Source organism: Mustelus asterias, chromosome 11 (genome assembly GCF_964213995.1).
Source record: "Mustelus asterias chromosome 11, sMusAst1.hap1.1, whole genome shotgun sequence".
In the NCBI taxonomy this organism is placed as follows: Eukaryota; Metazoa; Chordata; class Chondrichthyes; order Carcharhiniformes; family Triakidae; genus Mustelus; species Mustelus asterias.
The window spans coordinates 81,255,087-81,543,444 of record NC_135811.1 but is presented as its reverse complement, the minus strand read 5'-3'; the positions used below and the strand labels follow the sequence as shown (position 1 = coordinate 81,543,444).

The 288,358-nt window shown below is 42.9% G+C and overlaps 4 protein-coding genes, 2 non-coding genes and 2 pseudogenes across 14 annotated transcripts; 5 read left to right on the top strand and 3 right to left on the bottom strand.

Moving 5' to 3' along the window:
* The first annotated feature begins 18,035 nt into the window (after nt 1-18,035).
* LOC144501010 (U2 spliceosomal RNA) lies at nt 18,036-18,228 on the top strand. Its single transcript, XR_013499026.1, has one exon. It is a non-coding gene; the product is annotated as a U2 spliceosomal RNA (small nuclear RNA).
* Nucleotides 18,229-39,257: 21,029 nt separating this feature from the next.
* Nucleotides 39,258-39,370, top strand: LOC144501042 (U2 spliceosomal RNA; annotated as a pseudogene).
* Nucleotides 39,371-61,270: 21,900 nt separating this feature from the next.
* Nucleotides 61,271-134,726, top strand: LOC144500622 (zinc finger protein 652-like). The gene is given in 7 exon segments (XM_078223855.1): nt 61,271-61,762; nt 105,633-105,720; nt 105,723-106,843; nt 117,484-117,631; nt 120,999-121,114; nt 128,247-128,391; nt 132,108-134,726. Coding segments are annotated over 7 exon segments (2,196 nt in total). The 5' UTR covers nt 61,271-61,669; the 3' UTR covers nt 132,593-134,726.
* On the bottom strand, nt 127,109-127,313 carry LOC144501038 (U2 spliceosomal RNA; annotated as a pseudogene).
* Nucleotides 134,727-143,346: 8,620 nt separating the features above from the next.
* LOC144500620 (phosphoethanolamine/phosphocholine phosphatase-like) lies at nt 143,347-198,731 on the top strand. 5 transcript variants are annotated; one of them, XM_078223852.1, is made up of 3 exons: nt 143,347-143,418; nt 144,266-144,627; nt 195,437-198,194. In XM_078223852.1, exon 3 carries the CDS (start codon nt 195,467-195,469, stop codon nt 196,196-196,198), a length of 732 nt encoding a protein of 243 aa, XP_078079978.1. In that variant the 5' UTR covers nt 143,347-143,418; nt 144,266-144,627; nt 195,437-195,466; the 3' UTR covers nt 196,199-198,194. The 5 variants fall into 5 exon arrangements, with proteins under 5 accessions (XP_078079978.1, XP_078079973.1, XP_078079979.1 ...); XM_078223847.1 differs by having other exon boundaries at nt 144,266-144,632; nt 195,437-196,539; XM_078223851.1 differs by lacking the exons at nt 143,347-143,418; nt 144,266-144,627 and adding exons at nt 154,339-154,409; nt 164,802-164,870 and having other exon boundaries at nt 195,437-196,539.
* Nucleotides 143,367-276,722, top strand: eftud2 (elongation factor Tu GTP binding domain containing 2). Of its 5 annotated transcripts, XM_078223845.1 has the most exons (29): nt 154,342-154,409; nt 164,802-164,870; nt 224,023-224,131; nt 234,588-234,747; nt 236,097-236,175; nt 237,061-237,136; nt 237,400-237,465; nt 238,396-238,431; nt 238,522-238,612; nt 241,917-241,999; nt 243,118-243,284; nt 246,345-246,469; nt 249,814-249,877; nt 251,494-251,584; nt 253,210-253,345; nt 254,158-254,285; nt 254,615-254,808; nt 256,603-256,714; nt 257,138-257,278; nt 258,597-258,698; nt 258,813-258,895; nt 261,678-261,764; nt 262,686-262,812; nt 265,116-265,203; nt 267,222-267,340; nt 267,709-267,803; nt 268,987-269,140; nt 270,265-270,372; nt 276,408-276,722. In XM_078223845.1, exons 3-29 carry the CDS (start codon nt 224,033-224,035, stop codon nt 276,501-276,503), a joined length of 2,907 nt encoding a protein of 968 aa, XP_078079971.1. In that variant the 5' UTR covers nt 154,342-154,409; nt 164,802-164,870; nt 224,023-224,032; the 3' UTR covers nt 276,504-276,722. The 5 variants fall into 5 exon arrangements, with proteins under 5 accessions (XP_078079972.1, XP_078079970.1, XP_078079971.1 ...); XM_078223846.1 differs by lacking the exons at nt 154,342-154,409; nt 164,802-164,870 and adding an exon at nt 143,367-143,418; XM_078223844.1 differs by lacking the exon at nt 164,802-164,870 and having other exon boundaries at nt 154,281-154,409.
* On the bottom strand, nt 185,660-185,733 carry trnai-aau (transfer RNA isoleucine (anticodon AAU)). The gene has a single exon. It is a non-coding gene; the product is annotated as a tRNA-Ile (tRNA).
* A 146-nt stretch (nt 276,723-276,868) lies between the features above and the next one.
* LOC144500621 (HIG1 domain family member 1C-like) lies at nt 276,869-287,368 on the bottom strand. Its single transcript, XM_078223854.1, has 4 exons — nt 287,139-287,368; nt 279,574-279,672; nt 277,975-278,109; nt 276,869-277,147 (listed from the first exon to the last, which is right to left on the bottom strand). The coding sequence occupies exons 2-4, from the start codon at nt 279,665-279,667 to the stop codon at nt 277,083-277,085; spliced, it is 294 nt and encodes a 97-aa protein (XP_078079980.1). The 5' UTR covers nt 279,668-279,672; nt 287,139-287,368; the 3' UTR covers nt 276,869-277,082.
* Nucleotides 287,369-288,358: the final 990 nt, after the last annotated feature.

Genomic DNA, 288,358 nt, shown 5'->3' with positions numbered 1-288,358 from the left:
AGCGTGGACTGACGCCTTACCCAGTATGTGGAAGATCATCCACAAGAAACTAATTTTCCAGCCCCTTCACGCCGGTGGGATTTTCCGGTCCCGCCAATGTGTACAGTGATGGATGAGGAAGGAGGGTGGGGGGTTGCTGGGGCTGGAAAATTCTGGCCTGGTTGTTTGGTTCTACTTACTGTCAGCTGCCATCCTTACCTGGTCTGGTCTGTAATTAGCCCCAGACCCACAGCAACGTGGTTGACTCTTAACTGCCCTCTGAAAAGGCCTGGCAAACCACTCAGTTCAAGGGAATTAGGGATGAGCAACATATGCTCATCTCTCATGAAAGATAAAAAACATTCATACCAACGCTTGGCCAAAAGTGATATATCTGGTAAGATTTGAAACTTCGACAGAGAAGATTTTTCCATTTGTGGAGTGTCCAAAACTAAATATAAGATCGCCATTATCCAATGACCTCAACGAGGCACATGAGGCTGGCCCTTGGAGTATGAGCTCCCTGATTGAGGTAATGATTGCCTGCAGGAGGAGGACCTCCTCATGAACCTGCTCCTGGGCCTGGCAAAACTTGCCATCTACAAGTCCAGGCAGCGGGCGACCGTGGGGGTCGTTCGACCCGACTGTCTGCCCCGTATTGCGTCTATATTTGTGGCCGGGTGTCCCTGGAGAGGGAGCATGCGGTGTCCAAGGGTACCGTTAATGCCTTCCATGCCCGCTGGGCACCGCAGGGACTGGGGTACATTATTGACCCCTTTAATCACATTTTGATTTGATGTTTTAAGTTCCCTTTCCATTTTGTCCTTTGTTTCAGGCTCCTTTTGGGAGCTGCCCATTTTAATTTGTCCCCTCGTTAATTTGAGTTAGTTTATTTGGTTGGCCAAAAAGATTGATAATGATTGCCTACCCAATCAGGGAATCTTATCTGGATATATATTGAGGAGCGTCAGGGCTACTGACAATCCTGATTCTGACTTTATACCTGAAGCAGTCTTAGGATTGTTGTTGAGTTTGTAAATAGAGTGAATCTAATGAAGGGACACCGGCCTCTGAGGAGTTATTTCACATTATTAACCCCATAAGGAATTCAGGAGGAGTATCTTTACTCAGACATTTGTTAGAGTGTGGGACTTATTACTGGGACAGGGAGTGGTTGAGGTGATTAGCAAATATCCATTTCAAGAGAAACTAGAGGTGTACATTTGGGAAAAAGGAATAAAGGATATGTTAATAGGTTTAGATGAAGTTAAGTCGGGGAGTCCTGCAGGGCCAAAAAGCCTGTTTCAGTTACTCTACATTTCTATTTAATTTTAATGGTGGAGACAGAGGGAGGTTTCGGCATCATAGAATCGCTACAGTGCAGAAGGAGGCTATTCGGCCCATCAAGTCTGCACCGACCACAATCCCACCCAGGCCCTATTTCCGGAACCCCACATATTTACCCTGCTAATCCCCCTGACACTAAGGGTCAACTTAGTATAGCCAATCAACCTAACCCGCACATCTTTGAACTGTGGGAGGAAACCGGAGCACCTGGAGGAAACCCTCGAAGACACGGAGAGAACGTGCAGACTCCACACAGACAATGACCTGAGGGTGGAATTGAACATGGGTCCCTGGCGCAGAGAGGCAGCAGTGCTAACCACTGTGCCACCCCAGTGGAAAGGATGGAGTTTGCGGTGAGGGCTGAAAATTTGGTGGAACCTTACGGGCAGGTGATTCATTCTGTTAAACTGCACCTCCCCCGGATTTCTTTTAGAGCATCGGGGTTGACTCTACAGAAGTTTGCAACTGAACTGTCCCTGCCTGCTAACAGTGGTAATCACAAGATCAGCAAAAAAAGACACACATTTCACTCTTGTGTGATTAAGGTCAGAAATGCTTAAACACAATTGTTAAGAGTGTGATTGTACAGTCACCGTAAAAGTTATTGGAAATGTCTGGTCACCCCTTATACTGAATATACTGAATCTCAATATGAAATATATGCAAATTAATTCAGCTACATGCAAGTATTTTGCTCTTCTTCCCCCACCTGAAGTAAAAGGTTCCACAATATTTGTTTTTTTTAATGTAATGTGAGTGGGAAAAGGAAATATTAGGGAATATATTACAGTGCCATAGTATGAGAATTTTGTGAAAAATTGATTACAACATAATTGTATGTAATCAGTACTCCAATCTTCATAATATATATGTTTGTATTTGCCTCTATGGTGCCTTTATCTTGTGGAATGCGATTGGAAAATGACCTAATCAATATAAGGTTAAATAGTGAAAGCGAAAGAGTGCAAAGAAAAATTAGATACAGCCACAGGAAGATGTCTTTCGCTTAAGCACAAGCGTTTAAAAAAATGCAAAGACTAACTCAGCTGCAACATACACTGGCACAACACAAACTCATGCTCTGCCTGTGGGAGATGGTTCACAGTGTAACTGAGATTTCAAGGGATTCTCCACCAGATGTGAATAGGAAGCAGAGGACAAGTTAACACGGCTCACTCTAGCACACCCCCCAGCTATCAGTTATACTACAGAATAGGCCTATCAGTGGGAGGGAGCAGTAATTTAGGGCAGAATACTTAATGTTATTACTGTATATGAAAGGGCAGCATTGCCTCATTCAGGGACAGTGCAGATCAAATCGGATTTTGACTATGATCCCACTCTTTAGATTAACTTTCTGCCTTCTCAAACTGCAGCATGGCCTTTATTCCTCAGCCCTTTACCTGTGTTTCCCAAATACCTTCCTCTCTTTCCTTGTCCAGCTCCCGGTTTCTTACACATTTATCCTGCTGCAACTATAGAACTCTTACAAATTCAGGTCTCCTGTAGATACTTCCTGTGGTTCAGTGCCATCAATCATGGCTGTAAACATTCTACATGTCTTGAGGGACGGCACGATGTGAGGGGTGACACGGGTGGCACAGTGGTTAGCACTGCTGTCTCACAGCGCCAGGGACCCGGGTTCAATTCCGGCCTTGGGTCACTGTCTGTGTGGAATTTGCACATTCTCCTTGTGTCTGTGTGAGTTTCCTCCGGGTGCTCCGGTTTCCCCCCCACGCTCCAAAGATGTGGGGTTAGATTGATTGGCCATGTTAAATTGACCCTAGTATCAGGGGGATTAGCAGGGTAAATATGTGGAGTTAAGGAAATAGGGCCTGAGTGGGATTGTGGTCGGTGCAGACTTGATGGGCCGAATAGCCTTCTTCTGTACTGTAGGGATTCTATGATATATCGAGGGTGACTCGATGCAGCTTCAACTATAAAGGCTTTATTGCCTACAGAGTACTTGTATACAAGAACATCAAAGTAAGACTAGACAATAAGTGCGACTGCTCCTCTGGATTCCCAGGCTCTAATTGCCAGTCCCTCCTCATCCCGCACTCCGTGCCCCCCTGCCGATTGGCTCAGCTTCCTGCCAGAACGGTCCATTGGGTCCTCGCCGGTCACGTGGCCCTTGGAACAGTCCCCCCCTTCCCATCCACACACCCCTTCAAGGGCCACACTATTACACTCCTTCCTTCCTTCCTCCCAAAATCGAAAACACTCCGAAAGAGAAACAAAGAAAAACATTATTCGGCACATCACAGGCTCTTATACAACAAGGGTATCCAGTAAGACCTCTGGAAAACTCATTAAAAGGTTCAGACGGTGCGGGTCCTTCCTGGCTCTGCTAGAGCGCCTCAATTCGGTGGCAGCTTGTCCATATTAAACGGCCAGACGGGACAGACGAGAATGGCAGTCTCATTAATCCTGGATCCAGTGGCTCTTCCGCTGCATCAGGCTCCTTCGTTTCCTCTCCCATGGGTTGCACAAGCCCCACATTCATCATCGAAATTCCAGTAGCCAGACTTGGCAGCCTCGAACTAACCACAGGGATCAGCTGGGGATCCCCCGTGTCCATTACTGCTCTCCTCCTCAGGAGGTTCACGTGTTTCCTAAGCCTGCAGCCTTGTCCCTCCACAACATAAGAGACCAGTCCTGTTCGCTCCACTATTTTACCAACTACCCAGGCCGGGCCTGCTGCCAAGTTTCTAACCAAGACTGCATCCTCCACTTCAAACACTCTGTTCTTCCCACATCATGATGATCTTCTGGGAGGTTTGCCTAGCCTCCACCCTCCCAGACAAATTTGGGAATATCAGGCCCAATTTTGTTCATAGCCAATGCCCCATGAGTAACTCGGCTGGTGTGACCCCTATGGTCACGATTGGGGTGGTGTTAAATGATAATAGGAAACTGGCGATGCCTAAAGAAAGAGGCCTGTTCGCCTGTTTATTTCATTGATGACTTAAATATTTTTACTGCCCGCTCTGCCAGCCCATTTGATGCCAGGTGGGCAAGGTGTTGGCAAATGGCAAATACCATTGGACTTGAGAAACTTTTGGAATTCTTCCGCAGTGAATTATGTACCAATGTCCGAAAACCACCAATTCTGGATTGCCAGGGATAGCGAATATCTTCCTTAACTTGTAAATGGTGGCCATGGCTGTTGTTGACTTCATCCCTTGCACGTGGTAAAGCCTGTTGAGCCTCGCAACTGGGGCATTGACTAACCATCTATTCTATTTCTTTGTCAATGCCAGGCCACCGCACATAACTCCTGGCTAGTGCCTTCATTATACTTCGACCTGGATGGGAGTCATGCAATTTTTGTAACAGGAGTCATCTCTCTTGGGATGGAACTATAACTCTGGACCTCACACAGTAACACTCCATCTTCACAGGTTATTTCTGACTTTCTGCTTTGGTAGGGTTTCAACAATTCTGACTTCTCATAGTGCCACCCTTGCATGGTCGCCAGAACAGGGTTCTCTTTCTGGCCACAATTTTATGTGTTATGCCGAAACTGGCAAGGTGTCAATGAAATACAGAGCCAGTGTAATCTCTTGAGGAACCGGTGGTGATGTTACTGTTTGTGGCAAAGGTAACTGACTCAGTGCATCTGCATGTGATATCTGCGGACCTGGGTGATGTTGAAAGGTATAACTGTAGGCCGTTAGCAAAACAGCCCATCTCTGCATCCTTGCAAAAGCGACTGGAAGCACCAGCTTATCTTCTCTGAAAAGACCTAACAATGGCTTGTGGTCTGAGACTGTTGTAAAATGTCGGCCATAAATTTACCGATGGTACTTTTAGACCGCATAGATGACAGCCAAAATTTCCTTATCTATTTGGGAATATTTCCTCTCCAGATAACGTTCTTAAAGCAAAGGCACTGGGCCTATCTGCACCATCAGGCATCTGTTCAGACAAAACAGCTCCTCTCCAAACAGTGAGGCATCGCAGTTCAATATTAAGGGTTTGTTTGGGTCAAAATGTACCCACATGACAGATGACTGTTCACCTTTTGCGAAAGCTTCCTTCTGTTCTGCTCCCCATTTCCATCTTTTGTATTTTTTTAACAATTGGTGAAGTGGGGCTAAAATGGTAGAATCATTTTTTTAAACCTACCATAGTAGTTCACCATGCCCAGAAATGATTTCAGCTTGGATATATCTCTTGACAAGAACCTCCTTGATAGCTTTAACCTTTTTTACCAAAGGATGTAGACCTTTCAAATCAACTCTGAATCCCAAATAGGATTGATGTACATTTCTCTCACTTCAGTCTAACTCCTATGGGCGGCACAGTGGTTAGCACTGCTGCCTCACAGAGCCAGGGACCCGGGTTCAATTCCTGGCTTGGGTCACTGTCTGTGTGCAGTTTGCACATTCCCTCTATGCCTATGTGGGTTTCCTCCCACAATCTGAAAGACGTGCTGGTTAGGGTGCATTGGCCATGCTAAATTCTCCCTCAGTGTACCCGAACAGGTGCCGGAGTGTGGCAACTAGGGGATTTTCACAGTAACTTCATTGCAGTGTGAATGTAAGCCTACTTGTGACTAATAAATAAACTTTACTTCCTTAAAACGTCTCAACTTTCTTCTAAATTGGATCTGTGTTCTTCAGGTGAACTGTCAGTGATTAATATGTCATGCAAATAAACCACTACATTGGGGATGCCTTGCAATAGGCTCTCCATTGTACACTGGAAAATGGCACAGGGTGATAAGACTCCAAAAGGCAATCTGGTATACTGATACAACCCCTTCTGCGAGTTCATTGTCACCAACTTTTCCAAGTCCTCATCCAGCTCATAGCCATGGCTGAGGTTCAAATTTGTATACTTTAAACCTCCAGCTAGTTTAGCATAGAGATCTTCAATTCTGAGAATGGGGTACCTATCTATCTGTGTTCCCTTATTGACAGTAAATTTGCAATTCCCACAAATTCTGACTGTCTGATCCGGTTTTAAAATGGGGACTATGGGTGCAGCCCATTCGGAGAATTGTACGGGCTTTATGACACCCAAATCTTCCAGCCTCTTAAGCTCGATTTCCACCTTCTGATGAAGGGCATAAGTTACTGACCAGGTGGGCCTGAAAAAATTTAGGCATCGTGTCTTGATCCAGATAGATTTTGTCTTTGGCTCCCCATATACATCCTAATTCATCTCAAAAGACCTCTGAGTATTTATACAGTAGCTCCTGAAAACATTCATCATAGAACCATAGAACCATAGAAAATTACAGCTCAGAAACAGGCCTTTTGGCCCTTCTTGTCTGTACCGAACCATTTTTTGCCTAGTCCCACTGACCTGCACTTGGACCATATCCCTCCACACCCCTCTCATCCATGAACCCGTCCAAGTTTTTCTTAAATGTTAAAAGTTACCTGCATTTACCACTTTATCCGGCAGCTCATTCCACACTCCCACCACTCTCTGCGTGAAGGAGCCCCCCCTAATATTCCCTTTAAACTTTTCTCCTTTCACCCTTAACCCATGCCCTCTGGTTTTTTTCTCCCCTCGCCTCAGCGGAAAAAGCCTGCTTGCATTCACTCTATCTATACCCTTCAAAATCTTATACACCTCTATCAAATCTCCCCTCAATCTTCTACGCTCCAGGGAATAAAGTCCCAACCTATTCAATCTCTCTCTGTAACTCAGCTTCTCAAGTCCCGGCAACATCCTTGTGAACCTTCTCTGCACGCTTTCAACCTTATTTACATCCGTCCTGTAACTAGGTGACCAAAACTGAAGGTTTAAAACTTCCAGCCAGTTTAGCTGTATCTGTTTTAACCAACCACGTCACATTAAACAAGGTCTGTGACCCTTGATACTGGCAGCTTTACCATCTGGTTGTGATGCCTCTGTTACTGTTACTGCACCTAAAATCTGCAGTGTCTCTCCAGTGTATGTGGACAAAATGGCACCTGATTCACTTACTCTTAATGGTTGGAGTCACTTTTGCAGATAACAAAATGCCTGTTCCCTTATGACTGAGGTAGCCACCCCTGTATCCAGTTCCATTTTTAATGCTTTGCCATTTACCTGCAAAGTTATCTTTATTGGGGGCACTTTGTTTAGTTGGACCTGGTTTAGGGTGAATGAATCGGATCCCTTGCTTGGGCTCTTCATCTAGATTGTTTCCAGGAGTTAAGCTAGCAGTTGCTGTCTTCTTTGCACTGACTGTCCTGATCCAGTGGCAGTAGTAGAGGCGGGTACAATTCAGAATTTTAAAAAGCATTAGACAGTTACATGGGTAAGATGAGTATAGAGGGATATGGGCCAAATGCAGGCAATTGGGACTAGCTTAGTGGTTACAAAAAAGGGCGGCATGGACAAGTTAGGCTGAGGGCTGTAAACCTCTATGATCATTGATTTGCTCTGCACCATGACTTTAACTGATCTTTCCTGTTACACTTGAAACACACTCAGTTCTTAAATTGACAAACTTCTTGGGAGTGTTCTCCACCACATCGAAAACACACTTCGGCCCTCAATGTTGCACCTCTTCTATCGGACACTGTTGCAACTGCTCCTGGGCTGTTTTGCACCACAGCCGTATCCTGCCACAAACAATTTACCTCCTTCGGCACTCCTTGCAACTCTGTTGCACACTGCTCCATGCATTCAGTCACCTGGCCCAAGCTCCACAACTTTCTCAAAGGTGATTTTGGTCTCTACCAGAAACCTTTTTTGAATAGTTAAGCTGTTTATACCACGACCGTAACATTTCACCTAATGCTGGGTTGAATTCGCAGTGTTCTGCCAATCCCATAGGTCTTGCCACGAAACCTGAAACAGTCTCCCCTGGCTCACAGATTGCCGTATGTAACTTGTATCTGAGCATAATGATCATGGGGTGGGGGTTACAATGGTTCTTGACCAGCTCCACTATCTGGTCAAATGACTCCATGTCTGGAGCGTCTGGTGACGTTAATGTTCTCACTAAGCTGTAAGTCTGTGAGTTACAGACTGTTAGCAAAATAACTTTCCTCTTGTCTTTAATGCGGTTATTTCATTTGCAACAAAGTAATATCACAGCCTTTCTATACATTGTTCCCAGTCATCGACCTCTGAGTCAAATGGTTAGATCTTTCCTTTGCCTTGCGAAATAAGTGTACCTTTCTTCTTTTTACACTCAATGCTAAAGTTTCCTCCCCCTCTCGCTGGACACTGCGATCCCCGACAACTTTGATGTTTTACCTCGTTGCCAATGTAATAGATTGAGGGCGACTCAACGCAGCTTTAACAATAAAGGCTTTATGGCCAACAAAATCATTATATATAAGAACATCAAATTAAGACTAGACTCCAAGTGTGACTGCTCCTCTGGATTCCCGGGCTCCAACTGCCAGTCCCTCCTCGACCCGTGGTCCGCACCCTCCTGCCAATTCCTTCAGCATCCCGCCGGACTGATCCATAGGGTCCTTGCCAGTCAAATGGCTCACAGAACCCGCTCTCCCCCCCCCCCCCTCCACTTCAAGGGTCACACCCTTGAGACTCATGTCTCCTACGAGTTTATTCTCACTATCTTCTACCAATTGGTGTAAGCTGGGAATGCAGCAATAGTAACCTGTTGTGATCTGAATTAGCTTTACATAACATTTGCACAAAATATTCCCTCAATCTCTTCAAAGGAGGAGTGAGCAAACACTTGCGAAAGAGGAGCTGATATGAATCAGTACGCATTTTTTTCACAATATGGTGAATAGCAGTAATGATTAGATTCGAGGTTACACTTTAGTGTCACATAATAATATATAGCTACAAAACTTGCCACATCATTCAGTCATCTTGTCTTGAACAGTCTGTTTTTGTGTGTCTTTTCTCTCTCTCTCTGTTGTGTGTCAGGCCTCGCGCTGAATGCCTGGGACCATTGACTTCACAACTCAAAAGGTGTGAGATGTTTATAGGTTACTGAGATGAGCTAACTGACAACTTGCTTATTCATAGTTATAAGGAACCAACACAAAAAAAACTGTAGCATCCCAAGTTTCTTAAAGGCCTATCATTTCAGACCCCATTTTGTTTTGAAAGTGCATGATTACAATGTGTTTTAAAACATGACATTTAAGGCACATTTCCCCCAATCATTTCTATGGAAAGATGTGACACATGCGTCATTCTTTGTCGTTGCTAGCAAAGAGAGAAGCTGGGAGCTCAATTTCCATTCCATGGGTCTATCTATTGCACCATCTTTCTTGCTCCACCATATCAATGGGTCATGCTTTCCACAAAGGGGAGACCAAAGATATCCACAGCCTTCATGATTTAGAATTTGCCCTTTCGCTTGAAAGTTCCATATCAAGGATCTTGCTTTTCTGTCTTTTATCTCACTTTGGTACATACCACTCCCCAGTCAAAAAGGCTTCCCTCCTGTCCTATTAACACTGCTGCATTTAACCCAACTGTTACAAGGTCCAGAACCTGATTCGGCTGTCAATTTTCAAACCCTCGCTAATTGGGAAGTGTCTGGACATTGCAGGCCTTGCCCCTCATGAGTAGAGCTGAGATCAGTTACCCAGCACAATGGAAATTCTTTTTAAAAGTCTAGGCCATTACATGGACATGACTGACATTTTTGTTAAGCTCCAGAAAGCCTGGTGGTGAAGGATAGAACTGCAGACATTCATTACACATCTTTTTGGGGGCTTTTATTTAGAGATACGCATAACAAACACACACCACCTAAATTCCTATTAATAGGAGAACAAGTGAATGTCCACAACCTGTATAAAATACAATTAACAATTCTAATCTCAGTTAGCAAGACCTCCAAAAGTACACTGGGTGGGATTTTCCACGCAACCCATAGCAGCGGAGGAGGCCCACCATTGGTCGGCGGCGGGACCTTCTGGTCCTGCCATTGTCAATGGGGTTTCCCGTTGAATGCACCCCTTGCCACTGGGAGATCCACAGTTACACTGCATCCTGAGCAGGACTGGAAGATCCCACCGGCATGAACGGCCAGAAAATTCCAGCCACTATATTTTTTCCAGTTCAGGATGCATAGACAATAGGTTCTACCCACACCTTTTCACGTGTGACACCAGGATTCTGGGTTGCATGTTTAAATACTTCAGTACTTAGCATATGTTTAGAGTTGCATATGGGGTCAGAAGCTAAGCTCGGGGCCAATTAGGATAGAGTCATAGAATCATAGAGGTTTACAGCATGGAAACAGGTCCTTTGGCCCAACTTGTCCATGCCGCTCTTATTTTTAAATCCCTAAGCTAGTCTCAATTGCCCGCATTTGGCACATATCCTTCTATACTCATCTTACCCATGTAACTGTCTAAACGCTTTTTAAAAGACAAAATTGTACCCGCCTCCACTCCTACATCTAGCAGCTTGTTCCAGACACTCTGTGTGAAACAATTGCCCCTCTGGACACTTTTGTATCTCTCCCCTCTCACCTCAAACCTATGCCCTCTAGTTTTAGACTCCCCTACCTTTGGGAAAAGATATTGACTATCTAGCTGATCTATGCCCCTCATTATTTTATAGACCGCAATAAGATCACCCCTCAGCCTTCTACGCTCCAGAGAAAAAAGTCCCAGTCTATCCAGCCTCTCCTTATAACTCAAACCATCAAGTCCCGGTAGCATCGTAGTGAATCTCTTCTGCACTCTTTCTAGTCTAATAATATCCTTTCTATAATAGGGTGACCAGAACTGTACACAATATTCCAAGTGTGGCCTTACACAGGATGCTGAGGTTGCAACCAAACCTATTCTTTAGACAATGGCCAGAGAGGGGGATGGTGACTGGAAAACAGAGTTTGTAGCAAGGATCAAAGAAAATGGCTTTGGTCTTCCCAATATTTCACGGGAGGGAAGTTCTTCTTACCTAATACTGAACAAGCAGCATGACAAATTGGATGCAGTGGAGTGAAGTCAAGAGAGCTGGTGGTGAGGTAGAGTTGGGTATCGACAGTGTACACGTGAAATCCAACTAGGCTTTTTTCCAGTAGTTTTCAAGAGAGAATTGGACCATTTTCTGAAGTGGGAAGACTTTCAGGGCTACAGGGCAATGGCGGGGAGTGACAAATGGTGATTTGCTCTGCTACAGAGCCAACACAGCCATGATGGGCTGAATGGTCTCCTTCTGTGGTGCAACTATTCTATAATGTTATGATTCCATCCACAGTATTTTGCTTTTGTAAGGTATTCTGGGGTCCTGGCGAAGAATGAGTTGCAGCATGAGAATGAATGGGAGCACAGCAAAATGTGGGCCAAACATTTCCTGTCTCGCCTGCTGCAGGAATCGTAGTGGGCGAGACAGAAAATTCTGCAGAACGTTTAAAGGTCCGCGTTGAGCTTGGGTGCAAATTTCCAGTCTTGGGCGGCCAGAAAATCCCGCCCATAGAAGGAGAAAGACCACAAACTTTCAACCTGGGAAGAGTGATTTTTAAAAAATTTAGAGAAACATTGACCACACCAGTATTGGTGTAGAGAGAGGTAATGATGGTGAGATGGTGCAACTAAAGCTTAAAGTTGGACTGCCTATCAGGCAAGTTATTTTTACAATTCATGAATTTAATATATGTTTTTTGAGCAAATGACATCCATAGGGCTTGAATTTTATTATTAAATAATTAAATCAGATTGCTACAAAATTGAAGAAATAGGAGCACAATTTTTAAATGTCCGTGAACCATTTCTCACTAGAATAAAGCAGCTCACAGTGACAACAGAAGGACAGTTAGGGGACAGAGGTGTAACAATGTGAGTGGGGTGGTGTTGGGGTGTTGAAAGTCCCTCAGCCACTCCATTCACATCCAAGGCCTGTTTGAGACCAATTTTCAGGGAGGTCTGTAATGTAAATGGGAGCACAATAGATCTGCCTATTTCAGGCATAAGGCAGTTTGTCCAACTTCCGAAATGTTTTACTTTCTGCTTTTACCCGTAAATTGAGATGGCTTCAAGTTTATATCATGGAATCATAGAATCCCTACAGTGCAGAAGGAGACCACTCGAGTCTGCATCAACAACAATCCCACCCAGGCCCTATCCCACAACCCCATATATTTACCTCGCCAATCCCTCTAACCTTTTGATTTGATTTATTATTGTCACATGTACTAACATACAGTGAAAAGTATTGTTTCTTGCGTGCTATACAAAGCATACCATTCATAGAGAAGGAAACAGGAGAGTGCAAAATGTAGTGTTACAGTCATAGCTCGGGTGTAGAGAAAGATCAACTTAATGGAAGGTAATGGGCTGAAAAATGGCAAATGGAATTTAACGCAGACAAGTGTGAGATATTGCGCTTTGGAAGGACAAATCAAAGTAGAACGTACAGGGTAAATGGTAGGACCCTGAAGAGTGCAGTTGAACAGAGGGATCTGGGAATACAGGTACAGAATTCCCTAAAAGTGACGTCACAGGTGGATAGGGTCGTAAAGAGTGCCTTTGGTACATTGGCCTTTATAAATCGGAGTATCGAGTATAAAAGTTGGAGTGTTATGGTAAGGTTATATAAGGCATTGGTGAGGCCGAATTTGGAGTATTGTGTACAGTTTTGGTCACCTAGTTACAGGAAGGATGTAAATAAGATTGAAAGAGTGCAGAGAAGGTTCACAAGGATGTTGCCAGGACTTGAGAAACTGAGTTACAGAGAGAGATTGAATAGGTTGGGACTTTATTCCCTGGAGCGTAGAAGATTGAGGGGAGATTTGATAGAGGTGTATAAGATTTTGATGGGTATAGATAGAGTGAATGCAAGCAGGCTTTTTCCGCTGAGACTAGGGGAGAAAAAAACCAGAGGGCATGGGTTAAGGGTGAAAGGAGAAAAGTTTAAAGGGAATATTAGGGGGGGCTTCTTCACGCAGAGAGTGGTGGGAGTGTGGAATGAGCTGCCAGATAAAGTGGTAAATGCGGGGTCACTTTTAACATTTAAGAAAAACTTGGACGGGTTCATGGATGAGAGGGGTGTGGAGGGATATGGTCCAAGTGCAGGTCAGTGGGACTAGGCATAAAATAGTTCGGCACAGACAAGAAGGGCCAAAGGGCCTGTTTCTGAGCTGTAATTTTCTATGGTTCTATGGTTCTATGGTAAGTCCATTCAAATGTCTGACAGCAGCAGGGAAGAAGCTGTTCTTGAGCCAGTTCTTGAACCTACACATCCTGGGACACTAAGGGGCAATTTAGCATGGCCAATCAACCTAACCCACACATCTTTGGACCAAGGGAGGAAACCAGAGGACACCCAAGCAGATATGGGGTGAATGGGTCACAGACAGTGACCCAAGCCAGGAATTGAACCCGGGTCCCTGGTGCTGTGAGACAGCAGTGCTAACCACTGTGCCACCATGCATCTTCTACATGCATAGTCTGTATTTTGTGTCTTCTGGCAAATATCCTGCCTATGAATGTAGCCATGATGTGGAGATGCCGGCATTGGTTGTCGTCCAGTACTTCCCCGGAGTGGAGAAGCTACAACATCTCCTCCGGAGCCTTCAACATGTCATTGATGAAGACGAATATCTCGCCAGGGCCATCCCCACACCCTCACTTCTTGCCTTCAAACAACCACACAACCTCAAACAGACCATTGTCCGCAGCAAACTACCCAGCCTTCAGGAGAATAGTGACCATTACACCACAAAACCCTGCCACAGCAACCTCTGCAAGACGTGCCGGATCATCGACACGGATGCCATCATCTCACGCGAGAACACCATCCATCAGGTACACGGTACATACTCTTGCAACTCGGCCAACATTGTCTACCTGATACGCTGCAGGAAAGGATGTCCCGAGGCATGGTACATTGGGGAGACCATGCAGACACTACGACAACGGATGAATGAATACTGCTCGACAATCACCAGGCAAGACTGTTCTCTTCCTGTTGGGGAGCACTTCAGCGGTCACAGGCATTCGGCCTCTGATCTTCGGGTAAGCGTTCTCCAAGGCAGCCTTCACGACACACGACAGCGCAGAGTCGCTGAGTAGAGACTGATAGCCAAGTTCCGCACACATGAGGACAGCCTCAACCAGGATCTTGGGTTCATGTCACACTATCTGTAACCCCCACAACCTGCCTGGATGTGCAAAATCTCACTAGCTGTCCTGTCTGGAGACAATACACATCTCTTTAACCTGTGCTTAATGCTCTCTCCACTCACATTGTCTGTACCTTTAAGACTTGATTAGCTGTAAAGACTCGCATTCCAATCATTATTCTGTAAATTGAGTTTGTGTCTCTGTGTGCCCTGTTTGTGAGCAGATCTCCCACTCCACCTGACGAAGGAGCAGCACGCTCCGAAAGCTAGTGGCGTTTGCTACCAAATAAACCTGTTAGACTTTAACCTGGTGTTGTTAGACTTCTTACTATGAATGTAGCAGCAACATTCTAAAGTGTGTCAATTTATTTTAAATATCACACAACGGTCTAGTCAGATCAGACAAGAATCATACAACACTCCATTCCTGTATCACACATTGTACACTTTACAAACCATAGTCTAATGGTCAAATCCAAGAACCTGTAAACAAAGGTTAAATGAAACAGTTACTCATACACAAAAATGTATTTTTGTTTGTGTTGTTTCAGTTCAAATGTTAGAAACTGATGAATTTGGCATTAGCAGATCTAGAGCAGAGACAGTGCTTCTTTGATGTGGAAATCAATAGAATACCAGGTAAAATGTCAATGCTTAGATGTTGATGTGTGATAAGATAGTGGCAAAATCTTGGGTTAAAAATATTCTATAAGCAGTGCAGTCGCTGAGGCAAAAGGAAACAGGAAGGATGCTTGGCAATTAAATATGTTAGTAGCATTCAGATGTTGCAGACAAGAAACTTGGTTAGGTTTCTGTGAAGATTTACACAGCATAAAATTCACTCAATTTAATTCATAAAAATGAGTTTTGAAACACCAGTTTCAAAATACTTTCATTTTGCTTCTAATTTGCTTTGAAGGTAAATTGCAAAGAATTTGTTTGCAAAGGCAATGGACATATATTGCTGTACAAGGCCATTAGCTTGTACAGCTCAAAGTAATCTCCTGACGATTTTGCGACTAAAGGCATAACCTGCTGTGGGACAGAGCCGCACAGATCAGAAACCTCACTGGTCTCATTGCCCATCTGGACTGAACAGAGTAATCTCACAGCAATGGTAGAGACACTACAATGACCACATGACAGGAGACAGGAGAACAATTCAACTGCTGGGTTAAAAAAACGATACTATCATTTTAGAGTTTCTTAATAAAAAAAATTCAACCGGTGTTTGCACATCTGAGTTATCCACTGCTGGAATGTATCTGTGTGGATTGTCGGTGAGGACAGCATCGGGATTTTCTGTGATGCTTCCTTTAGTCAAATTTCCCACGGCATCTAGGATCGTGCATGATTAATGGCCATGCTAAAAATACTGTTGTGTGCCCGTAGAACTGCAACATGCATGGCCCAACACTTTGAAGTAAGGAAGAGGAAAATAATTTACTTGCAGTCCACTGATGTGAACTGGGAAACAACACTTTGCACTATTTACATGGAGCCTTTGATAACTTGTCACTGCTTTTTATCACTGTGTATAAATCACACTATTGATGTTCTCAGCTGGTGTCTCCCCTCTCTGCACTGGCCAGGCCTGTTCTCATTCACAGGAAGAAGTTTCACAACACCAGGTACAAGAGCAGTCTGACATCCAATATAACAGTGCACCGTCCCTATCGCTATCATCCAGCAGTCCAACTGTGCTGAAAACCAGCAGAGTTTTTACAGGCTTTTCTTTTTATTACTGACATGTCTTCCCAACTGGAAGTTCATTCACCCACCCAGGAGTCAGCAAGAAGCTTTCAATGTGCTTGCCCTGAGCAGCATGGTGGCACAATGGTTAGCACTGTTGCCTCACAGTACCAGGACCCGGGTTCGATTCCAGCTTGGGTCACTGTATATGCAGAGTCTGTATGTTCTCCCCGTGTCTGCATGGGTTTCCTCTAGGTGCCCTGGTTTGTTCCCACAGTCCGATAGACCTGCTGATTAGGTGTGGTGGCTAGGGGATTTTCAAGTAACTTGATTGCACTGTTAATGTAAGCCTACTTGTGACCTAATAAATAAATTTAAACAAATCAGCATCTTGTAAGAATAAAATCTTTTGAAAAATCCGATTTTGCAAGCAGGATCAACAAAAAACAAGCAGGAGAGGGACAACTACTGGCGCCAGTGGTATCCTGTTTATTTATTTTTAATTCTTTCGCAGAGTCTGGGTGTCACTGGCTAGGTCAGTATTTGTTGCCCATGCACTTGGTGGTGAACAGCCTTCTTGAACCTCTGCAGTCTCTGTAGTGTAGGTACACCCACAGTGCTAACAAGGAGGGAGTTCCAGGGTTATTGACCCAGTGACAATGAAGGCTGGTGCCTAGGTTGATGCTCGGTTGCCCATCCAGTTTCATTCCTTATCGACTTTTCTGCAGTGGTTTGATACAACTGAATGGCTTGCTGTGCCATTTAAAATTCAACCACATAGCTGCAAATCTGGAGTCACATGTAGGCCAGACCAGGTAAAGACAGCAGATTTCCTTCCCAGATGGATCGGCGCAGTGGCGCAGTAGCTAGCACTGCTGCCTCACAGCTCCAGCGACCTGGGTTCGATTCCTGGCTTGGGTCACTGTTTGTGTGGAGTTTGCACGTTCTCCCCATGTCTGCGTGGGTTTCCTCTGGGTGCCCTGGTTTCCTCCCTTAGTCTGAAAGACGTGCTGGTTAGGTGCATTGGGCATGCTAAATTATCCCTTAGCGTCCTGAGATGCATAGATTAGCAGGGTAAATATATGGGGTTACAGGGATAGGGCCAAGGTGGGATTGTTGTTGCTGCAGACTTGATGGGCTGAATGGCCTCCTTCAGCACTGCAGGGTTTCTTATGGATGGTCAATGGTCTAGTAATCCAGAGGCTCAGGCTAATGCTCTGGGAAAAATGGGTTCAAATTCCACATGGCATCTGGTAATTCTAGATCTTTTAATTAAATTTAAATTCCACCAGCTACCATGTAGGATTTGAACCACATTCCCAGAGCATTAGCCTGGGCCTCTGGATTACGAGCTCAGCCCAGTGACATTACCAATACGCTACCGCCTTTTATAATGAAGAGATTTCAAAATTGATTCTATCATCTTTTACCCAACTTAGAGAAAAGGAGGAGTGTTTTGTTCAGTGTAGCAATGTGAGGCAGAGTTGATACACTACCACCACCACCTCTGCTGCCAGCACCGCTGATTTTAGAGAATAGGAGACCCCAGGTCCAGTAGCAAGAGGTGGCATGGGTTCTTACCCTGGCAGGCCATGTGGCCGGCACTCTCCTGCCTCCATGTTTATATCTGGTAAACAGAGCAACAGGTCAGTGGAGCCTTCGCTTCTCGGCCTTTTGGCTAAGATCAAGTGTAGCATGGAGAGGATGCTGCACTTGGTTGAGGTCATTAGGTTACGCTGAGGCTTCATATGAAGCAATTTTTAAAAGCTGCATCTCGGCCTTTTGGCTAAGATGCAAATGAGCCCAAGTCTTGGAGGAGGAACCTCCCCCTTCTCCAATCAGCTTGGCTCATGTAGATCGGGCCCAGGACAAGGTGGTTTGGTTGCCTGCCCTGTCTTGTCAGCCTGGATCGGAAATGTCTCAACTTGTTGAGACTCTGAATTGGATTTGATTTGATTGAATTGGAAAAGTATTTAAAAAAACAGGTCAGTGGAGCCTTATCGCTTCTCGGCCTTTTGGCTAAGATCAAGTGTAGTATGGATCGCCTGCACTTGGTTGAGGTCATTAGGTTACGCTGAGGCTTCATATGTTTCATATGAAGCAATTTTTTAAAGCGGCATCTCGGCCTTTTGGCTAAGATGCAAATGAGCTCAAGTCTTGGAGGAGGATCCTCCCCCTTCTCCAATCAGCTTGACTCATGTAGATCAGGCCCAGGACAGGGTGGTTTTGGTCTCCCGTCCTGTCTTGTCAGCCTGGATCTGAAATGTCTCAACTTGTTGAGACTCTGAATTGGATTTGATTTGATTGAATTGGAAAAGTATTTAAAAAAACAGGTCAGTGGAGCCTTCTCGCACTTTTGGCTAAGATCAAGTGTGGTATGGATTGGATGCTGCACTTGGTTGAGGTCATTGGGTTACATTTAAGCTTCATTTGTTTCATATGAAGCAATTTTTAAAAGCGGCATCTCGGCCTTTTGGCTAAGATGCAAATGAGATCAAGCCTTGGAGGAGGAATCCTCCCCCTCCTCCAATCAGCTTGGCTCATGTAGATCAGGCCCAGGACAGGGTAGAGGGTTGCATGCCCTGTCTTGTCAGCCTGGATCGGAAATGTCTCAACTTGTTGAGACTCTGAATTGGACTTGATTTGATTGAATTGGAAAAGTATTAAAAAAACAGATCAGTGGAACCTTTTGGCTAAGATCAAGTGTGGTCTGCCAATGCTGCACTTGGTTGAGGTCATTGGGTTGCATTTAAGCTTCATTTTCATATGAAGCAATTTTTAAAAGCGGCATCTCGGCCTTTTGGCTAAGATGCAAATGAGATCGAGCTTTGGAGGCGGAGACGTCCGCCTACTCCAATCAGCTTGGCTCATGTAGATCAGGCCCAAGACAGGGTAGAGGATTGCATACCCTGTCTTGTCAGCTTGGATTGGAAATGTCTCAACTTGTTGAGACTCTGAATTGGACTTGATTTGATTGAATTGGAAAAGTATTAAAAAAACAGATCAGTGGAGGTTTGGTTTCCATTTTTTGGGTAAATGAGCTGAGAATTAATCAAAGAGTGTCAACCAGTGTTTGACTGACTTCACCTTTCACTCGCTAACCCACATATACGTTACCTATATATAATGTATATGTCAATTGCATGTTGGTAGAGAAAGCTAAATTTCAACTTGAAAAAGGTAATGAAAATGTTCATTTAAATAACCAGTAATTATTTCTTAATTTCTGCTCTCCTGTCATTGAAGACAAGGATGTTGAAGCCTTTGAGAATAACTTGATTAAATGACTGATGTCAAACAATCGTTGTCACAGATTTTCAGTTATTATTTCAATTACAAATAATCCATCAATGTCTGGCCTTGCATACCCATCTTCTTACCGTCGTATTGAAACAGCCTTCTCGTTTCCTTTGCACACTCCCTATACGTAGCTGAAACCTATCTTTCAAACTCCCTCCCCGTCTCTTGCTTGCACTTACATGCAGCTTAAAACCCTCACGCCCACCCCCTGCCTGCCTCATACTGCTTCCCACACCTTCCACCCACTCCGTTGCTGCTTCGTATCATCATCTCCGTAACCTGTGCTGACCCTGGTAACCGCCCACTCGCATCAGCGGAAAATCTTTCAAAGACAAGTTATCCAAACATCTTGAGCAAACGTGATCGCTTTCACTCATCCTCATTGCATCTGATGCTTGATTGCAAGAGCGAAAATGGGAGGGTGCAGTAGCTTCGGGTACCAAGTAATTTGGGTTATGGGTTTTCAGAAGGTTGAAATGAATTGCATAATTGGATCATAGGGCCATGAACAGCACGGCACTGTGCAAACATTGACTGAACCTGTCCTGTATATAGACAAACATTTTCAAAATAATAAAAAACTGTCCAAAAACATCTCTTAGGAAAGAGTTATGTCGGAAGATAGGAAACATTGGAAGAGGAGTTGGTCATTCAGTCCTCAAGCCCACTCCAAGCAGAGCAGAGCTAAAACGTACCTCACCTTCATTTAACCATATCCCTACCTAACTCAAATGGGCGGCATGGTGGCACAGTGGTTAGCACCCCTGCCTCACAGCGCCAGGGACCCAGGTTCAATTCCCTGCTTTGCATGCATCAGCATGCCCACCCACTGTATCTTGACCCCCCCTGCCAGATATTGACACCGCGTCAACATGACACCACGTTAGCGTGGTTCACATCAGATTCACACAGACATGAATTTGTCAAGAGGATTTCCTCAGGGCCGTAAAGGTAAATATAGCCCCCGGAGGATGAGGGACATGCCAGGCAGTGCCTTTGCAATGCCCTTTGGCACTGCCCCTTGGCACAGGTTGGCACTGCCAGGTTGGTACCATGCTGGCCTGGCAGTGCCACTCTGACAATGCCAATTGGCAGTGCCAACCTGTGCCAAGGGGCGTGCCCCAGAGGAGCCTCATGGGGGGAGTTAATGCTGCTGTGCTTGTGAGCTGGGAACGGCCCGATGAGTAGGGGATGGCCAGCGATGACCATTGCAGGAGGGGGGTTGCCGGTTCCAACTATGGGGGGGGGAAAGGGGCTGATGAATGGGGTGGAGGGGAAGAGAAAGGGCAGATGATACCGCGGGTTGGCAGGGTCAGAGTTACAGCTCGTTCTGGTTGGGGGCGCAGAGAGGGGCCCTTGCAGCCTCAGTGGTGGGGTGGGTGGGGGTTGATTGCACTTTTGATGAGGGTGTCCTTTAAAGAAATACTCCTCCTCCCCCAACATGAGCAGCTGGGATGTGCTGGCGTGTTTAAGCCCTGCCTACCTCTATGACACTGTGAATCACGACTCTTGATTTTTTTTGGCAGAGTCTGGTAGAATCTGGAGAGAAACACGCCGGTTTTCTCACCAGAAACAACCCTCGGCCATTTTTTGGTAAGGTTTTGCCCATAGTGTTCAACGATAGATGTGATTCTGCGATTGGACAACACTTGCTAAACAATCCTGACTGGGTTAAGAATTACACTGACAATCAATTTAAGATTCCCATTTGGGCTCGCAGTGTGGCTCACTTACACATGCTAGAAGCTATATATATTCACACACAGGGCCCTGTCCTTTTCAAATAAAAGGAGCATGTCAATGCATTGTGCCTTTTTCAACTAAACAAAAGCTTGGAGGACAGAAATTTATGGTTCATTACCCTGGGCAATGCCTTGACACAGTCGCTCTGCCTGGTTGGAATTTAAACAAAACCTTGGCAGTTAACTATTTTCTGGTGCATTCTCCATGGCAATGCCTCTACCAATCAGAGTCCACTTGCTAACCAATCAACAGTCTTTTTCCCAAGCAGTATAAACAGATGTTCCTTTAGAATTTTCATTCTTGCAAATCTGTCCTTCTCCATGGCAACACCTCTCCCAATCAGCATCTACTTGCTAATGAATCAGCACTCTTTTCCCAAGTAGGATAAACAGTTGTTTCCTTTACAATTGGTATTCTTGCGAATCTGTTCTGATAGGTGCAAGACAAAAAGCATCGACGACATATCTTTTTACTCGGCAGTACTTCAGGTAGTTTTGCAAACTGAAAATGCAGTTTATTCGAACGCACATCACCTGAATTTAGTGTCAAGTTAAAGTGCACAATCACATTAATTAGCATGAATGTATCTATCCTTGCAATAAATGGAATCGATCATGTTTTTCAAAGGGATGTGTTGTACTCACACAGTTGCACAAACATGTTCTGTGACAGCATGCATCCTCCCAATTTGTTTTATTAATTTTCATTAAACTTCATTCATAAAGTGTTATCATTTTTAATTATGCACAGCTGAATGAACAGAACATTACATTGGAGTTGTGACTCTGAATTAAACTAGAAACTAGAATTAAACTTTAATGGGTACAGATGACAGCACTTTTCTCCCTATCCTGTATATACAAGTGTCCGGCAGACTGTTATGTAACTGAGATGAGCATTCTACCACCCTGAGGGCAGATTCCTTGAAGAGCAGGCCCTCCCAAAACTCAACAAGTAATTCATCATTCTCATTCCTTCATATTTTAATTATTGTTGGAAATTTTTAGAAATAAAAGAGTAAATTTATTATTCTTAAAAAAAAATTCTGTTCTGCTATCTGCCTCATTCTTAATCCCATCTCTCTTTTCTTCTCTTTAATTTATTTTCTGTGTGTGATTTGGTATGAATTAAATATGATGTGGAGATGCCGGCGTTGGACTGGGGTAAACACAGTAAGAGTTTTAACAACACCAGGTTAAAGTCCAACAGGTTTATTTGGTAGCAAATACCATTAGCTTTCGGAGCGCTGCTCCTTCGTCAGATGGAGCTGATGAAGGAGCAGCGCTCCGAAAGCTAATGGTATTTGCTACCAAATAAACCTGTTGGACTTTAACCTGGTGTTGTTAAAACTCTTAATGAATTAAATAGTCAGACTTACACTTCCTTGTTTTCTGCATGGCGGCACAGTGGTTAGCACTGCTGCCTCACAGCGACAGGGACCCGGCTTGGGTCACTGTCTGAGCGGCGTCTGCACGTTCTCCCCGTGTCTGCGTGGGTTTCCTCCGGGTGCTCCGGTTTCCTCCCACAGTCCGAAAAACATGCTGGTTGGTTGCATTGGCCATGCTAAATTCTCCCTCAGTGTACCCTAGTCGCCAGAGTGTGGCGACTAGGGGATTTTCACAATAACTTCATTGCAGTGTTAATGTAAGCCTACTTGAGACTAATAAATAAACATTAAACTAGAAAGTCAGACAGCAATGAATCACTGGCGACATTCAGTTGTCACTGTATGCAAAACCCAGGCCATTGAAGATAATTGTTGCACACGAAATACCCCTTGCCCCACTCTCCGATCCCATCAGCATTTGGATTAGCTAAAGAAGTACGGACTAATACTGAACTGAAGAAGTTTCATGGGGGTGATTCTCCCATCCCGCTGCACTGCTTTTGTAACGCAGCAGGCAGGGAGACTCGAGTGGAGGCCATTTCACAGGTATCCCACTCGCCGCAAGGGCCTTCGCGAGTCTCTGAGCGTCGGATTCCTGGCGTCATCAACTCCACACCAGAAATCAGCACAGAGCTGAATAAATCATACAAATGCTCATTTAAATATCATTTAAATGGCACTGAAATCTCCAGGCCCGCTAGCATCTCCCCCCTGCCAGGTGCGGTTCTCTCCCGCAGGGTTTAGTATAGCTCCACATTTGCAGGGAGCTGGTGACCCAATCCCGTTGGAGTGAAGGGGAGGCCATCGAGGCCCCCTCTCGAGGGCCGGAACCAGGGTGGTGCCTCTGGGCATTGCCACCTTGGCAGTGCCAGCCTGGGCTCCCTGGCACTGCCCAAGGAGCAAAGTGCTAATGTCCAGGGTGCACCTTGGCACTGCCCACTGGGCATAGGGTAGTGCCAAGGGGGGGGGCCTAATGGGGCAGGGGTAGGTCCTCTGGGAGGCGTGTCCTCTGGGAGGAGCGATCGGTGGGGATGGGGGCCCAACTGCCATTCTGTATTTGGGCTGAGTGACAGAGGGAAGGATGCCAGACATCAGGACTGGCCATCGGGGTTGGGGGGTTGGAGGGGGGGTGGGGTGGGGGGGGGAGTCAGCCTGCTAGGGGGGTGGTGTCAGGGCTGAGGGGGAGGTCGGAACTGCGGAAGGGGGGTTTGGGGCTGCCGGGGTGGGGCAGGGGGCGATCGGGGGGGGGGGGCAGAATTGGGAGATCGCGGCTGCGAGGTGGGGGGCATCGAGGTGGGCTGGGGGAGTAGTGCGGGGGGGGGGGGTTTGAGGCTGGCTCGGGGGGTTCGGAGGGCCGGCAATGTGTGGGGCAATGCAAACGATCGGGAGGTCAGCAGTGTGGGGTCACTGCGCATGCGCCAATCCCGGCGCTGACAGATCAGCGCATGCGCAGTGACCTGTTCAGCACTATGATGCCGGCTCTCCAGTGGGAATAGGCCCTGTCCACTGATCTTTGGACTGATTCACGCTGAGGCACTCTGCAGTGCACAGAGTGTGGGAGATTAATTTCAAAACTCCCGCTGTAAAAACCAGCGTGATTTACTCCAGTTTTTACGTGAATTCGACACTTAGAATTCAACACTTAGAATTTTTTTGGGAGAATCGCCGAGATCTATACCACTTACTGTCTTGCATTTGCATGTTTAAGCCACCAGGGGACTTTAATTGTGCATAATTAGTGCCCCGTGATTTTCAATTTCATAATTCTGGCTACCTTGAGCCCCACTAAGGAAGAAAGACTTTCATTTATACAGCGCATGCCATGATGTTAGGATGTCTCAAAGTGCCTTCCAGGCAATTAAATACTTTTGAAACATGCTGTTGCAAGTTAGGGAACACAGCTTAAAGCAGCTTTATGAACAGCAATTAGATAATGACCAGATAACCTATTTTATCCAAGAGTGTTAAAGGAAGTAGGGGAGCAGATTGTTGTTGCCCTAACCATGATCTTTCAGAGTTCCACAGATTCAGGAGTCGTCCCCCTGGATTGGAAAATTGCTCACTTCATTACGCTTTTTAAGAAGGCAGAAGAGGATAGCCAGGGAATTACAGACCAGTTGGCCTAACATCTGTGGTGTGGAAATTGTTGGGAGACTATAATCAAGAATAGGATAACTAAACACCTCAGAAAATGTCAGTTACTCATAGAGAGCCAGCATGGGTTCAGGAGAGATAGGTCATGCCCGACAAACCACATTTAATTTATTGAAGTGACTAAGGTAATGGACAGAGGAATGTCTATGGATGTTGTTTATATGGACTTCCAGGAGTCCCTTGATAAAGTCCCACATACAAGACTGTTAACTAAGGTAAAAACCCATGGAATTGAGGGCAAATTACTGAAAAGGCTGGGAAATTGGTTGGGTGGCAAGCGACAAAAAGTATGGATAATGGGCAGGTACTCAAATTGGATGGTTGTGGTGAGTGGTGTCCCACAAGGATCTGTGTTGGGGCCTCAATTGTTCACATTTTTTATTAACGACTTGGATAATGGCATAGAAAGAAGTGTCACAACACCAGGTTAAAGTCCAACAGGTTTATTTGGTATTACAAGCTTTCAGAGCACTGCTCCTTCATCAACTGCTCCTTCACTCACCTGATAAAGGAGCACCGTTCTGAGAGCTTGTGATACCAAATAAATCTGTTGGACTTTAACCTGGTGTTGTGAGACTTCTTACTGTGCCCACCCCAGTCCAACGCAGGCATTCTATGCCACATAATGGCATAGAAAGTCATATATCTAAGTTTGCTGATGACATAATATTAGGCAGCATTATGGGCAGTGTCAATGATAGCATGAAATTACAAAGGGATATTAATAGACAAGGTGAATGGGCAAAACTGCAGCAGATGGATTTCAATCTAAGCAGGAGTGAGGTTATTCATTTTGGACCGAGAAAGGATAGATCAGGGTACTTTCTAGACTATATGAAGTTAAATACAGTAAGTGTCTGAAGAGACTTGGGAGTTCCAGTGCGTAGATTTTTAAAATGTCACGTACAGGTGCAGAAAATAATCAAGAAGGCTAATGGAATGCAGGCATTTATGTTTAGAGAACTAGAATATAACGATGCAGAAGTTATGCTGCAGCTGTACAAAACCCTGGTTAGACCCCACTTGGAATACTGTGAGCAGAGCTAGGCACCATACTTAGGAAGGATTTGTTGGCCTTGGAGGGAGTGCAGCATAGGTTTACAAGACTGATACCTGGACTTCAGGGGTTTAATAATGAGAGATTATACAAATTAGACCTGTTTTCTCTAGAATTTAGAAGCTTAAGTGGTTATCTGATCAAAGTCTTCAAGATACCAACAGGAAAAGACAGAGTAAAGATAAACTATCTCCACTGGTTGGAGGTTCGAGAACTCGGGGATATGGTCTAAAAATTAGGGTCAGGAGAGATGTTAGGAAGCACTTCCACACACAAGGGATGGTAGAGGTTTGGAACTCTCTTCCACAGATGGCAATTGATGCTATATCAGTTGCTATCTTTAAATCTGAGATAGATAATTTTTTGTTAGGCAAAGGTATTGAGGGATATGGGCCAAAGGCAAGTAGGTGTATGGCAGGTATATGGAGTTAGGCCACAGATCAGTCATGATCTCGTTAAATGGTGGAACAGACTTGATGGGCTGAATGGTCTACTCCTGGTCCTATGTTTAGTGACGTTGGTTGAGTAATGACACTGGGGAGGACTCCTCTTTGAATAATTCCATGTCTCCTCTGGAAGACAGCACCTCCAACAGTGTAGTCCACTAAACTCCCTCAGTACTGCCCTGAAAGGTTAACATGCGTTATGTGCTCAAGGCTCTGTAGTGTGGCTTGGACACTGCTGTGTGGCTCAGTGACTCAGGTTCGAGGTCACTTTCATTAAAATACAAACTAAATGTGAACACTCCTGTAAGTGCATCACTTTGCACTCTACACAACTCAGTGACTGTGCTAACCTAATTTCTGAATGTAACTGGATTCAACCTAAATCAAAAACATTACGTTGGGTTTAAAACATTTTTTTAAAGGATGCAAGTGAAAGTCCTGAATCTCCTTTAACTCCCCAAATATTACAATTTTGGGAAAAATATTAAAACAAAGTAGCTAACTAACTGTTATTGAGGATAGACTGAACTATAGCACTATTGCTATTATTGTAAAGCTCTTAACCTTGTTTATAAATGTCTCCATGGCCTCCCCTTCCTGTCTCTGTAATCTATACTACTAGAGCCCTCCAAAGTCCCTGCATTCTTCCAATTTTGGCCTGTTACCAATCCCTAATTCTTCTACTTGTCCCTAATTGAGAAGGTGGTGGTGAGCTGCGTTTTTGAACTGTTGCAGTCCATTTTGTTACGACACGGAGGTGATGTGTCTCTCTGCGCAATTTTGGAACCCCCCAAAGGGATATACCTCGTAATCTTATACAAATATGCGTGAGGTCGTAGGAAGCTACTGGTTTTGGTAAATTAAAGCAGGATCTGACACTCTCTATCATGAACAATTAACAGGTCTTTATTTTAAAACTGGTGACAATCTTATTAAACAATTAACAAACTGAATAAAATCCCAATGGAACGTTGTTCTAATATGACAAGACTCATTCAGGGATAATAAAGTAAATCATGACCGAAATCCAGTCACTCTCAAGTAATACAATATCACGCGTCTATTGGAAATATGAACTTTCTTGAGATGTCCCCATCTGGAACACTTCCTGAATTGGTATCTCTTTCTCTTTAGATGGTAATTTTCTGAAGATATATATATTAAAACTGCAGGATTCTATATGAGAGCCTCGCTTCTCCCTCCTTCTGACTAAAGAAATGGCAAGTTTACTCTAATACTTATTCTCCCTTGTTTGAGTTTATATACCTGGAATTACCTCACAGTATTCCTGCAATCTGAGTGGCTTGAGGCTGTCAACAAACCTCACATTAGAATTCCATTGGTCCTGTGTCTCCGTGTGTTTGCTTTAAACTCATTGGTTCAATTCAAAAGTCTGTTTTGCTGTGTTGGAATACTAACTTCTAAGCTTTGATACAATGGGCCCTATTTTACCATTTTGATTCTAAGTGCTGGGCGGACTTGAAACTGGGAGTATTTCAGATTCGACCTTTAGGCCAGTTCCGAGGCGCCCCCCATACGTACTCTACCTGCAAAAATATCAGCGATTCTGAATTGTACTGCAACAGCCTGTGGGTGGGGCTTAACGCGCCCAAAATTCTGCAGCTCTGATTGGAGTCTTCAACTGCGCATGTGCAAAGAGCAAAGGATAGAATGCTGCTCCCCTGCCACATCCCTCCCGGACTGGATAATGCCTCCCCCTAGCCCCCATGGACATTGCCCCATCCCCCCAACATTACTGACACCCTATCCCCCACCCCGCCACCACCAAGACTGATCGTGGCCCCCTCCCCTCCTTCCCTCCACCGATCTCAGGCAGAGTGGCAGCGGACTCCCCTTCCCCCCATCGATCTCAGGCAGAGTAGCAGCAGATCCGCTTCACCCACCCACATGCTCCCCAGAATCACAGCTCCTTGAAAAGTCCAGAAGCTGCAGCAGTGCAATTTGCAAGGGCTTTGTACACATCCTTCAGCTGGCAAAGTGCTGACTGCACTAGGACCCAGTAGCATCCACAAGACCTGAGGTCAGTGCTAAGACCCGGGTCCTTGCTGCAAATCGGACATTGGACACCCTGCTGAGCAACAGCTCCCCAGCCCCCCACACATTCGCAGAGCCCCCCCCCACCCGAGAAACAAAATGACCACAACAAAAGGACCCTCGTAAGCAGCACAGCGCTATTGGACGCTAAGCACTTACCTCCTCACTAACCCTCACTGATGGAGCGCCAGAATCGGACTTTTGTGGAGCATGTCTGTTTCACGCCGATTCTGGATGGGCGAACACGGTGGTAAAGGGGGAAGTGCCGGTAAGGTTCGGCATGCAGCCCATTTAAGTCTATTGAAATGCATGCAAATGCAGTTAAATGGCCGTTGCAACCTTTTCAGGCACGGTCCCAATCACAGCCATTTTTGGGCCTTGGTAAAGGGGGAAATGGCGTGGAGGCGGGCGCGGATCGCGCTACTCGCTTCGCGCCCGACTTTGCCAAGTTTTCGCGCGTGAAAATGGGCGCAACGCGATGGTAAAATCAGACTCAATGTTGCAAAGACCTGCTTCTGCAGCCTGTTCTCTGCAGTTTAAACAGTTCAACATTGAACCCAAAACAGTTTTTTTCAGACATTGACACAATCAGCTTTTAAAGAGACAATGCTACATGATTTCTTCTTTTGGTTTCAGCATTTCTTTTCAATATTTACATTTGTCAAACACCACATTTTTAACCTTACATATCCAACTTCATAACAATATAGTGTAGGTACACCCACAGTGCTGTTAGGAAGGTGTTTCTTTTTGACCCAGTGACAGTGAATGAACGGTAATATAGTTCCAAGTCAGGATGGTTTATAACTTGACGTGATGATATTCTCATGCATCTGTTGCCCTTCTCCTTGTAGGTAGTAGAGGTTATGGGTTTAGAAGGTTCTGCTAAAGGATTATTGGTGAGTTGATACCTTGCATCTTGTATATAGTTTGCACTGCTGCCACTGTGTGTCGGTGGTGGAGGGAATGAATGTTGAAGGTGATATAAGTGGTGCCAATCAAGAGAGTTGCTGTGTCCTGGATGGTGTCGAGTTTCTTGAGTATTGTTGGAGCTACTGTCATCCAGGCAAGTGGAGGGTTTCCATCACACTCCTGCCTTGTGTCTTGTAAATAGTGGGCAGGAGGTGAGTTACTTATTATGGATGTACTTATCAAGGTAAGGCGCAGAGGAACCATGAAGTGGGCTTCTTAACTTGAACACTGGGGAACATTTTATTATAGGTGTGCACTATCCCACAGTCAGGACCTAGACAGCATAACCAGGTTCCACCCTGGGAGGAGTTAGCTCCACCTCAGGGGTCACATGACCCACATCCTTAAAAGGGCAGTGCACACCCCGACCCCCAACATACATATATAACATTTCTCACCACAGAATTCCCAGCCTCTGACCTGCCAGGGTATTTATGTGGCTAGTCCTGTTCAATTTTTAGTCAATAGTAAGGCCCAGGATGTTGATAATGTTGTGATCACCCACCCGCAGGTAAGGTTCCCAAATTTGTTGATCCACATCCTGTCGAGACCCCCTCGATTTGTTACTGTCTGGCTGGAATACCCCAATTTGTTACAAGCCTGGGTGAGGAGGGATGACTGGCTCTGTCTTTATTCAGGCCCTTCTGCTGATAGCAACAAGGTTTAATCTAACAAGAACGGAAAAATGCTGGAAAATCTCAGCAGGTCTGACAGCATCTGTGGAGAGAAAATAGAACCAATGTTTCGAGTCTAGATGACCCTTTGTCAGAGGTAATCTAACAGGGATTCCCTTCCCGAGGGTACTTTTTCCAGACCTAATAGTTATGTTTAAAAAGGAGCCAATTTAACCAGGTTTTCTTGAGTTCAAGTTAGAGTAAGTTTATTGACGACCAAAAAGATGAAAAGAAAAATGGTAGAACACATTCATATACATTCACACGTATACACAGAAGTGAGAATTGAGCTCAATAGGAAGTAGATATAAATAAAAAGGTATAAAGAACTGTCCTTCATTTGCAAGGCGTAGGTGTGTGGCTATTACGATTTTATTTCAGTAGAGTTGACTTTGGTAGACGAATAGTTGGTTCTTCAATTCCAGTGTTCCATAGCTTGGCAAGAAAATTCCCCAGTTCTTTTTCCAGCTGTGATCCTTTTGCTGTTGGAGCTTCCTCAGTCAGGGAGAGAGAGAGATTCAGAAAATACCTGCAAAAAATGGCTATTTTGAAGGGGCACTGCCGTGACTGTGTCCCACCTTCAGTGTGAAAAAAGTTACAGCTGCTGATCCTTACAGAGCACACATAGACATACATTGGGGCAGCTTTCTTTGCTGGCTTTAAACCCATTCTTTGTATATTCCAAATGGATGGTAAATCCACAGTTCCGTCTAGGTATTACACGCATATATCTTTTGAGATGGGATGGTCATTGTGTCCCAAATGTCAGGCTGATGTTTGCCTATAGGCTGTGGGAATGCTCTCTCAATTTTGGCACAGGCCCCCAGATTTTATTAAGGAGGATTTTTCAGTGCTAACGGTTCTGGGCATGCCATTGTTGGTTCCAGTGCCTAGATTGATGCCCGGTTGTCTGCCCCAATTTCATTCCTTATTGACTTTTCTGCAGTGATTTAATAAATCTGAGAGGCTTGCTAGGCTATTTCAGAGGGTGTTAAAGAGTCAACCACATTGCTGTGGGTCTGAAGGCACATGTAGGCCAGGCCAGGTAAGGATGGCAGATTTCCTTCCCTAAAGGACATGAGTGAACCAGATGGGTTTTTATGACAATCATAAGGGTTTCAAAAAAACCATTACTGAGACTAGCTTTTAATTCCAGATGGTTTAGAGGGTATTAGCTATAAGGAAAGGCTGGACAGACTAGGATTGTTTTCTCTGGAGCAGCAGAGGCTGAGAGGAGACCTGATAGAAGTCTATAAAATCATGAGAGGCAAAGATAGGGTTGACAGTCAGAATCTTTTCTTCAGAGTTGAAATATCTAATACTCGGGGTCATGCACTTAAGGTGAGAGTGGGAAAGTTCAAAGGAAATGTGAGGGGCAAGTTTTTTTATGCAGAGAGTAGGTGTCTGGAACACGCTGCCAGGGGTGGTGATGGAGGCAGATACGATAGGGGCATTTAAGCAGCTTTTAGATAAGCACATGAATATGAAAGAAATGGAGGGATATGGACCAAGGGCAGGCAGAAAGGATTAGTTTAATTTGGCGTCATGTTCGGCACAACATTGTGGGCCGAAGGGCCTATTCCTGTGCTTTACTGTTCTATGTAATGATTCTGTGGTGGACCTCAGTTGTGCCTTTGTCCTATATGGACCACCATTGTGTGTGCTTGTCATACCTGGACACATCCCCTTCCAGTTTGGTTCCTCCCCTCGGCACCTAGTATAAAGGTGGCTGTCTCCTCCCCCTTGTTCAGTCCAGGTTGGTTATTTGTTGGGATCTGCTCCTGATTCTGTTGTGAATAAAAGCCTACACTTGTATTGGCACACCGGTAGTCTTTCGCCTTATTGATAGCGCATCAGATTCTATGTAATAATTCTAGTTATTCATTGAATTTAAATTCCACTGGTTGCCATGGTGGGATTTGAATCATATCCCCTGACAACTAACCTCGGCTGATCCAGTGACATTACGACAACATTACACCACCTAAAAAGCTACAGTTATTTCATGTTGACTTATGAAACCTAGGTGGGGTTACTTTATTATTTGTTTTCAGAGTTCCAAAAAGTCCCTTCAACTTAATTTGGTCAACAAAAAAAATTATCTGCAAATATTTCTTCTGAATTGTTTTTAATACAGAGGTGCTCAATAGGAAGTAGACATAAATAAAAAGCACCCAAAAGTAAATCAAATGCTCTTTTTTTCAAAATTGGCTCACTCTTTTAAAAAAAAAATCAGGAAGTGTTAAATGGCTCGAGAGCTGAAGAAAGGTGACAAGATGATTCTTGGAGTCTTACATCTAAATAAGATACTTCCAGCTCCTAACAGCTTTTCTTAATCAGATGTGACTGAAGCTCATTTAGAATACTAAGTGCCAGTTAGCTTATCTGTAATTATAATTACCATTACACATATTTAACGCCGATGACAGTTGTCATCTTTTTACATGTGTGAATGAATGCTCACCAGAAGACAAGGTTTAACACGCAGCTGCTGCGTACCGCTAGGGGTACATCTATTACTGGTGCTGTGTTACCTATTGCAGCTGCTACAGTTGGCAAGGAAAGTGAGGTTTAACTGTCTAATCCATCTTACCATCTTATTGACTGCATTTGGAACACACACAAAATGCAGTTGAAATACAAAACTTGTTTTGGGCACAAATAGGCATTTTACTTTTGCTTCTTGTGGTTTTGTTTAATACTTTGGATTTGCAACTTAGAAAGTGGAGTGGTTGTTCTCCTATGACTGATCCATATTAGATTGAGTAAGAGACAAATGTACCCCAACAACATGTACCATTTCAGTTACAAACCTTCTAAGTTGTACAAATCATTGTTGCAAAACAAAATACTGATTTCCTTTCAACTTTTCAGTTAAAAAAATCTTTACACCGTTACAGCAATATTTGTAGAACAGAAATACATAGAACATAGAACATTACAGCGCAGTACAGGCCCTTCGGCCCTCGATGTTGCGCCGACCAGTGGTACCAATCTAAAGCCCCTCTAATCTACACTATTCCAATATCATCCATATGTTTATCCAATAACCATTTGAATGCTCTTAATGTTGACGAGTCCACTACTGCTGCAGGCAGGGCATTCCACGCCCTAACTACTATACCTGCCATTTCATCTGTCAACAGAGTGTGGTATAATTGGTGACTGCTGTTAAATTCCAATGTGCTCTTTAATAACATTGAACAAGATCATCCTGTAATATTTACCACCAATTGCAATAATTATGACTACTTCACATATTCCATGTAACATCCAATCAAGTCCTAATGGAACACTGCACACCAATTCAAGTCATGATTAAATGAAGGAGGTGACTAAAAAAATCAACAACAGTATTTTCTGCTTTAGAGAAACTCAAAACTCTACTACGTAGAGTATTTAATCAGAATTGAAGCTAAACCAATAAGACTACTAAGACACTCAATGCTCTTAATATGTCCGTGAGTTCAAAAATGCTTCACACGAGTGTTTTCATTGGACACTGAAGCTTCACAGCAGTTGAGATGAGACAGAATGGAAACTCTATCATCATCCTTTACCTGAATACAATATCTGCAAGTTATGCTCTTGACTGAACAGCTGTGTGCCTGTGGGGTGCTGTTTTATTTTACGAAAGATGTTATCATTGATATTTGTCACATGTTTATGACTACCTGGAATCACCCAATCTACTAGCTGTGTACTAATCGTTCCTATGTCCCCATCAGTTTTGTCCTATGGGCTAATTTCAGAAGGGTCACATGGCATTGCTCATGCTGCAATACTCAGCTGTATCCAACTCACAGATGTTGTCATCATATGGAGAGATTTGATTAGTATAATTCCTACAGACCAATGAGCAGTAGTTAGCTAGCCGGCCATCTGTGAACCAATTGTGGGCATTACACTGGTTCTTGCAGCAATGGACTATGCACATACAGGATTTGGAAAGGCTTGCCAAATTTAAAACCTGCTATCCATTAGAGTGATGTGGAAATGCGGCGTTGGACTGGGTTAAGCACAGTAAGAAGTCTCACAACACCACGTTAAAGTCCAACGGGTTTATTTGGTAGCACAAGCCACAAGCTTTCGCAGCGCTGCGCTGCGAAAGCTTGTGGCTTGTGCTACAAAATAAACCTGTTGGACTTTAATGTGGTGTTGTGAGACTTCTTACTATCCATTAGAGTGCTAGGAGGTGATGTTGTGTTTGTTCTCGGTGTCTTCCAGCTAAAACGTAAGGAGAAACTAGCTACAGTTCTACTTTAGATCACTACCTCATTAACTCTGCTGTAAAATTTCTACAAATTTTTTTAACAACTTCTACAGATGAAGCAAATAAAGCATTCTTTCCGGTTGTATCACAGCTCGGTATGGCTCCTGCTCTGTCCAAGATTGCAATAAACTATAAAGGGTCATGAACAAAAGTCAGTCCATCACTAAAACCATCCTCCCATCCATTGACACTGTCTACACTTGCCGCTGCCTTGGAAAAGCAGCCAGCATAATCAAGGACCCCACATACCCCGGACATACTCTCTTCCACCTTCTTCCATCAGGAAAAAGGTACAAAAGTCTGAGGACACGTACCAACCGACTCAAAAGCGGTTTCTTTCCTGCTGCCATCAGATTTTTGAGTAGGCCTACCTCGCATTAAGTTGATCTTTCTCCTCACCCTAGCTATGGCTGTAACACTACCTTCTGCATTCTCTCCTTCCTTCCCTATGTACGTTATGTTTTGTCTGTGTAAGAAACAATACTTTTCACTGTATACTATTAATATATGTGACGATAATAAATCAAATCAAATCAAAATATTCATGTTACCTCAGGTAAAATCAGGATTGGGTTCAGCTGTGTTGCCCTCCACTATTTGTTCACATAGCCTGAGGGAGTGCCACACTGCCAGAGCTGCCATCATTTGGATGAGGTGTAAGGTCCTTACTGCCCTGGAAGGTTGCCATGAAAGATCCCACGCCATTCGTCAAAGAAGAGGAAAGAGTGTTCTCTGCAGTGTTCTGGTCAATATTTATCCCTCAATCACCATAACTAAAACAGCAGATTATCTGGTCAGAATTAGATTACCATTTGTGTACAAGCATTATTGATATACTCAATTTGGCTGCCATGTTTCCTAACTTACAGAAATGTCAACACTAAAAAGTAATTACTTGGCTGTAAAACACCTTGGGGCATCCTGAGGTCATGTTGGTATTATACTGTTAAGTCTTTTCTCTTTCTTTTATGCTGTTGCCTCATACATGAAGGCCTGTGAGGGGGGGTGGGGAGGGGTAGTGGAGGCGAATGGCCTTCTTCTGCACTGTAAGGGTTCTATGCTTTTCTGCAAGAGGACAAGAGGACAAATATCATAAAGTATGGTAGCATAGTGGTTTACTTACTGGACTTGTAAGCTGTAGGCCTGGACTAATCATCTGGACACAGTAAGAAGTCTCACAACACCAGGTTAAAGTCCAACAGGTTTATTTGGTAGCAAATACCATAAGCTTTCGGAGCACTGCTCCTTCCTCAGATGGAGTGGATATCTGCTCTCAAACAGAGCATACAGAGACAAAAAATCAAGTTACAGAATACTAATTAGAATCTAATTACTAATACTAATTAACTCCCCCAAAGCCCAGGGCTGCGCATGTCCAAGGGAGAGGGGAAGCTGCGCTCTCCTTTGGACATGCGCAGCCCTGGGCTTTGGGGGAGTTCATTAGTATTAGTAATTAGATTCTAATTAGTATTCTGTAACTTGATTTCTGTGTCTGTGCACTGTTTGAGAGCAGATATCCACTCCATCTGAGGAAGGAGCAGTGCTCTGAAAGCTTAAGGTATTTGCTACCAAATAAACCTGTTGGACTTTAACCTGGTGTTGTGAGACTTCTTACTGTGTTCACCCCAGTCCAACGCCAGCATCTCCACATCATGACTAATCATCTGGAGGCATGGGTTCAAGTCATAAATCCTTCCAGCTGTGGAATTTAAATTCAATTGATTCCATAAAGCTGGAATTAAAAAGCTAGCATTTGTAATGGTGACCAAAAATCATCAAGGGCCTTACGGAGAGGCCGTCCTTACCTACAGTACAGTAATCTACAGTATGGTTAACTCTTAGCTGACCACTGAAGTGGCCAGGCAAGCCATTCAGTTACATTCAAGAAGCATCTCAGCACCACCTCCCAAAGACAATTATGAATGGGCATTAAATGATGATTTTCCATACGTCTTGTGAATGAATAAAACAAAATTCTCCAGTTTGAGTCCCTAACTTCAGCACTGAAGTGAAATAAAAGGGTGGAAATTGGCAGATTAAATAAATCATGGTACTGAAGCATATTTGATATGCAGCCTATGATTAACCACCTTCCATTAAAACCAATATTCTTGCTGCAAGCTGGAACCTATAAGGAATTCAGGTGGATATACAGACTAAAGGAAAAGAGTGAGTAATCTCTCCGCTTCCATTGTTTAAGTTCCCTTGGCTCCAAGGATGTATTTTTGCACTAATTAGTTGTTAGTTTTAACTACCACAGTCCACCCCATGCCCTACCGTTTGCTCTCCTCAGTGAGAACTGGAGCACATACATAATTCCTGGACTTTCCTGAACATGAAGATTACACTTCTGCACTGGATTGCGGATTTGTGAATAAATTTGATCAGTTTACAGCCCTTCCCCCACTGTTGTTATTAGATGAGCCTGTGACTGGCCACTGGTTTTACTGGTTTTTCAACTTTAGCTGCAGTTGTAGTTCCTGGCTAAAGTTTCACATTCCTGGGCTGCAAAATACATTTCTCTATTGCTTCTGAATCTTATTGACCAAACTTTGGCAACATTTTGTTTTTCTTCCCTGCAAGCGATTCAGCACATCACCTTCTGCATGCCCTTGTAAATAACTTCCCATCAGTGCCATAAGTAGCTTCTAAATTTCATTAATCATACCTGCCTCCAAACTACAGTTTGCCAATGCTTTCTGCTGACTCCACCCCATCTATGTCAATTTTATCTTGGCAAGAAATTTCTGGCTTTAACTTTGGACTCCTTCCTATTGTCTCCTCTCTACTCCCTATATGATTTCAAGATAGATGCATCTTACTAATTGCTATGTAAGTAGGCTTATGTAACTAGTCTTCAAAGACTTGAGTTTATTCTTGATTCATTTGTGTGAATGTTTTGACTGTTGATCCAGACCAGCACCTATCATTTCTACTTCCAATTCTTCCCCCACCCCCATATTTACTTTTTTCTCTTTAACCCTCTTATACCCAATTATTCCTGCCATTATGCTTCCTTTCCTTTCATTCCTCCCGGGAACTCAACTCTCCCGAATCCTTACCACCTTCTCCATGATTATCCTCAACACCGTTGCCCCGCAAGGCTGTGTCCTCAGCCTCTTACTACACTCCTCATACACTTATGACTGTGTGGCCAAATTCCGCTCCAACTCCGTTTTCAAGTTGCCGATGACCACGACAGTGGGTCGGATTTCAAACAATGACAAGACGAACTTGTTGTGACAAGTGGCATTCCTCAGGTATCAGTGCTGGGACCTTTGCTGTTTGTAATATATATAAATGATTTGGAGGAAAATGTAACTGGTTTGTTTAGTAAGTTTGGGGACAACACGAAGGTTGGTGGAATTGCAGATAGCGATGAGGACCGTCAGAGGATACAGCAGGATATAGATCAGCTGGAGGCTTGGGCGGAGAGATGGCAGATGGAGTTTAATCCGGACAAATGTGAGGTAATACATTTTGGAAGGTCTTGTACAGATAGGAAATATATAGTAAATGGCAGAACCCTTAAGAATATTGATAGATAGAGGGATCTGGGTGTACAGGTACACAGGTCACTGAAAGTAGCAACGCAGGTGGAGAAGGTAGTCAAGAAGGCATACGGCATGCTTGCCTTCATCGGCCGGGACATTGAGTTTAAAAATTGGCAAGTCATGTTGCAGCTTTATAGAACCTTAGTTAGGCCGCACTTGGAATATAGTGTTCAATTCTGGTCGCCACATTACCAGAAAGATGTGGAGGCTTTGGAGAGGGTACAGAAAAGATTTACTAGGATGTTGCCTGGTATAGAGGGCATTAGCTATGAGGAGAGGTTGGAGAAACTTGGTTTGTTCTCACTGGAACGACAGAGGTTGAGGAGAGAACTGATAGAAGTCTACAAGATTATGAGGGGCATGTACAGAGTGGATAGTCAGAAGCTTTCTCCCAGGGTAGAAGAGTCAATTACTAGGGGCATAGGTTTAAGATGCGAGGGGCAAGGTTTAAAGGAGATGTACGAGGCAAGCTTTTTACACAAAGGATGGTGGGTGTCTAGAACTCGCTGCCAGGGAAGGTAGTGGAAGCAGATACAATAGTGAGTTTTAAGGGGCATCTGGACAAATACATGAATAGGATGGGAATAGAGGGATATGGTCCCCGGAAGGATAGGAGGTTTTAGTTCAGTCCAGCAGCATGATCAGTGCAGGCTTGGAGGGCTGAAGGGCCTGTTCCTGTGCTGTAATTTTCTTTGTTCTTCGTTCGTTCTTTGAAGTACAGAAACGAGATAGAGAATCTGGTGAAATGGTGTGACAACAATAATCCCTTCCTCAATGTCAGTAGACTTCTTTGTCAGTGCAATTGTGACCACCTGATCAACTGCCTCTGCCGTTTCCCCATCTTATCCAGCTCAGCCCTCGAAAGTTCTCCCCCCGCCCTCGCCCTCAATTCATACCTTTTTCTTGTTTCTTTTTTCCTACCTCTCCTTATGCCCTCGCTGGGAGATTCACCTCATGCTTTCTCGATCTTATTCCCAATAAACTGCGAACCACCCAACCTCCTTCCATGGATTCCAAGTTTGCTGTTCGGAAGTTTAATTTTTTTTGGACAGCAAGCTGCTGAGGGAAACCAAGGCCAAAATTCTCCGACTTCGCCCGTGGCTGGGATTCACTGGTCCCGCTGCAGTGAATGGCATTTTGGCTGAGCACCAAATTCTCCATTTTCACTGGCAGCAGCGGTGGGGCGAGCAAGATCAGAGAATTCTGGCCCAAACATCAAAAACTTGAGTGAACAGGGCAACCAGTTTCAAGGACTGTGAAGTTAAGAACACAAGTTGGGAGAACAAAGGGCAAATTAGTGTGAATAGATTCCGTGCTAAATCAGTTACAGAAAGGGAAATAAAGAGAGGGAAAGAAACATTAGATTGAAGAGGGAAAAGCAAAAAAGAAAAGTGTAAATTTCTAATTTTACAGCTTTAAAATGTCCAACAATTAAAACCTGAAAGAATGGGACTGCACATTTGTAATAGTTATTTTACAATGCAAGAGAGGTTGGCTTAGCACATTGTTAAAGAAGGATACTTCGACTGAAATGGCCAATACTTAACTTTTCGTGGCACATTTAACTTTTATCTGCATTGCACAACTACAGCAACTTCACACTGCATTCGCTTCTCGGCCTTTTGGCTAAGATCAAGTGTAGTATGGATGGGATGCTGCACTTGGTTGAGGTCATTAGGTTACACTGAAGTTTCATATGTTTCATATGAAGCAATTTTTAAAAGCGGCATCTCGGCCTTTTGGCTAAGATGCAAATGAGCTCAAGTCTTGGAGGAGGAACCTCCCCCTTCTCCAATCAGTTTGGCTCATGTAGATCAGGCCCAGGGCAGGGTGGTTTGGTCGCTCGCCCTGTCTTGTCAGCCTGGATCTGAAATGTCTCAACTTGTTGAGACTCTGAATTGGATTTGATTTGATTGAATTGGAAAAGTATTAAAAAAAAACTTCACACTGCATTTGAATGGTGACCCAAACAACAAGAAGTTAACAGCCTTTCTCAGACAACTGTTGAATTTCTGCTGCTAAGCAAGCAGCTGTCTTCAACTGAAGTTGTTGTAATAGCAAGCACCATTAGCCTCACTATTATTTTGATGGCAAATTATGGGCTCATACAGCACTTTAATCATGCAAGATTTCCACTCTTTATTTCTGTTTTCCTTTCAGTTTCTTTATTTTCTAATCCAAGCCAATAAAATGAAGCGTGCATTACCTCCGTTCATCCAAATTGAACTATTATTCCATTGTTTGCGTATGAGTTATGTAAAATCCCATGGTCCAGCCTGTATAAATTTTATTGTAAAAAATGTATTCATCATTTTAGAACATAGAACAATACAGCACAGAACAGGCCCTTCGGCCCACGATGTTGTGCCGAGCTTTATCTGAAACCAAGATCAAGCTATCCCACTCCCTATCATCCTGGTGTGCTCCATGTGCCTATCCAATAACCGCTTAAATGTTCCTAAAGTGTCTGACTCCACTATCACTGCAGGCAGTCCATTCCACACCCCAACCACTCTCTGCATAAAGAACCTACCTCTGATATCCTTCCTATATCTCCCACCATGAACCCTTTAGTTATGCCCCCTTGTAATAGCTCCATCCACCCGAGGAAATAGTCTTTGAACGTTCACTCTATTTATCCCCTTCATCATTTTATAAACCTCTATTAAGTCTCCCCTCAGCCTCCTCTGCTCCAGAGAGAACAGCCCTAGCTCCCTCAACCTTTCCTCATAAGACCTACCCTCCAAACCAGGCAGCTTCCTGGTAAATCTCTTCTGCACTCTTTCCAGCGCTTCCACATCCTTCTTATAGTGAGGTGACCAGAACTGCACACAATATTCCAAATGTGGTCTCACCAAGGTCCTGTACAGTTGCAGCATAACCCCACGGCTCTTAAACTCCAATCCCCTGTTAATAAAAGCTAACACACTATAGGCCTTCCTCACAGCTCTATCCACTTGAGTGGCAACCTTTAGAGATCTGTGGATATGGACCCCAAGATCTCTCTGTTCCTCTACAGTCTTCAGAACCCTACCTTTGACCCTGTAATCCACATTTAAATTAGTCCTACCAAAATGAATCACCTCACATTTATCAGGGTTAAATTCCATTTGCCATTTTTCAGCCCAGCTTTGCATCCTATCTATGTCTCTTTGCAGCCTACAACAGCCCTGCACCTCATCCACTACTCCACCAATCTTGGTGTCATCAGCAAATTTACTGATCCACCCTTCAGCCCCCTCCTCTAAGTCATTAATAAAAATCACAAAGAGCAGAGGACCAAGCACTGATCCCTGTGGCACTCTGCTAGCAACCTGCCTCCAGTCCGAAAATTTTCCATCCACCACCATCCTCTGTCTTCGATCAGATTTTGAATACATCATTTTGAATGTAACAGAACATGGGGGCAGCACGGTGGTTAACACTGCTGCCTCACAGGGCCAAGGATCCGGGTTCGATTCCCGGCTTGAGTCACTGTCTGTGTGGAGTTTGCACATTCTCCCCGTGTCTGCGTGGGTTTCCTCCGTGTGCTCCGGTTTCCTCCCACAGTCCAAAGATGTGCGGGTTAGGTTGATTAGCTATGCTAAATTGTCCCTTAGTGTCAGGAGGACTAGCTAGGGTAAATGCATGGGGTTATGAGCATAGGGCCTGGGTGGGATTGTGGTTGGTGCAGACTCGATGGGCCAAATGGCCTCCTTCTACACTGTAGGATTTTACGAGGTTACAAGTTGATATTTGAGAGTGTAACACATAATTAAAAGAATGGTACAATATATGTATGCAAAACTTCCTTATCCACAAATAACCTTGTTAAAATAACTTGATTTTAAATATATTCTTTGAAAATGTCGGCAAAATATATCAATATGTTTATAAATCTGTAGGAATTACTATTTACAATAAATATCCTTTTACTCCTTTCAACTAATTTTTCACATTTTATTTTAATACCTTGTTAAATACATCAGCTTTAATACAGCCTTGTTGAAGACCACAAAACAGGCATAGACCCACATTTAGTAGCTCTATATGGTGGTTACAGCCTCTCGATACTTTGCCTTAAAAATGCGGTCTCCTAATTCAGTTTCTTTTGTGGGTTTGTCTTTAAAAATATTGTAGTTACATCACTGGTGTGAATGCTGTACTTTTACAACATGGTTCCGCAATATCTTGTTTGCATTTCCTCTTATACTTAGATGAAGGAAAAGCTTAAATCATGGAAAGAGTTGCACCAACTTGTTTATCACACTTCAATCAAAAATGTGTTCTATAAGCTTTAAATGTCTCAGACATCAATTTACAGGGTGTTCTTTTTTGTGTTTTAGAAGCATATTTGTTCTAAAAAAATGAAGTCTACAGTTACTTATTCTCCACCTAATAGCAAAGGTCCATTATCCATCACTTGGGCACTTTTAGCAACTTGGCCTAAAATGCATTCCAATGCAGTTTCCTCAGAATCCTCTTCTCCTCTTCTGAAGGCCTTATACTGGGACACAGTTCCCATTGCCTTTCACAATTCTTCGTAACTGGAAGCACGCTTCTACTGGTGGCACAGTGACTACTTAATTGTTGGGCACATCATCGCCAAGCCCCTGCTGCCTCATAGTGCCAGGGAATCGAGTTCAATTCCAGCCTCGTGTGCCTCTCTGTGTGGAGTTTGCATGTTCTCCCCATATCTGCGTGGGTTTCCTCCAGGTGCTCTGGTTTCCTTCCACGGTCCAAAGATGTGTGGGTTAGGCTGATTGGCCATGCTAAATTGCCCCTTAGTGTCCCAGGATGTGTAGGTTAGATGGATTAGCTATGGAAAATGTTTGAGGTTACGGCGATAGGATAGGAGAAAGGGCCTGTGTCAGAGATAGTCAGTGCAGACTCGATGGGCCAAATGGCCTCCTTGTGCACTCTAGAGATTCTATGAAATCTCACCCAATATCCAAATGCTAGCATTTTCAATTAGAGGTCTTGTAAACTGGAGGGTTCTTTACCTTCCTTAGTTTAGGGATTCTGAGCCACACCTCATTAACAGCTGTAACTGATTTGCACAAACCAAAACTGTCATTGGAATAGTAATCTATAACTTCAGACTAATTTCTGGGGACACGGGTTTGAATCCCAACACAGCAGACAGTGGAATTTAATTTCAATTAATAAATCAGCAACTGAAAGTTTGTCTCATTAACAGTGACTGTGGAACCATTGTTGATTGTTGTAAAAACCCATCTGGTTCACTCATGTCCTTTTTGGGAAGAAATCTGCTGGCCTTACATAGTCTGGCCTACATATGACTCCACACCTACAGCAATGTGCTTGACTCTTAACTGCCCTCCGAAATGGTCTAGCAAGCCACTCAGTTCAGAGGCAACTAGGGATGGGCGACAAATAGTGGCCTCGCCTGCGATGGTCACATTCCATGAAAGAATAAAATCAAAAGACCTGAAGTTCAGACCCAGTATAACTTAAACCACATGACATTGCATAATAATAAGAAGCTAGACAGATACCTGGTCAAGAATTGATGAGCATTATAGGAATGAGCTTGGTATCTGTTATGTTCCATTGATGCCCAGCAGGACTACAAAATTAGGGGGAAATTAATTCTGCCTCATTTTGCCCCACAAAAATTTCTGGGTGGACCTAGGGTGGCCATTAAAAAGCAAGTGGAAGCTACACTTCAATATTAGAGAGGGGAGATACAAGACCCCCATGCTATTTTACAGCCAATGGACATGCTAGATGAAATCTAAAGTACATCGAGGAACCTGGCACAGTGTTGGAACAATCAGACATTCAGGTGGGAAGTCATTTAAAAGGCCATGCATTTAACAAGTGTTTCTTTTGTTCCTTCTTTGATTTTTTTTTCAATTTGCCAAGAGGATCTATGCCCTCCCTCCAATACATGCACATCCATTTCTGTAAAAAGGGGTGAGATTACATGACCACACATGGTGGCACAGTGGTTAGCACTGCTGCCTCAGCACTAGAGACCTGGGTTTGATTCCCAGCTTGGGTTACTGTCTGTGTGGAGTTTGCACGTTCTCCGTGTGCCTGCGTGGGTTTCTGCCGGGTGCTCCAGTTTCCTCCCACAGTCCAAAAGACATGCTGGTTAGATGCATTAGCCATGCTAAATTCTCCCTCAGTGTACTCAAACAGGCGCCGGAATGTGGCGACTAGGTCATTTTCATAGTAACTTCATTGCAATAGAAACCCTGTTATGACTAATAAACTTTAAAACAGTGTCAGAAGTGGCAAAAGGAGGTTCCTTTTTGGAAGCTGCACCAGCACATCCGAATATTTGTAATATGTGACTGCTTGACTAACAATTTTATTCTTCACAGAATGCATTGCTTTAGATTGTATGGCATGAAACAGTGCAATGCAAATGGAAGAGGCATATTTGTCTAGCTGCAGTTTGTTAGCAATGAGGTCTGCAAGCTATGGCACACCTACATGACAAAAAGATCAAATGGATCAGACATGAGGCAGATGCAGTGATCTGCCATCCAGTGCAAGGACACGTGCAGCTACCACAGAGCATGCGGCTGACATTTGCAGGGACAGTACCTAAAATGTGACTCCGCCTCCTTGCAGCTATTTTGCAATACTGATCTTCGGTGCTGGTGATGCAACCCTCTTTGCAAGCAGTTGATGCAGCAATACCTCGAATTCAGCAGTTATCAAACAAGGTCATGAGGAGCATTGTTCAATTCAACGAGTCACAGGTGCATACCTGCCCCAATAATTCAGTTTGCTGTTATTTTTAAGGCTTTTCAAAAGCCTTCTCCAAAAGCTGTGAAGAAGGCCTATAGTGTGTTAGCTTTTATTAACAGGGGGTTGGAGTTTAAGAGCCGTGGGGTTATGCTGCAACTGTACAGGACCTTGGTGAGACAACATTTGGAATATTGTGTGCAGTTCTGGTCACCTCACTATAAGAAGGATGTGGAAGCGCTGGAAAGAGTGCAGAGGAGATTTACCAGGATGCTGCCTGGTTTGGAGGGTAGGTCTTATGAGGAAAGGTTGAGGGAGCTAGGGCTGTTCTCTCTGGAGCGGAGGAGGCTGAGGGGAGACTTAATAGAGGTTTATAAAATGATGAAGGGGATAGGTAGAGTGAACGTTCAAAGACTATTTCCTCGGGTGGATGGAGCTATTACAAGGGGGCATAACTATAGGGTTCATGGTGGGAGATATAGGAAGGATGTCAGAGGTAGGTTCTTTACGCAGAGAGTGGTTGGGGTGTGGAATGGACTGCCTGCAGTGATAGTGGAGTCAGACACTTTAGGAACATTTAAGCGGTTATTGGATAGGCACAATGCAGCACACCAGGATGATAGGGAGTGGGATAGTTTGATCTTGGTTTCAGATAAAGCTCGGCACAACATCGTGGGCCGAAGGGCCTGTTCTGTGCTGTACTGTTCTATGTTCTATGATATTTCTACCCCCCACCGCAGCCCCCCCCCTCCCCCCACCCCCCCAATCCAGGAACACTTTTAATTGTCTCCAACCCTTTAAATTTGACTATGCATGCAACTTTCCTAGTTCAGCATTTGTGTCCTCCTGGACCTGTCTGAATGTGCATCTGGTTTGCTAATAATTATGCAAATGAGCTCACCAGGGAATTGAATGCTCTTTGCACTGCACCTTGTTTGGATTGATGTCATCTCTCAACCATTTTGAACGTACTTAGACTGAAAATGAAACTCAGCTCCTGTAACAGAGCCAGTTCCATTACCAGATTGGATTTTCAGACAGGAAACTCGGAAATCTGGGTTTCCCTCGACAGTGTGTGTCTTTTGGTCTTGACCATTTTCCCTGCCCCAAGGTCAGCCTGACAGAGGGAGCACTCCAGAGCAGACTGTGGGAGTGGGTAGGTGTGAGCCATAACCCAAGTAGGAGAGGCCTATCCAGGAGGGGGGAGTCAGAGCATTTCCAGTGCCCACCCCCAGGGGGAATTAGGTCAGATCCTGGGGGTGTTGTGGCAGCTCCAATTCTGAGGTATGGTCTGACCCTTGGGGGCATTTTTATAGGAGGGGATCTGGGGGTAGGTAGCTTGTAAGACGCCAGGGAAAGTATTCTTGCTTCTCTTGACCCACTCGCAGTGCTGCAAAAGGCACTTAAATGCTCTCCAAATGCTCTCTCACTTCACAGCTCCAGGGTCCTGGGTTCGATTCCCGGCTCGGGTCACTGTCTGTGTGGAGTTTGCACATTCTCCTCGTGTCTGCGTGGGTTTCCTCCGGGTGCTCCGGTTTCCTCCCACAGTCCAAAGATGTGCGGGTTAGGTTGATTGGCCAGGTTAAAAAAAAAAAATTGCCCCTTAGAGTCCTGGGATGCGTAGGTTAGAGGGATTAGCGGGTAAAATATGTGGGGGTAGGGCCTGGGTGGGATTGTGGTTGGTGCAGACTCGATGGGCCGAATGGCCTCCTTCTGCACTGTAGGGTTTCTATGATTTCTATGATTTTTATGACTTCAGTTGTTGGGATTCTGAAAGCCTGGGAAACTTGGTTGCCCATTGCAAAACCCAAAAAGCAGATCAAACTGGAAGTTTCCAGTCTTTTTATAAATTTAATTGCTAACCCATCTCCTGGCTGGCTATCACCCCGTTTTTCCCACCTTTTATTAAAAATCTCATGGATCTGTTTGAAGACAAGCAGAAAGATTGCCCACAGTGTCCTGGCCAATGTTCCTTCCTCAACCAACACTATAAAAGAAATTGACTAATTGTTGATATTTTTGTGTATTCCCCTGGAGAAGAGAATGGTATAGTACAGTTGAAGGATTCATAGGCTGATTGACTGTCTGTTCCTAACAGTGTGACAAGTTACGCTATGAATGCTCCTTTCATGAGCCAGTAGGATCCTCTGCAATGGGAGTGATTTATGAGTTCCAAAACCCATAGAATGTGCAGGGGCAGAGCTGAATTTGAGTATCTTACTGGACATCAACCCAGAAATCAAAGCCAAACAACAGGTTTCTCTACTCAACAAGACATGTCTGAAGTCACTTGTTTCTGTGGAGTAGGGTTTGAATGCTGTAACACCTCAGAGGTGAGAGTGCTGTCACTGAGCCAAAAGGTCACTCTACTTAAAGGGTAATTCATCTCATTATGAGATCTTGCTGTGCAAAATTGGCTGCAGTTTTGGCCTACATAAAAACAAAGAGGACAGAGACACAGAGAGATGGAGAAGTTTAGAGGGAGAATTCCAGAGCATAAGTCCTAGGCAGCTGAAGGCATGGCTGTCAAATGAGGAACAATTAACATCATGGATGCACAAAAGGCCAGAATTAGAGCAGTGCAGATATCTTGGAGGACTGTACAGCTGGGAGAGGTTGCAGAGATAGGGAGGGGAAAAGGCCATGGAGAGATTTGGAAACAGTTCTTTTATTATCAATGTGTTGCCAGACCAGGAGCCAATCTAAGTTAGCGAGCACAGAGGTGATGAGTGAAAACTTGGTGTAAGTCAGGAAATAAGCAGCGGAATTTGGATGAGTGCAAGTTTACAAAGAAGGGAAGATGGGAAGCCATTCAGGAGAGCATTTAGATAGTTTAGTCAGAGGTAACAAAGGCATTGAGGGATTCTGCAGCAAAGAAGCTGAGGTGGGACAGTCAGGTGATACAAGAAAAGCATGTAACACAGTTTTATTATTTTTTCTCTCCTCTCAATGAATGTATGGCCAGGACTTTTAGGATGGTGGGGTTTCTGGTCCTATCATCTGAAGAGTCAGCAGGGAACATAACAGTGTTGACATTGCCTGCCCTGCAACAATTCATGTTCCAGTGTTATTTGTTTACAAACCCAATGTAAAATTGCACAGAGGTTATAGAAATCATAGAAACCCTACAGTGCAGAAAGAGGCCATTTGGCCCATCGTGTCTGCACTGACCACAATCCCACCCAGGCCCTACCCTCTTATCCCTACATATTAATCCTTCTAACCTACGCATCTCAGGACACTAAGGGGCAATTTTAGCATGGCCAATCAACCTAACCCGCACATCTTTGGACTGTGGGAGGAAACCGGAGCACCCGGAGGAAACCCACACAGACACGGGGAGAATGTGCAAACTCCACACAGACAGTGACCCAAGCCGGGAATCGAACCCAGGTCCCTGGAGCTGTGAAGCAGCAATGCTAACTACTGTGCTACCGTGCTGCCCCTTATGGTGGGCGGGAACCCAGCAAGAAGCCCACCTGTGTAATTTCACACTCAACCTTCATCATTTGAAGCAGGTAAACTCGTGTTCCATTCGTTGAGAGAAAAAATTGAACAAAATCAGTTCCGTAGCATATTGGTACAATTAACGTAGAATCAGTTCCAGATAGGCTGTGGCTGAAATAGAAGATCTTACATGAATGGAGTTACTATTAACACTATAACAAAATTCTCATTCTAGCTACAAGCCTTCCAAAAGTCTAGAGAAGGTGCATGGACACCAGTAATGGTAAAAATGAAAAGGCTAAATTGAAATGGCTGACAATGCAAGTGATGATAGCAACAGCCATTTATTGATATCATCTGTCTGCAAAGAGAAACTAAATCCAAACAAGTGTTTTCAATCTTCTGACAACATTGGCACTGGGTCATTTATGAAACACAGTTGGCTCTGACAACAACCCTGGGCCATTAGATGGCATTAGACAACAAGTATGATGCATTGAATACCAGCCAACGTTGACTTTTAACTCCATCCATGACTTAATTTTCACATGTTCAATCAATTGTTTTATTTTATCAGTCTTGTAACTTTATCCTCTATGCTTACAGTAACATTCCTCTTTTCGTAAAACTATGCTTATGGTTTTACAAACTATTCTGATGAAAGCAAGACATAATGATGTTTGTTTTAGGCCAATCAGTGTTTCTTGGCTCATGAATAGGATACTTTTCCAAGGTTTTACATTAATCCACACATAAGCTACATTTGTGAGTGCACTTCTTTTAGCATACAATGCAAAAATGCATGCCAATAAGTGATTACGAGTTAGAACATGTATAATTAAATATAGTCATAAAAGGAAGATAGCAGCTGTGGTTCTGTTAATATGGCCTTCAGGAAAGATTCTGTCAATCAAATTAAACGTGCTTTTGGGGTATTAAAAAAATCCAGGTGCACAATACATGCAATACAGTTCCTGCCAATCCACAATACACATTTAAACAGAAGACCCATTGCATTATAGAGGGAATTGGTGTAATTCAGAGAGGGATAATGTTAGGAAATGGAACTTGTCCCATTTCAGACACCGAGGGTAGGATGTTCTCTTCAGAGTGCAAAACATGGGTTGGGATTGTTTCGGGGTCTCAAATCTGTCCCCAAAGGGATACAGTCATAGGCCATCAAATTAAGGATGGCAGAAGCCTCCTAGCTTGAAAAGAGCAGCTGGTTGCACTAAGGAGGCCAAGTCAAGGAGGAGGCTTACATTTAAAATGGAGCGTGCAGTCATGCCACCAGCAAGGGGGGAGGATGGGGTGGTAGAAATGGGGAGAATTGGGGGTGTCCTTTCACAGGCTGACTACAGATACTCATGAACTCTGGGCCTGCCTGGATTGCTGCACCCCCATTGCCTGATCACATTGCTCCACAACCATCTCCTTAAAACCCTTTCTCCTGCCCTCTGCGCCCTCATCTCCAACAACTTTAAGGAGCTCATGGGCTTTTCCAATGAAACCATTTTTCCAGCTTTCTCTGCCATTCCCTTCCCTCACCTACCAAGTCACATTTGTCCATAGGCTCCCCCTGGCGAACTCTGATTCTGAATTTTTCCTTAATTTTATCGCTTCATGCCCATGTGCAAGCTCATCTTGTCCTTAAGCTCTATCTCCTGCTCCCTTCACCATAATTAACATTAAACTGCTGAAACTCAAGATCCTTTTCTGGCCCCATGCCAGCTGTGATTGTTCCTCAAGTGTCCCTTCACTTTCAAAATGGCTAACTTCATACCCATCCTCAGAAATGCCACCCTTGAACATTTAGTTCTTTCAACCTACTGCCTCATTACTAACCTCACTTTCCTCTCCAGAGTCCTTGAATATTTTGTCAAATTGGTACCTACCCTTTATGGAATGCCTTGTTTGAATCTCTCCAATCAGGTTTTTGCTCTATTATAGTACTGAAACTGTCCTCATCAAAATCAGAAATAACACTCTCTGTGACTGTGATTCAGACTGTGGTTTATTTTCTTTCTTTGGTGTCCTTGACCTGGCTGTAAACCATGACATGGTCAACCACAATATCCTCCTCCAACATCTCTCCTTTGTTGTCCTGTTCAGTCAGATTGCCCTCACTGAGTTGCACTCTTATCCATCCAGTCATAGCCACAACACCTGTCTTCTTTATCCTTGGTCTCTTCCTCATCTGCATTCCACTTCTTGGTGACATAATCCAAACACTCCGGTAACGTCTTTAATTTAAAAATGCCTCCAAGATTCTGGTTCCTTCCTATCTCTGGAACCTCCTCCAGCTCTATAATACACCAAAATCCCTGCACTTCTATAATTTTGATCTCTTGAGCAGCCATCATTTTAACCTCTTCACTGCTGGTAGATATGCGTTCAGCTGCCTAGGTCCTGAGCTCTGCAATACCACTCATAAACCTCTCTACCTCTCTCCTCAGTTACAACACTTCTTAAAATTTATACTTTGTCCAAGCAAGTGATCATCTATCTTAATATCTTGTGTGGTTTGTCTGAGATTTTGTTTCTTAATGCTTATGTGAAGCACTTGTGAAAGTTTACTCTGTTAAAGATGGTATATAAATTCAAGTTATTGTTGTTCACATTTTATTCAGTGTCTTAATCAATATGTTGAAGGTCTCAGAATCTCAACTCTGGTCAAGGTACTTATGAAAGAAGAGCAATGTGTTTTTGGTGAGCTCACCTTGGAACCTAGTGTGCTTTACTCAACATCTTGGATGCTGGCTAACCAATGAGACATGGTAGTGGATCATCTTCCAAGTGCAGTAACCATACAGAACAAAAGTGAAATTTTTAATTGACTGATTGTAATATATAGGTGACATACGTCCTAGTTGCATATTCACATCAGTAGCTGTGAATCCTGGTGGATGTCAATCTAAGTAGACCCACAGTAGCCACAGTATTGTCAATAAGACAGCCTATGACATTAGTGCTAGCTAGAAAAGCAAACCCTCCAAAGTGGATTCTTCTCATTCAGTACCCGATAACCATGCAAGCCCTTATCCCAGCTAGTAGAATGGCACTGTTTTTAAAGGCATCAAGAGACTTATCAGTGTCTGTAGTGGTAGAGTCTGGTGTATAGAGGTTTAATATGGGACTGAATACAATACCATCTGTACAGTGTTGTAATCAGGCATATGACCTAGAGTAAGGCTCGGTCTACAAATGGACAAAGATATGTAAAGGCCTAGGATGGAATCAATTCCATAACTATACTTTCTGCTGTATATATGTAGATTGTTATGTTTTGTTAATAAAGACTTGTTAATATACTCAAGACTGTGATGCCTACTTTGTGGTCTCTGAAGCAGGATCTTTCAGTGATAGAAACCAGAGCACTTAACTGGTTACATTCCAGCTATATCTCTGCAAATACTTGAGAGTCTCAAAGTCATGGCTCAAATGACAATTTGCTCTCCGATTTAAGTAAGTTAGGTATCTCTTTAAGAGGAGAGAGAATACACTTTGCATCAAAGAAATGTACGGATGAAGGGGGCCAGTCAAACTAGCTGCCTCTTGAAGGGCTTCAAAGTTTTTTGGGGGAATTTTCCCATCCCGTCTGCCACAGGAATTGTAGTGGGCGAGGGGCGAACCATGGAAAGGTCCTCGGGTGGGATTTTCTGGTTTCGGGGTGAGCGCGGCCGGAAAATCCTGCCCTTTGTCTCCATTGCCCTTCCCAGAAAAGCATTCCCGTTTTTATTACTCTTTGCTTCTACATTGAAGATTTTTTTAACATTAGTCCTGAGCTTCTATTTTACTTACAATTCTGCTGCCATGGTTTGATTTGATATATTGAATTGATTTATTATTGTCACATAGACTCCCACAGAGCAGAAGGAGGCCATTCAGCCCATCAAGTCTGCACTGACCACAATCTCACCCAGGCCCTATCCCCATAACCCCATGCATCTATCCTAACTAGTCCCCCTGACACTAAGGGGCAATTTAGCATGGCCTTATCCATTAGGCCATGCACGCAACATGTATTGGGATACACTGAAAAGTATTGTTTCTTGCGTACTATACAGACAAAACATCCATAGAGTACAAAGGGGAGAAGGAAAGGAGAGGGTGCAGAATATAGTGTTGCAGTTACCGATAGGTGTGGAGAAAGATTGGCTTGATATATATATGATAGGACCATTCAAAAGTCTAATGACAGCAGGGAAGAAGCTATTCTTGAGTCAGTTGGTACGTGTTTTCAGACTTTTGTATCTTTTTCCTGGTGGAAGAAGGTAGGGGAGAGTATGCCTGGGGTACATGGGGTCTTTGATTATGCTGGCTGCTTTCCAGAGGCAGCAGGACGTGTAGATGGAGTCAATGGATGGGAGGCTGGTTTGTGTGGTGGGCTGGGCTATGTTCACAATCTTTGTAGTTTCTTGCAGTGTTGGTCAGAGCAGGAGCTATACCAAGCTGTGATGCATCCAGAAAGGAAGCTTTCTATGGTGCATCTGTAAAAATTGGTGAAAGTCATGGTGGACATGCTGAATTTCCTTAACCTTCTGAGAAACCCGAGGTGTTGGTGGGCTTTCTTAACTATAGCGTTGGTGTGGAGGGACCAGGACAGATTGTTGGTGATCTGAACGCCAAGGAGCTTGAATCTCTCAATAATGGTCAGGTTTATCTTTTTCTATTCCACATAGTTTTTAAAAAACTTTTAAGTTCGAGTGGTAAGGGAGTTCAGTTAAGTGGAGTGACTGGAGAAGTTGGGGTTGTTTCCCTTCAAGCAGAAAAGGTTAGGAAGAGATTTGATGGAAATGTTAAAACTGGCAGAATAAATAGAGAGAAACAATGGCCAGTGGCTGAAAGATCAGCCACTTTCAGAGGATAGAGATTTAAGGTGATTGAGAAAAGTGCAGCAGATCAGATACAATATCAGGGTGACTACCTCACACTTATGTTCTACTTATTTGACAATATAATTTAGTTTACTGTGTGCTTAATTGACTGAACCGAGTATGACTCCTAGAACCGTTTCAACCTTTCTGCTACCTAAATGCATGACATTCATCAAGCATATCTCTCATTTATTCTTCTATCAGAAACTGAGGGTCTGCACATTCTCCCTGTGTCTGTGTGGAGGGTGGCATGGTGGCACAGCGGTTAGCACTGCTGCCTCACAGTGCCAGGGACCCGGATTCGATTCCCAGCTTGGGTCACTTTCTGTGCGGAGTCTGCACGTTCTCCCCATGTCACCGTGGGTTTCCTCCGGGTGCTCCAGTTTCCTCCCACAATTCGAAAGATGTGCTGGTTAGGGCCATTGGCCATGCTAAATTCTCTCTCAGTACCCGAACAGGTGCCAAAGTGTGACTTCATTGCAAGTTGATGTAAGCTTACTCGTGACACTAATAAATAAACTTTTGAACTGAGGCCTGAATTTCACAATTCCTTGCCAGAGGTAGGGGTGGAGAAATATGAAATTGAAGGAACAGGATTCCCTCAGTGTTCCTGCTCAGCCCAACCTCACAGTACTTTTACACTGGGGCAGGCACCCACCTTGGACCTGCCCTTGCCCTAATTGAGGCTCTTCTGTGGCCGATTGTTGGCCACTTAAGGACCATTTCTACCCAGCATCAATTATTAGGCTGATGGGAGGATTTACCTGACATAGGTAAAGCCTGAAAAAGAACAGGCTGGTGGGAAAGTCAGGCGAGGGTCGCCACTATCAGAAGCACCCCTCCCCATCCCCTAAGGTCCAGTAGGTGCTGAACCTTCCCCTCCCCCATCCAGCCTCTTCCCTGATGCCCCAAATTCCTGCTTTAAATTCCCCCAGGCCCTCCCTATCCTTACCGCCTTGGGATCCCTTAAAGATACCTTGCCCAACCCACCCCCTGTCCTGGGACTTAGGCTCAGGCATCTTCCTGAACTTCCTCTTCAGTCCTCTGCAGCTCGGCTGGCAGCTGAGTTGGGACTTTGTCCCGAGTCGGGGGTGGAAGTACCACCTGCATCCAACTGATGCTCATTCGAGTGTGAAATGTCTGTGAGGTATTTGGAGTCACCGGGGATATGTCTCTTGCTGACTATTCGGATGGCTGGAAGGGAAACTCCACCATCTGAAAAATTCAAGCCTGATACTCTACCTTTATTGAATTTTCGATAGTTAAATTTGTAGAATCTTAAGCTTGATGATGGATTTCTGCAGCATCCAACTGCCAACTGGTCAAAATAAAATTGTTATACAATTGTATTAACTACTAAGGCATCTATTGGATGTAACCATTATTGCACTGTTTGTGATATTATCAATTGCTATTTGGCTGACCAGGTGTGTGCACTGGGTATTGTATCATAACTTTGATAGAAAGGTCTGTTTTGTTTTGATTTTGTTCAGGTGGTGTTTGTGTAAGTTTGTTTTGAAGATTAGGTTGTTTTTGTAAGTTGTCCTGGTAATTTTTTTCCCTTGTTTTGTTGACATTCCAAAATGCTTAAGGGCAATCAGGGGAAGAAAGTTGCCATAGTTACAGCTGTGTGCTTGTGAGAGTGAGCACAGGGCTGTTTTCCCTTCTTCTTAAATTTGTTGGTGGCTTCCAAGAAAATAGTTCTGCTTAAATTCTGAGAAAATTCCATGGGCAGAATGTTACAATCCCCTGTCAGTAGTATTGCATGCAATAGACCTGTAAAATTCCCCAGGGGACTTCCTGCCATCCTCCTGCTCACCATGACTTGTCCACAATTTTATGTGGTATGGGACAGGCGAAGGTTTGCCCGCCTGTCCACGCCCCAGTTGTTGGATGGACCATATGCTTTGTAAACTGAAGTGATGAGACTGGCTATCAACTGGGCTCAAGTCAATATTGTGAATCAAATCGTTGATGTCAGGCTCTCTTACCATATTTGTTTGTACGATACATATATTTCACATGTATGTCATACACTTGGGATTTTATTGGGGATTTTTTCATCATTGAAAGATGGTAGCCTCCACATGTTTAAGATGACAGGACATTGTAGTTTAAGGGCTAATTCTAACTATGTGATATGTTAATGAAACACAGTGTGCATCATCACAGGAAGTGATGCAACATCTAATGATCTTTTTTTATTAGTGTCACAAGTAGGCTTACATTAACATTGCAATGAAGTTACTGTGAAAATCTCCTAGTCGCCACACTTCAGCACTTGTTCGGGTACACTGAGGGAGAATTTAGCATGGCCAATGCACCTAACCAGCACATCTTTCAGACTGTGTGAGGAAACCAGGACCTGGAGGAAACCCATGCAGACACGGGTTGCTCTCTCTTATAGACCTCATGGAAAGATGAAGCCACAGTAAGATGCTCCTCAATTAAGTTAGTGTTTTCCTTACCTCAGCAGATTCTGTAAATATTCTGTATTATACAACGAGACCAAGAATATTATATGGTGGCAGCGGGTAGAAGAACAAGTATGGAAAGTCTCTGCCTTTACAGGAAAGCTTCGAGCAGGTCACAGGTCTTAACCAAGCAGATGTGTGGCTGAACTTGCACCAATATTTTACTAGATATCACACTGTATCGGGCTTTGCGGGAAGGTTGAGCAGCGAACAGGTCAGTATGCTGTTATATGCAATGGGTGGCTGTGCAGATGATATCCTAGTCAGGCAAGGGATGGACAAAGAAAAAGCTAAATATGATGAAGTAATAAAAGCACTTGATGCCGACTTCAAACTGGGACATAATTTGTCGAGCGGGCTAAAATTAACAAACATATCCAACAACAAGGGTCCGTGTGGGGAATTTTATCGATTTGAAAGATCTTTCATGTCAAGTGACTTCCTTTGTCAGTTATTAGCATTACATAAGATTTACATCTTATCACTTGACAAACTTGCAGTATGGACATCATCATTACAACAATTATACAGTCAGTTTTTCATTAATTCTTAGCAACTACTATCAACTGAAAAGTGACATCTGCATCAATAATGAATAAAACTCCCACAAACTTCTTATTATATATTATTATATAACAAAAGGATATCCTTTGGAGTGAGCTTGCTACATGGTATTTACAGCAGAGAAATGGGCTGAATGGTCCACATGGTCTATTTGTTCCTTGTTTTCTCATGCACTGACCTAGTTTTCTCTTAAAAGCATCGATGCTACTTGCCTTAAGCACTCAATATGGTAATGAATTCTACATTCTAACCATTCTCTCTGCAAGGAATCATAAAGTTGAGTCGTGACAACACAGAAGGCCATTCAGCCATCAAGTTCATGCCAGCTCTCGATAGCACAATCCAGTCAGTCCCATTGCTCCTGCTCGCGCTGCAAGTTTATTTCCCTCCGGTGGCCATCCAGTTTCCTTTTGAAATCATTCATCTTTGCTGCCCTTGTAGACACTGGGTTCCAGGTCATTGCCATTTGCTGCGTAAGAAAGTTCTTCCTCACATTCACCTCAGCAACTCTTGCCCAAAACCTTAAAACTATGAGCTCTAGACTTTGTTCATTCAACTAATGAGAACTGCTTTTCTTTATTTACCTTTTATAGCCATTTCATGATCTCCACTCTCTTTGTTCTGAGGAAAACAACAACAGCTTCTTCCAACCAATATGCATAACTTCACATTTTCCTAATTATATTCCATCTGCCAAGTTTTTGTGCACTAACTTAACCTATCTATATCCCTCTGTAGACGCTTCGTCTCATCCTCTCATCTGCCTTCTCACCTATTTTTGCATCGTCTGCAAAGTTGGCAATGGTACGTTCACTTCCCACACCCAAGTCATTAATATATAAGTAATTGTGGTCCCAGCACTAATCCCTGTGACGTTCCACTAGTTATAGGTTGCCATCCTGAAAATGCCTCTCTTATCCCAACTCTCTGGGCAGGATTTTCCAGCCGTGCTTGCCCCAAGACTGGAAAATCCCACCCAAGGTCAATGGACCTTTGTATGGTCTGTCCCCCCACCCACTACAATTCCCATGGCGGGGGGATGGGAAAATTCTGCACCCTGTCTTCTATTAGTTGGCCATTTCTCTATCCATGCTAATATACTACCCTCAACACATGGGCTCTTCTTTTATTAAGTAGCCTTTTGTGCAGTGCATTATCAAACGCTTTTTGGAAATACAAGAATAATACATCTACTGATTCCCCTTTATCCTGCTCATTGCCACCTCAAAGATTTGTAATAAATTTGTCAGGCCTGATTTCCCCACATGAAACCATGCTGACTGCTTGATTATATTATGTATTTCTAAATGCTCTGCTATTACGTGCTTTATAATGTACGCTAGCATTTTCCCAATGACAGATGTTAAGTTAACTGGCCTATAGTTACTTGTTTTTGTCTCCTTCCCTTTTTGAATAAGGGCATTATTTTGGGCCAGACCACATAAGAATGGCAGATTTCCTTCAGTGAAGCAGATGGGTTTTTACAAAAATCAATGATAGTTTCACAGTCACGGCTTTATATTCAATTTTTTTAATTAACTAAATTCAAATTCCACCAGCTGCCATGGTGAGATTTGAATGCATGTCCCCAAGGCATTCACTTGGACCTCTGGATTATTAGTCCAGCAACATTACCACTAGACTACCATCTGTCCATAAGTGAGAGTTTTATATTTATGTCTATTCTATCAAACCCTTACAACTTTTTAAAGATCTCCATAAAGGCACCATTTAGCCTTTTTTTATCTGAAAAATAGATTCCCAGCTTGTTCACTTTTCCCACTAAGTAAACGCTCTCAGTTCTGTTGTGAACCTTTTAGGTTCTAGTCTATAACACAGAGACTAGAACCATGCAACCGTACTTCAAATTTGGAGAAATCAATATCTAGATTTCTTTCTGTACACATTGTATCAAGCAAAGAAAAATATATTTAACATGAAGTCACGACATAAAGCACTGCAATCTGTGACACATGCGTTTTTTTGTAGTCAAATCTAGACAAAGACAACTATTTCCGCATTTGCAGTTTTCCAAATTTTAACAGCATTAATGTCAAGCAGTGTAAAAAAAAATCAATAGTAGCCAGAAAAAAAATGAGTCTAATGCAGTTAATGGATAACTTGGGCCATCATGAAACAAATGAACAAAGGGCGGCACGATGGCACAATGGTTAGCACTGCTGCCTCACAGCGCCAGGGACCCGGGTTTGATTCCCGGCTTGGGTCACTGTCAGTGTGGAGTTTGCCCATTCTCCCCGTGTCTGCGTGGGTTTCCTCCGGGTGCTCCAGTAGGTAGATTGGCCATGCTAAATTGCCCCTTAGTGTCCGGGGGACTAGCTAGGGTAAATATGTGGGATTACGGGGATAGGGTCTGGGTGGGATTGTGGTCGGTGCAGACTCGATGGGCCGAATGGCCTCCTTCTGCACTGTAGGATTCTATGATAACTGTAACAATAACGTTTTTAAAATGCTTTCATGTATGTGCTAGGTATCATTAGCACAAAAGGGGGTTCAGTGCTGTAACAGCATTGGTCACGTGAAATGTTCATACTATTAGATCTCTGTAAGAAGTCTCACAACACCAGGTTAAAGTCCAACAGGTTTACTTGGTAGCAAGAGCTTTCGGAGTGCATCAGACCTGATGAAGGGGCAGCACTCCGAAAGCTTGTGCTACCAAGTAAACCTGTTGGACTTTAACCTGGTGTTGTGAGACTTCTTACTGTGCTTCCCAGTCCAACGCCGGCATCTCCACATTATTCGATCTCTCACAGCATTGTTCATAGTGCCAGGGGTAGGGAGATATGAATACCTCACATGGTAATTACCTGAGCTCAAACAAGTTGTTGGTGGGGTTGTTGGGTGGGGGTGGGGAATGAAGAAGAAGTGGAAAAAAAATTGATGTGGGAAGGCAATCTGAGAGAAAAGCCAGCCTATTTTGCTCTCCTCCATCTCCTTAGGTCAGTTTTTAGGATAATGTTGATCAATATCTGAGAATAGATTCAACAGTGGATCTAAAAGAGGAAGAAAATAATTTAAAGAGAGAAATAGCAGAAAGTTCCAGGCAATATTTTCCAGCACAATTCTAAAGAAAATACAGAGAAAAAGTAATTCGACAATGGAATGCGAGCAGTTTAAATGCTGCTATTGCCATCCATCAGTTAGGCAGGTGATGATAACACCTACAAGAACGGGGTGTCTGAGGCTGCAGAACCCATGGAAACCCCGATTCACTACCGCCCATCCCTCATCAGTGGTATAAATATAACTTTTCTGGGTAAGCATGATTACGAGGTCAGCCCACGTATGGAGAATGTCAACCTATATATGAAAACCACCATCACAAACCCCCTGGCTTCCAGTTGTTAAATAAAGATCCGCTCACTGAGTTTTTTCAGCGGTGAGATGCTCAAAGGAGGTAAAAAAATGATTTTATGACTTATCAAAGATTATCTGGGGGTGAAATGTATGTAAAGTTCTGAATCATGCAGTAGTTAGTCCCAACTACATCCTTCAAGGATGAACGTTGTTAACAATATGACACCTAAATTTATTTGCTAGGATTGCAAGAAAGGATGTGCCAAGAATAAAGTCAACTCCAATGCTAACTAATTGTTAAGCGAGGTGTCCTGGGTGCAATATTTCAAACTTCCGCCGCTTTGTTAAAACGCATATATTCTTAGATTTTAAAATGCCACGTTTGTTTTTTAAACCCCAAATTTTAATTTCAAGGCGCCTGTGCTACTTCTCGACGTTTTCTCCAGTTGGATGGTTCTTTAATTACAGCCCAGCTTGCAACAAGCATGCTAAGGGACGGTTCCTAAATTACAAAATCGACAGATGTGTGAAAAAGACTACTGCTCTGTTTTGTTGTTTACCAGTTACCAGTGAATATTTCTCTTTTTAAAAAAAAAGTGGTTTTACATTGTTAGTTTGAGTCAAAAGTAAACAAACGCGTTTGGATCAGATCTTTTACATCAACATCGGTTCACCCGTTTGAATGTAACACGGGTAAATTGCATTGTTTTGATGGTGAATGGTGCTACTATTTTTAAAGTGAAGCGGCGGGGTTTCAAAATGGATAACAGCTTCAGTCGTACCTGTGAGTGTTCGGTTTCAAAGGAAACCTGCACAGGAATAGATGTGGCAAATGCAAAGAACTGGCTGGCTGTTTGGGTGAATTGAAACGTTCAAACTGATCAAAACTGGGATAGTTGCCAGATAACTGTGAGAAAAGTGGGCGTTTGGTTTTTTTGAAAGTAAATTAAGTTGCAGAAGCTTTCAAACGCAGCTCCAATTATTGTGCGTTTCTTCTGACGCATACTTGCTGCAATTTACTGTCAAGTTCTGAGCCAGGAGATTTAAAAATACAGCATGAGCGCAATCGGAGGGCACTTTTTTTGGTGAAAATCGGAGGGCGTGTTCGCAAACGTCTGCCTCCGTGAAGTTCGAACTTCACTGGCACTTGATGCAATTATGTGACAGCTCACACACAAAAAAGGCAAATTGTGGCTGTCACGGAAAGTGGAAGGCAGCAAGGTGTTGGGATGAAGAAGGGCACTTATTGCAGTGGTTTACCAAGACATTTGATTTATTATTTGATCTATTGTCATATGTATTGGGATACAGTGGAAAGTATTGTTTCTTGTGCGCTATACAGACAAAACATTCCGTTCATAGAGTACATGGGGAGAAGGAAAGGAGACGATGCAGTGTTAATGGCTAGGGTGTAGAGGAAGATCAACTTAATATATGGTAGGTCCATTCAAAAGTCTAATGGCAGCAGGGAACCTTAGGTTTGGGGACTCTTCCACTCATGGGCAGCACAGTAGTTAGCACTGCTGCATCACAGAGCGAGCGACCAGGCTTCGATTCCCGGCTTGGGTCACTGCAGAGTCTGCATGGGTTTCATCCGGGTGCAGTTTCCTCCCACATTCGAAAGACCTGCTGGTTAGGTGCATGGTCCATGCTAAATTCTTCCTCAGTGTACCCGAACAGGCACCGGAGTGTGGCGACTAGGGGATTTTCACAGCAACTTTATTGCAGTGTTAATGTAAGCCTACTTGTGACACTAATAAATAAACTTTAAATAAAAGATGGTGCTCAACCATTTTGAAGTGGATTGAACAATAGTTCAGAACTGTAAGTTGGATATAAGCCTACTTGTGACACTAATCAATAAACTTTAAAACTTTATCAATGCATTGGGAAGTGCTCCCCCCCCCCCCCCAGTACTGGGCTTCCAGTGGAATGCGTTAGCTTTGCATTGGAGAGGGGATAAGGTGTGCAAGAGCCAGTACCTGGGACAAAGATGATTGACAGCTTGACAGCTCCAGGCGGGCAACCGCGCATGCGCACAGCGGCCGGCTTCTTAAATGCCGGGGGGGGCCTCGGTTATGGAGCGCCGTAATCCCCAGAGCCGAACATTTCTGATGGTACGAGTGCGACGGTCCCGCCGAAGTTGACGCTTTAACGAGGTGCGAGAGGGGCTACAAAGAGGGTAGGGATGGCGGTTTAGCGGGAGAAGAAGATTCGACAGAAAGGGATCGGCTGCCGAGAGGACGGGCGACCCTGAGCGAGCCGGGTCGGGGGGGGAAGCGAGCGGCCGCGCCTGCGCACTGCGCCCGCCCGGACGCACCACTATTGGGCAAAGGTGTGCGAGGGGGAGCCAGTGCGCAGGCGCGCGGCCGCCGCCGACGCAGCTCCCCAATGGAGAGCTCAGTATTTGGCAGCGGCCCCAGTTTTCCCTCCCTCCCCCTCCCCGACCGGCACCGACTGGCCACGTCGGCCCGGCTTCAGCCAGTCAGTCAGCAGGGACAGTGTGGGGGGAGGGGAGACTAGGGAAAGATCATTCTGGAAGGAAAGTGTTAACACCCCCCCCCCCCCCCCCCCCACCACTCTTTCTCAAACCCCCCCTCTTTTTTTAAATAGTGCAAGCACTTCCAGTTTATTTACTGATGATTATTTATTATTATTCCGGTGAGAGGAATCCAAATGAGGCGATAAAGGCTGTGAAGAAGAGAGGCTTGAGGCTGCTGCCGGCCCGGCGGGTGAGTGACCGGCTGATTGACTGACGACTGACTAACCGCTCCCCCCCCCCCTCTCCCCTCCCCCCTCTCCCCTCCCCCCTCCCCCCGGACACAGGGCTTGGAGCGGCCGCCGGGCGGCGACATGACAGCTCCCTGACCCTGAGCTGCAGGAGGATATCTCTCATAACAAGGCCGGGAGAGGTGGGTAGATACCGCCCCCCCCCCCAAACATACCACCCAGAGCGGGGCAGGTACCCCACCCCTCCCAGAGCAGGACAGGGTAGATACGTCCCCCAGGGTATGGACAGATAACCCATTCGCAAAGGGGGCAGATATCCCATCAGGGCATGGGCAGCTACCTATACCAGTGCAGGGCATGAGCAAAAGAGGGTAGATGCGCCACCAGGGTATGGACAGACACCCTCGCAAAGGGGGCAGATACCTCATCAGGGCATGGGAGGGCATGGTCAAAGGGGAGCAGATACCTCCGGGCATGGGCAGATTCCCAGAGTGGGGCATGGGCAAAGGTGGGCAGAACCCATCAGGGCATGGGCAAATATGTCTCCCAGAGTGGGGCATAGGCAAAGGGGGCAGATACCCCTCCCAGAGAGGGGCATGGGCAAAGGAGGTCAGATCATGCATCAGAACATGGGCAGATACCTTTCCCAATGGGGCAGGGCAATGGGTGGCAGATCCCCCATCAAGGCATAGGCAGATACCCCTCCCAGAGAGGAGCAGTGGCAAAGGGGAGCAGATACCCCATCAGGGCAGGGGCAAAGGGGAATACCTCCCTGTGAGCAGAGGAGAGAAGAAAATACCCCCCCAGAAAAGGGGTGAATGCCCCCAGAGCAGGTTAGGGGTAAATATGCCACCTAGAGTGCGGTAGGGGCAAAGGGGATCAGATACCCCCCACCCAGAGTGGGACAGGGCAGTAGAGGAGCAAATGTACCATCCAGAGTGGGATGGGGAGGGGCAAATATCTCCCCCTGAAGGGGGCAGCTACTCCATCAGAGCAAGGCATGGGCAGATATGCCACCTTGGAGTGGGGTGGGGGCAGACACCCCTCCCCAGAGTGGGACATGGGCAGAGGGGAACAGATTACCCATCAGAGGACCGCCATAATTCCCAGAGCCAAATATATCTCATGGTCCAAGTGCAGCTGTCCTGCCAAACTTGACCCTTTAACGACATACAAGATGCGATAAGGTGGGGACGTGGTGGTCGAGGAGGGAGGTTTAACTGTATCCCTATGACAATAATAAATCAGAGCAGGGTTTGGGTGGGGCAGATGCCCCCTATAGCATGGGGGAGGGTGCAGGCAGATACACCCACCCTCGGGGTGGGTACAAGCAGATGCATCAGCACCCAGAGCAATGATTGGGGGGGGGGGGGCACACATACACGCCCTAAGGTGCGGCGCCAGATTTGGCAAGATACCTACATATTGGGGAGGAGGGGGGGCAGATACAATCCCATCTCCTGGGTGTTGAAACACACTTTAGAAACACTTGGGGGCAGAGGTTGTGAGATACCTACCCTAGGGACATACTAAGAGGGTGCAGAAAGATGTCCAGTTGCCTGCCCATGACAGGATACCCTCTCCAGAGCTTTGGAGGGGTGGGGGAGTGGTTGGCAGAGGGAGCATATACCTTCGCAGAATGTGGCAGGGGGAACTGGAAAGAGATCTCCCAGACGGGGAATGTGGAGCGGGCAAGGCAACCCCCCCCCCGCCCCCCCCGGGATCGGGTGGCAGGGTGCCCCTTCCCCGGGGGCGGGGGGGGGGGGGCGGAAGCGGAATCAGATATCCCAGACGGGGGCAAGTAACCTTTGGAGAGGGGAAGGACAGGCGGATACTCAATATCTGGCTGCCACTGCTCTGCAGTCGCTGTTTCGAACATTTACCCCCTTTTTTCCACGTACATTTCCTTTGGACCCCTCTGACATTTTATCTATCTTTTTATAATCGCAGCTGTCACCTATGGAGGGATTAAATCCTTCAAGGGCCTAATACTAATAAATATGAGTGACATAAATACATATTTTCGTCCTTCCTCCCTGCACAGTTCCACTTCAGATGTGGCAGTTATATCATAAGGGGAAACGAGGCTTGGTGAATTATTTCTTGTCCTTTTTTTTGGAAAAGAAAATTGAACTGATGTCAAAAGTCTCGAGCGCTTTCCAAGTCTTGGTTTGCAAAGTGTGCTGGGCAATGGCATTTTACTTTCATTCATAGTTAACGCCCCTGTACAAATACCAAAATGTATTTTAACCCTCTGGGTACTGCAATACTGCCTTGCGGCCTCGTTTTTCTCCCCCTCCTTCCTCCCCCCGACCCCCCCCCCCCCCCCATTGTGTATTGTTTTGCCGTTCTGAATTGACGGGGAAACAAGTTTGAGAAACAGTTTAATGTACGCCAATTTTGGATGCTGCGTGCACGAAGCATATTAAAAGAATGCGAGTGGGTGGATTCTTGTGGTCCTGATACAGCTGTCAATTTACACTTCTCATTACATGAACTGTGATTGAAATGTTGTTTTGCCGTAGCGATATTACAGAATTAATTGGCCGAATGCGTTGTGTGCATACTAAAAAAAATGGTCAAACTTATGGTTTGACAGTTGAACGAATCCATACTTTCATAACGGAAGGACTTCAAGTTCGATGCTGATCGTGGTCATTTGTCGCTTCAAATCATGGTAAACACAGTCCTGGAAATATACTGTTCCCGTTCTGATAGTTGGTCTTACATTGATTGGTACTATTCAGACGGCTGTCTCTAAATATTATTCCTCCTTGTTGATTCTTTTTTTTTGCAACAGCAGTTGTTTATAAAACACTTGTGTATCGACTATGTGCTATAGTTGTTGAAGAAATTAATGCACCTGCAAACCAGGTTCAGAAGCAGTGCATTGCGAGAGTGGCTGTAGTTTGCGTCGGCCATGCATCATGATGGAGGTTAATCTCAGGCCTGTTCTTAGTGCATTCCTGCACCTTTGAAATAAATCACAAGCAGGAATAATGTACACTGTTTAGATTTCAAAAAAATATACAGTTTGGTCTGCACGCTTGGAAAGTTGTTTGTGCTGAGTGGATAAGGGAAAGAATGCAGTTATTACGGAACTGTTGTGGATGGTATAGTTAAAGGAAAATGTTAACTATTGAAAAGGCGGGCAAAAATTCAAGCCTCTTATTGGGAACAAGTTTGCCCTGTTTTAAATGTACTTTGACTTTAGTAGTTTACTTTAGTTTTCTATATTCAAGATCACTGGCAATTATGCCTCCAGTGTAATTCTGACTAAGTCCTGGGCAGCCAGGGAAAATATTTGAACAGTAATCCAAGTAAATGTGCTACCACTCCTGTATTCATGGTATATAATTAAAGCAAAACACTATAAACGTTCTTGATTGTGTTAACAGTGGAGCAGCCAATGTTTCTATCATTGCTCATTTTAATGGAAGTGCAGTATCAATGAGTATTAATGAGCTGAGTTTAATGCTATTGAACTTTTATTCTAAAAATGGATTAACATGCATCAGATGAATGTGAGTTTAAAATCTCTTGCAGAAGCAAAAATAATAAACTCACTGCAAGCTTCTTGGACTAAAATTTTTTTTTTTGCTGGCATTTAGACTTGAGGCTGAGATCTTTTGTCTGGTTAAAAGAATGGCTGCAACTTTTAAAGCTTTCCGAGAGCTGCTTTGGTGTTGTGGGTTGCTGCAAACTTTTTATTCCAAGCAAGTAGCCTGGTTTCCTGTGGCTCTGGGTTGGCACCCTGGTCGGTTTGAATTTGCGTGCTCCACTGCTTGCTGTAGAGGGACTGTTGTAATTGATGTCATTGGAGTCACTGAGCAGAAAGAGATCATAATTAAACTAACTTTAAATAAAAAACATATTTGAGGGAAAAATAACAACATTTTCCCCCCCGAATCCTCACGTTGGTTTCTTTCCCCCCTTTTTTAAATAATAAAATGTCAAGCATTCTGCAACTCCATAGCAAAATCAAAAAGCGAGTAGTTTATTTTTTTCAATTGAGGCCTGGAGTTGAGAAGGTTCAAAACATCAGCATCACAGTGACAAGTGACTAGGGTAGACCAGCTGGTTAACTGTTATTCAAGCAAACTTCCAAAATTAATAACTATTTTGGGTTGAAAAGTTAGTAGTTTCTGTTTGTAACTCCTTTGTCATGGATTAGGCTGATCTACAGCACCCTATTGTGACACCATCATATATTACTGCTTGATGTGTTATTAAAATTTTATTAGAAACTAATATAATTTTTCAAATTCATTATTCTATGAAATGGGACTCCAGATCTTAACACATCTACAGCTTAATATGACAGATATAAAATATGCAAAGGTAGTCTGTGCAAGATTTAGAACCATACATTCATTTGTAATTGTCAACTGAATTTCACAAAGATGTATTGTACTGAAGTTTGGATAAAAAGGATAGTACTGAACTGAGTTGGACTTCAGAGACCTAGGAGAGAAGGTCCTTCACTCTTAACACTCCTGTTCTCACTAACCCTGATTCCCTAATACCTCTAAATTAAAATTCTCATCCTAATATCTAAGTCATCTTTGAATACCTAATGTGCTTACAATTGACGTAACTTTCTCCAATCCTAGAATATTTGCAAATCTCCCCATTCCTCAGATTCATGGCTTCGTGTGCATTTCCTTGTTCCTTGTCCCTTTGTCCCTCTATTAGCCTTCAGCCATCTAGTCCTTGTGCTTTGGGATTTCCTTCCTAAAACCTTTGTCTTGCTACCTCTCCTCGTTAAGACCCTACATAAAAGCTTGGCTAAAAAGAGATGGGTTTTATTAGGAGATATTAACTCTCTTTGGATTTAGTAGCCATTTTTGTCTAATGACACTTTTTGTGAAGTATTCTGTCTGTTAAAATTGCTATATAAATGCAAGTTAGAAACATACACAGAAGCATTGCAAATAGGTGCAGGAGTGGCCATTTGGCCCTTTGAGCCTGCTCTGCCATTCATTATGATATGGCTGATCTACCAACTCAGTAATCTTCCTGCTTAACCCTGCCTCTTATCCCCCCCAATCCTTTGATCCCTTTAACCCCAAGAGCTATATCTAACTCCTCCTTAAAACATATAATGTTTTGGCCTCAATTGCTTTCTATGGTAGCGAATTCCACAGGCTCCCCACTCTGGGTGAAAGAAATTTCTCCTCATCTCAGTCCTAAATAATCTACCCCATATCCTCAGACTATGACACCTGGTTCTGGACTCCCCACCATCAGGAACATCCTTCTTGTATCTACCCTGTCTAGGTTTCTATGAGATCGTCCCCCCTCATCCTTCCAAACTACAGCAAATATAATCCTAATCGACTCAATCTCTCCTCGTATATCAGTCCCACTATCCCAGGAGTCAGTTCAGTAAACCTTTGCTGTACTCCCTCTATAGTAAAAACATCCTTCCTCAGTTAAAACTGCACACACTGTTCCAGGTGTAGTCTCATCAAGGCCCTGTATAACCGCAGCAAGACATCCCTGCTCCTGTATTCCAATCCTCTCACCATGAAGGCCAACATACCATTTGCCTACTTAACCTCCTGCTTAAAATCAATAAAGTGTGTAGATTATCCTTGTGTTAAGATCCAGGTAGAGACTGATCATTGTAAACAAAAAAAAACAATTTCCGGTGACTGGAAGGATCACATGACACAATTTCAGGTTTTAAGATTTTTATTTTAATAAACTAAAAGCAATGTTGTCTAAATACTTCAGAAGGCAACCGGTCCTCTAAACTACTGAAACAATCCCCCTCCAAGGTTATACTTTCTCTGTTAAATGGATACTTCAGTCTCTAGGAACTAGTCCAAAGCTATTCTCAATTCCTGACGACTTGTGTCTTTTCCCCTTTTCCAGCCAGTTAACTTGGACTGGCTGCCCTTATATCTCTGCAGGTGCAGACTGTCTGTTTCTGACATTCGGGGACATCTTAAAAATCACATAAGCCGAAACTACAATGACTTTGTATGGCCAATTGCTCTTTCAAAGCCCATTTCCATGGCAATGTAAATCACGTGGGCCCTTGTATCCAGATAGAAATTCTGATTACATATCTTCTAAACATTCAACTCCATTCTATCCAGGAATTTGGAAAATTTAAGGTATAACTGTTTATAAAACCTGACGTTCCTAACACCTCCCTGTGAGATTTCGGGATAAAGGGCAGGATTTTATGGCCTCACTCATCCCAAAACCGTAAAATCCTGCCCAAGGTCAATGGACCATTCCATGGTCCACCGCTCACCCGCTCCGATTCCCGTAGTAGGCATGACAGTAAGATTCCGGCATAATAGTCTACCCAGTCATCATAAATGCTCTAAATAATCCATGTGTGAACATTATCCACTTTTTCCCAGTAAATCAATTTGGGCCTATTGGCCCCATATCAACCAAGCCACTCGGGCTTGTTGTCAAGCAGAATTCACTACTTAATTTTACTTGAAATAGACACTGCCAAAACAACAATCTTACTAACTTCATATTTGTAATGCTGTAAACTAGTTTTGTGTACTTGTCATTTATGACAAGTATATGAAACTAGACTTGGATGGTGGCACAGTGATTAGCATTGCTTCACAGTGCCAGGGACCTGGGGTTTGACTCCCAGCTTGGGTTACTGTCTGTGTAGAGTTTGCACATTCTCCCCATACCTGCATGCGTTTCCTCTGGGTGCTCCGGTTTTCTCCCACAGTCCAAAGATGTGCAAGTTAGGTGAATTGGCCATGCTAAATTCTCCCTCGGTGTACGCAAACAGGCACCGGAGTGTGCCGACTAGGGGATTTTCACAGTAACTTCATTGCAGTATGAATGTAAGCCTACTTGTGACTAATAAATAAACTTTTAAAAATTATTACTGATTTAATAAGGAATTTTCTAAACTTCTGTGACAAATTTAGGCATAACATGACTAGAATCCTTTATTTTTCTCAGCATGTTTTATTTCCAAATCCCTATTTTATCACAATTGTTACATGCAGAAGGAGGCCATTTGGCCCATCGTGTCTGCACCAGCTCTCTGAATTAGCAACTCACCTTGTGCCATACTCCCACCTTTTTCCTGTAATCTTGCACATTAATCATTTTTCAGATAACAATCTGATTCCCTGCTGAATACCTTGACTGAACATGCCCTCACCATTCTCTCATTCCAGACTTAACCATTCGCTGTGTGAAAAAGTTTTGCTTCATGCTGCCTTTGCCAGGTACATTAAATCTGTGTCCTCTTGTTCTCAATCTTTTCATGAGAGGAAGCAGCTACTTCCTATTTATTCTTGTACACATCCCTCATGATTATGCAAATGTATATCAAATTTCCTCTCGGTCACCTCCAAGACCCAACTTCTGCAGTCTACCTTCCTAACTGATGTTCCTCATCCAGGGAACCATTCTCTGAATCTTTTCCTGCATCTCTCAAATGCCTTCATGTTTTTCTAAAGTGTCGCACCCAGTACTTGATGCAGTACTCCAGCTGAGACCGAACTAGTGTCTTAATACAAATTCAACATAATCTCTGTGCTCTTGTACTCTATGCTCTCCTAATGAAACCTGGGATACTATATGCTTATTAATGCTCCCAAACCTGTCCTACCATTTTCAATTATTTATGTATATACCCACCCAGGTCCCACTGCTCCTGCATCCTTGTTAGAGTTACATTTTTTATATTATATCTCCATGCATTTTTCCTACCAAAATGAATCACTTCACATTTCTCCACATTGAACCTCGTCTGCCACTTGTCTACCCATTCCACCATTCTATGTCCTTTTGAAGCTCTACGCTGTCCTCCTCACAGTTCACAATGCTTCCAAGATTTCAAGGTGGGAACCGGAACAACAGGCCAGTAAGTGCAGAGACCGGGGGGGGGGGGGGGGGGGAAGAGAGTGAGACTGACATAAATATAGTGCAGAGGGAAGCCACAGGGCTCAGTGGGACTGTAGGTCTGGCGTATGTTTGCTTCAATGCAAGAAGTATAACGGGTAAGACAAATGAACTGAGAGCCTGGATTACTGCATGGAATTATGATGTAATTGCAATTATGGAAACATAATTAAAGGAGGGACAGAACTGGCAGCTTAACATTCTGGGATATTGTTGTTTTAGACAGTATGGAGAGGGAAAAAGAGGTAGGGGAGTTGCATTGCAGATTAGGGAGCAGATCATAGCTGTGTTGAGGGAGGACACATTGGAGACATCTTGTAGTGAGGCATTATGGGTAGAGCTCAGGAATAGGAAGGGTGAAATCACAATGTTGGGAGTATACTATAGACCTCCCAACAGCCCGCAGGAGACAGAGGAGCAGTTGTATAGCTAGATACTGAAAGGTGCGGGGTAGAGAGAGGGGAAAAAAGCAGGGTAGTCGTGATGGGTGACTTTAACTTCCCCCATGTTGACTGAGAATCCCTTACAGCCAGGGGCTCGGATGGAAAGCAATTTGTTAGATGTGTTCAGTAGGGCTTTTTGACACAGTATGTTGACAATCCAACCAGGGAGGAGGCCGGGTAGTTAAGGATAAGAGTGGCCCTTGGGTGAAGGTGCTTATTGGGCGAGGGTCAATTACATCCAAATTAGACAGGAATTGGGGAATGTGGATTGGGAGTGGCTATTTGAGGGCAAATCCATGTCTGGCATGTGGGAGGCTTTTAAAGGCCAGTTGATTGAATTACGGGGCAGGCATGTCCCCGCAAAAATGAAGGATAGAAATGGCAGGATTCAGGAACCATGGATGATGAGGGAAATTGTAAGATAAGGAAGCATGCGATAAGTCCAGGCATCTAAACTGACAAAGCCCTTGAGGAGTACAGTGAAAGTAAGAAGGAACTTTAAACATGGAATTAGGAGGGCTAAAAACGGCCATGAAATGTCTTTAGGAAACAGGGTCAAGGAGAATCCCAAGTCTTTTTTATGCAAGTATCAGGAGAAAGAGTAAGCCCACTCAAGGACAATGGAGGGAAGTTATGCATGGAACCACAGGAAGTGGGTGAATTCCTTAACGAGTACTTTGATCAGTATTCACCAAGGAGAAGGGCATGAGGTCAGGGATAGGTGTGTGAGCGGTCTAGTGAATGTCAATATATCGAAGGAGGAAGTGTTGAGTGTCCTAAATTGCATTAAGGTAGAGAAGTCCCTGAGGCTGGATGGGATCTATTCCAGGTTACTGCAGAAGGCAAGGAGAGAAATAGCTGGGGCCTTAACAGATAACTTCACATCCTCTTTGACCACAGCTGAGGTTCCAGAGGACTGGCGAATAGCCAATGTCCTTCTCTTGTTTAAGAAAGGAAGCAGGGATAATCCAGCAAATTATAAATTGGAGAGTCTGACGTTAGTGGTGGGGAAGCTTTTGGAGAAGATACTGAGGGACAGGATCTATGCCCATTTGGAGGAAAATGGAATAGTTAATGACAGGCAGCATGGCTTTGTACAGGGAAGGTCATGTCTCACCAACTTGATTGAGTTTTTTTGAAGAGGTGATAAAGATAATTACGGTAAGGGCTGTGGATGTAGTTTATATGGACTTTGACAAGGTCCCACATGACAGACTGGTACAATAACTAAAATCCCATGGGATTCATGGTAGGCTGGCTAGATGGATATAGAACTGGTTTGGTTACAGAAGACAGTAGCAGTGGAAGGGTGTCTTTCAGAATAGAGATCTGTAGTTAGTGGTGTTCCACAGGAATCAGTGCTGGGACCTCTGTTTTGTAGTTTGTGTATATATAAGTGATCTGGAGGAAAATGTAGGTGGTCTGATTAGTAAGTTTGTGGATGACACGAAGACTGGCGGAGTTACTGATAGTGCTGAGGATTGTCAAAGGATACAACAGGATATAGATTGGACTCTTGGGACCGAAATGGCAGATGGAGTTTAATCCGGACAAATGTGAGGCGATGCATTTTGGAGGATCAAGTTTGGGTATAAGTATGAAAGTATACTGTAAATGGCAGAACCCTGAGGAGCATTAACATACAGAGGAATCTGGGTGTGCAGGTCCACAGTTTCCTAAAAGTGGCAACACAGGTGGCCAAGATAATTAAGGCATGTGGCATGCCTGCCTTTATCAGCTTGGGACATTGAATACAGGAATTGGGAAATCTATGTTGCAGCTATATAAAACCTTGGTTAGGTTGCATTTGGAGTATTGCATGCAGTTCTGGTCACCACACTCTCAGAAGGATATAGAAGCTTTGGAGAGAGTGCAAAGAAGGTTCACCAGGATGTTGCCTGGTCTCAAGAGCATTGGCTGAAGAGAGGGATCAGAGGTGAGCTGGCAAGGTGGTTACAGAACTGGCTCGGTCATAGAAGACAGAAGGTAGCAGTGGAAGGGTGTGTTTCTGAATGGAGGGCTGTGACAAGTGGCGTTCCTCAGGGATCAGTGCTGGGACCTTTGCTGTTCGTAAGTTTGCGGATGACACAAAGATCGGTGGATTTGCGGATAGCGATGAAAACCATCAGAGGATACAGCAGGATATAGATCGGTTGGAGGCTTGGGCGGAGAGATGGCAGATGGAGTTTAATACAGACAAATGTGAGGTAATGCATTTTGGAAGGTCTAATAAAGATAGGAAATATACAGTAAATGGTAGAACCCTTAAGAGTATTGATAGACAGAGGGATCTGGGTGTACAGGTACACAGGTCACTGAAAGTAGCAACGCAGGTGGAGAAGGTAGTCAAGAAGGCATACGGCATGCTTGCCTTCATCGGCCAGGGCATTGAGTTTAAAAATGGGCAAGTCATGTTGCAGCTTTATAGAACCTTAGTTAGGCCGCACTTGGAATATAGTGTTCAATTCTGATTGCCACACTACCAGAAGGATGTGGAGGCTTTGGAGAGGATACAGAAAAGTTTTACCAGGATGTTGCCTGGCATGGAGAGCATTAGCTATGAGGAGAGGTTGGAGAAACTTTGTTTGTTCTCACTGGAATGACGGAGGTTGAGGGGAGACCTGATAGAAGTCTACAAGATTGAGGGACATGGACAGAGTGGATAGTCAGAAGCTTTTTCCCAGGGTGGAAGAGTCAATTACTAGGGGGCATAGGTTTAAAGTGCGAGGGGCAAGGTTTAAAGGATATGTACGAGGCAAGTTTTTTTACAGAGTGTGGTGAGTGCCTGGAACCATTGCCAGGCGAGGTAGTGGAAGCAGATACGATAGTGACTTTTAAGGGGCGTCTGGACAAATACATGAATACAAAGAACAAAGAACAATACAGCACAGGAACAGGCCCTTCGGCCCTCCAAGCCCGCGCCGCTCCCCGGTCCAGGATTGAATCCTGAATCCAGGATCCCCGCCCAATTTTCCAGCCTATCTACATACCAATATCCTATCCACCGAGCTGTCCCTCACAGCTACGATGCTTTGTTCATCACAACCTATTAACTCACCCCCACCCCCCCATTCCAGACCATGTGATCTCCAGGGAGAGGCGAAAACCCAGAGTGAAAACCCCAGGGCCAATATGGGGAAAAGGAATCTGGGAAATTCCTCTCCGACCCCCTGAGGCGATCGAAACGAGTCCAGGAGATCACAATGGCCCTGATCGGAAAATGCTTCCCAACCCTAGTCATTTCCACTTCCACGAACACCATATGAATTCCCTGCCCCCGAGACAGGCTCCCAACTATCCGCAGTCTCGCTCTGTACTGGCACCAGCAAGATGATCATAGAATGAAGCCTTGAAACGAGAAACAAGGAACAATTAGCCCGCGCCGCTCCCTGGTCCAAACTAGACCACTCTTTTGTATCCCTCCATTCCCACTCCGTTCATATAGCTGTCTAGATAAGTCTTAAACGTTCCCAGTGTGTCCGCCTCCACCACCTTGCCCGGCAGCGCATTCCAGGCCCCCACGACCCTCTGTGTGAAATATGTCCTTCTGATATCTGTGTTAAACCTCCCCCCCTTCACCTTGAACCTATGACCCCTCGTGAACGTCACCACCGACCCGGGGAAAAGCTTCCCACCGTTCACCCTATCTATGCCTTTCATAATTTTATACACCTCTATTAAGTCTCCCCTCATCCTCCGTCTTTCCAAGGAGAACAACCCCAGTTTCCCCAATCTCTCCTCATAACCAAGCCCCTCCATACCAGGCAACATCCTGGTAAACCTCCTCTGTACTCTCTCCAAAGCCTCCACGTCCTTCTGGTAGTGTGGCGACCAGAACTGGACGCAGTATTCCAAATGCGGCCGAACCAACGTTCTATACATCTGCAACATCAGACCCCAACTCTTATACTCTATGCCCCGTCCTATAAAGGCAAGCATGCCATATGCCTTCTTCACCACCTTCTCCACCTGTGACGTCACCTTCAAAGATCTGTGGACTTGCACACCCAGGTCCCTCTGCGACTCTACACCCTTTATGGTTCTTCCATTTATCGTGTAGCTCCTCCCTACATTATTCCCACCAAAATGCATCACTTCGCATTCATCAGGATTGAACTCCATCTGCCATTTCCTTGCCCAAATTTCCAGCCTATCTATATCCTTCTGTAGCCTCTGACAATGTTCCTCACTATCTGCAAGTCCTGCCAGTTTTGTGTCGTCCGCAAACTTACTGATCACCCCAGTTACTCCTTCTTCCAGATCATTCATATAAATCACAAACAGCAGAGGTCCCAATACAGAGCCCTGCGGTACACCACTAGTCACAGGCCTCCAGCCGGAAAAAGACCCTTCCACTACCACCCTCTGTCTTCTATGACCAAGCCAGTTCTCCACCCATCTAGCCAGTTCTCCACCCATCTAGCCACCTCCCCCTTTATCCCATGGGATCCAACCTTTTTCACTAGCCTACCATGAGGGACTTTGTCAAACGCTTTACTAAAGTCCATATAGACAACATCCACGACCCTTCCTTCGTCAACCATTTTGGTCACTTCTTCAAAAAACACCACCAGGTTAGTGAGGCATGACCTCCCTCTCTCAAAACCATGTTGACTATCGTGAATGAGTTTATTCCTTTCTAAATGCGCATACATCCTATCTCTAAGAATCTTCTCCAACAACTTCCCCACCACGGACGTCAAGCTCACCGGCCTATAATTACCCGGGTTATCCTTCCTACCCTTCTTAAATAACGGGACCACATTGGCTATCCTCCAATCCTCTGGGACCTCACCTGTGTCCAGTGACGAGACAAAGATTTGCGTCAGAGGCCCAACGATTTCACCTCTCGTCTCCCTGAGCAGCCTTGGATAGATTCCATCAGGCCCTGGGGATTTGTCAGTCTTTATATTCTCTAACAAACCTAACACTTCCTCCTTTGTAATGGAGATTTTCTCCAACGGTTCAACACTCCCCTCAGAGACACTCCCAGTCAACACATCCCTCTCCTTTGTGAATACCGACGCAAAGTATTCATTTAGGATCTCTCCTACTTCTTTGGGCTCCAAGCATAAGTCCCCACTTTTGTCCCTGAGAGGTCCGATTTTTTCCCTAACAACCCTTTTGTTCCTAACAGATGAATAAAATGCCTTGGGATTCTCCTTAATCCTGTCTGCCAAGAACAAATAGGATGGGAATAGAGGGATATGGCCCCTGGAAGGGTAGGGGGTTTTAGTTCAGTCAGGCAACATGATCGGTGCAGGCTTGGAAGGCCGAAGGGCCTGTTCCTGTGCTGTAATTTTCTTTGTTCTAAACTAGGATTGTTTTCACTGGAAAGATAGAGGCTGAGGGGAGACCTGATAGAGGTCTACAAAATTGAGAGGCATAGGGTGGATAGTCAGAGGCTTTTTCCAAGGGGGCACAGGTTCAAAATGAAAGGGGGAATGTTTAAGAGAAATGTGCAGGGGAAGTTTTTCCATGCAGAGAATGCTGGATGCCTGGAACATGATGCCAGACAAGGTGGTGGAAGCAGGCATATTAGAAACATTTAAGAGGCATCTGGATGGGCACATGAATAGGGAAGGAATAGAGGGATACGGACCGAGTAAGGGCAGAAGGTTTTTTTAAGTTGGTGCATCATGATCGGCACAAGCTTGGAGGGCTGAAGGGTCTGTTCCTGTTTTATGATCTGCAGATCTTAAAATGCACTCTGCAAACCAAGTCTAGATCATTACTAAAAATCAGGAAGAGCAATGTTCTCAACACTGACGATTTGAGAACTCCACTAAAATCTCCCGTCAATCTTGAAAAATATTCATTCTCTTTCTTAAAACTTGGCCAATTTAATTTCATTCCATGAACTTTGGTCAAATGCCCTTTCGAAGTCCATGTACACCACATGGTCAACATTACCCTCACCAACCTTTCCTGTTATCTCTTCAAAAATCACTTGCTATTTATCAGTTAAATTGCTGATCCAACTGACTTGCAGTAATGCAATCATAGAAGTTGATGAAAACGGAGTTTTGAAATGACTACTGTCGCTACTGCAAATTCTGTTGACGGGATTGAAAATTATCACTCAAGTAGAAAAGGTGATTTTTAGTTTACTAATTACAGTCATTTTCCTTTGGGGTTACAATACCTTCAGAAACATCTGTTTTGTTTCTTCACTATGTCATAAAGCTTAACACCAGTTAAATAGTTTTTTTCTTGCAAGCCCATCCTCGTAAAAGTAATGAGGCTTTTTGCGCAATACAAACAGTACTTAAATTTAATACTGTTTGCACTTAAGATATCTGTGCCTTTTTAGAGATAAAGGTAAGGAAAGAGATCATTTTATCTGGGGAACATAGCATCAACTGGTTATTCCTCCTCACTGATGGACCCAGCTGTGATGATATACATGCCTGTTTCTGATGTTTTAGTGTATACGAGTGTACTTCTTAGCCCCTCTGTTCCAGTGCTCAGATATTTAGGTGACATTTGTTCTCTTCCATCAGCTCTGGCTCCTGCAGTTGATTTTTAAGTTTGTAACTGTCAGATCTGATTGTTGCTGATTTTAAAATCTGAGACCACTCTGCAGATTTGGTACAAGATGAGATTTAAGGTCGGCATTGAGAGGTCTGGGGTGAGGCCAGAAGGGTGAGCCACCATTTTTCTCTCCGTGTTGGAGAAACACAATGCATTCCAGTCAACTGTTAATCTGTTTGTCCAGCAGAAGATACTTAAATAGCAAATGTTGTTTCTGACTACTGACTTGAATGCTGGTTTCCACTACTGATATTTAAAACTGGACATAAAGGTTAAGGTTTATTTATTATTGTCACAATTAGGCTTACATTAACACTGCAATGAAGTTACTGTGAAAATCCCCTAGTTGCCACACTCCGGCGCCTGTTCAGGTACACTGGGAGAATTTAGCATGGCCAATGTACCTAACCAGCAGGTCTTTTGGAACCCGTGCAGACATGGGGAGAACATGCAGGCTTTGCACAGGCAAAGACCCCAAGCCAGGAATCGAACCTGGGTCCCTGGCACTGAGGCAGTAGTGGAAACCACTGTGCCACCGTGATGCCCAGACATTAGCCCAGCAGGGTGGATAAACAAGTAACTTGCATTTATCTGGCACCTGTTAATGCAAAATGTCTTGGCACTTCTCACCGGTGTAAGAAACAAAATGGATAATAGACAACTGAAAGAAGGTGGGAAGACTAATAGATTGATCAATGCTACACTCACCACTTAAATTGTCCCCACTTATCTCATACAGCCACCCATATCAACAGCGGATAAACCCTATTAAGCACATCTACCATTTTGAGCAGTTATTCACATCTCATTGAAGTGCAATTCAGTTGCCTGTGATTGTGGCTTATCTGCTTACAAGGAGAGAACAATGGAGAGGCAGAAGGTTTTAAGGGAAGGAATTTCAGAGTATTTGGTCTAAATGGTTGAAATGATGGTGAGGTGAACAAAATGTGCTTACTCGAAGGGTCTGGGTTCAGGAGATTGGAAAAATTTTGTTAAGTTATAGCACCAGGAAGACTAGAAGTGGGATTTTCTGGTCCCACAAAGTGACTCCTGGTGGTGGTGTGAGTGAGCCATGCAAAACACCATTTACTTTGGCAGAACCAGAAGATCTTGCAGGTGGCCAATGGTGAGCCACCGCCAGAAAACACACAATGAGAATTTTATATTACAGGTGAAGAGGGCCCAAAAAAAATTGGTTGCGCAAAGACAGACATGAGCAATGGCTGATGTGGAATAGACAGGACTGTAGAATTTTGAATGAATTAGTGTGGAGATGGGAAACTGGCCAATAAAACATTAGAAAAGTGTAAAAAATTAAGGGGCAGAGGCAACGATAGATTTAGTGGATATTTGGTAGATTTTGTAGATGATATCATAAATAAGGAGCAAGAGTGATCCATGCACCCTCTCATGCCTGCTCCACCATTCAGTGAGATCATGTGCCCTTAACTCCACTTTCCTGCTGTTCCCATAACTCTTGTCTCCTCAGATCAAAAATCTGTTTAATTCAGTGTGTTGAAACTTATACCTCCAGTAGAAAAGGTGATTGGTGTTCATCAATTAGTCATTTTCCTTTGGGGTTGCAATAACTTCAGAGTTCACCTTAACACCAGTAAATAGGTTTTTTGAGTCCTAGCTGTATATCTAATCAGGCATTTCGTGCAATTCAAACAGTACATAAATTATTATTTGTACTTGAAATGTGCCTCTTTGGAGCTACAAGTAAGGACATGAACCTTTTCTGTAGAACATAACATCAACCAATTTCCAGAATATATTCAATGACCTAGCCTCTACTGCTTTCTGAGGAAGAGAATACCAACTCTCTTCAAGAAGAAATTCCTTCACCTCTCCATGTCAGATGAGAGATCCCTTATTTTGAAATTATGCTCCGTAGTTCCAGATTATTCACAAAGGGAAACATCCTCTCTACATCTATCCTGTAAAGCCCCCTCAGAATTATATGTTTCAATAAGATCACCTCTCATTCATTCATCTAAACTCCATTGAGTATTGGTTCAACCTTTATTCATAGATATCCCTGTGATCAGCTTAGTGAACCATCCATGAACTGCTTCCAATGTAAGTATATTCCTTAAGTAGGGAGACCAGAACTGTACAAAGTACCTGGGTGTGATTTTAGACTAAGCCTTGTACAAGTGTAGCGAGACTTGCTTACTTTTACGCCCCATTCCCTTGCAGCAAAGGCCAACACTTCCCAGTTACTTGCTTTTCCTGCATGCTAACCTTTTGTCATTTCATATACTAGGACAACTCGGCTTGAGTTTGAACGTGATGGGATTGCAAACAATCTGGCTCTGACTAAGATAGTGACTGAACAGAGAAATTGGTCCTGTGTGAGGGTACTGAGCTAAATCTGGTCACTTTGGCCTTCATACTCTGGAGGAAATTACTGCTCATCTGAGGTTGCACAAGTAGTATGACAGCACTAGGAGGTGGTGGAGAAATAATTGCGTGTAATCAATGTACATGTGGAAGCTGACTCTGGATGATATTACCAAGGGCAGTGTGCAGATGATAAAGGCAGAGCATGGACTTTAAGGGATTCCATAGATTACTGTGCAGAAATGGGAAAAGATGTCATTGATAGATTCAATTCAGAAAGCTAAAAGAGAACAAGAAGAGCAGTCCCATTGCACTGACAGTGGAAGTGGATGGCTTAGTTGACTGCCAAGCCTGCAGATATAGAAGCTGAATAATGCATGTGAACAATCTAGGCCTCTGTTCAGGGGGGCAGTTTTTGAGACATGGAAATCTATTGGGATTCAAATAGATTTATGGAAGAATTGTGCATGAATTTTGGAGAAAGCATTTTTAAGGGAGCTTGACAGCAGGAAACAGGACTGAAAATTGAAGTGAGAATTTAATTTTGAATATTGTAGCCCTGGAGGAACAATGTAATAGCCAAGAAGAATATGCCTATTGAAAAGGAAAAAAAAGAGTGGGTGCTGAAGGTGAGAATTTTGGTGCATAGAAGTATTGTAATAGTGACCTGAATTAATTTAAAGCACCATATATGGAGATTATCTGAGATTCTACCTGATGAAGATCGTAGTTCAAGTTATGAAATCATGCCAAATAAATATTTGTAATATTTTCACATTAGCTGTTTCAAATTAACATTTAACTGCTCGTTAATTTTGTGTTCTGTTGCTCAAGTAATGAGATTAGAATTACTCAAAGTTCTTGTTATAACCTGTTTTCAAAAGCAACTGAGTAGCTGCACTGCAAATATTTTGCTTGCTGACAGTACATTAAATGCACAGATGAAATCTGTTCATCAGGTTTTGGTTAGAAGTTACAGAAACTGTCAGTTGTAATATCCTTTTTTTTCTAAAAAAAAGAGCTGCAGCGTGCTTGACGACAATTAAATTAAGATTTGTCTTTAACACACATAGACATCTCAAAGTGATGCACAGCAATGTAATCAGGCAAATTGACATTGAATCAAAGAATGAGCCGTGATGCGAGGTGACTTAAGTCGAATAGGTTTTAAGGAAAAAAGGTTTAAGAATGAAATTTTATAGTTTAAATGGCTGAAGGCAATGCCACTAATGATGGGACAATAAGAGCTAAAGAGTTAGAGGAATGCAGATTTCTTGAGCATTGTAGGACTGGAGGAGGTTAGCAAAAGGAATTCTAATCCTCATATTCAAAAGTGATTTGAATATGAGGATTAGAATTTTGGGTTGGAAACATTGTGTACTGGGAGCCGATGTAGTTCAGCTAGCAGAAGGATTGATGATTGAAACTTATCCAAGCAGTAGTATTTTGTATCAACTAAAGTTAATGGGTATTGGAATCTCCGAGCCTCAACGAGAGCACTGAAATAGTCATGTCTGGAAGTGACATTGTTATGGAAGAGGGTTTCAGCAGCTAATGAGCTGAAGAGGACAATTAGCCAGACAGGCTTCGGTATGGGTGGCACAGTGGGGTTAATACCTGGATTCGATTCCCGGCTTGGGTCACTGTCTGTGTGGAATTTGCACATTCTACCTGTGTCTGTGTGGGTTTCCTCTGGGTGCTGCGGTTTCCTCCCACAGTCCAAAGATGTGCTGGTTAGGTGGATTGGCCATGCTGGGTTGCCCCTTGGTGTTGGGGGAGGGACTGGCTAGGATAGATGCATGGGATTGTAGGGATAAGGCCTGGGTGGGATTGTGATCGGTGCAGACTCAATGGGCTGAATGGCCTCCTTCACTGTAGGATTCTATTCTATGAATAGCAATATGTCACCTTCCATATGTCAGATTTCTGTCAAAACCATGATATAATTGGAATTATCTGTCATAAAGTCATGGATAATAATGGCTTTGTTGGTGAGTGAATGGACATGGAGGAAAATGTGGAGATGTGCAGCAGTTGTTGATCCACTGACTGAGCCCAGTAGGAGCGATGTGGATGGATGAATGGAACAGTAAGTAGCTTGGTGAGATTAACCCCAGCAGCTGGGAGGTTGGGAAGGGGAATGTTGGGGTTGACGCTCATAAAGGAAAAAGAGACTAATATCTCAATAGATCTTTTGGAAAATGTTGCAAGGTATATAGGCTAGTTATGGGATTTGGCCCTAGGACAGTGATAGGTGAGTAGAAAAGCAGAGGAGTTGTGATAGGGATTGTGGGGGAGAATTACTTGAGGAAAATAAAATCTAACATAACTCAGTTACAGAAAGGAGTGGAAATGAGAGGAAGGTCCAAGTATCAAGAAGGGGAAAAGGAAAGTTAAGTTATTGGGCTTGGGTGTGCAATGGTAGATGTACTGCACACACAAATGGGATTCAAGTTGCATGCTCTCCTAACTTTTTTACATTGCTTATGTCCTCATTGTAAACAAAGGATAGGGAGGAGAGAATATGAACAAGTTTAAAGTTAAAATCAGAGGTCGAGTCATGGGATGCCGTTGACTTGTCAAGTTAGACATGGAGCATAAATGTCCATGTTCAGAATCACAACTGTCAGTGGGCAGACTACTGGAGGTTGTCCAGTGGGAAATGGAGATATGAGTATGACTTTGGTGATTAGCAGTAGACACCAACTGATCCAGTACTGAAGTAGAAGAGGGAGAAGCAGCTGGAGTGAATCCCAAAAGCTGACAGCATTAAAACCCAGGAAGCCAAATTATTGTGATGGGTAAAATCCCGCAGGATCAGTGCAGAATAGGAAATTATGGAGAGATACAGAAGGCAGATGTGAAGTTCTAAAGCACAAGTGGATTCACCAGTTATTGGAAGCAAATGAAAGCGACGAAAGTGAAGGTAATTCTAAGCACAATCCCTGGGGGTGAACAAGCCAAAGCAGATCCAACCTGGATCAGCATCGAGTGAAAACATCATACCAAAGGAACAGAAAACTAATGACACAGAAGCAGGCCAGATACTAGAATAGAGGCAGCCTAGCCCATACAGCTTCCATAGAAAGTAGCAACACTGATGGAGGTCACTATGACACACAAGCCAATGGAGAAATGGACTTCAGCCCACAAAAGAATGGATTTCTGCTAAGGACCCACAAAGTAAAGCAGAGAAACTAGCAGTGCATTGCAGTACGGTCAGAAGCTTTGTTGGTATCTGTAACTGGTGGAGATACGGGCTGTAGAAAAGTTGAAACAACATGAGTTGCAGAACAGAATCATGGCAGCTGAGCTCGGGTATAGTACAGCAGATTCTACCAAAGAATCCAAAAGTCTGAAGTCAAATTTGAACCACATTCCAGCTGTTGAATTATGTAATAAAGCCAAATGACAGCCTTTGTTCCTTTTTAAATGTTTGATAAACTGTGGAATTATAAATCATTAGCATAAACTTCTTTCTCCAACCCAAATACCCGTACTATAACGAATAACTCCGGCCATAATGTACTACTGTAATTGTAATATTGGACTTGAGAGTTATGCATTTTCTGTTACACAAAACTGAAACATTCTTTAAAAAATACAAGCAATTCTAAATCTGTTATAACTGAAAATGTTGCTCTCTTAGTAGGAATTGCTCATTTAGTGCTGTAGTTAATTTGTATAAGCAGGTTACTTACCATTATTATGAAAGGCATTTTATAACTTTTTTTGGATGTTAATTAAATGATTGCTAAATCAGACTGAAAACAAAAATACCACAAATATGTAACGGAAGAAATTATATTTGACAGCTGTAATAAATAATTGTTATTGTTAGGTAATTTACGATTCATTCATGACTTGGATTGTTATGAGTTCACACCCATTTGGAAGTGTATTTATTCGAGCAATTGTACAAGGGAGGCTTCTTATAAATGTGTTCAGATCTTTTAGCTGCAACTGGGTTTCCTGTATGGATTCAGAAATGTATGCTTTCCTGTCAGGATGGGGACAAAACTTCACATGTCAACCTAGCAGCTCTTCCTGTGTGCTTGAGACTTAAATGTTTCCAACTGTATAAACAGCACCAAGATCTCACCTGTTCATTGAACAAATGATCATTTGTGTGGGAAGTAATGTGTTCTGTCTTACATTGCGAGAGCTTTTCACCAACATGTTAATTTTATTTGATTTTGTTTTGTCCTGTATGCTGCATACTAGCATTTCATAGTGAGAATAGTATTATTTGGTATTTTAAAGTGAAACATTACACCTCATTCAGATATATACTCTTCCTGTCACCTGACTATAACTGTAATCTGACATTAAAATTGTATAAGGCCGCCCTCTTCCTGTCATGCGATGCAGAGATATGGCAAAACTGTAGCCATAATACTATTAAGGGAAAATTGGAAGATAGAAACTTCTGTAGAACAGGAAAACCTAGAACTAGCAAAAAGAATAAGGCTGCATTTATTTCTAAATTGTGTTAATTGAGAGAGCAAAACATGATCAAATTAACAATATTGTAAATTAATAAATTGGCTCAATCCATTGGACGGAGTCTAACTTTGTAACAAATTCCTGGATGTTTGTGCAATATGACTGGTTTGTCTGTCACGTTGTCTTGTATGAAGGATAGCTTATCTTGTCCTTTTTATTAATATTTTAAATGCACTATTATTCCAAACAGTGCTACTTCAAGTAAGAAATTTCATACTGAGCATGCACTGCAAATTTGCAGACCAGATAGAGGTGGACATAATTAGATATGTTGAACAAGTGGTTTAGAAACTTGGGTTGAAAGTGATGAATTTGTGGATAGTAGTGTTACTGTGTGAGGTGCAAGGTTGAATAAATGGATGTTCAAATTGTGATCTGCATTTTAATGAGGTCAGCATTTTTTGGCTTTGTTGGATTGTGATAGAACTACTGTGTGGCCAGCATTAATTTTGTTTCCTGTCTAATTGAGCATCTTGATGGTAAAGTATTTTCAAAATTTTGCAGCTCTTATTATGTGAGACGGTGGTAACTCAATAAAAACTTAGTTCAGCAATAATAAGCAAATGCAAACTTTAGCTGCAGTCTCAGTCAGTAGAAAAAAATAGGTAATGTAAGTGAAATCCACTGAGGAAATGGCAAAGCTTAATATTATCAACTAATACAAATTACATGGACGCAATGGGCCTAAAGACTTCCTGCTGTGCCATTACCATTCTTTGACTAATTAGAGACTATTAACCAAGAAATTAACACTGGCTTTTGTTGTTCTGTTCTCTCTCTTGTGGTAATGCAGAATTAGTGGCAGGACATTTCTTTGAAAACTATTATCTACCAATAGTTAAAATTGAAAGTCTTCAAAATCCTCAGCAGTAGATACCTCCTGTTTGTCATTCACAATTCCTTGTGATTGCCTAAATGACAACTTGGAGTTTAGCACTCTTCTCGACAATGAGGCCTGAAACTTGGCTCATAGTACAATATTACTTTTTTTTAAATATTGAAAACTTCTACCTCTCTGAATAGTACTGATGACAGTAACCTCAGTGTGTCAATCTATACTATAACCCTTTTTTATCCTGAGTGGCCATTTCAGTCATTTAATAGTTAAGTCTTGGTTGCTACTCGAGAGCAGTGCACTCAAACTGATACCTCAAAGCTCTGACCAAGGTACCACAGACCTGCTTGGGCTTGTCAATTTTTTCGTTCTGTTGCAGCATCTGCAGTAAATAGGAACTCTGTTGACATTTGAGGTTTTAAGATGGGCATTTTCTTGGTAGGGTTATTTAAAATCAAATTAAGAAATCCACTTGAATTCTGTGATTTGTTTAAAATTACTGTAAAATGTTACACCTCATGGGTGAACTTTCCTTCACCTTCCATCCAAAACTGGATGAAGCCAAGGCGCATATCCATATAATGCCAGTTTCTATTTGTGGTTTTAAAGATATACATTTAAAATATTTTCATTTGCTTTCAAAATATCTAGTTATTGCTGCCATAGTTGACAAAATGGTTACTCTTTACATTCTGAGGTCAAGTTCTGCCTATTTGTATCATTAAAACATTCTTTATCCAGTGAAATTTAGACATTTTTAGTCATTGCAAACTAATAGATTCAATGTCACAAACATGTGTTCAGTATAACTAAAATAGTTCTGAAAACTTGCCGCAAAATTGTGTAAAATGTTTTTGGTAATTCCTGTTTGTACCATGAAGTAGAGCAAATCCTTGGATCATGCATTCTCGCAATTTTATACCTTAATATTCTTAACAGCAATTTAATATACTTTAAACAGTTATCCAAAATTTAATTGCATGCGTATATACTGCTTGGCATTTTGTATAATGCTCAAAATCTGTTGGCATAAAACAGAACATGTACCTTTTTTAAAGCAGAGATTTGCACATTCACTCTCCTATTTATTTTAATTTGGCACATATCTTCACAGTAGCATTAGAAACACCTATAGAAAAATACCTTTTGTGAAGAGAATTCTTGGAAAATGGTTAGAGTATATAACATAGGGTAATATTTTAACCGTACTCTATTCCTAATGTAGAACGTGACATGCTTGTAATGTAGATCAGAGCATGGGGGTCATTTTCTCTATCTAAAATGCTTGTAACAATACTATTTATTGTAGGCATGTGACTTTTATACCAGAGGCCTGTGCCTGTGTATCTGAAGTCTCAGCTTGATGTTTGTGGAGGTCGCAGATCCATAACTCGTGGCTCAAAGACTTCACAGCATTTCAAGCCAGAGGGTTCCCTTTTTTTTCTAAAAGTCAGTCTTTTAGGTCTGTCATCTGTCTTGGGCTGTTCAGGATAAGAAACTCAGTTTAGAGCAACAACTGGACCCCCTAGCCGCAGGGGGCCTGGTGTTTGGTGCCCCCCTCACCCTCTGTTTATAATATTCTTGGTAGGTGAAAATGGATGATAGTCCCTGTCTGGGGAGCTAAGAAAATGAGTGGTTGGAAGTACCTTTGCCACAGAAACACTGGCTCTAGCAGAAGCAATAGATATGTGATTTTACTTATAAATGTTTTAAGGGAAATCTTATACAAGGAGAATTCTGAGAATAGTTTGCCTGTTGTAATAGTTACTTTGTATCAAGTTTCACTTGTGCTTCAGTTCTCTATATATTTGAGTTTCAGAGAGCCAGCACAGGCAAGACTGGCCAGGTGGTCTTTTCATTTCCCAACAGGGTGGCTGAAGCAAAAGCAATCAATAATTTCAAAAGGAAATTGGATAGGCATTTGAGGGAAGCAAACCTCTCTGGCAATGGGGATCAAGTGGGGGAATGGGAAAGACTGAATTTCTCTGCAGGGAGCCAGCATGGATTTGATGGGCTAGTGGCCATCTATGCCATAAATGATTCTCTGCCAATGTTTTGCCATTCATAGAGCATTATTTTTAATTTTGTTCTTGGGATATAGACGTCTCTAACAATTGCCCTTGAGAAGGTGGTGGTGAACTGCCTTCTTAACCATTATAGTCCATGTATTGTAGAAACACCCACAGTGCTGTTAGGGAGGGAATTCCATGATTTTGACCTAGCAAAGTGAAGGAACAGTGATATGTTTCCAAGTCAAGATGGTATGTGACTTTGAAGGGAACTTGCAGGTGATTATGTTTCTATGCATCTGCTATTCTTCTCCTTCTAGGTGATAGATTCCATGAGTTTAAAGTGCTGTTGAAGGAGCTTTGGGTTGCTGCAGTGTAATTTGTAGATGGTACACACGCTACCACTGTGTGATGGTGCAGGGAGTGAATGAATGTTAAAGATGGTGGTGCCAATCAAACAGACTCCTTTGTCCTGGATGGTGTCAGGCTACTTGTTGTTGTAGCTGCACTAATCCAGGTAAGTGAAGAGTCTTTGCATTTGTAATCTCTGCTCTTTTCTCTGCATTGGCGGAAATTTTCCAATGATAATCTCGGGGAAGCCACGAGAGAAACGTTTAAGATAGCTTGCATTTGAGTAGAATTTTGGCATAAAACATCAAACAGACACATGGTAAAGATTCAACTATTTTCTGAGGTAACTGGTGAACAGAAAAGTACATAATATATATTGTTGTGTGTCTTTAAGCTTCTGAACTAGTACTTGTCATTTCGTCCCTTGATTAATCCTGCTCAGCAAAGAGCTTTGTCTGTGCATAGATGTGTGTTGTTCTCTCAGCTGCATCAAAATGTATTAAGAGCACGTGGCAATATTGCCCCCTGAATTTTGTAAACCAGATTTGACATGCACTTGGTTTACACTACATGCCTTGACAACCCAAAGTGGGGTTAGTCTATCCATCAGGTTGTCTCATACTCTACAATGGAAAAGGGAAAATCCCAAGGGAACCGAATAGTGATGCTGCAGAGATAAACACCAAGTGGAGAAGTACTACCTAGAAACTATCATCATGAAAGAGGTAGTGTGGGCAAGTTAATGGGGCTAAAGGTAGACAAGTCTCCTGGTCCTGATGGAATGCATCCCAGGGTACTAAAAGAGATGGCGGGAGAAATAGCAAATGCACTAGTGGTAATTTACCAAAATTCGCTGGACTCTGGGGGTTCCCGCATATTGGAAAACAGCTAATGTCTCGCCACTGTTTAAAAAAGGAGGCAGACAAGAGGCAGGTAACTATAGGCTGGTTAGCTTAACTTCTATAATGGGGAAAATGCTTGAATCTATCATCAAGGAAGAAATAGTGAGACACCTGGATATAAATTGTCCCATTGGTAAAACACGGCATGGGTTCATGAAGGGAAGGTATTGTTTAACTAATTTGGTGGAATTCTTTGAGAACATTATTGCAGTGGACAATGGGGAACCTGTGGATGTGGTGTATCTGGATTTCCAGAAGGCATTTGACAAGGTGCCGCACCAAAGACTGCTACATAAGATAAAGGTGCACAGTGTTACGGGTAATGTATTAGCATGGATAGAGGATTGGTTAACTAACAGAAAGCAAAGAGTGGGGGTAAATGGGTGTTTTTCTGGTTGGCGATCAGTGACTAGTGGTGTGCCTCAGGGATCAGTGTTAGGACTGCAATTGTTTACAATTTACATAGATGATTTGGAGTTGGGGACCAAGTGTAGTGTGTCAAAATTCGCAGATGACACTAAGATGGGTGGAAGAACACAGTGTGCAGAGGATGCTGAAAGTCTGCAAAGGGATATAGATAATCTAACTGAGTGGGCGAGGGTCTGGCAGATGGAGTACAATGTTGATAAATGTGAGGTCATCCATTTTGGTAGGAATAACAGCAAAATGGACTATTATTTAAATGGTAAAAAATTGCAGCATGCTGCTGTGCAGAGGGACCTGGGTGTCCTTGTGCAGGAATCTCAAGGAGTTGGTTTGCAGGTGCAGCAGGTAATTAAGAAGGCAAATGGAATTTTGTCCTTCATTGCTAGAGGGAAGGAGTTTAAAAACAGCGAGATTATGTTGCAGCTGTATAAGGTGCTGGTGAGGCCACACCTGGAGTACTGTGTACAGTTTTGGTCTCCTTACTTGAGAAAAGATAGACTGGCACTGGAGGGGATGCAGAGGAGATTCAGTAGGTTGATTCAGGAGTTGAGAGGGTTGGCTTATGAGGAGAGACTGAGTAGACTAGGGCTATACTCATTGGAATTCCGAAGAATGAGGAGAGATCTTATAGAAACATATAAGATAGAAGCAGGGAAGTTGTTTCCACTGGCGGGTGAAACTAGAACTAGGGGGCATAGCCTCAAAATAAGGGGGGGCAGATTTAGGACTGAGTTGAGGAGGAACTTCTTCACACAAAGGATTGTGAATCTGTGGAATTCCCTGCCCAGTGAAGCAGTTGAGGCTACTTCATTGAATGCTTTTAAGGTAAGGATAGATAAATTTTTGAACAGTAAAGGAATTAAGGGTTATGGTGAGCAGGTGGGTAAGTGGAGCTGAGTCCACAAAAAGATCAGCCATGTTCTTATTGAATGGCGGAGCAGGCTCGAGGGGCCAGGTGGCCTACTCCTGCTCCGAGTTCTTGTGTTCTTATGGCGGTGTTGGCTTGGAGCAGGATTTGTGATAATTTGCTATTAAAATTTCATCTTAAACAAATGACCATTGAAAATAAAGAGTTGTTTCCTTATGTTAAAAGCAGCTTTTTGATTTATAGTGGATGGGAAAAACATTTTAAGATACATTTTGCCTAAGGTCTCAATCTTTCCAAATTCACCAGGGATGTGTATGTTCTCCTCCCCCCTCCCCCTCAATCTCTCAGCAGGATAACCACAACTTTATCAGCTATGCTATTGAAAGATTTGGTAGCATGAAAATTTCACATGAATACTGAAATTGATCACAACACCACCACATACTAAGTGTGAGTGTGCACACAATATCTTGGATTCATTATTGTTAACTTGCTTCATGCTGACTCAAGTTGAGAAAGTAATTTATTGGCTACTATTGACTTTGCAATGCCTAACTTGCACAACCTTTACGTGGCTGAGCACTTGAAATGTCATCATAATCAAGGCAATGGTGGGTTTAGTGTAGTTTTGTTGGTACAAACTCAATGGGCCGAAGGGCCTCTTCTATACTGCATGACTCTCATGAATAGTGCTACAATTTGGAAATAAACTGGTAATGTGAAAACAATTGTGTGTAGCTGGTATTGACTGCATGATATTTTATGTGGAGACTTCATTTTAAAGTTGTTTGTTTTTGATCATTAAACAGTATACACAAGAAAATCTAGATGTTGGAGTATTGTCCACAGTTCCAATTTCCATCTTTTTTAAAGAGAAAATGGGGGTGATCTTGCCATTGCGGCAGGGCGAGCTGATGAGATCGGGCGAGAGGCGAGAAAATCGGGTTCACGCCTGATTTCTTGCCTCATGATCTTACCGGCATCGGATATCCGGCGAGGTCAGCCTTTCAGCACGAGGTTGAATAAATTATGTTAATCTAATTTTAATATATTTTGCATGTGTTTAGTGAGCCAGGACTCATTCATCCAGGCTCACTTGGTTCTGTGGCACCTCCGGGAGAAGTTCTCTCCAGCAAGAATCATAGCTGGTCCCCAGCAACTGGGACCAGATGTGTTGGCTTTGTCAGTAGAACCGGAGGCCATTGAGGCCCCCCCAGGGAGGTTGGGGGCAGGGGGTGATGCTCCTTGGATAGTGCCAGCTAAGCACTCTGGCATTGCCCACTGCACCTATTGGAGTCAGAGCCAGACAAGGGTGGGTGGATTGGTGGTGGGGAGGGGGGGACCATTGCATACTCTGCACAGCAATTGGGGGAGGGGGGGTATCATAAGTCAATTGCACAGGACGGTGGGGAGGTCAGTCAGTCCAACCAGGTGGGGTGCGGGTTGTGGTAGGCCGTGGGCCCCTGCGATAGCTGGGGTGGGGGGATTGTGAGGCTTGCGTCAGGCACGGAAGCTGGCTGAGAGCAGCAGAGGCTCTCAGAGCAGAGGGACCTGCGCATGCGCAATGGTGCCCTCTGCTGCTCTCAGCCAGAGTTTGGCCAATTTAAGCCCCTCCCCTCCCCCTACAAGTCAGAAAAGGTTTTTGAGGTTTTTTTAATGCATCAGATAGCAGATTTGGACTCTCCCAAAAAATGGATCAGAAACTTCCTGTTTTCACGCTCGTCTTAGACTTCGAATTTCTTTCGTAAGATTGCCCCCGGTGTGCTGGGGTTCTGGATCTGAACCCAAGGTATATTTTGAAGCCAGACTAGAGCCCAATAATTTTTCTATTTTGGCATAAATGTGAAGATAGTATGCTTCACTCCAGGAGTAATTCTACTGACAAAATTAGGGACCTTTTATCAAAATTAGCTTTATTCATAACAGTTTAAATATTACTCTAACAAAATGTGAAGTAGCTTAACAATTGAACAAAGTTGGAAAAACTAAGTAAAACAACTCTTTTTTTTTAAACTCATCACTATTTCAGTTCGAAGTAAGCAACATTTCCTCTTAGACTTAAAATGCTATTTTAAATGTACTGTAAACCTAGGCATACTTGCAATAAATTGTCAACAGTCTTGAAGCTTTCAGAGAGGTTTTGATTTTCAGAGCAACTTGCAGACTTCTATCTTTAAACAACCCCAACCAGAAGTTGAACAGAGCTGTTTCCCTGCTACATATTTAGCTCTTCCTATTAACCACTATCACTTGACCCTGTATACCTAAACCCACCTTCCATTCCTTTAATCGAAAAACCCCAGGGGACTTGTTTTTGCAAACAAGAGTCCATGAGCCCTCTCCTCAGTAAACACTATGACTAAAATGAGTAATTATCCTGCTTTCCCAGCATTTGAGCTGTATTCCCACAGACATACGACTGCCTGTAGAAAAAAACAGAATTCTAAAAGTCCCTTTTTAAAATATAAAATATATCAATAGCATAGTATCTTCAAGTGTGAAGATGCAAGAAATATTCACAAGAATATGAAAGGATGTACTTGGCTGGAAAAACTGAACATGCTGGTACGCTTTCATTAGAAAAGAGAAGGCTGAGTGGGTGACCAATTGGGGGTTCTTAAGATAGTGAAAGCGCTTTATAAGGTAGATGTAAAGAAAATTTACAATTTATGGGGAAGTACAAAACTAGACATAAGATGGTCACAAATAAATCTAATAGGGAATTCAGGAGAACCTTCTTTACCCAAAAGAGCAATATGAATATAGAGCATCTTATTTAAGGGGAATGCAAAGTATGCACATGAAAAATAGAAAGACATGCTGATTGACTGAGATGAAGTAAGGTGGGAGGAGAATAGTGTGGAGCATAAACATAGGTCAGATGGACAGAATAGCCTGCTTCTGAGCTCTACATTCATTGTAAATTTTGGATATATTGCAAGAACTTCATGTGAGGGGCTACGGAGAAAGCGACTGGTTGATTTGCTAAATAAATGAAAAAATGAGCCAGAGGCACTCCGTAGGAATTTTTGCATCATTTTAGTAGTTGTTTGCACATAGTCAAAATCTAATAGCGCTTGTTTTAAATTATACGTTACCCTCTTTTGCATGAACTGAATCACTTGAAAAAGCAATTATCAGGTTACAAATTTACATCCTCAAATAAAATAATTGAGGCAGCACGGTGACAGTAGTTAGCACTGCTGCCTCAAGGCATCCAATTCCGGCCTTGGGTGACTGGAGTTTGCACATTCTTCCCGTGTCTGCATGGATTTCCTCCACATGCTCCAGTTTCCTCCCACAATCCAAAGATGTGCAAGTTGGATTGGTCATGCTAAATTGCCCCTTGGTGTCACAAGATGTGTAGGTTAGATGGATTAGCCATGGTAAAATGTGTGGGATTGTGGGAAGAGGGCCTGGGTAATAGTCCATGCAGACTCGATGGGCTGAATGGCCTCCTTCTGCATTGTAGGGATTCTATCATAATTAAGATGGCAAATATTTATTCTGCACTTGATTTCAGCCTATGAAATTCGGACAAATGTTTGTATTTATTCATTTTGACTCCTGATTTGGCTGTTAAATTCCATTTTATATACTTTTTAACCATAACCCTCAAAAAAATCTCAAGACTCGTGTCCCTCATTATTGAATGCAATTATCTTATAAATTGGACATACAAGTCTTTTTGTATTTAGAAGGATTTATGACAGGATTGCCATCTTCTTTTCCCACTTCTAACTTTGTCAGTGTTAAATACAGAAGACTTGAACAGATAAGTGGAAGACGTCTTCAGAAAAGGACATTGTGTGCAGAATAGTTTTGTTCCACTGATTAAATTGAGAAATATATTTTTAGTTCATTTCTTTTTATGAATTTTTCCAAGTCCATCTGCCCTACTTTATTTTAATCTTGCTGACCTATTTTCTCCCCCCCCCCCCTTTGCTGTTATCCTATCATTTTCTATTGCAAATTAATAAAACTTTTATACATCAATGCAAATATTAAGAAATCCAACTGTTTCTGAAATATGGATGAAATGGGAGATAGCTTGTTACACCAGCACAAACTTGTTGAGCCAAATGGCATGTTGCTGTGATGAAAATCCTTGACTCTACTTCTCCTGAAAAGCAACAAAATAAAAGAAGCAAACCGAATTCCAACCTGTTCATTCTTGCGTCTGTTGACTATCTTAAAGAAACATTTTACCTGCTCGTTTGGGTATTGTATTAAAGAATTTGGATTTATTTTATTTCAGCATTGTATTTGATTAAAGTTGAGGAGATGTAAATGAAATTTGTCAGTATGTTTTTGTCACATTCAATTCTGGCAAAAGAGGAACAGCTGCATTATTCCTTAGGAGCACTTTGTGATACCTTGCTGCTTAAGCAACATTCAGTTACATTCATATTGCTTTGCAAAATGCAGTCAGGTGATGAAATCTCCATTCTTAACTGAAAGCATTCTAGGTTATATCCATTTCAAAAAGTCACCCACTCTAATCTTGAACATGCATTTTTCTCTAGCTTCTCTTCCATGCCCTCTTCAAGCTAAAATCGTCAATGGAATTCATCTTCTGCTCTTTGATCCTATTGCTATTAAATTGTTGAACATCTTACTTCTGAGGCTCAGGCTAGATCCAGTTGTTCTTGGACAAGCTTCCAAACTTAAATTTGGAAAAGGTGATGAATGCCCACTTTTATATATAAGGAATATGTTAAAGGGAGTAAAAGATTTAGAAATACTTGCTCAAGGCTGAAGGTGTATCAGTTTTTAAGAATGTAATAAATTACAAGTATAAATCTGAAACACTGAAGTATTTTGTTCTCGTACATGCCTCTTTTTAAATGATCTCAAGGTTTTGTTTTGTCATCTGTTCCTCAGATATGCATCGAATTTGATCCAGAAGTGGTATTTGCAAAGAGTGGAGGGTTTTCCTTTGGATATTGTGTCGTACACTTCCTAAATATGTCAAATGTTGTGTGTTTTGAACATAGCATAGCTCATCAGGTTTAGGTTTGAGAACTGAGTTCTAACTCCTATTTGGCTTTTAGGAAGGAAAAGTATAGCATTTTGGAATAAAGTAATCATGGCGCACAATCTGCTTCCTAGGCTCTTGCTGGCTGAAATATCCTGCATTTACAGTTAACCAATAATAAAAGTTAGGCACGCTTGATTTTAGGAAGTAAACTTTTCTCATGATTGGCACCAGGAACCTTATGATGAACTTTGTCCTACATTGTGACCTCACAGCAGACAGCATTTATCTGTCTGTAATTAGGTGCAACTCTCGCTGTAATTTTAAAAATTGACGTTTGATAAGTTGTTCCTTTTGCCGTACCAACATTTTGGCAAGTAGTCACAGGAGCTGGAAGTTTTGTCTCTGGTTCTGTGCCATTTAATGCTTGGATCAAAAATGGCAACCAATGTCTTATGAGCATTTTACTTGGAAATATTTGATTCTTCAAATTTACATGGAATTATTTTGCATCAATAAAACCTTCTTTTGTACCCAGGTTTTGTCTCTTTTTTAATTTTGATGTTCAATACTAAATGCGAGTGAATTAAAAATTTGGTTGAAAACTGGAGACCTGATGATGATTATGAAATTGAATGTTAGGTATATACACATAGAACATAGAACAGTACAGCACAGAACAGGCCCTTCGGCCCACGATGTTGTGCCGAGCTTTGTCTGAAACCAAGATCAAGCTATTTCCTCCCTATCATCCCGAAGTACTCCATGTGCCTAGCCAATAGCTTCTTAAATGTTCCTAAAGTTTCTGACTCCACTATCCCTGCAGGCAGTCCATTCCACACCCCAACCACTCTGAGTAAAAAACCTACCTCGGACATCCTTCCTATATCTCCCACCATGAACCCTATAGTTATGCCCCCTAGTTACCGCTCCATTCACCCGAGGAAATAGTCTTTGAACGTTCACTCTATCGATCCCCCTCATCATCTTATAAACCTCTATCAAGTCTCCTCTCAACCTCCTCCGCTCCAAAGAGAAAAGCCCAAGTTCCCTCAACCTTTCCTCATAAGACCTACCCTCCAAACCAGGCAGCATCCACGTATAGTGACCACTATGAAGGAGGTGTGGACTAGCCTCAAAGGTCTGGTTGCTTTTGAATATTGAATTGTGGGATGGTTTGGGATAGATGATGGTGATTGAGTGATAAGAATGACTTGCATGATGTAAGATATTGACACGCTAATTATCTAGTGCAGAGTTTCCCACCGTTTGGACCTCCCAAGAGTACTGACGGACCCCTGAGAAACATTCTTATTATGTTGAAGGGTTGTTTTTGCAGAATGGGTACAAACATACAAAAACAAATTTATATCAGTTATTATAGCCCAATTCATTGCTGACACCACAGGGTCATTTTCAGTATCACTGCCTGGGCTGCATTGTGTCAAAGCACATCATCATCCACACTTTTTTTTTGAACCCTACCCAATTTGGGTTCATAGGGTGGAGATTCACCACCAAGCTATGTGCACTGCCAATTTGAAATCGTATTAGTATTCCCTCTGTGGGCTGCCACAGTCACATGCCTGTTATCACTAATGCTTCTGAGTTCCTTTCACGGTTCAGACATTAGATTTGGCTTTTCACATGCTGTTTTTCACAAGTGTGATTTAATCAAGTTATGCTTCATATACTAGGCCAAACTGGGTTCTGCAAAACCCTGGGGTTCCACAGGAGACATCCTGAGGTTCGCTGGTAACACGAGGGAGTATAATATCATCACTATCACAGTGACATGGTTGAGGGAGGAGCAGGACTAACAGCTCAATATTCTGGGTTATAGAATCTTCAGGTGAGACCCGGGGAGGGAGGAGGAGGAGGAAATGTGAAAGAGAAGGTGGTGTTGCATTATTGACCATGGAATCGATTACTGCAGTAAGGAGCAATTATATCTTAGCAGGCTCTTCAATTGAGGGTGGAACTTGAAAACAAAAAGGGGGGCAATCATGTTGCTGGGAGTGTATCACAGACCCCAAACAGTTAAGGAGGGGTAGGAGAGCAGATATGTGGGCTAATCTTAAAGAAGTGTAAAAGTAATAGTAGGGGATTTCAACTTCCCCTGTAGTAATTGGGATGGGCAAAGTGTGAAAGGCTTAAAGGGGATGGAATTCTCAAAGTATATCCAGGAGAGCTTTTTGAGCCAGCACATAGAAAGTCCTACAAGAGAGGGGGTGGTACTGAACCTAATTTCAGGGAATAAAATGGGGCAGGTGGCACAGATGTCAGTGGGGGAGCATTTTGGTGATGGTGACCATAATTTGGTAATGTTCAAAATAGACTAGAAATAGAGGTTCTGAATTGGGGAAGGCTGCTTTTTAATATGATAAGACAGGATCTGGCCAAAGTCGACTGGGAGCAGCTACTTGTATCCGTAGTGGGAGTCATTCAAAAAGGAAATGGAGTGTGTACAGGGCCAACATGTTCTGTAAAGGGTGAGACCAAAAAGTGCAGAGAACTCTGGATGTCGAGGAATATACAGGATTGGATAGGGGGGGGGGGGGGGGAATGCTTATGGCAGAGACAGGGGGCTCAAAATAGTGGATGCCCTAGAGGAGTATAGGAAAATTAGAGTGAAGAGGGTGAATAAAGAAAACACTGGCGGGCAAGATAAAGGAAAATCTTAAGGTGTTGTCTATGTATATTAGGGACAGGAGGGTAACTAGGAAAGAGTAGGAGCCAAAGTGGCAATCTGTGTGGTCAAAAGATGTAGGTGAGGTATTAAATGAGTATTTTGGATCTGTGTTCACTATGGAGAAGGGCGGTGCAAGTAAAAAAGATTTTGGCAAGCTTAAGCTTTTGGGAACAATTCTATAAGTTTCAAGATACTTGTAGAAAAGGATAGAAGTATTCTCAGAGTGAAAGTACTAAACTGGGGGAAGGCTAACTATGACAGTATTAGGCAGGAGCTAGGGAATGTAGACTGGGAGCGGCTGTTTTAGGGTAAATCCACATCCAATATGTGGGAGTCTTTTCAAAGTCATTTGACAATTCAGGACAAGTATGTCTCTGTAAAATTGAAGGATAAAGATGGCAAGATTTGGGAACCCTGGATGACCGGAGAGATTGTGAGCTTAGCGGAAGAGAAGAAGGAGGCATACATAAGTTTCAGGAAATTGAAAATGGATAAGGCTTTTAAGGAATAAAAAGGTAGCAGGAAAGATCTTAAACAAGGACTTAGGGCAAAAAGGGGCCATGAAATGTCTGGCAGGCAGGATTAAGGAGAATCCCAAGGCTTTTTATGTTTATATCAGGAGGAAGAGGGTACTAAGGAAAGGGTAGGTCCCTCAAGGACACTGGAGGGAATTTGTGTGTGGAGCAGATGAGGTGGGTGAGGTCCTTTTTAATGAGTACTTTGTATCAGTATTCACGAAGGAGAAGGATGTGGTGGATGGTGAGTGTAGAAAAGAGGATGTTGAGATAAAAAGGGAGGAGGTATTTAAGGTGGACAAGTCCCCAGAGCTAGATAGGGTCCATCCTAGAATACTGAGAGGTGAGGGAAGAAATTGCTGAGGTCGTGACCAAAATCTTTGTATCCTCTTTAGTCATGGGCAAGGTACCAGAGGATTGGAGAGTAGCTAACATTGCTCCTCTGTTTAAGAAGGGCAGAAGAGACAATCCGGGAACTTACAGTCCTGTGAGCCTTAAACCAGTGGTGGAGAAATTACTGGTGAAGTTTCTTAGGGGCATGATGTACTCACATCTGGAAGCGACTTTAGGCAGCATGGTATTGTGAAGGGGAGGTCGTGTCTCACAAACTTGATTGAGTTATTTTGAGGAAGTGACAAGAAAAATTGACCAGTGCAGAGCAGTGGATGTTGTATATATGGACTTTAGTAAAGCCTTCAGTAAGGTTCCTCATGGCAGGCTGATACAGAAGGTGAAGTCATATGGGATCTGAGGTGAGCTGGTAAGATGGATACAAAACTGGCTTGGGCACAGAAAGCAGAGAGTAGCAGTGGAAGGATGCTTTTCTAACTGGAGGTCTTGTGACAAGCTGTGTTCCACAAGGATCAATGCTGGAGCCTCTGTTATGATTTGGAGGAAAATGTAGGTAGCCTGATTAGTAATTTTGCAGATGATATAAAAACTGGGGAAGTAGTGGATAGGAGGGGGATTGTCAGAGGATATAAATTGGCTGGAGACCTGGGCCGAAAGATGGCTGATGGAATTTAACCCAGACAAATGTGAGGTGATGCGATTTGGAAGGTTTACTGCAGAAGGAAAGTATACAGTAAATGGTAGAGCCCTTAGAAATATTAACATCCAGAGGGATCTAGGTGTGCAGATCCACAGTTCCCTGAAGGTATTAATTCTGGTGGACAAGGTGGTCAAGAAGGCGAATGGCATGCTGGTCGGGGCGTTGAGTATAGGAATTGGAAAATCATGTTGCAGCTGTATTAGTCTTTGGTTAGGCCGCATTTAGAGTGTTGTGAACAATTCTGGATGTTGACGCATTGGAAAGGGTGGAGAAGAGATTTATCCAGGATATTCCCTGGTTTGAAGGATATGGACTATGAAGAAAGGTTGAACAAACTTGATTGTTTTCATTGGCGCGTCGGAGGATCAGAGGGACCTGATAGCGGTTTACAAGATTATGACCGGCTTTAAAGTTTATTTATTAGTCACAAGTAGGTTGACATTCACACTGCAATGAAGTTACTGTGAAAATCCCCTAGTCGCTGCACTCCGGCGCCTGTTCGGGTACAACTGAGGGAGAATTTAGCATAGCCAATTCACCTAACCTGCACATCTTTGGGCTGTGGGAGGAAACTGGAGCACCCAGAGGAAACCCATACAGACACAGGGAGAATGTGCAAACTCCACACAGACAGTGACCCAAGCCGGGAATCCAACCCGGATCCCTGGCGCTGTGAGGCAGCAATGCTAACCACTGTGCCGCGTGGATAGTCAGAGTCTTTTTCCCAGGGTTGAAGGGTCAATTACTTGGGGGCATAGGTTGAAAGAGAGCGAGGAAAGTTTAAAGGAGATGTAAGGGCCAAGTTGTTCTCACAGGGTGGTGAATGCCTAGAACGTGCTGCCGGAGGAGGTGGTGGAAGTAGATTCTGTAACAACATTCAAGAAGCGTCTGGATAGATGCATGAATAGGCAGAGAATAGAGGGGTATGGACCACATAGAGGCAAGAAAATATTAGATTAGAGAGGTGACTGTGCCAGCACCGGCTTGATGGGCCAAAGGGCCTGTTCCTTTGCTGTACTGTTCTTTGTTCTTAAAAATGGATAAATCCCTAGGCCCAGATGAGATCTATCCTCTGCTGCGGTGTGAGGCAAGGGAGGAGATTGCAGGAGCTCCGATACTAATTTTCAAATCCTCTCTGGCCACAGGAGAGGTATCAAAGGACTGGAGGAAAGTTAATGTGGTACCATTATTCAAGAAGGGAAGTAGAGGGAAAAAAACAGGTAATTACAGGCCAGTAGAGGTGTAGGGAAATTATTGGAAAAAAATTCTGAGCGACAGAATTAATCTCCAGTTGTGGAGGCAAGGATTAATCGGGGATAGTCGGCAAGGCTTTGTCAGGGGGAGGTCATGTCTAACAAATTAGACTGAGTTTTTTAAAGAGGTAACTAAGTGAGGACCATGCAGTTGATGTAGTCTACACTGACTTCAGTAAGGCTTTTGACAAGGTCCTGCATGGGAGACTGATGAAGAAGTTAGGAGCCCATGGGATCCATGGCAGTTTGCAAATTGGATCCAAAATTGATTTAGTGACAGGAGGCAGAGGATGATTGTCGAAGCTTACATTTATAACTGGAAGCTTGTGTCTAGTGATGTATTGCAGGGATCAGTGCTGGTCCCTTGCTGTTGGAGTGTACATTAATGATCTAGACATGAATGTGGGAGGTATGATCAGTAAGTGTGCAGATGACACACACATTGGTGTGCGATAAAGAGCGAGGGGGAAAGCCTTAGATTATAGGAAGATATAGACCAGATGAGCAGAACAGTGGCAAATGGAATTTAACCCTGAGTAGTGTGAGGTGATTGAATTGGACTAACAAGGCAAGAGAATATACAATGAATGATAGGACACTAGTCCAGAGGGCGAGAGGGATAAGCTAAGGTGGTTAAGAAGACATATGGGATACTTGTCTTTTTATATAGCCATGGTATAGAATACAAGAACAAGGAGGTTATGATGGATCTGTAAAAAACGTTCATCAGGCCACAGTTAGAGTACTGTGTGCAGTTCAGGTTGCCACTCTGTTGGAAGGATGTGCTTGCACTAGAAAGGGTGCAGTGGAGATTCACAAGATGGGCTGAAACATTTTGGCTATGAAGAGAGGCTGGTTAGGTTGCGGTTGTTTACCTTGGAGCAGAGAAGGCTGAGAGGGGACCTGACTGAGGTGTACAAAATTATGAGGGACATTTAAAGGGTAGATAGGAAGAAACATTTCCCCTTAGTAGAGGGGGTCAATAACCGGGTGGTATAGATTTAAGGAAAGGGGCAGGAGATTTCGAGGGGATTTGAGGAAAAATCTTTCACCCTGAGGGTGATAGGAATCTGGAACTCACTGCCTGAAAGGGTGGTTGAAGTGGGAACATTCAAGAAGCATTTAGATGAGCACTTGAAACGCCATAGCGTACAAGGCTATGGACCAAATGCTGGAAAATAGGATTAGAATAGATAGCGCCGATTTGAAGGGCCTCTCTGTGCTGTAAATGTCTGACTATGTATTTGTCAATACTGAAAAGGTTAACACCAGAGACAAACTAGCTATCTGTCAATTAATTTGTAGGCATGTCCTCCAAGTTTATCATTGCTATCATCTCAAAACCAAACTGCAGTCCCTCTCGTGAGAGAAGTAGGTTAATTCTTGGGCAACTGATTCATGATAAGCACAGGTTTTATATAATATATATAAAATTGCAATTGGCCGAACATTTTTTCCCAATATTTTAGCATGTAACCATTGTGCAAAATTGATTTCAAATGTCTTTGCCCAACTCAAGCTGATTTCTTTTGATAGTGTTAGCTCACTGCCTTAGTTTGTACTGAATTTTCTATCCTTTCATAGGATGCGGGCATAACTGGCTAAGCCAGGATTTATTGTCCTTGGGAAGATTGTGATGAACCATTTTCTTAAAACACTACAGACCATATGGCGTAGATACGCCCACTGTGCTATTGGGAAAGGAGTTCCAGGATTTTGACTCAACAACAGTGATGGAATAGCAATTGTTAGGAACCAGATTAGAAACTCCAAGGTATATTATGAAATTGGCCTAGACTCCGACTATCTTTTTTGACATTAGTGCGAGCATAAAGTATTTTGCTTCAGGTGTGATTCTATTGACCCACTAGGAAGCTTTTATTAAAACAAACTTTATTTAACAATACAGTTTGACTATAACCAAAAGGAATTAGTGCAACTTTTGAGATACTTAAACATGACAAGGTATAATTTTTAACTGCTAACTATCTCTATTATTTCCAGTTTAAGCAATATTCCCCATAGACGTAAACTCCTCTTCAGCATCAGTTAGCAAAACATACAGGCTTATGTGAGTTGCTAGTCTTCCAGCCTTTTACCACCTCTGGACAGAGAAAAAGAGACGCTTGTCTTCTGACTCTCAGACAGCAGTCTCCAGAGAAAGACCGATCTATCTTCAAACAGCAGAACTCCAGAGAGAGGGAGGAAACACCTTGCCTTGGCAGATCCCAGCAGACAACTACTTGTCGCTCTGAAGACCTAGCTTTGCCCATTCACATGACTTTCTCATGTCAATCAATCCAATTAAACCCGACTCTGAAACCCCAGGCGACAACCCTAAAAATAACAAAACTACATTAACTCATTAAAACACCCCAATAATCTGCATGTTCAGCACATGGGCTGCGAGTTGTAGACAATCGGCATCTTAATCCGAGTTTGATGTATAAAACAGTCCCCTCACAAGAAACATGACACAAATATATTTCTTAAAGGCACAGAATCATCACACACTTATGATTCCAAGTCAGGATGGGCGTGTGACTTGGAGGGGAACTTGGTGATGATCTCATGCATCTGCTTGCCCTTCGAGGTGGTAGAGATTGCATGTTTGAAAGTTGCTGTTGAAGGAGCCTTGCTGAGCTGCTACAGTGCATCTTGTATATGGTACACTCTGTTGCCACTGTGCATCAGTGGTAACAGGAGTAAATGTTGAAGGTAGTAGCAGGGTGCCAATCAAGTTTTGTCTTGAATGTTGTTGGAATTGCACTCCTCCAGGTAAGTGGAGAATATTCCAGCACAATCCTGATTTGTGCCTTGTAGATGGTGGACAGTCTTTGGGGACTTGAGTTACTTGCTGCAGAATTGCCTGCATCTGACTTGTTTTTGCAGTTACAGTATTGATGTTTCTGGTCAATGGTAATGCCCAGTATGTTGGTGGATTCAGCAAAAGTAATATCAAGGGGAGATGGCTGGATTCTTCCTTGTAAAAGTTCCTGGGGCACTAGTGGCATAAATGTAATTTATTAAGCCTGAATGTTGCCTATGCCTTGCTGCATTTGGGCACTGCTTCAATATGTGATGAGTTGCAAACGGTGCTGACGGTGTAGAACTTCAAAAAGACATAAGCAAGTTGGTGGATAGGTGGCAGATGAAGTTCAATATGTAGAAATATGAGATGATAAATTTTGATAGGAAGAACATGGAGTGACAGTAGCAAATGGCACAAATTTTTAAAACATGCGGGAGCAAAGGGACCTGAGTGTCTGTGCATCAGTCATTAAAAGTGGCATGACTGGTTGAGTGAATAGTTAATAAAGCATACAGTATCCTCAACTTTAATAATAGGGACATAGTGCAGGAGCAAGGAGGTTATGTTGAAAGGTTATGTTATGTATAAGGCCTCCGCCGGAGTACTACGTACAGTTCAGGGCACCACATTTTATCAAGGGTGTGAAGGCTTTAGAGAGAATATAGAAAAGGTTTATGCAAATGATTCCAGGGGTGAGAAACTTATGTTATGAAGATGGATAGAGAAGTTGGGATTTTTTTTTCCTTGGAGAAAAGAAGGCTGAAAGGAGATTTGAAAGAAGTATTCAAAATCTCAAGGGCTTGGACAGGGTAGATGGGGAGGAACTGCATCCATCGGAGAGAGGATTGAGAACCAGGGGCATGGACTTGAGATCAATCAGTTAAAAAAAAGCAAAGATATTGAGAGAACTTTTTCACACAGCAAGTAGTTGGGGTCGGGAGTGCACTGTCTGAGCATGTGGTTGAGACATTCAAGAGGGAATTAGATTAGTATCAGAAACAATGTCCAGGGTTACAAGAAGAAGACAGGAGAGTGGCAGTAGGTGAAATGCTCATTCAGAGAGCCAGTGCAAACATGATGAGTCAAATGGCCTCCTACTGTGCAGTAATCAATTGCAATTTCCCACCAAGTAATGTACTCTTATGGAAAAAATCCTAGACAATTTAATCACCAATAACAGCAGCATGCATTTGTATCACGCCTCTTATGTGCAGCAGAAGACGTCCCAAGGCATTTACAAAAATAAAAGGAACAGTTGCTGAGTCATGGATGTAAGGGTTGCCAGGGGATACTCGAGGCCAGATTGAAAAGATGGCTTTTATGAAGGTTTTTAAACAAGACCATAGGGTTTTTAATTCTGATGTTGAAATTTAATTCACAGGATGTGGCTATCACTGATAAGGCTCAATCAATGTTCCTTTTTTAAAAATTTGAATTTATTTAACTGAGAGCTCCTATAAGTTGTTCATGCACACAGCATTTTGTTTTTAAAGAAGTTGACTTGTGCACAAGGGCTTCTGTGTTCTTTTGGGAAGATTGATCTCTGGTTGCTCTGAAAAGCAGGTTATGGCGGTACCCTTGAACCATTTCAGTCTTTATAGCAGTTTGATAACAAAGTGGCTTACTAGACCATTTCAGGAAGACCGTTAAAGTCAACCACCTGATGTGGGACTGGATTTTTCATTTTGGTTAGACGGAGTGAAATTTATAACAGGTTGCCTAAGAATATTCCTGAACTAGTTGAACAACTGGTTGAACAGTTTGAATAGCTGTTTCTTAAAAAAAAAGTTCAAATCTCAGACTGCCGTGGTGGGATTTGAACTCTTCTGCCCCTGTATCTGACCTTTGGCTCACTCAGAAAAGGGAATTGCATGGAGGTCATCTGGGCTGATGACATTTTGGACACCTGTGGATACATCTTTCAGCTTTGCACTGGATGTACAGAATTTGTAAACAGCTGATTGAGGGATTTCTCAGCTTTATAGAAATCATAGCATCCTATAATGCAGAAGTAGGTCATTTGGCCCATCGGGTCTGCACCGACCACAATCCCACACAGGCTCTATCCCCATAACCCTATGCATTTACCCTAGCTAGTCCCCCTGACACTAAGGGGCAATTTAGCATGGCCAATCCGCCTAACCTGCACAGCTTTGAAATGTGGGAGGAAACCAGAGCACCTGGAGGAAACCCACACAGACACCGGGAGAATGTGCAAACTCAACACAGTGACCCAAGCCGGGAATCGAACCCGGGTCCCTGGCGCTGTGAGGCAGCAATGTTAACCGCTGTGAGGCAGCAGTGTTAACCACTGTGCCACCGTGTCGCCCTCTTGCAATTCAATGTATTTTTCTACTTCAAAATTTCCTGTCCCAGAAGACGTTAGAAAATGTAAGGATATCAAAAATGCAACATTATTTTATATAGGAAAAGGTGTTGGCTATTCAGTTCCTCAAATCTGTACCCTTTCACTATTGCAGGCTGACCTGCATCTTAATTTCATGTATCCCACCTTTTATTTGTAACTTTTAATATCCTCACAGAAATTCTCATTTTATTTAAAGAATGCATGGGTCAGAATTTTTACTTTTGGTGACAACTTGACCTTCCTGTCGGTATATTTTTGTATGATTAATGTAAATGGATAAAGTAAGTGCTAGAGTAATAACTCCCCACAACTTGTTTACTTACAGTAAGGTTTAATTCATACAAAAATATTTGATTCTTTTAAAATACATTGAGTTGAATACCAGAGGGAAATGCTATGTATGATGCAGTCAAATCAGCTGACCACTGTCTTTGAGATCCATGAGCTTAATTGTAGTTTTTGCGATCTAAACTCCAGATTTTAGTGGTGCAAGATGAATGTATTAATTTTTTAATCTTCTAAGGAATTCCATTGATTCCTTACAGTGCAGAAGGAGGCCATTCAGCCCATCAAGTCTGCACCCACCACAATCCTACCCGTAACCCCATGTATTTACCCTGCTAGTTCCCCTGACACTAAGTGGCAATTTAGCATGGATAAAAACTTAACCTGTACATCTTTGGACTGTGGGAGGAAATTGAAACACCTGGAGGAAACTCTCTCAGACACGGGGAGGAGAATGTGCTGAATTAGTTGTTCATGTAAATCAGTGTTAAATTGGGAAACTTCAGAATGACTGTGGAATCCATTGTCCTATAGATATATCTTATTGCAAATTATTCTAAATAAATTAATAAAACTGAATTACAGGAGAAGTTTGGCAATTCTGATCATGAAACAAGCTGAAGATTTGGGCTATGCATTTTTAGCAGATACTTGTTGTAATTTCAATTATTTATTCACTTGTACATTATTCCACTTATGTTGCTTTTATGTTTTCTTGGTTATTGTCAAACTTCCAGATGTATTAAGCTTGGTGATTTACAGGTAATAACATATTTATTTCTTCTTCTTACAGCTAAAGATTGGAAAGACTGCCATCTACCTTTTGTTGGAGAACACTCTACAGGAGAATGCCTGTTTCCATTGCACATGTTTGATGAACAAAGAGAGCAGTGCATGTTTGGGCCTCACTTCTGTGATGACAACATTGTAGTGACAAAACAAAAGCAGCTGTTTGTTGCTAACAAAATAGCATTTAGCTGGTTCTTTCTATTACTCTTCATACGGACCAAGTGTTTGCAGCAATTTGAACTAATTACTGAGATCCTAGCACTGCAAAGTTTCAATCAGATACTATGCTTTATTTATGCGTCTAGACTTGATGTGATTCCATATGATGTACAGGAGGTGGTAAATATAGTCAGGGTCTTTCAGATGAGTCATATTGCCAACACTTGCAAGAATCTGATTGAGAGTTGTGCTTTGCACGTTTCTGGGATGGCCCAGGAGGGAAAACAGTGCTCTCAGATCTCGCCTTCATTTTATTGTAATTCTGACAAAGAACTTGATTTATCTACCAAGATTTATCCAAGAGAAGGGACTAAACCATATTTGGTGAAAGTAGAAGATACAATGGCAAAACGACATTTAAAAACGAGAGACCAAGCATATTATGAAGAAAATAAGCAAGCTGAGGATGTTTGTGGAATGGAAGGAGATGCCGAAGACTCTAATGACTCAGATGGCCAACGATCCTATAACCAAGAACAAATCATTGTTGAGGTAAATCTTAATAACCAGACTTTAAATGTTTCAAAAGGGACAGAAGGTGTATCTTCACAGTCTGAGAAAACTGCCACGGTTGACTCCAGTGATGGTGATGATGAAGAGGGGGACGATGAGGTTGATGACATTGACACTGAAGATGAACAAGATGAAGAAGAAATAGAAGACTATATCAAACATGGAAAAAACAAGGGAACCAGCAGAATTGGGGCAGCAGAAGCAACTCACTCAAGGGAAAGTGCAAAGATTAGTATGTCTAAGCAGAGAAAGAGACAAAGTAAAAACCCCAAAGTTCCAAATCAAAAAGAAAAGCAGATTGAAGAAAAACAGAATCTCACCTGTGAGAAATGTCCCAGAGTCTTCAATAATCGCTGGTATCTTGAAAAGCATATGAATGTCACTCACAGTCGAATGCAGATCTGTGATAAGTGTGGGAAAAAATTTGTGCTAGAAAGTGAACTTGTCCTTCATCAACAAACAGAGTGTGAAAAAAATATTCAGGTAGGCTACAGCTCTTTCTTTGTATTAATTGGTAAAGTACATCTTGCATTTTCTAGCTTAATTATGAAGTAGATCGTCTGTCAGAAACAAGACAATTTCTTTCAGGTTCTGTTTCCCATTGAAGACACGTGCTCACCTTTTGTCATTTTAAGCTTGCAGGATTTTCCCTGCCTGGCAGCCAAGTTAAGCAGCCGGCTCCCCGGCCGTCTATTTCCAAAAAAAAAATTCAATTCCTATTGAATCCAATTCCATATCCCCATGAGAGAGCCAAATAAGATCCAAGCTGACGAGATGTGACATTGCACCCCATCTTCAGCTTGATCTGGCGCTTCACCTTAGCCAAAAGGCCGAGATGGCTTAAAAAAATTGCATCTGGCAACACTTCAGTTAAACCTCCATCGGGTACCCAAGATCATTGACTCTATCCTAGCCTGGGAGATCGACTTGCTTGATCGTTGATTCTCTGCTGCGAACCATGTGGTGGTGTTAGTTAATCACTCTTGAGGTGTGCAATAACCAATTGATTTCTCTTCTTCCCCCCCCCCCCCCCCAGCCCTGCCTGCCCCCAAGAATGAAACCCAGCTGCCACAAACCAATTAGTCCCATAGCTGAGATGAAGTGAAGATTTCAGTAGAATGGAGACCATAGCTGCATTATTCCTTTCTATTTTGTTGTAGTTAGTGGATATAAGAAATTTCCTGATACAAGGGATTTCAATGCATCACAGCAATTGCTCACCCTAAAGCAAAAAATGTTTTTTTTTGTGTGTTTGTTTTAATGAGTACTTTTCAATAGTGGAAAGATGTTGGTAGTTAAGTTTAAAATTGGCCTGATATGAATGTCGAAGTAAAGGACATTAGAATGGTTTTATCATTTGATAAATGCATATAACTGAGAGAACTTTGTGCACATTGAAGCAATATCCTCTTTGATTATTCAGTTATACTGTAGCTTTCATAGATGGGCACCAATATGTAACTTTTAAAAATGAACTTCAATGCAATTAAGATATTCACCCTGAAAAAAGAAATGACTGTTACAAAGGGCTGGCAAGATACAAGTCTAGCAAAATCATGGTAACGGTTGTTGTGGTTGGTTCCTAGAGCTATCAGAATCAGCGAGAAGTGAAAATGAATTGCTAACTGGTCCTGTTTGTTTAAAACTGGTATCTCGTCTTCCTTTTGATAGCATTTCCATTCAGATAATCACAGCGGGATATGATTAAAGTTCAGTTCACTTCATACTTTTTGCATGGTGCCCTGAACATTACAAATATTTCTGTTGCTCAAATCTAACATTTTCATCACAAATTTTGAGGTCTATTTATGGGAAGTTGTTTTTAAAAATGGAAAATCCATCACTGTTTCTCTCTCAAGCTCTCTCCCTATCTCCCGCTGTTCTTATGAGGATGTTGAAGAATTAAATACAATTCTTGCCCGTTTTATTTTTTAATGAATTTTTATCATCTCCATCGTCTTGTAAACCAGTGTGTGAAAGTGCTTATCTTCATTACTTTGAAAAAAATTGAGGGTGTCAGGAGAAAACACACTGCATCTATTCATCACCTGATCTTAAGTTAAAACATAACTTCCTCAGAACCCTTTTACATGCATTGAATATTTGGATTTTTATGACAAGCTTTACACATGCTAATTGTCTAAATAAAATACATTTTCTAAATTTATTTCCTGTGCAACAGTTACGTTATGCTTTGACATAAAACAAGGGTGGAAATGCAAACTTTTTTAAAGGCAAGATTAAAAGTACAGGCCAAAAGCATTCTTACAAGGAAACATAACAATGTTGAGGGAACTAAATACACAAAGCAACTTTATTAATCCAATTTTATGCATAAATTTGAATGCTGATCATTATACAATAGCATGTTGATTTTTAACCATTTAAGGAAGTCAATATTTAATAAATGATTATTGTTTTGGTATTAAGGATAGCTGAGAATATCTGCTTTATACTCTACTTGGCCTGGATTACTGCTGAGAGTACTGTGCGAAATGTACCATGCACAACCCAATGAGGTTGTACAATCCAGTTGTGTAAACAGTTAATAAAAAGTATTTAATGTAAAAGAAACACAATGAGACTAATATGCACTATGACACTTAAGTATATTAACTAAACCACCATTTTATTTGAAGTTATCTCTTGTTCCTCAAATATACCCACATTCAATTAACTCATTGAGACATCCCTGTTCTCAAACAACTTCCAAGTCAAATCCAGCAAATAGTTTTTCCCACAATACAGCTCAGATGATCAAGTCTGGGAAAGCATTTTTTCTTTGTTCAGTGAAGGCACGAAACTGTGTCTCTTATTATTTAGTTTATTTTTGATATTCCACCCTGTGGATTTGGCTGTCTACCTCTCTCAGTTCCTTGCCTTTGTATCGCCCTTCTGACCTCTGGTAAACAGCTTTTCTGATATGGCAATTCACACCTCAATTTCTCTGAACCCCTGCTTAGCTGATTACTGAGGAAATCGCACCCCATTATTCTTTTAGACGCCTGCTAATCTTGTTACAGGCTTGTTATTTTGTTTTCATCTCAAGTTCAACTATTAACATTGTTAACTTCTTAAATTCATAAGAAAATATTCATGTTCTGTTCCCCATTTTCATCAACTTGCAGTATTGCTAAGCTTGTCAACATATCAAAGGCACTAGTTCCATGAACATAGCCAAGCTGTCCCTACCTTATGCAACTTACATTTCCCACAGTTTTTTAATATATAATCAACAGAAAATATTTCAATTTTATGGATTTCTGATATTTTCACTATGATTCATGAAGGCCTGCTACCATTTTCTCAAGACCAACCAGAGATGCCAATAAATTCTGACTTCCCCAACATTACACTGGTCCCAAGAATAAATAAGAAAATTATCACAAACATTTTCTATCATGTACTTGTTTCTTACTACCTTTAGTTATGAGATACGCACTCCTTTCTACTTTACTTTTATCATGTTTCCCTACATCATGCAAGTCTTGGAATTTGAAAAAGGAATAGATGACCTGTTCCCTGCTTTCATCGACACCACTCCAAACTGGCTTCCAAGAAGCATACCGACCACAGCATATCGCACTGGGAACTCCTCTGACAATACGTCTGCCTCTCTCACCCCCAACCACCTTTGCCAAATGGCATTCCTGGTATATCTCATCTGACCTTTTTCACTCAGTCAGGAGCCAGGTGACAAATCTGAACACTTCACCTTAGTGCTGGCAGCTATCTTGAATCCAAAAGTATTGAGGAAGGTTATTCAGCCCATTATGCCTGTGTTGGCTGTCAAAGAACACTTGCTTAGTCCTGCATCTTGTTAAACATTGGGGGTAAAAATTTGTTTACCCCTTTTATTGGACCCAGGTTTGCAATTTGCAGCCTCTCCACAATGGCTTCAGTGGAGATGGGCTACACCTAAGCTGGGTCCTTCTACATTATGTATCTGATTGTAGCACAGGACAGAGTGGCTTCCTTGCTGCTGACTTGCTCTGTGCTTAGCAGGGGACTGAACAGAACTGTGCTGACAACATGTGGTTAGCCAGCGCTCTCCTGTTAAAGGCAGCTGTCCCTCTTAAAGAGAAGTTTCACAGAATAATATTGCTTTAATTTATGTGATGAAAAATGGAGCACCAGGGCAAAGAGTGGGTTCCAAAGTGACTGATGTAGTTCTAGAGGCATTACAGGTGACAATAGGCAGGAAACATGATGCCATGGCTCTGCAAGACCAGGAAACCCTTGGGCATCCCACAGAAGGGAATGGGAACAGGTGGCCAGTGTGGTGAAGTCTCAGAATCTAGACCCGAGGATCTGGCCCTCATGAGTAGTCAAAATCAGGTGAGTGCATCTTTCTGTATCTCCTACCCAACACGCCACCTACCTGAATGTACCGCACGCTGCTGAAAGCACCACACTCTGATCACTCACTCAGCAGCTGCCCCTGCTACAGAGAACTCTCAGAATATTCAGATACTTCGCTTCACCTTCACGTACTTCAGGTCCACCTTTTTGCTGCATTCACTTGCCTGCTACTCAGCTATGTCATGCACATCACCCAAATACAGTGTTATCCAATCACTGCTGTTCTGACTTCTCCATCGACCTCTCCATAGCAGGATAGGGTGGCACATAGTAGAAGGCAACAGAAGAGAACTGGCAGTGGGCAAGGATATCTGCCTCTCCTGAGCCCAAAAAGGAGCTGGTTGTCAGCATCCTCTAGCTGGCTGTGATGGAGATACATTTCTCACTCCTGTTTTGTTGCCCTGATCAAATGGAATTTTTCAGTTCCAAAAGAACACAGCACACCAGCTCCCAAACACCAATCTTGGATTTCCTTCCTTACCTCTCTTCTTAATTTTACATTATTTTCTGTCTGCATTTGCGGCTCTCTTGCTTGTTATACTTTTCTCTATCCAGAAAACAAGTTCATCACCGGAGCTAAAAATTCAATTCAAGCAGTTTTGCAAAGAGAAGGTAAATCTCCAAGTTTAGAAACTGTCATATTTCTCAACTAATGGGCTTATGATCCATTTTTCAGCATTCTCCTGATGCATATCCCAGTAATCAATTCAGAGGATCGCACAAGATTTCACGCATTTTAAGATTTTTACTGTAATAGACATACTAAAATCAACATAGACTAAAGCCGAGATTTTAGTGCAGCGGGCCGGAAGAATTGCGCGTCAGCCAATTCATAAGACATAGGAACAGAATTAGGTCACTCAGCCCATTGAGTCTGCTCCGCAGTTCAATCATGGCTGATATTATTCTCCTGCCTTTTCCCCATAGCCCCTGATTCCCTTGCACGGAGTTCCTGCGAGCATTCGCGCCACGCTTGCATCTCCCAGGCCCAGATTTCTGGCAGCGTCTGCGCAACACCGGAAATCAGCTGGGAAGCGGGGCTAACATTTAAATAGTATTCTACATACTGTTTAAATGCTATTAGCAGGCCCGAAACTGAATTCTCCGGGCCCGCCAGCCTCTCTCTCCCCACCAGAGTGTTTCAGTCCAGCAGGGATTACAGTAGCTCCCCACTTCAGGGAACTAGAGGCCTGACCCTGCTGGAGTGAAGGGAGGGGGGAAATCATGGGGTCGGTTGGGGGGGGGGGGGTGTCCCCTGGGCATTGGCACCCTGGCAATGTCATGGGGCACCTTGGCACTGGGCATGGGGCAGTGCATTGGGGGCAGGGCCAATGGGGCAATCAGTGGGGTGGGGGGGCCTGCTGCCATTCTGCCATTCTGATCGATGGGGTCTGGAGGGAGGCCAGCGATGTGGGAGGAGGTGGTCTGCCGGCAGGGGAGTGGGGGGGGGGGGGGAAAGAGGGAGGGGTGGCTGTTGATCGGGGTAGGGCTGGGGGGAGGGGGTTGGGGCTGGTCCATGAATGGACAAGGGGATGCAATCGAGCCATGTGAGGGGGTTATGGGGGGGGGCAGCACTACAGGGGTCCTGGGCTGGCCAGTAATCGAACTGGCCAGCGATCAAGAGGTTGACAGTTCGGGGCCACTGCGCGTGCGCAGAGGCCAGCTGGTTTCAGCTTCTCCAGCGTGAATAGGCCCCACCCCCGAAATCAAATTATATTCTCGCTGGTGGCCTCTGCAGTGCAGTGTGGGAGATTGTAGTGTGAACTCCCACTGAAAATACAACATGAATTACTCCATTTTCCTACGAATTCAACACTTAATTTCTTTGGAAGAATTGCGGCCTAAATTTCCAAGAGAAAATGCTGGATAAACATAGCAGGTCTGGCAGCATCTGTGGAGAGAGTTAAACTTTCAGATGTAAATGACCCTTCTTTAGAACTGAAGAAAGGCAGAAATGTAAAGAATTAGATAGTTAGAAAAAGGGCAGAGGAAGTGGGGCTGAATAGAAGACCAGGGATAAGTCAGGGCAGAGGAAATATTGACCAATTTGTCATGGACATAAAAATAAAGGGGGGTGTTAATGGTGAGATTAAGGGATGAAGAGTACTAAAAGTGGCAAAAAGTGAGGTAAACAGAATGCATTAATGGAAGTAGCTGAACTGCCAACGACAGGTAGCCAGTAGAGGGGCGGTGGCAGGCCAAGGACCTGAAAAACAACTAACAAATTACAAAGTGGAAGGTGGTTTAAGATGGAGGGGAAGCTTACTGTCTAAAGTTGTTGAACTCAACATTGAGGTCAGAAGGCAGCTACATGCCTAAACAAACGCAACCCTCTGAGCATAATCAAATGGACCTCCAGAAGCCTCTGGTGATTCCGTGGTCTTGAAATCCTCTTAGATTTTGTTTCTTTGAACCAGGGATCCATCCTCGCCAGCATTCTGATGGTTAACACAAATTCATTTCTTCTTCTGACTTGGCAGAGTAGCACCTGTTGTGGATTGTCTACCCCTAAATGTGACTCTGTCTGTCTGAGTTTGTCCAACAGCAAGGTCAACTGCCTCCTCCTTTTGCACCAAGTTGCTAAAGCTGGTACCAGACTTTGAAGAAGTTTCAGCTTGAATCTTTTCTCCATAACAAGCAGGTCAAGTACTTCTATCTTTGAGCAAATTTAATATGAAGTCTCGTGGACTTGTCTCCTGGCAGATTCCTAGGAAGACTCTTTCTTCTCCCCCCCCCCCCCCCCCCCCATCCTTTCGAAACTACTCCATTTAACATTGAATTAAAGGAGATAGTCTAAACCCAATTGTCTTTTAGACTGCAGTAGCTATAACAGGATCACACAACACAGTTTTAGCCTATAATCAGCAATATATATCTAATGACCTTAATAGATATGTCATGGAACAAAGAGAACTGGGGGTACATGTTCATAGCTCCTTGAAAGTGGAGTCACAGGTGGACAGAGTGGTGAAGAAGGCATTCAGCATGCTTGGTTTCATCGGTCAGAACATTGAATACAGGAGTTGGGATGTCTTGTTGAAGTTGTACAAGACATTGGTAAGGCCACACTTGGAATACTGTGTACAGTTCTGGTCACCCTATTACAGAAAGAATATTATTAAACTAGAAAGTACAGAAAAGATTTACTAGGATGCTACCGGGACTTCATGGTTTGAGTTATAAGGAGAAGCTGGATAGACTGTGACTTTTTTTTTTCTGGAGCCTAGGAGGCTTAGGGGTGATCTTATAGCGGTCTATAAAATAATGAGGGGCATAGATCAACTCCTGACCTCATTACAGCCTTGGTTCAAGCATGGACAAAACGGAATTCCAGAGGCGAGATGAGAATGACTGTCCATGAACCAAGGCTGTATTTGACCAAGTGTGGCATCAAGAAGTTCTAGCAAAACTGGAGTCAATGGGAATCGGGAAAACTCTTCACTGATAGAGTCATATGAGTTGTTGGAGGTCAGTCATCTCAGCTCCAGGATATCAATGCAGAAGTCCAGTGTCCTAGGCCCAACCATCTTGCTTCATCAATTACCTTCCTTCCATAATAAGGTTAAAAGTGGCAATGTTCAATTGTGCAATATTCAGCACCATTTGTGACTCTTCAGAGACTGAAGCAGTCCGTGCTCATATGCAGCAAAGCCTACTCAATATCTAGGCTTGAGCTGACAGGTGGCAAGTAATATTTGCGCCACGTAAGTGCCAGACAATGACCATCTCCAACAAGAGAGAATCTAACCATTACCCCTTGACATTGAATGGCATCACTGTCACTGAATCCACCACTGTCAACATCCTGGGGGTTACCATTGACCAAAAACTTAACAGGACTAGCCATATAAATACTGTGGCTACAAGAGCAGGTCAGAGGCTAGGAATCTTGCGGCAAGTAACTCATTTGACTCTCCCAAACCTGTTTACAACCTACAAGGCACAAGTCAAATGTGATGGAATATTCTCCTCCATGCCTGGTTAGGTGCAGCTCCAGTAACACTGACAAGATGCTTGACACCATCCAGGACAAAGCAGCCTGCTTGATTGACATGCTGTCCACAAACATTCACTCCCTTTACCACTGCCACACAATGGGAGAAGTGTGTACCATCTACAAAATGCACTGCACCAACTCACCAAGGCTTCTTAGACTAAAACTTCCAAAGCCGTGAATTGCAGCAGTTCAAATAGGCAGCTCCCCACCTTCTCATGGGCAATTAGGGATTGGCAATGAATGCTGGCCTTGCCAGCTGAGCCTAACGCATGTTAAAAACTTTTTGAACATTGGCCAGAACACCAGGAGAGATTCCTGCTGTTCAGTAGTGTTATGGGCTCTCTAACGACCATGAAGCAGACAAAGTCCTTGACCAAACATCTCCCGTTGATGCAGGGTCCTGTCGGACTTCAATGGAGTATTGGACTAGATGGTGTGTTTGTCTAATTCATGAATTGTGAACATAGCTAAAAGTTAATACATCTGCATTTTCAAGAGAATTTTAAAATACTGTTATTTTGTAAATTATTACTTTGAATTAACTTTCACTGCAGAATGGAATATCACAATATGAAGGTAAATTTTAATTTTGGCAAGTATTATACTTATTAACTATTTTATTTGTTATGTTTTTAATGTTCAGATTTGGCCAAAATGTATTGTATATTTTAAAAGTGTTAAATAGATCTTTAAAGCTTGTGTATTTCAATTTTCCCTTTCGTGCGCTTTAACGAAAAGTGATTAAATGTTTTGCCTTGTTTACCATACCTCTGAACTTACCGGATATTTCCTGTAGATGGCACAGGAATCCAACTTGCAGTATTGCAGACTTTAAACGTGAAATACCTCCCCATGCATGTGGTTTCGCACATTTGTACTTTTGACAGCTTTACTAATCTCATGTATGAAAATTATACTTTAGAAAGTGCTTGTTTCATTTCTGAATAATGAAAAATCTAATGCAGATTTAAGTTTCCATGAGTAAACGGTGTGTACGTGCTGCAGTCAGAAGATAGTAAGCATGCACCCACATTGGTGAATTGTAGTGTTCACCCATGTTGTTCATGATGAGCTTTTGGTACCTGCTGTCCCTGTTTCAGTTGTCCAATGGCTGACTAGTGACTATCCTCCTGGCAGGATCGAGTGGCTCCAAGATGACACGACTGACGATGGGAAGTTCCGAACCAAGTCAATCCTGCACGGAAAACTTGGTAATTTGATACCTGAGCCAGACTAGTCCACAGAACTCCACGTTACTGCTTGGCTGACAAATGGAACCTGTTGCTGAAGGCTGGGGGTCCACTTGGCTCCAAATAACCACTTCCTATTGGGTAGGGTGACCAAAGTTGGGCTGGCAACAGGAAACATACCTGTGATTGAACTGGTTTAACTCCAGCAGTATCTTTTGGCCTTCTTGGGCATCCTGAATCTTGGCAACATGCACTTAAACTATCTAGAATTACGTAAGTGAAGTTGTTTGGTGCATATTGTTCAAATGGAAACTTCACAGGTGGGTATCAACTTCTCAGTACCTTGACTTGGAGACTCAAATATAATATTGGGTATCGATGTATGCCAGAGACCCAGTTGATCAAAAGAAAGGCATAAAATATGATTTGCGTGAATTCAGGTTTACACAGAACTCAAAGCTCATGGCATATGTTTATATGAATTGAGTAACTTAATTGATCCATGGACATATATTCTCTGCTGCATAATTTGGTCATTAGCCCATATTACTCATTTAGCAAAAATGAAGGCTCATTTCAGATCATATAAACAGGAGTAGGTCATTCAACCCTTTGCTCTGCCATTCAATTAGTTCATGGTTGATCTTTACCTCATCTCCATTTACCCATCATCCACAGCTTTTTAAGAGGAGAGATCATTGCTCAGCCTCCTAAACCCCAAGGGAAAATGACCATGTTTGTACATCCTGACCTCATAAATTAATCCTTTTGTCCTGGTGCCCCTTTGACCACTCTGGTGAATCTGCATCATTTCCCTTCCAATGCCAAAGATATTCTTTACAAGGTGCAGTGTGCGCTCAAAACTGAACACCATTCTCTACCGATGGGGTTTGACCACGGCCCTGTACAATCGGTGCATAACGTCCTCCTCTTTGTATTGCAGTTCCCTTGACGTAAAAGTCAAAATTCCATTTGCTTTCATAAATTAATTTTTACACGGAGTTAGCTTTTAGTGATTGTATTTGTTGTCTCGGTCTGGTTTCTCACCATTAAAGAAATACTGATTTGTCGTCTTGGATCTAAAGTCAGTAACCTTGTACGTGCTTAGAAAGGATGCTATTCCACTGAATGTCCAGAATTAAATCTGGTTGTATATTAAATATATAGGTAGCAAAGTATAATCAGTTTGTACTATTGAGTTCTGGATTTTAAATGAGCTGTCTGAGAGTGGGAGTAGTAGTGGAGAGAGCTATTTCTCTGCCTCTACAATTGGCTAGTTATAGGGTACCACTGAAAGTTCTGGGTCAAGTGTGTACAAGTTATGACAGCCTATCATTTCTGTCTAGCTGAAAATATATTTGAGAAGTAGCTAAGTAACCTCAGTGATCATTTGGAGGAGTTAGTTGCCAGAGGGGTGACAATGTCGGCAGAATGTTTCCACAGATGGGTTACCCTTTTTCGGAAAGGAAGAGAGAAATGGTGTGGAATGTCCTACATTGAACAGAGTATCAGCTAACCAGACATGCCCTGCAGTAAGTAGAATTTCTAAGATATTCCTGTTTTTCCCCCCCCAGTGTGTATCCTGTGGAAAATCTTTCAAGAAGCTGTGGTCTCTGCACGAGCACATCAAAGTTGTTCATGGCTTTGCTGAAAAGAAATTCTCCTGTGAGATTTGTGAGAAGAAATTCTACACAATGGCTCATGTTCGAAAACACATGGTCGGTGAGTTGATGATATCACCTTTTGATTGAGGGAATAGTAGAATGCTTCTTAATTTGCTTAAGAGGGTGAAAAGCTTGCTAATTACAGGTTTAAAAATCATTTGACCATTGTATTTATTCATCAAAACTATTTAGTCACTATCTCGAACAAGAGGAATCCCAGCTATTTCCCATTTTTCTTTAAAGGTCCCACAATTGCTGGATCTACCACCATCAACATCTTGAGGGTCACCATTGACAATAAGTGTCTCTATAATCAGACAGATCACACTAACTACAAGAGAAAGGCAAATGGTGGGTGCTCTGCAATGAGTATCTCAACTGATAATACTTCAGCGCCTTTATTTTCTGTAGTACTTGAGTCAGGATTGAAATGAAATGCTCTCCACTTGCTTGGATGAGTGTAACCCCACCAACATTTAAGAAGTTCAATGCTATTTAGGACAGAACAGAATTAAGTAACTAGACCTTCTCCTAATTTGCTGATTGCGGTGCCTGTAGTATGTACAATTTACAGGATGCACTGTAGCAATGGGATTATTGTAGGGCTACAGTCCAGAAGGAGGCCATTGAGCCTGTTGTGTCCGCCAGCTCTGTGCAAGAGCAACACTGCCACTCCCTCACCTTTTCCCTGTAGCTTTAATTTATTTTCTTTTGGGGTTACTTGAACAACATCTCTCCCCTAAAATCTCTCTCTAAATAGATCAAGAGCAGCAATTTTTTTGGAAAAGTTCCCACACCACCCTGACTTGGAAATATATCACCTCCTTTGTAATTGCTAGGTCATTATTCTGGAATTCTCTACCGAACACCTTTTTTATGAGAGCGTTACAAGGAGTGCTGCAGTTAAGAAGTGTAAGGAGAGGCAATAAATGCAAACTTGTCAGTGTCTCCCATCTCCTGAAAAAACTTTTTTTAAAAGTTAAGACTCCCAAGTCTCTCTCCAAATCATTCTTATCGATTTCAATACCACTTATCTGATACAAAATTGCTTCTTTATCTGTCTTGTACATTGCCTTATTGCTTTATTGTTGGTCATTTAAAGAAGCTTGTCTTCTCATTTAGTGTTGTGAGTTTTGTTTTAATGTTGTTCATGCTGATCTGATGTAGGATCCCTTGACCCGATTGGTGCCATTTTGGAGTGGCTGCAACTCTTTCAATGACCTTCCTTCCATCATAAGGTCATAAGTGAGGATGTCCGCTGATGACTGTGTTCAGCACCATTTACGACTCCTTAACTACTGAAGCCATCCATATCCAAATGCTACAAGATCTGGACAATATCCAGGCTTGGACTGACAAGTTCCAAATAACATTCACATCACACAAGTGCCAGGCAAGACAATCTCCAACAAGAGAGGATCTAACCATCACCCCTTGACATTCAATGGCACTTCCATTGCTGAATTCCCCAACTATCAGCATCCTGGGGGTTATCACTGACCAGAAACTTAACTGGACTAGCCATTTAGAGTGTGGTTACAAGAGCAGCTCAAAGGTTAGGAATCCTACAGCAGGTAACTTGCCTACTGACCCCCATAGCTTGTCCACAGTCTACAAGGCGCAACTCAGGAATGTGATGAAAGTGTTTTATGGCATGGGCAATGTATTATCAAGGTCAGTTGGCTTCACTGAGAGACAAGGCAATACTAGGCTATGGAAACGAGGAGGGACGGGGGAGCGGGGGGGTGGGGGAATAAGTACAAATCATGCCTTGAGACAGAACTGGAAGGAAAGGAAGGTCACTGTTCGAAGGCTAATCATGGGCCAGCAGCCCTTTTTTAAGTTGAATCCACCGCCCTACCTAACCTACCCAAACTCTCCCAGTCCAAAATAGCCTGGACCTGCCTGCTCCAGGGATCCACAGGCCTTGATCTTCCTCTCTATAGTCCCAACATCAGGACTGATGTCTTCCTCGCATTGCTGGGACTAATTGGTTGGCAGCTCCACAGCAATGAGCAATGACTTCCACAGCAATGAGGGGTGACCATCATTCATACCATTTTTGTTGCAACCTCCTAACATCTGTAGAGGGGGGGTGTTCAGGAAACTGAGATGATTCTGTCATTCTTCTGCAGATAATATGGTGGGGAACCATACACACAGTGACTTGACATTCTTTGAATAAAAGCACTGATAACTTAGCTGAACCAATGAGAATTAGATGATTGTAATTGGGAAAACGGGGCCACTTTCACAACTAGCAGAGATCCCAGCACCTTCCTTACAATTTGCCATCCACCATTAAGTGCCTTAATATGGGAAAAAGACTTCCTTGGAAGTTAAGGAGGTGCAAGCATGACTGATGTTAAATTGTTACAAGGTGCATTATTGGACGGAAGCTTCAAATGTAATGATGAATTTAACAGGAATGTCACCCAAAGGTTTTCAGTGGTCTTTAACTATGGATTGGAATCCTTCCTTCTGATCTTCCATAAATGAATTGAGCAGTTTTACAGTTTCCTCATGTTGACATCCGAATTGAGTGCAATCAAAAAAGCCTGAGCTATGGACATCTATCCTTAAAATAGACCAAACATATAGAACTATTTTTTAGAGTAGACCAACAGGGTGGCACTGGCACTCGATAACTGAAGAGTTTCTTTCAACTACCTGCCAGGATCTTCAGAACAGTATCTTTGCTTGGCTGAGTAAATAAAGAGAATGTTACCAACCATCCCACTGGGATACTCCCAACATCTGCACTTGCCTTGATCGCAGCTCAGTTGCTTTTAAAACAAAAATACCCAACAACTGTTCTGTACTCTGGTCTGAAAGAAAGATCTAGATTTGAAGTATTATTTAGTATTCTTACAGGGCAAGATTCGCCACTTTATTTCTATTGAGCCAAGAGAAGAACCAACAGTAGATATTGGGGCGAACCCAATGGGCATATAGGTAATAAAAACAGAGCGCAGTAGGTCCAGCAGCAGATGGAGAGAGAAACAAGAGTTAACATTGAGTCTTTGTGACCCTTCTTCAGAGCTGGAGAGAGAGAATTGTGATGGGTTTTATATTGTTGAAGAGAGGGGTGGAGCAAATGGCTCAGGGATTGATGGGAGAGCTATTTAAAAACATAACATTTTTAAAAATGCTTTACTCAGGTTTTGTTAGTAGTAGGTGCAGCTGAAATATAGTAAAAGTCACCATACTAAGTGCCGTGCTGGGTGAAAGAGCTGTGACACCAAAAGATTATCCCATGTTTGTTTACTTGTGGATTCAAGTCTTCTATTTGCATTCCGGAGTTTACTAAATTGTTGTGAATTTTTTAACAAGAAAAATAATGTATGCTATTTTAAAGATGATAAAGGTGCCAATGAACTGCATTTTTGTGGTGCTGTGTAGCATTTGGACATTTGTTGTTTCAGCACATACAAAAGATATGCCGTTCACCTGTGAAACATGTGGAAAGTCTTTTAAGCGCAGTATGTCACTGAAGGTCCATTCTCTTCAACATTCAGGAGAGAAACCTTTCAAATGTGAGGTAAGTTAATACGTTTACTTTCATGTGTTTTTTGGCCTGCGGTTCAAAAATAAATTTTAATAATTGGTTTTGGACACGAATTCTGAAACTTTTATGTTCTGTAGTAGGAATACATTACTTTCCGAATTATAAACTTGTTTACTTGATGAAACCAATTTATCCTGTGACATTAAAAAATCACCATTGCCCTTTCATAATTTAATGTCTCGCACTTCGTATATAAATAAGGAAAATAAATTTGTAATTTAATTTTGTAACCAAAATAATTTGTCCTGTTTGATACTAACAGCTGGACATTAAATGTATTCAAATAATTTGTTCTTTTGAAATGGGAAGCCCTCATTTCTATCTTCTCAGGGACTTGCAACTAAAATCAGAAATTCATGATATGGATTTTCAGGTGCACTGATATGCATGACACCACACGTGCTAAGACAGTTAGAACTCTGAAGGAATTAGTTACGATGGTATTAGGCGCTTCATGATTTATTTAAAAGTAATATATAAAACTTCATAATGTTTTGAGACAATTTACTAATTTATGCTCTTATTGTTCAAAATGTGACCAAGATAGAACAAAGAAAATTACAGCACAGGAATAGGCCCTTCGGCCCTCCAAGCCTGCACCGACCATGCTATCCGACTTAACTAAAACCCCCTACCCTTGCGGGGACCATATCCCTCTATTCCCATCCTATTCATGTATTTGTCAAGACGCCCCTTAAAAGTCACTACTGTATCCGCTTCCACTACCTCTCCTGGCAATGAGTTCCAGGCACCCACTACTCTCTGTGTAAAGAAGTTGCCTCATACATCTCCGTTAAATCTTGCCCCTCGCACCTTAAACCTATGCCCCCTAGTAATTGACTCCACCCTGGGAAAAAGCTTCTGACTATCCACTCTGTCCATGCCTCTCATAATCTTGTAGACTTCTATCAGGTCTCCCCTCAATCTTCGTCGTTCCAGTGAGAACAAACCAAGTTTCTACAACCTCTCCTCATAGCTAATGCCCTCCATACCAGGCAACATCCTGGTAAATCTTTTCTGTACCCTCTCCAAAGCCTCCACACCCCTCTGGTAGTGTGGCGGCCAGAATTGAACACTATATTCCAAGTGTGGCCTAACTAAGGTTCTATAAAGCTGCATCATGACTTGCCAATTTTTAAACTCAATACCCTGGCCAATGAAGGCAAGCATGCCGTATGCCTTCCTGACTACCTTCTCCACCTGCATTGCCCCTTTCAGTGACCTGTGTACCTGTACCCAGATCCCTTTGCCTCTTAAGGGTTCTGCCATTTACTGTATATTTCCTATCTGTATTAGACCTTCCAAAATGCATTACCTCACATTTGTCTGGATTAAACTCCATCTGCCATCTCTCCGCCCAAGTCTCCAACCGATCTATATCCTGCTGTATCCTCTGATGGTCCTCATCGCCATCCGCAAATCCACCAACTTTTGTCGTCCGCAAACTTACTAATCAAACCAGTTACATTTTCCTCCAAATCATACATATATAGCAAAGGTCCCAGCATTGATCCCTGAGGAACGCCACTTGTCACAGCCCTCCATTCAGAAACGCACCCTTCCACTGCTACCCTCTGTCTTCTTTGACTGAGCCAGTTTTGTATCCACCTTGCCAGCTCACTTCTGATCCCATGCGACTTCACCTTCTGCACCAGTCTGCCATGAGGGACCTTGTCAAAGGCCTTACTGAAGTCCATGTAGACAACATCCACTGCCCTACCCTCATCAATCATCTTCATCACTTCCTCGAAAAATTCGATCAAGTTCGTGAGACACGATCTCCTCTTCACAAAACCATGTTGCCTCTCACTAATACGTCCACTTATTTCCAAGTGGGAATAAATCGTGTCTCGAAGAATCTTCTCTAATAATTTCCCTACCACTGATCATGCTTAATAATCCAAAGAAACCACAAAGATTGGCCTGAGGTGGAATCTCTTGGGCTACAAGAAGATATAGATGGAATGGTCAAATGGGCAGATAAGTGGCAGATGGAATTTAACCCTGAAAAGAGTAAGATGATACACTTTGGCCTCCTTCTGCACTGTAGAGAGTCTATGATTCTATGACTTTTTAAAAAAACAATGAATGTAACTCTCTCTTTTACCTGAGCACAAATTAAACTGTTCGTAGAGAACAGCTACTTTTGCCTGCAACACACAAACTGTTCCGACGTGCAGGAAACCTAGAAATCAATCTACAATATCCCAAATTGACTATTAAATGGGATCCTTTCATCTACTATTGCTACCCAAGTAACCCTTATATCTAGGTCAGGTATTTCAAGTGAATAGAACAAAAGAACACAAATTTTGCTTAATGCTTTAGTTAAAAAAGCAGATTTACATGTCTGAATGCGTGTGTAACAAAATTCGATATTGGATATGTTTACTATGAAGATTTGGCTACAGGGGAAGATTTAACATAAGGTTTGGCTGGTGGGACTGTAGTAGCACCTCTTTGTGACATTCATTGTTTATAATTCAAATTTAAAATCCACTCACAAACAACCTGCATTTACATGTGTCTTTAAATAGTAAAACATGTCCTCGGGCACTCAACAGGAGTTTAACCAACCAAAAATGGACACGAAGGCAAAGGCTCATGTGCTACACCAAAAGTAACTGTAGCTGTTCTCCATGAGCCAAAAGTTTAATTTGTGTTCCGGTTAGGACAGGCAACTAAAAGTTTGTTTTTTAAAAAAGTAGGTTTTGAGGGGCACCTTGAAAGGAGGAAAGGGACTCTCCCAATGAGAGTCTGGATACGGAAAGCAGAATTTTAGATGAGATCAAGTTTATGGAAGCAGCCCCTCCAACCTGTACTGGAGCCCTGTCAAATCAATCCTTGTGCCCTGATTTTCCATCATTTTGGCCACAGTGTCTGGCGCAGGCCCAAACATTTTAGCCTGGAGGTGGTAAGATTTCAATCTTATAGGAATAGAAGCACTACCCTGCAAAGACCTTAATGGGTGTTGTTGCTGTATGAAGCTTAGCAGCAGAGAAAGCTGCTCTAATGACGAAGCTCTAATGACGAAGAACCTGCCTACATAAGTGACTAACTCATTTCGGCAACCTTTATAGTTCATTCCAAATCCTTGCTAGCTTTCGCTTAAATCTCAGCCTCTTCCTTCAGATATCATTTTGAAAGTGGATATAAGATCTCCATTACATTTGAGCTTTCCATAAAGAAGTTCAGAGTTCGCCTTCCAACGTCAAAATCCCTTTTGAGCATTATCGGGTGTTTTGAAGGAGAGGCTTTAATTGTAACATCACTTCCTTGGAGTTTAAGAATGCACCGCAATTGTCCTCAATATTTTGCCATGGGGTGTACTCAATAGGGTTTCCACTCTGGCCACTATCCAATGGCACATACTGAATAATGTACCACAGTGTGCATCTGATAAACTGAACTCCGCTGTAATGAATCCTGATCAAAGCTTACATGTGAATAATGTCCCATGGATAAGGTACCAAAGAACAAGCAACAAAAGTATACCTCAGCAAAGAGTCTTGATCTTCATTTGATTTTATTGTGGCCAGGTGCTTAATGATGAGGCTGAGTGTCTTGGGTTACAAAAAGACATAGACAGAATGGACAAATGGATAAATGGCGGATGGAATTTACCCCGAAAAGTGCGAGGTGATACACTTCCAATGGAGTAATTTGACTAGGAAGTGTTCAATGAGTGGCATGACACCGGGAAGAACTGTGGAATAAAGGGACCTTGGTGTGTTTGTCCATAGATCGCTGAAGACAGAGGGGCATATTAGTAGGGAGGTAAAAAGGCATATGGGACACTTGCCTTTATCAATCAAGGCATAGATTACAAAAGCAGGGAAGTCATGTTGGAACCAAAAGAGAACCTGCTGAGATTTTCCAGCATTTTTTCTTTTGGTTTCAGATTCCAGCACCTGCAGTAATTTGCTTTTATTTAAGTCATGTTGGAGTTGTATAGAACTTTGGTGAGGCCACAGTTAGAGTACTGTGTGCAGTTCTGGTCGCCACATTATAGGAAGGATGTGATTACACTGGAGGGATGCAGAGGAGATTCACCAGGATGCTGCCTGGGATAGAACATGGAAGTTATGAAGAGAGGTTGGGTAGGCTTGGGTTTTCTTTGGAGCAAAGAAGACCTGAGGGGTGATCTGATTGAGGTGTATAAGATTGAGGGACACAGTGGATAAGGAGCTGCTGTTCGCCTTGGTTGAAAGGTCAATCATGAGGGGACATAGAAACCATAGAAACCCTGCAGTGCAGAAATAGGCCATTCGGCCCATCAAGTCTGCACCGACCACAATCCCACCCAGGCCCTACTCCCATATCCCTACACATATTACCCGCTAATCCCTCTAACCTACGCATCTCAGGACACTAAGGTTCAATTTAGCATGGCCAATCAACCTAACCCGCACATCTTTGGACTGTGGGAGGAAACCGGAGCACCCGGAGGAAACCCACGCAGACACGGGGAGAATGTGCAAACTCCACACAGACAGTGACCCAAGCCGGGAATCGAACCCAGGTCCCTGGAGCTGTGAAGCAGCAGTGCTAACCACTGTGCTACCGTGCCGCCCTTGGTTCAAGGTGAGGGGCAGGAGGTTTAGGTGGGATGGAAAGAAAAACCTTTTCACCCAAAGGGTGGTGACGGTCTGAAATGCACTGCTTGGGAGGGTGGTAGAAGCGGGTTGCCTCACATCCTTTAAAAATTATCTGGATGGGCACTTGGCACATTATAACATTCACACGTTCTGGCAGATGGGATTAGGTGGAAGCTCAGGTGTTTCTAATGTGTTGGTGCAGACTTGATAGATTCTTCTGCGCTCAATGATTCTATGATATGGATCACTGGTTATAGTGTATTGCCTGCAATGCACAGGCATTGTAGCATAGCCAAATTAAAAAGGGAAATACCAATCTGAACTAAAATGGTTTTTAATCTGACTGGATATTCTGTGTAGTGCCTAGTTTTTAGTCATAGAAATCATAGAAACCCTACAGTGCAGAAAGAGGCCACTCGGCCCATCGAGTCTGCACCGAACACAATCCCACCCAGGCCCTATCCCCACATATTTACCCGCTAATCTACGCATCCCGGGACACTAAGGGGCAATTTAGCATGGCCAATTAACCTAACCCGCACATCTTTGGACTGTGGGAGGAAACCGGAGCACCCGGAGGAAACCCACGCAGACACAGGAAGAATGTGCAAACTCCACACAGACAATGACCCGAGCCGGGAATCGAACCCAGGTCCCTGGAGCTGTGAAGCAGCAGTGCTAACCACTGTGCTACCGTGCCGCCCTTGCATCATGTACTTGCACCAATATCTATTGGGTATCAAACAAGGTAGAAGTATTAAATAGGCTGTGTGTATATTGGCAGGACTGAAAGGGATACTAGAAATGAATAGATAGTGCGCTTAGGAAATTGATTCCAGAGAAACTGAGTAAGGCTATTATAGCTCAAGTATAAAATGAGGAATTTTTTTTTTAATATACTTTTCCGATTCAATCAAATCGAGTCTAATTCAGAGTCTCAACAAGTTGAGACAGTTCCGATCCAGGCTGACAAGACGGGGCATGCAATCCTCTACCCTGTCTTGGGCCTGATCTGCATGAGCCAAGCTGATTGGAGTAGGCGGAGAATTCCTCCTCCAAGGCTTGATCTCATTTACATCTTAGCCAAAAGGCCAAGATACCGCTTTTAAAAATTGCTTCATATGAAACATATGAAGCTTAAATGCAACCCAATGACCCCAACCAAGTGCAGCATCCGCATAACTACACTTGATCTTAGCCAAAAGGCCGAGAAGCATAAAATGAGGAATTTAAAAAAAATCTTTTTTATACTTTTCCAATTCAATCAAATCAAGTCCAATTCAGAGTCTCAACAAGTTGAGACATTTCCGATCCAGGCTGGCAAGACAAGGCAAGCGACCAAATTACCCTGTCCTGGGCCTGATCTACATGAGCCAAGCTGATTGGAGGAGGGAAAGCAAAACCTCCTCCAAGACTTGAGCTCATTTTCATCTCAGCCAAAAGGCCGAGATACCGCTTTTTAAAAATTGCTTCATATGAAACATATGAAGCTTCAATGTAACCTAATGACCTCAACCAAGCGCAGCATCCTCTTCATACTACACTTGGTCTTAGCCAAAAGGCCGAGAAGGGGAATTGTTCTGTCTGAGCATCTTGAACTATGTCTCTCCTACAGTGCCAGTTCATTGTTCTTGCTAACACAATTGGCAGTACTTCTTTTACTCAACTGACCAAAAAAAGGTAAAGTTAATGTGCTAATGGCAAACTATTCATTAAAGATGCATATATAGATAACCTAAAAAAATGTAAAGTTACTAAAATGTTTGTAAATCACAACTGAAGTGGTAATTAACATGAAGCTGAGATTCATTTAAAAATATTTTAAGTAATTTCCTAAATTGTGCATTGTATAGATCATAGAATCCCTACAGTGCAGGAGGCCATTTGGCCCATCAAGCCTGCACCAATACAATTCCACCCAGGCCCTATCCCTGTAACTCCACGTATTTGTACTGCCAATCCTTCTGACACTAAAGGGCAATTTAGTATGGCCAATCAACCTGAGCCACACATTTCTGGACTGTGGGAGGGAACTGGAGCACCTGAAGGGCACAACCTCAGGCTAAAGGGGTGATCCTTTAAAACAGAGATGAGGAGAAATTTCTTCAGCCAGAGAATGGTGAATCTGTAGAACTCTTTGCCGCAGAAGGCTGTGGAGGCCAGGTCACTGAGTGTCTTTAAGACAGAGATAGATAGGCTCTTGATTAATAAGGGGAATGGGGATGAGAAAAAAATCAGCTATGATTTGAATGGCGAAGCAGACTCGATGGGCCGAGTGGCCTAATTCTGCTCCTATGTCTTATGGCCTTATGAAGGAAACCCATGCAGACACAGGGAGAATGTGCAAACTCCACACAGTCACCCAAACCCAGGTCCCTGGTGCTGTGAGACAGCAGTGCTAACCACTCCACCACACCGTTAGAATTTTTGATGGAGCCATTAAACTCATTACATTTTCAGTTATACAATGCAAATAATGTTAAGGTAGATTAATCCTTTCATTTCAGAACTGTGATGAACGATTTCAGTACAAGTACCAACTTCGCTCTCACATGAGTATTCATATTGGTCACAAACAGTTCATGTGCCAGTGGTGTGGCAAGGACTTCAACATGAAACAGTATTTTGATGAGCATATGAAAACTCACACTGGTAAGAACATGGTTCTGTGGCGAGACTTATTTGTATTTATAACCAAAACTTAATTTTCACTGTGCACCTAATGCTCATGTTGTCTATTGCTAATGTCAGTAAGTGAGTTTTTCCATAGGGGAACTTGTTTCTCTCAAACATAACTAGTTTGGTAAACTGACACCTGATTTATGTCTTGAAGTGGAATGCAATTTTGTTTTTGTTGTATATGTTCTGGCTAATGTCATCTTACACTGTTGACATCTTCTGAATTTATCAAGAATTAAAGTTTGGGAAATAAAATTTGGTTTCATTTGGGAGTTAAAATTCGATACATTTAGACCCAAGTAGAAAGTGTGACGCAGTGTGACCAAAGTTGCATTGCAAACAAAATAAGTTAACGTTCTTTTTCAGAAGGAAACTTAAACCCAATTCTATAGCTGTATTTTTTTTTGCTTAAGGAGTTCTTGGGGCAAGAAAATGTTGGTGCAAACTGGATTTTATTTTAAATTATGCTGAAGCCATGTGTCAATCTTTGAAAGATCAATGAGCTGTTTGAGAAAATAGCTGGCTACAGAATAGTTCACATCCCTTTCATAAACAGATTTTCTGTTAATTGGTTAAGGAGGAACTGGAACCTATTAAAGTGCATGCATCAGTTAATTTCACCTTGCAACGTGACAAGGATAATGAAACAGAAAATGCTGGAAAATCTCAGCAGGTCCGACAGCATCTGTGGAGAGAGAATGGAGCCAGTGTTTCGAGTCAGGATGACTCTTTGCTCTGACAAAGGGTCATCCTGACTCAACGTTAGCTCTATTCTCTCTCCACAGATGCTGTCGGATCTGCTGAGATTTTCCAGCATTTTCTGTTTTTGCTTCAGATCCCAGCATCCGCAGTATTTTAAGAACATAAGAACTAGGAACAGGAGTAGGCCCCTCGAGCCTGCTCCACCATTCAGTAAGATCATGGCTGATCTTTTTGTGGACTCAGCTCCACTTATTTTCTATCTATCCTTGTCTTAAAAACATTCAATGAGGTAGCCTCAACTGCTTCACTGGGCATGGAATTCCACAGATTCACAACCCTTTGTGTGAAGAAGTTCCTCCTCAACTCAGTCCTAAATCTGCTTCCCCTTATTTTGAGGCTATGCCCCCTAGTTCTAGTTTCACCCGCCAGTGGAAACAACTTCCCTGCTTCTATCTTATCTATTCCCTTCATAATCTTATATGTTTCTATAACTTGATCTTGTGTCATGAATAATCATGATTTCCTGGCACTGAATTTGGTTTGCTTCATGAGATCTCAGGAAATTTTCTTAGAAATCTTCCTGAAGTTGACCCTTTTTTTTTTAACTTCTCCAGGAGATGGCACCACTATCAGTGGTTGGGGTCATACCTAGCACAGAAAAATATGGTTGTGTATTTTGGAAGTCAATCATCTCAGTTCCAGGATATTACTGTAAGAGTTCCTCAAGGTGAAGTCCTAGGCCCACTACCTTCAACTGCTTCATTAATGAGCCTCCCTCCATCATAAGGTCAGAAGTGAGGATAGGATGTTCACTGATATTGAAGTAATCATGCAGCCCTTACCAGGGGGTGAGATTATTGATCTCCAACCTTCCTTCTGTACACTAGGTATGACTCCAGCCAGTATTGAGCTTTCCCTCAATTCCTATTGATTTCAGTTTTTCGAGGGCCCTTGATGTCTCATTCTGTCAAATGCAGTCACTCTCACCACACGTCCAGAATTCAGCTCTTTTGTTCATGTTTTGACCAAAGCTGCAGTGTGGCCAGTAGCTGAATGAGCCCAAACTGTTTGTCAATAAGCAGGTTATTACTGAGTAAGTGTTGCTTGTTAGCATTGTGAATGACACCTTCCTTCACTTGCTGATCATTGAGAGTAGACTGATGAGCAGTAATTGGCCCAGTTGGATTTGTCATGTTTTTTGTTGACAGGACATACCAGAGTAATTTTTTACATTGCCAGGTAGATGCCAATGTTTTGGCTGTACTGGAACATCTTGGCTGGTTCTGGAGCACAAGTCTTCAGTGTTGTTGCCGGAATGTTATCAGAATCTACAACCGTTTCTTGATATCACGTGGAATTAATCGAATTGGCTGAAGACCGCCATCTGGGATGCTGGAGGCCAAGGTGGATTGTCCACTTAATCCTTCTAGCTGAAGATGATTGCAAATGCTTCAGCCTTGTATTTTTGCACTGATGTGCTGGGTTCCCCCATAATTGAGGGTGGGGACTTTTGTGGTGCCTCCCACCTCCCCCACCACCCTCCCGGTGGTTATTTAATTGTCCACCACCATTCACAACTGGATTTGGCAGGACTGCAGAGCTGAGATCTGATCCATTGGTTGTAGGATCACTTGGCTATTGAATGCTGCTTCCACTGTTTGGCATGTGATGTAGATGCAAAAGTAATCCTGTGATGTAGCTTCATAAGGCTGACACCTCCATTTTTAGGTATGTCCGGTACTGCTGCCGCATGCCTCCTGAGCTCATCATCGAACCAGGGGAATTTGATGGTAATGGTGGACTTGTCAGAGAATGAGATTGCAGATTGTGGTTGAGTACAATTCTGCTGCAGAATTTATGATTTTAAAAACCTGCTTCTGGATAAATTCAAGTTACAACAGGCTTCAGGGTCTGATTACATTCCATTAGGAGAAAACAGACATTTTGCAACAACCAGAGTTGTGAACAGAATCCAATTTAGACCCTAGTGTAACTTGAATTATTCTAGGCATTCCTTTTAATATTTTTTTTAAAAGTCAACTAAAATAAAACTTTGCTTATGTTGTGTAGAGATGGAAATATGTCATTTAAAACACCTACACTGCTACTCGTACCTACTTCATTTTCATGGTAGAAACAGCACAAAACAGGCTCTTCGGCCCCACAAGTTGTGCCGACACATATCCCTACCTTTTAGGCCTACCTATAACCCTCCATCCTATTAAGTATAGAAACATAGAAAAACTGGTAGATGAAAGGCAAGTAATTGTTGTCTATGATCAGGGTCTTGATAGTGAAGGAGCAAGCTGGAAAGGAACACAATACAAGGTAACATAGTGACCTGTAGCTTTCCAGTTTCTGTTAATCTAATGACAAGCATTTGCCTATTTTTCCAGACATTGTAATGAAAGTGTGCAGTCCCTTTAAAAACAAAATGTGTTGGGTTTATTGCAGATAATATTTGCAGGTTAATTTCCCTTGGGAGTGGAAAGAGCATTGTCAACACTAGTTCCTGGTGATGCAAAGCGAAACAATATCTGTCACAACAACCCTTACAATTAGCTTTTTCAATTTGAGAAATACAACATGCTGCAATCTTCAATACCACATTTCTAGAAACCTAATCTTTATAAACTACAAAAATAGAGGAAATAAATTATAAATTTAAAATAATACTGTAGGTCCTACAAAATGTTTCTAACCAGGTAGGTAAACATAACATGCTTATCTGTTGCAATATTTGTTCTGCTGCGACAACTATTGCTTGTTAAGAGGATTCTGTTAGTTCTGCTGATGTTTCACTGTTATAATTTGCTACTTTAATCCTCTTAAAAGCCTCGTGTCCGTTTAAGTGAATGCCGCCTTATTATTTGGAAAACAGCACACTTGTACAGATTTTAAAAGATATTTTAGTCAGTCAAAATTATCTGTAAATTATTTATCTACATGTTGCTTATTTTTGTAACCTGTATAATTTCTCTTTCCAGGGGAAAAGCCATTTATCTGTGAAATCTGTGGCAAAAGTTTCACAAGCCGACCAAATATGAAGCGCCATCGCAGAACCCACACTGGGGAGAAACCATATCCTTGCGATGTTTGTGGTCAACGATTCCGGTTCTCCAACATGTTGAAAGCTCACAAAGAGAAGTGTTTCCGGGTCACCAGCCCTGTCAACTTCCCACCTACTACCACCACTGCCTCTTTCGCCGCCACCACACCCACAACCCCACCTCCACCAGTCACCATAAGCTCTCTCAGCTCACTTCCCCCTCGGCCAATGCCACATTCACTTTCCCATCTACATCTTCATCCCCATCATCATACGTTTTCAATTCCAGCTGTTGCACATCTTCCACCTCCACCAGCCCTGTTCAATGCTGAAGCAGTGAACCATAGATGCCAAAGTGAGAGCACTTTCCTGCACCATATTTCTGAAAAAAACACTGCAGCAGGTGGAAGCCACCATCACTGAAACTTGGATATTTTAATTTTACTTTAAGCTGTGCCGAATGTTTAGCGATACTCCTATTAACTGTGCACTAAACAGCAAAGCAAAGACTGAGCAATCATGGTGAACTACAAATATTATTTTACTAAACTTCAATGTACTTATTGCGGTTGTAGAACTAGCAAAGCAATTTTTATCTAATCTATTGTGTAAAACAACTAAGCTGTCTGTGTACAGTGGACTAAGGTTTTATCATTTTTTAAGGAATTCAGATGTATCCAGTTTTGTCATATCATATCTGTTAATAAGATGTGCTTTTTTATATTGGACTATTCCTTTTGCATTAAGGAAGTATGCTTATTTCTACTGCATTGATAAAATATTCTGGGGAAATTTAATCTACTAAATTAAGTAATTTCATTTCTATTGAGACATAAGAGCATTACATACTATCACTGTGCTGCAAGGAATTTTCTGAAGCTAATTGTTAAGACTAGATCATGTTCTAGCTTAACCTGTCCATATGAAGCATTATGGACAAGTCAATTGTCTTTCATGTAACTAAAAAAAGTTTTTAAATGTCTGTAGAATATTTAGAAATAATTCTAAGATATTACTGTATGTCATTAAACGTTGTAATAATTATATTTTTGTTCTTGTAGTTGTTGCATACATAATTCAGTTTTATAAATATTGAGCACATTTATTCCAAAAGGTTTCAGTGGAGATGTCATATTTTACTGAAATTTTAAAAGTAGGCATAACTTCAGATGACCTGTGGTATATATTTGTGAGTTCTTTGTTCCAGGTATCCTCTGTAAATCAAGGGTACAGAGTCTAATGCAAAACAAATTGTAAGAAAGATATTTTGTTGACACATTTTAATGTCACTATCATTATTATACCTGCACCTTACAAGGACCCAAATTTGTGTTTCTCAGTTCTACAGAAAAACCTTGATTTCTGCATTAATTTTAGTAGTTTTTGATTAAGAGAAAATGCAGACAAAGCAACCAGTTTTAAACATTATATGAAAAATGTTAACTTAATTTTGGACATCCATGATTTCCCAATAGTGGATGTGTAAGATGGCCTAGAGTTTAGATTTTATTTTATATAGAAGTTCTTTTGCCTGCTTAACCATTTTTAGAGGCTTTTACGATGCATGTATTCTCAGTTAGGCTAACGAGGTCAAGTTGCCGGTTTGTATGAACAAATTGGCTGGAATTCTCCAACATCTTCTGCAGCTGGGATTCTTTGGTCCCACTGCTGTGAAAGGAGATTTGGCTGAGTGCCAAATTCTCCATTCGCAGTGGTGGGACGTACTAAATGGAGAATTTGGGCCATTAACCAAAAAAAGTGGCATTTTGTGAGTCAAATATCCACTGCCAGATTATAATTGCAGTACACTAAATTATTAGTACTGTAATGTAGCAACAGATTCTTAAAAGTACCCTGTGAGCAATAAGTAATTAATTAGGTAGTTAATAAGGTTTGGATTCTATATATTTCTGTTTCTCTACTAACATTCATATCTGTATTTTGAACATGTTGAGTGTCTGTAGAAAATAATTGCATTATTCTGACCAGGTCCCTATCAAAACAAACTCGGCTTGATTAGTTTGGTAAAGTGCCCCTGATGAATAAGGAGTCTGTTCAGTTTAAGATAAAGATCGCAAGTAATCTGCCTTCTTGTATTTAAGGTAATGTGCACAAATAGCCAAATCCAATGAAATTCACCCTTGCAGTATTATTGGCTATTAACAACAACTTTAGATCAAGGTGTGAAGTGATGCCAGAATTGGGTATAAAAGGGGGTTTCAGGAACCATCTCGTTTATGTACACCAAGTGAAAGGGAAACTGGTTGAGTTGTATGTTCTGGGGGCTGGCAATATTCCTGTCAGCATGAGAACCAGTAGTAGCACACTACTACAGGCAGAAGCAGAATTCCAGTCACCACGAGGACAGGTTAGTGCCGTGTATTAGTGAAACACTGTTCCTGGGGACAGAGACAAAATTCCTGTCAGCGCAGGAACCAGATAGTGCTGTGTGCTTTTGGAAGCAGAGGCAGAATTCCTATCGGCACAAAGATTTTGAAGTGGTGAAGTCTGTGTATTCTCTGTGTTCTTATTTCTTTTATTCAATAAACTTTAATATTTTCATATTTAATATCATTATTTTAAAAAGCATATTATTGCACAAAGATGGGTGACAGGTCAGAAGATTGGAACGATTATAGCAAAGAATGACCAAAAGATTGATAAGGAAAACAACTAGCTAGAAATATAAAGATAAATAGTATGAGTTTCTAATGGATATATTTTTTTAAAGTTATCAAAGTGAGCATTGGTCCTATAGAATGTGGATCTGGAAACTAAGGTGATGGCAGATGAATTGAACAAGTATTTTGCATTGGTCTTCACTATTGAGGGTACAAGTAACATTCCAGAAATAGCTGTGAATCAGGAGATAGAAGGGAAGGAGGAACTCTGGGTTTTGTGGGGTGGGAGGAAGAGGTACACTGGATAATGCAGGAAGAATAGAAAATTGGAATTACACGGGAGAGGTTAAAGGCGATTGGAACATACTGAGTGATTTGGTAAAGAGTAGATTGTTCATTTTGTTTAGAATCATTTTCGATTAGAGCAAGGGGAATTCGAAGAACATCGGATTGTGACAATACATATGCAGGACATAATCGGAGCACTTGGAAAACACATCTATCAGATGAGACAAACCTCCAGAGAAAGTAGGAATGCATCAGCTGAGGAAGCAGAGGATGATGCCTACATTGGCTCATGGTTCTTGGATTTTCGAATAGATTAGAGTGAACTTGCAGAGAATGATCAAATTTACCCTCCTGGATCAAAGACATACATCATGAAGCCATGTAACCATATCAATTTAATAACACAAACACACCACTAGGAGCCTAACATAGGGATACCTCATAAAACATGTGTACCATCTGAGACATAACCAGACAATTGTGATTGGAATGCTGCCCATATTGAGATAAAATGTTTTATTTCCCTGTTTAGGATTGAGAACGTTGGAATAGGGAACAAAGGTTCCCTATTCCAACGGTCCTTTAGTACCATCAAGGACCTAATTATACTACGACAGTCACTAGAGGAAGAAAATTTCCTGTATATTCAGCTTACAAAGCAATTGTGTAACCACTAGTAATAAAGAATATCAATTTGGGAACTTGACCAGCCCCATTCATTCGGGTGCTTTTTGCTTTATCCTTTTACCTCTGTCAGTTCAGATAGAGACATAGATTCTACTCGGAACATACGATCACCAACAATTTAACCTCGCAGCATAACGATGTTACTAGATTTGGATATTATATTCCTCTATTTGAATACCTGACTGAATTGATAAATACTTTTCTAAAAACAATCTTAACCGCTTCATGATTTAATCACAGCATACTTTTTTTTAATGAATTCAAATTCTCAAACTATTTTAGTTTGAGAATCAGAACTCTATCATGGATTATTAGTCCAGGCCTCTGGATTACCAGTCCAGTGACATGAATATTGTCTGTCTTATAATTTCCTTAGAAAAGATTAAAATTTGGATTAGTTTTTACTTGTCAGGCTGTTTTTCAGAGTACTGAGATTTTTTCGTAGTCCGGTGATCTGAAGAAGATCAATGGGTAAAATGCTTGTACATTGAGTTGGTTGGCATCAAACAGTACAAAAGATAAGCTTGTTGCTCTGTTATTTGCCTATCTGCAACAATGTGGCATTGGCAAAATTCTACAGCGTGTGGAGGATATTGCTATTGAAAGAATGAAGATAATCTAAAGGTAGAAACTTTTTGTTTCATAGTGGTCAAATATTCATAATATCTATAATATTTAATAAAATGTTTAATTTATACCAAGAAAATTTGGGAAAAAAAATCATCATGGCAGTACAAGTCTTGCTGGAGAAGACAGTAAATCAACATGAAAAGATTATGGGATAAATCTTCAGAGATTTTTCTGGGCTATGTTATTTGAATCTAGAGTGAAGGTGATTTCATTTGGTTTAATGCCTGCTAGTGGCTGGAGGACCATATGAATCTGGAAGGACTGCCTCTCTACAGGTGCACCTTCTGATGTACATGTATATTCAGGTTGAGTTCAGAGGGATTACCCTTGAATTCTAAATTTAAACTGATGCCATAATGGACTGCATGAGCACTTGAGACAGGTAATAAGGAAAAGTTATGTTTGACATAAACCTCTGATGCTTTGCTTTGAATCTTCTTTTGTATTTCAGCTGCATTTTATTTTGGCAATGCTGTGGGCACACCTATTAAGAGAAGAATATGGAATAGATCTCACCACAGGAACTGGGAATAATTTATAAATAACTTGGTCTAAAATATATTTTGCATTAAGAAACATATTTATTCGCTTCATGTGTTTCATTCTGTAGTATCCAAAAACAAAACTGGAGAATCTGTTTAATGCACAGTAAGAAGTCTCACAACACCAGGTTAAAGTCCAACAGGTTTATTTGGTAGCACAAACTTTTGGAGCGCTGCTCTTTCATCAGGTGAGTGAAGAGTTAGTTGTGTTCACGAACAGGGCATATATAGGCACAGATTCAATTTACAAGATAATGGTTGGAATGCGAGTCTTAACAGGTAATCAGGTCTTTACAGGTGTAAACAAAACTAGTGGAGAGAGGGTGAAGCACAGGTTAAAGAGGTGTGAATTGTCTCCAGCCAGGACAGTTAGTGAGATTTTGCAAGCCCAGGCAAGTCGTGGGGGTTACAGATAGTGTGACATGAACCTAAGATCCCAGTTGAGGCCATCCTCATATGATAGGCGTCGTCTTCATCATATTACACAAGATATCAAGCTAATGGCTTGGATTCTGTCAGTGGCGAAGTGACTGAACTTGCGCTTTGGCGTCACAGAAAGCTCCCCACAAAGATATAACATCCATTTAATCTTTCCCGGCAATCATAGAATCCCTAACAGTGTAAAAGGAAGCCATCTGGCCCATTGAGCCTGGACTGACAACAATCCCACCTAGGCTCTATCCCCTTAACCCCATGTATTTACCCTGCTGGTTCCCTGGCACTAAGGGGCAATTTATCATGGCCAATCAACCTAACCCGCACATCTTTGTAGTGTGGGAGGAAACCGGAGCATCCGGAGGAAACCCTTGCCGACATGGGGGAGAAACTCCACACAGACAGTGACCTGAGGCCAGAATTGAACTTGGGTCCCTGGCGATGTGAGGCAGCAGTGCTAACCACTGTGCCACTCACATTTCTTGTGAATGACTTCCCTCGTCTTGAAAAACATTTCACTCTGGTATAAATATTGGGGATCTCTGGACACCCAGAAACCATCGCGTCATCAAACAGGCTAGCACCAATCATTTTGAAGAGGTCTCACAGACAGCAAACCAAGAAGTAACGAGAGGTTTTATCATTCAGTTATAATTTTACAGAAAGCAAAATATTGGCATTTTTTAAATATGAAATTTTCTAGCAGAGAATAGATAAATTTGACATTCCACAAATATAAAACTAGTTTTTCCGGACGAGAGAAGTTGTTCACAAGTAATTAGTACACCATTAAAACACGGTTATACCTCATTCACCAGCACATAACTTTATTCAAGGGTTTTTACACCAAGGCTAATAATATAAAAAGCAGAAGCTTATGTCCGTACCTTCCTGACGCCCCAGCATCAAATTTGGGGGTACCGCAAAGGTGTGCTAGGGAATCCCCTTAGAAGTTCTCAGGTAAGAGTTTACCCGGCAAGTGTCCAGAAGAGCTGGACAGTTGCACTGCGCTGGGAACTATCTGATAAAAGTGATTTAAATTGTTAACTTCGGATGGTTCTGCCAGTTTTACACTCCATACTTATTCTGAAAGAGTTAGAAGGAAAAAAAACACTTTCTGGTCACCACACCACCAGAAGGACGTGGAAGCTTTGGAGAGAGTGCAAAGAAGGTTCACCAGGATGTTGCCTGGTCTCGAGGGCGTTGGCTATGAGGAGAGGTTGAATAAACTAGGATTGTTTTCACTGGAAAGATGGATGCTGAGGGTAGACCTGAGAGAGGTCTACAAAATTATGAGAGGCACAGACAGGGTGGATAGTCAGAGGCTTTTGCCCAGAGTGGAATTGTCAATTACAAGGGGGCACAGGTTCAAGGTGAAAGGAGGAAACTTTAAGGGAGATGTGTAGGGGAAGTTTTTCATGCAGAGAGCTGTGGGAGCTGGAATGCTTTTCCAGAGGATGCGATGGAAGCAGGCACATTAGCAACATTTAAGAGGCAGCTGGATGGGTACATGAATCAGGAGGGAATAGAGGAATACAGACCAAGTAAGGACAGAAGGTTTTTTTTTGTTTAGTTAGAGCATCATGACCGGCATGGGCTTGGAGGGCCAAAGGGCCTGTTCCTGCGCTTTACTCTGTTCTTGTTCTAACTTCAGAGTAACTATTTTAAAGACCCCGACTGAGCCCAGCGTGTGACAAACCCCCACCCCCAGGGGACACCCTACCCCCATCCCACACTGGCCTGATCACCCCCTCCCACCAAGTGCCAGAAAAACGAGCGGCACGGTAGCACAGTGGTTACTGTGCACTGCTGCTTCACAGGGTCAGGGACCTGGGTTCGATTCCTGGGTTGGGTCACTGTCCGTGTGGAGTTTGCATTTTCTCCCCGTGTCTGTGTGGGTTTCCTCCGGGTGCTCCGGTTTCCCCTCTCATTCTGAAAGACAGTGCTGGTTAGATGCATTGATCCAAACAGGTGCCGGACTCTGCCAACTAGGGGGAATTTCACAGTAACTTCGTTGCAGTGTTAATGTAAGCCTTACTTGTGACTAATAAATAAACTTTAACTTTAAAAAAGGAAGCATCTCCTCCTTTACTCCGCTCCTTTTGCTCTTTGCCGCTGAAGCCAGATATACACTTTGCTTCTTGGATCACACGTGACCTGAGTCAGGAAGGATGAGCACGCTTCAATTTAAGAGCAGGTAAGTTGGTACGGAGATTGCCACTCCAAGGAAGTTACAGGCCACAAAGAAATTGTGTGTATTTTTATACTAACAATAAAGAAATGTTATGTGCAGTTTCTTTCTTATAGTGCAGCATGTTGCAACGTTTGTCATTTCTAAACCTCCTTGCCTATTAGGCTTGTGCTGATTCAGAGTATTCCCCATTCTGATGTGACAGATTATTTTTCAGTTTGTAGTAGGAAGTAAAACTTGATTCATGGAGGAATCCGTACCATTTATGGCAATGAACTCAAATTGCATAGTGATGATCTAATTCAACATACGCTGGTATTCAGTGGTGGCTATTACTGTTTGAAACTAATAAATTTTGTTGTATTAAACTGCACTTTGTCTTTTATGACTGGTGATACACCCCTCATGCTTCTCATTTGATTCTACATTGAAGCAAGGTTGTAACTTGGCTCCTAGTTATTAACCTTTAATGCTGATTAACTTAAAGTGCAACTTGATAACATTGGGGTTCCAAATGCTTAAAATGTTAACCTGTGTGAAATTGAGATGTATTACAGACTAATTTAAATATGGGATGAGTGTTCGTAACAGCATAAACTCTGAAAGCTAATTTTTAAAAAAGTTAATTAAATTGAATGCTTGTAAAGACCTTGCTTTATGCTAGTTTGTCCAAGATTACTATTAAATAGTCAGCTCATTAGATCTATTTATATGTTGTGTATCTTTTATGCGGTTTCAAATGTTTAGGTAAGATTTTACACTCGGCAAGGTACAAGATGATCTGACTGGAAATTGGAATGTTTCGCTGTTGCACACTGAGGTTTGCTATTTTTTTTGTACAGTAATCCCCCCCCCCCTCCTTATACTGACCAACAATGTCTTAACTTTAACCTCAAAACTTTAGTCTCATTTATATTAAGTTGACATCACCATCACCCACTTTGGTAATCCCCGTTGAAATGACTTAGTTCCAAGCAATTAACCACTTTGAGTCAATGGCGGAACGGTGGCACAATGGTTAGCACTGCTGCCTCACAGCAGTGAGACTTCTTACTGTGCTTACCCCAGTCAAACACCGGCATCTCCACATCATGGCCTCACAGTGCCAGGGACCCAGATTTGATTCCTGGCTTGGGTCACTGTCTGTGTGGAGTTTGCACGGTCTCTCCGTGTCTGCGTGTATTTCCTTCGGGTGCTCCGATTTCCTGCCACAGTCTGAAAGACGTGCTGGTTAGGTGCATTGGCCATTCTAAATTCTCCCTCGATGTACCCGAACAGGCGCCAGAGTGTGGCGACTAGGGGATTTTCACAGTAACTTCATTGCAGTGTTAATGTAAGCCTACTTGTGATACTAATAAATAAACTCGGAGTTCTTAACTTAGTGGCCAACAGGTGAATGCTGCTGAAACTTCTGTAATTTAAGATTATTAATAGCTGTTGAAGAGAAAGAAAAATGAAAGTAGTCAGAAGTGGGTCAGAACCCAGTTTCGGAGAAAATGATTAAAACGCACCAAGATGAGTATGCCATCACAGTCACTGTATTTCTTTTCTAATTTTGTCTGCATAAATCAAATTTCTGTACATGGCAACTAAGCTGTTGCCGCTCAATTGCAAAGCAAGTCACCAGAACACAAAATAATTGAACATTTGTTCGCACAGAAATGAATTAACAAAACCAGCAAGACAGTTCCTTAAATGTCAGTTCATTAGTATGAAATATTATTTCAAATTGGTTCTATAAAAGAAGTATACTGATATAACAGGCACAGTAACTGTGACTATACAAATTTGTATTTAATTTATTTTGTATCAATGTAATTTGTTTTTTTTTGTCTGATGTGAAGTGCAGAATCTTCTGAAAGGAGACACCCCATTGACCTAAGTTGGGGAACTTGGATGCAGGCCATTGAGCCATCGGAATCCCCTACCCCCACCCTGCAGCCCTAACCGGCAACGTGTTGGAGATTTCATAATTCAATGATTTTGTAGTGGTAATGATGATGAAGCAGCCACCGTTCACCACCATTACTCCACTGAAACTGACAGCAATTTCTGGATTCCTTGACTGGGATTCTCCCAGCCCGCTGTTCTGCCCAACATCAGCGGAGGGCCTCTAGCGGGTCTCGCGACCAGCATTTGACCGATCACGAGTCTCCCAGGCCATTTTTTTCTGTGTAATCAGCTCTACGCCGATTTCCAACGTGGGGCCAATTACCTTATGGAAATCGTCATTTCCATATGATTAGTTGTCCCGGGACTGTAGTCTGCAGGCCCACTAGTGTCTCCCCCTGCGCCGGGAGAAGTTCCAACCAGCGGGTTTACAACTGCTTCCCACCAACAGGGAACAGATATGCTCACCCTGCTGGTGGGGACAGAGGTAATTGAAGTCCGCCCAGTAGGTCGGGGGCACAGGTCTGGCAGTGTCCAAGGGGAACCCTAGCACTGCCCACTGGGCATCCTGGCACTGCCCACCAGACACCGGGCAGTGTCATTGCTGCCATAGTGGCACTCGCTGCCACTCTGCAATGGGATCGGTGGGGAAGGGATTGGGGCTGGCCATTGGCGGGGGCGGGGGAGGGGGGGGTGGCAGGTAGGCCAGGAGGGGTGTTGGGAAGATATCGGCAGGCCAGTGATTGGCGGGGAGGGGGGGTGCCAGTGTGCATGTGCCAATCTCCACCTACAGATTGGCACATGCGCAGTGGCCCGCTCAGCACTAAGCTGCTGGCCTCTCTGTGATGCACAGAGTGCCGGACATTCATGAAACTAAGTAGGCCCAAAAAACAGGCGGGGGATTCTCCCTTTTTCCAGTCTGTTGGGGGCACTTAAGTTTTTTTCGGGAGAATCCCGGCCCATATGTACAAAATAATACAGAAATCCAGAAATAGACTTCCCTTGAGCATACAGTCATGAGGAACCCCCAGACTGCAACCCATGGATATCAGCTGAATTACCAAGACGTTTTATGCCGTTAGTCTTGCTGTAAAAACCCTCTTTTTAAAAAAAATTCCTCTTGTTGAATTCATAGTATCTGAGTTTTTAACAATGTACTAACTTCATAATTACTGATCAACACCCCCCTTAATGCTTCTGAAAAGCTAAATTTACATTCATGAGTGTCAAATCTCTTAATTAAATTGCATGTTTTAAAGAAAAATAATTTTTTCAAGTACAATTTTCAGGCCACCGATGGAATCCTAATTAATACATTAAAGTTGCAGACTGATGATTTCATTGGCATTGCAAATTAAATAAGTGGGAGGGTATCCCAGCCTGTAGGATTCCTGGCACTGCTCTGCACTGGGTGCTTCAGGCTTCCCAAGGTCAAATAGTTCTTTTCCACTTCTTGTGAGTCAGGAGAAGCAAATTTGTTCCAACCAGGGCCCAGAATAATCTTTCGGCCTCTTTCAGCCTCCTTCAGCCCCAATCGACCAGCCTCCCTGATCCTGTTTCTCCCTTTCCAGTGCTGGAGACTGTTTTGAAGGTTCCCCAGCTGCAGCCTCCTACCACTAGTCTTCTCTCCTGTCTATCGGCCAAATGTAAATTTGACCGTCTCCTGGGCAGGAGGTGGCCCTAACATTATTTATAAGGAGCTGCGATTGAGATACATGGGGCCTCCTCCATGACCCTGTAAATATATGAGCTCTTGTATGTGGGTGAAAGTTACATATCTTGGAAGGGAATGATTTTTTTTGAGTTGCCATTTGGCTAAGAATCAATTCTGGGAAATGCTAATAATAACCATGTCATGAAGCACCATATAAGCCCTACAAGTTCAAACGTGTTACAGCAGTTTACTAATACTTATACAGTGACCATGAATGGGGCTAAGCAACTGACTGCTTACGTTGCGAGCTGGTAACAAACTGCTTTTGGCATATTATATCTATTTCAAGGCATGTTAGAGGTTTTAGCTTGGAGATTTTCTACAATACTATCAATGTTGAACACAATTTTTTGATGCAATATCTATTTGAAACTGTTAGAGAAGAGCAACGTAAGTCGCTTCGAGACCTTGCATAGAAATATGATCTGGAATAAAAGCCATCCAGCTGCTTATGATCTTGTATGACTGGCTATTGATGTAATAGGAAATAAAGTCATGGAACTATGTTCACGTTTTAGATCTGTGGTTTTTGTTTCTAGTTGCTTTCAATTAAATAATGTCTTGGCTTGAAATAATTTAGCTGTTGGCAGGATTCAATCATTTGCAAGAAAATGAAATGCAATATTAGGATCTGACCGCATTATCTTGACAACCACTCTGGCTTGCCATACTGCTGAGAGTTATTGAAACAAAGTCTCACCTACCTGTATCTGAGTTTTAAACAATGTACTAACTTCATAATTACCGATCGATTACTTAATGCTGTTTCAGTGATTCAAATAGGCATTAACAAGTCCATGACACTATTTAATAAAAGCATCAAAATCTTTCAATGCTGTGGACAAGTGGAAAGATTCTTAATGCAACCTTCAATACTGGGAAGAAAAGAGATGAGTTGATCATTTTATTGCTATTTGTGAAACATTGTTATGTTGCAATGATGATGTGGTTGTGCCTTGCATTGAGGGCTTTGAGATGTCTGGGACTCTACACAAAAATTCTTAAGATTATAACCATATGTTAGGTGAATGAGACATGAAAATAAATCCAAAACTGTATGGATGAAAACTTTATTGTGTTTTGCTATTTTAAAAATAGACTTTCTGCTGAACCAATAATAATGGCTGCTACAAGTCACGTGACAACAGGATTGATCCTTTTGTTCTGGAAGTTACCAATAAGAGTTACAAGAACAAGAGAATCCTCATTGCATCAACGTGGAATCACGCATCCAATTGTAAGGACTTTATAATTTTGAAACCAGGGGTCTTGCAGATTGAAACTCGTTATGCCTGCAGAACTATTAAGACTCGTGTCACACCTGGGACCATCCAGGTCCATTTCAAAAGGGGACTGTTGAGGGGACAATGGATGTCACTCACATCTTGATAAGCTTACCCTCTAGCAGAGTCAGAGGATCTGCCCAGACACTGGTTTCCTGACACAAGATCCATCAACAGGTATGGTAAGTCTTTCAAAAGCTAATTTTTTTGGACATTATCAGTCCTGAAATCAAAGCCAGTTCCAGACACTTTGAAATCATTTTGTAGAAAGGCCACATAACTCAAGTAACCATTGTGAAGTTTTCATATTCCCTTAAGAACTCAGAACTCCTCAGTTTAACATCCAATCAAAGATTGAACAAAGGGCTGAACAACAGCCTGCCCCTTGAAGCCTATCCCTGCTGGAACATTTCCTACCATCACTGTGGAACTGATCTAGTCTGTGTACCAATTTCATCTTGTGGTATCAGCTGCAACTTCAGCCTTCAGCCATCTGAACCCAAGCTCCTGTATGAAAGAGTTTATGACCAGACTCTGGACACTGATAATAATGTGAACTTGTATTCATTTATGTGGGTTTTTTTATGATTACTATCCATTTGTAAAACTTTTTTTTTTCTATCCCCACTTTGTGTGTGTGTGTGTGTGTGGTCAAGTGGGACATTGCAAACACTCTTCATAGAAATCATAGAAACCCTACAGTGCAGAAGGAGGCCATTCGGCCCATCGAGTCTGCACCGACCACAATCCCACCCAGGCCCTACCCCCACATATTTTACCCGCTAATCCCTCTAACCTACACATCCTAGGACTCTAAGGGGCAATTTTTAACCTGGCCAATCAACCTAACCCGCACATCTTTGGACTGTGGGAGGAAACCGGAGCACCCGGAAGAAACCCACGCAGACACGAGGAGAATGTGCAAACTCCACACAGACAGTGACCCGAGCCGGGAATCAAACCCGGGACCCTGGGGCTGTGAAGCAGCAGTGCTAACCACTGTGCTACCGTGCCGCCCCGTGCTACTCTTCCCCGAGTTTGAATGTGGATAAGCTAACCTGAGTTAATGATGATATGAATTTTCAGTGAATTAATTGGATCACACAAACTGAGGGTTTGGGGAAACACACCACAACTTATTTGAAAAATATTTTTTTAAAGTTTATTAGTCACAAGTAAGGTTTACATTAACACTGCAATGAAGTTACTGTGAAAATCCCCTAGTCGCCACACTCCGGTGCCTGTTCGGGTCAATGTGCCTAACCAGCACGTCTTTCAGGCCGTGGGAGGAAATCGGAGCACCTGGAGGAAACCCATGCAGACATGGGAAGAACATGCAAACTCCAGACAGTGACCCAAGCCAGGAATCGAACCTGGGTCCCTGGCGCTGTGGGGCAGCAGTGCTAACCACTGTGCCACCGTGCCATCCAAGACATCTTCTGCTTATGGACAATTGGTGAAAAAACAAAGCACAGTTTACCTTTCTCTCCTGTCCGTAACACATTAAACATATCTATACCTAATCTGCTGGTTAGTTTCTAGTCCTGCGATCATACTGTTTTCTGACTTTACCTGTTGGTAACTCCATGCTTTTCAAAATAAGATGCTGCGGATTCCGGATGACATAGAGGAATAATTCAATGATATTCTTCCCTGCTACTAGGGATTGAACATGGCTCAGATACATCAGATAAATGTTTCCTCTTTCCACTTGTTGGCACACAATATGAAATTAGTTTGGTCTGCTTCAGTGCAGAAAAAATGTTTGCCTACAAACTGGCAATCACTTAAGATTATGGTTTGGGAAATGGAAAAATGATACAATAACCTCTTCTGAGGTTAGGCTTCAAGTGTATCATTGGTTTAAAGTTTATTTATCAGTGTCACAAGCAGGCTTACATTAGCACTGCAGTGAAGTTACTGTGAAAATTCCCTGGTTACCACATTCTGCCACATTCAGGTACACTGAGGGAAAATTTAGCATAGCCAATGCACCTAACCAGCATGTCTTTTGGACTGTGGGAGGAAACCGGAGCACCCAGAGGAAACCCACATGGGGAGAACATGTAAACTCCACACACAAAGTGACCTAAGCTGGGAACTCGGGTCCCTGGCGCTGTGAGACAGCAGTGCTAACCACTGTGCATTGGAAGAAAGCATTGCCATTTGTTGATCAATGAGATAAATGTGCCGAGAAACATGAGAAACCATGAAGTTAGAAAACAGCATTTTATCCAACTCTGTCCACCAACAATGCATAATCTATCTTTTCACAAATTCCAGCTCCACCTACTCAGTCAGCTAACAGAAATCTACATAAATATGTTGCGCTCTTGAAAGGTGATCAAGTAAAACTACAGGCCATGTAACAAAACCCAAGTCTCTATGTTCCAACCCCAGAAGCTGTCCTTGGCAGCAACACCCTCTATGAAAATGAAAAACATAGCAACTGGTGTGGCGCATTGAAGTATTTGATGATCTCAGTCTATATACTCATCCATGTATCCTTTAATTTAGTTCCCAAGCAGATATTTATCTAGCTGTTCTGTTTTTGTTGTTGGCCCTGGCAGACAAAAATGGAAAAAATACTCAGCTCTGTGGTTGGGCAGCAAAAAGTATTTTTAAAAATGTTCATATTTTATATGTTGCAGCACAAATAAATCAAAAAGCTTTGATTCATCTTTGCAGAATTAAATGTATGGATGGCTGCATGGTTTACCAAATAGAAACAATTTGGAGAAGGTTTATTTGACTCATTCCTGGGATGAAGGGCCTATCTTATGAAGAAAGGTTGAACAGGTTTGGCCCATACCCATTGAGTTTAGAAGAAAGAGAGTTGACCTTATTGAAACACATAAGATCTTGAGGGGACTTGACTGGGAGGATGTTTCCTCTTGTGGGAAAGTCTAGAACAAGAGGATACAATTTAAGAATAAGAGATCACCCTTTTAAGACAAAGATTAGGAGAATTTATTTCTGTCAGAGGGCCATTAGTACATGGAATTCTCTTCCTCAGAAAGCAGGGGAGGCTGGGTCATTGATTTTTTTCAAGGCTGAGTTCGATAGATTTTTGATAGACATGGAAATCAAAGGAGTTATGGAGTTCACACCACAATCAGATCAGCCATGATCAGCGGATACAAAGGGCCAAATTACCTAATCCTGCTCCAAAGTCCAATATCCATAGACTGAATAGCTGGCACATATTACTGAATTACACAAAGGAAGGTGGTTGTGTTGGACATCGACTATCTCGGCCCCAGGGCACTGTCCCTGGCCCAATCAATTTTAGCTGCTTCATCAATGATGTTCCCTCCAGTGTTAGGTCAGAGGTGGAGATGTTCAGTAGTGATTGAACAGCGGTCGGTACCATTCACAACTCATCAGATGCTGAAGCAGTCCACGTCCATATGCCGCAAGTCCTGTCTATATGCAGCAAGTCCTGGACAACATTCAGGCATGTGCTGATAAGTGGCAAATAACATTTACAACTCGCAAGTGCGAGGCAATGATAATCTCTAACAAGAAAGAATTTGACCATCTCCCCTTGACATTCAATGCCATTAACATTGCTGAATCCTCCATTATCAGCATCCTGCAGGTTATTATTGACCAGAACTGAACTGGACTAGCCATATAAATACGGTGGCTCCGTGAACATGTCAGATGCTGGCAGACTAACTTACCCCCCGACTCCTTAAAGCCTATCCACCTCCTACAGGGCACAAGTCAGGAGTGTAATGAAATGCTTTCCACTTGCCTGGAAGAATGAGGCCCCAACAGCACTCAAGAAGTTTGATACCATCCAGGACAATTAAAGCACCCCATTCATTGCCTTAAACATTCACTCCCTCCACTACTGACGCACAGTGGTAGCATATGATACAGTTTCCAATTAGAAAATTCATTGCAGCAACTTGCCAAGCCTCCTTCAATAGTGCCTTCCAAACTGTCATCCTCTGCCACCTTGAAAGACAAAGGCAGCAGACTAGTGGGAACACCATCACCTGCAAGCTACCCAGCATCCATCCCACCAAGATATATACATGCTTTTGCCAATAAGGTTTCCGTTTTTAATTATCAGTCTCAGTTCTTAGTTTAATTCCAATTTTTAAAATAATTTTTGTAGTCTTTGCTTATCTATACAGCAGGGTGGCACAGTGGTTAGCACTGCTGCCTCACAGTGTCAGGGACGAGGGGTCACGGGCTCAAGGTGAGAGGGGCGAAGTATAACTCAGATATCAGAGGGACGTTTTTTTACACAGAGGGTGGTGGGGGCCTGGAATGCGCTGCCAAGTAGGGTGGTGGAGGCAGACACGCTGACATCGTTTAAGACTTATCTGGATAGTCACATGAGCAGCCTGGGAATGGAGGGATACAAACGATTGGTCTAGTTGGACCGAGGAGCGGCACAGGCTTGGAGGGCCGAAGGGCCTGTTTCCTGTGCTGTACTGTTCTTTGTTCTTTGGACCTGGATTCGATTCCCAGCTTGGGTCACTGACCATGTGGAGTTTGCACATTCTCCCGGTGTCTGCGTGAGTTTCCTCCGGGTGTTCCGGTTTCTTCCCATAGTTTGAAAGACGTGCTGGTTAGGTGCATTGACCCGAATAGGCGCCGGAGTGTGGCGACTAGGGGAATTTCACAGTAACTTCATTGCAGTGTTAATGTAAGCCTTACTTGTGACTAATGAATAAACTTTAAAGAATAAACTTAATAAAACTAAAACTGGATCTCTGACTGATGAGAGAAAGATAAGAGAAGTAAAGATTGTACAACCAGAGCCAGATGCAGCTAATTGAAAGTGCCACTTGGATGAACAACTTTCTGTGAAATCCAGGAATGTGTAATCTAAGACATCGAGTACATGGAATCATAGAATGACATAGCATTGAAAGGCCATTCAGCCAATCGGGCTTGTGCTGTCTTTCTGAAAGAACTGCCTATTTAATCCTACTCCAGTGCTCTTTCCTCACAGACATTTTAAAAATGGTTGAAACTGCTTCTACCTTGGGGCGGCACAGTGGTTAGCAATGCTGCCTCACAGCATCAGAAGCCCTGGCTTGAGTCACTGTCTGTGCGGAGTCTGCTCATTCTCCCCGTGTCTGTGTGGGTTTCCTCTGGGTGCTCAGGTTTCCTCCCGCAGTCCAAAAGACGTGCTGGTTAGGTGCATTGGCCATGCTAAATTCTCCCTCAGTGTACCCGAACAGGTGCCAGAGTGGGCGACAAGGGGATTTTCACAGTAACTTCATTACAGTGTTAATGTAAGCTTACTTGTAACACTAATAAATAAACTTAAAACTTTTACCATCCTTTCAGGTAACGTATTCCAGATCATTATAAAGCACTGCATGTTATTTTTCATCGTGTCACCTCTGGCTCTTTTCCCAATTATCCTAAACTCTGTCCTTTGGCTATTGACTCTTCTCCCATTAGTTTCTCTTTAGTTATCCTATCAACAGCTCATGACTTTCGACACCGCTATCAAGTCTCCTTTTAAACTTCTCTGTCCTAAGGGAATATCTTACTGTGTTCACCCCAGTCCAACGCCGGCATCTCCACATCATGACTAAGGGAATAACCCAGTTTTTCTACTCTCTTCACATAATTCAAGTTTTTCATTTTGGTTCTTCTGTGTGCTGCATTGCTGCTGACATTTCTGTTTTTCAAAAATTATTTAGCTTGTTTTTGAAGTTTCGTCAGTGCTTATTATAGTCACATGTTTATTGATAACTTAATGATTTTCTTAATAAAGCGAATGCTGTCCTGTATGTCATTTATTCCTGCAATACAAATAAGTAATTGTGATGTGAATATTACTATTTTGCTAATGAAATATTCAAGGCTATATCTTGTTCTTTGAATTTGGAACAGTTAATTGTAACTGAAACTCTAAATATTGACTCTTTATTGGTACAATGCAAATCAAGTCCTTTGAAAGACAACAAGAATAATTAATTGTTTGTATTGCATCTGATGAGACTATTTACTTGTAGATGTTTTCATAATTTGGGCGGCACCATAACACAGTGGTTAGTACTGCTGCCTCACAGGGATCTGGGTTCGATTCCAGCCTTGGGTGACTCAGTTGGGAGTTTGCACATTTTCCCTGTGTCTGCGTGGGTTTCCTCTGGGTGCTCCAGTTTCCTCCGGGTGCTCCAGTTTCCTCCCACACTCCAAAGATGTGTAGATTAGGTGGATTGGCTATGGTAAATGCGCAGGGTTATGGGATGGTGTTGGGGGTAGGGTGGGGCCTGGGTAAGATGCTGTTTGGAGACTTGGTGCAGTCTCGATGGGCCAAATGGCCTCTTTCTGCACTGTAGGAATTCTATGGTTCATCCCCGCTATAATTCTAATAAGTATAATTTGCATATTCTTTCATTTTCTTGGCATCGTTCCTAACATGTGGTGCCCAGAATCGAAAACTATTTTCTGGCTGGGGCTTAATCTGTATTTTGCAATGGTTTAAAAAGAAAGACGCATTTATGGAGCACTGTTCATGACCATCAGACACCGCAAAATGCTTTACAACCATTGAAACACTTTGGGAAGTGTAGTCATTGTTGTAATGTAAGAAATACGGCAATTAATTTGCGCTGAGCAAACTCCCACTGGCAGCAATATGATTGTGATCAGAGAATCTATTTCCATTGATGTTGATTTGATTGAGGGATAAATCTGGGCCAGGTCACCAGAGATAACTGCCCTGCTCTTCTTTAGAATAACGCCATGGAATCTTTTCATCCCGAACAAGCAGATGGTTTAATGGTTCATCTGAAAGATGGCGCAATGCTCTCTCAAAACTACACTGGAATGTTTGGCATAATTTCCTTGACTCAATTCACAAAGCCAATAATTCTTTATGCCTTTTTGCCAGCCTTATCAATTTATCCTGCCATCTTCAAAGACTTGTCAGGCCTTCTCTGTTCCCGTATTCCTTTTAAAATGTTACCATATCGTTTATATTGCCTCTCCTCACTCTTCCTCCCGAATGAATCATTCACAATTCTCTCCATTACATTCATGTATGTGCTTATTTCATCACTCTGTCGATATTCCCCAAAGTCTGTTCCTGTCCAGATAAAGCTACCAGTGCACAACTCGAATCTACCCAGACGATACAGGAGTCATAGAGTTATAGAGGTTTACAGCATGGAAACAGGTCCTTCAGCCCAACTTGTCCATGCTGCCCTTTTTTTTTAAACATCTAAACTAATCCCAATTGCCCACATTTGGCCCATATCCCTCCATACCCATGTAACTATCTAAATGCTTTTTAAAAGACAAAATTGTACCCATCTCTACCACTACCTCTGGCAGTTTGTTCCAGACACTCACCACCGTCTGTGTGAAAGAATTGCCCCTCTGGACCCTTTTGTATCTCTCCCCTCTTACCTTAAACCTATGCCCTCTAGTTTTAGACTCCCCTACCTTTGGGAAAAGATATTGACTATCAAGCTGATATATGCCCCTCATTATTTTATAGACCTCTATAAGATCACCCCTCAGCCTCCTACGCTCCAGAGAAAAAAATCCCAGTCTATCCAGCCTCTCCTTATAACTCAATCCATCAAGCCCTGGTAGCATCCTAGTAAATCTTTTCTGCTCTCTTTCTAGTTTAATAATATTCTTTCTATAATAGGGTGACCAGAATTGCACAGTATTCCAAGTGTGGCTTTACCAATGTCTTGTACAACTTCAACAAGACATTCCAACTCCTGTATTCAATGTTCTGACCGATGAAACCAAGCATGTCAAATGCCTTCTTCACCACTCTGTCCACCTGTGACTCCACTTTCAAGGAGCTATGAACATGTACCCCTAGATCTCTTTGTTCTGTAACTCTCCCCAATGCCCTACCATTAACAGAGTAAGTCCTGCCCTGGTTCAATCTACCAAAATGCATCACCTCGCATTTGTCTAAATTAAACTCCATCTGCCATTCGTCAGCCCACTGGCCCAATTGATCAAGATCCCGTTGCAATTGGAGATAACTTTCTTCACTGTCCACTATGCCACCAATCTTGGTGTCATCTGCAAACTTACTAACCATGCCTCCTATATTCTCATTCAAATCATTAATATATATGACAAATAACAGTGACCCAGCACTGATCCCTGAGGCACACCGCTGGTCACAGGCTTCCAGTTTGAAAAACAACTCTCTACAACCACCCTCTGGCTTCTGTCAAGTAGCTAATTTGGTATCCATTTAGATACCTCACCCTGGATCCCGTGAGATTTAACCTTATGCAACAACCTACCATGCGGTACCTTGTCAAAGGCCTTGCTAAAGTCCATGTAAACAACATCAACTGCACTGCCCTCATCTACCTTCTTGGTTACCCCTTCAAAAAACTCAATCAAATTTGTGAGACATGATTTTCCACTCACAAAGCCATGCTGACTGTCCCTAATGAGTACTTACGTCTTTAAATGCCTGTAGATCCTGTCTCTCAAAATACCTTCCAACAATTTACCCACCACAGATGTGAGACTCACTGGCCTGTAGTTCCCAGGCTTTTCCCTGCAGCCCTTTTTAAACAAAGGCACAACATTTGCCACTCTCCAATCTTCAGACACCTCACCCATGACTATCGATCGTTCAAATATCTCAGCAAGGGGCCCCGCAATTTCCTCCCTCGCCTCCCACAATGTCCTGGGATACACTTCATCAGGTCCCAGGGATTTGTCTACCTTGATGCGCTTCCTTCTCTGTAATACGTACACTCCTCAAGACATCACTATTTATTTCCCCAAGTTCCCTAACATCCATGCTTTTCTCAACAGTAAATACTGATGAGAAACGTTCATTTAGGATCTCACTCATTTCTTGTGGATCCACACATAGATGACCTTGCTGATCCTTGAGAGGCCCCACTCTCTCCCTTGTTACTCTTCTACCCTTTATGTATTTGTAGAAGCTCTTTGGATTCTCCTTTGCCTTATCTGCCAAAACAATCTCGTGTCCCCTTTATGCCCTCCTGATTTCTCTCTTAACTCTTTTCCTACACTAGGGGATTTTCATAGTAAAGTTTAAAGTTTATTATTAATGTCACAAATAGGCTTGCATTAACACTGCAATGAAGTTACTGTGAAAATCCCCTAGTTGCCACACCTTGGTGCCTCTTCAGGTACATTGAGGGAGAATTTAGCATGGCCAATGCACCTAACCAGCATGTCTTTCGGATTGTGGGAGGCAACTGGGGCACCCGGAGGAAACTCACAGGGAGAACGTGCAGACTTTGCACAGACAGTGACCCAAGCCAGGAATCGAACCCCAGTCTCTGGCGCTATGAGGCAGTAGTGCTAACCATTGTAACTTCATTGCAGTGTTAACGTAAGCCGACTTGTGACACTAATAAATAAATGGAAAACCTTCCTTGCTACTGGCGGTGACTGAAGTAGATGTCATTGCTTCTTTATAAATATTAATATTTCAAGTACTAGGTGAGCATTTGAGGCTGAAAGGTCAGAGCTGTGCGGTATAGTTTTGGATTCTTTGGACAAGCACCCATCCGGGATAATACAAAAAGGGCTGTGTGTGTTTGTCTAAGGTTCGGATTGCATAATCGTTTAAACGCGAGCTGTTCTATTTTAAGTGATGTGTCAAACAGGGAGATTGACAGGATGGCAAGTAACAAATAAGAGCTGCCCAGTGAGCGTCCCTGAGCTGCTGGGGCAGGGGAAAGGGAGCTCAAATCCCGCGAGTTCCCTCTCCACCAGCCCCTCTCCCAAAGACAAAGCAACCCGCCTCTCCATTGGTTGGCTCCTGGGCTGCGTCACTAAGGAGGCTCCTCCTATTGGATTGGCAGTTTCCTAGCTACCTGCTTCCTGGAAACCTCCGTGTAACATTTTCACCGCCACCGGCTCGGCCGCCCTTCAGCAACAGCAGCGGCAAGCCTTTCATCACATCACCCTCAATCGCTGCCATCTCACCCAGCCTCTACCTTCCAATCCAGGTAAGTTAGTGATCCCCTGCTCCGGGAGAGAGCAGGAAGGGGAGGGGGTTTATTGCTGAATTAAATCTTGTTTCTTTAGATATATATAGTATCTATCTCTCTCCCTCTCTATCTATCTCTCTATATATGTGTCTATTGGTTTCAATCAAACCCCAGTTGAGGTCATGTCAAGAAAGGATTCTAATCCTAACCCGATCTCATCTGTTTACTTTCTAGTTGATCACACTGATATATTTGTAGGTCTGTGAATAAATGGGAGTTTGATCTGCAGATAAATTCCACGGCTGATTGGATTTGAAACGGTCAATTCCCAGCACGGGGAAGGTTTAAAGTTTCTATCTTAAAGGCGAACCTGTTTTCCTGCGCTTTTGAGATTAATTGTGTAGCCATTCACAGCGGTTTTGCCTACAGATCCTCGCCGACAAATAATAAGCCAATGTCTCATCTCTCGCCCCCTCTCTCTATTCCTGCACAGTGTGGTTTTTAACACTTGGCATCAATTAGTGAATTAACAAGGCGCCGGTAGTTTTTCTTTGAATAGATCATTGTCTTCCTATCTCGTTGTGCTGTCTTGAATTTTTATATAAAAAGCGTCCGGCCATGTCAATAGCGGTTTCTGCAGAGTGAATGGCGTAGATAGGTTTTGTGCAGCGAGCTAACTGCGAAATCCCAATTCCGTCCTTGATATTTCCAGGGCTCAAAAGTGACCTTGCAGCCAATCCTCTGTTCAAGGGCAGGCTGATGTGATGGGGCACCCTGGGCATTGACTGTTAAATGAAGGGGTCTCTGCAGCAAAGTGTTGCAGACAGATGTCATCACCGTGCTCATGGTCCCCCCAAATCCAAATCCCAATCCTCCTTCGCCCTGAACTCCGGGAGCAGCTAGGAACACAATAAAATCCAGGGACATCATTGCGGATGCCAAACCCATTGTGATGCCAGTCTAAGGAATTGTGGATGTAAGAAGGTCGATAGGTTCATTAATGTCCTACATGTCTGGCCTACATGTGACTGTAGAGTCACAGCAAATGTGGTTGACTCTCAACTGCCCTCCAAGGTCAACTCAGGATGGGCAATAAATGCTGGCCAGCCAGTAATGCCCATGTCCCACGAATGAATAAAAAACAAAGGTGCAAGAATGGAAGTGACAGAAGGACATACCATCATGGCACGGTAGCACTGCTGCCTCACAGCACCAGGGACCCGGTTCAATTCCAGCCTTGGGTGACTGTGTGGTGTTTGCTTGTTTTCCCTGTGTCTGCGTGGGTTTCCTCCGGGTGCTCCAGTTTCTCCCACAGTCCAAAGATGTGCGGGTTAGGTGGATTGGCCATACTAAATTGCCCCTTAGTATCAGGGGACTAGCAGGGTAAATACGCAGGGTTACAGGGATAGGGTCTGGGTGGGATTGTTGTCGGTGTAGGCCCGATGGGCTGAATGGCCTCCTTCTGTACTGTAGGATTCTATTCTATGGTTCATGACGGCCTCCGATTTGTTAGTTCTTCACGGAGTTCTAATACTCACTATTGTCTATCCACTTCTGTTTTGGTAGGCATTAATCCACACTAATATCTCTATCCCACCAACATTGTCAGCTTCCTTCTCTTCCCAACTCTCCACCCATAATTCCATTGGACATGAGTGACACTGACAAGGCCAGATTTATTGCCCATTCCTAGTTGCCCTTGAGAAGTTGGTGGTGAGGTGTCTTGAATGACTGCAGTCTATGGTTTGAGGAGTTCCAGGAGTTTGAACACTGATATAATTCCAGGTGAGGATGGTGTGTGCCTTAGAGAGGAACTTGCAGGTGGCAGAGTTCCTGCATGCCTGCTGCCCTTGTTCTCCCAGGTCACAGGGGTTGTGGGTCCATTGAAGGAAGTGAACGTTTAAGCTGGTGTTTGGGCTGCTGATCAAGTGGGAGTTGCTTTATTCAGGGTGGTGTGGAACCTCTGAAGTTCTGCTGGAGCTGCACTCACTGCATGTGAGTAAAGAATATTCCACCACACATAGAAACATGGAAACTAGAAGCAGGAGTAGGCCATTTGGCCCTTCGAGCCTGCTCCGCCATTCATTTTGATCATGGCTGATCATATTCAATACCCTGATCCCGCCATCCCCCCATATCCTTTGATTTCTGAGTGAAGAAATTTCGCCTCACCTCAGTCCTAAAGGTTTACCCCTTATCTTCGAACTATGACTGGATTCCCCACCATTGAGAACATTCTTTCTGAATCTACCCTGTCTAATCCTGTTAGAATTTTATAAGTGTTTAATGACATCATATTTATCCACATTATACTGCTTCTGCCAAGAATATGCCCACTCGCTCAGCCTGTCAAATCACGCAGAAGCATCTCTGCATCTTCCTCACGGCTCACCCTCCCACCCAACTTCGTATCATCTGCACATTTGGAGATAATACATTTAGCTCTCTCGTCCAAATCATTAATACATAATGTGAACAGTTGGGGTCCTAGCACAGATCCCTGCGGAACCCCACTAATCCTGTTGGAATTTTCACTTCTGACTTGTGCCCTTTAGAAGTTAGGAGGTGAATTGTCACAGAATAAGGAACCTCTGACCTTTTCTTGTGACTACAATAATTCAAACCATGTAAAATCAGTTTCTGCTTGATTATGATACTTTCATGATCAAAATAATTTTCGCTTAGCTCTGTTGTGCTCTTGAAAGACTAATACCCAACAGGCTTTGGTCGGATGAATAGTGGGCAAGGATGCTTGATTTTAGTTTAAGCGCATTGTATTCATGCAACAAAGCTCCAACTGTGTTTGCTTTTGCTTAAAAGAAATGCTTTAATCTTTGTGACAGTTTATCATATCTTTTCAAAAAGATTTCAAAACAAGAATGAGTGCATTCTTGTGATGGCTGTATTTTTTTCTGTTTTGGTAATGTTAATTTACAGAAGAAAGTTGGCCACCACCCACCAGAATCCCACACTCTGTGTGTGGATCTGTAGCGTCCACCTAACCAGTAAACCAGAAACAAAGGAATAGCACTTCCAACCGTATAGCACTACTTCAGTACTCCTGCGGAAGTGGCAGCCTGTAATGGGGCTTAGATTGATAACTAACTCAGAGGTAATAATGCCATCAGTGAGCCAAGTTGATAAGGGGATTTTCACTGTAACTTCATTGCAGTGTTAATGTAAGCCTACTTTGACACTAATAAATTAACTTCAACTTATTTAAACATAGGATTGAAGTTAAAAGTATTTTTGTTCATTTTCTCTTCATATTTGCTGAACAGTCAGGCCCAAAAATTACAATTTTAACTTGAACACTGATTTTTTCACATATCTTAAATTTCCATTTTCTCTGCTTGATGATGTTGTGGAATGATTGAAAAGTTATGGCAGAGAAAGAGGCCATTCAGCCCACTGTGTCTGTGCTGGCTGAAAAACAAAACAGCTTAAATTTAAAACAAATATCATTTTAGTTTTGATGACACCCAACGAACATTTATATTCTGGCTACTGTCCTATCTAAGTCTGAGGTCACGTACCAACCGACTCGAGAACAGCTTCTTCCCTGCTGCTGTCAGACTTTTGAATGGACTTGCCTCGCATTAAGTTGATCTTTCTCTACACCCTACCTATGACTGTAACACTAGATTCTGCACTCTCTCATTTCCTTCTCTATGAACGGTATGTTTTGTCTGTATAGCGTGCAAAAACAATACTTTTCACTGTGTGTTAATACATGTGACTGTAATAAATCAAATCAAATCAGAACAAAATCAAATCTTTTTACCTCCACTGCTTTATATCCCCAGACATACTTAAGGGACAGGGAACAGTGATGAAAAGCTAAATTCTCACACAATTTTCTCCACTTAAGCGAAAGTATGAAACTAACATGTTTGCATTATGGTGCTGTACAAGATTGGTTGCTAAACATGCTGATGACCAGTCAGATTCAATTTAAAATGACTCGCAGGGAACCGGGCGTGAAAACGTGGTAAAGTCGGGTGTGAGGCCATTAACGCGATCCACGCCCGCGTCCGTGCAGATGGCCACTTTATTGAGATCCAGGAATGGCCGCGATCCGATTCGCACCCGAAACGGGCGCAACGGCGATTTAAATGCATTTGCATGCATTTAAATTGAATTAATGAACTGCCCGCCCAACTCTATCAGCATTTCCCCCTTTACCACCCCGTTCGCCGATCCGGAATCACCCCAAAATGAACATGCTGAATAAAAGTCTGAATCCGGCGCTCCAGCTGCTGAAGAGGTGAGTTCAGAGCTTCCAATGGCTCTCTGACTCAGATCGGTGGGGAGGGGGGGAGGCGGGTCAGGTCATTCGCTGGTTGGGGGGGGGGGGGGGGGGGGGGGAGGAGGCGGGTCAGATGTTCCTCTGGGGGGTGGGGGGGAGGTCAGATCATTCTCTTGGGGGGCAGGGAGGTGAGGCCAGATCATTCTCTTGGGGGGTGGGGAGGCAGGTAAGATGTATCGCCGGGGGGGGGGGGGGGGGGGGGGAGGGGGGGGGGGTCACTGGTTGGGGGGGTGCAGATGGATCTCTGGTGGTGGGGGGGTCCGCTGCCACTCTGCAGGTGGGGGGAAAGGGGGCAGCTGCTTCACAGCTCCAGGGACCTGCGTTCGATTCCCGGCTTGGGTCACTGTCTGTGTGGAGTTTGCACATTCTCCTCGTGTCTGCGTGGGTTTCCTCCGGGTGCTCCGGTTTCCTCCCACAGTCCAAAGATGTGCGGGTTAGGTTGATTGGCTGTGCTAAAAATTGCCCTTAGTATCCTGAGATGTGTAGATTAGAGGGATTAGCGGGTAAATATGTAGGGATATGGGGGTAGGGCCTGGGTGGGATTGTGGTCGGTGCAGACTCGATGGGCCGAATGGCCTCTTTCTGTACTGTAGGGTTTCTATGATTCTATGAGGGGGTCGGGATCGGTCTTGGTAGCGGGGGCGGGGGGGGTGGATAAGCAGGACAGTGGTGTCTCTGGGGACTATCACTCCCGCTTTTCACTCCCAGGTCGCTTTCTCCACTTTCTGCGGCCCGGGAGCGATCTGACACGGGCTTTTTCAAATTTTTTTCTAACTGAGCATGCATAATTCAGAGCTCCGATCGTTTCGGGCATGCTAAGCCCCGCCCACAGCGCGAATGGGACCTGCGATTTTTTTTTTCAGGCAAAGTGCTAATGGGGGGCCTAAAAGCAGATTTCCAAGTTGGATCTGAATTGCGTCCAGATTCAGCACTTAGAATGAAAATAGTAAAATCAGGCCCATAGTGTCACAATGATGTGACCTGTGCCTCAGTGATATTAATATGTAATTTCACCGGCTGACCAAACGTACATGGAACTGTTTAAAAATTGACTTTTTAAGGACAAGGAAGGTACTGATTAAAATGTCTGTCACAAGTCACCTGACATCTGTGCGCTCAGTTTCCGGAAAGTTCTAATGTGGAATATAATTCAGACATTCATCCTTCTCTGGAATTTCACACTGGAGGATGTCAAGAACCACTTCAATGGGATCTACTCAAATAACCTGGGCACAATGTTTACATTTCTATCATACTACCCCTCAAGTGGAGACTAGAACAATGGTTATATGGATGTATGTCTTCCTATCTCATCAAGACAGATAATGATTCATTCAGGGGTTAATGGCTGGGACATTATCTATTCACTTCCCCCATCTCCCCAAGCATGAACTACAAGCATCGTCAGTTCAGACATCAGATAAACAAACCTGTTCTGAAGTCGTTATGGTGAGAGAGATCGTGTAAATGAACCATTTTGAAATCTCTGCAATACTAATTGCTAGTGACAGAAGGGGAGTAGTCGGGAAAAGCTGACAACTCTCACAAGTTAAGATCCTATCTCTTCCAGTTGTTGGGGTATCAGAGCAGAAACCCCAAAGTATGTTATGAAGCCCGACTGACAAGTCAGAATGGTGAGTGGCTTGGAGCGGAACCTCCAGTTGGTGTGGTGTTCCAATGTATCTGCTGCCTTGTCCTTCTAAACAGTAGTTGTCATTGGGTCTGGAAGGTGCTGTCGAAGGAGCCCTGGTCAGTTCCTGCAGTGCATCTTGTAGATGGTATACACTGCTGCTACACTGCGTCAGTGGTGGAAAGAATTGTTTGTGGAAGGGGTGCCAAATCAAGGTGAACTGATCTGTCCTGAATGGTGTCGAACTTCTTGAGTGGTGTTGGAAGCTGCATTCATCCGGCCCAGGGAGGGTATTCCATCACACCTCTGATTTGTGCCTTGTAGATTGTAGTCAGGCTTTGGGCAGTCGGTGAGTTACTTATCGCAGGATTCCTAAAATAGAGTTGAATAGAGTCCAGTGGACATTAGCCTGGTCAATCCACCTAACCCGCTCAACTTTAGACTGAGAGGAAACTGGAGCACCCAGAGGAAACCCACACAGACATGGGGAGAACATGCAAACTCCACACAGACAGTTACCCAGGTCCCTGGTGCTGTGAGGCAGCAATTCTATCCAGTGTGCCACCGTGCCGACCACATGAGGAGGGGTAAACAATCACTCCCCTATCTTACCACCACAAGTCTGAACACAACAGGGTTTGTTGTGAATATAGAAGGATTAAGGTATTTTACTCTCTGCAAGTTGGACTCAGTGAGCACAAAGGAATATGGTTGTGGTTGTTGGAGGTCAGTCAACTCAGCTCCAGGACATCAGTCCAAAAGTCCACCAGCTCTGGACTTTTGCTGCCTTTTTGGCAATACTATTGTAATAATCATACTGAAGCCAGTCTTCTGTCACTATCACCCATTATTTACAATGTGCTCAGCGGCTACAGGGTACAAAATCTTTTGACTGCCGGCCTGAGTGGATGGAGCCAGTTGGTTTTAAACCCCCTACTGCTCCTTCCCTATTGGGAAGCCTCCATTTGCCTAATAGGGGAGCTCGTATTCTATGAGGTCCATGGGGAGATCTATTGATGATCCCCCATGGACATTATAACCATTATTCTGCGGCCTACCTTGGGCTACCTCTACCCTCCCCCCCCCCCCCCCCCATGTCATTCATGCTGTCTTGTCCCCCTTTCTCACTGTCTATATTGGAAACCTTCTCTCTCCCCTTTATTTGCTTGGAGTTCTCACTCTATTCAAGTCTACTTTAGCTGGATTTTCGCCAATTCTATTTTTTTCACTTTCGCTTGTCTCAGGCTTGCAACCTAATTCTCTGGCCATTATTTTTAACATTTCAAATCTCATGGCTTTTGGGCAAAACTCCGACTTTACCTCCAATTTCTTAGTTACACTTTTTAACCCTTGAATGAACAAAGTAATTTCCATCTGTTCCAGAAAGGCACTGGCATCAAATGTGACATTTTTGTTGGAACTGTAGCGCTGTATGCAAGGAAGCCTGAACTGGATTTGTTTTCTATTTATTTCTGGGGTTTAATTTATTCCCCCACTCCAATTCTTTCATCAGTTTGTGGGTTAAAATTGCTCTTGTTGTTTGTGGATTTAGTTCCGAACATTAACGGCCAGATAAGCTGAGGTAAAATCTGACTCCATCATTTTACCATTCTTGGTTTGAGGTTCAACTCGGAAAGATAAAGAAATTGAGAGTTTACTGTTATTGAGTCTTGGCTGTGTTACTGTCACTGCAGCAGTAATTTTTCCAAGTCCCTTTAGATTGCAGGAGTTGAGTTGAAGCTTAAACTCCTGGGGATACAATTTCCTTTTAACCTATAGTTTGTCTCTTCCAGAAATCAATGGGTTTTGCACCTGAGGTTCCTTTCAATGGAAAACTCACTATCTCTGTGCTAGATTTTTGTACCCTAAGACATAGGGTCTTAAGTGTGCTCCTTACTGCTCCAGTGGCTGCTTTTCCAGACTATTCCACTTCTGTCCTTAGCATTTTATATTACAACAATTTCAAAATGGTTATTTTAGACATTATCATTTTGAACAGGTTTGCTTATTTGATGTCTGAATCATCACTGCTGTTATTTCATGGCTGGGGGATGAATGAGTAATGCCCCAGCCATTAACACCCTGAATTAGTCATTATCCACCTTGAGATGAGATAGGAAGACAGATCGCCATGTGTGACCATTGCTCAAGCAGACCTTTTGTATTCCACACTGGAACATTCTGGAAACTGGTCACTGGCAATACCAGATCTCAGCCGTCTTTAATCAGCGTCTTTTTAGGTCCTTTTTAAACAGTCTAGTGTATGTTTGATCAATCAGTGAAATTACAGCTTAATATCACTCAGGCCCAAGTCACATCATCGTGATATCAGTTCTGAAGATATTTGCAATATCTTTTTAATTACATATCATATAAGAAGCTGCTGTTATTATGCACCTGTTATTATTGTGCAATTTAAACATATAAAAGCTGAAGTCGGGCCAACTATTTTCCACAGCAGAATCTTCCCACTGAAGTCTCCTTATCTGAATGTGTAAAAACCTGCACCTTCTCAATTAAGCTAAGAACGTTTCTCAGAAATTGTTTTCGAGGTTGACGCAACTAAGGTTCAATATTCCACTGACTCAATAATTTTAGGAATGGAGTTGTCTGCAACAACGCAACCTTTCCTATGTTGATATGGAATTTCTCTGATCCATAGTCATTTATTTCCAATAAACATATAACAGTGCTCTAAGTGAGTATGTTGCTGTATACTAAATAGTAATTAGCATTGTATCACGGTGGTTAGCACTGCTGCCTCACAGCGCCAGGGACCTGGGTTTGATTCCCGGCTTGGGTCACTGCCTGTGTGGAGTTTGCGCGTTCTCCCCGTGTCTGCGTGGCTTTCCTCCGGATGCTCCGGTTTCCTGCCACAGTCCGAAAGACGTGCGGGTTAGGTGCATTGGCCATGCTAACTTCTCCCTCAAGTGTACCCGAATGGGTGCTGGAGTGTGGTGACTAGGGAATTTTCACAGTAACTTCATTGCAGTGTTAATGTAAGCCTAATTGTGACACTAATAAATAAACTAAAATAATCTTTGCTCCATAGAATAGAATGTTCAATTCATGAATTTTAGGAAAACATTAACCTAAAATTCCACTTAATTTGTTAGTTTATAAAATATTCGGCAGTCAGTTCTCTGACTCTGTCCAATGGTATCTGAACCTAATATTTAGCCAAAAGACTTGGGAATGTTATTCAGTATGTATTGGATATTAAACTAAAAACTGGTTTGTGACAATTCCAGCGTCCATCTTAAAATAAATGCATTGATAACTTCCTTGAAGAGAATAAGTTTTTGTCATTTTGTGATGACTTGGAAGCAGTGTAATTTATTTTAAAAGTCTGTGAAATCTGTAATTGTTCTTTAGAATGTTTGAAAATAACTTTAAAGACTTTGCATCGATTGTAAAAGAGCCAATTTTAGCTTTCTTGGATAATACAATGACACATGGAGAGGTGGTGTAGTGGTAATATTAACTGACGAGTAATCCAGAGGTCCTGGCTAATATTTTGAGGATGTGTGCTCAAACCCCACCATGGCGGCTAGTGGAATTTGAATAAAATGAATACATCTGGAATATAGAGCCAGAAGAATTCAAGGGACGGGGCCTATCCCCGTCTGGGAGGCCAGCGACACAGTGCTGAGCGGGACATTGCGCATGCGCCGATCTGTCAGCACCGAGATTGGCGCACATGCAGTGGCCCCGCAGTGCCGGCCTCCCGATTGCTGGCCAGCCCGGTGAACCCCACAAAGCCGGCCCTCTGCCCTCCTCCCCCGCAGAGGACGGAAGAATCCCCCGCTGGCATGATCAGCCAGAGAAGCCCACCCTACATCTTTAAGTCAGAAGCATCAAGACTATTGAATTCAGCTTGAAGCCAGCCAAGTCACCAAACTACAAACTGTATTTTTTACGTGGGTGTGTGCGTGTGAGTGTATTTTATTATTTTGCCCTAGATTGCTTTAAATATACGGTAATAAAACTACCTTCTGCTTTGTTAAACTCAAGGAAATCTGTCCGAATGGTTCTGTTATGATCACAGTGTGTAAATGGTTAAGTACTCATTGAATTGGCAAGTATAACTCTGTTTAAACAGAAGAACCTGTTACAGCCAAAAGAGAGGAGCCATTCGGCACCTCCTCACATGTCCCCACGGAGATCGTAATACAGTTGGTCACCTTTCATTTAATCCGTATTCAGTTCACAATTCCGGGAAATGTCAAGTTCCTTGGCCAAGTCAGTTGTGTCTTTTTTTTTGAGACTCCAATTTGGACTCAGTGATACTGCAATTAATCCTGATGTCGCAGGCATAACTTTCTACAAAGTTTATCAGTTATTACCTGCCGATAAAACATTTTATCAGCACCACCTTTGCCCTTTTCTTATCTACCTGACTTACTTTTGGTTTTTGGTTTTAAATTGTTTCTCTTCCTCAATGTTTAATTGTACAATTACGTTTTTCCAGATTACACACAGCTTGGAAATGCAGTAAACCATGAGGAGGATAGTGAGGGCCTTCTGGAGACATTGACAGGCAAGCGAAATGGGCAGACATGTGACAAATGAAAATTAATGCAGGGAAGTGGAAGGAAGAGTGAGGAGAGAACATGTAACGGAATGCTACAATCTTCAAGGGGTTCTTTGAATGTGGCAGGAGGAGGTCTCCCTGCGCCTGTGTGGGTTTCCACCGGGTGCTCCAGTTTCCTCCCATGCTCAGGTGCAGATGTGCAGGTTAGGTTGATTGGCCATGGCTAAATTGGCCCTTAGTGTCAGGGCAATTAGCAGGGTAAATAGGTGGGGTTACAGGGATTGGGCCTGGGTGGGATTGTTGTCAGTGCAGGCTTGATGGGTCAAATGGCCTTCGAGGGATTCTATATTCTATGAAAGGTGGCACAGTGGTTAGCACTGCTGCCTCACAGTGCCAGGGACCCGGGTTCAATTCCTGCCTCGGGTTGCTGTCTATGTGGAGTTTGTACATTCTCCCCTAAACTGTGTGGATTTCTACCTGGTGCTCCAGTTTCCCTCCACAGTCCAAGATGCGCGGGTTAGGTTGATTGGCCATGCTAAATTAACCATAGTATAGGGGGATTAGCAGGGTAAATATGAGGGGTTACGGGAATAGGGCCTAGGTGGGATTGTGGTCGGTACAGACTCAATGGACCAAATGGCATCCTTCTGCACCGTAAGGAAACTATGACAAGATCATTGGGAGGGTGCACAGAAGATTTACTAGAACAGTACCAAGAATAAGGACTTCATTTGTGATGAAGGACTATAAAAGTCATGGTCATTCTCCTTGTAGGGATAGCACCCACAACCCTGAATCAGAAGGTTATGAATTCAAAGTCTATTCTAGAAACATGAGCATAAAAATCTATGTTCAAACTCCCAATACATTGCTGAGGGAGTGTCACACTTGTTGGAGGTGCTACCTTTTGGATGATGCATTAAAGTAAGGCCTCTCAGGCGAACGTAAAAGAACCCAGTGGCAATATTTTGCAAAGAACATGGAAGTTCTGCCTGGCTATTCTTTACCCCACAATTAACACGACCAGAAGACTATCTCTTCATTATGGCATTGCTGTGTGTGGGAGTTTGCTGTGCAGGAATTGGTTCCTGCACCTGCAACAGCAACTACAAGTCAAAAATACTCCATTGGCTGTAAAGTGCTGTGGGATGTCCTGAGATTGTAAATGGTATGATATAAATGCAAGTATCAAAACAGAGAAGGTTAAGGGGAGATTTAATAGAGGTGTCTAAAATCAAGAAAGGGGTAGAATGGGGGAAAACTGGCAGCTACGTTGATACCTTAGAACACAGATTTAAAATAATTAGCAACAGATCCCGGTGGAAGAAATAAAAAGTGTTTATGTGGTGAGTTGTTATGATCTCGAACGCACTACCTGAAAGGGTGGAATAATCAGATACAATTCCTTTTTTAAAGTTATATTGTATCAGTATACTTGAAAAGGAAAATATACTTCATTTTATTCATTTGTGAGACATGGGTGTCGCTGGCTGGGCCAGCATTTATTGTCCATCCCTAGTTGCCCAAGGGTAGTTGAGAGTCAACCACATTGCTGTGGCTCTAGAGTAGTGTAGTGTTGGCCAGACCAGACTAGGATGGCAGATTTCCTTCCCTAAAGGACATACTGCTACAAATGGAGGCCTGTGGAGAAATAACAGGTATGTAGGTTTAAAGTGGATAGCCCTCAAAGAGCTGGCATCAGTGTGATGGGCAAAATGGCCTCTTGTGGTACTGTAAGATTCTATGTCGATGATTTTGCAATTCATTCTGGAAGCAGAACTTTCACTTGATTTTTGGTGGTTTAAGAGGCTGTTGACACTCAAGATCGTAAAGTTATCCGGTTGTTGCTTTGGCGTAGCCAAATCAATATGTTGCTGTTTAAAATAACATTAAGAAGTCTCACAGCACCAGGTTAAAGTCCAAGAGGTTTGTCTGGAATCAGGCACTGTCCCTTCATCAGGTGAGTCATCAGTTGCACCTCCACATCATAAAATAACATTGAGCAACCAATGTTGCGCTTAAAGCAATTGGAAAGCTCGGTGAGTCAGAGAAGCCGGCACTGTCAAAATAAATGATCTTGTTGGCAAAATCCCAGGGATGAACAAAACCTGATTTTAAATTGATAAATTTGCACCATAAACTGCAATAAAATAAATTCTGCAGTCTCACGTAATTAATCCAATCTGCTTGTCCTTTGCCCATTTAGTGCACCTTAAGTTACTGGAATTTGAAATTGAAACTGTACAAAACAAGTGTATTAGTTTCTTGACTTTGATAAAACCCAGACAAAACATCAGAAGCGAACACTGAAAGTCATTGCATAAAGAGACTGACGTTTTTGAGTGATGTCGGATGGGTAGCTTTGGTCCTGACTTATTGGCCGGAATTTTACCGGCACATCCGCCCTCGGAGAACGCATTCTCCGTTGGCCTCGGGCGGGATCGTACGAACCTCGGGTGGACGTGCCGATAAAATTCCACCCACTGAGTTAAAGCAAATTTAAATGTACTGGGATCCAGATGCAAAAAAAAGTATGTATTTCCATTGCTTCTCAGGTGCCGAGTCAACAAGCACACAATTTTCTGGGTGATTTTTTAAAAATTGATAAACATCTGAGTGTGATTTCATTTTTAGTCTATTTCCTACAAGTTGCATTTCCCATGAGGCTTCCAAAGATACAATCCTGACAGCATCACAGGATCACAATTGATATGCTTATTACAAAGAACAAAGAAAATTACAGCACAGGAACAGGCCCTTCGACCCTCTAAGCCTGCACCGACCATGCTGCCCGACTTAACTAAAACCCTCTACCCTTCCGGGGACCATATCCCTCTATTCCCATCCTACTCATGTATTTGTCAAGATGCTCCTTAAAAGTCACTATCGTATCTGCTTCCACTACCTCCCCTGGCAGAGAGTTCCAGGCACCCACCACCCTCTAGGTAAAAACAAACTTGCCTTGTACATCTCCTTTAAACCTTGCCCCTCACACCTTAAACCTATGCCCCCTACGAATTGACTCTTCCACCCTGGGAAAAAGCTTCTGACTATCCATTCTGTCCATGCCCCTCATAATCTTGTAGACTTCTATCAGGTCGTTCCTCAATCTCTGTCACTCCAGTGAGAACAAATCAAGTTTCTCCAACCTCTCCTCATAGCTAATGCTTTCCATGCCAGGCAACATCCTGGTAAATCTTTCCTGTGTCCTCTCCAAAGCCTCCACATCCTTATGGTAGTGTGGCGACCAGAATTGAACACTATATTTCAAGTGTGGTCTAACTAAGTTTCTGTAAAGCTGCAACATGACTTGCCAATTTTTAAACTTAATGCCCCGGCTGATGAAGGCAAGCAAGCTGTGTGCCTTCTTGACTACCTTCTCCACCTGCGTTGCCACTTTCAGTGACCTGTGTACCTGTACACCCAGATCCCTCTGCCTATCAATATTCTTAAGGGTTCAGCCATTTACTGTATATTTTCTATCTTTATTAGACCTTCCAAAATGCGTTACCTCACATTTGTCCGGATTAAACTCTATCTGCCATCTCTCCGCCCAAGACTCCAACCGATCTATATCCTGCTATCCGCAATCCCACCAACCCTTGTGTTGTCCGCAAACTTATTAATCAAACCAGTTACATTTCCTCCAAATCATTCTTTTATATATATATATATCAAACAGCAAAGGTCCCAGCACTAATCCCTGAAGAACGCCACTTGTCACAGGCCTCCATTCAGAAACGCACCCTTCCACTGCTACGGGTGGCACGGTGGCATAGTGGTTAGCACTGCTGCCTCACGGCGCCAGGGACCCGGGTTCGATTCCCGGCTTGGGTCACTGTCTGTGTGGAGTTTGCACGTTCTCCCTGTGTCTGCGTTAGTTTCCTCCCACAGTCTGAAAGATGTGCTGGTTAGGTACATTGACCCGAATAGGCGCCGGACTGCGGCGACTTGGGGAATTTCACAGTAACTTCATTGCAGTGTTAATGTAAGCCTTACTTGTGACTAATAAATAAACTTTACTTTACCCTCTGTCTTCTATGACTGAGGCAGTTCTGTATCCATCTTGCGAGCTCACCTCTGATCCCGTGTGACTTCACCTTCTGTTCCTGTCTACCATGAAGGGACCTTGTCAAAGGCCTTACTGAAGTCCATGTAGACAACATCCACTGTACTACCCCCATCAATCATCTTCGTCACTTCCTCGAAAAACTTGATCAAGTCAGTGAGACATGACCTCCCCTTCACAAAACCATGTTGCCTCTTACTAATACATCTACTTACTTCCAAGTGGGAGTAAATCCTGTCTCGAAGAATCCTCTCCAATAATTTCCCTACCACTGATGTAAGGCTCACCGGCCTGTAATTACCTGGATTATCCTTGCTACCCTTCTTAAACAAAGGAACAACATTGGCTATTTTCCAATCTTCTGGGACCTCCCCTGTCGCCAGTGAGGTTTCTCAAGGCCCCAGCAATTTCCTCCATTGCCTCTCTCAGTATTCTGGGGTATATTCCATCAGGCCCTGGGGACTTGTCTGCCTTAATGTTTCTCAAGAACCCAATACCACCTCCTTTTTGATCTCAACATGACCCAAACTATCTACACACCCTTTCCCACACTCATCATCCACTAAGTCCTTCTAAGAACATAAGAACTAGGAGCAGGTGTAGGCCATCTGGCCCCTCGAGCCTGCTCCGCCATTCAATAAGATCATGGCTGATCTTTTCATGGACTCAGCTCCACTTACCTGTCCGTTCACCATAACCCTTAATTCCTTTACTTTCAAAAATTTATCTATCCTTGCCTTAAAAACATTCAGTGAGGTAGCCTCAACTGCTTCACTGGGCAGGGAATTCCACAGATTCACAAATCCTTTTTGTGAAGAAGTTCCTCCTCAACTCAGTCCTAAATCTGCTTCCCCTTATTTTGAGGCTATGCCCCATGGTTCTAGTTTCACCCGCCAGTGGAAACAACTTCCCTGCTTCTATCTTATCTATTCCCTTCATAATCTTATATGTTTCTGTAAGATCTCCCCTCATTCTTCTGAATTCCAATGAGTATAGCCCCAGTCTACTCAGTCTCTCCTCATAAGCCAACCCTCTCAACTCCTGAATCAACCTACTGAATCTCCTCTGCACCCCCTCCAGTGCCAGTCTATCGTTTCTCAAGTAAGGAGACCAAAACTGTGCACAGTACTCCAGGTGTGGCCTCACCAGCACCTTATACAGCTGCAATATAATCTCGCCGTTTTTAAACTCCATCCCTCTAGCAATGAAGGACAAAATTCCATTTGCGTTCTTAATTACCTGCTGCACCTGCAAACCAACTCCTTGAGATTCCTGCACAAGGACACCCAGGTCCCTCTGCACAGCAGCATGCTGCAATTTTTTACCATTTAAATAATAGTCCATTTTGCTGTTATTCCTACCAAAATGGATGACCTCACATTTACCAACATTGTACTCCATCTGCCAGACCCTCGCCCACTCAGTTAGATTATCTATATCCCTTTGCAGACTTTCAGCGTCCTCTGCACACTTTGTTCTTCCACCCATCTTAGTGTCATCTGTGAATTTTGACACACTACACTTGGTCCCCAATTCCAAATCATCTATGTAAATCGTAAACAATTGCGGTCCCAACATTGATCCCTGAGGCACATCACTAGTCACTGATCGCCAACCAGAAAAATACCCATTTACCCCCACTCTTTGCTTTCTGTTAGTTAACCAATCCTCTATCCATGCTAATACATTACCCGTAACACTGTGTACCTTTATCTTATGTAGCAGTCTTTGGTGCGGCACCTTGTCAAATGCCTTCTGGAAATCCAGATACACCACATCCACAGGTTCCCCATTGTCCACTGCACATATAATGTTCTCAAAGAATTCCACCAAATTAGTCAAACATGACCCCTTCATGAACCCATACTGCGTCTTACCAATGGGACAATTTATATCCAGATGTCTCGCTATTTCTTCCTTGATGATAGATTCAAGCATTTTCCCTACTACAGAAGTTAAGCCAACCTTTGGTGAATACTCTTTGGTGAATACTGACGCAAAGTACTCATTTAATACCTCACCCATTCCTCTGGCTCCACGCATAGATTCCCTCCCCTGTCCTTGAGTGGGCCAACCCTCTCCCTGGCTACCCTCTTGCTCGTTTTTTATAGTCAAAATCCTTCCTTAGTCCTACTGGCCAATGACTTTCCGTGACCCCTTTTAGCCCTCCTTACTCCTTGCTTAAGTTTCTTTCTACTTTTCTTGTATTCCACACTTGCTTCATGTGTTCCCAGCCTCCTAACCTTGACAAATGCTTCCTTTTTCTCTTTGACTAGGCTCACAATATCTCTCATTATCCAAGGTTCCTGAAACTTGCCATACTTATCCTTCATCCTTACAGGAATGTGCCTATCCTGAATTCCTATCAACTTACATTTGAAAGCCTCTCACATGCCAGATGTTGATTTGCCCTCAAACATCTGCCCCCAATCTACATTCTTCAGTTCCTGCCTAATATTGTTGTAATTAGCCTCCCCCCAATTTAGCAACTTCACTTGAGGAATACACTTATCTTTATCCATCAGTACCTTAAAGCTTACCGAATTGTGGTCACTGTTCCCGAACTGCTCCCCTACTGAAACGTCGACTATCTGGCCAGGCTCATTCCCCAATACCAGGTCCAGTGCGACCACTTTCCTAGTTGGACTATCTACATACTATTTCAAAAAGCCTTCCTGGATGCTCCTTACAAACTCTATCCCATTCACGCCCTTAGCACTAAGTGAGTTCCAGTCAATATAGCGGAAGTTAAAATCTCCCACCACAACAACTCTGTTACTTGTACAACATGCCAAAATCTGCTTACATATCTTCTTCTATCTCCCACTGGTTGTTGGGAGACCTATAGTAAACCCCCAACATTGTGACTACACTCTTCCTATTCCTGCACAGAGGGTGGTGAGTGTCTGGAGCGTGCTGCCCGGGGAGGTGATGGGAGCGGGTACAATAGCGACATTTAAGGGACAACTAGACGAATACATGAATAGGATGGGAATGGAAGGATATGGACTCCGGAAGTGCATACGGTTTTAGTTTCGGCAGGCATCATGATCGGCGCAGGCTTGGAGGGCCGAAGGGCCTGTTCCTGTGCTGTACTGTTCTCTGTATCCACATATTGCCTCTCTGTATGAGCCCTCTGAGATGTCCTCCCACAGTACAGCTGTGATATTCTCATTAACCAGTAGTGCAACTTCCCCATCCCTTTGACATTGCCCTCTATCCCGCCTGAAACATCTGTATCAGCAAGTGCCTGACTTCATACTACATTCAGCAACTGTTATTCTCTTTTGGATTAGCAATGGGAATCTGTCTAGTACACTCAGTACTCTACCATCTCTGGAATCTGTCCTTATCCTGCTAGCCCTGCTCCAGTTTCTTTTTATTTTGTTGTCAAGGGCTTATTATTCTCTTTCACTCTTCGAATGAAGTATTCTTTTAATTGTACATTGGCATCACTTCAACCTTTAGTTATTCATAAGAAGGAGAAGATGCTTCACCACTAGGACCAAGAAGCACCAAGCTTATCTGGAAGTCAAATAGGTCACCAATTCCAAATATGCAAGGTCCAGTAAACTAGGTTACAATAGGACTCCTACTCCTAGTAGGATCCTTATTGTGGCATTCTTTAAGTCACTCTACTTTATTTCGTCTCCATAATAGGTAATATCCAAGTGAACCCAAAAAAGCAGGTGATGGGAAAATTGGCTGGCCAGCAATGCCCACTGTCATTGAGTTTTACACAGGAAGAAGTCTCACAACACCAGGTTAAAGTCCAACAGGTTTATTTGGCAGCAAATACCATAAGCTTTCGGAGCACTGCTCCTTCGTCAGATGGAGTGGAAATGTGCTCTCAAACAGTGCACAGCGACACAACATCAAGTTACAGAATACTGATTAGAATGCGAATCCCTAAAGCCAGCCAGGTCTTAAAGGTCCAGACAATGTGGGTGGAGGGAGCATTAAACACAGGTTAAAGAGATGTGTATTGTCTCCAGACAGAACAGCTAGTGAGATTCTGCAAGCCCAGGAGGCAAGCTGTGGGGGTTACTGATAATGTGACATAAATCCAACATCCCGGTTTAGGCCGTCCTCATGTGTGCGGCTCATGTGATTTTCCACTCCATCTGACGAAGGAGCAGCGCTCCGAAAGCTTATGGTATTTGCTACCAAATAAACCTGTTGGACTTTAACCTGGTGTTGTGAGACTTCTTCCTGCGTTCACCCCAGTCCAACGCTGGCATCTCCACATCATGACTACCATTGACACCGCAAACTGCCGGTTTTACAGCATGGAAAGAGGCCTTTTGGCCCATTTGTGTCCATGCTGGCCATCAAACACCTGTCTAGTCTACTCCCATTTTCTAGCACTTGTCCCGTAACCTTGTATACTATGGCATTTCAAGTGCTCATCGAAATACTTCTCAGATGTTGTGAGGGTTCCTGCCTCTGCAACCCTTTCAGGCAGCGAGTTCCAGATTCCCACCACCCACTGGGTGAAAATGTTTTTTTTCACATCTCCTCTAAGCCTCGTGCCCTTTAACTTAAATCTCTACCCCTTCGTTATTGACCTCTGCTAAATTGGAATGTTCCTATCCACCTTATCTATGACCCTCAGAGATCTGCATCTTCTCTACTGCAATCACTTCAATTCCTACAGTGTGACCTCTAACAGATTCAGAATTCGCCTCAAATTTGCAAGATTAAAATCCCAAAACTGTCCAGTTTGTATGGAATAAATCCGGACATTCGTAAGAAATCAAACCTTTCTCAAACAATCATTTGGAATTTACAGAAACAAATCTCAAGATCAGGAATAGGAAGAGGTGTGAAATTATTTTTTTTCATCATACATGTATACCTTAATCAGGCATGCAATTTTACCCTGAATGGTTTTGATAAACTTCACTTGGAAATCTCTGTGCTGCAGGAATTAGAACAAAAAGTGGCCTTTATCATTTGTCCTGGGTTCGTTCCAAGATAAAGCCTTTTGGCAAAACACTTTGGCAGCAATCCATAAAATTCCAACAGAAAGTATCTTTCTTGAACATAATTACTATCCTCCTAGACATTGCCAGAGAATATAATGAATGGTAGATTATGGTGGACGCCAGTCCAGTTTATTGTGGTTACTCTTCCCCAAACATTGATATTTGGCTAAAACATTTCCTGTGAAGATCCATAATAGGGTTGCAGTTTATGGCATAAATACTGTTTCGAGAGGAAAAATCCACAAGTACCAGAAAGTTGTCCATCAAGATCTGAAATTTTTGAAAAGGAGTTGCTATTTTAGGTTTGAAAGAAGACCATCTTTCCTCTTTTCAGATGTTGATGGACTGACTGTATTCCGCCTGTTCTGTGTCTTCATTGGTTGGCCAGGTTTAAATATAAGTTTAAAGTTTATTTATTCGTGTCACAAGTCGGCTTACATTAACACTGCAGTGAAGTTACTGTGAAAATCTCCTAGTTGCCACACTCTGGCACCTGTTTGGGTACATTGAGGGAGAATTTAGCATGGCCAATGCACCTCAATCATAGAATCCCTACAGTGCAGAAGGAGGCCATTCGGCCCATCGAGTCTGCACCGACCACAATCCCAACCAGGCCCTATCTCCATAACCCCATGCATTTACCCTAGCTAGTCCCCTTGATGACACAAGGGGCAATTTAGCATGGCCCATCCACCTAACCCACATATCTTTGGAATGTGGGATGACACACTAGGAACGTTTAAGACTTATCTAGATAGCTACATGAACGGAGTGGGAATGGAGGGATATAAAAGAATGGTCTAGTTTGGACCAGGGAGCGGCGCGGGCTTGGAGGGCCGAAGGGCCTGTTCCTGTGCTGTTTTGTTCTTTGAAACTGGAGCACCCAAAGGAAACCCACCCAGACACGGGGAGAATGTGCAAACTCCACACAGACAGTGACCCAAGCCAGGAATCCAACCCGGGTCTCTGGCGCTGTGCGGCAGCAGTGCTAACCACTGTGCCACAATGCTGCTCAAGTCCTAGATGAATTGAGAAGTAGCTAGAACACTTCAGGTAAATAGTAGATTATGAAATACAGCAGCTGATTAGAACTAAGTTTGACCTGAAAGGAGAGATTTTGTTGATCTAACGAACTCGCAATTCTCTTAGAATACTATTGTGCAACAAACATCAGCTGCAAAGGAAATGACGCACAACCAGCAGACTTGAGCAGCTGTGACTTGCACTAAGATCCACATCTCCGTTAGAGAATTTTTCACGCTCAGATGCTTGCTGTCACCTAACATTGAAATGAATCAAGGATGTTACCGGGACTGGAAGGTTCCAATTATAAGGAGAGGCTGGGACTTTTTTCCCTGGAACGTAGGAGGATGAGGGGTGACCTCATAGAGTTTTATAAATCATGAAACGCATAGATAAGGTGAATAGCCAAGGTCTTTTCCCCAAGGTAGGAGAGTCCAAAACTAGATGGTGGAGGGGCGGGGGGGGGGGGCGGGAGCTGGAGATTGCGGTGCTCCGGGATGGGGGTTGGATTGGGGCTGGCCCGGGAATGCTTGTGCGGGCTGAGATCGGGCTGTGGGAGTGTCGCGAAGGGCAGCAGTGCGAGGGGAGATGCGGGTGTCGTCCCGGGGGTCAGTGCGAGAGTCCCGGGCTGACCAGCAATTGGGCTGGTCAGCAAACTGCAGTTTGACAGTTCACTGACTCCGGCGTGAATAGGCCTTGCCCCCTGAGCTTTTAACGATATCCACGATTGTGACCTCTGCATTGCACAGAGTGTGGGAGACTCGAGTCTGAACTCCCACTGAAAAAACAATCATGAATTACACCATTTTTCGCGCCAATTCAGCACTTCGAATTTTTTGGGGAGAATCGGGCCCTACGACTCTAATTCGAAAAGCTTAAAAATTTCCAGGTTATCCAATAAAGTTGCAGTTCTTCCACATTCTAAATAGCTTGAGGCAACTCCTGTAGGCTGTATTATATCTCTTTAAAAAAACGGAAATGCAGTTGCATCATTCATCTTGAGTTGCGTCAAACCAAAGATATTTTGGAAGGTCATTGATACAAAAGTGAATGCATAAGAGGGCTGTTAATAGTATTTGTAATAAAGAGGCTCTTTAACCCAGCTACTGTATTATCATATAATTTACAGGCTTCCTCACTAAATCATTGGGAGCAGGTGGGATGATAACCCACATGAGTCAGTTTCAACTCCAATATTTAAAGAGACACTCCAGCTATGCAATTTGGTGGATTTTGGAGTTGGGAGCACAACAGGGAATATTAACAGAAAGGAGTTCGCACGGGTGATTCACCCAGCCCGCTACTCGAAGACATCAGCAGAGGCTGTTTTGCAGGCTTCCCACTGGGTCAAAATCCTGAAACTCCATTCCTATACCACAGGGACAATTAGGGATGGGAAATAAATGTTGGCTTAGTCTGTGACGTCCATATTCTGTGAAAAAACTAAAATAAATGTGAGTATCACCATTAACTCCTCACTCTACGTTCTCACACCTCACAACAGCTTGCCTTGTAGGTACACCAATCACCCTCCATTTTTATGCACTTCCTCTTGAGGGCAGCACGGTGGCACAGTGGTTAGCATTGCTGCCTCACAGCATCAGGGATCCGGGTTCGATTCCCAGCTTGGGTCACGATCTGTGTGGAGTCTGCACATTCTCCCCATGTCTGTGTGGGTTTCCTCTGGGTGCTCTGGTTTCCTCCCACAGTCCGAAAGGTGTGCTGATTGGGTGTATTGGCCATGCTGAATTTTCCCTCAGTGTAATCGAACACTGCACCAGAGTGTGGTGACATGGGGATTTTCACAGTAACTTCATTGTAGTGTTAATCTAAGCCTACTTGTGGCACTAATAAATAAACTTTAATAAACGTTTCCTATTTATCCATTCATCACTGACATTCTCATCTTTACGCAATGTAATGTGTCTCTCTCTCTCTCTCTGAGTTACCCTCAACAAATGCTCTCCGCCGGTCCATTCAGTACAAGCTATTATTCTTACTCACGTGTCTCTTTCCTTTCTTGTGGGAAAGAAAACACAGTACATGAGGGAGAGACAGAGAACCAGAGGTGGCCCTCCAGCCATCTCTCAATTGATAGCTGCGGATGTGGAGACTGAACATCAAGTGAAGTTTCAGTGTGCTTGGTGTGAGATGGGGAACTGGGGACTCCTCACGATATATGGCGGTGGCACAGTGGTTACCACTGCTGACTCACAGTGCCAGGGACCCGGATTCAATTCCGGCCTCAGGTGACTGTCTGTGTGGAGTTTGCACGTTCTCCCCGTGTCTGCATGGGTTTCCTCTAGGTGTTCCAACTTCCTCCCACGGTCCAAAGATGAGCAGGTTAGATGGATTGACTAGGTTGAATTGACGTTTAGGGTGGAATTTTCCCATCTCACGAGCCACAGGTAGCGGGCGGGACATGGACCATGGAAAGGTCTGTTGACCTTGGACGGGATTTTCCAACCTTGGGGCGAGCGCGGCCGGAAAATCCCGCCCTTAATGTCCAAAGATGTATAGTTTAGGTGGATTGGCCATGCTAAATTGCCCCTTAGTGTCCCAAGGTGTGTAGGTTTGGGGATTAGCGGGGTAAATACATGGGGCCGTGGGAATAGTACAGGGGTGGACCTGGGTAAGATGCTCTGTCAGAGAGTTGGTACAGACTCAATGGGCCAAATGGCCTCTTTCTGCACTGGAGAAATTCTATGACCTGGTCACAAAATTAAATATCAGGCAGCCACAGGACATTGAACATTTACTCATGTTGACACAATTCTAATTTATGCCTTTCACCCTGCAAAAGGACTTTTGACTGTCCTCCAAGTGGACAATGATTACTCCTCAGAGGAAGTCACTCATTCTGAGGATGTCCCATCACAGGACTCATGCAGACCGTGCATCAGCTCAGACACTCATGCTTCATTCGGACTGTTAAGGATTTTCACTTGCTGACAGACACATCACAAGTGAGAAAAGGCAGATGCTAAACACAGGGACAGCAATGTAACATTGGAAGCGCAGGATGCTCCAAGCTCCATTCGGCTGGTAGCAGATGCTGTATCTTGGGGGCTATCAATGAAGATGATATTTCTAGAGCAGCAGCAGGGAAATGTGCAATGTGCTGGCAGCACAGTGTGTGTGCTTGCAGAGAGATTGGAGGAGTCCATCTCACTAATGAGTGGCATTGCAGCCCTTTGCAATGATGTCTTTAGCCAAGAGTGGCCCTGGAGTATCAAAGGCAGCAATCAAAAGAAGGCATACAGGCCTTCAGTAGTGGCTTTCAATCTATGAATTAATTACACCTTAAATAAGGTAAATGAAACCTTGGCATCGACCTTTCACTGTCCCACTCATCTGCAGCAAAGTGTTCTCCAGCTTCTAGCTAGCAAGGAAGTACAGCTGACCTATGAGAGGGATGATCTTGAAAGGGGAAATGCTTCCACTTCTCATTCCCCCCCCCCCCCCCCCCCCCATTCATTACACCATATGCTGCCTCGTTGCTTGATGGTCCCTGAACAGGTGGAGCAGTCTTTGCCAGAGGTCTCATGGGCTCTGAAGCCATCAGAACATCAGCCAAGAGCATCTCAGGGGTCAGAGCAGGGGTCTGAGCTGCCTGCCTCTACCTCTGCTGAAGCCACAGGAATTGCACCATGACAAAGTGCTAGGAGGAGGGAGAGTAAAGACTTACAGTTGCCGCAAAATATGTACATGGGTGTGTTACACAATGTTAGTACGTCAAGTTTCTGTGTTTATTTTTGTGCCACAGAATTAATGTTTGTTCCCACCACTTCCCCATGTTGCTGGCTGGCAAGAAGTTTTTATTTTCAATTGTGATGAATTCTAACACAGTAACTGACTTCAAGCACTGGGGATTCTGTGAAAGTGATACTTGGTTGTCAGGCTTGCTTTGTGTTGATGGAATGCATGAGCTGGGAGTGTGGAGGAGAGGAAGAGTCTTTTGCATGAGGTTGTCAGTGGGGTGCACTGGTGAATCCTAAGTTTTTTTTTTCAATCGTGGGGCATGGGCATCGCTGGCTGGTCACCATTTATTGCCCATCCCTAGTTGCCCTTGAGAGGGCATTTGAAAGTCAACCACTTTGCTGTGGTTCTGGAGTCACACGTAGGCCAGACCAGGTGAGGATGGCAGATTTTCTTCCCTAAAGGGCATTAGTGAACCAGATGGTTTTTTTCGACAATTGACAATGGTTTAATGGTCATCAGTAGATTCTTAATTTCAGAATTTTAAAAATTGAATTCAAATTCCACACTTGCCATGGCGGGATTTGAATACAGGTCTGCCAAGCATTAGCTGAGTTTCTGGATTAACAGTCTAGTGATGATACCACTAGGCCATCATCTTCCAGTCAACCTTGCACTAAAGAGGGCAGCCTGGGCAGCAAGTGCTTGGCAGTTGGTGCATTGGCCACCACCATTTCACTTCCTTCTGTTCCACAATCACTCTGCCCTTTGGGTTTGTTCCTCCAGCAGGTCCAAACCTTACAGCTGTGCAGCGCGGCACCCCCTCAGCCATGTTGGAGATCCTAGCCAGTGCATACTGAGGGTCATCTCCAGATCTGTCCAGGCACCTGAAGCACATCTTCAGCATGCAGGTTGATTGCTCAATGTTACATCTGCTTATCATATAGCTTTCACTGTATCGCTCTTGGGACAGCATAGGTGTCCCTCATGGGTGTCAACAGCCATATTTTAATTGGACATCTCTGGTCTCCAGGAAGCCGGCCAGTAAGTCTGCTTTAAGCTACAAAGAATTCAGAGAGAGTTGATTGGCTGGAATTCTTGTGCAGACCTGAATAAAGATATTATTGTGGTTGCATATCAGCTGTATATAGAGTGGAATTCCTTGCAGTTGCTGAATACTCCCTATTCTGGGAATGCCTTACTTGCCACAAGCATGTGCCTGTGAGAAACCTGTCAACCCAGTTCCCAATTATTCTGACTGGTGTAATTGCAGGCAAATCCGAGTTGTCTGAGCTAGCAACCAAGCCATCAGTCAGCTGTCTTATCCATTTGTGTACTGCCAACTACAAGATCCTTCAAATGTCTTTGACAGAACCCTGGCAGTGTCCAAGAGGTTGAGGGCAGTGGTAAGCTTGGGTCACTGGTATAAAGTGGCCAAGTCCAGTTGGCAGCAGGTCTTCTTCCAAACAATGTCTCCCAACACCTGATGCCAGAACCTGGCAAGCTGGTGTTTTGAGGAAGCCAATTTCTATGCCTCTAGACCCTGTGTGCTGGGTCTGCCCTGTGAAGCTGCAGGCCTGTGAGCAGCAGGCTGATGATGTTCCTCCTCCTCCTCCTGTTTCCACAGTTTCTGGCGTTGCTCACCTTGGTCTTCATCTGAGGTCAAAGCCACACAACATAAGTGAACCCATACTGATCTGATAGACCAAGAGTTCCAAAGGACAAATCTGACGTACAAACCACCAAAGCTGTCAAATTTCCTCTCAACACAAGCACTGTGCACAAAGCTTTCATACAGGCAGGCAGCTGAGAGGCTTCAGTATCAATTGGCATAATCCCCCGTCATGTCTTTGCCCCCCTCTCGATTTCCACTGTGTTCCCGCCTTGCTTTCACTGGCGAATTCCCGGGAGCCTCTGAAACCCAGTTTAATCGCTAGAATTGAATTTCAAAAACCAGTCACTGTAATTGACCAGTTAACATGTTGAAATTGACACCTCGCTTCTCCAGAGGGAGTTGCTCACACACGGCCTCCATGCATCGCCGTCAAAATGCAGACATTGGAGCCGCCTTTCCAATGCGCTGAAATTTTCCTCTGTGTCAGCTCGCAGCACATTAAAATTCAGGTTTCTCAAGGGCACACGCATTTGGCAAATAAGGCACTGCCAGAACACTCGGGAGTATTAGAACATAGAACATAGAACATAGAACATTACAGCGCAGAACAGGCCCTTCGGCCCACGATGTTGCACCGACCAGTTAAAAAAAAAACTGTGACCCTCCAACCTAAACCAATTTCTTTTCGTCCATGAACCTATCTACGGATCTCTTAAACGCCCCCAAACTAGGCGCATTTACTACTGATGCTGGCAGGGCATTCCAATCCCTCACCACCCTCTGGGTAAAGAACCTACCCCTGACATCGGTTCTATAACTACCCCCCCTCAATTTAAAGCCATGCCCCCTCGTGCTGGATTTCTCCATCAGAGGAAAAAGGCTATCACTATCCACCCTATCTAAACCTCTAATCATCTTATATGTTTCAATAAGATCCCCTCTTAGCCGCCGCCTTTCCAGCGAAAACAATCCCAAATCCCTCAGCCTCTCCTCATAGGATCTCCCCTCCATACCAGGCAACATCCTGGTAAACCTCCTCTGCACCCTCTCCAAAGCCTCCACATCCTTCCTGTAATGTGGGGACCAGAACTGCACACAGTACTCCAAGTGCGGCCGCACCAGAGTTGTGTACAGTTGCAACATAACGCTACGACTCCTAAATTCAATCCCCCTACCAATAAACGCCAAGACACCATATGCCTTCTTAACAACCTTATCAACTTGATTCCCAACTTTCAGGGATCTATGCACACATACACCTAGATCCCTCTGCTCCTCCACACTATTCAAAGTCCTCCCGTTAGCCCTATACTCAACACATCTGTTATTCCTACCAAAGTGAATTACCTCACACTTCTCCGCATTAAACTCCATCCGCCACCTCTCGGCCCAACTTTGCAACCTGTCTAAGTCTTCCTGCAAACTACGACACCCTTCCTCACTGTCTACCACACCACCGACTTTGGTGTCATCAGCAAATTTGCTAATCCACCCAACTATACCCTCATCCAGATCATTAATAAATATTACAAACAGCAGTGGCCCCAAAACAGATCCCTGAGGTACACCACTTGTAACCGCACTCCATGATGAATATTTACTATCAACCACCACCCTCTGTTTCCTATCCGCTAGCCAATTCCTGATCCAATTTCCTAGATCACCCCCAATCCCAAGGGCTTGCACTCAATCAATGCACAGCTGATATGCAACCACAATAAGATCTTTATTCAGATCTGCATAAGAATTCCAATCTGTCACTGTGAGGGTAGAAAGGGGAAAATTAATTTGATGTGTTGCTGTTGATCAAAGCCCTTACCTATCCCTTGTAGCAGATAATGCCACTTCACAAGAAGAGCATCAAAACGTTGTCAGATTGCATTTTCAAGGCTAATTCCGCTGTTTATGTCACACTTGCTAAAGCTGCTGTGTATGAGTTCTCTAACAAAGGATTTTCTGATGCTCAGTAAGTGACCCAGTTCTGATGCGTTAAGCCTGCTCACAAGGAAACGCATCACTTAAAGCTCCTCCTGGGTCAACTTAGTGTTTCCTGAGGATGGGGACTAGAATTAGCCTTGTGAGAATTAAATATAACGGAATGCAAAAAACTGCCCATAGCAAGAACTGCTCACCATCTATCCCCCAGCATGATGGAGAGCAGTAAATGGGGAAAACAAACAAGCTGAAATCCCAGAATATATGTGCCGTATGATGTTTGATTGGTGCTAACTGCAGAGTTCTTTATGAGGCTAGATAAATAAACAGGCCAGAAAGGAACAGAAGATGAAGTAGAATGAAAGGAGGTTCATGGGGAAGCATCAACTCCACCATTGACTAGTTGGGTCAAACAGCCTTTGAGCTCTGCCAATGTACGTTCTTTGCTTGTATTTCCACCTCTTTGTGGACAGACAGAACAACAAACATAATAAAATTGAAACCATATACTATCTGTCCCAAAGGGCAGGATCCCATTAAAGAGAACACAATTACCAATACAAACTTCTAAACCCTCTTTTAGGAGACTAAAGGCAAGTGACAAAGAATCCACGGTTGAGATGCAATGGCACAGTGGTTAGCACTGCTGCCTCACAACACCAGGGACCCGGGTTCAATTCCCAGCTTGGGTCACTGTCTGTGCCGAATCTGCACGTTCTCCCTGTGTCGGCGTGGGTTTCCTCCGGGTGCTAAACTGAGTGACTTACTAGGCCATATTCAGAGGGCAGTTGAGAGTCAATCACATTGCTGTGGGTCCCACAGTCTGAAAGGCGTGCTGGTTAGGTGCATTGGCCATGCTAAATTCTCCCTCAATGTACCCGAATAGGTGTCAGAGTGTGGCGACTAGGGGATTTTCCCAGTAACGTCATTGCAATGTTAATGTAAGAATACTTGTGACACTAATGAGAAAAAGCTTACCAGGAATATAACCTCGCCATGACTGTTAAGATAACACACTGGACCTGCTCTCTTCAGTGCCTACCTCAGGCACCACTACATTCTCTTAAAGCAGCAACACTCACTTGGACAACAAGGTTCTCACTGCTTCTATTAAAGGTCAGCTTTAACTTGCCATTCAGCTTCATGGCGACACAGCTCTTCTAACACAACCTGCAAACCCCGACCTTCCACTTCAACAGCCCGACAGCCCCACTTCACTTCTCCTGTGTCTCCTTAGCTGTTAGCCTTCCCTTCATCCTCTATCTTCTTGCAGGACAAATGTGTGTACGAAACAAAATAGCAGTGATGGTGAGTAGGAGCTGGTGTAGACAAGGACACAGAAAGCAGAGTGTTGGAGGAGCTAAATTTCTGAAGGGTGAAAAGTTGGAGGCCAGCCATGGAGCATGGCAATAGCCATACCTCTACGTTACAGAGGCATGCGGGAGGGTTTCAGCAGCAGATGAATTGAGGAAGTGGGAGATATTAAAGAGACAGAAGCGAGTGGCCTTTTGTGGAGGAGTAGATATATGTTTTTAAGCTCAACTTAAGGTCAAACTGAATGCTGAAATTGCAAACAATGTGGCTCAACCTGTGACAGTGGCTGTGTTGTACCTCCTAAGGAGGTTGGTGGATCCTTCAGAGAATGCCAAGACTGGTACAGAGGGTAGCTCTGGCCATGAATAGTGGGGATTTAGGCAGCAGAAGAATAGGAAGACCGAGAGAACACTATCTTGGGGATACTGTTGGGTTGGGAGGGATCAGGGAAAGTAATGTACCCAAAAGAAGTCAATAAAACGTGACGTAGCTGGGTGACAGGAAGGGGAAGAGATGGGAGAGAAAGCATCCAAAAGGGCCAAAAGTGTAAAAATTGACCTTTTTCTTTGCCTTATGTTGTATCAAATGGATCGTTACATTTGGTACAACTCTTATACAGTTACAATTAAATGTTACAATACCTAATTAACCAACAGGCACAGAACGTTACTGGATCAACAACCGCACCAATCACTAAAGTACTCCACAAAACAAGGCCCTCAAATTCAAACAAAGTTGTCTTCTTGAGATTGAACCTCAGGATTTAGTAGGTAAAGATATGTCGGTTAGTATTTAGGTCTGTCAATTTTCAGCTTTCCCTCCGTCTCAGTTAATGTCTCTCAGCCGATGTGTGTGTCCTTTTATAAATTCATTCGTGGGACATGGGTGTCGTGGGCTGGGCCAGCATTTATTGCCCATCCCTAGTTGCCCTTGAAAGTGAGTAGCTTGCTAGGCCATATTCAGAGGGCAGTTGAGAGTCAACCATATTGCTGTGGGTCCAGAGTCCCATGTAGGCCAGATCAGTTAAGGATGGCAGATTTCCTTCCTCATGGACATGAGTGAACCAGATTAGTTTTTCCAACAATCGACAATGGTTCCATGGTCATCAGTAGATTCTTAATTCCAGATATATTTTATTGAATTCAAATTGCACCAACTGCCGTGGTGGGATTCAACCCCAGGTCCCCAGAACATTAGCTGAGTTTCTGGATTAGTAGTCTAGCAAAAAGACCACTAGGCCATCGCCTCCCCGTGCTCACACTCCCTCTGTTTATCGAGTGCATCAGTGAGCTATGGATATATGCCCAAACTACTTCCTGGGAAATATTCCATGGCTGTCTGAAGCAGTGTTCCTCATGGCAAGACCTGCAAGCTTATGACGGTTCCCATTGACAATAAGTGTGGCTCCCCGATTCCAGCCATTCATTTTCCTGTAATCTTGTTGAGTATCATGAGATTCGTTGTAATATTGTTTCCCATGTGACTGGCGCCACTTTGGAGCAGTCTCTCTGCTGAAATCATTTTCAGCAGCAAGCTTTTGTGAATTTAAAAGATTATTTATTATCTCACACTTACTCCAGAGGTTTAATGCAATGCCTTGCACACATTATCTCACACACACACACACACAAATTAGACACATAAGAAGGAAAAGCAATATGATTACAATCTGGAATTACTTCACTCTTTTGTAGCAAGTCTGTAGTTTCTTGGATGAATTGATGCTTTAGCTGGAGCGGAGATTTTTCAAAAACAGAGGATTCTCGGTAAGCTGTGAGTCTTCTCATAGTTAAATTGCCAGGAGGATGGCTCTTGGGTTAAGCTGAACTTGGGGGAAGTGCTCTTCTCCCACATTCAAGGTATAGCTGTATGATTGCCTCGCAGCTGGATTTCAGATGGTGTTCCTGATGGTATCTGTCACGGTGTTTCTAACCAGAAACGGTGAGAACATGCAAACTCCACACAGTCACCCAAGGCCGGAATTGAACCCAGGTCCCTGACGCTGTGAGGAAGCAGCGCCAACCACCGTGCCGCCCCCAAAAGCATGGCTGCGATGCGATGAGTTATTCAAATCAGTCTGCACTCTGCTGACAAAGGGATTTTCACAGAACATAACAGGAGGCAGTAGTATATAAACACAGGTAATTGCTTTTGGCCAGTAAGGGTATCGAACCCACAACCTTGGCATTATTAGCACCACGCTCTAACCACTTGAGCTAACCGGCCAACTGCAAAATGCAGTTGTAAAATCTGTAGTATCATTATGCTTGTACTAGGCATGACACCGCTTAAAGGGGTTAAAAGGGTGGCACAGTGGTTAGCACTGCTGCCTCACAGTGCCAGGAACCTGTATTCGATTCCCGGTTTGGGTCACTGTCTGTGCGGAGTCTGCACGTTCTCCCTGTGTCTGCGTGGGTTTCCTCCGGGTGCTTCAGTTTCCTCACGCAGTCCGAAAGATGTGCTGGTTGGGTGCATTGGCCATGCTAAATTCTCCCTCAGTGTACCCGAAGAGGGGGCCGGAGTGTGGCAACTAAGGGATTTTCACAGTAACTTCATTGCAGTGTTAATGTAAGACTACTTGGGACACTGATAAATAAACTCTAAACTTCAAACTCTAAAACTTTAAAATTCAAGCTCAAATCCATTAAAAGAACGTTGTGACAGTTGATAATTCTGCACTGGGCTCATCAGATCAAAGTAATGTACTCCACTTGCCACCAGTTTAATTAGAAGGCAGAGCTCTCAGATTACTGGCTTCCTGATATTTTATAGAACAGCAGTTTCAAGTTGAAGGTCATGGCACTCAGAACAGACTGCAACTCAAATCCATTTGCTTCCAGCTAAGATTAGGACATTGGTCAGGACTGTTTGTTTACCTGAAGTGACATTTTAAAGAAAAAATGCCTAAAATAATAACTAATGGAAACAAGACAAAAAAAAAATCTGCATTTCTAAACCAAATTCTTGACATATGGGCAAATGTCCCTGGTAGAGTATATGTATATAAAATATTTGTATTGACTTGTATAACAATTGAATTTAAAATAGACCCAACTCTGAACCATTGAGTTTTTGATCATTTCTACCTAATTTGGCAGTAAAATCTTGTTAGTTGGTTTTAAAGATGTGTAGGGTTAAGACAATTTTATCAGCACTAATTCTTGTGATTAAAAAAACTTCTCATGGTACACTAAGTAGTTTGCCCTCTCAGCTATGTTAGAAACAATAAGCAATCATAAAACGCCTTCCTTGAATCAAATGCATTATCTCGAACCATCGTATAGCTATACCATTCAAACACATTTATTTAGAGTACAATTAGTTTCATTAAAGTAAACATTTGAAACTGTGAACTGCAGCATAATGATTAGCTTTTTATTCCCACAATAAAAACTCTTACTTTTCTTGATATAATGGGCGGAATCTTACCCAAAAAATGGGAAAGTGTCAGTGTCTGACTGAAAATGGGCAAGTCTCTCTCCAGAGAAACAGTCCAGTTTTCCCTCCAGATCTTATGGCACTTTGTCAAATAAAACAGGGGACGTATTTCACACCATCATGTTGAGGGGCAGGACATAAATACGGTGTCAAAGCCAGTTGCACAGACATCCTCCCGCTTACCCTCCACGATCAGAGCCGGCCCCGCCCCCACACCCCCACCCAAAAACAGTCAATGCTGGCAATTCTACTTATCACGAACATCGCTGGCATCGGATCCCTTCCCCACACCCCTGACCAGTCAATGCCACGCCCCTAGCTTCCGCGTCTGCTACCCCCCAACCCCACAAATAAATGAGTCCCCCCCCCCCCCTGCATGAGGCCCCCATTAGGGTCTGCCCCCAGCACTGCCAGGGCTGGGTGAACCTGTTCTAAACCTCGCCAATCTGATGTCACGTCAGCGAGGTTTGAAAATATGCCTGGGGGATGGTGGGGATATGTGGCGAGGAGACTCTTTTTAATAATGTTTGAATTTATGAAAATGTATTAAAATCAGGTTCACACCCATTGTGGCCGTGAATCTAATTACGGGATAAGTGAGGAGTGGCGAAAACCGGAGATGCCGATTTCACTGGCGAGATTCAGGACTTGCAGGTTTTGCCGGATCTTGAGCCACTCCCATTCCCACAGATGAAGAGCGTGAGCTCAAGATCGCTCCCAATGCATTAGGCTTTTTTCATGCGCCATGACCCTTGGCCAGACCTCGGAATGTGGGTGGGGGTGGGGGCGGAGCTCAGGGTTAGGGAACAATAGTGTTTTGTTTAAAAGTAGATAAAGATTAGGATTCAAGACACCTGCTTTTGGAATAAAGCCACAAGATTCCATGGGCCTTAACCAAACAAAATTTAACATTCAAGTTTATGAAGATAAAACAATTTGTAATATGTATCTTACACCCTAACATTCAGAATCAAGTTTAAAGTTTTTAAAAGTTTATTAGTATCACAAATAGGCTTACGTCAACACTGCAATGAAGTTACTGTGGAAATCCTTTGAGATCCATGTGAATGAATGGGCAAATTGTGATCGAACACACCATGCTACACAATAAATGGCAGGTGCCACAGATCTCATGGATTTCTCAGTAACCACCCCAGACGTCAGTATTCACTGTGAGCTACACTATCTCTTTAAAAACTCTGGTGGGAATTTTACCGCCCTGTCCACCACAGGAATCGGAGCGGATGAGGGACGGGAACATGGAACAGTCCGTTGACATCGGGCGGGATTTTACGGCTTCGGCATGAGCAAGGCCGTAAAATCCTGCCCTCTGTCTCCCTTTTGGAGGAATTTCCCATCTTCACATTCAAAGATCTAACCTCTGAATTTCCTCCAAACATCGTTCTGATTCAGACTGCCTTAACGACCGCTCATTTCTCAGGGTTTCCTTTCTCAGGACTTCTCCCAAGCCCTGACTGCCTGGAAACTGCTCACTGCTACAACCCTGCTGCCTGGAGCCTCTTCTCCCTGCTTCTGAACACACCCAGTCACGTAGGATTTCTTGAGCCCTGACTCTTGGCTGCACCAAGCTATCAATGGTTCCCAAGGCTCCTTCTGAGCCCCAACTGAACAGAGTTACCAAATGGCAACCAGAGCTTTACTGAGCTCCCCAACCCAGCTCTTCAGAGCTAACAGCAGCACTTTCTTTAACTTAACTAGTACTTCTGCTTGTGTCCCAAAGCCGACTGCCTCAAACTGACTCTGACAGACTAAAATTAATTAATCTGGGGAACCTATTAACAGTCACAGAGAGTCCCAGCCTTGTTACTTGGCAGGAACTGATGTGACAGCATTGGTACATCCTGCATAATGTTACAATGTCTACAAATGGTGAACTTGCATAGCATGTGGGCGACACGGTAGCACAGTGGTTAGCACTGCAGCTTCACAGCTCCAGGGTCCTGGGTTCGATTCCCGGCTTGGGTCACTGTCTGTGTGGAGTTTGCACATTCTCCTCGTGTCTGCGTGGGTTTCCTCCGGGTGCTCCGGTTTCCTCCCACAGTCCAAAGATGTGCGGGTTAGGTTGATTGGCCATGCGAAAATTGCCCCTTAATGTCCTGAGATGCGTAGTTTAGAGGGATTAGCAGGTAAATATGTAGGGATAAGGGCCTGGGTGGGATTGTGGGGTCGGTGCAGACTCGATGGGCCAAATGGCCTCTTTCTGCACTGTAGGGTTTCTATGATTCTTCTATGATTCTATGATAAAGAATGAAAGCAAAATACTGCAGATGCTGGAATCTGAAACAAAAACAGGGAATGCTGGAAAAGCTCAGCAAGTCTGGCAGCAGGGAGACTTTGACAGAGAATCTTGTCCAATAACTCAGTTACACTTTCCAACCTTTTCCAGTTAGATCACATTAATATGTGCGATGAAACCTATTCATTCTTTATGCTACAAGAACAGAGAATGTTAGAATACCTCAGCAGGTTCGGCAGCATTTGTAGAGGATAATGTTTTGAGTCTGTTCAACTTCAGAGCTGAATAAGGGGAGAATTGCGTTGGATTATTTACTGTATAAGAGGGAGTGGGACAACTCCCACACAGTAAGGAGTTAGACTCCTTACTGTGTTTACCCCAGTCCAATGCCGGCATCTCCACAGCAGGGAGAGAAAACAGAGTTAATGTTTCGAATCCTTATGACTCTTCAGAGTTAAAGAAATTGAGCAATCTGTTGGATTATATACTGCTTAAGAGGGGGTGGAATATTTGGAACAGAAGATCAGTGATTAGTGGCCAGGGGAGATTGCAAAAAAGTTATAGCAAAACTTAAGAACATTTGACAGATGACAGGGGGGAGGAGAGTTTTTGCATTTGGGCAAAAAAATGGGATATATAAACAAAAAAAGGTTAAGTCAGGGGAGAAAGGTCACAGTCTAGAGTTGTTGAACTCAATGGTGAATCTTGAGGGTGGTAAGCTGCCTAATCGGAGGATAAGCTGCTACTCCTCCAGTTTGCATTGGCAAGCAACAGGAAGGTTGGGGTCATGCTTGCAAGATGAGCAAAGATGTTCCGTTTTGCCATTTCAACTCAGCACCTTTCTCTCATGCCAACATATCCATCCTTAGCATGCTGTAATGCTCCAGTGAAGCTCAAAGCAAACTGAAGGAGCATTGGATTTGTCACTTGTTTTTAAGTTTGGCTACATCTTTGTTGCAATCTCTCCTGGATGCCACTAATCGCTGATCTTCGACTCTGTCTCAGTTGTCCCACTCCCTCTTATACAGTAAATAATCCAACGCAGCTCTGAAGTTGAACAGACTCAAAACATTATCCTCTACAAATGCTGCCGGACCTGCTGAGGTATTCTAACATTCTCTGTTCTTGTAGCATAAAGAATGAATAGGTTTCATCGCACATATTAATGTGATCTAACTGGAAAAGGTTGGAAAGTGTAACTGAGTTATTGGACAAGATTCTCTGGCCGTCCCTCAGCGCTTTCTGGGTGGCAGGAGGCGGCATGCCATTCGCTGGCGGCGGGATTTTCTGGTCACGCCACTGTCGACGGGAATTCCCATTGAAGCCACCCGACGTCGCCAGGAAACCCATGGCAGGGGGTGCACCACCAGTAGAACCTCAGAATCCCAGGGGTGTGAATGGCCAGAGAATTCCAGTCGGCAGTTACTTGCAGCTGTGGAGTAATAGATTGCCAACCCTTGGACTAAACCCTAGTCACTGGTGGGTACATTTCCACTTTGTGGGTAATCAGCAGTCTGGGCGCATTCAGAATCAGTCATTTACCAATGTGAAGTTATGGTTTAAATTTCCACTCAAAATCATTTACATCATCACAAGTACAAAATCCTTCCATGAACTACTGCAATCGGTCAGAGTTCGCGATGATTATTGTTATTTTTCATCAACAAATCCTTGGAGTATTTAAGAATGATAACCTGGTACAGTTTTATCAACAGTAAGAAGTTTAACAACACCAGGTTAAAGTCCAACAGGTTTATTTGGTAGCAAAAGCCACACAAGCTTTCGAGGCTCTAAGCCCCTTCTTCAGGTTTTTGCTACCAAATAAACCTGTTGGACTTTAACCTGGTGTTGTTAAACTTCTTACTGTGTTTACCCCAGTCCAACGCCGGCATCTCCACATCATGACAGTTTTATCAATACAGCTGAAATAGCGTTTATCATATTTTTAAAAATGTTAACATGTCTAATCCACCATCAGTGAGTAACCTGGTTTTAATTTTAAGTACATAACTAAAAATGATTTTAAAAGTTACATACAGAATAATTTAGTTTCATTGGTGTGCACCAGTCAGTTTCTAAGTAAATGAAATATTTTTAATGTTTAGGAACCAAGATTCCTTTCAGTGTATCTGTGTAATTAAGCTGAAATAAAGCTTAATTTGAAGAGCTGCAAATGAGAACAATTGGTGGAAATTCGCCATGGTGATTCATTTAATCTGTTGGTGGAGCCAGTTTTGGGGTAGGAGCCAGCTTAGAACATAGAACAGTACAGCACAGAACAGGCCCTTTGGCCCACGATGTTGTGCCGAGCTTTATCTGAAACCAAGATCAAGCTATCCCACTCCCTATCATCCTGGTGTGCTCCATGTGCCTATCCAATAACCGCTTAAATGTTCCTAAAGTGTCTGACTCCACTATCACTGCAGGCAGTCCATTCCACACCCCAACCACTCTCTGCATAAAGAAACCTACCTCTGATATCCTTCCTATATCTCCCAACATGAACCCTACAGTTATGCCCCCTTGTAACAGCTCTATCCACCCGAGGAAATAGTCTTTGGAATCCTTGCTTCTAGGGCAAAATCTTTCAAACCAGTACTGAAGAGCTCAGAACTCAATTTACTGCTGGGCATGACTTGTACTTCCAATTTCATTTATAATAGCATAAATAATTTGGGGAAAAAAGAAGCTCTATCCCTAGGTTTAACAAAGGGTCATCTGGACTCGAAACGTTGGCTCTTTTCTCTCCTTACAGATGCTGCCAGACCTGCTGAGATTTTCCAGCGTTTTCTCTTTTGGTCCCTAGCTTTATTATTTCGCAGTTGGTCAATCAGGAAAGTCTCCCTCAGCTCAGGGTAACTGGGAGAGGAAGAGTCTGGGAAATAGGTCCTCTTTAATAAGGTTATGATTCTTAAAAATAAGGTTTTGTTCATGATGAATACCCAGTTCTCTTAGAAATGAATGGAAAACGTGCCTTTTGCAGGAGCTGCAAATAGGATTTTAAAAAAAATTCATTTATGGGATGTGGGCATCGCTGGCTAGAGCAGCATTTATTGCCCAGCCCTAGTTGCTCTTCAGAAAGTGGTGATGAGCTACCCTCTTGAACTACTGCAGTCCCTACGGTGCAGGTACACCCACAGTGCTGTTAGAGAGGGAGTTTCAGGAATTTGACCCAGGAACAGTGAAGGAACGGTGATATGTTTCTAAGTCAGGGTGGTGAGTGACTTGGAGGGGAACGTCCAGGTGATGGTGTTTCCAGGTATCTGATGCTCTTCTCCTTCTGGATGGTAGTGATTGTGGTTTCAAAGGTGCTGCCTAAGGAACTTTGGTGAATTCTTGTTGTGCAGCTTGTAGATGGTACACATGGCTGCCACTGTTCCTTGGGGGTGGAGGGATTGAATGTTTGTGGAAGGATTAGCAATCAAGTGGGCTGCTTTGTCCTGGATGATGTCAAGCTTCTGGAGTGTTGTTGGAACTGCGTTCACCCAGGCAAGTGGAGAGTATTCCATTACACTCTTAACTCGTGTCTTGTAGATGGTGGACAGGTTTTGGGGAGTCAGGAGGTGAGTTACTCACCGAAAGATTCCTAGCATTTGACCTACTCTGATAGCTACAGTATTTATATGACTAGTCCAGTTCCGTTTCTGGTCAATGGCAATCTCCAACATGTTGATAGTGGGGGATTCAATGATGATAATGTCATTTAATGTCAAAGGGCAATGGTTGGATCATCTCTTGTTGGAGAAGGTCATTGGCCAGGATTTTACGACCTCGCTCGGGCGAGGCTTATAAAATCCCGTCCAAGGCCAACGGAGAATTTCATTCTGCGAGCCTCACCGGGCGGGTATGCCGGTAAAATTCCGGCCATTGCCTGGCACTTGTGTGGGATGAATGTTACCTGCCACTTGCCAGCCCAAGCTGGATATTGTCTAGGTCTGGTTGCATTTGGAGCATGGACTGCTTCAGTATCTGAGGAGTCACGAATGACACTGAACACTGTGCTGTTCTTAGATAATAGGATTTGCACCTGCTGTCATTCGGAAAGGTTAATATGAGAACAGAAATAACATGTAATCCTTATTATAACTTTCTGGATTGTTGGAATTAGCCAGCCATTGTCTTCAGTACATGCTCCAAATTCCGTTCCCTAGCCATCACTCTCCCTGACAACTGAGACTAAAGCAAACTTTCTGAAATCTGGTCTTTTATTTGACCATACGTTCTTACCATTACTTCCACCTCCATAGCATTGCTTCACTCCTACCTCCACTCATCTGCGACTAAAACCCTCACTCATGCCATTGTTATCTCTAGACATTACTATTCCAGTATGCCCCTGGCTTGTCTCCCTTATACTATCATCCATAAACTTGAGCTCAACTAAAACTCTGCGCCTGTTTCCTAATTTGTGCAAGTTCCATTTCATGCCCTGTGCCTGCTGACCTTCACTGGCTCTCAGTCAAGCAACACCTTCATTTTAAAATTCTCATCTTTGTTTTCAAATCGCTTCAATACCCCACCCCTCCTTCTGCGCTGACCTGATTCTGGCCTCTTGAGCATTCCTGATTTTAGTTGCTGCACCATTGCTGGCTGCTCCTTCAGCTCCCTCGATCTTAAGCTCTGGAATTCCCTACACCCCTCTATCTCACTTCCTCCTCCAAGACACTGCTTAAAACCCATCTCATTGACAAAGATTTTGGTCATCTAACCTAATATCTCCGTATGTGGCTCAGTGTCATATTTTGTTGTATAGTGCTGCTGTGAAGTACCTCGGGATGTTTTATAATGTTAAAGGTGCTGTTTAAATTTAAATTGATGTTTTCTTTTTCTACTCGGCATCATTCCTTAAAATTGCAATGTTCACTGTTTTGAACTAGATTCAATTTCAGAGATTTACAGATAACACTTACGGATAATACGGTCTAAAAATCTACTTGAAAAATACTTCTAAGGCATTTTAAACAAAAAGAGAGAATGCTGGAAAATCTCAGCTGGCCTGGCAGTATCTGTGGCTGAGCTCTGATGATGGGTCATCCAGACTTGAATGGCGCGATCTTACCTGTGCCGTTCACGCCACTCTCCCACTGCAGTGAAGCCAGAGAATATGGCAGCCAGCCAAATCACCGTGTACTGCGGTGGGATGGGAAAATCCCACCGGCGTGAACGGTGGTAAGATTCTGGCTGAAACGTTAACTCTATTCTCTCTCAGCATTTTGTGTTTTTGTTTGATTCCAGCATCCGCAGTTATTTGCTTTCATCTTTGAGGCTTCTTAAACATGGATTGATTAGGGAAGGCAATGAAGAAATATGAGTCACAAAAAACATTTATCACTTTTGCCTCTGCTTCATCGAACAAATTTCTAATCTTGCTAACTCCTTGCTGCAGACAGTTACAAGAAGACTGGCAATCTTTCATTGCTCCTTGTCCAATGTGTCAGACCAGCTGTAAATTGATGAAAGCCGTTGACATTTGAAAACATTGTAATCACCCTTTTTCAGATGAGACATTAAACCAAAGTCTTTTCTTGCTCAGGTGGATGTAAATAAAAAATTCCCTTGACAGGATTTGAAGAGCACAAGATATTCTACAGGACAATATTTATCTATCAACCAACAACAGCAGTCAGCTTATTGCTTGTGCAAATTGTCTCCCAAAGTTTGTTTCCTGTAAACAATACCAAAGTGTACAAAACATAAATTATTGACTGCGAGTTACTTTGGAACGTCCGAAGTAGGTAAATGGCACTACAGGAGTGCACGTACGCTCTTGCTTTGTTTCTTTGCAGACTGAAGTTTGTAATGAAGACCATTAAGTGAATACTGTGACTTAACACTACTGAGTGAACTTGTGAGAATAACTTATTGATAGGGCAGCATGCGGTGTGACACAGTGATTAGCACTGCTGCCTCACAGCACCAGGGACCTGGGTTCGATTGCAGATTGGGTGACTGTCTGTGTGGAGTCTGCATGTTCTCCCCATGTCTGTGTGGATTTCCTCCGGGTGCTCCGGTTTCCTCCTACAAGTCCAAAGGACGCGCTGGTTAGGTGCATTGGCTATGCTAAATTCTCCCTCAGTGTACCCGAACAGGCACCAGAGTGTGGTGTGACTAAGGTATTTTCACAGTAACTTCACTGCAGTGTTAATATAAGCCTACTTGTGACACTAATAAATAAACTTTTCTTAAAATAGTCTTAAAGTACTTAATGCATGCATATTTTTGTTTGTTTTGCAGAAGCACTTTACTTCTGGTAATCGTGTGAAAATGAACAAGTTTCTCATTGTATTTGATTTTGATGAAACCATCATTCAACACAATTCTGATTATGTCGTCCTCAAATGTAGTCCTGATCAAAGTCTTCCAGAAGGTTTGCTGCAACCCCCCGAGGATGGACAATGGCATGAATATATGAACAAGGTACTCCAGTACCTGTACGAAAAGGGTGTAAAGGAAGAAAGCATGAGAAAGATTCTAGAAGAGACCCCACTCAGTAAAGAGATGCCAACTCTGTTTCAGTTTCTTAGAGAGTCTTCAGATTTGTTTGAATGCATTATTATCTCCGATGCCAACACCTTTTTTATCAATACCATTCTTCAAGCGAATGATCTATCCACTTTATTCCAGAAAATCTACACAAATCCTGCAATTGTTGATGGTAAAAAGAACTTGGTGATAAACCCTTACCATTCCCATCTGTGTCAGCAGTGCCCCAAGAATATGTGCAAAAGACAGATCCTGCACGACCACCTGGTACAACGGGCAGGAGAAGGAGTGGAGTTTGAGAAGATTGTCTACGTTGGAGATGGCACCAATGATTTCTGCCCTTCCGCATTCTTGACAGCAACAGATGTCACCTTTCCAAGGAAGAATTATCCTTTGCATCACTTGATCTCTGAGGTCAAGATGACGGAGCCGTCTGCATTTCAAGCTCAAGTGGTTCCCTGGGAGTCTGCAGAAGACATATTGCTCTTCCTTCAAGATTGCACGGAGAAATAATGTTGCTCTCAGATCCCCAAAAGAGATCCAAGAAAAATTGCCATTTTCTCGTAGCAATGTTTTGGGGAAGCAATAGAGTAAATCTGATAGTAAAGATGCACGATTTTAAAGCTTACGGAATTATAATACTAGCTCAGGGTCTAACGTTTATTTTCCTCACCCTATATTTTAATTGTGCAATCTCCTTTTATGTCTGTACATAGAAAGTCAGCTTCCAGTAATCAATTCATTTAGTTGTGGAGAGAAGTTGAATCAGCATCTGGCGGTAGGAGTGTTTGTGTCAAGGATATGTCATGGTAATTTCAATAGTGAAGAAGCTTTCGCAGTCATTTGGACTACTTAAAAAAAAAAATACAATCCAGGGGCATGTAAACATGTTCCTTACTACTGTATGAACCAAACTTTAATCCTTATGCAGCTGCCTGCCACATATCATTATATTTCAAAGATACAGCCATCCTATTTTAGTGTTTGGTGATTAGTATAACCTTCCCACAGTGGTAAAGAGGGTGCAATCTTTAAATTTCTGCAGGATAAAATATGCAAAATTGTTCTCATTTTCCACTTCTATAATTCATTGAACCAAACATAACTTGCAGGAGGAAACTAAAATACAAAAATGATCTGAAATACACAAATAAATGTGTTTTGACACTTGGAAATGTCAATGAGATACATTAAGAAGTGAATGTAGTGACTCTCCAGGATTATTACTGTACAGTTCAAAAACTCAATGCCTTCACTGATTTCCTCTTTGCACAAGATCTTTCATTTGGCACAGAGGAGGCCATTCAGCCCATCACATCTGTGCTGGCTGAGTAAAAGATAGTAAGCAGTCTAATAACACCAGGTTAGACCAACACCAGGTGTTGTTAGACTTCTTACTATGTTTACCCCAGTCCAACGCCGGTATCTCCACATCATGAGTAAAAGATATCCAGCCTTATCCTGTGTTCCAGCTCTTGGCCTGTAACCCTGTAGGCTATGGGACTTCCAAGTGCATATCCCAATACTTTTTAGTATGATGAGGGTTTTGTTTGCCTCTATCATCTTTATAGGCAGTGAGTTCATTATCCCCACCACCACAATCTGGGTAAAGAAAACTCCCCGAGCACTCCTTTAATCCTTCTGTCAATATTTGTTCTGGTTATTGACCTCTCTGCTCTTTCCTATTCACACTTTCTAGGCCCTTCCTAATTTTATACATCTCAATTCAACCTCCCCTCAGCCTCCTCTGCTTTGAACAAAATAGCCCCAGCCTCTCCAATCTTTTCTCCTAGCTAAAATTCTCCAGCCTTGGAAACATCCTCATCAATTTCTCTGTACCCGTTCAAGTGCAATGAGATCTGCACTGTTATGCATTGACCAGAACTGTATGCAATGCTGTAGCTGTGGCCTAATTACAAGTTTCATACAGTTCTAGAATAACCTCTTTGCTCTTGTATTCTATGCCTTTGCTCATGAAGGACAGTATCCCGTATGTTTTCCTAACCACCTTATCTACCTGTCTTGCTAACTTCACCTGTTGACTTATACCCAAAGTCCCTCTGTTCCTCTCCATGTCTCAGTAACCTACCTATACCTATCGCATACATCCTTGACTTTGCCTCTCCCAAATGTATTATCTCATACTTGAACTGCATTTGCCCACCTACCCATTCCATTAATATCTTCCTGCAGTTCTCTCCCTCGTTGTCAACCACACAGCCAACTTTTGTATGATCTGTAAACTTCTTATTCACACACCCTAAATTTAAGTCTAAATGCATGAAAAACAAGGGGCTTAGTACAAAGCCCTGTGGAACCCTATGGAAACAGTCTTCCAATGACAAAAAAATTGGCTACTTCAGATCTAGTTTAGTTTCATTAGGTGTTAATCTAAACAATTATTGGACATGCCATTCAATTATATTACATCACATCTAAACAGATAATATCAGAAAATGTTCAAATTATTTGTCATTTGTACTGCAAACAAATTACTGATGTGCTTTACAAAAAGGAAGCATAGCATTTAATCAAAAATAGATAATTCTGCTAATTTAAAAGAAATTAACTGATACTGCAAAGCCTTTCTGAAAAATTCCAAAAGTCAGAGAACCTAACACCAGAAAATTGCATTGTGAAATAGCTTCTCAGAGGCTGGTGTCTCTCCACCAGATTCCCTTTATTTACAAACTTATCTCCACTCCTAAGAGTGCTTCAGGTACACAGTCAGAATCCAGAGTGTCAGTAGACCTGACAATCCTCATTATATACACAGGTGAGACTCCCTGATTGGCCAGGCAATCATTACCTCAATCAGGGACATCTTTTTGTGGCTCATACTCCAAAAGGCCTATCTCTTGGTCCACGTTGAGGTCATTACACGTTGTAAAGAAGATATTGCTCCTAAATTATTTAAAGAACATGAGCTGCACTGTGCTGCTACTCTGATATCAATATGCAATGTGTACCATTGACACTAGACTTATACTTGAAGAATGATGATCTCATGCTGATCTCCAAAATAAAACTATTAGACAAAGTTCAGAAATTCAAGTAGTTTTGCTCTTTAACTGTAGTTTTAAAATGTAATACTTAATATTTATCTTTTAAGGCTAAGGGGATTGAATGTATTTTTAATTTAAGTAAAATGGTTATTTCTCCAGATATGCAGTAATGCCAGTAGTAGAACATTAGACTGTCAGACAGAAGATGTACACTGCAGTGTCAAGATGCAAGGATGTAAAATGAAACTAGATGGAAATAGTTGCCAGGGTGGCCCTACCTTTTCAGGCAGCCGGTCCGAAAATCTTGAAATATATTTTACAACAATTATATTGTACTTACTGGGCAGTGCAGTGCAAACTGGGCGAAAGACTGCTGTTAGCCCATTTTACCCTCTTTCCCACACCCTGAAGAAGGGAGGGGGCTAAATTGATAACATGTCAGGAGTTCATAAAGGAAACCACTACACAGATTTTACTGCTAGTTGAAAAGAAACATAGTTAGAATGTTACTGCTGTGAATCAAACCATGTTGGAGTAAAAGACCTATGTTTATGTCAGTGCGGATGAACTTGTATGCATTCTATTAATTTCTAAGAGATAGATGGATCCAAATTCAGCCAAGTACACCAATTTTCAATTTGAGCCCAAAGTAACCTAATTTAGACCTCTCTGGGTTCTAACCTTTGGGGTCCTTGCTTCATTTCTTTATAGTTTAACATCTTTTAAAATATGAACATGTCTTGTATCATCTTTTCAAAGATCCAACAGCCCACAGAACTGAACTTTAGAGAAACAGAGGGATGATTCATTCAGTTTTGTCACACTAGAAAACAGCTCATATGAGTGTTGAAATCTTAACGTTTGAATGTTGTCTTTGTTCTAGAAAAGGCCTGTTTGGTCATCTGAAGGTAGAATGGAGGGTGGCCCTGACGTGCGTAGAATCTTCTCTGAAAGTCGCCTTGAAAATAAAACCAGAGTTTTTCACTCCCCTACACCTCAGGGAGCAGCAGAAATAATTTGGCTTCATCTACCTGATATATTTATTTCGTGATTAAATTATACTGAAGCATTGATTTGTCAGGTTTATTTATTGACCATGACTGTGAAACAATTTTCTTTTTGATATTAGATTAGAAGTTTTGAAAACAAAATATGATTCTTTTGAACCTGAATTGTCTGTGGTTCAAAGGAGCAAACTGCACCCAGTGCGAGTTTTACCTCACCCAGTGCGAGTTTTAGCTCACCCAGTGATGGAGAGGAGGATACTGGACTGTTGTTGCTGGTGCAGAATTTATCTCTTCACTCCTCTTACCTTCCCAAACTTCTTGGACTTCTTCTAGAGCCACAACAAGGCAATGAGTACAAAAGTACAACACAGCTCTGAATATTACCATGTTTTCCACCACTCTTGTTCTCAGGTGCATCAAGAGGAGAAACAGACCCAATCTATATTAAAATTCAAAACAGTGCTGCACTGAATTGTTTATACAGAGTGGGGCATTATGGGCTGAAGGCATGTCTATCAATGATGGGGGAAAGGTGGAGGAGGGGAATGGGTTTCCCCCCATTTTTAACTTAAAATACTTAGTTCAACAACTTGAATATTTGGTTCTAAAAATCTAAATTGCCTAATTGAATCACTATATTTTAGCACACTTGCTGCCATGCTAGTATCACAGGGTATAGCATTGTACCACTTTGTTAAATTATTTTCAGATGATCTGCTGTCTGTTTGGGAGGGAGCGCAAGACCGTTGAATGGTAGAAACCCTTGCTTTAAAAGTTCCTGAAATGAAGTCCAGGTACAGATTTGCTAGAGATTTCTTATTTAATTAAGATAGAGAGTTACATTGGAGGGCCAGTGTAGGTGAGGATCATTTCCCTTATACTGGCCAGATGATACTTGCTCCAGCACAACTGGTTCCTTGAAACCTGGAATGCACAGAAATGGGGTAATGAATTTTGCATGTGCTTGGACGGGTAAATACAATATATAAATGTATAATTGTGATCGGTGTATTTATTAGAGGAAACCATAGTACTTCATTCTGCTTTACCCATTGATGTGCAGTCTACCAGTTTGAGGGGGTTGGTGTCCATTTTGCACTAGAAAGAGATTAATTTAAATGCTCTTTGTTATGCCATGACATACATTTTGAGTGGAATTTTCCCCCAAAAAACTGCAGAGCACTCAAGTGCCGTTTTGCAAGGGCGTCCGGATCTCTCAGCACACTAGAAGACCCCCCCCCCCCCCCGCCTTATTGATGGTATGTTCCCCCACCCCCTCTCTGACACGGGTTGCCGGCATCAGGTCCCTCCTGATGAATCCCCCTTTCTGGCCGTCGGCATGCCTCCCATCATGAACACCCCCCCCCCCTTGCATAGCTCTATGCGGGCCCCAATCCCTTGGCACTGTCAGGGTGTCCAGTGGGCAGTGCCAGGATGGCTGGTGGGCACTACCCAATGGGCATTTGCCAGCATACACTGACCACCAGGCTGCCTCAATGACCTCCGAGCGCCCCCCCCCCCCCCCCCACCGCTGTGGCCATCATGCCATATCTCCGCCAGTGGAGACCACTACTGATTTGTGCCTGTGTGACGGCCCGCTGGAGAGGTGGAAACATTCCTGGAGGGGGGGGGATAATCGTGTGCTGAACTCACTAATGAAACTGAAGTCCAGTCAATCTCATGCTAATCAGCGCGATCCAGTCTGTGCCAGTAGAAAGGGACCGGGACAATCGCAGACCAATAGACATCAGGCGCGGAACCAATTTTTAGACCCGCTTGCTATTTTCCGGCATCGGCACGGTCTATGCCAGGCACGGTGAGGTCAGAAAATCGCCTCCCTTTGTTTCTGGGAATCCGTACCAATTTTAACACCTATGTGATAAGTCCCAGTAGAGGCAGAGCAACCGAACCTAAATGCAACTTGGCTTTATTGTAGGGTTTTCTTTCACTTCCATTATGCAGCTTGGGGTGTCAATTTAGCATAAAATCCCGAGTATATGATAGCATGAAAAGATTTTAATATTTTCTGTTAGTACAATAAACTGAGATGGTGGGAACCAAAAGCGACCTGGTTTAATAGTTTTGAACACGAAACAGGATTTAGTTCCCACACAGTTGGAACTATCCTGATGTCATCTATGTTTGCCTTGAGTGTGCATTACTGCAAAATTGAAGACATAAGTAACTTTATGACCCTTAACAAGACACAATGAAAGTGAATAGTAGCTTGTATTAATTATGATTTTACCTTTCATCTTGCCTTAAAAACTGGGTAAAAAATAGACATATTATACATAATATTAGTTTGATTATTAATCTTTAGTCCCAGGCACACTTGAGTTCACAAGTTAGGTATAGATTTCTCTTGTGGCTTTATTTTTTTGCATGTTTGTTGTTTGGTCTGTTACCACTTTATGGGCAAATCTCACAGAGACTTCAGCTGACCTAACTAGTTTGTAAAAAGTTGTTGTTCTGGTTTGTATGCGATGAAATTGGCTCTAAAACTGTTGATCAGTTAAGCACTGTTGCAACTTATTGTGGACATAACTTCAGTTCAGGTCATTGAAATTTTTAAAAACTAAACCGCAATTGATTTTGAAATTTTTAAACAAAACCGCAATTGATTTTTAAAAAATGTTCTCGAATGAGATCAATTTGAAATGATGCACAGCATTTTCAGCCAATCTGTAAATGAAGGAAAACATTCTGTTTTAATCTATTTTTGTGTTATTCTTATCTTCACATTCCTTTGCGCATGGCTAGGTTTACAAATAGCAATGAGATAAATGATCAAATATCAAGTGACCTCTGAGTGAACTGCACTAGGTAGGTGCCAGAAGAAGACAAGATTGGACTTGCTCATTCTCACGGTCAAAGATTAAATGTGACTATGACAATTTGGGCAAGGGAAGTGGATGGTCACTGGTGACTGCGGAACCACATCCTAAAAGAATTGTGATGAAAATTGGCGAAAAAATGCAACGCGAAACATTTCTGGTATTGTGCTTTCCAATTGCCAGTGACTCCTTACAGTGTACTTTATTCTTAAGGGTCTAATACACAATGTTTAAAATTTTAAATATGAAGCACTGGAATGTTGTCGAGGCACTTTAACCATAAGGGGTAATAAGGTATTGAATAAGGCTGGAATGACATCAGTCTACAGGTTGAGCAATAAATTAATTCTATCATTATAGTTAAGAGTAGTTTGTTGTGGACTATTTACTTAGCTTGCTGTAGCAGACATTGTTAAAATTATTACAGGGAAAAAAACAATGTACATTAAAGTATAATCTAGTAAAATGAGATGCTGATGTATTAGATATTATTTTTGTGAAAATACACTGAAGATTAATTCATATGTTAGCAAGATTTTTAATGCTAATGTTAAAAAGGAATATGTTCTATTGAAATCTCAAGTGATTTGATGTTTAGGAATTATGTTAATAAGTGTGTTTAACAGATGACAATAAAACAATTAAAAATCATGTGGCTCTTAATTATTATTTGTTTTATGAAAACCTTTTCTGTTGCTTCTCTTGCCTTACATCTTTACTTCTTTTCTTGTCCTCCTTACTTCGCTTCATCTTCCATACTATGGGCGCACTCTTGTCTGCCGTTCACATCATCCCAGTCATAAAAGGTTGCTTCCGGCATTGCTGTTTTTACTCATCTCTCGATAAGGGCTGGAATTCTCCGGTCTTGCGTGCCCTGAAACTGCTGCCGGCGAGAACAGAGAAACTGGCGCTCAGCCAAATCCCCATTCACAGCTGTACGATCTGAGAATCCCATCTGCAGGCGAGGTCAGAGAATTCTGGCCAATAGCACCAGTGACGATATATCTATGGTTTTGCCATGATCAGCATTGCAATAGTACATGTTTACTAGCCTCTTAGCCTTACAGAGGCTCAGCTGCCTCTGCTGCTCAGGCTCTCGCTCCTCTTAACCTTGTGTTAACTGGCAATGGAGGCCTCCTCTTCATCTGGATGAGAGCATTACCAAGGTAGTGTTGCCTGCTCCCTGTATCATCAAAATCTCAGTGGATGCATGAATGAACTTAAGTGATACATTAAATGATCATGTCCTTTGCAGGTTGCCCTCAATCTCCAAGACAGCAGTCAAGTGCTAAGCCCTTCACCTGGTCTCCCCTTAAAATAGCATCCCCACCCGACCTCTCCCAGGTAAAGGACATCCTGGAGGACCAGAGATGGATGTTCCTCCCGTTCATACATTAATAAGTATGGAGACGTTCACAGAAATTCTCTGTTCTCACTTGCAGCAGGGCAGCCACAGGTAAGACTGGAAAATCCCGTCCATTGCTCTTAGACCAGAGTGTCAAGAACCATGTGCAAGACGCCTTTTGCAGACACTTTTCTGCTTGTCTCCACCACCCTCAAAACTATAGGAGACCATTGCCTTGGCAGCATACAAATGCCGTCTCCACGCCAACCCTGAACTTGCCCCTCCTCCTATTATTCAAGCTACCAGTCCTATCCCCCTTTGTGACCCACCTGATGAGACCTTCATTTACGAAACACTCACCCTGAACATGCCACTCTACCACATCCCACTCCTCGAAGACATTCTTCTCATCTTCCCCTGTCCAGCCTTCGCTCCACACTTTCACCCTATCCACCTCCCCTTCCAGCCTTGGCCTGCTGCCCTTGTTCATTCAGCCTTGGTGCAGCGTTTGCTAAGAAACTCAAGTGAAGTTATGTGAGGTCCCCAAGGAGAAAGCAACACCTGAGACCTTAAAATTATAGAAGAGGTAAAGCTCGCCAGGTGCACACCACTGATATACAATCGTATACAATAAGAGGTAAAGCTCGCCAGGTGCACACCACTGATATACAATCGTAAAATGGAACATTCTATATACTCACTGGGTGGGAACTTAATTTGGAGGGGGAACTTAATTCTAGTGAGGTGGCCTATTAATAAGCATAAGAGATTCCAATACATACAAATAGAGTTCCCGACATTGTTCTTCGAGAAGCTCAACCCACTTTTAACCTGCCTTGGATTTCGGGAGAGAATTCCAACAGTTTATCCTGCCATCAGGAAACAGATTATTTTACTTCCTGCCAAATTAAGTGCCCCTGCCTGCCAAGATTCCCACTTCTGGTGGGAGCAGAATATTCTACTCATTGTTTTGGGTTTGGAAGGCGGGGTTATCTTAAAAGGTTAAATTCATTATTCCTTTTCAAAATGAACGGGACATTTCTTTTGAATGCTTTGGATTACACTCTTGCTCAATTTTGTGGCTGGATAAGCACTCTTCTCCTGGCCTTTGCTTATTTTCTGGTGTTTTTCTTTCACTATTCACCCCTTAATCCCTCTTCTGAAGGTTATGACTCCTCCTGGTGCACATTCTACAAATAGATGTTCATGCCATTTCCGCTCAGGACAGTACATTCAGATCACCAATTACCCAGGCTTCCACGCATCGTCCAAGGACTACAGACTTTTCAATGCAAAGTCAAAAGCAATTGCTACAATTGACATGAAAGAAACCTCACTGGAGTCACAAAACGCTGATAGTCAACTGGCCACTCTGATACGTCACATTTTCCCTTTCCAAAAGTTGATTATAAAATGACAGAATTTTCTTTAGACAATACCAGTAAAGCCAATTGTAAGTACTTCCAAAAACCAGGATCAGGAATCTGGCTGATTTTTACCTCTGGCTAAACAATGCTGAGGCTATTTGCTGATTTTATTTATTTATTATTGTCACATATATTGGTATACAGTGAAAAGTATTGTTTCTTGCGCAATACAGATGAAGCATAATGTTCATAGAGTACGTAGGGAAGAGGGAAAGGAGAGAGCGCAGAATATAGTGGTACAGTCATGACTGGGGTGTAGAGAAAGATCAACTTTGATGGGAGGCCCATTCAAAAGTTTGATGGCAAGAGGGAAGAAGCTGTTCTTGAGTCAGTTGGTATGTGATCTCAGACTTTTATATCTTCTTCCTGACGGAAGAAAGTGGAAGAGAGTATGTCCGGGGTGCATGGGGTCCTTGATTATGCTGGCTGCTTTTCCAAGGCAGCGGGAACTGTAGACAAAGTCAGTGGATGGGAGGCTGGTTTGCGTGATGGATTGGGGTTCATTCACAACCTTTTGTAGTTTCTTGCGGTCTTAAACAGAGCAGGAGCCATACCAAGCTGTGATACAATCAGAAAGGATGCTTTCTATGATGCATCTGTAAAAGTTGGAGAGAGTCGTAGCTGACATGCCAAATTTCCTTAGTCTTCTGAGAAAGTAGAGGCATTGGTGGGCTTTCTTAACTATAGTGTTGGCATGGAGAGACCAGGACAGGTTGTTGGTGATCTGGGCACCTAAAAACTTGAAGCTCTCGACCTTTTCTACTTCATCCCCATTGATGAAGACAGGGACATGTTCTCCACTATACTTCCTGAAGTCGACGACTATCTCCTTCATTTTGTTGTCCTTGAGGAAGAGATTATTGTTGTCGCACTAGTTCACCAGATTCTCTATCACATTCTTGTACTCCGTCTCGTCATTGTTTGAGATCCGACCCACTACGGTGGTGTCATCAGCAAACTTGAAAATCTAGTTGGAGGGGAATTTGGCCACATAGTCATAGGTGTATCATAGAAATCATAGAAACCCTAGAGTACAGAAAGAGGCCATTCGGCCCATCGAGTCTGCACCGACCACAATCCCACCCAGGCCCTACCCCCATATCCCTACATATTTTACCCGCTAATCCCTCTAATCTACACATCCCAGGACACTAAGGGGCAATTTTAACATGGCCAATCAACCTAACCCGCACATCTTTGGACTGTGGGAGGAAACCGGAGCACCCGGAGGAAACCCACGCAGACACGAGGAGAATGTGCAAACTCCACATAGACAGTGACCCAAACCGGGAATCGAACCCAGGTCCCTGGAGCTGTGAAGCAGCAGTGCTAACCACTGTGCTACCGTGCCGCCGTGTATAAAGAGTATAGTAGGGGGCTGAGGACACAGCCTTGTGGGGCACTGGTGTTGAGGATGATCGTGGAGGAGGTGTTGTTGCCTATCCTTACTGATTACTGAAAATCAAGTTGGAGCGGAATTTGTAAAATCCTGGCTGAGATTGTTTTGTAAATTTCAACTCATACTAGAGCTTCTCTAATACAAGTTCCAACTGGTTTGGCAGGGTGGTGAGGGAGAAGAAACAAAATTTTCCACGTTGTAATAGCTACAACAGCAAATTACATTTAGATGGGATTTCTTATTTAGTTGATGCCCAGTACCTTCACTTGAGATGGCAGGATAAAATATGTTTCAAATATTAGGAAAGGTAGCCAGGAACTTGAGAAAAAAAATTAATTTCAAGCAGGGTCTTAAAAGAGTAGGAACGGAGATGCCAAAGCAGACAGGTTTATGGATGGAATTCCAACAACTGTGTGGGAGGCAGCTTAAAGCATAAGCATTATTGGTGATACTGGGTGGAAGCGGATGCAATAGAGGCTGAAGTCAAAGGTCTAGAGGAATTTGCAGAGACAGTGAATGGTGAGGCCACCGAAGGTGGAGGATTTTTATTTTATTTATTAGTCACAAGTAGGCTTACATTAACACTGCAATGAAATTACTTTAAAAAGCCCATAGTCGCCACACCCCGGTACGCCGAGGGAGAATTTAGCATAGCCAATGCATCTAACCAGCACATATTTCGGACTGTGGGAGGAAATTGGAGCACCCAGAGGAAACCCACGCCAACACAGGGAGAACGTGCAGACTCCAGACAGACAGTGACCCAAGCCGGGAATCGAACCTGGGTCCCTGGCAGCAGTGCTAACCACTGTGTCACCGTGCTGCCCAAAGACACCATATTGGCGCGCTGCCGGGCAAACTTTGTAACTCCCTGTCGGGGAATCCAACCCCGGTCTCCTGCGTGACAGGCAGTGATACTAACTAGGAGCTGCCTTGCTTTTAATCCTGTAGGACAAAGCTGCTAGATTGGGCTTGCAGCTGACGGTGAGGTACCAGTGGAAGAAAAACTCACCTTGTCTCTGTCCTCAACAATCTACTCGTCACAGATGCATCTGTCCATAGCAGATATTGGTAGGAGTGACCACCCCACGATCCTTGCGGTGATGAAAACTCATCTTCCAAAGAGGGCAGATCACCACCCCCCCAACCATCCCCTTCACCTCCCTCCTCTCCTACCAAACCCCATTGTGTTGTGTGGCACCACCATTGTGCTAAATGTAATAGATTAAGAATAAGTCTCAAAATTGGACATCCATGAGGTGCAGTGGGCCAACATCAACAGCAGAATTGTATTCTGTCACAATCTCGTGGCTTTGCATTTCTGTTCCTCTACATTTACCATGATGTAAGGCTACCAACTCTGGTTCAATTGGGAATGCAGCAAAATATGCCAGAAGCAGGATTAGGCATATCTGAAAATGTCATGCTCATGAAGCTACAAGACAGGTCTGCCAAACAACAGAAACCACATTCTTAGATAGAGCTCAGTGATCCGACAGCCATGTTGTATCAAAGATTTGTGGCCCTGTAACATCCAGTCATGAATGATGGTGGACAATTAAACAGCTAACGGGAGGAAGAAGCTTCATGAACATCCACATCCTTAATTATGGTAAAGCAAAGGAAAAGGCTGAAGCTTTCTCAACCACCTTTATCCAGAAGTGTCAAGTAGATGATCCATCTCAATTACTTCCTGGGATTCCCACCATCTTAGATGTCAGTCTTCAGCCAATTTGATTCACTGCACATAGCAAAGGCTAAAGGCATTACCACATCCAAGCTATACTAAGAAGAAGAAGAAGAACAATACAGCACAGGAACAGGCCCTTCGGCCCTCCAAGCCCGTGCCGCTCCCTGGTCCAAACTAGACCATTCTTTTGTATCCCTCCATTCCCACTCCGTTCAGATGGCTATCTAGATAAGTCTTAAACGTTCCCAGTGTGTCCGCCTCCACCACCCTGCCTGGCAGCGCATTCCAGGCCCCCACCACCCTCTGTGTAAAATATGTCCTTCTGATATCTGTGTTAATCCTCCCCCACTTCACCTTGAACCTATGACCCCTCGTGAACGTCACCACCGACCTGGGGAAAAGCTTCCCACCGTTCACCCTATCTATGCCTTTCATAATTTTATACACCTCTATTAAGTCTCCCCTCATCCTCCGTCTTTCCAGGGAGAACAACCCCAGTTTACCCAATCTCTCCTCATAACTAAGCCCCTCCATACCAGGCAACATCCTGGTAAACCTCCTCTGTACTCTCTCCAAAGCCTCCACGTCCTTCTGGTAGTGCGGCGACCAGAACTGGACGCAGTATTCCAAATGCGGCCGATCCAATGTTCTATACATCTGCAACATCAGACCCCAACTTTTATACTCTATGCCCCGTCCTATAAAGGCAAGCATGCCATATGCCTTCTTCACCACCTTCTCCACCTGTGACGTCACCTTCAAGGATCTGTGGACTTGCACACCCAGGTCCCTCTGCGTATCTACACCCTTTATGGTTCTGCCATTTATCGTATAGCTCCTCCCTACATTAGTTCTACCAAAATGCATCACTTCGCATTTATCAGGATTGAACTCCATCTGCCATTTCTTTGCCCAAATTTCCAGCCTATCTATATCCTTCTGTAGCCTCTGACAATGCTCCTCACTATCTGCAAGTCCTGCCAATTTTGTGTCGTCCGCAAACTAACTGATCACCCCAGTTACACCTTCTTCCAGATCGTTTATATAAATCACAAACAGCAGAGGTCCCAATACAGAGCCCTGCGGAACACCACTAGTCACAGGCCTCCAGCCGGAAAAAGACCCTTCCACTACCACCCTCTGTCTTCTGTGACCAAGCCTGTTCTCCACCCATCTAGCCACCTCCCCCTTTATCCCATGAGATCCAACCGTTTTCACCAGCCTACCATGAGGGACTTTGTCAAACGCTTTACTAAAGTCCATATAGACGACATCCACGGCCCTTCCCTCGTCAACCATTCTAGTCACTTCTTCAAAAAACTCCACCAGGTTAGTGAGGCATGACCTCCCTCTCACAAAACCATGCTGACTATCATTAATGAGTTTATTCCTTTCTAAATGCGCATACATCCTATCTCTAAGAATCTTCTCCAACAACTTCCCCACCACGGACGTCAAGCTCATCGGCCTATAATTTCCCGGGTTATCCTTCCTACCCTTCTTAAATAACGGGACCACATTAGCTATCCTCCAATCCTCTGGGACCTCACCTGTGTCCAGTGACGAGACAAAGATTTGCGTCAGAGGCCCAGCGATTTCATCTCTCGTCTCCCTGAGCAGCCTTGGATAGATTCCATCAGGCCCTGGGGATTTGTCAGTCTTTATATTCTCTAACAAACCTAACACTTCCTCCCTTGTAATGGAGATTTTCTCCAACGGTTCAACACTCCCCTCCGAGACACTCCCAGTCAACACATCCCTCTCCTTTGTGAAGACCGACGCAAAGTATTCATTTAGGATCTCCCCTACTTCTTTGGGCTCCAAGCATAATTCCCCACTTTTGTCCCTGAGAGGTCTGATTTTTTCCCTGACAACCCTTTTGTTCCTAACGTATGAATAAAATGCCTTGGGATTCTCCTTAATCCTGTCTGCCAAGGGCATTTCGTGACCCCTTTTTGCCTTTCTAATTCCCCGTTTGAGTTCTTTCCTACTTTCTTTGTACTCCTCCAGAGCTCCCTCCGTTTTTAGCTACCTGGACCTAACATACGCCTCTCTTTTCTTTTTGACCAGTCCCTCAATTTCCCTGGTTATCCACGGTTCTCGAATCCTACCCTTCCTATCCTTTTTTACAGGCACATGCCTGTCCTGTAGCCCTAACAACTGTTCCTTAAAAGACTCCCACATGCCAGATGTGGATTTACCCTCAAACAGCCTCTCCCAATCAAGAGCTGCCAATTTCTGCCTAATCCCACTAAAGTTAGCCTTCCCCCAATCCAACACCTTACCCTTGGGACACCACTCATCCTTTTCCATCACTATCCTAAAGCTAACAGAATTGTGGTCACTATTTGCCACATGTTCCCCTACCGAAACTTTGAAGACCTGACCGGGCTCATTCCCCAGTACTAGGTTCAGTATAGCCCCCTCTCTAGTCGGGCTATCTACATATTGTTCCAAAGAACCCTCCTGTACGCATTTTACAAATTCCTCCCCATTCAGAGTCCCAGCTCTCAGCGATTTCCAGAGTATGCTAGGGAAACCCTATTTTTCCTGCACCTATCCAGTATCTCCTGACATATCCGTTCTTCCACTTCCCTTGGGCTGTTGGGGGGCCTGTAGTATACCCCCAACATAGTGACTGCGCCCTTCCTGTTTCTAAACTCCACCCAGAGTGACTCGTTACACGACCCCTCTGAATTGTCCTCCCTCTGCACCGCTGTAATATGCTCTCCAACTAATACTGCTACTCCCCCGCCTCTTTTGGCCCCTCCTCTGTCTCGCCTAAAACACTTGTACCCCGGAATATTCAGCTGCCAGTCCTGTCCCTCTTTCAACCAAGTCTTTGTCACTGCAACCACATCCAAATTCCTCGTGAGCATTAAGGCCCTAAGTTCGTCTGTCTTACCTGCTACGCTCCTTGCACTGAAGTATAAGCACTCCAGACCTCCAGGCCCAGTGAGGTCATCCTCCCCCAGAGTGCTCTTCTTCTTTGCCAGCCTTGTCCCAGCCCCAAGCTCGTCCCCAGCCTCTACACTTGTAGACCTAATATTTTGATCCCCACCCCACTAGTGAATATTTATGCGCCAATGCAAGCTACGCCCTTAGCCAAGCCATTCCAGTACAGCTACAACACTTACATTGACCTGACAGTGAAACATCACCCAGGAGTATCCCATTCATTAACAGCAGGAAAAATCTAATCTAGCCACTTACCATCCAATCAGCCAACTCTCAAATTATCAGTAAAGTGTCTTCATTATAAGACCAAGCAACAGTTACTTACCAATAGTAATTATGGGGGAGGCAATGCGAGACTATTAATTCAGAAACTCAGCTAATGTTCTGGGAACTCCGGATTCGAATCTTGCCAGGGCAGATGGTAGAATTTGAATTCAATAAAAAAATATCTGGAATTAAGAATCTACTGATGATCATGAAACCATTGTTGATTGTTGGAAAAACCCATCTGGTTCACTAATGTCCTTTAGGGAAGGAAATTTGCCGTCCTTACCTGGTCTGGCCTACATGTGACTCCAGAATCACAGCAGTGAGGTTGACTCTCAATTGGCCTTGGGCAACTAGCGATGAGCAATAAATGCTGACAAGCCAGTGACGCCCAAGACCCATTAATGAATGAATTTTTAGAAAAGTAACTGATGGCTCAGTTTAGGCTCTGCCAGATAGACTTGGCTCCAGACCTCATTAAAGCCTGAGTCCAAAAATACACAAAAGATCTGAATTCCGGTGGTGAGAGGCGAGTGACTGCCCTTGACGTCAAGGTAGCATTTGACCGGGTATGGCATCACAGAGTCCTGGTAAAATTGAAGTCAATAGGGATCAGGGGAAAATCTCTCCCCATTGGCTGGACTTGTACCTGCAGAAAGCAGGATGGTTATGGTTGTTGGAATCAATTACCTTAGCTCTCGGACATCACTGCAGGAGTTCCTCAGAGTGCTGTCCTAGGCCCAACTAGATTCAGCTGCTTCATCAATGACCTGTCCACCATCATAAGGTCAGAGCTAGGATGATTGATCAATGCTGCAGCAGTGGTCCCCAACCAGCATGCCTCAGCACGCTGGTGTGCCGCGAATACCCTCCAAGTGTACCGCGAAAAAAGATTCAAAACGATTAATGATCCATGTAATTAAACTTAAATCTAACCTTCGTCATCAGCTCTGTGGTCGGCATCCCTGAGACCCGATGAACCTCGGGCCTCCCCTGCACGTATCGGCCGGGAAAGAGCAGCACATCTGCATCTGATTTTTTAACCTTGAGCATGACCAACGGAACTTGGAGCTGAAGGCGAAGGCCCCATGTGCCCGCAGGAAAGGTGAAAACTCAAAAAGGGTGTAAAAATCCTGGGAGAAGAGAGAGGACGAGACAGAGGTCAACAATGGCATATGCTGTTTTGAAAATCACAATATTGAAACCATGCCAGTAACCTGAATCTAATGCTTAGCTAATGCCTAGATATGAGATTAGCATTATGCCGAGGCTTCTGTCCCTGCACTTACTTCAGTTTTCTCTTCTTTTTTAATTATGTTATCGCTTTTTCCTCACGCTTCATTTTTCTACCTGAGGTAATTGTACTCAAAATATTAATGCAAAAGCAAAATACTGCAGAATGCTGGAAATCTGACAGAAGAAGAAAAGGCTGTTAAAATTCGGATAAACAGGCAGCAGCTGGAGAGAAACAGTCAACATTCATGTTGCTGACCGTTTCAAAAGATTAAATGTTGTGTGAACAAGGTGCCTTATTTGCGAAGCCTCTGGTTTAGCTCTGGTTGGGGGAGGGAGCTGGTTTTGTGGCAGAGGCTGAAGTTTGAGTGGAGGAAATCATAACTAATCCAAACTGTTAACAAAGGTTGCTCTCTCTTACACTGTTGGACTTCATAATCGGTTTTATCTGATATCACCAATATTCACAGTACAAACAAAAAAAAAATCAATTAAGGAAACAAAAAGCACAAATCAACCTGTGTTCCTGCTCTTTACCTGCAGTGAGCAGTTACTGAGCAACCTGGAAATCAGGCCTCCGAGAGGTCACCTCAAGTGTTTATCAGATAGTCAAGTGAAAGGAAGCATTAAATCGAGAATATTGCTTTAAACTGAACAGAGAACATGGGGCAAGGGGACATATTAAAATAGTAAAAAGTAAATTTAGGATTAATGTCAAGAAATTCTGAGACATAATCTATGTATGACTTATGGGAAAAGTAGTGGATGTAAAAATCCTGCTATATTTTAAACAACAATTAGATGCTGCAATGGAATTACATAGCATTTACAGCATTGACATGAGTCATTCTAATCAACTTGTCTCTGCCAGCCTTACGTTCTACACAAGTTCTAAGTTTAAGTTTATTTATTAGTGTCACAAGTGGGCTTACATTAACACTGCGATGAAGTTACTGTGAAAATCCCCTAGTCGCCACACTCCGGCGCCCGTTCAGGTACACTGAGGGAGAATTTAGCATGGCCAATGCACCTAACCAGCACTTCTTTTGGACTGTGGGAGGAAACCAGAGCACCAGGACGAAACCCACGCAGACACGGGGAGAATGTGCAGACTCCACGTAGACAGTGACCCAAGCCAGGAATCGAACCCGGGTCCCTGGCACTGTGAGGCAGCAGTGCTAACTTCACTTGACCCGATTATCATCTGCTTATATTATTTTCTGCCTCAGGTCTTTAGGTAAAGGAGAGGGCTTTCTTCATCTACAACCACATTTTGATCTGTGTAACTCTTCAGGGTAAGGAGTCTAACAACACCAGGTTAAAGTCCAACAGGTTTATTTGGTAGCAAACGCCACTAGCTTTCGGACTAGCCTTCAAACGCCACTAGCTACCAAATAAACCTGTTGGACTTTAACCTGGTGTTGTTAGACTCCTTACTGTGTTTACCCCGGTCCAACGCCGGCATCTCCACATCATAACCCTTCAGGGGCCAGGTAGCAGATGGACCTTCTGTTGTTGAATTGGGAAATGGGGCACCATGTGGGGAAAGAACAAGAACAAAAATTCTTAAATATGCAAGGAATAATTTTCACTTCATCCATAGTAGGATCCATCTGATTATCATTTTTTATCTAAATATGTTTCTTGTGATGCATATTCCTCCCAGTGAAACACCACACAGAGCAAATAACATAGGTCTTGATTAAGTACGACAAAAATCAATGGAGATAATTTCTTGATTTATTTTACAATTTAGTGTTTGTGAGTGTTTTCATTGAATTTACTGCTGTGTACTTTGCAGTAGGCTTTTCTCTTTTGACATAAAGTTGTTGTTTGATGAAGGATAGGATGATCATTTTATACTTTATACTTCTCCAAGTGTGTAGATTGCATTCAGCTTGTACGTGATAAGATTTTATTGCCCTCTTACATTCCCATTGTTAGTTTGCAGAAGCACATGACGGAACATGTAATAAAATATTATAAAAAGCTCCATTCTAATGCCCAGCACAGTCACACGATTTGCTATAATTGCAAAGATGTGAAGTGTGTCAAAAGCAAAGTATTTTATCAGTATATAGAAATAAATAGAGCTGTGTTCATTTATTGCAATGCGCCATTTAGCACATCCATTATTAATATATTTCAATGAATATAATTGTCCCCAAATTTCTCTTGCTCCATTATGCCTCAAATGATCCAGTTTAATCTCTCGATGAAGCTAAGCATCAGTATTTTATTTTGTTCCGTCTGAGGAGGGATTAGTCAATAAACCCATTACTGAAGTTGATGTTTGATGGTTCCTGAGCTGCACGGGTCATGGAAATATGGTGCTTGTGCAAAGTCATGTGTCCAAGGGTAGATAGTAAATTCTGAAGCTCAGAGAGGAACACTGCTCAGAGATTAAATGAGTGGAATAGGGTCCATGATCAAGTAGATTTTATATAACTTGCAAAAGCAGATGGGACAAACTGGCCTTTTCTCATTTCCTGCTGTCTATGGTTTTGCGGTTTTTATATTCTTTGTTTTTATTGGAGACTATAAAGATAAATATAAAGAGGAACCTTCTGAAGATGACTAGAAATAGAAATACTCAGCCCCTCAAGCCTATTCCACCATTCAATTGCAACATTGTTGAGGCTTTATTACTGGCTGCACCAAGCTGAACATTTTTCTTTTGTCCTGCCACAGGGCAGATGGAACAGTTTTGTGAGGATCGTTGGCTTCTCAATAGCGCAGGGAGACACTGACTGCACACAAACTATTCTGTTTGTGCTGTGCGTCAACTCTCAGATGTACTGCATCAGAAGGAATTCCACTTCCTCAACGCCCAGCTGGTGTGCAGCCAAACGCAGTGTATCATGCACCAATGCTTGGTATCCGGGCTGCAATCATGATGCAATCCAACATGCCATCTGTCATAACAGAGAGAGGCAACTGGGCAACAAGAACTGTCCTTCATGACTCAAGATTCAATCCACACAGACATGGGCACATGCACACAATGAAAGCCATCCTGCCACATAACATGTGGACGATACAAAGAGTTAACACAGAACATTATTGACAGATATTCCAGGCCAATGTAACAGAAGGCACAGTTTCAAATTCACGAAAAACTGTCATTAAGTGCTTCATTATACAAAAGGTATTCAACAGTAAGAACAGGTTGCCAGATGATACCTGACCTCAGAGAATGCATCTAGCAATTAATTGCCTGCTTTTGTGTAAAACCATTTATTGCTATTCTGGGAGAATGAGTTCAAACCGACTTCGAAGAATTTGTTTTCTGGCTGTTTAGAAAGTCTGAGGAGCATTCTCAGAATTCAATTGATTTATCTTTGTGCCCTATCATTTTTAGCAGTTATATTTTGAAGCTCAGAGAACCTCTGCTCATGAGATTAAATGAGTGGAATAGAATTCGCGATCAAGTAGATTTTACATTTCCACAGTTTTGATTATTACAAAGTATCTTAGCATCCAGCATCTCAAAAATATTTAATGGTGTGTGAGTCTTTGTTGATGATATCCAAGTCTCCCTAAATTCTGTTTTCCAAATGGATCTCTGTGACCTTGAGTGAGAATAAGAACATAAAAACTAGGAGCAGGAGTAGGCCACCTGGCCCCTCGAGCCTGCTCCGCCATTCAATAAGATCATGGCTGATCTTTTTGTGGACTCAGCTCCACTTATTTTCTATCTATCCTTGCCTTAAAAACATTCAGTGAGGTAGCCTCAGCTGCTTCACTGGGCATGGAATTCCACAGATTCACAACCCTTTGTGTGAAGAAGTTTCTCCTCAACTCAGTCCTAAATCTGCTCCTCCTTATTTTGAGGCTATGCCCCCTAGTTCTTGTTTCACCCACCAGTGAAAACAACTTCCCTGTTTCTATCTTATCTATTCCCTTCATAATCTTATATGTTTCTATAAGATTTCCCCTCATTCTTCTGAATTCCAATGAGTATAACCCCAGTCTACTCAGTCTCTCCTCATAAGCCAACCCTCTCAACTCCAGAATCAACCTAGTGAATCTCCTCTGCACCCCCTCCAGTGCCAGTATATCCTTTGACCCACATGTGCCCATTGCTTTGGGCCTAATTGGTTTGGGAAAGTTGTACTTTGGCAGCATTGCCCCGCTAGAAGATCTGGAATGAGATGCAATTTGTTTTGTCAAGGCTCATCCTGACCAGGTCCATAACGCAGGACTCTACGCTCCATGGGCTGTGCCAAGGGACACAAACCGAGACAAACATCAGCTGGGGGATCAGCAATTCGGTGAAAGATACTCTTTGGTCTATGTGAAACTTGTTGGTCTACCAATGTTAAGAGCTGTTAATGAGTGCACTTTCCAAGGTCCAGGGCTATGCACCAAGGGATGAATTAAAGCTTGGGGCAGCTATCGCAGACTCAATGGAGAAAGGCCACAGTGTACGGCCCTCCCACTTTAGTTAACGGAGGTGTTGGAGACCTTGGTGCAGGATATGGCAGATGTTCACATCATGGTGAAAGGCATCAACTGCATGATGCAGGCACTGGTGGGAATCCATGACTGCCAGCGCCAGAGGACAGCGGGGCTTCTGGATCTGACTCCAGCTGCCCTTCCATCCCATGGAGGAGCACAGGGACCCCCAGGAACCGGAAGAAAGAGGATCGGCAGGAGTACAGCCCGGTGACTTTGGACGTCTCCAACCTATCTGACACCCCCACCTGCTGAGCGACACATTTCCAGTGCCTGACACCGAGGAGGGAAGCAGTGAAACGTCCTTGCTGCCTGAAAGCAGACCTGTACCCTCAAGGTTCTGGCTTCCAAGGGGACACCTGCCATGGTCATCTCAGGCAAAAGAGCATAGAAGTCAGCAGGCGGCCTCAACCTCAGCTGGGAATCCTGGGGATATACCTAGACATAATGGGAGGGTCAGGAAGATTAAGAAAATGTAGGCACTTAGTGGGCATGGGTGAATATAGGCACTAGTATAGCTAGATCACCATTTTGTACGACAGTGCTATGTCCCTCCCACCCTCTTACCAGCCCCCACTAAGGAAGGGCACTCCCTCAGCTGTGATATGGACAGGAACCCAGGAAGGACAAGGGAAGTGCTCCCTAAACACCAGCCTTTATAACCCCTTTAAAGCAACAGGTGCCCTGTCATGAAAGTAGGGCCTGCAAGTGATCCCTTGAGCTGAATTCACCTGTGTCCCCTGAGTTCTCCCCAGTGCCATGGAGAGTGCTGGCTGCCTGAGCCTCACCTCCGAAATCCCCCTTGGAGGTGAAGGTGCCAGGTTCACATTTATGTAGACATCTTGTAAATGGCATGGGTGTGACAATCGGACTATCCGGTGTGTGTGTGTATGTGGGGGGGTGACAGTCCTGGAGAGAATGCTCGTTAATGACATGCTAATGTATTAAAATGAGTGTTCTGCAGTCCCATGGCGTGTTACATGCCATTCTGCCGACGAAAGGCTGAGAAGATCTGAACGCGGGAACTAGCCGGCACGGATCCCACTCTCTGGATTTTGAGTCCGTGCCACCATTCCTGCAGAGTGCAGACTCAAAATCGTCACCAATTTTTTAAGAGAGAAAAGATTTGGCCTGCCAGCAGGAGATGTTAAAATCTGTCAGTGTAGGACGGGGGCCTGGTGGCACAGTGGTTAGCACTGCTGCCTCACAGCGCCTAGCACTGCTGCCTCACAGCGCCTGGTACTTGGGTTCGATTCCCAGCCCGGGTCACTGTCTATGCAAAGTTTGCACGTTCTCTCCATGTCTGTGTAAATTTCCTCCGGGTGCTCTGGTTTTCCTCCCACAGTCTGAAAGTCATGCTGGTTAGGGTGCATTGGCTGTGCTAAATTCTCCCTCAGTGTACCCGAACAGGCGCCGGTGTGCGGCGACCAGGGGAATTTCACAGTAACTTCATTGCAGTGTTAATGTCAGCCTACTTGTGACACTGAAAAATTTAAAAAAAACAGGGAAGCCCAGATAAATCTTACACATGGGCCATGAAATGTAAACCAAGACAGCCAGTGTGTGTTCCTACCTTGCACTGTGGATCTTGAAGAGGAAAATAAATGAATGACTAACGTTTCTCAGTGTAAGAGGAGAATGGTTTGGGGGTTTGTGTTTTGTGTGATTCCCGCCTTTGGAGGGGGACAGGCGGCCGCTTTGGACAGACGGGAGACGGGGTCCTTCCTGAGTGAGCGGCGCCGTTGCCATGCAGTCGCGCTGTGTCGGCTGAGCGAGGGGAGTGAAGCCGGAGTGAATGTGAGTAACTGAGGCTGGCGGGGATGGAGAGAGCTTCCCTTCAAACTCCCTCCAACCCAACCTGGCCCTCCTGGGGCGATTGTCCCTCCCTAAGAGATCACCTTCGACTTGAATGTTTAACCACTGTTTATCTCCCCTCCAGGATGACCAACCGTTATGAACCAAAATGAGGGGCCTTTCAACCACAATTCTATTATGAGGGGGAAGGGTTTTCAGCAAGAAATAGGGATGAAGGGGGGTGTGCAGAGAGAGGGTTTTGAGACCATAATTGGGAGCAGAAAAAAAACATTCAAATTTAGGCGATGACCAATACTGGTCCATTCTGTTTTTTTTTCAGTGCTTTTTGCATTAAATTTGAATTCCAGTTCAGACTGGTACTATTTTCAAGTATTCTGGTTTTTCTTTGTTGAGGGGGAAGAGTTCACTGGAATGGTGAAGGGGGGTTTAAAATCAACTAAAACTTACAGCTTATCTTGTAATGTTATTGACTCTCCGTGGCTCGACTCACTCACTTGTAGTTCTCAAATAACTCAGATTCCCAGGATCAGTCTCCCACGCATTGCCCTAGAAATGAGGTACAACAGGTGTCTTTTGAGGGACATGGGACAGTCACAGTAAGGGACAATGCCTTAAAATAGGGGCAGTTGGTCACACTGCTCTCCACAGATGCTGGCAGACCTGCTGAGTTTTTATTCCAGAATTATTACAAAAGAATTTGTCTTCATTTGTAGCTCATCCACTGCCATGTTAATAAGTTTTAACATTGAGTATTGATCCTGGTGTGTATTGTCAGTTTTTGTTTAATGTATTTTCCCATTAATTTCTTTCTTGTATGTTTCACATGTCACATAAATCTGGAGGCAAACTCTTAAGTCAAGAGATTTGGGATAAAAATAATTGAAATGTAAATTAAAATAGATTGAGAGTTGGTCTATAAAATCTAGCAGGTTAGACCTCTTTACAAAATTTGAAACTACTGTGTTTGAAAATGCTTTACATAAAACTTTTTAAAAATCCTACCTGATATCCAGGTATGATCATGGCACCAGCTGAGAGAGATGGGTCCAATGTCCTGCTTATAACCAGGTTGTGCCTATTCTAGTTAAGCTAAGAAAGTTAATAGCTCATTAGTTCTGGAAGTGTCAGCTGAGTTCAGTTGGTCGCACTTTCACCTCTGAGCCACAAGATTCTGCATTCAACTCACTTCAGGGCTTGAGCACGTGAAAATCAAGACTGACAGTCTTGACTACTCCATTAAACCAAGATCCATCTGCTTGTTCCAGTGGATGCAAAACATTCCATGGCACCATTCAAAGAAGAGCAAGGAAGTTATCCCAGATGTCCTGGCCAATATCAGTCGCTCAGTCAACATCAGAAAAACAGATTACCTGGTCATATCACATTGTTAATCACATTTGTAAATGTTGGAGGAATATAAATGGGGCGGCACGGTAGCACAGTGGTTAGCACTGCTGCTTCACAGCTCCAGGGTCCCGGGTTCGATTCCCGGCTCGGGTCACTGTCTGTGTGGAGTTTGCACATTCTCCTCGTGTCTGCGTGGGTTTCCTCCGGGTGCTCCGGTTTCCTCCCACAGTCCAAAGATGTGCGGGTTAGGTTGATTGGCCAGGTTAAAAATTGCCCCTTAGAGTCCTGAGATGCGTAGGTTAGAGGGATTAGTGGGTAAATATGTGGGGGTAGGGCCTGGGTGGGATTGTGGTCGGTGCAGACTCGATGGGCCGAATGGCCTCCTTCTGCACTGTAGGGTTTCTATGATTTCTATGAAATGTTTGTCTCTGATACCAACACAACCAAAGCAAAAGCTGGACTTTTTCACATTTCTGTTGGTGATTAAATGCAGCATGTTTTGGCTGTAAAGTGAGGACAATAACCATATGCAACCAAATAGCTTGGCAACTATCCTTGTGGCCTTCTTTGGTGACATCATCTGGTCATTTTAATGATAAGCTAAATACTTAAATTGCAGAGGAATTATAAAAGGGCAAAGAGAGCGTATGATAATAGATCAGTGGCTAAGAAAACAGAAACATGTCAGTAGTGAAAGTGTAGTCAAGAATGGATGAGCCTGATTAGGGACCAAAAAGTAGGTCACCTTGTGGAGGCAGGGGGCATGCTTAAGCTACTGAAAGAATATTTTACATCTGCTTTCACCAGAGAGCATGCTGCCAATGGAGTAGTAAAGGAGGGTGTAGTAGCAATATTAAATAGGATAAAAATAAGGAAGGGGCACTTAAAAGATTTGTATAAGTTGAAAACCGAGCCGGTACAGATGAGGTGCAACCTACCCCATGGCACTATTAAACCAAGAGCAGTGAAGTTCTTCCAATGTCTGAGTATCCTTCCAATAATCACAGAATCTTTACAATGCAGAAGGCTCCCTCATCTGCATTCTCTGAAAGACATTTTATCTCATCCTATTCCCCTGCCTTATCCCCGTAACCTTGCACATTCATTCTTTTCAGATCGCAATCCAAATCTCTTTTGAATACTCTGATCAAACCTGCCTCCATCATCCTCTCAGGAAGTTTGTTTCAGACTCCCACCACCCTCTGGATGCAAAGGTTTTTCCTCACATCACTTTTACACCTTTTGCTAATTATTTTGCATCAATTTCTTACTACTTACACTGTCCATATCCCTCAGGAACTTGAATACCTCCATAAAGTCTCCTCTCTGCCTTTCCCCCAGTGTGAACAGTCCCAACCTCTCCAATCTAACCTCATAGTTACAGTTCTTTATCCCTGGAATCATTGTAAATCTAATGATAACACAGTAAATAGTCAATGTCGGTTCAGAAGATGATGATTGCTGGGATTACTAAGGGAAGTAGGGGGGAAATTTACAGAGGCCTGGACCATAGTCTTTCCGTTCCCCTTGTATATTGTGGTTGTGCCAGAGGACTCCAAATGAGGGATAAACCCGGCAAAGCAAGGCAGTCAACATAATCTTAATTGTGGGGAAACTTCTATAGATAATCTGGGGTAAAATAATTGGCATTTCAAAAGGTATCGGATAATAAATGAAAGTCTGAATGGATTTGCTGATAGAAAATGATCTTTGACTAACTTGTTTGTGTTCTTTGATGAAGCAAAGGAGAGGGTTGATGATCATGGCGCAGTTGACGTGCGTAGGAACTTTCAAAAGTTATAGACCTGTTAGTAAACCTGAAGCCTGTGGGATTAAAGAAACAGTGACATCATAAATACTAAATTGGCTAACAGACCAAAAGCAGAGGCTGGTGTTGAACAGTCTTTATTCAAATTGGAGGGTAGTATACAGTGAGGTTCTCCAGGAACCGTGTTGGGACTGCTGCCCTTTTTGAAATATCTTCATGAAATATGGATATATGTGCCATAATTTCAAAGTTTGCCGATGACATATAATTTGGAAATAAACAATGAAAAGGATAGTACTGGTCTTCAGCAGAATATAGATTGGTAAAATGGTAAACACACGGCACATCAAATTTAATGCAGAGAAGTATGAAGTGATGCATTTTGATAGGAAGGATGAGGAGAGGCAATAAGAGCTAACTGGCACAATGTTAATGGGGGATGCAGGAACAGAGGCACCTGAGAGTTATATGTATACAAATCTTTGAAGATGGTAGGACAAGTTATGAAGGCTGTTTGAAAAAGCATTAGGTCTTTGGTTTTATTTATAGAGGCCTGCATTACAAGAGCAAGGTGACCTGAGGAAATACAAATTTAAACAGCAAGTTGTGAGCTGGAATTTAATAGTAACCAAAATGGATTGGATAAATATTTGAAGGAAGCAAATAGAAGACTGGGGCTACTAGGATAACTTTACCAATAAACCGGCATGGGCATGATGGGTTTAATGGCCGCCTCCTGTGCTGTATGATTCTATAAAATACAGAGTACATTAATGCTAATTTTTGTACCAGTTTAATTCTGACTGCTTTAAACCCATTTCACTTATGGGTAAAACAACAAGTTGTCAATTCTGGAAATCTAAAAAGGCAAATTGTGAAAATGTATCCAGGTTTGTTGGTATGTTAAAACCTATCTCTTTGCCCATATTTTGGTCATCTGGTCTAATAATTCTATATGTCTAATATTGTTTGCTCTCGCTCCCACAAAGTGCCTTGGGACATTGTATTGGATTGATGGTGCAATATGAAAACACATTATATAGCATTTAGATAATGCTCTCTCTTTTCAGAAGTTACATGTATTGCTATTTTGTTTCCCTCGGGTTTCGTTTCCTTGGAATAAGTCTTGGTAAAATTACATTGATCTGAAGCATTCCAAATTTCTGCCTTTAGGAGTGTGTGGTTATTAGCACCTAAATGTCGAGAAAAGTATTGACTGCCTGTCTACACTCTGGAAGTGAAGGGAGAGCTCTCTATCTGCATCTGCCAGTTGAACACTTTCGTGTTAATATTTGCAAGAACTAAAAGTTTCTTCTCTTTTGCCAGACTGTTACCAGTAGCTTTGAATTCATTAGCATACGTTTTGGGTGGGGTTTGTAGACTATTGGGGAAATTCAGATAGTGGAATCTCTTTTACATTATACGAACAAAATATCAATCAGAACCTTTTAAATTACATTGTGGAAAAATAGTGCATGAGGATTTAATGGGTTTCTTTGAAATTCTTCTCCCTAATAGTTTTGCAGAGGAGTTAATCCACTTGAAACTGCATTAATGCCATCTTATAACTCGTGGAGAGCAGATTTTCAGATGGCCATGTTATACACTGGTGTGCTGTAATCCTGCAAAATATTTCAATCCTCATACTGGCACCGATATGATGAGCCGAATAACATCCTTTCTTCTGTGCTCCATATGTTCAGTTGGCAGCTTAAAATGGTAAAAGGTTTTGATGCATTTGTATATTGGATCCATAAATTTAACTTGCCTCTACATTTCAGAGTTCCCATCATGGATACCGACTTGTATGATGAATTTGGTAACTACATTGGGCCAGAATTGGATTCTGATGAGGAAGATGGGCTAGTCAGAGACGATGATGTGGACGAGGTGAGGTTAATGTTCAATGTCTTCTCCTTGTTTTTAGGCTTTGGCCCAAAAAACTTCAGGATTTATCTTGATGATATCCAGATAATGTCAGTTATTCTCCAGATAGACTTTGTCTCATTTTGTTTTCGAATCAACATGTTTTTACAGAAAGTATCTGGTACATTAAAATCTAGTTTATTGTACTTAATCCATGTCTTGTCAGTTGAGTGAAATTGCTGCTGAATTTTAACTCAGCAATGTTCTTGTTGACCGTCTGTTTTTCACACACAGTAATTGGAGCATTATCAATTCTTAGAATCCTGCACAGTAATATTGTAGGGAAAGAATTCCAAACATAAACCTACAGTAGGTGTGACTCTGAGTCATTAGGGAGAGGTAGCACCTGCTTTTGTCAAGAAGATATCTGCTCAACTGATTTGTAGCCTTTTTTGCAATAATCGGACAAGTATTTTTCTGGAGCACTTGGAGCAGAATTCTCCCATTTTCAGGCTTTGTGCCCAAGCTGGTGGTAAAACACAGCCCCCAGTCAGAGGGGAAAATGGCAGCAGGCAGGGGTGACAGTGCCCAGGGGGCAGTGTACCGTTGGCATGGCCAAGGCTTGTGGCCTGATGGGGTGCCTGAGGGGGGCGGGGGGGGGGGGGGGCTGAAGTGGAAAGGGGTGGGCCTGCGGGGGAAGGGAGGGGTGGGCCTTGCAGGGAAGGGTGGGGGGTGCATGAGGGAAAAGGAAGGGAGGGGGTGAGCGGGAAGGGAGGGGGCCCTGAGACCTGAGGAGAGGAGGGGGCTGAGTGGGCAAGAAGGGTGGGTGCCTGAGGGAGTAGATGGAGCTGAGGAAGAAAGGGCATGGGCCTGAAGGGGAAGGGAGTGGGGGCTTGAGGGGGATGGGTAAGCCTGATGGGAAAGGGGTGTGTGGGCCTGAGGGGGAAAGGAGGGGAAGGAGGTGGGGTTAAGGAGGTAGGTCCAGGGCAATTTGCCTCTCTGCTTGGGATCTGAGGCAAGTGGTGTTGGGGGGGGGATGCCCCTCTTTTCTGAAGGGTAGGTAGTCCTCCCCTGGATCCTCGGGGTCCAGCACACCAGGTCCACACTGGTGATTACGAGCACCAAGAACCACCCAGTGCAGTTCCCACTGAGGGGCGCGGTACATGGCAGGGGGGCTGGTGAATGGGTCAGCAAACCTGCCAATTGTATCTTACAGTTAGTGGGTTTGCACAATTGTCGGGAAATTAAGCCCACTGCGAGTGAGCAATTTTATTCATTATATTATTGCAGAAGGTGTCGTATTTATGTTGTAAGTTATTTATACATTAATCAGATTCACTTAAAAACAAAAACATTAAAGCCAAGTTGGCCAATGCCATTTTGAACTTGTCACACACATGGTGCATTTCCTGCAAGAATATATTTTCCCGTTGCTGTATCTTCCCCTTTATCTCTTTTGCTTGTAATTTTTGATTCCCTGTGAGTCTTCTTGCTATTAATGTGAGTTTTAGGGCTGCTGGCTTATCCTATCCTCCATTCCCCTCCTCTTCTGCTCCTGTCAGTGGTATGACTGATGTCCTTCCCCCACACCTCTGTCTTTGACTGTTCGACCTGAGAAAGCTAGTCAGGAATGGTTGAATGCTAATTTTTGTCTGCAGAGAATAGCTTCAAAGACGATGTATGACCCTGTCAGTGATGCTAATAGTCGACGAATTGAAAGCTCTAAAAGTCAAAAGAAAATCGATGTTGAGATGCAATCCTGTTACCATAGCTTCAATCCTGTTCCAAATTTTTGACCAAACAGTTGATTGATGTAAGAAACTTGAATGCAGACTAATTTTACTGTTTTAAAAAAAATGGGAGGTTCTTCATTACTGTTTCAATGGACTGAAGATGTTTAACAGAAGTACAAGAAAATCTTAATGTTAGCTTCTGGAACTCCCTTTGCAGGATTTTTTTCTATATTTCTTCAGGTGATGTGGGCATGGCTGACTAGGTCAACAATTATTGCACATCCCTTGAGAGGATGGTGCTGAGCCACCACCATAAACCACTGCAGTCCGTCTGGTGCAGGTGCATCGACAGTGATGTTGGGGAGGGAATTTTAGCATTTTGATCCAGCCATAATGAAGGAATGGTGATATAGTTCCAAGTCAGGATGGTGTGTGACTTGGAAATTAAGTGATGGTGTTCCCATGCATCTGCTGCCCTTGCCCTGGTCCCGAGTTTGGAAGGTGCTGTCGAAGGATCTTTGATGAGGTGCTGCAGTGCATCTTGTATATAGTACACACTGCTGCCATTGTGCACTGGTGATGGAGCGAGTGAATGTTGATGGTGGTAGATAGGGTGCCAGTCAAACAGGCTGCTTTGTCCTACACTGTGTCAAGCTTCTTGAGTGTTGTTGGAGTGGCACTTATCCAGACAAGTGGAGATTACTCTAATACATTCTTGACTTGTAAATAGAGGACAGGCTTTGGGGAGTCAGGAGGTGAGTTACTCAACCATAATTCCCAGCCTCACATGATTTTCATATTGATGTTTTTGATTTGATTTATTATTGTCACATGTATTAACATACAGTAAAAAGTATTGTTTCTTGTGCGCTATACAGACAAAGCAGACCGCTCATAGAGAAGGAAACAAGAGAGTGCAGAATGTAGTGTTACAGTCATAGCTAGGGTGTAGAGAAAGATCAACTTAATGCAAGATAGGTCCATTCAAAAGTCTTTTTCATGTTTCATGTTTTGGTCAATTGTGCATCATACCTGGATTTTGAAATTTTACTCCCGTAGAAAGTTTCCCACAAAGACATCGTGATCTCTGTGGCATGATTTTCCTTTATCCTGATGGCAGTTTAAATCTGGTATTAAGTTGAGGGATATCTTGGGTGTTCAGTAGTGATGTCAGCACCTAATCATAATAAAGTATTCACAAAGAGAAAACCAGGAAATTAAAAGCACTTGATATCCTTGGATTTTAATTTACATTTTCAGATAGCACAATAAATGATTGGATAAAGGTAGAAGATAAAATACAGATATACTTTTAAATAAGATTTTTTTACATGTGAATTTTTCAATTGTGGAGAAATTTGGCATTCCACAAATATATAGAACATAGAAAAAATACAGCACAAACAGGCCCTTCGGCCCACAAGTTGCGCCAGTCATGTCCCTACCTACCTAGGCTTATATATAGGCTTACCTATAACCCTCAATCCTATTAAGTCCCATGTACTCATCCAGAAGTCTCTTAAAAGACCCTATCGAGTTTGCCTCCACCACCACTGACGGCAGCCGATTCCACTCACCCACCACCCTCTGAGTGAAAAACTTACCCCTGACATCTCTGTACCTACTCCCCAGCACTTTAAACCTGTGTCCTCTCGTAGCAGCCATTTCAGCCCTGGGAAAAAGCCTCCGAGAATCCACCCAATCTATACCTCTCAACATCTTGTACACCTCTATCAGGTCACCTCTCATCCTTCGTCTCTCCAAGGAGAAAAGACCGAGCTCCCTCAACCTATCCTCATAAGGCATGCCAACCAATCCAGGCAACATCCTTGTAAATCTTCTCTGCACCCTTTCAATCATTTCCACATCCCTCCTGTAATGAGGCGACCAGAACTGAGCACAGTACTCCAAGTGGGGGTCTGACGAGGGTCTTATAAAGCTGCATCATTATCTCCCGACTCCTAAACTCAATCCCTCGATTGATGAAGGTCAGCACACCATACTCCTTCTTAACCACCTCCTCTACCTGCGAGGCCGATTTAAGAGTCCTATGGGCCCGGACCCCAAGGTCCTTCTGATCTTCTACACTGCTAAGAGTCTTACCCTTGATATTATACTCCTTCATCCCATTTGACCTGCCAAAATGAACCACTACACATTTATCTGGGTTGAAGTCCATCTGCCACTTCTCCGCCCAGTCTTGCATCCTATCTATGTCACGCTGCAGCTTCTGACATCCCTCTAACCTATCCACAACACCACCAACCTTCGTGTCGTCGGCAAACTTACCAACCCATCCCTCCACTTCCTCATCCAGGTCATTTGTGAAAATGACTAACAGCAAGGGTCCCAGAACAGATCCCTGGGGCACTCCACTGGTGACCGACCTCCATTCAGAAAAAGACCCATCTACAACCACTCTCTGCCTTCTGCAGGCAAGCCAGTTCTGAATCCACAAGGCAACAGCCCCTTGGATCCCATGCCCTCTCACTTTCTCGAGAAGTCTTGTATGGGGGACCTTATTGAACGCCTTGCTGAAGTCCATGTAAACCACATCTAGCGCTTTTCCTTCGTCAATGTGTTTAGTCACGTTTTCAAAGAACTCCACCAGGCTCGTAAGGCACAATTTGCCTTTGACAAAGCTGTGCTGACTACTTTTGAGCATACTAAACTTCTCTAAATGTTCATAAATCCTGTCCCTCAGGATCTTCTCCATCAACTTACCAACCACTGAGGTTAGACTCACCGGTCGGTAATTTCCTGGGCTATCCCTATTCCCTTTCTTGAATATAGGAACCACATCCGCAATCCTCCGGAACCTCTCCCATCTCCATCGACGACACAAAGATCATCGCCAAAGGCTCTGCAATCCCTTCCCTCGCCTCCCACAGTAACCTGGGGGGGTACATCCCATCCGGTCCCGGCGACTTATATAATCACCTTTTCAGGAAGAGTGAGGATAATTAGCAGGTATGAAATTAATATGCCATTAAAAACCCAGTTGCTCAACGAGTTGTATTCTTTTCAAGGATTTTTACAATGAAACAATGATAGAATTGAAGATAGTGGAAATTCTCGTCTATTCAGTTGATTGTGACCTGGGAGCGGGTTTCTCAAAAGTGCTGCCTCTGGAGGTGCATGGAATCAGTGACAGCAACTTCTGGATTTCTGTGCTATTCTGTGCATGTGCAGATTCCTGAAGTTATTCTCACTTTCAGTGAAGTAATGACTTCAAATGGTGACAGCTTTTGCCATCATTGCCGCTGTCAAATCTGAACTAATAAAATGAAGATGCACTCAACAGTACTAATCTTATCCATCGGAGGCTGCTTTAGCTCAGTTGGCTAGATGGCTTAGTGTGTGGTTCAGAGTAATGCCAGTAGCACGGGCTTCGTTCCATTTCTGGTTGATGTTGACTTGGGCTCTGGAGTGGAAGGCAGCGGCAGACCATTACTGACAAAAACTGCCAAAAAAATAGCTTGGGGTGAAACATCAGCAAACAATGAGCCAAGGACCTGTTTTCAAGCAGAGTACACATGACTGGATGAGATCTTTTAACCAATAATAGCTTGATTATACCATTACTCTTTGAAACATAGAGTGCAATATCCATGCAAAGCAATTTTCAAATTGCATTTCCCTCTACACTGGTAGAGGATCCCACCCTTCCATCCTCCTCTAACCTAATTATAAGTGTGGGGAAGTTTTTTGTTTTCTTTTTTTCTTGCTGGTAATGGCTTCAGGGATGGCAGTTCAGGCAGTATGCTGCATCTCCTGTGGGATGTATGTGGTGAGGAAATCCAGTAGTGTTTCAGGAGATTTTAGTTGTAAGAAGTGCATTAGATTGCAGCTTCTGGAGGAGCGTGTAAAGGAGCTGGAGGGGGAGGTAGAGGAACTCCGCATAATTCGGGAGGCGGAGGTGGAAGTTGATAGGAGTTATAGAGAAATAGTAACTCCTAGAAATGAGGCTTGGGTCAATGCCAGGAGGAGGGGTAAGAAGCAATCGGGAAGACAATCCCCTGGGGCGGTTCCCCTCCATAATAGGTTTTCGGTGCTGGAGGCTACAGTTGAGGAGGAATCAACTGAGCATAGAGAGCAGATCTCTGGGGGTGAGCCGAGTGAGAAAGCTCAGGTGGTTAGGGGCTGTAAAAGACTGGGCCTTGTGATTGGGGACTCCACAATTAAGGGGACAGATAGGAGGGTCGGAACTAAAGGTAGGGACTCAGGGTTGGTGTGTTGCCTACCAGGGGCTGGGGTCCGGGATGTGTCTGACAGGGTATTCAGGACTCTTAGGGGGGAGGGAGATAAACCACAAGTTATTGTACATGTGGGGACACACGACATAGGGAGGATAGGGGAAGGGGATATTAGGCAGGGATTTATGGAGTTGGGGTGGAAACTAAAGGCCAAGACTGACAGAGTGGTTATCTCTGGACTCTTGCCTGTACCACGGGATAGTTTAGAGAGGAATAGGGAGAGGGAAGGTTTGAATTCATGGCTGAGGGGATGGTGCAGGAGGGAGGGGTTCAGGTACTTAAGCAATTGGGGCTCGTACTGGGGAAGGTGTGACCTCTATGAGAAGGATGGTCTACACCTTAATCAGAAGGGGACCAATATCCTGGGGGGTAAATTTGCTAAGGCCATGCAGGGAGGTTTAAACTGATTCGGGGGGGGGGAGGGATCCTGAGTAGTGGGGCTGAAAGTGAGGGATGCATGGATGGGGACTGCAATGCACGGCATTGCAGAGGTGGGGTGGAGCAGGGTTTGAAATGTGTATACTTCAATGCCAGGAGTATTCGCAATAAAGTGGGTGAACTTGCAGCGTGGATCAGTACCTGGGACTTCGATGTTGTGGCTATTTCAGAGACATGGATAGAGCAGGGGCAGGAATGGATGCTGCAGGTCCCGGGGTTCAAATGTTTTAGTCGAAGTAGGGAAGGAGGTAGAAGAGGGGGAGGGGTAGCATTATTGGTCAGAGATTGTATCACAGTGTCAGAGAGGAGGTTTGAGGAGGACTTATCTGTTGAGGTAGTATGGGCGGAGATTAGAAATAGGAGAGGAGAGGTCACCCTGTTGGGAGTCTTTTATAGACCTCCTAAAAGTTCTAGAGAGGTTGAGGAAAGGATTGCGGAGTCAATCCTGCTTAGGAGTGAAAGTAATAGGGCAATTGTTATGGGGGATTTTAACTTGACTAATATTGACTGGAATTGTTATAGCTCTAGCTCGTTAGAGGGGTCAGTTTTTGTTCAAAGCGTGCAGGAAGGTTTTTTGACTCAGTATGTAGACAGGCCAACTAGAGGTGAGGCTATATTGGATCTGGTGCTGGGAAATGAGCCAGACCAGGTGCTAGACTTGGAAGTTGGTGTGCATTTTGGTGATAGTGACCACAATTCGGTTACGTTCACCTTAGTGATGGAAAGGGATAGGCATGAACCTCGGGCCAGTGGTTTTAGCTGGGGGAAGGGTAATTATGAGGCTATTAGGAGAGAATTAGGAAACATAGGTTGGACTAGGAGATTACAGGGACTGGGAACGTCCGACATGTGGAGTTTTTTCAAGGAGCAGCTACTGCGAGTCTGTGATAGGTATGTCCCTGTCAGGCAAGGAGGAATTGGTAGGGCTAGGGAACCGTGGTGCACCAAAAAAGTTTCTTTGTTGGTTAAAAAGAAAAAGGAGGCTTATGTTCGGATGAGACGTGAGCACTCGGGTAGTGCACTAGAAAGCTTTAGATTGGCTAAGAGGGAGTTGACGAGCGAGCTTAGAAGGGCTAAAAGGGGACATGAGAAGACTTTGGCGGATAGGGTTAAACAGAATCCTAAGGCGTTCTATAGGTATGTCAAGAACAGAAGGTTGGTTAGGGCAAGTTTAGGGCCAGTTATAGATGGCAGAGGGAAGTTATGTGTGGAACCGGAGGAGATTGGTGAAGCATTGAACCAATATTTCTCTTCGGTGTTCACGCAAGGGGGCATGAATATAGCTGAGGAGGACACTGGGTTGCAAGGGAGTAGAATAGACAGTATTACAGTTGATAAGGAGGATGTGCAGGATATTCTGGAGGGTCTGAAAATAGATAAATCCCCTAGTCCGGATGGGATTTATCCAAGGATTCTCTGGGAGGCAAGAGAAGTGATTGCAGAGCCTCTGGCTCTGATCTTCAGGTCGTCGTTGGCCTCTGGTATAGTACCAGAAGATTGGAGGTTAGCGAATGTTGTCCCATTGTTTAAGAAGGGGAACAGAGACTTCCCCGGGAATTATAGACCGGTGAGTCTCACTTCTGTTGTCGGCAAGATGTTGGAAAAAATTATAAGGGATAGGATTTATAGTTATTTGGAGAGTAATGAATTGATAGGTAATAGTCAGCATGGTTTTGTGGCAGGTAGGTCGTGCCTTACTAACCTTATTGAGTTTTTTGAGAAAGTGACCAAGGAGGTGGATGGGGGCAAGGCAGTGGACGTGGTATATATGGATTTTAGTAAGGCGTTTGATAAGGTTCACCATGGTAGGCTTCTGCAGAAAATGCAGATGTATGGGATTGGGGGTGATCTAGGAAATTGGATCAGGAATTGGCTAGCGGATAGGAAACAGAGGGTGGTGGTTGATAGTAAATATTCATCATGGAGTGCGGTTACAAGTGGTGTACCTCAGGGATCTGTTTTGGGGCCACTGCTGTTTGTAATATTTATTAATGATCTGGATGAGGGTATAGTTGGGTGGATTAGCAAATTTGCTGATGACACCAAAGTCGGTGGTGTGGTAGACAGTGAGGAAGGGTGTCGTAGTTTGCAGGAAGACTTAGACAGGTTGCAAAGTTGGGCCGAGAGGTGGCGGATGGAGTTTAATGCGGAGAAGTGTGAGGTAATTCACTTTGGTAGGAATAACAGATGTGTTGAGTATAGGGCTAACGGGAGGACTTTGAATAGTGTGGAGGAGCAGAGGGATCTAGGTGTATGTGTGCATAGATCCCTGAAAGTTGGGAATCAAGTAGATAAGGTTGTTAAGAAGGCATATGGTGTCTTGGCGTTTATTGGTAGGGGGATTGAATTTAGGAGTCGTAGCGTTATGTTGCAACTGTACACAACTCTGGTGCGGCCGCACTTGGAGTACTGTGTGCAGTTCTGGTCCCCACATTACAGGAAGGATGTGGAGGCTTTGGAGAGGGTGCAGAGGAGGTTTACCAGGATGTTGCCTGGTATGGAGGGGAGATCCTATGAGGAGAGGCTGAGGGATTTGGGATTGTTTTCGCTGGAAAGGCGGCGGCTAAGAGGGGATCTTATTGAAACATATAAGATGATTAGAGGTTTAGATAGGGTGGATAGTGATAGCCTTTTTCCTCTGATGGAGAAATCCAGCACGAGGGGGCATGGCTTTAAATTGAGGGGGGGTAGTTATAGAACCGATGTCAGGGGTAGGTTCTTTACCCAGAGGGTGGTGAGGGATTGGAATGCCCTGCCAGCATCAGTAGTAAATGCGCCTAGTTTGGGGGCGTTTAAGAGATCCGTAGATAGGTTCATGGACGAAAAGAAATTGGTTTAGGTTGGAGGGTCACAGTTTTTTTTTTTAACTGGTCGGTGCAACATCGTGGGCCGAAGGGCCTGTTCTGCGCTGTAATGTTCTATGTTCTATGTTCTATGTACTCATATTGTTATGACCCAGTAGAGACCAATAACAATTCAAACTTGTGGTGAATGACTAGAAGGATCCTGATATGATTTCAAGTTTTAAGACTTTTACTGTAACAAACAATCTAAATGCAACATTGACTGAATACAATTTCAGTAGACAACTTGTATTCTACAACCGCAGAAAACTACAACTCAACAGCAGAAAAAAAATAACTTTTTGCAATGATTGAAAATCCCCCTGCTATTATCCCTTAAGTGGGCATTTATTTTCCAGGACCAGTCCAAAGTTATTCTGAGCTCTAATTTTATTTTCTAACCAAATAATTTCTACTCCCCAAACTAACTTTAAAAGCAGATCCCCCTCGAGAAATAGCCAGGTGAATCTTCCAGCTTCATTGAAACCTTTGCGATCTTGGCCTCTTCAATGCAAGAGCGAGATCCCATCACATCCTGCAAGGTAAACAATAGAGATTTGCTGCCTCTATCTCTCATATGCTCTCTTGTGCGCTCTCTCACGTGTTCGCTCACTCTAGGGATTCTTGTAGACTCACCTGTCTGTGTGGTTCAGTGATATTTTAAGGAAACCTGTAACCCAACCCTACAATTGCCTCCTGTGGACTCTTACTTTTTCAAAGTGCATCTTTATGGCATTGTGAACCACAAGGGTCTTGTAATCAGCAAGAAATGCTAATTAGTTATCCTCTCAATTCCCAACTCCATTCTATCATGAAATTAAATAGACAATTAAGTATATCAGTTTACAAAATCTGACAGCTCCTCACGCCTCCCTTGGACTTGTAGATTAATAGTCTATCCACCATGCTTCTCAAGTCATTGCTTGCAGGTGTAAATATCTTGCACCTTCTTTCCAGTGACACAACCTAGCTCCACCTCTTCCCCTCCCCTTAATCTCAAGCAACCAAGCCACTTGGTGAACAGAATTCAGAACAGGCTGCATGAAACCCTTTTATTCCTTCACCTTCCCCTAAATAAAAGAGACCGTTCTGAGCCACAACATTCTTACAAACCTCATATTTGTAATAATACAATGGAGTAAGGAAATATTTCAAAGTATCAATGTTCAGAGAATTGTTTTAAAAATGCTTTTATATTTGACTGCATTAGGAGGATGATGATGATGAAGAAGCTGGAGATCAGGATGATGATCATGTTGGAATGGAGGTGGTGTTGCACGAGGATAAGAAATATTACCCCACAGCAGAGGAAGTGTATGGGCCTGAGGTCGAGACAATTGTCCAAGAGGAAGATACTCAGCCACTTACTGGTAAAGTGAAATAATTGAAATAATGAAAATGAAATCATGTGATATGCAGGAAGTTTTGGTTATGGTCCTCTAAATTCCACCGCGTTACACTTAATTTTAATTGTTCTCCAGCTGATTCTTCCCTCCCTACTTCTGTTCTTTTAGGGTTTCTAGTTTGCTTTCCAAAAATTCCTTTTCAATCTTTAATTTTTACTTTATTTTGTCAATTTAAACATAAAGGCAAACCACTTTCCCATGAAAAGTAGACATAATCTGGGCTTTAAGTGTCTTGAAATGCATAACCTTAAAAATGCATAACAAATGTAGGTTGCTTAAATTGTGCTGACCATAAGTCCAAAGATGTGCGGGTTAGGTTGATTGGCCAGATTAAAAATTGCCCCTTGGAATCCTAAAATGCGTAGGTTAGAGGGATTAGCGGGTAAATATGTGGGGGTAGGGCCTGGGTGGGATTGTGGTTGGTGCAGACTCGATGGGCCGAATGGCCTCCTTCTGCACTGTAGGGTTTCTATGATTTCTATGATAAATTTGACCACAGTTTACATGCAATATGTTGATGTTCACAATTCTTTGGTTAATGTTTTGCTTAACCAATAACATTTCAGTAGGAAACAGTTGACCGTAGCACTAAATGTCAATTTCTTTTTAAAAAAGTGAATAAATTTTAATATAAAATAATGAATGCCTGACTCTTATAAATAGTTCTTGCAGATGGATGAAGGGTGGCAATTTCTGGGCATTTCACTGGAACTGGAATTTAATATTTACTATAGTTCCACTAACCAGATTAACCACCCACCATCTGAGTTTGCTCTATGTCAATAATTGCACAGACTATTCATATTCACAGACTTGCTGCAGCATTTAGCATTTGTTGACATTTAAAATATTTTAATAAATTAGTAGCAATGATTTTATAAAACTGTTCATTCCTTAGTCTTGCAGGTGAAGAAACAGTAATAAAATGATCCACTAAATATTGCATGGGAGGGAAATTCCCTCAATCTTGTATGTGAAGCAACAATAATAATTTGATCTACTAACGTATTACACACATGGAAGTTATAAGGTAGTTCATCAGGTTACGTTATAGGTTAGCTGGAGAAGCAACATAATGGTAATCATCCACAAGGGAGGTGTTTGAGAATACTTTGGATTAACTTAAACTGAAGCAAATATACTATCATCTTTGATTGTATCACTCTTATTCCCATGACATGGATTCATATAAAATATTTCAAAGTAAAATTATTAATCGGTCTGTTTAGGCAGATACTTAGTGACTTTGCTGATTGAAGTACATTTATTGATGCTTGTTGCTGTTTTTGTAATCAAAGTTTTTCAACTTTCAGAACCTATCATTAAACCTGTCAAGAAAAAGAAGTTTACTTTGATGGAACAGGAGTTACCAGAAACAGTATATGATATGGAGTAAGTGAATAGTTACGTAGTACCCTAGAAAGTGATTTTAAAACTAATAGAGTGCCAGCATTGAGTACTCTTGGGTTAGGTTTAATGCAGTTTCAGGCAGAATATTTGTCTGTTGTGCCTTAATAGTATCTCTTAAATCTAGCCCTGAAAATACCCGTGCTGTAGGACTGAAGTTTTCCACCAACCATCACGGCCTCTTCAACCAATATTGCCACTTTAATGTTTATTTCTTAGTGTCAAAAGTAGGCTTATGTTAACACTGCAAAGAAGTTGCTGTGAAAATTCCGTAGTCGCCACACCCCGGTGCCTATTCGGGTACACTGAGGGAAAATTTAGCATGGCCATGGCACCTAACCAGCACGTCTTTTGGACCGTGGGAGGAAACCGGAGCTCCCGGAGGAAACCCACGCAGACACGGGGGAGGGAATGTGCAGACAGTGACCCAAACCAGAAATCGAATGCGGGTCCCTGGGTAATCACTGTGCCGCCCTGATTTGGGGATAATTGAGTGTTATACTCACATGCCCGTTGGAAATTACAATACGTATTCATAAACCTATTCAATCTTGTAACTGGCACATTATAACTGCATTTAAGCTCAGGGTCATTGAGGTGAAAGGTGCCCAGTCCACTGAAAATGGTTTCTGGTTAACTGTGAGCAAGTCTTTTTATTCCCTGTGGGCAAGTCCTTGGAACATAAACCACTGATGATATGCGAACCAAATATTGTTTTGATTCAAAGCAAGTTGCGGTCACCTTTCTGAAATGTACCTATGATATGATTGAATATGCTTTTGGCAGTCAATTCCATGTTTAATTATCCCTAAAGTGAAAGTATAAACACTACTTGCACGATTTGTGTCTCATGTTTTTAAAAAATCTCAGATTCCTTGCAGATTTGATGGACAATTCTGAGCTGATTCGGAACATTACCCTCTGTGGGCATTTGCATCATGGGAAGGTATGTAACAGATATGTGAAGGTATTGTGTCAATTGCAGAGTATGGTTTGAACTTTAATTGCATTGGAGGATTAAAAATCCACAACTGCAAAGTGTTATTTATTTGGTTTTTTATGATTGTTGCTGGCCCATGAAATTCTACTTTAGTAATGTACTCAGAGTAAATGTGGAATTTGTTACTTTGGTTGTAATGTAAAATAAATTAACAAAATGAACATTGTACGTGAAATGTCATCAACATTTTACACTTGTTCTTCTTTCAGACAAATTTTGTTGACTGCTTAATTGAACAGACTCACCCAGAGATTCGTAAAAAGGATGACAGAGATGTAAGTACTTTAGCAACTATTTCGTTAAAATTGCACCTTTATCTGGAAAACTTCATTGGTAATTGTATCAGTCCTGACTGTATTTGCACCAATTTTCTTACTCAGCAAATAAGCAATATTATTTAGTGCTTTTTAGCTCTTCAAAACCTGAACTTACATTTGACTTAAATATTAAGAACAACTAAACCAAAATTATAGGATTTAGTTAAAGTTCAACATTTGTTTTATTGGTCAGTTGTTGGCTACTTGCTCCTCTGGTTCCGTTTGGAATCATACTTTCTTCTGCCTAATTTTACTGACATTGATGCAACTTTTTTAAAAAACTGGTTCAAAATGAGTATTAATGCATTGGTGGCTTGACATGTTAAAGATCTATTTTGATGTATCAAATTTCTTGATTTGTCTCAGTCTCAGATTATTCATCAAGGACAGACTAACCCCGAGGCCGGATATTTCCTATGTTGTTAGGCATGTCAAATTCAAACTCCATCCCAAAAGGCTTAGATGAAAATAATGCTTGCCCAGAGAACTGGCACCAATTGTTGAATGTGCTGATTGAGAAAATGGTGGGAGGACAGCAAATCAATGCTGCAGCATAATGTGGAGAGAATTTAAGCACAGTGCAGATATGTCAATAGCTTTAGAGAACAGTGGGCCGACTGAAGAGTTAGGAGAATGGAATAGTGTCAAACGCATAGAAATCTTAATATATTTGTTAGGGATTGTGAAAGAATTTATAGCAAACTCCCCTGAATATTGAGGCTCCGATGTAACTTGTATTTTGTGTCACCAAACTATTGCATCACCAGGAGCATTACCCAAAAGAACATGAGAAATAAGAGCAGGAATAGGCCATTTCGCCCTTTTAATTCTGTTTCACCATTCATTAAGGTCATGGGTGATCTTAAGTTGTATTTTGTTTGATTACAGCTCCGCTACACTGACATACTTTTTACGGAACAGGAGGTGAGCTGAAAACTGCAGCTTTTTATTTTAACTAATTTAATGGAACTTTTTGACATTCTCTTGGATAATTTCTGTAATTATTTTTTCCAGAGAGGAGTAGGTATAAAGAGTACACCAGTCACAATGGTCCTTCCAGATTCCAAGGGCAAATCCTATCTCTTCAACATCATAGATACTCCAGGTGTGTGCTATGAATTCATCTCAAATGTTTAGTAGATTGTTACACCACAGGCTATGTTGCTCAGCTCATGAGGTGATGCGGGTAGCAAATAGTTTTCATAGAGCAATTTTCTTGAATCAAAGGGCCCGATTTTACCAAAACTTGGTAAAGTTGGGCGTCGGGCCTATACCGCGATCTGCACCCGATTCCGAGCAGATCGCGGCTTTACCGACACCTGATTCGGGCGCAGGTCCGGCCCGTGCCCGAATCGGGCGGCCCGATGATTTAAATGCATTTGCATGCATTTAAATCGACTTAATGAACTACGCACCCAACTCTACCGCCAAATCCCACTTTACCGCCATCTGGCCCGTTCCACATCCGTGCTGTAAGCGACCTGCAAAATAAAAGTCTGAAGTCGTCGCTGAGCTTCCGAAAAGCGGGGTCAGAGCCTCCAACGGCTCTCTGACCCAGGTCATCATCTGGCTGGGGGGCGGTGGGTGGTCGGGAGGGGGGGAGGCCACAGCCATCTCTCCCACTCTCTTGCCCCTGCAGGGAAGAGTAATCTGTGGCTGGTAGTGTACCAGTGATGGTGTATCCCTTTACAGGCCCAGCTTGGTCCTTCTCCAGTGTCTCCTCTTGGAGTTGTACTGATCTTGTAGCCGGTTTTCATGCGGATCCACTGTGGAATCGGCCGGTTCTGCTTCATCTTCTTAGCGAGGAATCGCTTCATCCTGAAGGTTTTGTGGGATGGCATGGCCGCACGTCCACTCCGGGAGGAGGGATCGGCTGCAGATTGGCAGTGGCCACCCCCGACCAGAGGATGACCGTCAAAGAGCCGCTCTCTCCGCTTTCTGCATGCGCAGTTCAGAGCTCCGATCGGTCTGCCAGTGCTAAGCCCCACCCACAGCACAAACCGGACTGGAGCCGGCAAAACACGTATGGGCGCGCTGGAAAGAGGATTCCAGGCTCGGATCTATTTGACGCCCAAATTCGGCACTTGGACTCAAAATGGTAAAATCAGGCCCAAAGTGTCAAAATTCCCAGTAATGATTTTGATTCATCCATGGTGTGAAAAACACACAAAAGAATATGGTAGAAACTACAAGGATACCAGGTACCTCAGACGCGTTCCAATATCTTAGTTGAAAATGAAAAAATGGAGACTCTCCTGGATAGCCACTAAGTATGATTTCAGTCCAATTATTCAAGAGCATAAGTACTAGGAGCAGGAGTAGGCCACCTGGCCCCTCGAGCCTGCTCCGCCATTCAGTAAGATCATGGCTGATCTTTTTGTGGACTCAGTTCCGCTTACCCGTCCACTCACCATAACTCTTAATTCCTTTACTGTTCAAAAATCTATATCTTTGCCTTAAAAACATTCAACTATATAGACTCAACTGCTTCACTGGGCAGGGAATTCCAACAGATTCACAACCCTTTGGGTGAAGAAGTTCTCCTCAACTCCGTCCTAAATCTGCTCTCCCTTATTTTGAGGCCATGCCCCCTAGTTCTGGTTTCCCCGCCAGTGGAAACAACCTCTCTGCTTCTATCTTATATAGTACCTTCATAATTCTATATGTTTCTATAAGATCCCACCACCCTCATTCTTCTAAATTCCAACAAGTATAGTCCCAGTCTACTCTGTCTCTCCTCATAAGCCAATCCTTTCAACTCTGGAGTCAACCTAGTGAATCTCCTCTGCACCTCCTCCAGTGCTAGTATGTCCTTCCTCAAGCAAGGAGACCAAAACTGTATACATTACTCCAGGTGTGGCCTCACCAGCACTTTACACAGCTGCAACATAACCTCCCTGTTTTTAAACTCCATTCCTTTAGCAATGAAGGACAAAATTCCATTTGCTTTCTTAATTACCTGCTACACCTGCCAACCAACATTTTGTGAGTCATGCAGGGATATGGGCCAAATGCAGGCAAATGGGGGTATGCTTTTTGGTCGGCATAGACCAGTTTGGGCCGAAGGGCCTGTCCCCGTGCTGTACATTCTATGATTCTACGACACCCAAGTCTCTGCACAGCAGCATGCTGCAATTTTTTACCATTTAAATAATAGTCAATTTTGCTGTTATTCCTACCAAAATGGATGACCTCACATTTACCAACATTTTACTCCATCTCCTAAACCCTTGCCCACTCACTTAAGCTATCCATATCCCTTTGCAGACTTTCAGTATCCTCTGCACACTTTGCTCTACCACTCATCTTAGTGTCATCTGTGAACTTTGACACACTACATTTGGGCCCCAACTCCAAGTCATCTATGTATATTGTAAACAATTGCAGTCCCAACACTGATCCCTGAGGCACACCACTAGCCGCTGATCGCCAACCAGAAAAATACCTATTTATCACCACTCCTTGCTTTCTGTTAGTTAACCAATCCTCTGTCCATGCTAATGCATTACCCGTAACACCGTGCACCTTTATCTTATGCAGCAGCCTTTTGTACGGCACCTTGTCAAATACCTTCTCAAAATCCAGATACACCACATCCACCAGTTCCTAGTTGTCCACTGCATTCGTAATGTCCTCTAAAGAATTCCACTAAATTAGTTAAATGTGACCTGTCTTTCATGAACCTGTGCTGTGTCTTCCCAATGGGACAATTTCTATCCAGATGTCTCGCTGTTTTCCTTGATGATAGATTCAAGCATTTATATTTCTTGTATCCCTAAGTTTAACAAAATCCAACAATTAGTTAGGGCAGTTAGACATAGTTTATCCAATGAGCTGTAAACAATTTTGATATTATTTGTTCAGGCCTATCTGTTGGACAAATAACAGCATCAGATGCTAGGATTACCACAAATTCATTCAATTTAGTTTCACCTGATATTTTAAAATAAAAATGATGCCATTTCATTGATATGTCTTCACCTTTGAGATGAAACTCTTGACTGGCTAGGGTTCTTTCCAATAGCTGTTTAAATAGAACTGGTGCAACTAATTTAAATGAATCAAGTTACAATGATCATAGATTTGAGAGTTTTCTTTTATGATTTATGCTCAAGACTGTTATCGTGCTAAAGGACTGTTATCAGCCCATCTACTAAAAACAGCAAATGCTAGAAATATCTATTAGGTCAGGTAGCGTCTGTGGAGAAACCATCAGTTATTGGGAGAATTTTCCTGTCCCGCCCGCCATGGGAATTGTAGTGGGCGGGGGGACTGACCATGCAAAGGTCCGTAGACCTCTGGCGGGATTTTCCGGTTTTGGGGCAAGCCCGGCCAGAAAATCTTGCCCATAGTTTCAAGTCGATGACCTTCCATTGACGGCTTTTATATTTTTGTTTCTTTCTATTCAGGACATGTAAATTTCTCTGACGAGGTCACAGCCGGTTTCCGGATCTCTGATGGTATGGTACTGTTCATCGATGCAGCAGAGGGGGTGAGTTAGTTCAGCTCAGAATAGGAGACCTAAAAGAAAATTAATTCTTTTCAATGTACATCAGTCCTAAGATGATTTCCAGCGGTTAGCACTGCTGCCTCACAGCATCAGGGAACCCAGATTTGATTCCAACCTTGACTTACTGTCTGTGTGGAGTTTGCACATTCTCCCCGTGGCTGCATGGGTTTCTGATTTCCTCCTATAATCCACAGATGTGGAGGGTTAGGTGGGATTGCCCATGCTAAATTGTCCCATAACGTCCCAAAATGTGTAGGTTAGATGGATTAACCGTTGTAAATGTGTGGGGTTATGGTGATAGGGTCTGAGTAAGCCGTTCTGTCAGAGAGTCGGTACAGTCTTGTTGGGCCAAATCTCCTCCTTTTGCACTGTAGGGGTTTTATGATTCCAGGTTCTGGGTATCGAAATGTGTGAGTCAAATTCTGTTTTTAAAAACATTGTTCAAATCTATCTCGTATGGAGTGAAAATCATCTTTTGGATATCAGCCTTTCTGCAAAATGAATTTCTTGCAGATTTGGTTCATTTTGTTCAGGTGGCTTGAATAAAATAAATCCTAAATTTGGCAGTAAATTAACAATCTCCCTGTAGAAGATGTGAAAGATATTATCTAAAGACATTCTTTAAATGACATTAAACGGTTATCTGATGTGAGGAATAAACATTTTCAGCTTGGACAGTCGAGAGACCTCTTTTGAGATTGATAAGATCCATTGTAGACGAAATGGGAGGGTCATGTAAAGGAAGGTTTATTTTTCATCTGACCCTATACCAGTGGTTCCCAAAGGGTGCGGCGAGCCACACTGGGTGCGGTGAGAGAGAATGTCCCATGATCATATTATAAAGTAGTTGTGTTCTATGTTATGAATCAAGCACTGTATTTCTTATCAATAAAAAAATTCGGTGTGGCGTGAGCAAATTTTTATGTGAATGGCTGCAGAAAATTAGAAAACCAAATGACACACTTGATTGCAAAAACATTACTTGAGTTTATGTCGAAGAAACTTTTCAGAAGCTTTGTAACAAGGTTTTCGCTATTATATTTCTGGCTTTAAAATGTTCCTTCAATGTATATAATATGGGTTTTTTTTGGAACCTGCAGGTGATGCTGAACACAGAGAGATTGATTAAACATGCGGTACAGGAAAAGCTAGCTGTTACTGTTTGTATTAATAAAATAGACAGGCTCATTTTGGAACTAAAGCTGCCTCCGACTGATGCATATTACAAGCTGCGTCACATTGTGGATGAAGTCAATGGATTGCTTAGGTAGGCTGTCATTTCTCTGTTTTGAAAATACATTTCAAATAATAAAATAGTGATGTTCTTTCTGCATCACCATGAGGAATATTTTTGTTATCTATTAAAGGTCTTTGCAGTTTTAACCTAATCCAGTTTTTTCTGGACTTTGATCAGATTTAATCCATTAGTATATGCGTGAATTGGAAAAAATATCTGAGCTAATTAAACATAAACCAGATTGAACTGCCTCAAAAGATGTCTAAAATTCTACATAATGAGATTACAGTTCAATTTTACGCTATCCATATTTTATAAAATAAGTAGAATAAAGGAACTGTTGTTTTGCTTTTATGGCACAATATTAGCAAATTTGAACACGCATGAATTATTTCAATTTTTTTTAAAGAGTCCTGCTTCAGTACACATTTTTTCATCAGTGGCAGGACAAGGTAATCAGCCATGGACATCCCCACAGACATTAATACTCTCTTGACCTTGCCATCTTGCATGACCTCGCCATTCCCATAATCTCCATCACAAGTAAGGTTACGTCTGATTTCTTCCTTTCATCACTGTCCACTCACATCCTGGCGCGGAGAGGCAGCACAGCGCCAGGGACCTGGATTCAGTTCTGGCCTTAGGTGACCCCCTGTGTGAGTTTACATGTTGCCCCTGTATCTGCGTGGGTTTCCTCCGGGTGTTCCGGTTTCCTTCCTCAGTCCAAAGATGTACAGGTTAGATCAATTGGCCATGTTAAATTGCCCCTTAGTGTCCCAAAATGTGTAAATTATGAGGATTAAAGGGGTTAAATACGTGGGATTAGGGGGATAGGGTCTGGTTGGGATGCTCTGTTGGCGAGTTGATGCAGACTGTAGGGATTTTATGATTCTACCCCTTTCCCCTCCAAATGCTACTTTATTCTGTATCAGCCCCTGGGGGGAGAAAATCTCAATGCATTTCCAACTGCATTTTCAAAATTTCAACTGTCTCTCACCCTGGCCATTCCCTCAGTATGCATCCCATCGCTGCTCCCTTAAGTATAAGGGATACATTCGACTGGACTAGTTTAACCATTCACTGTCTGAGTCACATATAGTACTATTAGGCCCTGTTCTTGTTTGTGAAAACTGCCTACTGCCCCAGGACCATCCTGAAATGCAAAGGTAACTACTAGCTTCTACAACTGCAAACCCGATTCTTAAACCTCTCTCCCTGTCTGGTCCACCTTCACTTCCAAAGCAAGTGTGAGGAGTCCATGCATTTCTTTTTCACAAAGGTTGATCCCATCCCATCGGCTGTTTCTTCCCTTTTAGAACAGTCTAGGACAATAGGTCATAATTGTAGAGTAAGAGGGGGGAGGTTCAAGACAGATAAGGAGAAACTTTCTCACAGAGGATTGTGAATCTATGGAACTCACTGCCCCATGGTGGCAGTGGATGCAGAATCAATCAATGGATTCAAAAAATAAATAGGTAAATATTTGATCAAAAGTGGGATAAAGGGCTATGGGGAAAAGGCAAAGAAGTGGCGTTAGGATGAGATGGAGATCAGCGATGATATAGAATGGCGGAATGGGCCCAAAGGGCTAAATTGCCTACCCTTGCTCCTAATTCCTATGTTCCTATGTTGTTCTACCATGCCCCTCTCTGCCACTAGTCTGCCTGACCAAACACCCTCTAAGGCTGCCTTGTCCTATCCCTGAACGTGGATCTTTCTCTTTATATCCTATCCTGCTTCTCTCTCTGAGCTCATCTTGTCCTTCAAATCTGGCGTCATCACTCCACTCTCTAAAACCTCTTGACCTTCCTTCCATGCAGACCCTGCCCCAGTCTCCTTTTCTCTCCAAAACCTTGGAACATGTTGTGACTTCCCAAATTCATGCCCATTTGCTGTGGAACTCCATGCTTTAATCACTCCTGTAACATTTCTGTCCCCGCCACAGTGCCAGAACAGCTAATGTCGCTCACAATGCCATCTGATGTGACAGTGACAAAGACAAACTCCCACATTCTGATCTCTTTAAAGTTAAGATCATCGAAATCTCTGCTGCCCATGTCTTGATTTATACCAAGTCCTGTTCACCCACTAATTCCGTGCTCACTGATCTACATTAGCTTCCAGTTAAGCAGCACCTCAATTTTTTTTTAAAAAATCATCCTTTTCTTCAAATCCCTGTATGGCCTCACCTTTCCATTTCTCTGAAATCTCCTTCAGCCCCACAGCTTTTTAAGATATCTACCCCTGAGCATCCTGATTTCCATCGCTTGGAATTCACCACCTTAACCCTTTTACCTCCCTTCCTTCCATCAAGAAACTCTTAAAATTTGCCCTGATATCTCCTTATGTAGAGCAGGCATATCCTGCTTTATAATGCCCTAAGAAGAATCTTCGAACATTTTATTACTATATGCTAAAGCTGCTAATAAATGTGTTTTTGTTTTGTATTTATTCATGGGATAATGGGATCATGCCTCCCCCTTTGAGCTGTTGGCCAAACTGCTGCTGAAATCTTTTGCCACCTTCAAGATGGCATTTCAATTGGTATCTTTGCCAAGAACCAATGAGATATCCTCCTCTGCCTTTTCACCCTTTCAACTTTAACTAGATTTCTTGTGCATTTGACTGCTAAGCAGGATTGAATTTCCAAAACACACTGTTTTCACTTTAAAAGTAAATTAATGTTGTTTTCCATTCGTTGGGCCGTGACTTGGCATCTGCAGTTCGCTCCATGCTCTGTTTCTGACCTTGGTTCAAAAGGCAAAGCATTTTGCACAAGTAAAAAGAAAATTAAAGGATGTGCAACTTTGTTTCATCAATGCATGTCCGAGCAACTAGCTGAAGAGAAACACATTCAGAGACCTGAATTAGGTTTTCTTCTTTTTTGTTTGAACCAGAGAATGGTACATAGTGCAAAAGAATCATAGAATCAAAGAAATTATGGTTTAGAAAGAGTAAATTTGTCTGTTGCTGCTCCTGGCTTTCAGCTGGAGCTGCCAACACTAATCTCACTTGTCTACCTTTATAGAATCTTGAGCAGAATAAAAAATCATACAACCGTTGTTTAAACATTTTTTTTTCTCTCTCTAGTGTCTATTCAACAGATGAAAACCTGATTGTTTCCCCTCTGTTGGGTAATGTTTGCTTTGCCAGTTCTCAGTACAGTATTTGCTTCACCCTGGGATCCTTTGCCAAGATTTATGCCGATACATATGGTGAGCATTAGTTATAATTCGAGATGGTAGGAAAACATTTGGCGCTTTTAACCTACTTCCTTTGTAATACTGATCTATACATGGCAGTCATGTTTTGTTTGTTTAGCGAAAGTTGGAAGAACTGGGGGATGTGTAAGTGTACCTAGATGAAGTGCAAGGAATGTTAATGCTAAGTTTGGAATATATGAGTTGTTTGAAGCTAGTTCACACAGGCAATCAAAAAGACTGATCCAATGAAGATCTTCAGGAGTGACCTAGAATATGAAAATGTGGAAGGACTCCTGAAGTTACGCATAGCAAAGACCAGAACATGTATGGAAAATTGTGTTCCATTTTGGGAATTTAACCTTGAGAAAAATATACTGACCTCGGAAGGCATCTAGCAGCCATTCATCGGGATTTATACAGGAGATAAAGAGCTTTACCTATGATGATCAGTTGGGCAATATGTTCCCCTGAGATGAGGATCATAGAATCCTACAGTGCAGAAAGGAGACCATTCAACCCATCGAGTCTGCACTGACCACAATCCTACCCAGGCCCTATCCCCATACCCCATGCATTTACCCTAGCTAGTCCCCCTGACGCTAAGGGGCAATTTTAGCACGGCCAGTCCACATAACCCACACATGTTTGGATGTTAAGAATTGTTTTGTTGAAGCATTTAAAATTATAATGGTGAAAAGGGAAAGATTTAGAACAAGGAAACATCGTTTTTGAATTTAAAATAACATTAGAATGTTATAGAATGCAGAGAAGCCATAGATGCAGATTTAATTGAAATATTTAAAAGGGAGGGAGATATTGAAGAATTAAATATAATAAGGGATGTGGAGATAGAACGTGAATGCTTAGAGTCTTCACCTTTCAAGTTTTTGGTGTTATAGTATAGTGCTACGAATGTAAGAAACTCCAGCCTATTCTATGCACCTTCCACTCCAATACAAATCACTTGTATGTTTATAGAGATAAAGTACTTCGCAACATTCTCGTCTCCACATCATGAAGAGTATAGAAGCACTGGCAAATATGCAAAACAGATTTGCAATGATGATACCAGAACTAAGAGTTTTTAGCTTTCAGGAAAGTTTGAACAGACCAGGGTTCCTTTCTCTAGAAAAGAGAAGGCTGAGTGGTGATTTTGTAGAGGTCTGTATGAAAGGATTTGATTGGATAAATGTAGAATAGGTGATTCCAGTTGTTGGGGAGACCAAAACGTAGAGGCTGGAAATATAAGATGGTCACTAATAAATGCAATAGGGAAACTCGGGAGAAATGTCTTTACCCAGAGAATGGTGAGAGTATGGAACTTATGACCATAGAGTGGTTGAGGCAAATAGTACAGATGCATTTAGAGAAAGCTAAACTTGTGAGGAAGGAAGGGAATGTTATTGTGACAGGATTAATTGAAGAAGGTTTGGAAGATGCTCATGAACAACATAAACACCAGCATGAATCATTTGGGCCGAATGGTCCATTTGTGTGCTGTATAATCAGTATAATCATATGGACTATCTTAATTTATCTGTTAATCTACTTCAGTTACTTCCCCTATCTCCCCCACAAAAACAATCATGAATTAGTATCAATAGTGCTATCGTCCTCAATTCTGTTATTTTTCCAGTTGTTGAATCCTCTTTAGAGGTGCCAGCTGATCCTCGGTTGCCTACCTTCTCTGGGAGTCTGTGCACTAGGGGACAGATTTCTGGCCTCCTGAAGTCAAGAGAATTTTAATCACCTCTTTGTCTGGACATTATACAGTACACAGCTGTTAAATATATGCTCCACTGATCTGAGCATTCTGTTCAGGAGATTTGCCAGACGAATGTTGCTCTTTTGTGTGGTTGGTTTGAGTGCCTCTGGCCAAGCAAATTAGCTGCCCCCATATCCTCTTGACTGAGGAATATTCAAAGGCAGAAATGAGATATTCTGTAAAAAATTAGATATTCTGTATTTTAAGTTTTTGTGTGTAGTGATATAATATTACAGGCTCTCTTTAATCAATCAAATCACTGAGATATCATCTGTAGTCTTTCAAAATCAATCAAATCCCAGAACAACAAACAAAACAGAACCGGGAAAGTCATGAGACCTGGAAACAGTGGCTAATCCTGGGAAAATCTCTGTTGTGCTATTGCTAACAAGCTCAACTACAAAAATAATTGATCACTACCTCTGATAGGGCTGACTCTTTGAGAGTCCCCCCAAGTGCAGATCGAAGTCCCATTTGCTGCCAGCCAATGCTCATTTGAGCCTGAAGTAGCAATAGGCCTGTCAGATCTGCGGGAGTCAATTCCCTGTCAACTTTCCGGTTAGCACTGCTGCCTAAGCACTAGGGACCCGGGCTCGATTCCAGCCTTGGGTGACTGTCTGTATGGAGTTTGCACGTTCTCCCCATGTCTGCGTGGGTCTCCTCCGGGTGCTCCGGTTTCCCCCCTCAGTCCAAAGATGTGCAGGTTAGGTGGATTGGCCATGATAAATTGCCCCTTAATGTCCCAAGATGTGTAGGTTTGGGGAATTAGTGGGGTAAATACGTGGGGTTGCGGTGATGGGCCTGGGTAAGATGCTTTTGGGAGAGTCAGCGCAGACACAGTGGGCTGAATGACCTTTTGCACGGTAGGGATTTTATGTGACTGCTGCAAGAGTTCTTCACCCTCTGACCTAAAAATAAAACTTGCATCATGAACACTTAATCGAGGAAAAGCTGGATCTACCCATTAAACCTTTCAGTTGCTCTAATAACTTTCCTATACATCCTGATGCGTGACGCCAAGCCAAGTTAACATCCTGATATCAGTTGCAATTGCCACTGTGAACTTACTGTTTGAGGTGCAGCTTTGCTGTGCATGTAAGAAAGTGAACATGCAAAGTGACGAGCAACATTGTTCTGCTTTTTGTGAGGTTGTTTTTCATGCGCCATTACATACCATCACTACCTGACCCCACACTCCCAAATTCTTTTGCTGTTTCTTCCTCAGCCTCGAGGCTGGCGATCCCTGATTCCCTAGACTGTACACTACTCTCCTACTATTGTATTTTTTGAACCTTACTCTGCTGCAATGGATTAATTTCTTCCTCACCAATTGCCAGAAAGCATCCAATGAGGAAGTTAAAGCTGTGAGAGGCATACAAGGGCTCATGTAACAGAGTAATTAAAGAAAGAAAACGTTGATTTTAAAAAGTCATGCGGGGCCAAAACGAGAGATGGTGAGGCATGAATTGGAGACTTCAAGAGTACTTACTGATCGTAAACAATAGACAATTGCTGCAGTTACAGCTTTGGTTATTCTCCAAAATGTACAGTTGTGCTTTTGAAAAGTTTCTCAAATTTTTCTTCTTTCCAGGGGACATTAATTATATGGAGTTTGCAAAGCGTCTATGGGGTGACATCTACTTTAATCCAAAAACGTAAGTTTGAACGCACTCAAATTGGCTCTTATCGGGATCCTATTACTAAGTGTGATAGCTGATATATATTGTCCTGTTTTTTAAAAGAAATTTATGCTCAAAAAACAGGGGATGTTAGTGCTGGGGGACAGGAACTGTTATAGGACAGAGAGTAAAGTGCTCTCTGCTTTGCTGCAGCAGCATGCAATCAGCCCCAAACTCAGAAAAGCAACCTCTTCCTTCTCAGAATAAGGTATCGCTTGTACGTCCAGTATTTTTTTGCCCATCACTAGCTTTCCCTGAAAAGGTGAACTTTCTTGAATCTTTGCAGTACATTTGGTGAAGGTACTTTCATAATTCTGTTGTCAAATGTTCCAGGATTTTGACCCAGGGATAGCGAACGAATGGCAATATATGTTCACGGTGGGATGTGTGCAACTTTAAGCTTCCTGAGTACCTGCTGCCCTTGTTCCCCTTGGTGAGAGAGGGCATGGGTTTGGGAGGTGTTGCGCAGTGACAGAGCCTTGATGAGTTACTCATTGCATCTTGCGGATATGGCCCAATTAAGTACACGGCTTTATCGGAATAGTGTTTTGTTTCTAACATGTTGCTATAGTTGCACCCATCCAGGTAGGGGTTAATCTCTAATTAACTTCAGAATTTATAGTAGATGTAATTTATAACTGAAAAAGTACTGGGAAAACTTAAACATCTTACCAACTACCTACAAAGTAATGGATTGTGTGCTACATGGCATAATGCTCCTGTGCAGTATCCAACCTGCCATGATCAGTAATACTGGAGACATTTCAGTTGGTAAATCTAAGGATAGATTTATATTACAGCTGCAACCTTAATGTGAAACAGCTTTACTTGGCAGCTACATTACACGTCTGGAGTAAATGCAACCTGAATCTAGAATCAGAGCTTGATCTGATACCCGTTTAGAATCTCAGTGACGACTATCCAACGTCAGGCTGGGCTTTGCCACCAAAATTAAGTTTAATATCAGCAGAGTACAAATGGTTCCTCATTCATGCCAAACTTGTAGTATAGATGCACGCTAGAAGATTCCCCCTAAGGTCCACAGGGACATCTTCCAGTAACTAGCAGAGTAGCATGGGGTGGCACAATGGTTAGCATTGCTACCTCACAGCACCAGAGACCTGGGTTTGATTCCCGGCTTGGGTGACTGTGTGGAATTTGCACGTTCTCCCCATGTCTGCATGGGTTTCCTCCGGGTGCTCCAGCTTCCTCCCACAGCCCAAAAATGTATGGGTTAGGTTGATTGGCCATGATAAATTGCTCCTTAGTGTCGGAAGGGATTAGTAGGGTAAATATGTGAGGTTACAGGGATAGGACCTGGGTGGGATTGTTGTCGGTGCAGGCTCAATAGCGGAATGGCCTCCTTCTGCACTGCAGGAACTCTATATATTGATCTAAGAGTTCGTGCCAACCTTCTTGGTACAAAAGGTGAAAGGTAAGAGTTTGTAAGCAGACTTCTAAAATGCCTCTTTAAAAGTGTTTTGCAAATGAACTGGCTTGTTAAATATGGCTTATGTACTTAATTTCTTATTAAAGTATAAATTTTCAAAATTGATTTCCAGCTAACGCACAAAAATACATTATTCTTTCAGACGGAAGTTTACTAAGAAGGCACCAACCAGTAATTCTCAGAGAAGCTTTGTAGAGTTCATCCTGGAGCCTGTCTATAAGATTCTTTCTCAGGTAGATATAATAAAACTTTATTATTGACACACTACATAAGAGAAACAGTAAATGGTCGACTATAAAAAAAAATTGCCCCTTAGTGTCCTGGGATGCGTAGATTAGAGGGATTAGCGGGTAAAATATGTAGGGATATGGGGGTAGGGCCTGGGTGGGATTGTGGTTGGTGCAGACTTGATGGGCTGAATGGCCTCTTTCTGTACTGTAGGGTTTCTATGAAATAATTATATGGCATTAATTTAGTCCAGAGCAAAATACGACAGATGGTGGAAATCTTTGGACTGGACATGTTGCCATTTTAATGTTCAGATGGAGAAAATGTGACTGGACAACTCTGGCTTCCTTTTGTTTACTGTTGACATCTGACTTGTATTATCAAATAGTTCATCTCTTAAGAACGAACTGAAATAGCCTCCAGGTATCTGAAAATGAAGCTTGACGTAATTACAAGATTTGAGATAATTAACTTTGAAGTACATATCTGAACCCTCTCTCGGAGTGAATTCCTGTGAAGTCATAAATAATGTTCATGATCTGTTTCCCCAAAGCAAGAAAAGGGACAATAATAGATACAGCGGCCCCTAATTTACTGTTTTGATTCTAAGTGCTGGGTGGACTTGAAACTGGAGTGTTTCAGATCCGACTTTTAGACCCGTTCTCGGGCGCCCCCATACGCACTCTGCCTGAAAAAATATCAGCAATTCCGAGTCGCACTGCAGAAGCCCGTGGATGGGGCTTAACACGCCCAAAATCCTGCAGCTCTGATCGGCGCCCTCCGACTGCCCATGCGCAGACAAAAAAAAGATAGAATGCGGCTTCCCTGCCGCATTGCTCCCGGGCCGGATAATGCCTTCCCCGGCCCCCACAGATATTTCCCCACCCCTCCCGCCCCCAACGTTACTGACCCCCTTATCCCCCCACCCCCTTCACCACGCAGACCGATCACGGGTCCCTTCTCCCCTCCCCCCCACTGACCTCAGGCAGAGTGGCAGCAGATCCCCAATCCTCCCCACCGATCTCATGCAGAGAGCCGTCGTTCGCTCGGCATCTACTTCCTCACTAACTGGAGCACCCGAATCGGACTTTTGTGGAGCATGTCTGTTTCGTGCAAATTCTGGATAGGCGAACGCGGTGGTAGAGGGAGCAGTGCCAGTAAGGTTGGGCGTGCCGCCCATTAAGCCCATTTAAATGCGTGCAAATGCATTTAAGTGGCCGTTGCGTCCAATTCGTGCGCGGTCCCGATTGCGCCCATTTTCGGGCCTTGGCAAAGGGAGAATCAGCGCGGAGGCGGGCGCGGATCGCACTACTCGCCTCACGCCCAACTTTACCAAATTTTCACGCCTGAAAACGGACGCAACTCAATGGTAAGATCTGGCCCAGAGTGTTGAGAAATGGTCAAGTGTGGTTAAAGGTGGGGAAATAATTGGACAAAGATGGTGGCAGATGTTAGGCAGGAAGTTGCCTCGTGGAGTTGGTGGGGATGAGAATGAAAGTAAGAACAGCAACTCTGTGTGAATGAGTGAAGAAAAAAATGTATTTTGAGTTTTCATAGAAGTTATTGAGCAGGGACTTGGATTTTAATTCTGCTGAGAAATGTGCTAAATCTGTTTACATGTAATGCACAGGTTGTTGGTGATGTCGATACTACTCTGCCACGCACATTGGATGAGCTTGGTATTCATTTAACAAAAGAGGAATTAAAGCTCAACATCAGGCCCTTACTGCGACTCGTCTGCAAGAAATTCTTTGGTGACTTCACAGGTAATTTAATGGTCAGCCATTTCAGATTGAACAGGTGGAGCTGTTGTGCAATTCCTATTATATTTGTGCTTGATGTGCAATTAAAATTGCAAGAGCACTATATTTAGAAGGGAGTGGAATATTGGGGAAGGAGAATCTGCATAAAGTAGATGAAACCAGTAATTGTAATTTGAAAAAGAGTGGCCTCGTTCTTGTAAACTGATTATGGGAATATATATTTATGAAATGGAAAAGGCAATTGCTGGTATTGTATTTTGTACACTGTAAATTTCCACAGTTCCTGGAAGAGCAAACAGCTGGTGCCTTAGAGGGACATGCTAGGGTAAACAGCTGCATTTTAGTGTGCAGAAAACCCTAGGCTACCCATAATCTACCTAGGAAATAAGCTCAAAAGACATGAATTATTGATTGGTTAATATATTACCAACTTTTCCGAATGTGGACATTTTGATACTTAATCTTTACAATCTTATTAACTACTATGGGTTAGGTGTAATTTCTAACAATGCCTCGACATGAACAATTGGCTGTCAAGTCACAGTTGTAACTTGTGTACTGTGCTACAACATATTGTGGCAGTAGTGTGAGAATCCCGTACAAAGGATTTACTGAATTACATTTATCCCTTTCTCCTACTTCTAAAATCAAATAAACAAACAACCAGTCTGAAAATGAGAATCTATTATTCTGCTCAGTGGATTTACAGCATTCTATTTCAGGGAGGAAATAGTATTTCTGTGGTTTTTGAAAGGGATTTTGTATAAAGTTTCCTGTTGCTAATAATGTCAATAACCAATGTAACTTTTCTACAGGCTTGGTAGATATGTGTGTGCAACATATCCCATCCCCACAGTCTGGTGCAAGGAATAAAATCGAACATACATATACAGGTGGCCTAGATTTGGATCTTGGCGAAACTATGCTAGAATGTGATCCTGATGTAAGTAAAGTGTTCTTTAATAGTTATCTGAAAACTTTTACTTGGGAATGAATCATATTTTTCTTTGGTCCACCTAACCTGATAATTCTACAGCCAATAACCTAATCCCAGGAAATGTCAGGGACAATCCAGTATTTATTACCTGTGCATGTGACAGGTTAGGAGTTGAAGTATTTTATTGGTGGTGTTTCATCTGCTCTGACTTCTTGGGGGGGAAAAAACTCACAATGCTTGTTTTCTTGGCAGATGTTGCGTATTGTTCACATTCCTCTGACTTGTTACTCCAGTTAAATGCTTACATGGAACGCCTACATTTTTTGATTGCACAGGGCCCTCTGATGTGCCACACGACTAAGATGTACAGTACGGAGGATGGTGTACAGTTCCACGCGTTTGGCAGGGTGTTGAGTGGAACCATTCATGCCGGGCAGCCAGTGAAAGTACTTGGAGAGAACTACACACTGGAGGATGAGGAAGATTCGCAAATCTGCACTGTGGGCAGGCTTTGGATTTCAGTCGCAAGGTGTTTATCAGGATTGATTCTACCAATAAGTTTGGATAGGAATTTGAAACAAATGGATATTGATCTCATTACAGTTGCAGACAAATAAATGAGTAATTTTAGAGAGGCAATGGCCGAGTGGCATTATCGCTAGACTATTAATCCAGGAACACAGTTCTGGGGAACCAGGTTCAAATCCAGCCATGGCAGCTGATGGAATTTGAATTCTATTAAAAAAAAATCTGGAATTAAGAATCTACTGATGACCATGAAACCATTGTCAATTGTCAGAAAAGCCCATCTGGTTCACTAAATCTTCTTTAGGGAAGGAAATCTGCTGTCCTAACCTGGTCTGGCCTACATGTGACACCAGAGCCACAGCAAGGTGGTTGACTCAACAGCCCTCGGGCAACTATGGATGGGCAGTAAATGCTGGCCAGCCAGAATATGGAGTTGAAGGTGATTACAAAGATGGGAAGTGTGATGCCTTGAAAGGGTTGGAAAACAAGGATGGGAATTTTAACTCCTTGCTCACTGAAAATTTTGTGCTCCCAGTGATCGTGATCTGGTCAGGTTTGGAAATGCATTTAGGTAGTCATGGGCACTCTTGCTGCCCAAGATCTCAGTGTTCCGATATGTTTAGCTGACCATAGTTGTATAATAAGTGTTAACGCAATGTATTTATAAGTACACAGCTCTTGCTTGAATTTCTTCCCTGACTGGTTGACGCTCCACAAATACAAAGCTGAAAAAAATAAATATTTTTATGAAGACTTCCCATCTCATTTAGTCTCTTCAGGTCAACCCATATCCAACAACCTGTTCTGAAAACTCTGTTCACATTTTTACAGCTGTGACAAATCCATCACAGCAGCTGAGACAGTTTATAACGTTCTAAAAGAATCGGCAACACTCTAAATAAAACAATCCACAACATTCTAAAAGAATTCGCCCGCATTTCTCGATGTTAACGTATCCTTTAAGAAATTCCAAGATCCGGAATGAGGCCTAACAAAATCTAATGATTTTTTCATTGGGCCATGCCCTAATCTGTGTACAAAGTTTTCTTGACGTCCATCCATTAGTTTTTGAGATATACTGTTTACAGAACTAATATACAGGGTTAAAAACATTTGCCGAAAACTTGCTGCCATTCACGCTGGCAGGATCTTTGCGTCCTGCTGACAGCACACCCCCGCCATGTGTTCCCCGGCGACAAAGGATGCGTTCAACGGGAAGCCCCATTGACAATGGCGGGACCATAAGATCCCGGTGCCAGTGAGCGGCACACTGCCTCCTGCCGCCTGTCTCAGTTGCTGTGATGGATTTGTCACAGCTGTAAAAATGTGAACAGAGTTTTCAGAACAGGTTGTTGGATATGGGTTGACCTGAAGAGACTAAGTGAGATGGAAAGTCTTCATAAAAATATTTATTTTTTCAGCTTTGTATTTGTGGAGCGTCAACCAGTCAGGGAAGAAATTCAAGCAAGAGCTGTGTACTTATAAATACATTGCGTTAACACTTATTATACAACTATGGTCAGCTAAACATATCGGAACACTGTGGGGTGGGAGAAAAATCCCGAGCACAGCCTCTGCCCACCATCGATGGGGGAGATAACTAGTTTACTATTCAGCAGCATAAATGCGCATGTTATTTGTTGAAATTCTGGCATATTTACTGAAGTGTCTGCACATTTAAATAAATGGAGAAAGGATTCCTCATGGATCTTTATAATTACAAAACAATTAACATTATTGAATCCCTCACTGTATTTCTCCTCGGATCTAAAATGTGATTTATCCATTCTTTAAGGTATCATATAGAGGTTAACAGAGTTCCAGCTGGTAACTGGGTTCTCATAGAAGGAGTGGATCAACCCATCGTAAAGACAGCCACCATCACAGAACCAAGAGGCAATGACGAGGTAAAACATTTTAGCATCACTATTTGAAATTAAAGTGGTTTCATCATAAATTACATGTAGTTGTCGTTTGGATCTTGAACCAACAATGGGTGGAATCTACATATTCTGCTGTATTGATCTCTGCATTGCAATTGATCAGTTAGATGATTGCTTAATTTATGGTCATGGGTAAATATCTTGGGGAGATGGGAGAAACACTGCCTTGGCAGACAACAAAATGGGGATAACTTTCCATGAGGGTTCCCTCCATCATTCACTGTAAATTTGATGGTTGAAACACGGAAACAAGATTAAAAACAACATAAATTGCATTCATGACATTTTCTGGGAAGAAACCTGGCCTTGTTTTGTTCTGCCGAGTTTCTCTGTTTCGTGCATAAATGTGGGAATTTATGCCTTACCGGTGGTGTTTTCTAATTTCAGGCTCAGATCTTCAGGCCTCTCAAGTTTAATACAGCATCCGTCATTAAGATAGCTGTGGAACCTGTCAATCCATCTGAGCTTCCAAAAATGTTGGATGGCTTAAGAAAGGTCAACAAAAGCTACCCATCACTAACTACTAAGGTATGATTGCAAATAGCATTGCTGAGAAAAGTTGTATATCCTCGAAGAAAAAACTTGCATATTTATCATATGGACACGAGAAATGGACGGTGTGATCCCTCTGATTTGCTTCTTTACTCAATAAGATCATGGCTCTCATCTTCTGTATCAACTCAAGTTTTCATGACCTCTGGACAGCAAAAGCACTTTGCAGCCATTGAAGTGTTTTTCCAAGTGTAATTGCTGACCTAATTAATGGCACGTGGCAGCAGCTTATGCACAATAAGGTCCCACAGACAGCAGTGAGATAATGACTTGGTTTGAGAGGGAAATATTGGCCCAGACACTGGAGAGAAGTTTCCTGCTCTTCCCAATAATGCTGTCGGTTCTTCTGGCATTAATCTGATAAACTGGACCTCACCCAAAAGACGGTACCCCCGATAATACAACACACTCCCAGCACAGTACTGAAGGAGTCAGTCTTAATTTTGTGCTCAAGGCTGCGGAATGGGTTTTGAATCCACAACATTCTGTCTCAAATTGCTAGCAATGAGCTACAGTTGACGCTTTATAATTTCAGGGTCATATTTAACTGCCCAAACTCTTCAAACATTACTTTAAGCAAGAGTGCTCTTTATTCATTTTTGCCAGTGTTTACAAGAAAATGCTGCAGTGTGGTTGTGGTGTGTCATGTGAATATGATGGAGTTCACCTCTGGATAATAAAACACAAGGGCAGACTTTAAGACGTTTGGCAGCATTAGTCATTTATAATCATATGAAGCAAGTATATTTTGTGTGTGTGTGTGATTTTTATGTTCATATTTTTACTTTATAATTTGGAAAAACCATAAATAATAAAACAATCTTCAATATCGTTTGAATATTGTAAATTATTTTGATGCATGAATTCCTCTCTGTCGGTCAGTAAGAATTTGGATGCGCTTGTCATCACTTTATTGTCCTTGGCATAGTTGATGGAGAAAATGAAAAACATTTAAAGAAATATTGTAATTTCTGATTGGGGAAAATAAAAGTTAAATCCATTTGAACCCTCATCAGTGAGGACCATTGATTAGCATTTTCTGTAGAGAACTTGTTATTGTGTCTGGACTGCTGTAATATATTTCTGACGTGAAACTCTGGTGGAAAGATTTCAATTGTGGCATATCTAATTTTCAATTTTGTCACACGAGAGACACACACAATCTCCCATTGTCTTTTAAAGGTCATGGCAACAAAATTGTTACTGTCATTATCAAATAATGAAGTGAGCAACTTAACCCCTTACCGTTAATAATAATTGTTCATTGATGACCATTTATTTTTTGTTGTTAAAGGTAGAAGAGTCTGGGGAACATGTAATACTGGGGACTGGAGAACTCTACCTGGACTGTGTGATGCATGATCTGAGGAAGATGTATTCTGAAATTGATATAAAGGTAATGCAAATATCCAAAAATTGTGACTTCATAGTTGTTGATGTGAACTGCCAGCATACATCCTTCATGCAAAATGAATCGTTTCTGCCTTAGTGACTGCTGCTTTTCTCACAGGTGGCTGACCCTGTTGTTACATTCTGCGAAACTGTTGTGGAAACCTCATCTTTGAAATGTTTTGCAGAGACACCCAACAAAAAGTGAGTTTCTTGAATTGGTTGCAGTCAGTTCCTTCAGTCTCTCGTTGCAGTGAATACTAGTTTTCAGCTTCTATTAACTTGTGGCGCTGCAGGTTTACTCACAGAGCATGTATGAGACATTTGCATTGTTTCTGTAATTTGTCCATTCTTATTGGCAGTGCAGATAAATAATCATATAAGTTTTTATAAATCAATTTTCACCATACATAGTTTCCCTTTTTGAGTGGTAGATTCGTAAAAACTGAATCCCTCCTGAATGTTCACCAGAAATATATTTCATTTTGTTAAAGATTCAGAAGTAAATGCCCATTTTATCTATCATCTCAGCGTGTGAGTTGCCTGATGTACTGACATCTTTTGGCCCAGATTGATGCAACAAATAGATGGAGTTTTTTTTGCCATTAATAATTTCTTTTTGTAATTGTTATAATACAATTTAATATTTTAACCAAAAATAATTAGATGGTGTAAATTATTACAAATGTTTTCCCCACAGTTCAAACCTTTTAAAAACGGAACAGTGATCATGGGTTGGCTGCATTTGCCATGTAGGGATCATTTAATGGGTTATATTTTGTTATGCTATATATGTTATGACTGAGGCCAGAAACTCCAAGGTGTTTTATGAAGTTAGCCTAGACCCTAAGTTTTGGCACGGATGAGCACAAGGTATTTCACTCCATGTATGATTCAAGTGACCCACTAGAAAGCTTTTATCAAACAAAGTTTATTTAAGAACGCAGTTAAAATATAATAAAAATAAATTATCATAACTTTTACCAATTACACCATTTAAACATAACACGATATAAACCTTAACCACTACCTATCTATTTTATTCTAAGTCAACCACTATCTTACAGACATACACCCCTCTTCAAACTTGGCACAGAAACAAGTATACAGGATTTTCGGCTTTTTAGCACCTGCTTTGAATTGGTCCTTTGAATGTTGGATCAATTCTGAGGATTCCCAGTTCTAGAACTTACAGCAAGCCCCTGGAGTGCGGGAGAGACAGAGACATTGCCTTCTTCCACCACCTTCTAACAACAACTGAGAAAATGAAACTAAAACTTGGACTTTTCTTTGAGGGATTAAAACTGTCCCCAGGCATATCACCTGACCTGTCAATCATCCCCAAATCAAGCTCCACTCAGCAATCCCCAAAGGACCATAAAATCCCAGAACATTGCAATAGCCCAAATTAAAATCAACATGATGTTAAATATACTGCCTCAGCAGCAATAAAGGACACCAGCCACAGACATCACGGTGCCGACAACTTCCAGGGCCTGCAAAGGAATGTGATTAAAATACATTTCTTAAAGGCACAGTATCGTCACAACATACAACATATCCAGCTTTCAAATGGTACAGTCTAATTAGTGTAGACTGTGATTGAACTTGTGTACATGGAAACAATTGTATTCATACCTGCATTCTTGTTCTCGTTCTTCCTTTTCTGCTGATGCCTATAAATAGTCAGTTGAAGGGAGATTTCAGAGGATTTGATTACAGCAAACAAAGAGAAGGAAGAAAGTCTAACACAAAAAAATGATCATAGCAATAATTTTGAAGGGTGCAGGAATGCTCTCAGGCTTTGACTGTGCGTTTAAATAGATAATTGTGGGTTGTCTGTTGGCTTAACTGCTTCTAATCATTCATGTTTGTTTTCCTGAGTTCCAGCAAAGTTCCAAATAAATGTGGATTTTTCTCCAAATTTAACGGAATACTTTCGGGTTCGATTTGCCTCTAGTTTTGTCGCTGAAGTAGAAACTGAAGAAACAAAATAGCTTCAACGATTTTCGCATTTGAATTCACCTAGTTTAGGAAAACCTTGTAATCAAAAGACAGTTCGCTCTGTAAATATGGAGAATCTCAGTTCATTGGATTTTTAAAAAAAATATGGCGCACTGTACTTCAATAGAATAATGATATAACTCCTGTGAACACTCCATCTCAACAGAGTTACTGTGGGAAGGTGAATCAGATGGCTTCTTGTGCCCCTCTCTCTAGCAGCTAGCCTGCAGCAGCATTCGTGGCAGTTTGAGAGCAGGTTATATGTTTGGCTACAACTGATGAAAGATTCTGGGAGGCCAGGAAAAGAGTACAGGGGATAATAGTTTAGAGCAGGCTCATCCAAGGTGTGGCCCGTGGGCCAGATGTAGCCTACGAGACATTTTTAAGTGACCCGCCACATCCTTCAAATGTAGGTAACAGTTCAACTTCAAATCCCTTGGAAAGAATTTCAAACAATACTCAATAGTCTGCTCAGCCAATCGCAGGCTGGTTTCCCTATGCATTGGCCACTTCTGTGACATTGCCGTACCTTTGCTCAACAACTGTTTCTTTCCTTAAAATCTCAAACTCTTTTTTTAAATTCTGTTTATTGCCGTGTTAAACCTTAACTGTGTTAAACTGTCTGTATGGAGTTTGCACATTCTCCCACTGTCTGCGTAGGTTTACTCTGGGTGCTCCAGTTTCCTCCCACGCTCCAAAGATGTGCAGGTTAGGTGGATTCGCCATTGCCCCTTAGTGTCAGGGGGATTAGCAGGGTAAAAATATGTGGGGTTGCGTGGATAGGACCTGTGAGATTGTTGTCGTTGCAGGCTCAATGGGCCAAATGGCCTCCTGCACTGTCTCCCCACCCCCACCCCCCCCCCCCCCCCCCCCCCCAACCATCGAGCAAAATAGTTGGGCAAATGAAAAGCATGCACCTTGACACAGTACGTATTCTCTACATTAATTTTTCTCTCTTTTCTGTTCCCCTCTACCCTCAAAGGAATAAGATCACAATGATTGCTGAACCTCTGGAGAAAGGTTTGGCAGAAGATATTGAGAATGAAGTGGTCCAAATTACCTGGAACAGGTATGAAATGCACGGTGCCAGATTCTGTCACGTTTCTATTGGATGGGAAGATGATTTATTTTTAATGTTGTTATTTGCTAACCAATTATAACTGTGTATGACTTCAGTTTTGGCATTGAGAAAAGCCAAGGACATAAATAATTTTTCAGCTCGTTTCCCTCGTGCTCTGATTCCACCATCCGACTAGTTATTTAGAGCTTCTAAAGTTTTAAATCTGCCCCAAATAAAAAATTATGAGCATTATTTAAGTAAGAAAGATGTTCCCAATGCCTGATTTAAGTTTAGCACTCCCTAGCTTAAATTTATACTTTCCGGTCCTGCTTTCCCAAATAAATATTAACCCTTTCTATAACATAAAAGTTTATACACTTCAATTAAGCCTCCCCGCCTAACTTATCTTTATTCTCAGTTGTATTGTCCTAAATTCTCTTCACTAATATGGCCTCTTTGCACTCTGGTTAGTTTTGTTGCAATAATAATCCATGGCTGGGGGTTGTTGGAGGTGGCTAAAAAGGGGAATTTATGTTGGGAGGCTGACACTGGACTATCCAACTACATCAGAAATTATGCTGTAGTTGTAATGTGTTAAAATTCTTTTTTCCCAATGCTTTAGCGGATGTTTGGTTTTGGATCTGTTTCTGCATTTCCTATTTATCTTCAAAATGTCTTTGATTTCCTGTATAAATATTACCTATTGAGGAGGTAATTGTTTATAAGCTGCTACGTGGTGTGTTTGTAGATGGCACATAATAGTAGTGCCGAATATATTTGCTGCCATTTCACATAAGCAGCAGGAATATGTTGACATAATTTATTCACAAAGCAATACTTCATATTTGTATTTTCTTTGGATTGTAATGCAGCAAAGTATCCCTTAAAGGCATGTCCTGACATGTCATCTCTTTCTGTACCATACTGTAGGAAAAAACTGGGTGAATTTTTCCAGACAAAATACGATTGGGATTTATTGGCTGCCCGTTCCATTTGGGCTTTTGGACCTGATACTACAGGCCCTAACATTTTAGTTGATGATACATTGCCATCAGAGGTAAGTGTCCAGAAAATAAGGCACTTCTCATGATAGATCTGTTATTTGTCATGAATCATCTCCATAAAGGTCAAGTCAAATAATTCTGCTAAATTTCAGTGTGCAAAAAAATACTTAAACCTAGAGCTGTTTTGAGTGGAGCTGTAGCAGAGTCTTCCTGGTGTGTTTGAAGCAAATAACTTCCAGTGGGACAATAGCTTTATATTCCCATCTGTTGTACAAATTAATACATTTAGTCACTAAATAGTACACAACTTGAGTGTTGCTGAAAAGTGAGACATGATGTCAAACTTTTCGCCTTGCACTCGTCAGGACAGATTTACAGGAATACCAAATCTCAATGGGGAACAATGATTTATGGTGTTGCTATGGGATCCCCTCCAGACCCAATTCTCGCCAACATCTTTATCAGGTTCCACGAGAAACATGTCTTCGATTGAATAACCTCTAACCTCCTACGTTTTGCATTTTTCTGATATGTAGATGATACGTTTGGAGCTGCATGTAAGGAATTTGTTACAGTCCTTAATGGACTCCATCCAGTGCTCAAATTCAACTTTGAAATGGCGAATCAGATGAACTCCCTTTCATCAAAGTGCTAGTTGAGAAACCTGCCAGTAGGTTTGCCACTACTGTCTACTACAGGCCCACTTTCATTTGCCAATATATGTGTTGGGATTCCTACAGTTTTGCGCATTACAGGATTAGCTGTATCAGCAACCTTGTAAATAGAGCACAAGGCATTTCATCACCATGCAACCTTGATGCTGAAATAGGGCACATCAAATCTATCCTGATGATGGCTACCCTGATCAGATCATTGCTCACTGTATATCATGCAAAGTCAGGAATGGGCCCAAGGCCACCACTTGCAATCCTGAAAAGTGCCCAGTCTACTTCAGGTTACCCTGGAAGGGTAAGGTGTCTCAACTTTGAGCAACAAGGAGACAGTTTCATGCTGTTACTATGCAGTAGCAACACAAGTGGTATTCACCACTAGCAGGATACTGCTGTTAAGCAGTATGTTCTGCCTACTCCACAAATGAGTAATGTGGAATATAAATTTCAGCGCCTGTGTGATGTCTGATTATGTAGACCGTACATCGCAACAGCTAGTAAACAAAGAATATGTCAATGCCTTCCGTTTTTCCCAACTAATCAAAAGCTTGAGGGGAGCAAGGGCAGCCATACCCTGATTAATTCCCCATGGCAATGCCTTGACTGCTTAGAGTCGACCTGCCTGGTTTGAATTTAAGCATTAATTTTGCAGTTAACTGTTCCTTGGTGCTTTCTCCATGGCAACACCTCTCCCAATCAGAGTCCACTCAGAACCAATCAGCACTGTCTGCTCACGTAGCATAAATTGTTATTCCTCTTCGAGATTTGGTATTCTTGCGAATCTGTCCTGTTGAGTGCAAGAAGAAAAGCTTCAGCAGCATTTCTTTTTTTTCAGCAATAATAATCTTTTGAATGACTTCTGCAGCCTTCCCTATCAACGTATCTTGAGTTTATTTTGTGAGCATTGTTCATTTTTGGAAGGTATGAAATTTTCATTTTCTGAACTGAGAGTGAGAGTCAGAACCCCCATTTCCTTTTGGGTTTTAGTTTCTAGAACTTGAATACTTGGTTGTTGAATTTTCAAGAACATACTAAGTCTGGATTTTAGATGAGGAATAAGTTAATGTCGTTTTGTTACTTTTTTTAATAGAATCATAGAATCCTACAGTGCAGAAGGAGGCCATTTGGCCCATCGAGTCTGCACAATCCTTCCCAGGCCCTATCCCTACAACCCCATGCATTTACCCTAGCTAATCCCCCTGACACTTAGGGGCAATTTAGCATGGCCAATCCACCTAACCCTCACATCTTTGGACTGTGGGAGAAAACCGGAGCACCCCGAGGAAACCCACACAGACACGGGGAGAATGTGCAAACTCCACACAGACAATGACCCAAGCCGAGAATTGAACCCGGATCCCTGGAGCTCTGAGGCATGGACCCGTAGTTGGCAGAGGGTCACTGTAAATGGCCATAGAAGGAATTTCACTGTATCCAGATTCTGATCAAAGGCCATTGCAAAACTAGGGCTTTCCAGTTAAAATCCAAATTTAAATTTAAGAATGATTTGGACTTGGGCTGGAAATGATGAACTCATTAAGGTAGCTAGCATAGCAACTGATATTAGCTGAGGGAATTGTTCTGGAGCTGATAAAATTGTGTTAAATTCCTTGTTCTGCTGTAAATTTTAAACTTAAATCACTTTGGTAACAAACCTAATGTTATTTTAATTGTTACAATTATAGGTGGATAAAGCACTCTTAGGTTACGTGAAGGACAGCATTGTCCAGGGATTCCAATGGGGAACTCGAGAAGGACCACTTTGTGATGAACGTATGTATTGGCGAGCAATCAATTAAAGCAATGCTTCATGTTTGATATTTCATTAACTGGTAATTTAAAAAAAAATTGAAATGAGAAATTATAAAGGCATTGTTAATGCTCAGATTACTTAGAAATATGTCTTGTTATAGTCAAATTGATTTTGCACTTAACCTTATCAATTGCCGTTTATTAATTTAATTCATCCTTTTTCTATGCTATTGTTTGTCTTGGCTGCAATTTGATCGACCTTGTTCATTAACTTATGTCTGGCACTCGTAACTCCATTTCTAAACACTTTTATTTGAGTTACAAGGCTGAAGCAATACAGAATGGTGGGTTTTTTTTCTAACAAGAGAATGAAATGTGAGAAATTTTGAATTGTTCCATGTAGGGTGGATTCCTGGGTGGATTCCTACATATCATATGGTGCTGAGCACTGGGGCACTCTACTTGGGATTTGATAGTATTAGAGCTCTAGGCGGTGATCTTACTGAAACATTCAAAGTCCAGGCAGGCGGGAAAATGAGAGAGCTGCTTACCAGTTTATTGGGCGAATGCAAATCCTGAATTTTATGCACTTAGTGCATTAAAAATTGCTTAAACGGTTCCTCATCTGTCGGGGACGGGGGAGGGACTTAAATTGCCAGCCAGCCTGTTGTAACAACAGGGGGAGCTATTGCACATGTGCAGACCTCTGTAGTTGCACATGTGCATTTGCAACAGCAGAGGCCTGACAACTGTAAGAAAGAGATATGTCAGGCCTCTGCTGCTGCAGCCAGCCTCAAAGAACCCCACCTCACCCCCCCCAGGTATCATGGGGGCCCATGGCCAATAGTAAGCCCCACACCGCCTGGAAATATTTCTGCCCTCCCCACTGCCAAGACCAATCGCGCCCCCTTCTCCCCTCCCCTCCCACTTCCAGCAATCACCTGCAGAGTGGCAGTGGGCCCCACAATTCCCACCCTCACCGATCGCAACAGCAGAGAGCGCAGCAAGGATCCCTACCCCACCGACCACAACTGCAGAGTGGCAATGGGGCCCCCACCCTTCTTTCCCCCACCGACCACAATTGCAGATTGGCAGCGGGGCCCCCCTCCCTCCCCATCACGGAAAGTGGGCTATGAAATAATCTATTGGTATGGAACTTCAGCCCAGGGGCTGTTTGCAAGATCAGGAAAAAGTCAGAAATTAAACTTATGAATGGACTCCAAAATGCTTCTTAGAACTAATTTCCTATGTTAATCCAAGGTTGGGACACTTAATTATAATTGATATAGGTGCATTGTAAATATGATTAAGCCAGTCTTCCACATGAGACTTGAATGCTAGCTCTGGGTGAATCATCATCTTTAATGCTTGTTGGCCAATTGCGTGCAACATTGTAAATGTTTTGGCAAATTAGTGGGGGAGTTCAGGATAATTCTGGAATTGCCTTTCTCATTCATAATGAGTATTTGAGTATTTTTAATTCATCTAGAGACTGGATGTGCATTGAAAAAGGAGCTTGCATCATATTGCATTCCTTGGAGTAGCTCTTATCATTGTGTGTCAACGTGCTAACCATTATGTGCACCGATAGGTCCTACAAACAATCAAAAAATAACTAAGTATTCAATGTGACAATATTGGTTGATGGAGAAATATTAACCAGAACACCGAGATCGGTTTGCTCCTCTTCTGATAATCGGGCATCAGTGTAAGGATGTAACCTTTGCAGAAGCAGCACTCTCCCATTTACTATTCTGGAGTGCCAGCCTAGATTATGTGCTCAAGTCACAGTAGAATCAAAACCTACATTTTGGTTTGCTAAAGACAAGTCAGACTCAGAATACTTCCATAGGAGCTTTGGTTACATTTCAATTAATTGAGAATGGCCCCCTTTAGTGCAAACACGTCAGTTTGTTTTTATAAAGCCTTCAAGTTTTTGTTTAAATAGAAGCCTTACAGCTCTATTTTTAAATTAAGTTGGTCTTAAGGTGCAAAATTTATCCCAAATGGATCTTCGGATGTGTGCCTTCTCTTTACAGCAATTCGTAATGTGAAGTTCAAGATCCTTGATGCAGTAATAGCTCAAGAGCCATTGCACAGGGGTGGAGGGCAAATTATTCCAACAGCCAGACGAGTCGTATATTCAGCTTTCCTGATGGTAAGGGTTTTTCTTTTAACATTTTGCCACTTTGAATGCCTAATTGTTTTGCAGCAGCATTTCTTCCTTTGGTAAGTAAAACTACAAAAGCACACAGAATAGTGGACACTCTAGACGCTGAAAAAAATTTGTTATAGCGTGTAAATTATCTTAGCCGTGAATTTGCCTATAGATTTACTCTAAACAAACTTCTGGTTCTATTGTTTTTCCTATACTGATACTTATCTATTCAGCACAGTTTCAACAAACTTATTTGGATCAACAATTTGTTGCTATACCTTATTAAATTATAAAATACCTATTTAAATACAGTATCTCTGCCCTGTGATGTACTGATAGGTTTGCCGACAAAATATACTTTTTTCTAGGCCACGCCTCGTCTGATGGAGCCTTATTATTTTGTGGAGGTGCAGGCACCAGCCGACTGTGTTTCAGCAGTTTATACAGTCCTGGCTAGAAGGAGGTATGCAAATTAATTCTACCCATGTCATATTTTTATCTTTGACTTAGTGCAGTATTCACTGAAAATGTTGTACTGGCTGGGTGCAGAGAGAGGCATCATATCAAAAATAAAGGATAAATCTTACCACTATGTTTACTTTATCATATGCTTAAATTTTTATCACATTGTTTAAACCAAGTTGTGCTGCTAGGTGAAAAGAGGACGTAACATTGAGAAACTCGCAGTCTTCACGGAAAAGAGAACATAACATATTGAGAAAATCAACGTATATATTTTTAAAAGTTGCAAGCTCACAGAAATTGCAGGCACAAGATAACAGTTGAATGTGGTGTAATGTGGTAAATGACGTGTGTCCTCGGATTGATCGGAAAACGAATCCCTCCAATAACTCTTTGTATTTTGGTAATACGTCACTGTTAGTATCATTCATTACTCCCAATAAATGTATAACCTTTAGGATTTGAGTCTCTTTTGCATGGTTGTTGTCCCCTCTACCAGATGTCTTCCTTTTCCCTCTACACCCCTAAAAGACAGACTTGTGTTGAAGCGCAGTTCCATATGCAGCTGCAATGTCCCACTACCTCACCCAAGTGACTGTTCAGTTTGCGAGCTGTGGCAATGAGTTTTACTTTCATTGCAACTCGGGCTGATCTCCTGTTACCTGAAATCTGCGCAAGTGTGGTTTCCAACAGGATATTAAATGCAAAAGACATTTTCTGTTCTCAACTTGAGGCTGCTGAAGCCTTTCTGCTCTAGATTGCTCAGTACTTCATTGAGTGATGAACTTCCCATAAGTCACTGGTAACGTGTTCAGTAAAACGCTGCTGTTTGTGAGATGTATCTTCCCTCTTGCTAAAAATACAGCAGTAACTTTGAAGACGCATGATGCTACAACAAACCATCTGGATTTCTAAAAAGACTAGAACATCTACCACCTGAGTAATGGAAGTAAAGAAGCTATAACTTCTTAAGTTTCCAATTGTAGGTTGCATCAGGGATATTTCATGTGGTTATTCTAATTGAGATAGCAACTAGGTATGCATTTATCATGGTTCAAAGGAACTCTGTAGTCAGAATTTGTTGTATAAACAAGTTTTACCTTAATGATGTTCATATTCTGGACAATGTAACCATGTAAATGAGAAGATGTTTCCTCTGCAGTCATTTTGTTTTTCATCTACAGAGGCCATGTGACTCAGGATGCACCCATCCCAGGTTCTCCACTTTATACAATCAAAGCATTTGTACCAGCTATTGACTCATTTGGTTTTGAAACAGACTTGCGGACACACACACAGGGACAAGCTTTCTCCCTCTCAGTCTTCCACCATTGGCAGGTGAGAATGTTCTATTCAGAAGCAAGCAATTGCTATACATTATGCAAACAATATATATAAAATATATAATTAAAAATCTAGTATCAGTTTTTTTAATAGTGACCGGGACACCGTCTGGTTTTCCTAAAAATTCAACTGTTTCCACAATGTTAGAAAAGGAACTCTGTTGTCTTTACCCAGTCTGACCTATGTGACTTCAGTCCCACAGCAACAGTGTTTGCTGTTGCCTGCCCTATGAGATGTTCTTGCAAGCCACTGAGTTCTATCAAACTCAGGGCAACTAAACAGTAAGTATTGGTCTTGGCCAGTGCTTCCCAAACTTTTTTCACTGGGCCGCACTTTCGGAATAAAAATTTGCTCGCGCCACACCGAATTTTTTATTGATAAGAAATACATTCAAAAACAAAACAAAACAACTAGCAGTGCTTGATTCATAACATAGAACACAACTACTTTATAACATGATCATGGGACATCCAGAAAGTATAAAACAATGCTTGTTTAAACCATGTTTAATTGTTTTTTTGATTGCCCTTGAATCATCCTGCCACACTTGCCATCCTCTCTCGCCGTACCAGTGTGGCGCGCCGCACCCTTTGGGAACCACTGGTCTTGGCAAAGATGCCGACACCCTGGGAATTACTTTTTTTTTAAGTGTTCATAAAAATGAGTTCCTGTAAATTAAATAACAAAGATATTCTTGTAACCTCATATAATCCCTACAATGCAGAAAGAGGCCATTCAGCCCATCGAGTCTGCACCGACAACAATCCCACCCAGGCCCAATCCCTGTAATCTCTCATATTTACCCCGCTAATCCCTCCAACCTACGCATCCCGGAACACTAAGGGGCAATTTACCATGGCCAATGCACCTAACCCACACATCTTTGGAGTGTGGGAGGAAACCGGAGCACCCAAAGGAAACCCACGCAGATATGGAGAGAACGTGCAAACTCCACACAGACAGTGACCCAAGCCGGGAGTCGAACCCAGGTCCCTGGAGCTGCGAGGCAGTCGTGCTAGCCACTGTGCCATCCATTAACCTCTGAAACAATTTATGCTATAGAAATAATGATTGGCTGTGATTACTTAAAGTAATGAGTTTTGCGTTTCCGTGAATAGATTGTGCCCGGTGATCCTTTGGACAAGAGCATCATCATCAGACCCTTGGAACCACAGCCTGCACCTCATCTAGCCAGAGAGTTCATGATCAAAACAAGAAGGCGAAAGGTAATTCGATCTGGCTTATAATGTATTGATCCCTTGGTAACCGTAAGCACTTTATCAGATCCAAAGGGTATTGTTTACTTAGTAATATAGGGCAGGTTGAGCTATTGTTCAAACAGATGTTCCATTTTTCAATCTGGCCCTTCTAACAAGTTACAGTATTTGACCACTAACCAACACAAAATAACTGCAATTAGTCAACAGATTAAATTAGTCTCCAACTCTTATCATGGAATCATACAGCACTGAAGAGGCCCTTCAGCCCATCAAGTCCGCACCGACACAAGAGAAACACCTGAACTCCCACCTAATCCCATCTGCCAGCACTTGGCCCATAGTCCTGAATGTTATGTGCCAAATGTTTGTCCAGATACTTGGATATGAGGCAACCCGCCTCTACCACCCTCCTAGGCAGCGCATTCCAGACCGTCACCACCCTCTGGGTAAAAATATCTTTCCTCACATTCCCCCTAAACCTCCTGCCCCTCAGCTTGAACCTATGTCCCCTTGTCACTAACCCTTCAACTAAGGGGGACCGCTGCTCCTTATCCATTCTGTCCATGTCCCTCATAATCTTGTACACTTCGATCAGGTCACCCCTCAGTCTTCTCTGCTCCAACGAAAACAATCCAAGCCGACCCAACCTCTTGCCATAACTTAAATGTCCCATCCCAGGCAGCATCCTGGTGAATCTCCTCTGCACCCTCTCCAGTGCAATCACATCCTTCCTATAAGGTGGCAACCAGAACTGCACACAGTAATCTAGCTGTAGCCTCATCGAAGTTGTATACAACATGGCTTCCCTGCTTTTGTCATCTATGCTTCAATTGATAAAGGTAAATGTCCACATGCCTTTTTCACCACCCTATCAACATACCCTTCCGCTTTCAGAGATCTGTGGACAAACACATCAAGATCCCTTTGTTCCACAGAACTTCCTAGTGTCCTACCATTCAGTGAATACTTCCTTGTCAAATTACTGCTTCCAAAATGTATCACCTCACGTTTGACCATTCCGTCTATATCATCTTGGCGCCCAAGACACTCTGCCTCATTGTTAACCACCTGTCCAATCCTTGTGTCATCTGTAAATTTGCTAATTCTACCCCCCACGTAGAAATCTATGTCATTTATATAAATGACGAATAATAAGGAGCCCAACACTAACCCTTGTGGTATGCCACTGGACACTTGGCACACATAATGTCAAGACATTCAAAGATAGCTTTATGTGGGTTTTGAACTTTGTCTAACTTTCGGCTTGGCATCTTGGACAGCTGAGTTGAAGTTTAGACTTTTAATATAAACCGCATTTATAAAATGACACAGAACCATTCCAAACACAAAAGCCTTCGAGTACACAAGTTCCCAAATCCATAAATGTTTGCAAATTTTGTTTTAGTTATAGTGAGTAGAGCTCTAGATCAAGATCAAAATATGACACAAACTGCAGACCAGGCTGTTTAAGTTTCACATTTGCAGATATTTGCTTTTAGACTCTGAAAAGTCTGGGTCAATAGTTCAATTATTGCGTAAACCTTGTGCTGTATATATTGCTTAATGCGGTTTATTGCTGTCCATAATATCAAACTACTGTGCCCTACTTATATATGCTGGATCCCACAGGTTCTTTCCTTCATTCTATTACCTTCCTTCCCATTACACCTCCTTCCTTACAGGGTGAATATGGCTCTTTGGGTCTCAGACCACTTCCAGTATTTTGCCCCCAAGTGGCTATTCTTCATATGCAAACTCAGACATTGACTATCAGCAACCTTTTTGCCACAGGAGGTACCACAATTGAACAAGGTCCTTCCAGCAAGAGTCACTGGATAGTCTTCAAGAACAATTGTGCTGCCCCATTCCTGCCCCGATAGAGATGAGCTAACTAGTGCATGCCGAGAACTAAATTTAACATTTTCTCAGTTTGTTTATTCATCTAATCCTGGTCTTAATCCGCTGAGGAATGCTTGCAGTATTCCTGGAAGAAATCTGTGGAAGTAATTACTCTGTCATTGCATAGTTTTCATGGTTTAAAATATTGGAATCATTCCATTTAATCAGTTTTATTGTAATGAGTGAAGGTTCATGATAATAGCAATTCCTCTCCAACTTGCTGCTGAAACTAGTTTGTGATTATTGAAAAGTCAGCTAATGTAAACGTTTTAAAAATTGACTTGCGGTCTCTCCCAAAGATATTGATTGGAAAATGTTGTTTTAGTTAAAGTTTCACTGGAAGCCTCCTGCACCTAGAGCCGTAATGAGACTATTCTTAATGTTAAATGTATTGCACGGTGGCACAGTGGTTAGCAGTGCTGCCTCACAGTGCCAGGGTTCAATTCCCGGTTTGGGTCACTCTCTGTGTGGAGTCTGCACGTTCTCCCCGTGTCTGCGTGGCTTTCCTCCGGGTCCTCTGATTTCCTCCCACAATCTAAAAGACGTGCTGGTTAGGTGCATTGGCCATGCTAAATTCTCCCTCAGTGTACCCGAACAGGCGCCGGAGTATGACGACTAGGGGATTTGCACAGTTACTTCATTGCAGTGTTAATGTAAGCCTACTTATGACACTAATAAATAAACTTTTTCTGGTCAAACTCCGTCAAACAACCATCCTTTCCAAGCACTATATTCTAACTCCAACAACCTGGGCTTGGACCTTGATCTTCCCTGTCTTTCAAGCCAACTTGCCCAGTAGGTAAATTTTATTAGTAAAGTTAAGGGGTTTACTGAAGTTAAGACAGAATCACAGAATACTACACAGAATAACAAAAGCTCGGCACAACATCGTGAGCCGAAGGGCCTGTTCTGTGCTGTACTGTTCTATGTACTACAGTGTAGAGGAGACCCTTCGGCCCATCAAGTCCGCACTGACGCATGAAAGGCCCTGACCTGCCCACCTAATCCCACTTGCCAACACTTGGTCCATAGCCTTGAATGTTATGGCGTACCAGGTACTGTTTCAAGTTTCTTGAGTATGCACTACTGTACGTAGGGTCTTTTAGGAGACTCCTGGATGAGTACATGGGACTTGATAGGATGGAGGGTTCTAGGTAGCCTAAAAGGTAGGGATATGTTCGGCACAACTTGTGGGGCCGAAGGGCCTGTTTTGTGCTGTAGTTTTTCTATGTTTCTTCTACTGTAAATGAACCTTGCATCTTGTATGATTTATAAATGCATCTTTATTGCCCAGTGTCTAGTTAAATAATATCATGACATGGGGATCATAACATAAACTCCTTTGTGCAACTTTCACATGTTCACAGAAGTTTAACTGAAAGCAGTCTAGTGAGGTGAGACACATCAATAAACTGATTCGATTTGCATCACCACATGAACTAGCTGAGCACTATTTCCTACCATTCCTCAGACCATAAATGTGATGAATATATAGTTCTACCACTTCACTGAACACAATTCACTTCCAAACTGTTTCCAAGCCAACTAGTCAGGGGATTTAAGTTGCAAAGAACATGACTCCACTTTATTATTCTGAAACTGTTATGTCTCAGACGTATTCTACACACACACGGAGAAAGAGAAGAAAATGAATAGTTTCTTGATCCCTCTTCTCAAATCTGGTAAGATTGGCCTGGCCAGCTGCTGAAGTTACCAACTTAAAATAAATGCTCCCACCTTACAGGGCCAGTGACCCTGGTATGCCTTGATTTGTCAAGACTTTGGCAGGTCTTGAATGAGAACACCTCTATCGTAATGGCGGGCAATTTCCAGGGGCTTGACAAAAGAATATGCAAACTTCAAGGCCTGAATTTTCAGGATGGCAAGCGCTCAGTGCCCTCCTGTGCTCACCAATACTGACAGGCCCGCTGCCTGAGCATTGATTGGTAGCAGGTGGGACTTCCACCCGTCCTTGGACAGAAATCTTGCTTTGGAGAGCTGTCGGCCAATCAGACTGACTAACAGCTCTCCAGGCACAGCGCTGCAGTGGTCAGAAGAGGTACTGCAAGCCATGGCTGAGCAAAGTCCCGGGATTGTGCTTCAGATAAGTACCCTGGGGCGGGAGGGTAGGGGATGCCCTGGAAAGTCAGGCGGTGAGGTGGGGGATGCAATCTTACTATCATGGATAGGGTGGGAGAGTCAGAGCTCCCAGGTCCCTGAAGGGAGGATACCTCAAAACTGAAGGGGTCTTCAGATTGAGTTCCCCCTCCCCCACCCCACTCACTCCCATCTGAGATCAAGATTGTTAACTATTTGGCACCCTGATCTAACCAGTGCCTGCCAACCTAAAAATTGAGGCCGGGTAGGCAAAGACCCTTGCGTGGCATGGACAGGCTTTCCATCCAGAGCCCTGCCCTGTCCATTGTATGTCTGGTCAGGGCGGGTGGGATCCCAGAGGGAATCTCATCCATGCAATTTTACACTCCCCAGCTCAGAACCCACCGGGGGAAGGAGGCAGGCAGTGTAAACTACTGTCCAATATCTCCTCCTGTAGGAACTGTCCTGATCAACATTGTAAATTGCTTGTGTAGCTCTGGGAGTTAACCCTTTTTAATTTAATCTAGTTTTTTGAAGGGTAACCAAGAAGGTAGATGAGGGCAGTGCAGTTGATGTTGTCTACATGGACTTGAGCAAGGCCTTTGACAAGGTACCGTATTGTAGGTTGTTGCATAAGGTTAAATCTCACGGAATCCAGGGTGGTTGTAGAGGATTGTTTTTCAAACTGGAGGCCTGTGACCAGTGGTGTGCCTCAGGAATCGGTGCTGGGTCCACTGTTATTTGTCATTTATAGTAATGATTTGGATGAGAATATAGGAGGCATAGTTAGTAAGTTTGCAGATGACACCAAGATTGGACAGTGAAGAAGGTTATCTCGGATTGCAACGGGATCTTGATCAATTGGGCCAGTGGGCTGACGAATGGCAGATGGAGTTTAATTTAGATAAATGCGAGGTGATGCATTTTGGTACATTGAACCAGGGCAGGGCTTACTCAGTTAATGGTAGGGCATTGGGGAGAGTTACAGAACAAAGAGATCTAGGGGTACATGTTCATAGCTCCTTGAAAGTGGAGTCACAGGTGGACAGAGTGATGAAGAAGGCATTCAGCATCTTGGTTTCATTGGTCAGAACATTGAATACAGGAGTTGGGACGTCTTGTTGAAGTTGTACAAGACATTAGTTAGGCCACTCTTGGAATACTGTTGTACAGTTCTGGTCACCTTATTATAGAAAATATATTATTAAACTAGAAAGAGTGCAGAAAAGATTTACTGGGATGCTACCGGGACTTGATGGTTTGAGTTATAAGGAGAGGCTGGATAGACTGGGACTTTTTTCTCTGGAGCGTAGGAGGCTGAGGGGTGATCTTATAGAGGTCTATAAAATAATGAGGGGCATAGATCAGCTAGATAGTCAATATCTTTTCCCAAAGGTAGGGGAGTCTATAACCAGAGGGCATAGGTTTAAGGTGAGAGGGGAGAGATACAAAAGGGTCCAGAGGAGCAATTTTTTCACACAGATGGTGGTGAGTGTCTGGAACAAGCTGCCAGAGGTAATAGTAGAGGCGGGTACAATTTTGTCTTTTAAAAAGTGTTTAGACAGTTATATGGGTACGATGGGTATAGCGGGATGTGGGCCAAACATGGGCAATTGGGACTAGCTTAGGGGTTTAAAAAAAAGAGTGACATGGACAAGTTGTGCCGAGGGGCCTGTTTCCATGCTGTAAACCTCTATGACCTCTGTGACTCTAACTCAGACCTTTTTTTTAACAAGATCATAGCATGGATGAAACAAAATTTGTTAAGCTGTTATACACAAATCATACACACTACTGCTTCAGAAATTGCACTTGGCATATTTTGCTTTCAGCTCACTTTAATGAGGTGGCTTCTAATTTAACGTTTAATTTGCATCCTCTGGCATTTAGTGATTCACATTTCCAACTAATGTCAAAGCAATAAATGAAACAATTTTGTGTGTTTTTCTCATTTACTTTCTATTCCCTGTAATGAATTAAGGATATTTTAAGTATAACAAGTAGGAATAAATCTTGACAAATGTTACTGCTTCGTTTATTAACAGGGTCTCAGTGAAGATGTCAGTATCAGCAAGTTTTTCGATGATCCTATGTTGCTGGAACTTGCAAAGCAGGACGTAGTTCTCAATTACCCCTTGTAGCTGAAACAATAGTCTCTGGAAGTAAGGACCAACTGCTTGTATTCCTCAACAGGACTCTGTACATGGTTTTGCTCAATACACTGATGGCATCCAGTGGAATCGTACAAGTATGGAATGAGTAAGGCAGAAGAGTGAGCTGATCTGAACTTTTTATTTTGGTATTGCAAGTGAAATGTTTTTAGAAGATTACATCCCAAAATAAAAAAAGTGTTCAGTTTTCATTTTTATTGGCTGAGTTTTTCTTACAAAAATGTAGAGTTAATGTGCTGTTCAGATTGATTATACATGATTTGAGAAGTTATTACTACTTTTAAATGCTGTTCATGTATGCAGTGCATAAAAAGAAAATCAGACAACAAGCGAAATGGCTGAATCCTTTGTGCATTGTCTTTTAGTTTATTAAAGAATAGGAAATCCTGACTCTGCAAAATACAAAACTGCCAATATCCCGGAATAATACAATTCACATCTATTAAAGCAACCTCAAATATTTGAAGGTGTAATTATCTTACTGAGGTCATCTCAGTGCAAAGTGGAACACAACATTATTACATAAATATATGCAGCACAGAGGATTATTTACTTTGAGAGATTTGTTTCTTTTGGCTTCACCACATATTCTTTATACATGGAATACAGGACACCTGCAAGGCAATTGAGAACAAGATGTGAACTCGGCTGTGGCAGTTAATACTGAATTTACCTGTAAAGAAATGTCTGTCCGTTTTAGTTGGGTAAAACTTGGAAGATTGACAAACTTGCCAAGAACAACACAATTAAGTGTCTTTTAACTGCGGAATACCAGAATGGTTCTGTTGGCACAGTGTAGCTGATTCTAGCAGGGGAAAGCAGTTGGAATGATTACAGTGAAAGAAATTCGGATTGGCGCCAATTATTAACATCCAGTTCCAATTGAACAATCCAAAACACAAACTTTGGCAGATTCAACAATCAGTTGAACAAACAGGTCCTTTGTCGAAGGCCAATTACTTCCCCTTGTAATTTCTCCGAATAGTGAAGTAGAGTTAGGCAAGAGTTGCACAAAAAGCTGAAATAATGCCATTAGATTTCTTTCTAAATCGATAGCAGTCCGTGTGCCAAGCCACAGTTCTGCGAATTCACCCCTCAAGTATTTTGTTTATTGTGCAGTCTGTAAAAAATCTCAGCAGACCCACCAGTTTCAGCTGTTTGGCTGCTGATCCTGATCGAAATACGAGTTTGGGCTAGCCTTAGCCTTTGATGGAAGAAAGAGGGTCACAACCAAATCCAGCTGGCTGGTGAGTCAGTTCTGTATGAATAATACTGACTTACACAGGAAGCACCTAACCCAGTGACTGAGCTCAAGTGCAGATTGCTTTTCTGGAATCCGCCTTCTCCATCCTGATGTACCACTATTAGGACTTTAAAATTTTTTTTATACATATTCCTCTCAGCTATCATATTCAGTTTCACTAAAGATTAAGATACTTACCAAAGGTCATTGCTCCCACTATACATGCCTGTGCAGCCACACGGGTATGAATAAGGTGTACAGACATTTTAGTGTCCTTTCTGGTTCGTAGTTTGTAAAGTCCCAATCCAACTATTGCTGCAAATCCAGTCATACCTGTAATAGTTAATTTTAATGTTCAAAATGCTTCAACAGTTCATACAAGTTATTTCTCCTGGACTAGGTCCATGTGGTAACCCAGTGCTCTGCCAGTTCATCTGCCTCAAGTATTTCTGCCTGGAGATGTTTTTTTGTTCGTTCACAGGACATGGGCGTCGCTGTCTGGCCAGCATTTATTGCCCATCCCTAGTTGCCCTTGGAGGGCAGTTGAGAGTCAACCACATTGCTGTGGCTCTGGAGTCACATGTAGGCCAGACCAGGTAAGGTCGGCAGATTTCCTTCCTTAAAGGACATTAGTGAACCAGATGGGTTTTTCTGACAATTTACAATGGTTTCGTGATCATCATCAGATTCTTAATTCCAGATATTTTTTATTGAATTCAAATTCCACCACCTGCCGTGACGGAATTTGAACCCGGGTCCCCTGAACATTAGGTGAATTTCTGGATTAATTGTCTCACGACAATACCACTAGACCACGGCTTTCCCCTCAAGCTGATTAGCAGATACTTTCCAGAATAAATTCAAACCTAATTTTAAGTTGACATTTTTCTTTGAGTTGGAGGTAGAACAAATTTGAACACTGATGTGCTATTTGAATTGGTACAGACAAGATCTGAGTGCAATTCAGGTATCCCAATCTCTCTGATGCCATCAATATGGCAACAATCGGTGCAGCCTTGTTACCTTCATTGAAGATGGAAAGAAAGTTACATTTTCACTGAGGAGCAGGTTTTTAAATTAATCATTGCCCTTTGTGTATTGACAAACCCTTCTGTAAAACCAGGTAGATGACACTGAACTTAAAGCCAATAATTAAGGTTCAATTATAAATTGGTAACTGATAAAGATTCATCCTGACTTGAAATGTTAGCCATCATAGAATCTATCGTGGAATCCCTTCAGTGCAGAAGGGGGCCATTCGGCCCAAGGAGTCTGAACCGTCTCTTAGCCCGTAACCCCCTGTATTTTATCCCACTAATCCTCCTAACCTATATATCTTGGGACAATAAGGGGGGGCAATTCAGCATAGCCAATCCACCTAACCACATCTTTGGAGCTCTATTCTCTCTCCACAGATGCTGACAGATGTGCTGAGATTTTCCAGCATTTTTCCTATTCAGCGTCCACAGTATTTTGCTTTTATTTATTTCATTTATTGTACTGTTAATTTTTGATGCAGAACATCAGTCTACAATTTTAATATCGTTGGATCATAAGTTCACTATGTTCCCCTTTAATTCACAATGGCACTCTTGATGGTCACTTTTGTCGAAAAATTTATAATTTGGAATACAAGTCATTTCAGTTTGCTAACTCCTTTTGACAAAATCTTACTTTTCCCTTAATGTCCATGTCCAAAGATGGTACGTTGTTACCATAGTAATAAGAAAATAAAACAGAGTGTCCATTAGAAGGTTACACAGAGGGCTCGCTTTAATATTGTATACAGTGACTCACCTATTGGCACAAAAGGTGACTCTTTGGATTTTTTAATCAGTTTGGAAGTCTGGCTCTGTGTGTCGGAACTCCATGAGGGGCTGTCTGCAGACATGATCACTAAAGCAGCAGCAAATGACAATCCATTTTAATGCACTGTATTAAATATGACATTTTGTATAAATAGTTCCAAAAACCGCAATTGTCCAATCTGAATTTACACCATCTAAATTATTACAATTTTTAAACTTGGGTGGTTCAATAAAGAAACTCTTAAGCTTTATTATTTTCATAAAATTATGTAGTCAGTACTCCGAGAGAAAAAAAACATTCACTGAATTTTAGGGCTCCTAAATGTTAGTACAAAATCGTTAGATTGATAAGTAATCCTCCCTCCCTTCCATCACCCTTTAATTGTGTCAATAATCCCAGAATTAGCATTTCGTATGAACAATGAGGCAGGAGCTCTTGTAATTGGAATGGTACAGAGGGCCCATCCATACGTATATAGAGGATAAGTTAATGTAAGCCCGCTATGCAAAAACAGGTAGAAAGAAAATAGGGAACTATAGACCAATGAACCTAATGTTGTCAGTAGGGACATTGCTAGTGTCATTATCAAGGATTTCATAGCACAGCATTTGGAAAGCAGTGGTATAATCAGACAAAGTCAGCATGGATTTATGAATGGGAATGATGTTTGACAAATCTACTTGTATTTTTTGAGGATGTAACAAGTAGAGTTGACCAGAGAGACCTGGTGGATGTGGTTTATTTAGACTTTCAGAAGACTTTCGACAAGGTGGCACAGTGGTTAGCACTCTTGCCTCACAGCGCCAGGGACCCGGGTTCGATTCCCGGCTTGGGTTACTGTCTGGATGGAGTCTGCACGTTCTCCTTGTGTCTGCGTGGGTTTTCTCCGGATGCTCCAGTTTCCTTCCATACTCCAAAAGATGTGCTGGTTAGGTGCCATGCTAAATTCTCCCTCAGTGTACCTGAACAGGCACGGAGTGCGGCGACTTGGGGATTTTCACAGTAACTCCATTGCAGTGTTAATGTAAGCCTACTTGTGACACTAAACTAAAACTAATAAATAAACAGAGCAGATTACTATGTAAAGTTAAAGCGCATGAGATTGCGAGTAGTGTTTTGAGATGGATAAAAAGCTGGTTAGCAGACAGGAAGCAGAGAGTTGGAATAAATGGATCTTTTTCCGATTGGCAGGCAGTGACTAGTGGGGTATCGCAGGGATCTGTGTTAGGACCCCAACTATTTACATTCTAAATGATTTGGATGAGGGAATTAAACATATCTCCAAATTTGCAGATGATACAAATTTGGGAGAATGAGCTGTGAGGAGGATGCAAAGATGCTTCAGCATGATTTGGACAGGCTGAGTGAGTGGGCATATGCATGGCAGATGTAATATAAGGTGAATAAATGTGATCTCATTAAAAATGTATAACATTCTAACAGGATTAGACAGGGTGGATTCAGAAAGAATGTCCCCGATGGTGGTAGAGCCCAAAACTAGGGGTCATAATTTAAGGATAAGGGGTAAAGGAGAATCTTCTTCAATCAGAGAGTGGTGAATGTGTGGAATTCACTATCACAAAATGTAGTTGAGGCTGTGAGATTTCAAGAAGGGATTAGATATAGCTCTTAGGGCTAAAGGGATCAAGGGATATGGGAGGAAGGGGGGGAATCAGGGTATTGAATTTGACAATCGGCCATGATCATAATAAATGGTGGAATGGGCTTGAAGGGCTGAATGGCCTTCTGCTTCTATTTTCTATGTATACTTTTATGTAAGCTGTTTAAATTGTGAACTCCATTTAATTAATTCCCTGTACCTGTCGAAGGGTAACGTGTGCTGATTCTTGAATGAAGGTGCCACACATTTACAGAGCTCTTGCATCTTTGGGGTGGGAGGAGGGTGGTGAGAATTACACTCTGGTTAGCATCCAAATATATAAATGTATAAAAGGAAGAGGAGGAAGCAAGAAGGATACTTTTAATACAAATTCTCCAATACTTGTGAATATGGGGATGAGAAAAATATCAGCTATGATTGAATGGCGGAGCAGACACGATGGGTTGAGTGGCCTAATTCTGTTCCTATGTCTTTGGTCTTATGGAATATCCAATGATTCAAGGTGGCAAGGGATCATGGTATTTCAGTTGACTAGGGAAGTTCCTTTTGATTGACACATTAATTTTAGATTGGCTTCTGCCAAAAAAACATCTGCCTCCCTATCTGATCACTGAGTACACCTGGTGACTAAAGTCAATTGATTCCCATTCCACTATTTTCTAATCTGAGTTGAAATTTCCATAGCAGTGTATTAGGAGAATCGAGAACGTACTAGGTTAAAAATAACTTAAACCTAAATGCATTTAAGAACCAAGTTTTCCAACCCTCTAAACTTGGGAAATAATCTCTCACCCTTGAGATTGAAGCCTCCTACATATATGCACTGTCATGATGTGGAGATGCCGGCGTTGGACTAGGGTAAACACTAAGAAGTTTAACAACACCAGGTTAAAGTCCAACAGGTTTATTTGGTAGCAAAAGCCACAAGCTTTCGGAGCCTTAAGCTCCTTCTTCAGGTGAGTGGGAATTCTGTTCACAAACAGGGCATATAAAGACACAAACTCAATTTACAGAATAATGGTTGGAATGCGAATACTTACAGCTAATCAAGTCTTAAAGGTACAAACAATGTGAGTGGAGAGAGCACTGAGAGAGGTTAAAGAGATGTGTATTGTCTCCAGATAGGACAGCCAGTGAGATTCTGCATGTTCAGGAAAGCTGTGGGGATTACAGATAGTGTGACATGAACCCAATATCCCGGTTGAGGCCATCCTCATGTGTGTGGAACTTGGCTATCAGTACTGTGCACTGTGCCATTGAACTGTGCCACACTTGACCTCTTCGTAACAAGGCAAGAGTATCATAGAGAGAGAGAAAACCTGATATTAAAACAGTTCAGCTATGTCGCTATTGTTAATGCTATCCCTTGCAGTTGCTACACTTAATGATGTACAAGTCAGCACCCAAATACGAATCCAGCAGCTGAAAGCCATTCATGGGTGGCACAGTGGTTAGCACTACTGCCTCACAGCGCCAAGGACCCAGGTTCAATTCCAGCTTTGGGAGACTGTGTAGAGTTTGCACATTCCCCCCGTGTCTGTGTGGGTTTTCTCCGGGTACTCCAGTTTTACCCCCCCATGTGTAGGTTAGCTGGATTAGCCATGCTAAATTGCCCCTTGGTGTCCTAAGATGTGTAGGGGGGGTTACAGGGACAGGGCCTTGGTAAGATGTGCTGTCAGAGGGTCGGTGCAGACTCAATGGCCAAATGGCCTCCTTCTGCAGTGTAGGAGTTCTATGACCTATTATTGGCCCGATATGGATAATGCTTATTCAACAGTCATATTTCACTTTGGTATTATAGTGATTTTCAATATCTTTAAAATTATCCAAACGATAGCACTCAATAGCTAATGTCAGCCTTTAATGACTAACAGTCAGCCTGTACTAAGCATCTGCAACGTTTTGACACCACCATAAAGGGAGTATTTTTTTAATATAAAAATGATGCTCCAGCTATCGTATGGGGGCTGCCACTTTCAGTGAAACTGAGCCTGCCTTGTTTTCATTGAGCTGGATCCTGACTTGCTGACTTTCCCATCGGTTCCCCCCGGTACTGAGTGGGCGATTTAATTATATGTCACTTTGACCTCATAACAGGAAAGCAACATTTGTGCCACACAAGTGCCAGGCAATTATGATCTTCAACAAGAGAGGATGACCCCTTTTTAGGGCAAACCAAATAAACAAACTCAGATTAAGTCAGGACAAAGCAAAAGGGGCAGCTCCCCAAAAGGAGGGGGGAACAGCCCGAACAAAAATCAAAGTACAAAGGAAACTTAAAAACATCAAATTAAAATGTGATTGTCAGAGCGCTGTTTTACACTACCATCGATCACCATCGATCAGAAACTTAACGGGGCCAGTGATATAAATGTGGCTGCAGGAGCATTCTGTGGCTAATTCCGTGATGAGCAACTGGTTTCCTAATTCCCAAACAAAGTCTGAAGTTGTTAAACTCAATGTTGAGTCCAGAAGACTGCAAAGTGCCTAATTTGAAGGTACAGCACTGTTCCTCCAGCTTGCATTGGGCTTCACTAGAACATAGCAGGCCAAGGACAGATATGTGAGCGTGAAAACAAAATGGTGAATTGAAATGACAAGAAGGTGTGAGCAAAAGTGTTCGGCAAGGCAGTCACCTAGTTGTCATTTGGCCTCCTCAGTATAGAGGAGACCACATTGTGAGGAGTAAACACAGTAGACTAAATGGAAAGAAGTGCAAGTAAATCACTGCTTCACCTGGAAGGAGCGTTAGGAGCCTTGGACAGTGAGGAGGTAAAGGGGCAGGCATTACACCTCCTGTGATTGCATGGGGAGATGCTGTGGGAAGGGGATGAGGTGTTGGGGTGATAGAGGAATCAACTAGGATGTTAAAGAGGGAATGTTCCCTTCGGAACGGAGGTGAGAGGAGGTGAGGGTAAGGTGTGGTTGATGGTGGCATTACGGGAGTTGGCAAAAAAATGATGGAGGATGAATTGGAATTGGATAAATTGATCAATTTTGCTTCCAATTTGCACCCCTCTCCCACCTTCACATGGTCCATCTCCAAAACTTCCCTTCCACTCCTTGGCTGCTCTGTCTCTATTTCTGGTGATAAACCATTTACCAATATTGACCACACCTCTTCACACCTTATTTCTGTAAGGACTCCATTCCACGGGCTCAAGCTGAGAGGGGCGAAGTATAACTCAGACATCAGAGGGACGTTTTTTACACAGAGGGTGGTGGGGGCCTGGAATGCGCTGCCAAGTAGGGTGGTGGAGGCAGGCACGCTGACATCGTTTAAGACTTACCTGGATAGTCACATGAGCAGCCTGGGAATGGAGGGATACAAACGATTGGTCTAGTTGGACCAAGGAGCGGCACAGGCTTGGAGGGCCGAAGGGCCTGTTTCCTGTGCTGTACTGTTCTTTGTTCTTTGTTCTTTGTTCATTCTCCCAATTTCTCTGTCACATCTGTTCTGATGATGCCATCTTGACATGGCACCTCTGATATGTGTTCCTGTTTCCTCAGCTGATGAGTCCCCGCCTGCCCCACTGTGATTGACGGGGCCTTCAACGATGTCCAATGCATTTTCCGCTCTTCTGTCTTCACCTCCTCCCCTCCATCCCAGAACCATGACACGGTTCCCCTTGTCCTCACTTTCCACACCACCAGCTTCAAAGAATCATCCTCCACCTTTTCCAGCATCTCCAGCATGAAGCCACTACCAAACACATTACTAACCCCCTCTCCCCCTGGTATCAGCTTCCGAAGTGGACCGTTCCACTTTATTCAGTTTGGTCTATTGTTTTAGCTGTTCACAACATCATCTCCTATACACTGGGAGACCAAGTCCGGAATTTTACCACCATATTCTGGGGCGGGCGAGGCTCACAGAGCGGCATTCTCCATTGGCCTCCAGCAGGATCTTACGAGCCTCGGGCGGGCAACGTCATAAAATACCAGCACAAAGGTCAACTGGGTGACCACTTTGGGGAACACCTTCACTCAGTCCACAAGCATGACCCTGACCATCTGTCACTTGCCATTTCAGTTCACCATCTTGCTCTCATGCTCACATTTTTATCCTTGACCTGCTACAACATTCCAGTGAAACACAATGCAAGCTGCAGGAACAGCACCTCATCCTCCAGTTAGACACTTTATCGCCTTCTGGACTCAACATTGAATCCAACAACTTCAGACCATGTACTGTGTCCTCCATTTTGCATTTTTCCTCCAAGTGTCACTCTGTATCTTGATCTCGTGTTTTTGCTTTCAGACAGTGCTAACCTTTATTCTGCTACCAACACCTACTCTGGATCAAAGCTTTAAGGGGTGATCTTATCAAAAAAATTCGAAGTGCCGAATGAGCGTGGAAATGGGAGAGAATCGCGCCAATTTATTGAGTGAGCTGTATGGCACTTAGAAAATAAAAGAGCCCAGATATGATTCCCGCCAATAGGTGGAGGGGTGGAGCCTATTCTTGCCAGGAAGCCAGCTGCTGAGCTCTCGGTGCGCCATTGCGCAGGCACTGCCCAAGGATCACTGCCCAAGGATCACTGTCCGGCCCTGCCCCATCCACCCGGGGAACTTCAATAGCCTCCAGTCCCACCAGCGAGGCCATCACATCTGGTCCCTGTTGGTACCATCTGTGATCCTCGCCAGTGAGGACCTCGACCGGCGAGCAGGTAAAGTCAAGTGAGTCCAGGATGGTAGCGTCCGGGACGTACTAATTACATTTAAATTAACAAATGAATATTGAAATTAGGGCACAAAGCTGATTTCGCTGGCAAAATGGGGCCGGCAAGATAGCGAGGGGTGAGAAACCGGGCGTGAACCCAATTTTTCACCTCTCACCTGATCTTACCGGCTCACCAAACTGATCAATGAGTGGGACAAGCCGATAAGACCGCCCCTTAGTCTTTAATACTACTGTTATCATTCCTTTTGTCTCGAGTTCCATGGCATCTTTTGTCTTTTAATCTGTCCTACCCTCTAACCTATCCTGACCTATTTTACTCCACCTGCCCCTCCTCAAATTGGGGCAGCCCGGTGGCACAGTGGTTAGCACTGCTGCCTCACAGCGCCAGGGGCCCGGTTTCGATTCCCGGCTTGGGTCACTGTCAGTGTGGAGTCTGCACCTTCTCCCCGTGTCTGCCTGGGTTTCCTCCGGGTGCTCCGGTTTTTTCTCACACTCCAAAAGACGTGCTGGTTAGGTGCATTGGCCATCCTAAATTCTCCCTCAGTCTACCCGGACAGGCACCAGAGTGTGGCGTCTAGGGGATTTTCACAGTAACTTCATTGCAGTGTTAATGTAAGCCTGCTTGTGACTCTAATAAATTAATAAATTTTAAATAAAACCTTAATTCTGTTTCTCTCTCCACAGGTGGTGCCAAACTTGCTGAGTTTTTTCAGCATTCTCTCTGTTTAAAAAATCCTTGCTAGTGGTACCCAAATCCTTGGAATTAGCAAATGAAATCCAGGCTGGAAGCAACACTGAGTTTGAGAAACATTTAACATTGATTTAATTCCTTACTCTCACAGGATGAAAGTGTCACAAATAAATGTCAATGTTACAGAAGTAAGGACCATGAGAAAGTATATTAGCAGAACTGTCCTGGACATAGGAACATAGGAATTAGGAAGTAGAGCAGCCTGTTCCTCGCTAAGTAGCCCTGGGGCTGCGATACAGAGACCAAATGGTCACGATGGTCCCCTTCCCCCATACAGATATGCTGTGGTTATAATAGCGGTGCAATTCTGTTTTGACAATGAAGGAACCAGCACCAGCCATTACACTAACCACTCAATCCGGTTCAGGGAGGGAGCCTTTACAGTGCATCAGATTTCAACAAACAAATTGTTGACATTAACATCCTGCAAAATATCGGGAATCGACAAACATTGTTTTTTACACAAATATTTGAGTCAGATCTTTTAAAGGCATTACCGTTTTAGGAAGTCAACGCTGGCCCGCAAGCGGTGTAAGCCGGCTACCTGCTAAGTCACGATGATATTACATTTCCTGGTCCCATAGATTCTCAATAAATTGGCCGTGATATGGCCGCGCCCCAATGAGATAACGTAAAGGCTTGATCACACCAGCGCTCAGCAAATACTCTCAGCAAGGAAAGGCTGAATTGCGGAACTTGGCAGCTTATTAAATGACCCGCCTTCTCTGATTCACTTTGCTTCTGCTTGCAATCTTGACCTTGCTTTATTTATTTGTCACAAGTAGGCTTACATTAACACTGCAATGAAGTTACTGTGAAAATCCCCTAGTCGCCACACTTCCGATGCCTGTTCGGGTACACTGAGGGAGAATTTAGCATGGACAATGCACCTAACCAGCACATCTTTCAGACTGTGGGAGGAAACCGGAGCACCTGGAGGAAACCCACGCAGAGAATGTGCAGACTCCGCACAGTGACCCAAGGCTGGAATTGTGAGGCAGCAGAGCTAACCACTGTGCCATAGGGAATCGAACCCGGGTCCTGGCGCTGTGAGGGAGCAGAGCTAACCACTGTGCCATAGGGAATCGAACCCGGGTCCCTGGTGCTGTGAGGCAGGAATGCTAACCACTGTGCCACCATGCCAGCCTCTCAAGTTTTTCTCAAGCAGGGTAAATACGTTGCTCCTTTCACCAATCAGTATCCTTTGATTCTCCATCTCTCCATCAACCGGAACAGTTTTGGCTTTTCTAATCTGTCCACACCCTTCACGATTTTGAACATTAAGTTTTCTCCTAATCGCTTCTCCAAGAAAAGTAACCCCAGCTTCTCTGACCCATCAATGAAACTAAAGTTCCACACCCCTGCATCTTTTCTGCACCATCTCTAATGCCTTCCCATCCTTCCTAAGTGGGGTGCCCAAAACTAGACACAATACTCCAGCTGAGGCACAACCAGTCTTTTTTTAGAATCATTACACGGTACAAAAGGAGGCCATTCAGCCCATCGAGCTTGCACTGACAACAATCCACCCCAGGCCCTATCTCCCACGTATTTACCTTGCTTATCCCTGACACTAAAGGGCAATTTAGCATGGTCAATCAACCTAACCCACACATCTTTGGAGTGTGGGAGGAAACCGGAGGAAACCCACACAGATCCAGGGACAACGTGCAAACTCCACACAGTCACCCGAGGCCAGAATTGAAACCAGGTCCCT

Coding starts and splice junctions, on each gene's coding strand:
- eftud2 (XM_078223842.1), top strand. Junction 242,000..243,117: donor TCATCGATGCAGCAGAGGGG/GTGAGTTAGTTC, acceptor TGGAACCTGCAG/GTGATGCTGAACACAGAGAG. Junction 249,878..251,493: donor ATCTACTTTAATCCAAAAAC/GTAAGTTTGAAC, acceptor TTATTCTTTCAG/ACGGAAGTTTACTAAGAAGG.
- LOC144500621 (XM_078223854.1), bottom strand. CDS start 279,667: ATGTCTGCAGACAGCCCCTCATGGAGTTCCGACACACAGAGCCAGACT. Junction 278,110..279,573: donor GTCACCTTTTGTGCCAATAG/GTGAGTCACTGT, acceptor TAACTATTACAG/GTATGACTGGATTTGCAGCA. Junction 277,148..277,974: donor AGTGGGAGCAATGACCTTTG/GTAAGTATCTTA, acceptor ATTGCCTTGCAG/GTGTCCTGTATTCCATGTAT.